Below are 288,358 nucleotides of genomic sequence, written 5' to 3'. Positions count from 1 at the left end.
GCATACCTCACAACCTCTGTACCTCACAAGGAAAAAAGTGAAAGTGAGTGCTCCTTTGTCACAACATGCAACTGTCTTCGGTTGCACACATTCGTTGTTATCCTTGCTCCTCCCATTCTGCTCATATCTCTATTGGTTTGTTATTATTGTCATGATTGGTTCCCTTCCCCTCCAACCCCATCACACACCTTACACTAGGGGTGAGGAACCTGTGGCCCTCCAGATGTTGTTGGCCTCCAACTCACATTAGCCCCTGCCAGCATGGCCAATGATCAGGGATGATGGGAGTTGTAATCCAGCAACATCTGGAAGTCCACAGGTTTCCCTACACCATACATTTTGTCTACACCATATATTTTGCAGGACGGGAGTGTGTTCTTTTCTGTAAAGTTTCTGTGCTTTATTCTGTAAAGTATCATTAAATAATAAAGGCAATTGAGGCTTTTTATATATTTTTGAATGTCAGGTTCCATGCAACACTCCTTAGCTGACAGAGAAACATCAGGCTGCAACTGGAGGAACAAGAACAAATAGTGCCAGCTACCTTTACAGAGAATATTCCCAGGAGTAAGGGGGCTTCATGCACTTTCCTGTCCCTTCTGGCAGCATTTGTTCTGCTGCTAGGAGATACTCAGGAGTATGTATCCTGCTCAGATATTCTTTACGTACAAAAATACATAAGAAGGGACATAAAGTGCATACAAGGAAGTTCATATTTATGAGAATGCTGTGGAAATATGTCAAAATATTCTTCAACGCACCTTGGAAAAAGAAGGAAATATGAGAGTACCAAACACTAAGAACATAGAACTTGGTGATATGTACTTGTCAATGAAGAGATCACAGCTTCTTTTACATGCATTAAATGATTGTTATATTGAAAATGGAAGAAACTATTAAAAAAACAGAAGTAACTACTTGTTCAAATATGGTCTGAGGCTACAAACTGTGTGGATTAGGAAAGGTGTGAAACTGATTTTGTTTCCCAGAGCAGAGCAAACTCACATATCCAGGTATAATTGAAATGCTTTTAGGCCGCATGATTTACAAACCTGACAAATGTGGTATATCTTCACAATGACATTTCCTCCTACAGCTTAGTATTTTTTTTACCCATGGCCTCAGCCTTGCTTTCATCAATCTGTTCATTTTAGGAATAGTTTAACAGTTTTCCTACCTGTAGGCGACAACACATCTATTGGTATCTTACAGAACTATATAAGATTGGACATTTGTAGAATAAATAGACCTTGCTAATCATATTGGTGCAAAGGAAAGTGCATAGGAGCATAGGACCATTTGCCTTACACCATATCAGATCCCTGGTCCTTTTAGCTCAGTACTATTGACACTTGAGTGGCAGTGGCTCTCTGGAGTTTTAAGCAGGAGTCCTTCTAGCCTTACTTGGAGATATCGTGGACTGAATCTAGTGTCTTTTTCATGCAAGGCATCCCTTTTACCACTGAGCTACAGCTCTTCTCCAACTTGAGAAGAAAACACTGAATAGTAAATATTAGCAGCAAACTTTTAATAGACTGTTGATAATGAACTCCCAGACATATTTTCATGAGCCTGTCAGGTAATATAATATTAACACTTGCCAGTTCTAAACTATTCAGTCAATAATGTCAACATTAAGATCTGAAAAACAATGAATTTGAGACTGACCATCCCTGTATTTCAGCCTAGGTCATTTCTGAAATAAATTGAATGGACACTTGCAGATCAATTGTATTTACAGCCAAGGCTTACTCAGAGGTTTATACAGAAATAAATCCCACTGAGTTCACTGTGGCTTACTCCTAGGTAAGTAAGTATGCACAGGATTGTGGTCACAGAGTACCAGTGAGGTACTGAGATAAAATTTCAACAGAAATTACTGTTGTGTTTAATTGTGTAAGTTTATCAAAACTTTGTCACAGGGGAAGAATGGTCCTTAGATTTTTAAATGGTTTTAGTAATAGTATCTGATGTCTTATGCAACACAGAAAAGAAACATCCAGACTACAAAGAGGTGGTTTTTGTCAAGTTTCCACATATCTCTTACTACTACTACTACTACTGCTACTACTACTACTACTATTATTTCCATTTATAGACTGCTTACTATCTAAAAGATCTCAAAGCTGTTTACAATAGAATACACAAGGTACAATAAAAAATCAAATTAAATTACAAAGCAAAATACATAAACAATATCCATATACATGAACAGGGCCGGCCCCAGGCATGCCGGGGTCCTTGGGCATCAGCTTGCCCAGGGCCCTGGTTTGTGCACATGTGCAGGTGGGTGCGTGCACCCCCCCACCTATCTGTCTCCACTCCCTTTTCCCCCACCTACCTGTCTCCGCTTCCCCTTCCCCTGGAGCTACAGGGGCCTCTGAAGGGCCCCTCTGCTCCCCTTCCGCTATCTGTGGCAACAGCCATGGATCGCAGGGCAGGAGCTTCCACCTGCCCACCATTCCCTTGCCCCACCTACCTATCTCCTGTCTTTTAGCATTGCCATTAACAAAGATGGCAGCCACTGTCTCCCTAAGGGGATGAAGCCTCTGCTGCCATCTTGGTTGATGGCACGTGTGCGTACTATGCACGTGCAACTCTGCCATCAACCAAGATGGCGGCAGGGGCTTCCGCACCTTAGGGAAACCTGTAGCCGCAGATCACGGAAGGGGAGCGGAGAGTTCCCTCAGGGGTCCCTGTAGCTCCAGGGGCCCTCAGGCCAGTGCCCCACTTGGCCGCCCTTTAGAACCGGCCCTGTACATGAATGAAACCTTAATCTTTAAACAACTAGTTTAAATAGTCTCAGACCTTCAAGGATACTAGATATCATGCACTTAGTAATATTACTAATGTAGAGACTTGACAAATTTATCATTTGCTAACAATTAAACAGAAGCACTTAAAGCAAGGAATCCAGTTATTTATCCTGAACCCATTAGCTTATGGTGGTTTTCCACATGCCTGGGCCAACTGTGGTGTTCTCCACTGATGGAGGCCAAAGGAGAGGAGGCTAGGTAGTATCCTACACCACCATCCCAGCCAGGCCACCAGCATCAACTCTTATGCTTAGGTCCTGCTTATGGGTTCCCAAAGGCATCTGGTTGGCCACTGTGAGAACAGGATGCTGAACTAGTTGGACCACTGGCCTGATCCAGCAGGCTCTTCTTATGTTCTTATGTTAACATCAGAGAGTGAGGGTAGGATTGTACTGTAAGTACCTTTCAGTTCAATTAGACTTGTTCTTGATAGGATTTCAGTGTATGTTTGTGTGTAGGAGGAGAGAATACTGGTGAACCTAAATTAGAACAAAACCCAACTTTAAATTTAATTTTTTTTAAAAAATCAAACATGGCTCTAATATGTTGGAGCAGAATTGGGAAATAGAAAAAAACCCATTTTCCCCTAATATGCATCAAAATTAAATGCCAGAAGAAAACGGATGCTTAGAGACAGGATGTTTCATACTTTTCTTTCTTAAAAATTCAAATGTTAAGTTTTTGATGTTCAGTTAAAAAGTGATCATTCCCTGCTGTTTTGATTTTTGTTTGGAGATTCAAAACACGTATAGGTGTTATAGATGGCCAACATTATTGATGGCTTCATATATATCCTTTTCAATTAAAATATATTATTTTAAGTCTCTTTATCGCTCATCCCTGGCTCTAATTCTCCAATTTTCTACATACTTCTCATATGCAGTTGGTATATTTCCACAATTATGCCATTTGCAGTATGCTCAGTGTAGTGTTAAAATGGAGTATATTATTATAGACAGATTATCCTAACAACAAATTTGCAGTGCACACATATTTATTTCAAACAACCCTCTGTACTGTATTTAAAAAATAATCTGCTCTACATAAGGTTGATTTTAGTTTTAGTTTTTAAATTTAGATTTTGAACCTATTCTATCTTTAAATCTTAGGATGAGTAACTGCTCTATATATTCATTGCCTACCTATAGCAAGGCCTGCTATAGTATCTCTCAGGTAACCCTGGAAATGGCCCTATGCTCAGTATACACAACCACCATGGCAAAATATGGGCTCCTTGGAGAGGAAGAGCAGGATAGAAATGAAATAAATAAATAATACAACAGAATCTTAAAGAGGGTCTTCAAAGTAATTCCTGGGCAGACTTATACAGGAGGATGTGTTTCTTGAGATATTCTAGTCCCAGGCTCTTTAGGGCATTAAATATTAAGACAGCAGCTTGAACTGAGCTTGGAAACAAATTGGTAGCCAGTGAAACCAATTCAGGATCAATGAAATGTGATCCAAATGGGCAGCTCCAACAGGAGACTTGCAGGCACTTTCTGGAACAAATGAAGCTTCTGGACTATATTCAAGGGCAGCCCCATCTAAAGTTCATTATAGCAATCTAACCTGAACATGAACTATGGAGGCCAAATTTGGTTTCTTCATGAAAGGGTGCAGTTGGTATACAAGGCAAAGATGGCAAAAGTTGGCCCTGGCCACGGCTGTCACCTGGCCATCTGGATGCCAACTGCAACTGCAAACTCTGCTCCAGAGGAAATGAAGCTTCACTGAGAACAGGTTGAATAGCTAACTCATCAGAATTCCCAGCCAGCAGTACTTCTGCCATGTCTGGGTTAAGTTTTAGCTTCTTGTGCCTTCTTGTGGCTTTGAGAACTCTTCTGAAAGTAAATAGGAAGAGCAGTTAAACAGTGTGTCTGAACAGTGTCTGAACTGCATTTGTGATTCTGCCATGTTGTAGGAACTGTGAGTTATGCCTCTCCTTGACAGTCATAGGTAGCTAATTCAAAGGAGGCAATAGTGTTGATTATTCATCACCATCTTGGGACCATGAATGGAGATGGCCCACTCACTCTGTTTATTGTAAGCAGCTAACACAATGAGTCTTATTAAAAACAGATGTGTCACACTTCCAAGACCAGTATAGTATACTATAGTATAGTATATGGTGGGAAATGAAAAGGGCAGGAGACCAAGTTGTCTGGTACTGCTTGGATCACTGCCATCACAACCAGGTAAGCCTGAATCCCCCTGACAGAGGAGGGGGTTCATCAGAGCATGCTAGCTGGAGTTTCTTATAGAAACTAGCCATTCTGACCTCTAACTCACATTAAACTCACCAAATCACTTTCAAATGAGAATTGCTTTACTTGGCTGCTATATTGTACCAAATCCACATGATATTGACAAATATCATGGACATGCAGATTTATGGCCAAATAAAGGAATATATGCAGATTTATGGCCAAATAAAGGAATATATGCTTTCACAGTAAGGATGATCTTCAAAGCAAAAAACAGGTATTACTGGGGGAGGTGGTTCCTTATCATGGGCCCAGAAGAATTAAATTTCTAAAGTCATGCAAACTGTGGTGCATTCAGGACAGGACTTCAAGACAGAAGTACAGAGCCCCAGTCAACTGAATGAGCAAGAGGGCTTTCCAAACCAGAGATGACCCAACACATTTTGCTACTAGAGACAAAGGACAAGATGAAACCCCATCTATGTACAGAAGCTGGCTGGATTGGCAGTTGAATCTTACTTCAGTACTGGCAATGGGATAGCACCGTCCACTGCACCTGTGGGCAGCAGGATAGTTTAGGAGGTATATTGTCACCAATAGAGGAGAATGACTGGAAGTTCAGGAAGAACAGCTGAGAGGCTGCCACCACTATGTCCAAACATATGCTGCCTGAAATGAATACCTAATAGTAGGGCCAGCCCTGCCCCAAGGCAGCAGGACCAATTATCACATGATACTATCAAAAGAGAGGTAAGGTCATCTAAGTCCAGAATCAAAAATTACCTAATCATACAACAACATGCAGGGGAAGATTATCTGAGCTTTTTCAAACCTCAGAGGCATCTGTAAAAATTCTGAGTGCTTCAAAGTTCACCTCAACAAAGTTGCTTCATGAAAACCTATGAAAAGGCAACCTATAGACTTTAGTCTTTTTGTAACTGTCTAATTAGTATCCTTTTTTAATTAAATTAGGTGACATTATTGAAAGCAGTCATGGCATTTAAAATGCCTCAGGGTGATTGATTCAGGGAAAGTTCATCTTAAAACATTTTCAATAAAAAAGGAAGCCAATGAGATGTGTTTGCTGTAATTGACAAAGTCTTTGCAGAGGTCATCTTGAGTACAATTTCCCCCAAAATGCTATGAATAATTAATTCTGATGTCAGTCTACGAACCAAATTGTAGCTCACAACTACATAGCCAGAGCCAGTCAAGGATGCACGATTTAGATCAAAGCACAGTTACATCGTCATTTGAATACATTAGACAGATCTCATAGTGGATATAGGGACTCAACACAGGTATGACTGAGTCAAAGCCACTCGATTCCTATGCCTAGGAGAATATCAGACCTGTTCTACCTGCTTTGCATTTGGAGCTTGGCAATTAAGGTAGGACTTCACTTTTTACATTTTGCAATCAGTTTTTCACACTTGTGGAACTCAAGATAGTTGTAGCCATAGTTTAACTCTCTCACTTGTGTCCTTTCTTTTATTCCTGGGTATGGAAACAAAGAGATCTGATGTGTTCACTAAATGTGCAGTCAGCTGCTACTACTAATGAAATAAGCTGTCCTTCACAGGGGAAAAATGAGATTTCTGGCACACTGCTGTGTCTTCTGTAATGAAAAAAATATGACAGGTATGACTCAACCAGCCACAGATATTTAGTCACTGCTTGGCTTCTTTTCAGATTTTTTTTTAAAATCCTGATCTATATGTAAGATGCTGACAATCAAAGCAAGACAATATCACTGAGTCCCAGAATTCCATGTCAAGGGAGATTTTCTCTTGTTAAGTGTCCATTGTTATATAAATAAACAGATTTCTGTTTCACAGTTGGTGACTTGAGTGGGGGGGGACATCTAAGAGTATATCTGTACGGAAACAGACTTTCTAATCTGCATTCTCACATAAATCCATAGCAAACTTCAAAAAGGAGCAATCTCATTCATTTCATGGTATATTGATACTGAAAAAGTTATGGAAATCAGAACTGCTCATGTTACAGACTTGTGTATTCTACTGTGAAGTCCAATTTACTATGGCTTTTAGAAGGCTCCCTCTGCTGGTACAAGAAAAGCTCTCTCAGGGTTCCAGCCCAATACTTTTTCATCTGAACTTCCTTAAATATAACACTTCTTGTCAAATGATTTAACTGTATTTCTATAAACCCATCACTCAGGGCGTTATAAAAAAATACCTTATAAAAATAGATTGTGTCCGTGTGGTAATGAAGAAGTAGAAACGATCGGACATGTACTACTCTTCTGTCCTTTTTATCGGGATCTTAGACTTCACCTGATTTCTCCCATTTTGCAAGATCTCCCTGGTAGGTCTGAAACTTTTTATGTAGATTATCTTTTATCTGAGTATTCCCCATTAGTAAGACGTACACAGGATTGCACTATTAAACCACGATACTATGCAACTGTGTCAGGCTTTTTGTGGAGTTATTAACTCCTTAAAAAATAATGGACGGAGATCGCCTCAGGCTCTGTATCTATGGGAATGAACCTAATCAGAAGAAGGCATTATAAAAATCTTGAAGTAATAAACACTTCAGGTGTAATTTATGAATGTTAGTTTAAAAGTTTACTTTATATTAAATAACAGAAAAAATGAAAAGTTACTTCTATATAATTTACAAGATAGCCTATGATAACCAATTTCGTGATAAGCATCACCAAGGTTTGAGAGATGGAACTTCCCCTGCGTAGCAAGACAATTCTCCTCCTCCTCCTCATCCAGAGACACAAGCCAACACAGCTTCCTATATCAGCTCATGCTAAAGGAATACCACAAGAAAGATGTGTGCATGTGTCTTTTCATGAGATGTGGACATGCTGTTAATAACTAATTTTTCAGCATAACTAATTTTTCTAACAGACAGGCGTGTTTAAAATTGTATCAAGATGCACCAACAAAGCTGCCCTGATTAAAGAGAAGATGTGAAAAGCAGCAAATAAATGTGTTCTTCATGGAGAAAATAACGGTGGCAAACCCAGTGGCCAGAGGACTGTCCTTGCTAAGGCTCTAGAAGGGAAGGAGTGGAGCAGAAAATACCTGATCATCTCAATTGCAGCAGACCACAGAAAAGCATCATAATATCAACTCAAGAAGAAGGGACAGGAAATTAGGGCTATCTTGGTAGACTCACACATATGTTGCAGTCCAGCACACAGGGTCCATCTGCTGTCAAAAACATCTTGCTACATTTCAATGGAATTTACTCATCTAAGCATTCATGTGTTTCTAAATTATTTATTACATTTTCTTGGTGCCTTTGGTTACATAGAGCTTTATGAGTGACATAAGCAAAAAAGAGTTGTCCTATCCTGATGTAAATGTTGATAGTATTGTGATTATTAGTAGGAGTAGGACTAGTAGCAGCAGCAGTAGTAGTATTGATAGGCTACCTTTCACAATTGCCTTTCTCAATAGGCAAGACTACATGGAGAGAGGGATGAACTGAGTCAGTGTTGGTTGTAGCAATGAGGGATGCATATGAGCAGATATGGTTATATATACTTAGGCTTGATTATGGTTAGAGAACTCAATCAAGTATCCCTCTTCTTAATTTCTTCCTCCACAACCAGCTGATTCTCTTCATCTGTCTCTGAAATTGCCTTGCATCCCATCCTTTTTCATCTAACCAGTCTGTCAGTTCTCTTGGTGAGAACTGCATCACTTCTATATTACATGCATAATGACATTATATTGTGCAGGAATAGTAGTGGTAATGTGCAGAGTAGTCTTTAGAATCGCATTGTGAATTGTATACAAAAGAAAGGAGGCACGAATTAAGTTTAGACCTCCAGTGGGAAAATATCAGGAACGGTGAAAGTCTCTTGCATCATTTCACTTACAGTCTAAATAAATATATAATTCAGTCAGTGTCAGTAGTAGCCTATAACCTGTTCAATAACATTACTAAAAGATGAGAAAATGGATTTTCATTGAAGTACTCATCCAGAAAAAATATTTCTTGCCATTCTCGCTCTCTAACACCTGGGAGGGTTTGCTGATGACTGCCAACTTATATTGTAATTGTGGCTGGATGGAAATATACAAGGCTAAGTCTTAGGTGCCGTGGAAACATTCTCTTGGTTGATTCTTCACCTGACCATTTAAGCCAATTAAGGTATTTCCTGCAGTTTGCTAGAACTAGAATTACAATAGCACTATATTATTTGGCACAGTTCATTCCCATGACCAAAATCTATCTATAATGTACTTGCTTGTCCCATTCAGCAAAGGTCATTTATAACTTTAACTGGAAGTTTCCTCCTTGTGCCTTCTCTGACTCTAATTGTTTTCTATTTGATGCAGCCAGAACATTACTGATGAATTTCTCCTGAGTTGGTCACCTTGTTCCCCATTTGGGGAGGTGGGGACAGAATTTAATTACTGTTTCTCTCTTGATTTTTCTCTTATTTATTGCACAATTGTGAGAAAAAAACAGTGATTCCCCTGTGAAGTGAAGAACAAGAACTGACTAATTAAAAGACAATTATGGGACAGTTTGTCCATAATGCTTTATCTGTGCTGAACACAAAGCAATAGGAGGCAAGGGCTGTAAAGAAAAGTCATATAATCAAAGAAACAGTAGTCCTCCCAAACCCCAGTAGCATTTTGCCAACCCACCACAGATAACTTGGCATCATAGTTGCATTTGCAGTGTGTGTGTGTTGGGGGGGGGATCACCACAGATCAGATTTGGAAAAGGCAGGAGAACAACAGATAACACACTGGAACGCAATGGTTTGGCAATATCATCATCTGGAATCTCCATCAAAAGTGAATGAACAAGGATATTATAAGCTAAATCCTGGAAAATGAGTGCAGTACTAATGATTATTGTCTGGGATTATGCAGTATTAGTTAAAGAACTTTTGAGGCTTCAAGAAGGAACGAGGAGGAATGATAGATTTTTGGATAAATGGCAAAGGTTTATTGAATATATTCAAAATTATGGTCCAGATCTGAGCTGTATTCAGGATTTATGTTGTTCTGAGTAAGTTATTACGTTATATAAAGTGAATAAAGATTAGCTCCAACAATCCGTTAGTTATAGGTTGGATAAGGTGAACAATTTGTATTATCATTAACATGTGATTTTGATATTCATGATTTTTTTTGTTCCTTTTTATGTAAGATGGCTGCTTTCCTTTAATGCATCTTTCAGGGGTTTTTAAGGTATTTTTAAAAAAGCGAATGAACAAGTGATGGCAATGCCAGTTTAAATGGCGAGTGTAAAAGAAACATCTGCAGCTAGGAAGAATTCGGGGAAAACAGTCATTCACCAAGAAAAAAAATCTACCATGTGAGGCCCAAATGAATACACTGTGAAAATTACTTCAAAAAATGCAGGAAGTCCAACTTTATGGTTGCAAAAGTTTTTCATTTTTATTATGGGCCTTGGGAATTCTCTTCATGTGCTGCCAAATTTCTTTTTCAGAGCAAGAGGGATTTATTCCCAGCACATAGTTGCATTTGAAATATTGGGGTTTTTTTGTAGATGTTTGGAAGAGATTTAGAACAATGTAGAATTTCAGAGTACAGCTACAGGGAGTATTACTGCACAAAGCCTGGTGTTCTACATTTCAGCACTATGTGATTAGATTAGATTTCTTCTACATTGAGAGAGAACTTCCATGCCACACCAAGTATCAACACATTTGTAAACAATCTGTAACATTTACATTCAGACAGTTGAGCATCTTTCCTATATATAAAAGGTAACATGGCAATGTTGATAGAAGTGAATAAACTTAGACAGACATCAACTATCCCTTGAATGTATGGATTTTCAATATTTGTATGCTGTCTCTGTGTATTAACAATAGATCATTCTGTTTTGAGATATGTTCAGTCATTTGTGATGAGATGGTTTCTCAATGAGAATGTATTTGATAGATAGATAGATAGATAGATAAATTTATTGCGGTCATTGACCAAAAAAGAGAATGTATTTGAATGTGGTCTTGCAATGGGCTATTATAATGGTCTTTAAAATAGGCTGGTTATGTTGCTACTGATGCAGAGGCAGGCTTTTTAGCTGATGGCACTGGTATTGCAGAATGCACTCTCTGCTGAAATATATGAGGCCCTATCTGAATAGGCATTTTCTCCAGCTTTTGAAAACACACCTGTTTACACAGGCATTCTCTTGATCCCCTGACCTGAGACTCCTATTTTAATTGCTGTGCTGTTTTAATGGGGTGGTTTTATTACTTATTTCAATCATGAAGTTTATAGTGTAATGTTTTAATGGGATGGTTTTGTTGTGTATTTTAATTTTGGTGCATTTATAATTATTCTGTATTTTAACAATGTTGTGCAATTGGTTTTTATGTTTTGTAAACCACTTAGAAGCCATCTTGGCATTAAGTGGTATATAAATGAATAAATAATAACAATATGATGGTCAGAGTGCTGCACCAGCCTGTCTGGTGGTACACATTGCTGTGATACACTCATCCATCTCCAGGTCCCCTCTTTGAGGGAAGCTCGGAGGGTTGTGACAAGAAAGAGGGCCTTTTCAGTTATGGCTCCCCATCTGTGGAATATGCTCCCCACTGACGTTTGCCTGGCACCGTCATTGATATCTTCACAGTGCCAGGTAAAAACGTTTTGTTTTTAATATGCTGCCAAACCTTCCTGTGGCTGTGTGGGGGTGGTATTGCTATTGTTTTGTTGTTGTTTATTGTTATGTTTTTATAGTGTATTTTATTTGTTTTGTTTTAATATTGTGTAAATTGACTGGGGACCTTTGGGTATCAAGCAACTAAAAAATCTAAACAACAACAAAAATGAGAAGAAGAAAGAAAGAAAGAAAGAAAGAAAGAAAGAAAGAAAGAAAGAAAGAAAGAAAGAAAGAAAGAAAGAAAGAAAGAAAGAAAGAAAGAAAGAAAGAAAGAAAGAAAGAAAGAAAGAACGAACCACCCTAATTGTTACATTCAGTATAGAAACTGGCAGATTCCCCCACCTCCTCCAGCCATATCACATCTCAGGAATCAGGGCTAATGTGAATTTCTTCATCCATAATCCACCTTGGTGACATTCACCACCATCTGTAAGGAAAGGAGCATGTGGCATGATGACCTTAACTCACACGGATGGATGGATGGATCAGTTTATTGCAGTCACAGACCAAAAAGTATACAAATATATAGACATACAAACAATTAAAACGATAACAATTCATTAAAATTTTAAAATATGAAGTTAAAATTCTAAAATAGAAATGGTGAGGGATACAATATTTAATTACAATTTTGATTTAAACATACTGGTTAAAAAGAGCAGGGGTACTTAATATATACACTTCTTTCAAAGAAATAAAGTTCCGATTTATTATTATTTAAGTGAAAGAAGTAAAGCTTTTCCTAATGGAAATAATTATAGCACAGAATTTTCCTACAGATTCAGTTACATGGGCAGATTGGTCAGCAAGAAAATACTTAACATAAAAAGCCTCGCTTCTTCCTGGCAAATAGGTAATTAGAGGCCTTATCAGTTGGTTTCTAATCTCACCATAATATGTGCAATGTAAGAAGACGTGGATTAATTATTCTACCTCACCGTCACCACAAGGACATTTCCTGTCGCTATATGGTATTTTTTTGTATCTGCCCTCCAAGATCGCAGATGGTAAGCAATTTAACCTAGCCAGCGCAAATGCCTTCCGATATTTGGGTATAGATAGATTTGACAGATATGGCATAGGAAACTGAGGATTGGTGTTAAACATGTGTTTTTTTACCAGTACAAAATGCTGTTGAAGATCCACGTCTTTAACTCGTTGAAAAATTTGCTCTTTGGCTTTTGCTAAACCCATGGTTTAAACTATGGGGATTGAAAACCCCAGGGTTGTTATTTTATTAATAATCATCTTTTCCCACGATGAATGAAATTTGTCCTGCAGGATATAGGGCGCCAGACCTATTGGGCTAAATACCATCTTGAGCCAGATGTTAATTCTAAGGCACCAAATTTGAGCTTCTAGGGAGGGTAGACCCGCTTCCATTCATAAAATAAAACTAGGGACACAGGTAGGAACTGCGAATATTGATCTAAGAAAAGTATTTTGAACTACTTCCAGTTACGTGAAATTCACATAAGTTGTTACTTGGGAGCCATATAATAATTGGGGAATTATTTTTTCTCTAAAAACTTTTATGGCTGGTATAGGGAGTTGGCCCCCTTTGTTATAATAGAAGGATAATAAAGCTTTCATGGTTCTTTTTGCGTTTAAAATTGCCAATTTCGTATGTAAGGACCATGAACCACTTGCTTGAAAGGTCAGCCCCAAATATTTAAATGCTTTGACCTGATCAATTGTATGACCGTTAATCCTCCAGACGTGTTTAATTCTTTTATTAGTAAAGATCATTACTTTGGTTTTTTCGTAATTTATTGTTAAGGATTCGGCAGAACAGAACGCGGCCATAGCAGACAACAAACATCTCAGACCTACGGATGTTCTTGAAATTAACACGATGTCGTCCGCATACAGCAGAATGGGTCTCGAAATTTCTGCTAATTTAGGAGAATGCGAAGTAATTAATAACATCTGATGGACGATTGAATTTATGTAGATATTAAACAATAACGGGGCCAGAATACAGCCCTGTTTTACCCCTTTATAGGTAGGAATGGGGTTAGTTAACTGATCCATATTATTGCATCTAACACGTAGGTAGGTATTATCGTATAAGCCTCGAATTAATGCCAGTAAACGGATATCAGTATTGGTACAGGCAAGTTTGGTCCGAAGTTTATCCCTCGAAATAGAATCAAAAGCTGTTTTTAGATCAATAAATGCAGTAAACAACACATTCCCGGTTCCGCCCTTATATTTATCGGCTAGATGCTGGAGCACCAGTGCGTGATCCAAGGTTGACCGTCCAGTTTGAAAGCCTGCTTGCTCTGTGGCAAGTATTTCCTGTTGGTCCACCCAATCACTTAGTTTTGCATAAAGATGAGCCGCATAAAGTTTACTGACAATATTCAATAAGCTGATAGTTCTGAAGTTAGCAGGATTGTGAAGCGATCCTTTTTTGTGGATTGGTACAATTATAGCTATTCCCCAATCACTGGGTATTTGCATTGAGTGATCAATACGTGTAAATAGGGCCGCAAGTAGTGGGGCCCACCATTCCACATTGGATTTAAACACTTCAGCTGGAATATTGTCAGAACCTGGGGCTTTATTGACTTTTAATTTAGATATAAGTTCAATGATTTCATTGACATTAACCGGAGCCCATTCAGGAATGGCAGTTGGTAGGTCTGTGGATCTAACAGAATCTGCATCCTGGTTGTATAATTTAGAGAAATAAGTTTCCCATACTCTTGGTTGTACATAACAGCCCATATTAGGACAAGGTTTTGGCCAATTATTTGCAATAATTTCCCAAAACAATTTAGAGTTTTTCAGTCGCGAGGCATGTGATAAGCGCATCCAAATTTCATGCAGACCTGCTTTCTTTTTCTTTTTTATCAGGTGTTTGAACAATTTTCTTTCTTCGCAATATGCTTGCAGCATGGCTGGTTTATGAGTCATTTTATAGGCCTTAAGTTTAGTTATTAATAATTTTTTCCCTTCCACACATTCTTTGTCAAACCACGACTTTGAATTTGTAATTCTATTAGTTGATTTAATTTTAGAATTAGTTAATAGTATTGATTGTAATATATTTAATAATTTATAGAACCATTGATAAGAAATTTGAGCCTTAGTGGATGTGAGTATTTGTTCCTTTAAGACAAGTATATCCGGGTCGAGAAGTCTGTCTTTTAAGACTCTCTCAAGCATAGGTATCCACTTAACCCTTCTAGGATGAATTTCATAAGCTGTTTTAGGAAAGGTCTGTGGCTCAATTTGGAGAGGGGAGTCCCAGATCAAATCCATCTCAATAGGAGAATGGTCACTTTCTGGTCTCTTGATACATTTAAAGGAACTAATTGAGTGGTATAATTCATGAGATACAATCCCAAGATCAATTACCGATGCTCCTCTGCTTGATAAAAATGTATATTCTCCTTCTCTGTCGCCATTGGTTCTCCCATTAAGTAAAATTAAATTCAGCCTCATAATCATTTGTATTAAACAGAGGCCTGCATAGGTTGTACCTATATCTTTCGATTGCCTAATGGGGAATTCATAAAAGTCATCTATGGAAGGGACCACCTGATGGAATTTAGCAAATAAGGCCTCATCTGATGGACCCATTCTAGCGTTAAAATCACCCAATAAAACTAGCATCACCTCTGGATGGAGTGAAATTAATTTCAATATATATTTTCCTAAGTTGTTGATCTTAGTAGCAGCATTTGTTTTATCTTTAAAGGGTGGCAAGTAAACATTCACCAGAAGTAAAGAGCGATACGCTAATCTTACAATTACAGCTAATGCCATCTCAGGCAATGGCTCTGCCACAATTGTAGAAACTTGTAATGCAATGGAAATGAATGGGGAAATGCCTCCCCTCGGGCGGCCACCTTTCTTACTAGGGGCCGCCTTCAACTGATATGTCGAAAAGCCATCTAATCCAAGGTCGTTCATCGACCAAGTTTCTTGTAAAAATAAGATATGATGTTGCTTTAAAAATAAAGTACATGCCGGGTCAGCAATTATGTTTCTCCATCCCGCAATATTCCAGGAGAGAACCTTTAAAATAGAAGCAGCTGAATTCGATCTGTGTCAGATGGTTCTTTGTAGATGTTGCACAAATTTTGGGGTAGGGTCTATAGGTTGTGGGGAAACCAAAATACTAGGTTGATCAAGATCGTATTCAGAAGGTTTAGCACACAGGGGTTCTTGAAGTATTATGTGGCACCTAATAATAATGCCTGTTCTGCAGATTGAACTGCTTGAGCTGGCACATGTGGAGTAAGGTAGACTCACAAGTAAGCTGAGCTTTTAAGGGCTTTATATACCAGTACTAACATCTTGAACATGGCCAGGTAACAAATTGGTAACCAGTGTCAGCAGTCTGGCTGTGGCATTCTGCACTAATTGTAGTTTATGGGTCAAGTGCAAGGGAAGCCCCACATAGAGTGCACTGCAGTAATCCAGTCTTGAAGTCACTAATGCCTGAACTATTCTGTGGCCAAGCTCTCCCGGTCAAGCAATGGCCATAGTTGTCTCACTAGGTGCAGCTGATAAAAGGCACTTCTAGCCACTGAGACTATCTGGGCCTCCAGTGACAGAGCTGGATACATAAGGAGCAGACATGTAGAAGACTACATACCTGCTCCTTTGGGGAGTATAACCCTGTCCAAGGTAGGCAGTTGACCAATGTCATGGGTACAGGAACCACTCACCCACAATACCTCTGTCTCGTCAGGAGTCAAGCTCAACTTATTTTCCTTCATCCATCCCACCACTAGGTCCAGGCACTGGTCCAGGGCCTGCACAGTCTCTCCTGATCTAGATGTTATGGAAAAGTAGAGCTGAGTGTCATCAGCATACTGATGGCACCTTGACCAAAAAACTTAACAGCCACTCCCAGGGGCTTCATATAGATATTAAATAGCACTGGGGATAAGATGGTACCCTGCGGCACTCCATAGCACAACTGTCAGGAGGGCAAAAACATTCACCCAGTGCTACTCTCTGGACTTGGTCCTGTAGGTAGGGCTGGAACCACCATAACACGGTGCCACCAATCCCATTCCATGGAGCCAGGAGGCTACCGTGATCAATCATATTGAAAGTCACCGAGACATCAAGAAGCGGGAGCAAGGTCACACTCCCCCTGTTCCACTCTCTATAGAGATCATCCATCAAGGCAACCAAGGCTAACTCAGTCCCATGGCCAGGCCTGAATGCAGATTGGAACAGATCTAGATAATTTGAGTCATACAAAAATGCCTGCAGCTGCCCCACCACTACTCTTTCTACCACCTTCCCCAAGAAGGGGATATTTGAGATTGGTTGAGAGTTATTCCTATCCAAGGGATCCAGGGCCAGTTTCTTGAGGAGTGGCCTCTCCACTGCCTTTTTCAAGGCCGCAGGGACCACCCCCTCTTGCAGTAAAGCATGAACCACAAATGCAGTGAACCAGTTTCAATTAGGGTTACAGATCTCCAGCTTTCAGTCAGAGACTCCAGTTTTGGGGTCCCTCTCCAGGTCTAGAACATAAGAACATAAGAAGAGCCTGCTGGATCAGGCCAGTGGCCCATCTAGTCCAGCATCCTGTTCTCACAGTGGCCAACCAGGTGCCTGGGGGAAGCCCGCAAGCAGGACCCGAGTGCAAGAACACTCTCCCCTCCTGAGGCTTCCGGCAACTGGTTTTCAGAAGCATGTTGCCTCTGACTAGGGTGGCAGAGCACAGCCACCACGGCTAGTAGCCATTGATAGCCCTGTCCTCCATGAATTTGTCTAATCTTCTTTTAAAGCCATCCAAGCTGGTGGCCATTACCGCATCTTGTGGGAGCAAATTCCATAGTTTAACTATGCGCTGAGTAAAGAAGTACTTCCTTTTGTCTGTCCTGAATCTTCCAACATTCAGCTTCTTTGAATGTCCACGAGTTCTAGTATTATGAGAGAGGGAGAAGAACTTTTCTCTATCCACTTTCTCAATGCCATGCATAATTTTATACACTTCTATCATGTCTCCTCTGACCCGCCTTTTCTCTAAACTAAAAAGCCCCAAATGCTGCAACCTTTCCTCGTAAGGGAGTCGCTCCATCCCCTTGATCATTCTGGTTGCCCTCTTCTGAACCTTTTCCAGCTCTATAATATCCTTTTTGAGATGAGGCGACCAGAACTGTACACAGTATTCCAAATGCGGCTGCACCATAGATTTATACAATGGCATTATGATATCGGCTGTTTTATTTTCAATATCTTTCCTAATTATCCCTAGCATGGAATTTGCCTTTTTCACAGCTGCCGCACACTGGGTCGACATTTTCATTGTGCTGTCCACTACAACCCCGAGGTCTCTCTCCTGGTCGGTCACCGCCAGTTCAGACGCCATGAGCGTATATGTGAAATTAAGATTTTTTGCTCCAATATGCATAATTTTACACTTGTTTATATTGAATTGCATTTGCCATTTTTCCGCCCATTCACTCAGTTTGGAGAGGTCTTTTTGGAGCTCTTCACAATCCCTTTTTGTTTTAACAACCCTGAACAATTTAGTGTCGTCAGCAAACTCGGCCACTTCACTGCTCACTCCTAATTCTAGGTCATTAATGAATAATAAATAATAATAATAAATTTAATTTTTGTGTCGCCTATCTGGCCGAAACCACTCTAGGCGACGTACAACATTAAAATTCAACAATACAATATAGATACATAATAAAATACAGTGCAGTCAACAATAACCATTTTAAAAAGCGGCAGTACAGGGCCATCAATAGACATTTTAAAACAATATAAAGAAATTAGCCCACCTCAGGGACCCCAAAGGCCTGTCCAAAGAGCCATGTTTTTAAGGCCTGGCGAAATGTATCCAGGGAAGGGGCATGGCGAAGATCGAACGGGAGGGAGTTCCAGAGAGTGGGGGCCGCCACTGAGAATGCCCTCTCTCTAGTCCCCACCAACCTAGCTGTTTTCATTGGTGGGACGGAGAGAAGGCCCTGTGTGGCTGATCTGGTCGGGCGGCTTAGTTGGTGGTACTGGAGGTGCTCCTTCAGGTAAACTGGGCGGAGACCGTATAGGGATTTAAAGGTTAAGACCAACACCTTGAATTGGGCCCGGAAAACAATTGGAAGCCAATGTAGATGAAATAACACCGGCGTGATGTGATCACGGCGGCGGCTGTTTGTAAGCAGGCGTGCCGCCGCATTCTGCACCAGTTGTAGTTTCCGGACCATTTTCAAGGGTAACCCCACGTAGAGCACATTGCAGTAGTCTAATCGAGAGGTGACCAGGGCATGTACCACCTGTGGGAGCTGATGAATAGGAAGGTAGGGTTGCAACCTCCGTATGAGGTGTAGTTGATACCAAGCTGCCCGGCTCATTGCCGAAATCTGAGCCTCCATGGACAGCTTGGAATCAAGAACAACCCCGAGGCTGTGGACCTGATCCTTCAGGGGTAATTTTACCCCATTAAGATTCAGGTCAGCAACACCCAACCTTCCCCTGTCACCCACAAGTAGCACCTCGGTCTTATCAGGATTGAGCTTCAGCCTGTTTCTTCCCATCCACCCACTCACGGATTCCAGGCACTTGGACAAGGTCTCTACAGCCAACTCCGGTGAAGATTTAAAGGAGAAAAGTACAGGTTGAAAAGTACAGGTCCCAATACCGATCCTTGAGGGACTCCACTTTCTACAGCCCTCCATTCGGAGAACTGTCCGTTTATTCCTACTCTCTGCTTTCTGCTTCTCAACCAATTCCTTATCCACAAGAGGACCTCTCCTCTTATTCCATGACTGCTAAGCTTCCTCAGAAGTCTTTGGTGAGGTACCTTGTCAAACGCTTTTTGAAAGTCTAAGTACACTATGTCCACTGGATCACCTCTATCTATATGCTTGTTGACACTCTCAAAGAATTCTAATAGGTTACTGAGACAGGACTTTCCCTTGCAGAAGCCATGCTGGCTCTGCTTCAGCAAGGCTTGTTCTTCTATGTGCTTAGTTAATCTAGCTTTAATAATACTTTCTGGGTCTCTGGGGGACTCACCTTAATCTCCGGACTTTCAGCTTTCATTTTAAAAAAATTAAGTTTCTAGGGGGTCTGGTTCCCAAGATATACACCAAAACATCACCACCACCCCCGCAACTTCTGTTAGTTGCTCTAAATTGTGCTCCAAGCCCTGCCCTTTCGGGTTTTTAGCCAATAAGGGTTGTGATTGACAATAGTAAGAGCTAAGCCTCATTTCAGGGTCTGAGAGCAGTTTCCTTTTCCTCTTTCCTTTCACATCAGGAATTCAGTAAATATACAGCTTGCAGCAGCAGAAAAAGTATTTTCTCTGAACAGGATGGGGACTTGCTTCTGAGGATTGCACTACAATGGAAGATCACAGAAGGATCTTGGTAGGCATAAAAGTGTACATGTAATTTTTTAATTACTTGCAAAAATGGTATATTATACTTTTATTTTTCAAATAATTTTTGAACAGAAGTTTTAAAAAGTGTACATGCTTCAGTGTCATACTTTTCTAATTAAGGAAGGCAAAGAGGGCAGCTTATTTGTCTTATTTATAACCTGTTTTGAAAACCTTCCCAATATGATTTTTTTCTGGGAGTAAAACTGCAGTGCTAATTCCACATACCTGGGAGCTAACCCCATTGAATTCAGTAGGACTTACTTTTGAGTAGACATGGTTAGGATTGTGCTGAAAATCAATGGAACTTTTGAGTGAACATAGAAAAGGATTGTGTTGTAAACTTTCTCTCCCCCTCCAATCCTTTTTAAAAAATAGCAGCAAGGCAAGGCTTACTTAGGTGTCACTGCTTTTATTTGGCAGGAAACTAATACTTATTTTTTTAAAAAAAATGTTCTGCAATGGTCAACTGGTTTTGACAATAAAATATTATATGGGGTGTAAGTATTTTTACATCTCCAGTGTGGGAGTATATGGAATATTTCCAACAACCCTGTGAGGTAGAGTTGGAAACCAAGGCAGCTCACAACAAGAAATAAAGCCATTTAAAATCCAATAACTGTAAAACAAATATAAAACAGTTGCAAAACAGATTAAAGTGGCATGATTCTGAATGTTGGATTGGGTGAGTGAAGGTCACACTATGGTTGTAAATTATTGTTTGCAATTGATTATTTCCTCTACATTTTAAGTGTGCCCTTCTTCCTTGGGTGGTCACGGTCCCCCTCTGTTCTTTTCACACTGAGGGACAGGTTAGGCTGAGAGATGTTGTGTAGCCCATGGTCACCAAGTAAACTTTGTTGCTTATTTCCATTTTAAAATTTAATTAAAATGATTTATACGTAGGCAAAGTTTAAGAGGTAATGGGGATCCACATAATATATTCAAAGTGCAACCAACTCACATTTAAAGCACATTACTTCCCCTAAAGAATCATGGGAAGTGAAATTTCCCCCTCACAGTTATCGTTCTCACCACCCTTAACAAACCACAGTTCCCAGGATTCTGTACTGGGATTCATGTGCTTCAAATGTCTGTTGAATGTGCTTTAAATGCATTGTGTGGATCTGCCCTAGTATGCTGTGCATTCATTAGTGAATTTAAAAGAACAATTTTAAAAGATACATTTTTTTAAAAGGCTGTAGCTCAGTGGTAGGGCACATGCTTTGCATGCAAAGGTCCAAAATTCAATCTCTGGAACAGACTATTGCCTGGAATCCTGGAGAGCCAATGCTAGCCCATGTCATCAGTACCAGAGCTTGGAAGATTACTTTTAAAAAGTAATAAATTACAGTTACAGTTACATGGCCCAAAAAGTAGTTATTACTGTTACAATTGCAATTGCTCTGAAAATAACTATTACTTTTACTCAAAAGTAATCACTAGAATTACATTTTAGTTACTTTTTAAAAATATTGCCTACAAGATGCTGGCCTTGGCTGCTGCACATCTAAGTAGCCTAAAACAACATTAAAAATAACACACACACAGAGGGGAGTAGAATATTTTTTTAATCTGTAAGGTTAACAGAATGGCATAACAGAATCTCACATCCCCCATCCCACCTCCAGCAATGATGATATCCCAACAAACATATAATTCACTTGAAATCAAATTTTACACTTGAAATGCTGCTTTTACAATACATTTCTGTTATGTCTCAAAAGAACAGGATGCTCAAAGAGCACATCAGACAAGGAATGTCTTTTTACAGATTACAGTACTGAAGAGGTGTTCTACTGTGGTGCTTGAAGGCATGCCTGTGTTGTGCTGCAAAAAACAACGCAGCACCCCTTTCAACTAAAACACATTTTGATCAATATGGCAATACCCCATCATCAAAGAAAAATGCAAACTTTAGTACTTTACTAGTTGCCTTTGTAATTTTTTTGTCAACAGTATAACTTAGAAGTAACTTAATTCTGTACATACTTACCAGGAAGTAAGTCCCATTGAACTCATTGGGCAGACATGTATGCACAATTGAACTGTCAGAAGCAGAACCTAAGAGACATAATGTAGGTAAACAGAAAATGCACATATCAAACGTAATCCACCAGCATAAACGTTATCCCTTCTCCTGTAATTAAAAATGTGGTCTCGCCCAGCATATAGTGAAACTCTGGAATTAACTACCACAAGAAGCAGTGATGGACACCAACTTGGATGGCTTTAAAAGAGGATTAGACAAATTCATGGAGGATAAAGCTATCAGTGGCACCTAGCAATGATGGCTATGTTCTGCTTCCACTGTCATAGACAATATGCTTTATCAGTTGCTGGAAATACAAGTGAGGAGAGTGCTGCTCGTGCACTCAGGTCCTGCTTATGGGCTTCCCTTTAGGACATCTGATTGGCTGCTGTGGGAACAGGATGCTAGGCTAGATGGGCCACTGGTTGGATCCAGCAGGCTTTTCTTATGTTATTATATGTATTGCAACAAACAACAAATGTTACTTGTGGGGCCTTACAGATCAGGGATAGCCAACGTGGTGCCCTCCAGATGTTGGTTATGTTGTCATGATGCTGAAGTTGGTTCCTAGTTCCTTATTTTCTTGAAAGTTCAAAACATTAAAAAAACAAGAAAAGTTCACAGCTACAGCAACTCCATAGGAAAGTTAACATGTCTCTGAACCCGTGGCTTTTGGCTTTTGGCATGCGTCTCTCTCTGCTGTAAAGAGAGGAGAGGTGGGGCGGGAGGCAGAAGCCACCTCGAGCTTTGTGCGCCACACACTCACATCATCGTCCCTCACCTCCGAACCCAGTTCTTCATGTCCATTTTTCTGCTGCCTCCTTGCCCTCTGGCTCTTTTCTCCCTCCACTCCTGTCCATTTTTAAACATTTGTTTTCTCCACCCCATCTCGCTCTCCATCTCCTCCCTCATCACCTCCTAAGTACCCATAGGGCACGAGGGAAGAGCGATGCTGGACAGAAACCCAATTTGAAGCATATGATTTTTATCCACACATCAGAGGAGCAGAAGACTTCCCCTGTTTCCCCTCCACAAGTAACGCCCAAAAGTAACTCTGGAAATGTTACAGTTCAAAAGTAATGAAGTCACTACTCATTCTATTACGAGCAAAATGTAATTAAGTTACCCACTTGTAACTCAAAAAAGTAATAAATTACAAGTAATTTGTTATTTGTAACTAGCCTTACTCCGTACAAAAGAGGAAAGAGACCCACAGGCCACAGTGACCTGGAGTGTCCTTCCCGTCCATAGTCTCTACTGCCTTTTGTTTCTTTCTTTTAATTTGTATTGGAATGGTCTGTCCTTTCCACGGTAGTTATTGTGATTACTATTACCAGTTGTTTTAGTTTATACTGATGTTTATGATGATCTTTTAAAATGTTTTGCATTGTTTTAAATGTGCAATTTTGGTTTTATTGGCTTTATATTTATTTATTTATTAATTCATTCATTCATTCTATTTCTATGCCACCTTTTGGCCAAAAGGCCCTCAAGGCGGCTCACAAAAAAATGAACACAAATACAAAATACATATCAGGAAAAAATATATAGTGCACAAAAATTTAAATAACAAAATATTAACATTGTTAAGAAAGCAAGGTTCTTTACAGGCCTGGAGATAATCTGTCCTTAAAATGTAGTACTGCCACTTCAGGAATTTTAGTCCTCAAACACTGAGCAGCTGTTGCAAAGGATTCGCTTACCAACATCATTGGATTCTTCCCATGATAAGGAAGACAAAGGCCAGGATGTTAAGGGGCCAGATGGGGCAAAAGCATGAGAAGATGGCAAGTGGCAGGTAGTCCCACGAGCAGCCCGGCTCGTGCAGGTTGGAGGTGGTGACTGTGGAGGAGACGCGCCCCAAGCTAAGCCTCAACGGGGAGAGTGATGTGTCCTCCAGCTTAGGTAAGGCAGGCTGTGGTGGCCATTCCTCTCTGTCTCACCCGGTGCTCCGTTGTCCCTGCCGCCGGCTGAGAAGGCCTTGGGGGCTTGCCCGATGGCGGTCAGCAGCTTCTCCATCTCCTTCTTGGCAAGTAAGTTGCTCAAACACAGCCCCTAAGAACATAAGAACATAAGAAGAGCCTGCTGGATCAGGCCAGTGGCCCATCTAGTCCAGCATCCTGTTCTCACAGTGGCCAACCAGGTGCCTGGGGGAAGCCCGCAAGCAGGACCTGAGTGCAAGAACACTCTCCCCTCCTGAGGCTTCCGGCAACTGGTTTTCAGAAGCATGCTGCCTCTGACTAGGATGGCACAGCACAGCCATCATGGCTAGTAGCAATTGATAGCCCTGTCCTCCATGAACTTGTCTAATCTTCTTTTAAAGCCATCCAAGCTGGTGGCCATTACCGCATCTTGTGGGAGCAAATTCCATAGTTTAACTATGCGCTGAGTAAAGAAGTACTTCCTTTTGTCTGTCCTGAATCTTCCAACATTCAGCTTCTTTGAATGTCCACGAGTTCTAGTATTATGAGAGAGGGAGAAGAACTTTTCTCTATCCACTTTCTCAATGCCATGCATAATTTTATACACTTCTATCATGTCTCCTCTGACCCGCCTTTTCTCTAAACTAAAAAGCCAAAAATGCTGCAACCTTTCCTCGTAAGGGAGTCGCTCCATCCCCTTGATCATTCTGGTTGCCCTCTTCTGAACCTTTTCCAGCTCTATAATATCCTTTTTGAGATGAGGCGACCAGAACTGTACACAGTATTCCAAATGCGGCTGCACCATAGATTTATACAACGGCATTATGATATCGGCTGTTTTATTTTCAATACCTTTCCTAATTATCCCTAGCATGGAATTTGCCTTTTTCACAGCTGCCGCACACAGGGTCGACATTTTCATTGTGCTGTCCACTACAACCCCGAGGTCTCTCTCCTGGTCGGTCACCGCCAGTTCAGACCCCATGAGCGTATATGTGAAATGAAGATTTTTTGCTCCAATATGCATAATTTTACACTTGCTTATATTGAATTGCATTTGCCATTTTTCCGCCCATTCACTCAGTTTGGAGAGGTCATTTTGGAGCTCTTCGCAATCCCTTTTTGTTTTAACAACCCTGAACAATTTAGTGTCGTCAGCAAACTTGGCCACTTCACTGCTCACTCCTAATTCTAGGTCATTAATGAACAAGTTGAAAAGTACAGGTCCCAATACCGATCCTTGAGGGACTCCACTTTCTACAGCCCTCCATTGGGAGAACTGTCCGTTGATTCCTACTCTCTGCTTTCTGCTTCTTAACCAATTTCTTATCCACAAGAGGACCTCTCCTCTTATTCCATGACTGCTAAGCTTCCTCAGAAGCCTTTGGTGAGGTACCTTGTCAAACGCTTTTTGAAAGTCTAAATACACTATGTCCACTGGATCACCTCTATCTATATGCTTGTTGACACTCTCAAAGAATTCTAATAGGTTACTGAGACAGGACTTTCCCCTGCAGAAGCCATGCTGGCTCTGCCTCAGCAAGGCTTGTTCTTCTATGTGCTTAGTTAATCTAGCTTTAATAATACTTTCTACCAGTTTTCCAGGGACAGAAGTTAAGCTAACTGGCCTGTAATTTCCGGGATCCCCTCTGGATCCCTTTTTGAATATTGGCGTTACATTTGCCACTTTCCAGTCCTCAGGCACGGAGGAGGACCCGAGGGACAAGTCACATATTTTAGTTAGCAGATCAGCAATTTCACATTTGAGTTCTTTGAGAACTCTCGGGTGGATGCCATCCGGGCCCGGTGATTTGTCAGTTTTTATATTGTCCATTAAGCCTAGAACTTCCTCTCTCGTTACCACTATTTGTCTCAGTTCCTCAGAATCCCTTCCTGCAAATGTTAGTTCAGGTTCAGGGATCTGCCCTATATCTTCCACTGTGAAGACAGATGCAAAGAATTCATTTAGCTTCTCTGCAATCTCCTTATCGTTCTTTAGTACACCTTTGACTCCCTTATCATCCAAGGGTCCAATCGCCTCCCTAGATGGTCTCCTGCTTTGAATGTATTTATAGAATTTGTTGTTGTTGGTTTTTATGTTCTTAGCAATGTGCTCCTCAAATTCTTTTTTAGCATCCCTTATTGTCTTCTTGCATTTCTTTTGCCAGAGTTTGTGTTCTTTTTTATTTTCTTCATTCGGACAAGACTTCCATTTTCTGAAGGAAGACTTTTTGCCTCTAAGAGCTTCCTTGACTTTGCTCGTTAACCATGCTGGCATCTTCTTGGCCCTGGCGGTACCTTTTCTGATCTGTGGTATGCACTCCAGTTGAGCTTCTAATATAGTTTTTTTAAACAACTTCCAAGCATTTTTGAGTGATGTGGCCCTCCAGACTGGTGTTCTATTGTGGGTGTATTCGACAACATATTCTTGACACAGTTGGTTCTGTGATGCTTGCTCAATGCTACCTCATTTTTGCTCTCCAGAGGGACTTAAATCTTGGGCAGCTTGATCAAAATGCTTCTATGGTGATGGGGTAATAGGGTTTGTGATTTTTGATTATACTGTAAGCCACTTAGAGGTTTCTTTTGAAATATGAAGTGGTATACAAAGATGATGATGATGATGATGATGATGATGATGATGATGATGATGATGATGGGAAGAAACAATGGATATAATATGTGGGTCTGCTTGGCTTGGTGTTCTTGTGCAGAGGCTTCTACAGCCTGCATTCTGCTTCTAGGACACTTGCTCAAGCATGTGAGTGAAGTTTTCAGGAAAAGTTTACAGATAACAGTATAGAACTTGTGTGAGATCACAAACTAATTTTCATTTGTCATCCAGATCAAGTTCCTGCATTGCTATTATGTTTTGAGAAATCCTCAGTAGCTCAGGTTTTGACATTCACTATAATAGAACTTCCTGCGTGAGTCAAACTTGAAAGATCTGATGGCAAATCAGTATCTGAACCCATCTCGTTACAGGCTGGAGACTACAGTCTTGCTATTAACTTGGCAACATCAGCAAGATTTATGGCGCCACTTAGTACTACTAGGTTCCCCTTCCCCTTCCACTCTGATATAAAAGCTCAAATAAAATTGTGTTCACAATGAAGCTTCTTACTAAAGCCTAGTTTCCATAAACAAAGAGGCAAGGTGGTAAACTTATATCTGGACTGTAACATACATGACTGTACCCTTTCCCATCCCAAACCAAAAACAAAATATAGGTTCCTTGCACATAGAAAACTAGCATGTCAGGGAAAAGACCACATATGTGTACCCTGTTTATTGACATCCAATAATAAATAATCCATGCAGGGATTTTTTATTTTATTTGGTATGAAGGAGCATTCAATCTTGTAACCCCCAGCTTGCCACCTGGAATGGTGCTGTGGTAATTGTACAGTGGTAACTCACAATTTTTCATTGAAGGATATTAGTCAAGGCCCATGGAGGCAGCCATCTTTTATTCACACAGTGCCTGGGTATGATGCAGCATTATCCAAAGCATCTTTCTCATTTCAAAGTGCATGGAAACCATGCAGCTAATGGGTGCTCACCTAAGCCATGGCAGTGCTTAAAGTGCTTAAAATGGAGGGTGCCCATGTCTGGGAGATAAGTCAATTGTCTGTCCTGGATGGGGTTGTACCTCCTCTGAAGGAGCAGGTACGCAGTCTGTGGGTGCTCCTTGATCCCTCTTTGTCACTAGACGCTCAAATGAGGAGTGGCCAGGGGTGCTTTCTGCCAACTTTGGACTGTGACAGCCTGACCACAGTGGTCCATGACTCAAGGCCTAATTACTGTAACACACTTTATGTGGGGCTGCCCCTCTATCTGAACTGGAAGCTGCAACTAGTGCAGAATGTTCACAGGAGCAGATTACTGGCAACCTGTTACCCTGCTACTGGAAGAGCTGCACTGGTTGCCAATTTCCTGCCGGGCCAGGTTCAAGGCACTTGTGTTAATTCACAAGGCCCTAAACAACTTGGGACCAAAGTACTTTCAGGAGCCTGACTCACTATGTTCCTTCTCAATCACTGAGATCTTCTGATGGAGCACTCTTAGTGGTTCCTCATGCCCCCGAGTTTGGTTGGCCTCCACCAGGGACCAAGGCTTTAGTGTGGCAGGGTCTGCCCTGTGGAACTCCCTACCAATAGAGGTTCAGCAGCAACCATCCCTTCTTTCTTTCAAGCGTCTCCTGAAAAATGAACTTTTTAAACAGGCCTTTTAATATGAATTTTCTTTTCCAACCAGTGCAGTACTTACTGATGCTGTCATTATTGTTTTTAACAATGTTTTTATTGGTTTCTAATTCTGTCACATTTTTGTAGTGTTGCCTTGATATACTGCCACTTATAAATACTAAAATTAAATAAATAAATAAAGGATTAGAAAAATAAGAGGGAATTAAGAAGCCCTCAGACCATCTCATTATTTAGGGTGTAACTACCACTGCCTCACCTACCTGAATTTTCACTCTCCACCCAAAGATCAATATGCCCCATGAGCTCCCTGAATGTGGAGAAACTCAGGAGACTGAAACATTTGGAGCAGCTCTATTCCTACATGCAAAGCATGTGCCCTACCACTGAGCCATGACCTTTTTATCAGCCAAAACCTTGGCTGCAGGCTTGTCAGTCTTTTGGAAGAACAGAACTACTTTCCCTTGTTTTTTACCCTTCTTTTCTAAAAATATGAGTTTGTTGTCATTCTGTGAATAGTTTTTCCCTCACTTCTTCAGTCCTGTGGAGCTTCTTTTTGTAAATCGTAACAGTTTGGGGCCATTCTAAATATGGCAGTATTCAGTTTCATTAACTGCATCCAAGACTTGCTGGAACCCAGCAAGTGGTGTATTACTTCTCAATTATAGCTGTCTTGTTCCAGTTTTCTTTCCTAAATTAGTTGGACTATTCAGAAGATTTTTTTTTGTCAGCAGCAACTACATATCAGGGATACAAATGCTTTACTCTTTTCTCCCAATTAAATCCATTTCACCTCACAAATGTGATGCTACTAATCAAGTCACTGAAAAAGAAAGAGAAGAGGTCTCAGGATATTTGGAGGAGGATACTAAAGCTCTTCACATTTGGTAAGAATTGTGCAATATGTATAAAATGTATTTTTCCTGATACAAAATTTAACACGTTAAAGTATTTCAATTTGGGAAGTAGGAAGTTGCTAGAGGGAAGGATAAAATCATGAGACAGTAGGTGTCTCTAATAAGGCAGGATGAAGGACCTTAAGGTGATGAGGAGACCAGGAAGTTGTTGCATATTTATTTACTACTGGAAGAAGATTTTTGAAGAAATTAGCAAACAATGATCTCTCCCCCTCAAAATCTCCCACAAAAACAATTATGCTCTTTCAATATTATCCTAGCCATGTTGAAGTTGAATTACATGCCAAAATAGGAAGTGTTGATCTTATGGACTTATAAACCACGCCAGTTTCAGCCATTGGTATAGTACTAGATCCAGATAGGAAAATAAATATTTGACCTAGGGCTGGCCTTACCATTAGGAGGCAGATTTAGAGGTACTATTCAAATAAATTGTCTGGTAGCTTACTATTATATTTTTACTACAATGGAGGAAGGGTATATTTTATATTTTTTGTCTCAGACATCAGTGTCTTCCACTGTATCGCCTTTGACCTTTGCTGAGTTTTACCACGGGGCTAATTTTCACAGTTCTGAAGAGATGAGAATGTTGCAAATCTGACATTTTGTAACAGCCTTGGAAAAGAGTAAGCCAGATGCAATGAACATCTCAGCATAGGTCAAAGTTTAAAAAAAAAAGTGCTTTACACCAGCAAATCAGCCAGAATTAGAAAATTAGTTTTATGTTATCTACCAAAAAATATACATTTGAAATTTCTCATTATTCTGCTCCAGTCTATTTAGGTACAGATCCAGGTAGTCAGCTCTTAGAGCATTTGAGATTTCCAGAAAAAAAATATTTGAATAATATATTGCTAATAAAACATTGACTGGCTGCTAATGATTTCTCATGGAATAATGTTGGGGAACAGAGATAACACAGGAACTAGTGATATACTGCTAAATAAAGCGTGGGGTATTACAGAAATGTCAAAGTTCAAACACCTTATTAATTTTAGATAAGAACCAATAAGTGTGGCAGAGAAAGTTTGGAATACGTTTATTGTCTGGGAACAAAATAACTATTAAAAGAGCAGAAATACTATAAGTTTCCTTTGTTGACTTACAGAATATAACTTAACAATATTGTGTGTTACTAAGATAAATAAGGTGGAAGGTATGGAGAGAGAGACTGAAGAATGTCTTATAACTGGATCCATGAATTTTATCTAACCCTTGATTTTGAATTAATTCATACAATTTTTTAAAAGTGTGCAAGTCCAACTAACCATGTTAGTACTGGTGTTTTCCACTGTGCTAACACATGCTTGAAGCTTGAAAAAACATTATTGCAGATATTTGAAACTATGCTGATAGCTCAAGAGTGAATGCAAAATAATTAGTTTTCTCTTGCTATCATTTTCTTTATGATCAACAGAATGGCCTTGTACACTGCTTCTGTGCATCAAGTACACATGTGTACTGCACAAAGATAAGATTCTTCAGTTCTGGAAATCGATTCCTCTGAATGTTTTCCGAATCCTAAGCAGGCGCATCTTAAAAACAGCAGTGTAGTGGCAAATTCAGAAGTGCAGGGAGCCTTTATGATAGTCAGAGCCACGCCCACTCCCATCCTTTTTTTTTTTTTGCTGCTGGGTTGAGAATGAGATCAGTGTTAGTGCCTTTTCCCACAACAACAGATGTCCCTAGAAGCCAATCAGAGTGAAAGGGGAGATTGTTAGCTACTGGGAATGTTGAGTCAGGGACTGGCAAGAGTCTTCTCAGTGGCTGACTCACCTCCTTTCTCTCTGATTGGCACCAATCAGCAGGAAAGGACAAGGAAGCATGTTAGAAGACTCTTCTCAGTGACTAACAGACTCCCCTTTCCTGCTGATTGGCTCATAGGATGCTGGAGTCATAGGGACCCTGCTCTAAAACCAGCAAAGGGTCTAAGACCCTCCAAGCCCCTGGACGACTACACTTCTGCTTAAAAACCACATTACAATTGGGCAATGTTTGGATGGTGTCAAGCTGGGGGCTGAGATACACACACACACACATTTTATTACATAATTATTTGGTCTGGAAACTGCAGTTAGTACAGAAAGATTGATAACAGGAGAGCCTATCAACATACTACATCTGTGCATAAAGATCTGCACTGGCTGCCAGTTCACTACTGAGTTGTGTTCAAGATGTTACTATTGATATTTAAAGACCTTAACGCCTTGGGACCAATTTACTTAAAGGATTGCCCTACCCCATGTATGCCCTACCCCATTCATGCCGACTCAGTCACTTAGATCTGCAGAACATGCACTTCTACAAGTGCCGCATAATGATTGTTCTGCATTTGTCATTCCTTTATTGTGACAGCACCTATACTTTGGAATGTCCTATCTATTGACATTAGGCAAGCACCATCATTGTACTCTTTTAGACGTCTGCTGAAAACATTTGTTTCTTACATTTGTTTTAGATCTGTTCTTAGTTTTAATGTTTTATTGTTCTTATATTATTTTAACAGTTGTTTAAATGGTTTACACATATCTTTATTTTAATTGTATTTTATTATGGGTGTGTCTTTATTTATTTATTTATGGGTGTGTCTGCTACATTGGGCTCCTTTAGGAGGAAGGGCAGGATATAAATTTTAAAAATAAACAAATAAATAATATTTAGTTTTGTTAAATGTTTACATCTTCAGGAGCAAAGAAAGAACAAGCTAAGTGGAATACCTTAACTGAGCAATCTTATGGAGACTGGGGGTGGGGGGGAGAGAAAGAATATTCATGGGGGAGAAGCTGGTGCCAGCCAGGGCAACAAATTGGGGGAGACTTTTTTCTCACCTATTTTTCTTTTCTTAAATAGGTTGCTGTCCCAAGCATCAAAGGTTTGCACATATATATGATGTATATATTTAAAAGGGTGGTATTCTGCCTTTCACAGAGCTTCTAGAGTGCTTTACAAAACAAAATATGATACACAAATAAAGTATAACAATGTAAAAAAATACATTTACCCACATTAAAAATTCAGAGAGAATAAAAACACATTTGCCTGGTGCCAAAAAAATAACAGTGTTAGTGCCTGGGTGGGTCTTTCTGGCATAAATTAAGCCAGCATACTATAAATCCCCAAAAGGGACATTCCAGGGGTGTGGTGGGGATGGGACTGAGGGGAGGAGGACTTATGTCATATCCTACATCTGTTCAACTCAGTCATGTGATCTCAAGTCCCAGCCTAAATTAAGCCAGGAGAAAGGCTGCCAGCTGAGCCACCATTCTCCCTTCCCAAGGGCTCCTGAATGGAAGTAGGATCCGGCTTACTTGAGGCCATCATAATGTCAGCTGGCTTAAGTTATGCCAGTTTCCTTGATGTAGGATTGCTCTACCCATCATATCTCTCCCAAATAATCAAAAAGCTTATTCCAAGGCCTGGAGAAAGAGACCTAACCTCAGCTGATGCCAGAAAATAGACACTAGGCAGATACTTCAGTGTGGAGGGTGTCCCACAGCCAGTAGTGTAGTGGTACATTCAGAAGTGCATGGTCCCTTCATTATAGTCACAGCCATGCCTCCTCCTCTCCCTCTCTTTTTTTTGCAGCTGGGTTGAGAATGAGATCCTTGTTGATGCCTTCACCCACCACAACAGATGTTCCTATGAGCCAATGAGCATGAAAGAAGAGCATGTTAGCTACTGAGTAGACTCTTCTCAGTGGCTGACTCACCTCCTTTCACTCTGATTGGCTCTCATCAGCAGGAAAGGACAAGGAAGCATGTTAGGAGACTCTTCTCAGCGGCTAATACCTGAAAGATTGTCTTACCCCTTATATACCCAGTTGATCGCTACGCTCTGCAGATGGGGACCATTCCATACAACATAGGAAGTGCAAACATTTAGTGTTCCAACACTTTGGAATTCCCTCCCCTTAAATATTAAACTGGTGCCATCAGGGCCAGCCCCAGCTTGCCCCGGGTCCCAGCATGTGCATACGCACACACATGCACACACACAACTGCACACGCGCCCCACCTACTGCTTTTTGCGGCTCTGTGGGCTGCACACACAGCACTACCATTAACCAAGATGGCGGCCAAGGTTTCCCTAAGAGGCTGAAGCCTCCACCGCCATCTTGGTTGATGGCACTCATGTGTGCTATGCGTGCGCATCTCTGCCATCAACCAAGATGGCAGCAGGGGCATCAGCACCTTAGGGAAACCTTGGCCGCCATCTTGGTTAATGGTAGCGCTGCACGTGCACTGCCACAGCCTCAAAAGAAGTCAGCACAGAAAGGCAGGTGGAGCGAGGGAATGGCGGGCAGCTCAGAAACTCTGCAGATCATGGAAGGGGAGCGGAGGGCTCCTTGTGGCCCCATCTAGCCACCCTTTGGAGCCGGCCCTGGGTGCCATCTCTTTTCAGCTCCTATTGAAGACCTTCCTCTTTCAACAAGTCTTTTAAGTAGAGACTTTATCCCAGTCTGCCTCTATGCTGGTATTGCTTTTTAAGATGTTTGTAAGGATATTTTAAAAATATGTTTGAAAGTGAAATCCCACTTTAATATAGAGACCACCTTTTTTTAAAAGGTGCTAATCTGTCACCAGTAATCAATTATTTAAAGATCTGCTATCTGGAACCAAAAGCCCAAATGGGGCATTCCAAGGGTGTGTTGGGGTGGAACTGAGGGGAGGAGGATTTACATCGCATCCCGACCTGAGCCTATTCAGTTTGGTCCTGCGGCCCTCAGTCCTGTCAGCCAATACACTGGGAAAAGGGGTGGCAGCAGGAAACATACATTTTTTTCCTTCCAGTGAGCCCTGCTGGAACAGCCAGCTTCCTCCCCTCCCACCAGCCCCTGAACGGAGGTTGGATGTGGTGGCCCCTTCTGCCTGCTCGCTTTTGTCAGCCTCCATCAAGTTGGATTGTGCCCTGAGGAGGCTACAGTCTCTGAAAGCTTCCAGTTCCTTCCTGACTCAGAAACTGCACAGTCTTATGTGAAATAAAGTAATGTGTGCATGTAATAAAACCTAGGGGTCCTTATGATAGAGCTTCTGAAACAGACAAAAAGTAGTAAAAGTCTCTTGTTGCCTTCTTGTTTTCTTTCTTCTTGAAGGGACAGTGAAGTATTCATGAACAACTTTTTTATTTATACAAAGTAAAAAATGAAACTATTTTATGTTATCAAAGAAATTATCCACAACCTTTCACCCATCCATTAGCACATAATAATTTATTATTCAGAGGAATTCTGTAACCTTTCCCCATTACTTAACATATAATCACTCCCTGTTCAGTTTAATTCAACAAGTTCTAAGAAGCAGTGCAAGTTGTTTGTCAGGTAAAATGTATTGATGTACGAATATTTGTGTCTCAGAAAAAGTGTTGTCCATTATTTCTTCTGCAAATGCAATAAAATACATTTTATTGCAATAGTGCAGGAAGCCAAAGTAATATCCAAGGTAATGGCAAAAAGTAGCTCCAATGAAGACATTTTTAAAAGTCCATGCAAGTATGATTTTCATTCTCTGCCTTTTAAGTATTGCCCAATGCTACTACTTTTCAGAATCAAATTTTGCAGACTGCGCAGACCTCCACTATATGCCCCGCTAACCACAGGTCCCATTATGTGTTTAATAATTGACTATTCAATAGAGCATTGAAGCATTTTCATCTGGAGCTAATTCACCTTTGTCTGTGCATCAGCATGTTCACGCAATGAATTACAGGCATGATCTTCTGAAGTGCCTCAAGGCTGTGTGCTATATTCGATCCAGGTTTGTGAAAAAATGCAGTTAGGCCCATTGTGTGGCTTGGAAAACAGGATCTTAAAACTAGTGCATGTAAAAGAATTATATATTAATGTATGTGATTTATCAGCATAGGCTTTGGACTTTCAGCTATAAAGTCAGTGTATTATCGGCCCCCAAGCAGCAACTCAGTACCTACTGACATGTTGTAGCAAAGCTAAGAGCCATACTATTGGCAGCCATACTATTGGCAGCAGAACCAACTCTCCAATAGGATGTTAGCCACACATATAAATCTTCCCGCATTTCAAAGGAAAGTCCCTGTTGTATTCTATAGATCAGATGTCGCAAGCTTATAGATCACAGTTTATTAATATTTTGAGATGCTGCAGAATCAGCACATCCAGTGGCCATTTACAGCTATGCAGCATTTTGCTTCAAATGTTAATCACCTCTGTGCTCTCAAACTAGAGTTATCTATATATTAACAACAGTACTTTAAAATGTTCTTCATATAACATTAGGCCAAAGCCCCAAAAGCATCCTGCTGTGATTAAAGAGCCAAACTGATTTCAGTGTCACCCCAAAGGGAATCACTATTATGTATTAGGGCTAGCCTGCCTAGAGGGAGGAATGAGCAGGACTTCCCCTGCCCAAGCAATTATGCATAAAACTCTGTTCTAAAAGTCACTTGAGCTCTATTCAGGTATTCTTAAATTATATCTGTGGAGTGGGGATGGTGCCACCCCCTTCTACTCCCATTGCCCCCTGATTGTTTGGAAAGGTCTTAAGGGGTATTGTAAGCACATGCCTCATAATGTGGTTACAATCTTCCCTACTATTGGGAATCCTGGGAAGTATTGTGACAACTGTATACACTTACAACCTCCTTTCCAACCTTTCTGCTTAATGCAAAAAAGTTGGGGCCAGAAGAGATGGGACAGTGAGCTCAGTTCCTCCATGAATACAATTTAAGAGCTCCTGAACAGGGCTTCTGCCATTCCTGGCCCCTGGGAACAGGGCAAAGCACAGCTGGAGCAAGGGTGAGCACAGAATTGCCTATGGGAGCCTGGTAAGAAGCTATCAAACCTGGAAATTCCCAGGAGAAACTGGAAGGTTTATTTCATCTCCAGCGTTGCCTCTCTATTCTTGGCTATTTGCTGGGTCTCAATGCACACTTGGTCCTTCTCTGACTTTTCCTTCCTTCTAACTAGATTCCTGATAGTGAAGCCCTGATGAACGGGTCATTGGAGGCTGCAGGCCAAGTGTCTCAGAGGCTGGATAATTAGAGTTGCTCAGTTGTGACAGTAGACTCCTTGAGCCCCTAGTGGCACTGGAGGTCTCCACAGAGTCCCAATCTTCTTCCTTGAATAAGGTACCCCAAGAGTCATGGTCAGGCTATACTCTGGCTCAGGTACAAAGTGTGCTCTGCTCTCTTGCGTACTAAAATATGAAAAGATGGGACTGCTATAATAAAGCACACAGAGACCCATTGCCTTTCATCACTATCACCACTGCAGTATCAGAGGGGTGAGCACTGCCACATGCTGGCTTAATTGATGCCAAGCTACCTAGCTTTCTGTGCTACATCTCCTGCTCACATATCATGGGACAATTTATAGGGCTTCAACCGGGAAAGCTATGATGGTTGAGGAGAGCAAAGCTTATTCCATCTACTGATACTTGGATCATCAGAGACAGGCTCAACTGTGTCCTGATTGCAGCTCATATACTTTCTATCCTGGAATTCAGTGGGAGTCAGTTTTGTGAAACTGGGACAACGAGGCCACCATATTTCCAACTACAGCCCTTTTATTCCCTCTCACTGGAGTGAATGATTCCTATTGATTTCTATAGAAGAAAGTAAATTACAACCTGTCATACAGGTGGGTGCTAGGATAAGATAAAGAACAGCTCTAGTGAGTATCTCACGCACATTAATCTTCCCCACCCTTAAACCAGTATTCTATAGCACCTAGACCTTTATCAAAATTATTTACTTGGTACCTTATATATGGGTAACCTTTGTATACTGAACCTACTCATGTAAATTCATGTCTCAGTGGAGCGTATGTCACGTATAAGACAAACTATCACCTTAAGCAGGAGCAGATGTAAAGTGTTGGCAGGGTGGAGACCAAACTCTTTCACTTTTATTGTTTCCTCCGAACAAAGCTGAGATGCTTTAGTTAAAATAGTGGAAGAGTTGTGTCTGCAGTGTGTACGTATCAGAGATTGTGGTATTTTAACAAAATATTTCACTGCTAATCCACATTCTGTAAGAACTAAAATCCTGGTTTCAAGGTTATTACAAGAGACCAGACACTGCATCATATTGCATTCACCTGTGGCCAGTAAATGATGATTCTGAGGGAAGCAATTACTCAACACAGAATCCAGCTCATTGTGGAATGCCAAATTTTGCATTTGGAGGAAAGAAAATGACTCTTGAATATATGCTCTGAAGCATGAGATTTGATTACCTTTATCATCACTTGCAAGGCCATAAATGTTGCAATAAAAGAACATAAAAGCACTCATCCCCCTTTCAACAGTTCATGCACAGTATTTTTGCTTCCTTAATTATCTTTTGTGGTTTTGAATCCCACATATTAAGAATATGCAATTGACAATTTCTTCATTACTAATCTTCCTTTTCATAGCTAGAGTGGAATCCTACAATCTTTGTGAATTCTGCAATGAGGACAGAGGAATGGAATCCATTTTTATTTACTCTGAAAAGGGATGGGAATTTCTTTTTCTACCTTCTCCCCATTTACAAAAAGATGGGAAGATATGACTCAGCTTTCCAAATGTTTGAGAGAAGCATTGCAGGCTTCCCTTTCTCAGATCCCTAACATTTAGATCACAGTACTGTGATTAAAATAATTTGTATGTTGAAATTCATTAAAAATTGGGAGATCTGGATGCTTCTGTGATTTGCATATGGACTTCCCTATGTTATAGAGATTGAGTCAAAGGCACTGTGTTGGGCCTGCATCACATGCTCTTTTTACATAAGTGTTATGCATAAAAGGTTGTGGCTAATTAGATGTAAGAAAAATAGCTACATAAGGAAGGTCTTGTCACAGGGATAGTAAATTAAAATGGAACAAAGTGTGGTCTAGGTAAAGCAGCAGTCTTTTTACATCTTTTTTACAACTCCCCCCATCTTCTCTTTAATGGGAGGCAAGGTGCAGAGGCAGACAGGACTCTTGCACTTTTAATAATTGCATTAATTTGCCAGTTACAGCTTGCCATACAGAGCTGAATAAATTGGCATCTACTAAAATGTCCTCTTTTGTACCACAATTAAAGGTAAAGGAGCTCAGCCTTCCATTATATCTGGAAGGGGTGTGTACCAACCACAAGATTCATATTAGACTCCACAGCTGTGCTAAAGAGCAAGATATATGGTTAAAAGTGCTTTGTGGGCTAATTCAGCTCAGGGTTCACAAAAAAACCTCTCCGCTTCTCCCCACCTATGGTTTCATTTATAGATTGGGAAGAAAGGTCTCCATTTTGGCAGACACACTATCCATAGTGTTTTTTAAAACGTCCAACTCTCCCAAATTCCCTAAACCGTTTTGCAGATCCCCAGTTTAGACAGTTCCTGGTTTAACTTAGAAAGCTCCAAATCTATCTGAAGCACCCACACTTTGGTTCTTGATTTAAGATTTGTTTGATTCTTTTGCACATCCCTAATATCTGGTCTCTGTCTATATACAAACTCTCTCTGTTTTCCTGTTAACTAGAAGAATGATGGGCACTCTCTCACCAGAGATCTTTAAGCAGAGGCTGAACAGTCACTTTAGATTTTTTGCATCAAGCATAGGGTTGGACTAAATGGCCTACAACACCTTTTCCAAGTCTGTGATTCTATGAACACTTCTTTGCTCTTTAGCCCTGTCCTTTCATTTACCTTTGTACCAGTGAACAGAGGAATGGAGGTCCTACTTGCTGGCTCTGCTCCAAAACTCCACACATTCAAGGGATTTGTACAGTCTTTATGCACAGGGACCTTGAATGACCAGAACAAGAGTGTGTGTGTGTGTGTGTGTGTGTGTGTGTGTGTGTGTGTGTGTGTGTGTGTGTGTGTGTGTGTGTGTGTGTGTGTGTGTCCCAATTCCTCTGGTGCAATTGTCTCATGAGATTGGTTTGTCTGAAACATTTTTCATTCATTGGCGATCACTCGTGGCTGAGTAAGATTGTCTTCCAAGATAAGGTCTTTAACAGTGGGTCCGTAAGTGACTGTGGAGGCCAATTCTGGATCCACACAGCCTCCCACAGTGAGGACATAGGTTTCCAGATGGAAGATGGTCACGATGATGATTTGCTTGACGTGCCTTCCGCTTAGCTCGTTTGTCCTGTTCATCCTGTATTCGTGCTTCTTCAAAGTCCACAGCACCTTTGATAATAGCCGACCTCCATTTGGGATGCTCATGGGCCAAGACTTCCCAGTTGTCAATGTTCATGTTACATTGTTTTAGATTCGCTTTAAGAACATCATTAAACTCCTTTTGCTGTCCACCGATGTTCCGTTTTCCATCCTTAAGTTGGGAGTAAAGTAGCTGCTTTGGAAGACAGTGATTAGGCATTCGAACAACATGGCTGGTCCAGCTAAGTCAGAGCTTGGAAAAGTTACTTTTTTGAACTACAACTCCCATCAGCCCCAGCCAGCATGGCCACTGGATTGGGGTGATGGGAGTTGTAGTTCAAAAAAGTAACTTTTCCAAGCTCTGAGCTAAGTTGATGTTGAAGAATCCTTGTTTCCACACTGGTAGTCTTTGCTTCTTCCAAAATGCTAACATTAGTCCATCTGTCTTCCCAAGTAATTTGCAGAATTTTCCGGATGCAGCGTTGGTGGAATCTTTCAAGAAGTTGGGAGTGGCATTTATTATTTTATTTATTTATTAATTGCATTTTTAAACCGCCCTATAGCAACAAGCTCTCAGGGCGGTGTACACAAGATAAAACCACAATTAAAATACGAACAAGTGTGGATTATAAAACATATTTAAGAACAGAATTTATAGATGTTTATAGATGTTCCATGTTTCACAGGCATACAGTAAGGTTGGTAGTACAATGTCTTTGTAAATAAGCATTTTGGTCTCCCTGCGAATATCCTGATCCTCGAACACTCTATGGTTCATTCAGGAGAATGCGGCACTCGCAGAGCTCAGACGATGCTGAATTTCAGCATTGATGTCAGCTTTTGCAGAGAGATGGCTGCCAAGATAGGGGAAGTGATCAACATTCTCCAACGCCACACCATTAAGCTGGATTGATGGTGCTACAGAGGGACTAGTTGTCACCTGATGATGAAGCACTTTGGTTTTTTTAATATTAAATGAGAGCCCAAGTTTTCCATATGTGTCGTATCCAGGATGGGACTCAGGAACCAGGCCAGTTGGTGAAAGCAATTCAGTCTTTATTAAAGTAATATCCAGACACAAACTACGTCTTCTCATGAAGTTGCACTACAAAACATATCCTGTGACATACAAGAGAGTTGACAGAACAAGGAGCCACTATCTCTCCTGTCTTTTAAGAAGGGGGAAAACGGGCGCGAATTCTCTCACTCCGCCTCAACATGCTCTCATCCACCGCCCTCCTCTCCTCCCTCCTTTGCCTTCGCTTTAGCTGTCTTCTGGTACACGGGGAAGGGGGAAGCACGGCCCCCTCCCCTTCTGAAGACTCTGACTCAGGTTTGGGGGAAAGCGGGGGGGCGTCTGGCAGTTTCTCTTTGCTTTTCCCTGACTCAGGAGGCCCTCCCTCCTTCTCCAACTGCTCTGAACTCGAGGGGGGAGGATGCGTGGGAACTTCAAGGGAAGGGCCGGTGTCTGTGAGACTTTCAAGGCCTTTGCTGCTAGACAGTTCTATCTCTGGGATTTCCTCCCCCTTCTCTCCTGCTTCTTCTTCACACGACTCTGGCCAAACAATTCCCTCTCTCTCCTCATCTTCTGAAACCTCAGGGCCCCAATCCTGCATCCTGACACCATCCCCTCTCTCATGCTGTGCCTCCCCCCAGCTTGTTGGCTTGGGACGATGAGGGAACCTTTGGTGAAAACGTTTTACTAAATCTGGGGCATGCACATCGATCTCATCTTCCCAAGATCTGTCAGCTGACCCATAACCTTTCCAGTGAATTAAATACTGCAGTTTGTTATGTTTTATTCTGGAGTCCAGAATTTCTGCCACTTCAAACTCAGTTTGTTCATCCACTATGAGCGGCGCCCCTAGAGATTCCTCTGGTCTTAAATCACTGGGAGGGGCTGATTTCATTAATAAGGAGCAATGGAACACCAGGTGTATTTTAAAAGTAGCTGGCAACTTCAGACGGTAAGCCACTGGATTGATTTGCGCCTTTATTTCAAAGGGCCCCACTCTCTTATCCTGTAGCTTCCTACATTTGCCCGGCATCTGGAGAAAGCGGGTAGACAACCATACCTTGTCTCCTATTTGAAGTGGGGGCCCTGGCCGTCGGTGCTGATCAGCCACTTGTTTATAATCAATTTTGGCTTCGTCTAGTTGTTGTTTCAATACCTGCTGCACTGCCTGAAGCTCCTGCAGAAATTCCCCTGCAGCCGATACAAGCACACTCCCTGTGCTGCTGGGGAAAGCTTTGGGGTGAAATCCATAGTTAGCAAAGAAGGGTGTTTGTCCCGTGCTGGTATGCAAGGAGTTGTTATAAGCAAATTCTGCAAAGTGCAAGTATGATACTTACTGTTGGTAAGACACATAACAGCGTAAATACCTTTCCAAAACAGCGTTCAGTCTCTCAGTCTGTCCGTCCGTCTGGGGGTGGTGAGCCGAAGAAAGTTTCAACTCTGTCTGTAGCTGTTTCCAAACAGCTCTCCAAAACTTTGCTGTGAATTGAGTTCCTCGATCCGAAACTAAGCTATTGGGCAAACCATGTAGCCGGTAGATCTCCTTTATGAATAGCTTTGCTGTTTCTCTAGCTGAGCAAGGAAGGAAATGTGCCATTTTGGTCAAGGAATCCACTATTACCAAGATAGCCATCATTCCTTGTGACTTTGGTAAATCAGTTATAAAATCCATGGAAAGTTCCTTCCAGGGTTCGTTTGGGGTGGGTAAGGGTTCCAACAGTCCAGCAGGTTTTCCTGTGTCTGTCTTTGCCCGCATACAGACAGAGCAGGATTTTACATAGTTCTCAATGTCTCGACGCATTTGACACCACCAAAAGTCCTTGGCTACATTCTGAATGGTCTTAAAGATGCCAAAGTGCCCAGCTGTGATAGAATCATCACATTGGCGCAAAATTCTGAGTCTTAGGTCTCCCTTTGGCGCATATCTGGCAGCTTTAAACCACAACAATCCATCCCTCCAATGGAAACTTACTTCTGAATTCTGGTCCTGTTCCATTTCTTGGATATATTGTTGCATGTCTGGATCCCCCTGCTGTGCCTCTTTGAGCTCCTTTTCCCATGAAGGCTGGCACAATCCCAACATCAGCTTCTCCGGCGGGATGATGTGCTGGGGAGGGTTGTCAGCTTCGTCTCCTTTGTATTGCTGTTGTCTGGATAAAGTATCTGCTCTCTGATTTTTTGCATGGGCATGATAAGTAATCCTGAAGTTAAACCTGGCAAAAAACTGCGACCAACGTATCTGTCTCTGGTTCAACTTTCGAGCCGTGTGCAGACTTTCCAAGTTCTTATGATCAGAGCGCACTTCTATCTGATGCTGGGCTCCCTCCAAATACTGTCTCCAATTCTCAAAGGAGTCCTTGATGGCCAACAGCTCTTTCTCCCACACTGTATAATTTCTCTCGGCATCCTTTAACTTTCTGGAGAAGTACGCACAAGGATACAATTCCTTTCCTTCCATATCTAATTGTAAGAGAACCCCCCCTATAGCTAGGTCCGAAGCGTCCACTTCCACGACAAAAGGGCGGGTAGGGTCAGCAAAATGCAGAATAGGCTCAGACGCAAATTTTCTTTTCAGATCCTCGAAAGCTCTTGTTGCTTTCTCTGTCCATTGAAACTTCCCCTTTCCCCTTAAACAGTCAGTAAGGGGGGCTGTTAACTTGGCGAAGCCTGGGATGAATTTTCTGTAGTAATTGGCAAACCCCAAAAAACGTTGTATGTCCTTTTTTGTGGTTGGCTGTCCCCATTCTAATACACAACTCACTTTTCCCGGATCCATTTCCACTCCTCCTGCTGAGATTCGGTATCCAAGAAAGTCCAAAGATGATAGGTCAAACCCACATTTCTCCAACTTAGCATACAAGTGATTCTGTCTCAGTCTTTTCAACACAATTTTCACATGATGGTCATGTTCTTCCTGGTTCTTAGAAAACACCAGAATATCATCCAGATAACAAATCACATACTGATCCAAGAGATCCCTAAACACTTCGTTCATAAACTTTTGAAACATGCCAGGACTTCCACATAGTCCGAAAGGCATCACCAAATATTCAAACTGACCATAGGAGGTATTGAAGCCCGTCTGCCATTCATCCCCCTCCCTCATTCAAATCAGATTGTATGCTCCTCTTAAGTCCAATTTCGTGAAGATTTTTGCAGAACGCAGTCGGTCTAACAACTCCGGAATCAGGGGCAACGGATAGCTGTTAGGGATAGTAATTTGGTTTAAGGCGCGGTAGTCATTACAGGGTCTGAGTTCCCCCCCTTTTTTCTTCACGAACAGCAGGGGGGGGCCCTGCAAGGGACTGTGAGGGACGGATGAATCCTCGCTTCAGGTTCTTTCCCAAAAACTCTCTCAAAGCTGCTCTCTCTGGCTCTGTAAGAGAGTAGATTCTCCCAGCTGGGATGCTTGCTCCAGGCACTAAATCAATCGCACAGTCATAAGGGTGATGGGGGGGGCAAAGACTCCACTTCCTTTTCAAACACATCCGCAAAGTCCACATATTTCGAGGGAAGGATCACTTCCTTGACCTCCTGCACTGCCCCTGCCAGAGCTTTTGCGGTGATTTCTGGTTGGCAGTTCTCATGGCAATACTGGGAAGTGAACCATACCACCGCATCCTTCCAAGCTATCTTTGGGTCATGCTTTGCTAGCCAGGGCATTCCCAGAATCACATCAAAGTTCGAGAGATCTGACACATACAAGGAAATGAACTCTTCATGCCCAGGAATTTCTAGTTTCAATACCTCTGTGGCTCGTGTCACTCCTCCGGATTTCAAAGGCCTACCATCTATGGTTTCCACTGACAAGGGGGTGTCCAGTTTCCATTGGGAGATTCTGTGACGTTTTGCCAACTTGGCGTCAATGAAGTTGGTAGAGGCTCCACTGTCAATCAACGCTGTGGAGTTAAACATTACTCCCGTGGAAGTTGTAACTCGAATAGGTAGCACCAGTACCCCTTTGGAGGGGGGCTGTACTACTGGAGGCCCTTTATAAACAGCTGCCCCCAGCCCTCCGGCCTTCGCGAGAGCTGGGTATTTTAGTTTTCCGACGGCCCTGTTTTCTCCCCTTTCAGTCCACATTCCCTAGCCACATGGCCCGGCTTTGAACAATAAAAACAGAGACGTTCCCGACAACGTCTTTCTTTTTCCTCTTCTGACAGTTTCGGACGAGCCCCTCCCTGTCCTTCTCCTGCATTACCTGACATCCCTGGGGTTGAAGGGATTTTGCTGCGCAATGCTGAAGCAGAATATCTCTGGGCCTCCTGTTTCTTCTCCAGGCGTCTTCCTTCCAACCTGTGGTCGATCTGCAGACACAGTCGAATCAGCCCAGGCAGGTTAGTTGGGGGTGTAGTTCTGGCCAGATCATCCAAGATCTCAGCATTCAATCCACTCCGGTACATAAACATTAAGGCTGAGTCATTATAACCGGTTTCTTGAGCCAGAATTTTAAAGGCATTAGTGTACTCTGAAACAGTTCCTCTCCCTTGCTTCAAACCGCCCAATTGCCTCGCCACAGTCTCAGCTCTTTGAGGGTCCTGAAACATTTTGGTCAGGGCTTGCATAAATCCTCTATACCTTCCTAAAAGGGTATCCTTTCTTACTAGGTATGGAGTGACCCATCTGGCAGCTTCCCCTTCCAATAGGCTGATCACGAAGGCCACCTTGGCCACATCACTAGGAAATTCTGCATTTCTAATGTCCAGATACATTTCACATTGAGCCACGAAGGTGGAGAGCTGGTCACTCTGTCCCGCATATTTAGGTGGTAATCCAATAGGGATCTTCATCACACCGGCTGGAGGGGCTGACCGCATCTGATCTATCGTGGTTTTCAGGGCTTGATTGTCAGTTTTCAGCATCCTAACTGCCGCCAACAAGGTTTGGACATCTGCCTGCAAGTCTGCAACGTTAGTCCTCAACAGTCGCACTTCTTCCGCCTCAGAAGTGGAATTTGTCCCCCCTGCTGCTCCCTTTTCCATCTTGTCACATTCAAGTGGTGGAAGCGCTGAGGATGGGGTAAGTGGTTCTGTCAAGCTGTCGTATCCAGGATGGGACTCAGGAACCAGGCCAGTTGGTGAAAGCAATTCAGTCTTTATTAAAGTAATATCCAGACACAAACTACGTCTTCTCATGAAGTTGCACTACAAAACATATCCTGTGACATACAAGAGAGTTGACAGAACAAGGAGCCACTATCTCTCCTGTCTTTTAAGAAGGGGGAAAACGGGCGCGAATTCTCTCACTCCACCTCAACATGCTCTCATCCACCGCCCTCCTCTCCTCCCTCCTTTGCCTTCGCTTTAGCTGTCTTCTGGTACACGGGGAAGGGGGAAGCACGGCCCCCTCCCCTTCTGAAGAGTCTGACTCAGGTTTGGGGGAAAGCGGGGGGGCGTCTGGCGGTTTCTCTTTGCTTTTCCCTGACTCAGGAGGCCCTCCCTCCTTCTCCAACTGCTCTGAACTTGAGGGGGAAGGATGCGTGGGAACTTCAAGGGAAGGGCCGGTGTCTGTGAGACTTTCAAGGCCTTTGCTGCTAGACAGTTCTATCTCTGGGATTTCCTCCCCCTCCTCTCCTGCTTCTTCTTCCCACAACTCTGGCCAAACAATTCCCTCTCTCTCCTCATCTTCTGAAACCTCAGGGCCCCAATCCTGCATCCTGACAATATGCTTCTGTGAAGACATTTAGGATGGTTTGAAGATCTTTCTCTGAATGTGCAGAGACTACATTATCATTGACATATTGAAGTTCTACAACAGAGGTTGACATTACCTTACTTTTTCCTTTCAGCCTACTGAGATTAAAAGCTTTCCATCTGTTCGATATATGATTTGCACACCACTAGGAAGTTTCCCCTCAATAAGGTGTAGAAACATAACAATAAAGATAGCAAATAAGGTAAGAGCAATGTCATATCCCTGTTTCACGCTTGATCCAACTCTGAATGGGTCACTCTGAAAGCCATTGTTGTCCAAAATTGTTGTTGTCATGAAGGAGTTGCAAAATATTCACAAATTTATCAGGGCATCCAGTTTTCAGAAGGATGGTTCAGAGAGCAGTTCGATTCACAGTGTCAAAGGCCTTAGTCAGATCAATAAACGCCTTATATAAAGGTCGATTCTGCTCCCGGCATTTTTCTTGATGCTGTCATGCAGTGAAGATCATGTCCACTGTCTCCCTGGAAGGGCAGAAACCATTTTGAGATTCGGGGAGGACATCCTCTGAGATCAGCAAGAGGCTATTTGCGAGGATCCTTGCAAGGGTTTTACCTGCGGTAGCAAGAAGAAAGATGCCTTGATAGTTCCCCCAAACTGTTCTATCACCCTCTTAAAAAGGGTGATAATTATGACGTCCCTAAAGTCTACCGGAATCTCCTCCCTGATCCAGATTTTTTCAATGAGCTTATGAAGTTGTTGTGTAAGTTCAGGCCCACCTTCTTTAAACACTTCAGCAGGAATCCCATCAGGTCCACTAGCTTTGTTGTTCTTCATTTGATTGATGACTTTAAAAAAAACAGCCTCCTTTGCTGCAGGAGGGGACAATACTGAGAAGGAGAGGTCCAACAGGTTGCATCAGGTCCACGGGCTGGCTACCCCTAGTTTAGCAAATTCAGTGTGTATCAACCTTTAGATTTCTAGCTATGTTCTGTTATTTCATTATGTTAATGAACCCAGAGCCTGGAAGTAATTTGTTCGGAAAAATGAATTACTTGTAATTTATTACTTTTTTGAGGAACGAGTGGGTAATTTCTTTACATTTTGATTGTAATAGAATGAGGAGTTATTTCATTACTTTTGATCTGTAATTGTAACATTTCTAGCATTATGTTTGGGCATTACTAGGGGTGGGGAAGCAGGAGAAACATTCTGCTCCTCTGATTTATGGATAAAAATCATATGCTTCTGTGCAGTGTTGCTCTTCCCTCCTGCTCGATGGGTGTTTAGGAGGTGATGAGGAAGGAGGTGGAGAGTGAGACAGGGGTGGAGTGGAGAAGAATGGTTTAAAAATGGATGGTGGTGGAGAAGAATAGAGGGAGAAAGGAGCTGTGGGGCAAGGAGGCAGCAGCAGAATGGACATGAAGAACTGCAGAGGCGAGAGATGCTGAACTGTGTGTGTGTTAATACTGTGTTTGCACATTGTGCGAGGGAGTCGCCCTCCCTGGCTACTTTGCTGCATTACCAGTGGAGAGATGGGAGACCATCACTGCTAGGTAGCTGTCCAGAAGTAGCAGGGCTGCTGAGAGAGCAAGGAGCAGAGCCAAAAGCCTCCTCACAGCCCAGCCTTCAGGGTGAGCGAGGGGCAGGCAGAAGTTGCAGCAGCAAGCAGCCAGGGTCCTAAAGAGCTGCTGCTTCCAGTTTTCTTTCCTGCCCTTTCTTTCTTCCTAACAGCCAGGATGTATCTTTGTTGTCTGAGGAAGGTATTCCCTGGAAGTTCTTTTGTGCAAAGTAAAAAATCCCCCTCCCCATAGCAATAGCAAAGAGTTCCACACAGGCATTTTTTAAAAAACATTGTATAGTTAACTTACAATACAATATATACAAATCTACTCAGAAGTAAGTGGCTTTATGTTTAATGGAGCTTGCACTCAGGTAAATCAAATTGGGTATAGGATCGCACTAATCAGGGAAGATGACTGGTTGAAGCCTTGAAGCTATACTAATTTGCGGGGAGAAGAGAAAAAGTATCACACTTTATAGTACAAAGTTGCATCAATCTGGTTAAGGCAAGTAAAATTTGATGCCTATACAGTAGGGCCCCGCTTATATGGCGGGTTCCGTTCCGGACCCCCGCCATAAAGCGGAAAACGCCATAAAGCAGAACCCCATTTCTTTAATGGGCTGCGTCGTGCAAAAATGACGGGAAAATGATGCAAAAACAGCGCAAAATGGGGCGGAAAAACTTTAAAATTGAAAATAAAAGGCGCCACATCAGTGGAATGCCTTAAAGCGGAATGCCATAAAGCGGGGCCCTACTGTAATTGTTTGTTAATGTTTTTTTAATAATGTTTTTAACACTTTTTTAAAAGACGTTTTTAAAGATTTTGTTTTTAACGTTTTGTTTTAATGTATTTTAAGGTCTGTTTTTATGATGTTTTAAAGTGTTTTTAGCACTTCTGTTTGCCGCCCTGGGCTCCTGCTGGGAGGAAGGGCAGGATAGAAATAAATAAATAAATAAATAAATAAATAAATAAATAAAGGGCTAATCTGCTATCCAATACATGTCTACTCAGAAGTAAATTCCATTGGGATTAATGGGACTTACTCCCAGGCAAGTGTGTATTGTGTACACACGTGCCTGGGAGTAAGTCCCATTGAACCCAATAGAGCTTACTTCTGAGTAGACATGAATTGGATTGCAGCCTTAATTTCCTTTTGCATCCATTTTAATTCTGCCTTCTGTATCTTCATAACAGCCATGTGAGGTAGGTTAGGCTGAGAATTAGGGTCTGGCCCAAGACGGTAAATAAGCAAAACCAATGATGAGTAAAAATTTAAAATGTGAAAATGCTCATGCTCAAAGTATTTTTGTTGTCAAGGCTTTGTGTGTATGTTTTTATGTCTACTGTCTCATAACTTCCTTTTGCCTGAGAATATCATATTTCATAGTTACAGATGTTCTTTTTTAAAAAGAAATTGCCCAAATTCTGTGGTTGCTATTTTCTTTTAACTTGAGTTCTTTGCATGGTTTAGGGTTGGCACTGCAGCAGATCAGGCTCTTATTAACAGCTGTAGGGCAGGTAGAAATTAAATGGAGTGAGCCTTTTCTACTATGGAAATACAATTATGGGGAAAGCTTCTCCTGTTAACATTCTGTCTGTCAGACACCTTATTACTTGTGTGTGCCCCCCTCCCCAGATTTACTTTTGATTTGTGAATGCCATGACCATTGCCATTCCCTACCCCCATTTATGTTTACAACAACCCTGTGAGGTAGCTTAGGCTGAGACAATATATGTACATAAGCAGCAGCTGGGAGTTGTAGTTGGTACAGCATTAATAAAATATAGTCCCTGAAATGTGTTCGGGTGGAGTCCAGTCCTATATATGTCTACTCCAAATTAAGCCTCATTTAGTTAAATGGATAAGTATATAGGATTGCAGATTAATTTTACTTCGGAAAGGAATGCGCTGTCAGACATAGAATTTAAGAGACATACTTTTCTGGGCATCTTTGAAACAGGTGGGTAGGTGGGAAGGGAGTTGTGTTAATCTAACTGGGTCTTCAACATAGTGCCTTCCAGATGTTGTTGGACTACAACTCCCATCAGTCTCCTCCCATCAGTCTCAGACAACTTAATCAATTATCAGGGATGATGGAAATTGTAGTCCTACAACATCTGGAGGGCACCATGTTGGCTATCCCTGATCTATAAGACCCCACAAGTTACTTTTGTTGTTTGTTGCAATACATACAAGAACATAAGACGAGCCTGCTGGATCCAACCAGTGGCCCATCTAGTCCAGTATCCTGTTCTCGCAGCTGCCAGTCAGATGCCCTAAAGGGAAGCCCACAAGCAGGACCTGAGTGTCCGAGCAGCACTCTTCTCACTTGTATTTCCAGCAACTGATATTCAGAAGCATATTGTCTCTGACAGTGGAAGCAGAACATAGCCATCATTGGTAGATGCCGCAGATAGCTTTATCCTCCATGAATTTGTCTAAACCTCTTTCAAAGCCATCCAAGTTTGTGTCCATCACTGCTTCTTGTGGTAGCTTCTTGTGGTAGTTTCACTATATGCTGTGCAATACTACATTTTTAATTACAGGAGAAGGGATAACATTTATTCTGGTAGATTACTTTTGATATGTGCATTTTTTGTTTACCTACATTAAGTCTCTTAAGTTCTACCTCTGACAGTTCAATTGTGTGTACATGTCTACCCAATGAGTTCAATGGGACTTACTCCCAGGTATGAATGGGGTTCGCTGCATGGTTCTGATCCACTTGCATTCTGATAGTCCATTGTTTAATCCCAATTTGCCATTTTTTTGTTCCTGCTTGCTCTCGCACTTGCCATTTCAATCTGCTCTGCGCGTTTTTGGGTGATTCAATCCATGGTTTTTTTTTTTCAGTGTCCAACATTTCATAGTTATCAATGTCAGGGGCCATGGAGGTCTCAAGGTATTATAATGTATATTAAATGTCTGCATATGTGTTGTTTGTTCATCTATTCTTTACCAAAGAAGGGCGGATCCCGAAGGACCTTTTGGGGCTTTCCAATGCCAAGGCAAAAGCCTCAGAGGTTACCTGATTGGAGCCAAATGGTGTCAGGCTTATGAACGGGTTAGCCTTTAGACGATCTAGATTCAAAATTGGCTTCATGGGAACATTCCTGTAAAATATTGAGGTTCCTAACATTTGGAGAAGTGAGGGGGCATGAGAGCAGAGAAACAGGGGGCTAAAGAATGAACCCAGGAGGCTTCATGGCACGGGTATTTGCAAGTATGATGAAATGCAGTTTTAAATTGGCTAACTGAAGCTGCTTTTCCTTGTTAGCAACACCTGGGCCTTGGCAAGCAGTTGATTGACAAGTGACGGAGGTCACAAGGGCATGAAACACTGGCTTCTTAATGGAAATGCACCATTTATGGAGCATTACAAAAATAACTCAATGTAAAATGGGGGGAGTTCGAAAGAATAAATTCTTGCTGATTACAGCCGCGGCCACAGAATCTATGCCAATTACAGCTGCAGCCCACAGCAAAAGATAGGTGACTGTATGAAAACATGGCAAACTATCAAATTCAGCTGGAATTCAGATTATTTATTTTATTTATTTAATTTAATTTATATACCGCCCTAAGCCTGAAGGCTCTCTGGGCGGTGTACAAAAAGATAAAAAACAAGCAATATATAAATACAATAAATACAATAAATACAATAAATCAAGAAAACAAAACAAACAATAAAAGAACCAAACAACATCCAAAAACACAAATAATGATGAAAATACCATTAAAACACACTTTAAAATGCCTGGGAGTATAAAAAGGTTTTCACCTGGCGCTGAAAAGATACTAGCGTCGGCGCCAGGCGCACCTCATCGGAGAGGCTGTTCCACAGTTCGGGGGCCACCACAGAAAAGGTCCTGGTTCTAGTCACCACCCTCCGAGCTTCTCGATGGGATGGCACTCGGAGGAGGGCCTTAGATGTTGAGCGCAGTGTCCGGGTAGGTTCATATTGGGAGAGGCGCTCCACCAGGTATTGCGGTCCCATGCCGTGTAGGGCTTTATAGGTCAAAACCAGCACTTTGAATCTAGCCCGGAAACAAACAGGAAGCCAGTGCAGACGGGCCAGAACAGGTGTTATATGAGCAGACCTTCTGGTCCGCGTCAGCAATCTGGCCGCTGCATTCTGGACTAGTTGTAGTTTCCGAACAGTCTTCAAGGGCAGCCCAACATAGAGTGCATTGCAGTAGTCCAGTCTAGAAGTTACCAGAGCATGAACAACTGAGGCGAGGTCGTCACTGTCCAGATAGGGATGTAGCTGGGCTACCAGGCAAAGATGGTAGAAAGCATTCCGTGCCACCGAGGCCACCTGGGCCTCAAGTGACAAGGAAGGATCAAAAAGAACCCCCAAGCTACGCACCTGTTCCTTCAAGGGGAGTGTAACCCCATCAAGAATAGGATGAACATCCTCCATCTGGGCAGAGAAGGCACTCACCAACAGCGTCTCGGTCTTGCCTGGATTGAGCTTCAGTCTGTTAGCTCCCATCCAGTCCATTATCACGGCCAGGCAGCGGTTTAGCACGTTAACAGCCTCACCTGAAGAGGATGAAAAGGAGAAATAGAGCTGCGTGTCATCAGCGTACTGATGGCAACGCACCCCAAAACTCCTGATGACCGCACCCAGCGGCTTCATGTAGATGTTGAAAAGCATGGGGGACAGTACCGATCCCTGCAGGACTCCACAATGGAGAGTCCAGGGCATCGAGCAGTGTTCCCCAAGCACTACCTTCTGGTGGCGACCCACCAAGTAGGAGCGGAGCCACTGCCAAGCAGTACCCCCAACTCCCAACTCCGTGAGTCTTCCCAGAAGGATACCATGGTCGATGGTATCAAAAGCAGCTGAGAGATCAAGGAGAATCAACAGAGTCACACTCCCCCTGTCCCTCTCCCGACAAAGGTCATCATACAGGGCGACCAAGGCTGTTTCGGTGCCAAAACCGGGCCTGAAACCAGATTGAAATGGATCAAGATAATCAGTGTCATCCAAGAGCCCCTGTAGGTGGCCGGCAACCACCCGTTCTAGCACCTTGCCCAGGAACGGAACATTCGCCACAGGTCTATAATTGTTCAGGTTATCTGGGTCCAAAGAGGGTTTCTTCAGGAGCGGTCTCATAACCGCCTCTTTTAGGCAGTCAGGGACCACTCCCTCTCTCAGAGAGGCGTTTATTATCTCCTTGGCCCAGCCAGCGGTTCCGGTCCTGCCAGCTTTCATCAGCCAAGAGGGGCAAGGGTCCAGCACAGATGTGGTCGCCCGCACCAGTCTAAGGATCTTGTCAACATCCTCAAGCTGTACAGACTGAAACTCATCCAATAAACAAGGACAAGACCGTGTTCTGGATGCTTCATTAGATCCCACTGCCATAATATTGGAGTCTAAGTCCCGGCAAATGCATGCGATCTTATCCTGGAAGTGCCTTGCGAACTCATCACAGCAGGCTACAGATGAATCTATGATGTCCCGAGGGCCAGAATGTAAAAGCCGTCGTACGATTTTAAAGAGCTCCGCCGGGCGGGAGAGAGATGCCTTAATTGTGGCAGCAAATATCCTCCCTCACCCCTACTCCCAGGTATTACAGGGTTAAGTTACCTCTAAATTATACCGTTGACCAAAAAAAATTACAAAGGCGGCTCATATGATCAAGGGTAGCCGCCGACAAGATCATATTACTCCAGTTTTGAAGGAGTTACATTGGTTACCAGTTGTTTACCGGGCCCAATTCAAGGTGTTGGTTTTGACCTTTAAAACCCTATACGGTTTGGGCCCAGTTTATCTGAAGGAGTGCCTCCAGCACCGTCAGAGATGCCGCTCGACAAGATCAGCCTCTCAAGACCTTCTCTCGATCCCACCGGTTAAATCAGCTAGGCTGGTGAGGACCAGAGAGAGGGCTTTCTCAATATTGGCCCCCACCCTATGGAACTCCCTCCCAAATGATCTCTGACATGCCCCTTCTGTGATGAGCTTCCACCGGACTTTAAAGGCCTGGCTGTTCAGGCAGGCTTTTGGGATGGGTTGAAACTTTTACTGTATGTTTTAATATTTTAATGTTTATGGTATGCTTAATGTCTAATGTATTATTCTGTTTTGTACGTCGCCCAGAGTGGCTGGGTAACCAGCCAGATGGGCGACTAATAAATCCAAGAATAAATAAATAAATAAAGTACTGAAGTTTGCATTTTTCCTTGATGATAGGGGATTACCATATTGATAAAAATGTGTTTAAGTTGAAAGGGGTGCTGCAGTGTTTTTTGCAGGCTGCAGGACAACACATGCATACCTTCAAGCACCTCAGTAAAATGCCTGTTCACTATTGGTGGCAACATAATGACTGCGAAAAGACATTCCTTGTCTGATGTGCTCTTTGAGCAAAGATGTGACATAACAGAAATGTATTGCAAAAGCAGCATTTCAAGTGTAAAATTTGATTTCGAGTGAAAGCATATGTGTGTTGAGGTATCACCATTGCTGCGGTGGGGGGTGAGATTCTGTTATGCCATTCTGTTAATCTTATGGATAAAAACAGTTATTCTACTACCCTCTGTGTGGGAGGGTGTTTATTTTTAATGTTGTTTTAGGTTACTTAGATGTGTAGCAGCCAAGGCCTTGTAGGCACTCCATTTTTTAAAAAAGTAACAAGTGTAATTGTTGTGATTACTTTTGAGTAACGGTAAAGAAATCAGTTACTTTTAGAGCAATTATAATTGTAATGGTAATTTATTACTTTTTGGGGACATGTAATAGTAATTGTAATTTATTACTTTTTAAAAGTTATCTTCCAAGCTCTGAGTGAACCTTGCTATCATGCTCTTGTACATTCTCATTAGCAGGTTTTTCCTGTATGCTGTTCTTCTCACTCTTTGGCAAACACTATTCATGCCTATTGATTAACAGCACCTTATATTTATTTAGCAAGGAACTTCATTTTTTTTTCTAGCATCACAGCTTCTGATCTGCTGTACTTTCACACCAGGACAGGTTGTGTTATCAGTTTCAGTCTGATCCTGTTATGCCTGTGTTACACAGAGCATACATGTTAAGGCCTTAATTATGCAGACTATATTCTGTAAATTGTATTTATTTTTAGCTTAGCCAGGTGTTTTTCATCTATTTGCAAATAATTCTCTCTTGCACCAAGGAATCTGGGAGAAACAGAAGAAAAACAAGAGAAAATACTTTAAATGGAATGCCTTTGGGAAATGGTTAAAGTGTGATAGGAAAAAGGATACTGAAATATTGTTCTATGAACAACAAATAACTTTGAAATTATTTTGTTGTTATAAACTATGCTGCACTAATCTTCCTATATCTGCCTGTACCACCAAGTGAAGGCTTCTTCACTGCAGGTATGACTCATGAATTGTGACATTGTGTTAGACCTGCCACTTCTTTTATGGCAGGCCTTTCACTTCTTTAGCAACTGAGTGGCAGATACTTTAAAGATTATACTTTCCTTCAATCACTTCATTTTTATGTTGGTCGAAGCTAGGGTTGGGGAAGAAATTTGATTCAGTTCTCATTTAAATCCCAAATATGTACTTTTTGAAACAGTATAAGTACCAAAACCCAGCCATCCTGTTAAATTTGCACTTCTCTGAATTTTGTGATGCAGTTCTCCAACCAACCAATGTTTACAGAATGCATATATTAGGGGAAAGTTTGCATTTAAATCACTATATTAGAATAACATAGAAAATACATTATATTCACAAATAGGCAAAAAAAACCCTCTTGTGGTTTAAGAACATATTTATAGTCCACAGATATTTCTATCAAATATTAAAAAGCACAGAAATTGGGCAGCTATAGTGAATGTTCCAGGAGAGCAGGAGACCTGACCTGTTCTCTGCGATATTGTACTGCCCTACAAATTGGTAAAAATGCAAACACAATTTGGGTTCGTCTTTCATAGTCCAATCCATTTCCTGTATAGCTTGGAAGAATTTGGTAACATGTGCCTCTGAGCATATGGTGAGTGGTGGCAACACCTGCAATCAGCCCAAATAACAGAAACAAGATATGTGCTGTGTTGATCTTGTTTTAGCAGGGAGGAAGCAACAATATTAAGATAGCTGATATAGTTCAGATAGTCACTTTAAATATGTTTGATTTACATTGCAATATGGTGAGTGGTGGCAACACCTGCAATCTGCCCAGGTGGGTGGGCAATGGGCAGAGGGAAAGCCCCTTTCCTTTCCAGTATCATTGTTTTTCAGCATTTCCCCCAACTTTTTATTCTGTAGCAGACACATGTAGTCTCCCGCACAAATTTAACCTAAAGCTGTTCCTGGCCACATCCACACCAGACATTTATTCCACTTTCAACAGTCATGGCTTCCTGCAAAGAATCCTGGGAAGTGTAGTTTGTGAAGGGTGCTGAGTGTTGTTAGGACATGCCGTATTCCCTTCACAGAGCTGCAATCACCAGAAGAGGGGCTGACTGTTAAACCACTCTGGTCACTGGAGCTCTGTCAGGGGAACAGGAGTCTGCTAACAACTCTCAGCACCCTTCGCAAACTACACTTCCCAGAATTCTATGGGGGAAGCCATGACTGTTGAAAGCAGAATAAAGGTCTGGCATGGGTGTGGCCCCCTGATTAGCCAAGCCAAACAGCTGTGAGTCTGTCTTTTAGAACTCTGACAGTTGGTTCTTATGGAGCATGCCTGCACTATCATAGACTCCAATGTTAAATTTCTTAAATTAATTAAAAATCAGCCATGCCTTTCTTAATGTTAAACCTGCAGAAGATAAATGTTGGCATATGAGGCAAGGTCAGTAATAGGATTACAGGTATTCTGTTAACATGGCTTATTTTTAGTTAATTTCAACAAATTATGAGACCACTGACAGAAAAAAGTCCAACAGAGGTCTGCATTTTTTCCTCTTGTTTTAGACTTTGAACTCTGGATTCTCACTAAGTGTTTTGTGTATCACCATGAAAACTTACAGGGTTGTTAAGCAAGCATTTCTGAGTTCAGGTCTATAAGTTTTGTAAAGTTTTGTTTTGAAATGAGCTTATGGGAAGCAGCAGAATGGCACAGGAGTATTTTCAGTTTAACATTGTGGAATGTGAAAAATCCATGCTGGCAATAGTATACAGCCACCCTTGTGGCTGTATAATTAGGAGAAATTGCTTGCACAAATATGTACATTAGTTAAAACTGCATACAAAAATGTGCATAGTAGAAATGTGCACTAAAATGCTGAAGAATTTTCATGAGGATTTTTTTAAAAAAATCACAAATTCTTGCAGAAATGTGGAGAACTGAATTTAAAATCAGAAAAATGAGAAACCAAGAGAACCAAAATTGGCATTTCCTTCTACCCTAGTTGAAGCTGGACTTGACTTTATTCCAATTAATGTTAAAGGCACAGGAACCCTGCCAGAAAACATAGGGCAACCCTATATCACACTCTGAGCTTGGAATATTACTTTTAAAAAGTAATAAATTACAATTATAGTTACATGGCCAAAAAAGTAGTAATTACTGCTACAATTACAATTGCTCTGAAAGTAACTGATTACTTTTCTCAAATGTAATCACTACAGTTACATTTCAGTTACTTTTTTTAAAAAAAAACGCCTACCAGGTGCTGGCCTTGGCTGCTGCACATCTAAGTAGCCTAAAACAACATTGAAAAGAAACACACACATACAGAGGTAATAGAATAATTCTTTTTATCCATAAGATAGCAATGACGGTCTCTCCACTGGTAAGGGAGGCAGGGAGGGAGGCAGAGGCCACTACTCAGATCTTTGCACATCAAACCAAGCGCAACCTCCCCACTCAGCCAGCAAGCATAATCTCTCTCACTTAACCACCTCCTAGACTCTGCCCTGTGACCAACTAAGGGACACTCACCCAAGCAAACATTTTCCCCTAAGATGCAAAAATACTTCAAATGCAGCATAATAGCCAGAGAGTGTGGTGGAGGCCATTTTGTGTTCCAAGTGCAAGCACACACATGTCATCTTTCACCTCCACAATTCTTTATCTCCATTCCGTTGCTGCCTCCTTCTCCTCCTTTATCCATGTTCTTTCCCTCTGGCTCCTTTTCCCCTCCACTCCATTTCTTTAAACAATTGTTTTCTACACTCCACCCTGTCTCACTCTCCACCTCCTCCTTTGTTGCCTGCTACCCACCCACAGACCATGATGATAATGAAAGTTAAAGAGGAAAGCACAAAAGCAGGACTACAGCTGAACATCAAGAAGACTAAAATAATGACAACAGAAGATTTATGTAACTTTAAAGTTGACAATGAGGACATTGAACTTGTCAAGGATTATCAATACCTCAGCACAGTCATTAACCAAAATGGAGACAATAGTCAAGAAATTAGAAGAAGGCTAGGACTGGGTAGGGCAGCTATGAGAGAACTAGAAAAGGTCCTCAAATGCAAAGATGTATCACTGAACACTAAAGTCAGGATCATTCAAATCATGGTATTCCCAATATCTATGTCTGGATGTGAAAGTTGGACAGTGAAAAAAGTGGATAAGAGAAAAATCAACTCATTTGAAATGTGGTGTTGGAGGAGACCTTTGCGCATACCGTGGACTGAGAAAAAGACAAATACTTGGGTGTTAGAACAAATTAAACAAGAACTGTCTCTAGAAGCTAAAACGATGAAAGTGAAATTATCATACTTTGGACACATCATGAAAAGACATGATTCACTAGAGAAGACAATAATGCTGGGGAAAACAAAAGGGAGTAGAAAAAGAGGAAGACCAAACAAGAGATGGATTGATTCCATAAAGGAAGCCACAGACCTGAACTTACAAGATCTGAACAGGGTGGTTCATGACAGATGCTATGGGTGGTCGCTGATTCATAGGGTCGCCATAAGTTTTGATCGTCTTGAAGGCTCATAACAATAACAAAATTTGCAAGCAATATAGTGCCCTCATACTGATGAGGCTGAAGTTTTTAACTAATGAATTCTAATTCTAAATATAAACTAATGAATTCTAATTCCTAATACAATCTGGTCATGCTTGTAATACGCAATAGCATGTGAGTAACTATTTCTTCAAAAGTTATTCTCTGGTTCAGATTTTAATCCAAGCTGGTCTGCATCTCACTCTACCTATCTCACTACTGAATGTTGCCATGGAAGAATTCCAGGTACCTTGGGAGCCTGGTACACAATTTCCAGGATGCCTAACAGGACTTCTTGTGCTTGGGATGTAGCTACATTGCTGGATTAAGGGGGGTGGAGAGAATGCAGAGTTTAATTCTGAACTGAATACACCCTGACTAGTTATAACAGTGATCCTCAGAGTAAACAAGATTTTCCTTCCAGTATATATAAAAAAATCATTATATGGCCCAGGGCAGGGGTAACCAATATTGTGCTCTCCAGATATTTTAGATTACAACTTCCATCAGCCTCAGCTAGCATAGTCAGTGGTGAGCAATGATGTAAGTTGTAGTCCAAAACATCTGGAGGGCAACACTTTGGCTACCCCAGCCCTAGGGACATAGCCTAAATTACCCATATGCCTATGTATCTCTGATCATCAGCAAGTGTTTAAAAGTTTTGTTAACTTTCATGGAAATATTTTGAGTTGTCAAACAAAAGAAACTGAGATCCAAAACTGAAGTAAGATGACAGAATTCTTATCTATCTTGAGAATATTGGTGTTATGTGAAATAATAATGTGTTAATTGTTAATTCACAAAGGCAAGATCCAGCTGTATTCGTAGAAGAATGCTTGTACTAGCTGGAAAACTACAATAAAAAAAGGATACAGGTTTTATTCCTGTTCCATTTTAGAAAGGATATTGGAGGGGAGGAGCAAACAGACTTTATCCTTCCCTTGAGTAAAGATTATTTATTGCATTTATATACCGCCCCATAGTCGAAGCTCTCTGGGCAGTTTATAACAATTAAAAACATTAAAAACAAATATACAAAAGCAATTTAAAAACACATGCTAAAATGTGTACATACTATATGTACACATGTATTGTGGTGGGGAACTGTGTAGTCAAATTTCAGAAAATTCCAAAAAGTACCTAAAATGCAATGTAAGCCTAAATGTATGCATAATTATCAGAGAGCCCATTAACAGCAGCAGAATTAGTGATAGCAAAGTTTGATTGGTTGTGTTAAGTTAATTAACACCTGCAGTGGGTTAGGAAACTATTCTCTTTATTCAAACCCAAACAAACTCAAAAGCTGGTGGCTTGCAGTCTTCTCTGAGGAGCTAAGGGAGAGGGGGCAAGCTGGAGCAAGCTGGGGCAAGAGAGCAGGGGTGGGGGCAGTAGGATGAGTGAGGGAGTGAGCGAGCAGGGGCAAGAGAGCAGGGGTGGGGTGGTAGAATGAGAGTGTGCGAGCAGGGGCAAGACAGTGGGGGTGAGGTAGTGAGCGAGCAGGGGTGGCCAAGCGAGTAGGAGAAAGAGAGCAGGGTGGGGTCGGTGGCGAGCAGGGGTGGCCGAGTGAGTGGGGGCAAGAGAGTGAGGATGGGGGCGGTAGGATGAGTGAGGGAGCATGTGAGCAAGGGCAAAACAGTGGGGACGGTAGCACGAGTGAGGGAGTGTGCAAGAGGGGGTGGCTGAGTGAGTGGGGGCAAGTAAGCGGGGGTGGGGGTGGTAGCATGAGTGAGGGAGTGAGGGAGTGAACGAGCAGGGTTGGCTGAGCAAGCGGGAGCAAGAGAGTGGGGGCGGTAGGACGAGTGAGGGAGTGAGCGAGTGGGGGGTGGTAGGGCCAGTGTGCTAGCAGGCAGGCGGCGGGGCAAGGGCGAGTGATCCGGAGTGAGTCTGGAGATCACTCCTGAAAGCTGGAAAAGTCTGGTAACCCTAACACACAGAGCTCCTCACCTCAATTCTGCTGCTGTCTCTTCCTCCTTCATCCTTGCTGTCAGGCTTTCTCCCTCCACTCCTTTCTTCACCACCGTCCACATTTTTTCTCTCTGTCTCTCCACTCCACACCATCTGGTTCTCCACCTCCTCCCTCTTGGCTTCCTACCACAAAGCACGAGGGAAGAGCACGCTGCGCAGAAGCCCAGTATGAGGTATATATCTTTCATCCACCAATTACAACACCAGAAGACATCCCCTGCTTTTCCCCCCACAAGTAACATCCAAAAGTAACACCGGAAACATTACAGTTGCAGCTGAAAAGTAATGAAATTACCACTCGTTCTGTTATAAGCAGTGTAACGAAGTTACCCACTCGTTACTCAAAAAAGTAATAAATTACAAGTAACTCATTATTTTTAACGAGTTACTTCCAAGCTCTGATCACACTAGCCAAATGCTGTAATGTTTGTGGGCAGATCTTAGGGCATTTCTGAGTTAAGAGCTGTAGGTATAATGCAGTACAAGATTTATTGATTTGTTGATTTAAGGAAATGTATATCCCATTTTTCACTTTCGTGAAGAACTTACAGAATAAAGTTATAATATAATATACAATATTATATACAATATAATATACAATAAAGTAAAATCCAGTTAATAAAATCATAAGAAGAGCCTGCTGATCAGGCCAATGATCCATCTAGTCCAGCACTCTGTTCTCACAGCAGCCAACTAGATGCCTCTGGGAAGCCCGCAAGCAGTACCTCAGTGGAAGAGCACTCTCCCTCCTGTGGTTTCCTGCAGTTGGTGTTCCGAAGCAGCAACTGATATTTAGAAGCAAATCAAATGAAAATACAAAATAATAACAAGATTGACACTATAAAACAGCATAAATAGTCAGGAGAATACTTAGACAAACAGATAATTTTTTTAACTTCCAGCAGATGCCATCCACAGTTCACAGTTGGTGCCTACCTAATATCAACCAGGAAATCATCCCATGAGACTTCAGGCTCCGACAGTGCCTCTTCAGCTATGTGGACTGCAATGGAAAGGGAACCAGTTCAAGATGCTGTGTGATCTGCAGAGATCAGATGTACAGGGGTGGAGGGGATGCATTCAGGGCCGGTTGCATAGCAGGAGGTGAGGGGTGCATCCCACAGTCCATTGCAATATTACAGAGGATGGTGAGGAGCACGTCTTGGATCATGTACACCTGTCTGCAATCTGACAGTTGATCAATAGCATTATTGTATCATTTACTTCTTTATTTTAGTTATAATCTCTCCCTTTTTTCCATTGGAAGTCAAGGTGGCTTCCAGAGAGTTCCCAAGCAATCTTCCATCCCGTTACTGATCAGAGTCAGAGTGCCTAGGCTCAGCACTGCTGTATCACATGTTTTCAAATCATGCCCTAGTACCATTGCAAAAGATCTCTGGGATGCACTTGGATTGTAAGCTGTTTCAGTGGCACTTCCGAAACTCTTTCTGGTCCTGCCAACTGCTGGACTGGAACCCATTTATTCTTTTGACATACAATAACAAGGTTGTTCAGTGATACAGGTAATGGAACCATAATCTTGTTAGTGCTTCAGGAGTTGCAACAGCTACCAATTTGTTTCCAGGCACAATTCAAAGTGCTAATTTTGCCTTTATACCTGAATGTCCTGTGCCTAAGATACTTGAAGGACCATTTACTTCCATCTCGCCCTGCAGGACCATTGAGATCTTCTTTAGGGGCCCAGGTCAGAGTGTCCCCTCTTTTGAGGTGCAATGGGTGGCACTGAAGAGCAGGGTCTTCTCAGTTACGGTGCCTTACCTGAGCAACTCCTTGTCAACTGTTCAAGTCCCCTCTCTAATGGTTTAAATGGATGTTAAAAATGTCTTTTTTTCTTTCTGACATTTAACAGCATTTGATTTTCCAGTTGCTTGATTTTACTTGTTTTAGATAATGCTCTGTGTTCAACTTGTATGTTAGCATATTATTTCTATTTAAGAACATAAAAAGAGCCCTGCTAGATCAGACCAAAGGCCTGTCTAGTCCAGCAACCTTTTTTCTCCCAGTGGCCAGCCACATGCTTCTGGGAAGCCCACAAACAGTATTTTATATTTTATAGATGTTTTGTAAATGTGACTAAATCTACTTTTAAAATTGAATAGATCTACTTTGTAATGTTTTGTACCCTAGTTTCGGAAGGCTCTTTCATTTGTTTGTTTTTAAGTCAGTGCAGATTTCATTTTATTTTGCTAGGGTTAACTCCCATGTAATTTTTTTTTCATTTTTCTTTTTTTGTGGGGGTGGGGTGGGTGGTTTGGATAAACTGTATCCAGTCCCTTTAAAAAAACCAACCTAAGGCTGCAATCCTTTCCATTCTTACCTGAGAGCAAGCCCCATTGACACAGTGGCACGTACTTCAGAGTAAACCTGCACAGGATTTTGCTGCCAAACTATGCAATTTACTCTGGCTCATCTCAAACATAAAACCCTGAGACAGAACTGATGAAAAAGAATGTAACATTCACCTGGCTTTTCTGAAGCTCTTTTTATGCAGGATGCTTCAAAGGTTCATTTCACCGGTGATCTCTGAAAAAATAATTAGGCTGAACTTGTTAGCCGCTACGATCAGCTTTTGAATTAGTTACATACAGACAAACCATGTACAGTACAATCCTGTACATTCCTACTCAGAAGTAAGTCTCATTGTTTCAAATAGTGCTTACTCCTAGGTAAGTATGTATAGGACCAGAGCCTTAAGGACTGCCAATAAGTCACCTACTAAAAGGAATATACAATCTGGCTTTTGTCCTCAAGAGGCAGTTATCATCTCATCTGCTTCAGCTAATACTTGAAACTCTGCTGCAGTTGCCATTTGGCATGTGAGCAGGGATCTAGGCCTAAATGCAAAACAATAAAGATGGATGGGAGATTTGATTATTTGTTCAGCCAATGGCCACTTCTTGTAGGATTCTGTGTATCAAATGATGCAAAACAATATTTCAAGGTTACTCTGGGTCCGCTTTATCATATCATCCATCAAACTGTCTTAGAGCCTTCAACATTTTATAGCCAAATGGGAGAAAAACCCAGCTTAATCACACAAATAACTTTAGTTTACCTGATAGGTTTTATTTCTTAAATAGAGAGACCAGATTCATATATTTTCTGGAATTTGTATTTTAGACCTATTTTTATGGTATTATACAGTTGAAGACAAAGAAACAAATTAGGTTAATGTAAGAGACGTGGTCCTGCTTGTGATGTGTAAGGAGAAAGATACTATCAGGCCCATCACTGATGATGGTACTGGCCTTGGGCCACTCACCATTTTCCAGGATAACTTCTAATGCTGCTATGATAAAATGCTCTCATGAGCTACTGGAAGACACATGGGATCCAAGTGCAACCCATCTGCTGATGTCTATGGCAGCAACAATGAGCTAGATCTTTATCAATTTTGGCAGAAGCCCTCACCTGGAAACCCAGAAATCTGGACAACATAAACATGGAAAGCTATTCCTCCCTTTTTTCAATACAACAGGGTGTAGGCTGCATATAAAAAACTGGGCATTTATCATAAGGGTTAAAAATGGGGTCATGGAAAGACTCGACGTTTTGATCAATGTTACATCAAACTATATGGTTACACGTATATAATACTAAAGTCATTTGTTATATGTCAGGTACATCTTGCCAGCAAATCCCCACCCAAAATATAAACAGACCACTCTGGATGATCAGAGCAATTAGTTATTTTATTTATTATTTATTTCACTGATGAATCACTTCCCATGAGGCATCCGAAAGCAATCTACAATATATAAATATATATATATATAAAACAGTTACATGTATAAAAACAGTTAAAACAACTGCATATATAAAAACATATATATATAAAAATCTTGCATATAATATTTTTCTAAGACTGATGTCACACTGTAGGTTGCAGCACCATCTGGCCATGTGACAATAGCCTTCCAAATGCTGCCAATCCATTGCAGCAACGTTGGAGGGCATTGGGCAGCCAGCCCAGGCAAGCTGTGGAAGAAATCATGAGAGGCCAGGGCAGCTCCTCAGCACCCATCCTGTTCACCTCTGCCGCCACCACCGCCACCATCACCACCATCCACCTCACCAATGATGCTTTTTGAGCCTCAGCAGTGGAGGGTGAGGAGGAGGTAAGTAGTGGGTATCGGAACAGCAGTATGGTGGCTGAGGAGCTGCCCTGACCTGTCATAAGTATTCCTGTGCAGCATGCCTCGATCAACCTCCTCCCTATTCTGCTTTCTTTGTCTTCATGGGAGAAGGTCTAAAGGGGAGAAGGCTTGGTGATGTGTAGATTGGGGAAGGAGGCTGGGTGACCCATAGAGGAGTGGGGGGAAAGGAGGCTTGGTCGCTTGTCGGGAGGAAGGATAGGTCTAAGGGGAGGGGAAGTTTGGCAAGGCCTGGGAACAGTGGGGGTTTTGGAGAGGGAGTGGGGGGTAAGTGGGGTTGGCATTCCTTTGCCTCTCTGACATCAGGGGAATAAGAAGTGGGGAGGATTGTCAAAGGCTATTGGCAAGCTCTAAGGGAAGCGGGGGTGGTTTGGGTGAGCTCTAAGGGAAGGAGGTGGTTTATGTGAGGGGGTTAGGTGGTACAGTGGGCGAGCGAAGCAAGCAGGGGAGTAGACTGTGTGTGTGTGTATATACACAGTTTAAAAACATCAATAGCACATAGATTAAATCAATTCAAATTCAATAAAGATACCAACTGGATATATGGACCTCCCAACAAGATGGTATCTGTAGGATGCCTTGTTGTGCAGAACACAGTGATTGGTTGGGTTTGTAGGGGATGAGATGAACTTTTAGGTATCTTGGTTCCAAGCTTTATAGGGCTTTGCACACCAATACCAGCACCTTAGTCCAGCAGCTAATTGTTAACCAGTGCAGTTCTTCCAGTAGCAGCGTAATATGATGGTGATATTCTGCCCTAATGAGCAATGGAGACGCCACAGTTTGCACTAGGTGCAGCTTTCTGGTCAACTTCAGTACATACAGCATATTTCAGTAATCCAGTCTAAAGGTTAAAATCTCATGGATGACAATAGTCAGCACATGGGTGATCCAGAAACAGCTTAGTTGTCTTACCAACCAAAGCTGGTAAATGGCACTTCTAGCCACTGAGTCAGCTGGGCCTCTAGCAATAGATAAGGATCCAGGAGCAACCCGGACTACAAAACTGCTCCTTCAGGGGCAGTATGATCCTACCCAAATCAGGGAATTGACCAATTATCTGGATTTGGAAATCACTCCCCTGCCATGCCTCCATCTTGCTAGGTTTCAGAGTCAGTTTCTTGACCCTCATCCAGCCCACCACCAAGTTCATGCACTGGTCTACGGCTTGTACCCAATTCAAATGTTACAGCAAAATAGAGTAGGGTATCAACAACATATTGATACTTTACCCCAGACCTCCTAATGACCGCTCCCAATGGCTTCCTGTGGCACCCCATAACATAACTGCCAGGGTGCTGAGAGATAATCACCCAGTGCTATTCTCTGAAACCAACCCTGGAGATAGGGCTGCTCAAGATCAAGTAAGAATAACAGTGTGCACTCCCACTGTCCTTCTTTCAATAAAAGTCATTCATCAGGGTGACCAATGGCGATTTAGTCCCATAACCAAGCCTGAATCCTGATTAGAATGGGTCAAGATCAGTGCTGGCACCAGAGAGCAGCCAGATCTGGCCCTGGCTGAGGGCCCCTGAAGGGCCCTCCTTAGGGTGGGTGGGTAGCGTTCTATTCTGCAATCTACAGCAGTGTCAGCTCTCAACCCTGCTGTGGATTGCAGAGAGGGAACTCCCAGGCGCTCCTCTACTACCTCATAGGCCTGTGACCTACCTTTCCCTTGAAGTAAATGCTGGTTGCACTGCGGGCACATGACTTCCATCAACCAAGTTGGTGGCCAAGGCTTCCCTAAGGGGCTGATGCCCCTGCCACCATCTTGGTTGATGGCAGGCATGCGCACACAGCGCGGCCAGCATTCACTTGAAGGGAAAGGTAGGTGGGGCAGGTGCCGGGGCCCAGGGCAGGCTGGTGCCCAAGGGCCCTGGCATGCCTGGTGCTGGCCCTGGTCAAGATACTCAGTTTTTTGCAACTGTTATGCCACAACTGTCACAATCGCCTTTCCCAAAAAGGGGGTATTTGTGACCAGGAAGTAGTTGTCACAGACAAATGGATCCAGGATGGGCTTTTTCAGGAGCAATCATCAGTCCACAACTGAAACTGATCCTATGGTGTTGTAGCAGATGCTGCACTGGACATCTCTCTGGAGACTGCAGTGAATGTGGATATGGCATCAGGATTGCTACATAGGCAAATGACTTTATCCTCAAAGCTGCTTGCAAACAAGTCACAGCCAGCTTCCAAAGGATCTTAAAACTCAGTTGCCTCAAGTAGATATCAACAGACCCCAGACAATACAAAGAAGCTCTGCTGGATGGCTACTTAAAGATGCAATGGAGGCAGAGAATTGGGCCTTCTTGCCCATCCTCACTGCCACGCAGTAGACAAGATTATGTGCTCTCACTGTGTTTGATCAGTTTCACAGTTTTTCTTTTGCCACTTGTGGTCAAGTTATCATCTAGTCTGTTTCATCAGTGGCAGGTCTCTGGTATATGAAGATGCAGAAAAGGCTCCAAAGTGATGGAAAGGGTGCTTGAAGGTAACCATGTCAAGAACCTGACATGTCTCATTATTCAATAGGACAGCAAAGTCTTCAGTAGGGTCACTTGCTCCATCCACTGGGAAAAAACCCTCAGGGCATTCAGGAATCCATTGGATTCCATTAGTCTCAGTGGGTGGACCATCCGAATCAGTCTACCACCCCTGTCATGGGGGAGGGGACCAGAGCCATAAGTCCAAAGCTTCACCAGGTAGTGGTATGACAATGACAACAGGATGACATCCTCCACCACTCCATTTCTAGATCAACCCTTTCTCTAACTGGAGCAAATGCCAAGTCAAGGATATGCCAGGTCCTGTGTGTCAGATTGATGACAACTTGAGATAGCTACATGGTCATCATAGAGGCCATGATGTTCTAAGCCGGAACACTAGAGGCACCCTCAATATGGATGTTGAAATCACCCAGAATTATCATTCTGGGTTCCTCCGACATCACACCTGAGACTGCCTGCACCAGCTCAGTCAAAGAAGCTGCTGGTCAGTAGGGTGGACAGTACACCATCAGCAACTGTTGCTGCTGCAATGGTAGTACATTCATGATGCAGTGGCAGTGGTCTGTGAAAAAAGCCATGTTGTAAGTCAGAGTCAATGACTAGGATAGCAATGAGGCAACCTTAGAAAGATTTCAACATTCCAGACAGGCCACTCCAGAAGCAAACTCAGGTCCTCCCTCTCAAAAAAAATGTAAATGTAAATTTAATTTTTAGGTTGCCTATCTGGCCAAAGCCACTCTAGGCGACGTACATATCAAATTTCAATAAAATACAATAAAATACAGTAAATACAATAAAATACAATATAGTCAGCAGTAATAAAACAACAGCATATACAGTACAAAACAACGGGCATTCAGTATGTAATTAGCCCATCCCGGTGGTCCCAAAGGCCTGTCCAAACAGCCAAGTTTTTAAGGCTCAGCGGAAGGTGTCTAGGGAAGGGGCATGCCGAAGATCAGACGGGAGGAAATTCCAGAGAGTGGGGGCCGCCACCGAAAAAGCCCTCTCTCTAGAGCCTTTCCCAAACTGTGGGCCCTCAGATGTTGCTGGACTACAGTTCCCATAATTCCTGACCATTGGCCATGCTGACTGGGGCTGATGGGAGTTGTAGTCTGTGATGTTCCTATATTAATGTATATATGGTAAGTGTTGGTTGTTTAGAAGATACATGGTAAGTGGAGTGAAAGAGGGGGAGTGAATGGGCGGTAGAATGCGAGATGATTGGCTGAGTGTTTAAAATGGCTGAATGTATAAAAGGAAGAGTGAGAGTGGAATCTGGGGGGGGGAGAAGAGAACTGAGTGGGTTGCTTGGTGGGGTTTAGAGAGTTGTTTACCAGGAGGGAGGTGGAGTTCGGATTAGTATTGAGTAAAACCATATGCTTATGTGCCTTAAGAAGAAATCTTGTTAATCTTGTTAGCTTTGTTATCTGTAATAAATAATTTGGTTTACCAAAGGCCTGATCCTTGGCTGGGGTTTCACAGACCAGAAGGGAGGGTAAGGTCATGACCAAGGCTGAAGGGGAACTGTAACAAATGGTGGCAGCGGTGAAGAGAATAACAATACCAGTATTCAGAGTCTCTGGGAATACTAGTATTGGGACGTTACTGGTGGTTGCCTAGCAGGGGGATCTGTTGAGATCTGTGCTAGAGCGGGGAGAGAAACCATAAGAGAGTGCGGTCCGGACTGGTGGAGTCCCTGGTGGTGCCTAGAGACAGGCAGTAACCACGAGCAGGTAGGAACCTGACAGGGAGAGCCAGGTAAGGACGCCTCACATAGTCCAACAACACCTGAGAACCCAAAGGTTGGGAAAGGCTGCTCTAAAACACCCTTCAGTCAGCGCTAAAGAACTTTCCCCTTCCTACAGATTCTATAGTATAGACAACAATGGCATACTGTGCTCTCACAAAATTCTGTAGGCAGTTATGGCAAAACTGTTATCTGCACTACATCTGCAGGTGATGGCAGTCTCCCTCTGCATCTGCAGATGGCAGCAATGTTTAGTTCTTGGTCAGTTTATATGGGATAGTGCCACCCTAAATTTGCTTTACAAATGTGATTACTCCTTCACTTTTTCTACTAAATTCAGTCTGCCCTCAACTCTTCTTCAACCCACTGCTTGCTTGCTTGCTTGCTTGCTTGCTTGCTTGCTTTCTATCTATCTATCTATCTATCTATCTATCTATCTATCTATCTATCTATCTGGGGTAGTGAACCTGAGGCCTGATGGGTGAACTGAGCCCCCCTGGCCCCTCTATCAGGTCTTCAGGACTCTCCCCAGGCTATGTCTTGACCCAGACCACACCCATCACTGGCCCTCCTTTTTTTCCTCGGAATGGATCCCTGAACTATGCAAATGACTCTTGCTTGCCTGGAAAGAAAGATGTACATATAGAATCCTCTGACTTTTGTGTGGATGGATTGCATCCTACTGAACAAAGATGAGTCCCATCTATTGCCCCCACCTACCACTGACATGCAGCCCCTGGGAGGTTTCCCACAAGGGAATGCAAGCCATTGGGCATCTTCAAAACAAATTCCTTTTTGTGGACCCTTATTATGTGAGGAAGACAGGCAAGTGGTATGAATGTCTACTCACAGCTCTGGGACATCAAATGACTTTCACCTGAGATCCAACAAACCTGAGACCTGGATATCTTCTAGAAACAATTCACAAGCCCTTTTTATTTAAACAAGGATTTAAGTGGTTTGGGAGAAGAACGGCTTTCTTTCAGTGACACATTTCTTGTTGATGTTCCCTTCATGTTTTCCTCTGAAATATCCTTAAGTGGTGTTTACTAAGCCAAAGTGTTCAGAGAAAGGGGGATTAAAGGTATAAGGAAGTAAATGTAACCTATTCCTACCTTTGACCCCCATACCAAGCTTATAACACCTAAGGTAAGCACTATTTTTATTCTTTTTACAATTGATCCTGACAACTTCTTAGAAACTATGGCCATGATTGAAAAACTCATTTAGACATTTGCAGAGGATGGCACATGAATGCACTGCAAGGCTCAGATTCTCCTTGTAAGTTCTTCACACTTTGTCAGAGGTCATTTCAGATACTACCCCAACAACATTTATTTATTATCATTATTTGATTTATATCCTGCCCTTCCTCCCAGCAGGAGCCCAGAGCGGCAAACAAAAGCACTAAAAACTTTACATCATAAAAACAAAGTTTAAAACACATTAAAACAAAATATCTTTAAAACCATTTCTTAAAAAAAGCTTTCAAAACATGTTCTAAGATTAAAAGCATTTTAAAAAGGTTTAAAAACATATTAAAAAGCAATTCCAACACAGACGCAGACTGGGATAGGTCTCAATTTAAGAGGCTTGTTGGAATTGGATTATCTGACAGAAGGCTCCAAAGCCCTGTTTCATGCACAGAGGTTGTTGCCATGAACTCCTTTGGATTGGTATGAAGGCCAACACATGCACGCACACACACATGCAACACACACGGGCAGCTTCAGTAGGAAAATCTTTGTCTCTTACCATTTTATTAGTGCTACCTATATCCAGCATCAGAAGTTCTGTTTCCTTCTTGTCACATTAAAATAATATCCATGCATAAGGTTGATTCAGATCTATGTGGAGATCCAAGTCACTGTATGGATATCTGCAAATATCCAAGGGCAGCATGTGAGAAGGTAGAAGCAACATTACTTCAGGGAACAATAGAGACATGCACTGCAATGCATACTGGAAGGACATTATCTTGTACTGCAGATTTGACTTGTGGTGTGCTTGCTATCACTGCTCTAGAGAAATGTTCTGCACAGCCAAGCTTTTCAAAAACAGGTTTGGAGAGTGCCTGTATCTGAGCCACATTTTCCTTCTGGCTTATAAAATAGAGCTTTATGTTGCGTTGTATCTCTACCGTTTCCTTATCTTTCCCTTTCCACCACCCCCTCCCGCAATTTCGGAGGATTACACTTGCTTCATACTGTTTTGCTGCAGCACCTTAGCCTTCTAGCTTCTGCTTGGTTGTATTATTAACAGCGAGTTAATGTTTTACTTCAAACCTAATACTAACCAGACAGTGGAATAATTCTTATTCATGGGAAATTAATATTCACATGCTCTTTTGATGATGAAGCCTCATTTTAGTTAGATCTATTTTCATGTTTAGACAAAGGCTATGAGAGAGATAAAATGGATAAGCTAATATATTAACCCTATGATAAAGTTCTACTAAACATGAAAGGAGTTTTGCTTTCTAAAAAGCAAAGCAGATGTACAGTGCAGTTTGATTTTTCTTTTATTGTATATGTTTATGTATTTCTAATGTTGTTCTTGTTCTTGTGAACCCCCCAGAGAGCTTCGGCTATGGGGCGGTCTATAGGTTTAATGAAATAAATAAAATAAATAAATTTTAACGGCATAGGGCAGGAATAAGGAACCTGTGGCCTTCCAGATGTTGTTGGTCAGTAGTCAGGGATTATGGGGATTGTAGCCCAATATCTGGAGCCCAGAGATTCCCTGTCTTTGGCAGAGGGCCTGTCCAAAAACCATGCAGCTTGTGAGAATGATAAATGGGGGTGGTTTTATGTATGCTTAGACTGCGAGGAAGCCAAATTGCTCTATGTTAATCTTACCCAGAGTAGACACATTGAAGTTAATAGACATGACTAACCTGGGTTCATTAATTTCTGTGGGTCTACTACTCTGAGTAGAGAGCCAGTGTGGTGTAGTGGCTAGAGTGTTAGACTATGAGCTGGGAGACCAGGGTTCAAATCCCCACACAGCCATGAAGCTCACTGGGTGACCTTGGGCCAGTCACTGCCTCTCAGCCTCAGAGGAAGGCAATGGTAAAACCACCTCTGAATACCACTTACCATGAAAACCCTATTCATAGAGTCGCCATAAGTCGAAATCGACTTGAAGGCAGTCCATTTCCATTTTTTCCACTACTTCAGTAGGACTTAGTTGAATACAACCCATAGTTAATAGGGGTATCTCGTGATTTTAAAAACTATTTGAGTGACTACCCCACCATGGCTCATTTGCAGCTGCTGAGCCCTGGGATTTATTTGGAATACTGAGCTGACCTCACAATCATTGTACACAGAAATCCATTCCTGGTTACCTCTAGCTTTCTTCACTTCAGCTTGTCTGTGTGTGTGTGTGTGTGTGTGTGTGTGTGTGTAGAGAGAGATAAGAGTCATTTTGCTTTTCGTAATGTTAAACAATTGGAATTTTGAAACTCTTGCTGATCTAGTACAATTGCAAATCCTCCAGAGATCTATAAATAGATCCAAATCTACTTTGTGCCAAGGCCTGGCCTAATTTTTGATTTGTGACAATCAGGCATGGGCAAGAAATTCAATTCAGATGACATTTAAAGCCGAATTTATCAAATATGCATTTTCTGAAACAATATGAGAACCAAAACATGCCCATCCATTGAAATTCTCACTTATCCAAATTTTGTGATGCAGTTCTCCAACCAAGCAATGTTTACAATAATGCATATATCAGGGGAAAGTGTGAACAAAAATGAATATATTGGTGAAAATAACATACAAAATTTATTGTGTTAGGATACATTGCATGCAAAAATGTGTAAAATAGTCAAAGCTGTATACAAAATGCATTTATTAAAAGAAATTCACACTAAAATGCTGAAGAATTTTCAAATTGCTACAGAAATATGGAGGATTGAATTTAAGATTAGAAAAATAAGAAACTGAGAGAACTGAAATTGACAGGTCATTCCATCCCTTGTGACAATTCAGTAATAAGCAAAAAACCTTGCAGTTTAAGAACGAACCTATAGTCAACAGATATTGCTATCAAACTTTAAAAAGCAGGGAAATTGGGCAGCTATAGTGAATGTACCAGAGAAGCAGGAGACCTGACCTCCTCTCTGAGATATTGCATTGCCCTACAAATTTGTCAAAATGCAAACACAATTTGGGTTGGTCTTTCACAGTCCAATCCACTTGCTGTGTAGCTGGGAAGAATTTGGCAACATGTGCCTCTGAGTATATGGTGAGTGATGGCAACACCTGCCGTCTCCAAACATAGAGAATTACATTTTGGTATGTTTGTTGGTGTTCTTCTTACTTTGCTTCTTTTCTGTGTTACTAATGTTTCTAAATTATATATATCTCATTATTCAGCCTAGAAATCTGTGTCAAATTCAATTTTATTAATTTCAAAGTATTTTTATTGGTCAATGTCATATGATGGTGAAGACAGCCTTTTGTGTTTCAAACTGGAGCTTAGGCTCTATTTCTATTTTGGATGCATTAACAGTTGAATCCGAAACTGCAGTTTGATGTAAAATCAGACTGATTACAATATGTTGCTACTTAAGCAATGACTCTAGCTATTGGAAAAACAAACTTGGCCTGCCAAAGATGCATGTTTTCAGGTGTTATGCTTCAACCACTTCATTTAAGGAGAGGTGGTCATGGTCATGAGCACACATAGAAATTTGCTAGCATATATTCACCATCCACTGTTTTATCTTGTGCAAATTGAGACACTTTACTCATGTCCATTGGAGACTGTTCTGCAGAACAGGCAGTGTCATTATTCCACAATTGTATAATACAGCATTGAATGTCCATCGCCCTTCTAACCAGCTGGAATGTGTCACATCTGTCTGCCAGGCTGAGAGCTGAAACAAGGTTTACTTGGAAGAGTGTGTGCAAATAAATCTGAAAGCATCTTTTTGAATCTGCCTAGGAGATAGCCAATTTTGATTTGGAGAAATATAGAAATTATGTTCTGATCGGGCTTATGACCACCTTCCTGTGTGATTGCTTCTTCATCTCCTATTCAAACAGTAGGCTTGTAAAAAAGCAGATTATTATATTTCTAATGATTTTTCCACCAAAGAAATTGTGCCATTATTTTCCGTCTTCCTAATACATTTCTTCATACCAGATGTATGCATTATGTTAGGATAAGGACCTAAGGTAAGGACCAAAGATTCTGCTGATTTGTTGGCAGATCTTAGAAATTCATAGCTAAATTCTGCAGCATTTCTATATTCATAACTCTTATTGAAGTTCAAGGGAACTTTGAATGAGAAGGATCACAGAAAAGGACAAGCTTCTGACAAGGCTGCTGATCTCTAGCATCTTCCAGAGAGACTGTAATTGGCAGCCTTTTGCTTCTCATTTGTACTCTTGCTCTCTTCTGAAGCACAGTATCTGTGTACTCTAAGCCACAAAGAGCAGTTTTATGCATCCCTTTCAAGATATATTACATTTGTTCTTTAGATATCCTCCAATATGTATGTCCCACCACAGTATCATGCGAGGGGGAAACTATACTTCCTAGGATTCTTTGGGGGAAGTCATGTGCTTTAAATGTTAGATGGATGTGCTTTAAATGTATTATGTGGCTCTGCATTACTTCAAAAACTTCACCTGCATGTAAATCATTTTAATTAAATTCTAAAATGGAAATAAGCTACAAAGTTTACTTGGTGACCATAGGCTACTCACCATCTCTCAGCCTAATCTGCCCCTCAGGGTGAAAACAACAGAGGGAGACCATCACCGCCCCAAGGAAGAAGGGCACACATAAAATGTAGAGGAAATAATAATTTGTAAATAATAATGTACAACCATAGTGGTAAATCAGATACATATCAAGACATAGTATGAAGAAATATTTATATAAGCATGAATGTCAAAGATGTTTATTATTTACACAATCTGTAAATATATTTATAGCGCAATCCTATGCATGTTTACTCAGAAGCAAGTCCCAACATGTTCAATAAGGCTTACTCAGACAGAGAAGCATGCATAGGACTGCAATTCAGTGATAAGGAACTTCACTCACTCAATCCAAAATTCAGAATCATGCCACTTTAAGCTGTTTTGTTTTATACTTGTTTTATGGTTATTGGATCTTAAATGGCTTTATTTCTTGTTGTGAGCTGCCTTGGTTTCCAACCCTAACTTACAGGGTTGTTGGAAATATTCCATATACAAACACACTAGAGATGTAAAAATACATATATCCCATATAATAGTTTATTGTCAAAGCCAGTTGGCCATTGCAGAACATTCTTTTTTTTTTACAAAAATAAGTATTAGTTTCCTGCCAAATAAAACCAGTGACACCTAAGTAAGTCCTGCCTAACTGCTTTAAAAAAAAAAAGGATCGGAGGGGGAGAGATTTTCAGCACGATCCTTTTCTGTGTTCACTCAAAAGTCCCACTGATTTTCAGCACAATCCTAACCATATCTACTCAAAAGTCCTACTGAATTCAATGTGAAATTAGCATTGCAGCTTTACTCCCAGAAAAACTTCACACTGGGAAAGTTTTCAGAACAGGTTATGAACAAGGCAATTTGTGCCCTCTTCAACTGTCCAGTAAAATTTAAAGTTGTTTGACTCCTTGATTTGGAAAGTACAACACTTCAGCATGTACACTTTTTAAAACTCCTGTTCAGAAATTATTTGAAAGATAAAATCTATAATATGCCATTTTTGCAAGTAATTAAAAAACCCTTCATGTACACTTTTATGCCTGCCAAGATCCTGCTGTGATCTTCTGTGGTACAGCAATCCTATGCATGGTTACTCAGAAGCAAGTCCCAATGCTGTACAGAGAAAGTACTCTGTATGCTGCTGAAAGCTATATATTTACTGAATTCCTGATGTGAGGCAAGCAGAAAAAGGAAACTGTGGGTTTAGTTATTGCCTGGGGGTCAACAAATGTTGTCCATCACAGCCCTGACTTCACTTATTGGCTAAAAACCTGAAAGGGCAGGGATTAGAACAGCCGATACTAATAGAAGTTGTGGGGGGGGCTGACATTTTGGTTTTATCTTTTGAACCAGACAACCTAGAAACTTACTTTTTTTCTAAAATGAATGCTAAGAGACCGGAGATTAAAGTGACTCACCTGGAGACCAGGAGAGGACTCCCAAAAACCAGAGTCTCTGGGCAAATACCAGAGACCTGGAAACCCTAGTTTTATCCAATGGCTGTGGAAGCCATTCTTTCCCCTCCTCTCCCCTGAAGAGCCTCTCCAGATCAAAGGATTCTCTCTTGAACAGTTTGTGGGCTGTGTCACATGGTATTGCAGGGAGTGGGGGTGGGGATAGGAGTGGGGGTGGCTTGAACGAGGCAAAGGATCCTTGCACAGAGCAGAGCTCAGCTGGGACAATTTCTTGTCACCTGATTTTGAGTAATCTCCCCCTTTTGCACCACAATGCCACATGACACTATAGGCTCCTACTGGGAGGAAGGGTGGGATATAAATCAGATAAATAAATAAATATGACACAGTCTACACTTTTCAGGAGGGGCCTCATTCTTTGGAGAGTTTTTTGGGGGCACAAATGACTGCAAGTCCAAGGAGGGGAAGGAAAAAAAAGTTGTGCAAGCTGTCTCCCACGTACACAGCCACTGGATACAACCCAAGTGCTGTTATGGAATATACAGTTCCTGATGTTCTGAGCATGTGTGGAGATAGGAATGTATTTGTTTTTTTTAGGAAGATTATCAGCATGTGGTTTTGTTTTAACATTTTTTGTAAGCTGCCTCGAGTTTTGGAGAAGCATGATATAAATATTTTAAATAAATAATTGTAAAGAAATAAGAGTCCCAGTGACATTATTAATTTTGCTATAGCCTTATACTACTTGGGGATCTTTGGTGAATTTTTTGCATCCTGTTATTCTAAGGGTTAAATGAGACTGTAAGACTAAATGCAGCACTTAGGCAATGAATTGGTTAGATTTATTTATTACAAAACCTTTGATTGCTAAAAAGGTAGCTGCTGATTAATGAGATGGCAGAATTTTTTAAAAAGTCATACAAGGGTCTTCTAAAACTGTGGGAGGCAAATTCCATATTTGGAGGTATTTCCTATTTTTGTCTCTCACAGAGAGAAATGACTTGCTTCATGTGTGTCACCTAAAACAGAAAAAGGACATTTTTCTTCAGCATTTGTTTTGTTCACATGCCTATTTATGTAATTTTAATCAGCTAATCAAACATCAAATAATTCTCAGCTATTTACTAATTTATTAAACTTATGAAAAAAGCCTCTACGTCAGTGATCCCCAAATATTTTTTTCCTACAAACCATTTGAAAATTGCTGAGGGTCTTGATGAACCACGTAATGATTGTTCTGTCTGTTGTAGCAATTGCAATGCACTGTGCTAGATGTGGTATGAGTTTTAATTCTGTACTTACAGATATCCTGTGGACCACATGAATGAAACTGGTGGACCAGTTTGGGAATCCTTACTCTAGGTGACGTATCCAGTATAAAACAAGTCAACAATGTACAATATAATAACACAGTCAAAAGAACACTATAATTAAAATATAACAGGAGCTATCAACAAATATCTTATACAGGCAGAAACCCACTTGTTAGCACGGACCACCCTCACCCCCAATCATGCCAAATGGCCAAAATAATATAGAAAACCCTGGCAAATAAAAAAAATGTTAAAATTTACAAAATAGCTAAACAGTTGGGATAAAAGGAAGGTCTTTGCCTGGCACCAAAAAGTTTGTAAAAGGCTCCATGGAAACAGCCATGGGAAGGGGCACTTTCACCAGGCAATAGCTCTCATTATGCGAGATATGGAGTTGCCACAACTCTGTCTCTGTTCTCTTACAGGTAACATCTATTTTGTCATCCCATTATGTGTTTCCCTGCTCCACCAAAAGTCTAAGGTGTAGGCAAAGAGACATACAGCTGTAGTGCCAAATATCTCCAGAAGACATCTTGATGCGAGGGCCGAGGAGATAGTATGGCATGCCCCATTCCCTCTGTCCTATAATTGATGTCTCATACCCCTGATTTATAGGGTGCTTATTGCTGTTGCCCACTGTCATGACGTATTACTGGAGTCTGGAGAGCTCAAAGCACAGGCTTTCTGACATTGCTTATATTAAGTTGAGAAAGAAGTTTTCACTTTGCCTATGTTCAAAAGCAGAGCTTGGGAAAAGTGGTTCAGTTAACCAAAACAATCCAGATGAGCTCATCTCACACCCCTGCTTGCCCAGGTGGACTTGTTTACAGCTTTCCCAAGCTGAGAAGGGTTTGCAAATGTTCTCACCCTGCTTATGTAAACAAGAGTCAGAAAAAGACTCTTGTTAGTCAAGATAAAGCAGCTATGCCCATGGAGGTGTTAGGATGGAAAATTTTGAATTTATTGTTGATGTGTGAGCGTTGCTGCGTGAAACAACACGTTACTTTGGAGTTAAGCTGAGCAAGAAACTTCACAGAGGCTTGAGAAAGGTTTAAGAGTCTTTACTTTAAGACATTAAGGCCAAAGGCATTTAAAGAAGATACATGTAGAGTTTCTCCCCCCTTCAAGGATAGAACTGCTTGCTTCAAAGACACACACAGAAGAAGGAAGAACTAACAGCAGGCTGTTACAACTTTCCCAGCTGTTATCTCCCATTACCATGACAACTACTGTCTGGCCTTGGATGTCTCTCTCAGGCTAGGCACAGCAGATAAGGCTGCTTCTCCTTTCCCAAACTTCATGAGACATTTTCAGACTTGATGAAAAAACACATTGGTAGTAAGGCCTAGTAAGCCAACATTTATTTGTTCCATGTGAAATAGATCTTTAGTAAAAGTCAATGTTAAGTTGTCAGACATGCAAGGGTTAAGGGATGAAGGTCGACACTGGAACAAGTGAGATTCACATACAACTGTATCATTTTGTGTGCTGTGCATAACTACGCCAGGCCGAGGTTTCCAAGACTCTCTCCACTCCCACCTTTCCACTCCCACCTTTGTGCTTTGTGCAATCTGCCTAGTGATAGAAGAATATATCTATGCTTGTGAGAACTGTAACTCTTAGACCTCACTGGACTGGCAAGAGCTGTCTGTGGGTCCCCGTTTGCAAATGAAATAAAGAAGGCTTTGGTCTGAAACCTTGAGTCTCACGTTGTTTGAGTATTGGGATCTCATCCAGCGGTACGAACCTCAGAATTGAGTGTAACAGAGGGAGAGCACGGGCAAAAGCTGGGAATAAGTGTCATGGCTGTATTCCCAGGCTAGGGTGTAGCAAACACAGGGTCAGAAGAGATAAACAAAAGTCACCTGTGTGAGAACCCAGCAACCTGGGTGCCGGGAAGATTATGATCTCATAGGTATAAAGTGCTCCTCCAAAGGGGTCTTTTAGGTATAAATATAGGACCCTTGATCTGGGCATATGAGCCTTGGCACCGGCTTGCAAGGGCATGCAGTTCAGTGTAAAACTGGGCCAAAGGGATCCCTCTGCCTGTTGCCAATAATGAGGTTTCCATCAGGGAGAAACAGAGGCAAGCATAAGACCAAAGCTGTCATCATCAGCTGCTTAAATGTAAGAGATTAGAGCCTGCTTATTAGGAGTCTCAGCTGTACAGGTTGCTTCAATAAAACCACTACATTTTTCTTCCTCTTCAGTGTGTTTAATGGACATTCAGATCTCAAACCTCTTACCTCAGGAAAGGGCAAAATCCTTTGGCAAAACAACAGCATGAGAACAGCATGTCATGAGTTGTGTGAAACTACACATTACTGGAAAGATAGTAAAAGACACAGAGCTCAATGAAAGCTTATCATCCCTCACACCTCCAAAACTCCCAGTCAGGGCTGCATGTGCACAATGGGTCCCTGTGCACAATGGGTGGTAAGGGGTGGCTTACTTCCTGTGGCTCCTAGGCCTTGGGGTCCTATGGAGAGAAACACAGCACTTACATGGGCCTGTGAAAATATGTCATATTGAGCACCTGTTGCAGTAACTCAACCAAGCAGGGCCAATACAGATAATTGATGGTGCTCTGGAGATCTTGCACCCACATCAGGAGGTGGCTTTCTGCCATGGTATCTGTCATGTGGCCTTAGCTTCACAGTCTATGGCATCTCTGTCTAACTGTGGATGAAGGGAAATAATCGTGAACCCTGGGCTGGTCGCTCCTGTTCCCCTATGCCATCCCATCCCTATGCCATCTCACACAGCCTGATCTCCTTGGGGTCTCCAGCAGATGTTGGATATGTTATTTTGTCTGCATGAAAGGAATGCTTCAGTATGAACTATGCATGCTGCGTAATGGGAAATGTGTCAACAATATTAGCAGGGCTTATTCTGGGTGGGCTTTCAAGGAAGGCCCAGGATGTGAATGCTGCCCATTGTTTACAGGAAAAGAAAATAGTGTTGTGTGCCACCCCAATCTCCGAACGGTGAGATTTCCAGGGGTCCCTGCACTCGCCCATAGTTTGGTTTCCTTGGAAATAAGGTCAGTGGAGACTGTGGTGTCTTTATGAAATATGGTTTCTTTATTTACACACATTCCAACCTGAGCTTAGGATGGGTTCATAGTTTCCCCTCCTCTCCCCAAGCAGTGCAACTAAATCATTGTAATTGTTCAGAAACAAAGTATTTTTAATCCAGATATAGCTTGTTGATGTGACACAGAGTATACCTTAATTGGATGCTCAGTAAAATTAACCCACCCTTATCTGATTGGGTAATTCAATGACAATGTCAATCTACAGACCCATTTTTCATTTTCATAATTATTTATTTATTATTAAATTTATATCTCACCCTCCCAGTAGAAGCCCAGGGCAGCAAACAAAAACAATAAAAACACTCTAAAACAGTGTTTCCCAACTAGTGGGCCACCAGATGTTGTCGGACCACAATTCCCATCTTTCCTCACCATTGGCAATGCTGGCTGAGGCTGATGGGAGTTGTGGTCCAACAACACCTGGTGGCCCACTAGTTGGGAAAGGCTGCTCTAAAACATCATAAAAACAGACTTTAAAATATATTAAAACAAAACATATTTAAAAACATCTTTAAAAAAAGTTTTAAAAACATCTTCAAAAGCAATTCAAACACAGATGCAGACTGGGATAAGGTCTCTGCTTAAAAGACTTGTTGAAAGAGGAAGGTCTTCAGGAGGCTCCAAAAAGATAACAGAGATGGTGCCTGTCAAATATTTAAAGGGAGGGAATTCCAAAGGGTAGGTGCCACTACACTAAAGGTCTGCTTCGTATGATGTGTGCAACAGACCTCTGGATAAGATGTTATCTGCAGGAGGCCCTCACTTACAGAGCATAGTGATCAACTGGGTATATAAGGGGTAAGTAGATCTTTCAGGTAGCCTGGTCCCAAGCTATACAGGCCTTGAACTTAGCCCGGTAGCTAATGGGCAGCCAGTGCAATTCTTTCAGCAGCAGGGTTACATATCGGTGATACACTGCTCCAGTGAGCAGTCACGCCGCCGCATTTTGCACCAGCTGCAGCTTCTGGATCAATCTCAAGGGCAGCCCCACATAGAGCGCATTACAGTAATCCAGCCTTGAGGTTACCAGTGGGTAGACACCAATGGTCAGGCTATCCCAGTCCAGAAGTGGCTGCAGCTGTCTCACCAGCCAAAGCTGGTAAAAGGCACTCCTAGCCACTGAGGTCATCTGGGCCTCTAGTGACAAAGATGGATCCAGGAGCACCCCCAGACCATGAACCTGCTCTTTCAACTGACCAATTATCTGAACTCGGGAACCACCAACCCACAGTGCCTCTGTCTTGCTAGGATTCAGACTCAGTTTATTGGCCCTCATCCAGCTCAGCACCGAGTCCAAGAATTGGTCCAGGGCTTGCACAGCCTCTCCTGATTCAGATGTTGCAGAGAAATAGAGCTGGGTATGACCAGCATACTACTGACACCTCGCCCCAAATATCCCAATGACCACTCCCAAGGGCAGTCATCATTTCAAACATATTTAAATATAGTTGTAAATATAATTTCCCAAAGTTTCATTATCTGGCAACAGTTTTTCAAAATGTCATTTTGCACAAGGATAAAACAGCAAGAAGCTCAGAAGTTCTCTCCCCCCCCGCCTTCTAATCTTCAGTTAAAGAGCTCTCCAAGAAAATAGACAATAGGTTAATGAACCTTTATTATATTGTAATTTTGCTTTCTTATGGTACACTGAGAAGAAATGTTATGTTAAGAACAAATTCAGATGAGCTTAGGACAATAAAACTTATATTAGTTGAGTGTATAATGGTGATTATACACTCAAATAAAAAAAACATATTTTTACTTTATTCTCTTTGAGTTTGTTAGCATTAAGAGAATGTGTTTTACATGCAACAGTTCTTGTGACCAACATAACACCGCAATGTGCAACTGACAGTTATATTTATTTATTTATAAATATATTTGTATACTGCCATTTCATTTAAAAACATCAAAGTGGATTATAACAAGTTTTAAAAAAACTTCTACAGTAAAAACCATTAAAAATACTGTATAAAAGAGATCAACTACTGCATACACATTTACATAGCATACATGTGTTGTTGTCATGTGTGTTATTTCAATCCCTTTTTAGACTGTCATAATTCCTTTCTTGAGAATTTAATAGTTAATATTATTCGTACCATACCATCAACGTAGGGCATCTTACAGAGTTTTACAAAATGAAGCCAATCAGAGTGAAAGGAAGTGAGTCAGCCAATGAGATGATTATTTTTAGTAGCTAACACTCTCCTCTTTCATGCTTATCAGCTCCTACGGCCATCTGTTGTTGTGGGAGAAGGCATTAACAGAAGTCTCAATCAACAGCAAAAAAAGAGGGAGGGGCGTGGCTGTGACTATCATGAAGGGACTCTGCACTTCTGAATTTGCCACTACTGATTATTGGTAAACTTCAACCTGGGTGTGGTTTAGAAAACTGTAGACTTCATATTTCTCTACTAGACCCACGCCCCCTTTCTTGAAGCATGTAGAAGCTCCTACCAGCTTCCTGTCAGATGTATCAAGGAGGCAGGCCCGTCCTGATTGGCTCTCCCTAGCTAGGCTGAATAGGTGGGCTCATCTAGAGATAAAAAGATTCACCTCAGGAGATGAAGGTCTCTTAACTTGCCTCAAGGACCAACATTAGCCTGTAAAATGTTAAAGGCAGTCTTGAACATAAATGCATTTTTCACATAATTTAAAATAAACACTACAAGCACAGGGTTGGATTTAACATTGCGCTGAGGAGAACGTTCTGTCAGGGCAAGGATTTCTCTTTGTGCAACGGAACATTCTCTCTCCCCCCTGCATTTGTTCCCCCCCCCATCATCGTATGGTGGTCACAGGTCATTTCCCAGAAAACCTTTTTTCCACATAAGTTTGACACTTGCCCATTAAACATTAGCTCTTTGTGTATATTGCTGCAGATGGATTTTTAATTATTACTATTCATACTTTTAGAAAATATAATTATCCAAGTTACTGATAAATTCTTGAGGTGGTTAAACTGTTGTGTCGGTCACATCTTTCAAAACACAATAAAAAGAAATTATTTTTTTTTACTTCCGGGAAGGGTGACTTCGCTTGTGCCTGCTTGTGAGACGGGCTCCCGCCTCAAAAGAAGCTTATTCAGATATAAATCAGTCAGAACATTTTTTTTTTGACTGATGAAATTTCTCCCGGGCAGGAAGAAACGTAGAGATCAACTTCAAAAGCCTGTTTTTGTTGGGAGGACTGGATTTCATTAATTTATGAGAAAAGGTCCAGCCAGCAATGCCGGACGGACTTCCGAACAAGCTCTATCTGATTAATGCGATACGTTTATCTTTTCTTCAAAGAGAAAACGGACTAACAGGCAAGCACCCTTCTTTCTATTATTTTTTTTACTTGGTTTAAATTGTTGCAGCAAAAAGAGATTTGTCAAATGAATCAGCTTTAAAGAACTTCTGGGTGAGCTATAACTCTTCTCTGTTATTCACGAAATTAACAGCTTATCTCTGTTTCTATTGCAAAAAGCTGTCCTGGAAGTGCATTCTAAAGATATAAACAGAAGAGGGATTTCAATTCCGAGGAACATTATATTTTTTTTTTTTACTTTTTGTTGGTGTGTTGATGCAATTTGAGATGAATGGGTGCCTGATTATATGAATGTATGTTTGTTTATATGCTGTATATATGGCTGTATATATAGCTGTTTTTATACGTTTAATTGTTGTATATTTTAGTTGTATTATGTGCTTCAGAGAGAGTTTTATCCATCAGGCGGGGAGACTTGAGGGGGCCCAAATTGCCGTAGTGACGGGCAAAGGAAGGTATGGCGCTGTGAGAAGGACGTGCCAGGTAAGGGGAACGCGGTCCAGACATGTTGTGGCTGTGCCTTGTTCCGGTCCTTCCCACACCCGCAAGGTCGTTGGTAGTCCTATCAGCCAACTCTCAGATCTCCAGTTGCTGTTATTAAATGCCAGATCGGTATATAATAAAACCTCCCTCGTCCACGATTTGATTGTGGATGAGGCAGCCGATCTGGCATGTATAACCGAGACCTGGGTGGGTGAGCAGGGAGGAGTTGGTCTCTCTCAGCTCTGCCCACCGGGGTACCTGGTCCAGCATCATGGTAGATCTGAGGGTCGGGGAGGTGGGGTTGCTGTCGTCTATAAGAGTTCCATCTCACTCACCAAGCACCATGTTCATTCAGTTACTGGCCTGGAGTGTTTACACCTTGTGTTGGGCCAGAGGGACAGGCTGGGAATCCTTTTGGTGTACCGCCCACCTTGCTGCCCAATGGCTTCCCTAACTGAGCTGGCGGAAGTGGTCTCGGATATATTGTTGAGGTCCCCCAGACTAATAGTACTGGGGGATTTCAACATTCATGCCGGGACCACTTTGTCTGGCGCGGCTCAGGACTTCATGGCTTCCATGACAGCCATGGGGCTGTCTCAATATGTTAGTGGTCCAACACATGTATCGGGGCACACTCTAGACCTTGTTTTTGCTACTGAGCATGGGGAAAGTGATCTGGATGTGGGGAGTTTTACAACACTCCCTTTGTCATGGACAGACCACTGCTTGCTGAAGTTTAGACTTTCAGTAACCTCTTCCCTCTGCAAGGGTGGGGGACTTATTAAAATGGTCCGCCCCCGGAGACTAATGGATCCTGAAGGTTTTCAAAGGGCTCTGGGGGATTTTCCGGCTGATAGGACTGGCGCTCCTGCTGAAGCCCTGGTCGCTCTGTGGAATACGGAGATGACCCGGGCTGTAAACACGATCGCTCCTGCACGCCCTCTCCTGTGTAGAGCTCATACAGCTCCATGGTATACTCCGGACCTGTGAGCGATGAAGCAAGATAGGAGGAGGCTTGAGCGGAAATGGAGACGAACTCCCGACGGATACAATTATGCGCTGGTTAGTGCTTCGACTAAGCTCTATGTAGGAGCAGTGAAGGCAGCTAAAAAACATCATTTTGCTGCCACTATTAAATCATCTCTTTGCCGCCCAGCGGAGCTCTTTCGAGTTGTCCGGGGGCTTCTCCATTCAAACCCTCCGGACAGGGTGGAATCATCGGAGGCCCGCTGTAATCAGTTTGCCGATCACTTCCAGAATAAGATCTCATGTATCCGCCGGGACCTAGACTCTCAAGTTATAGCAGTAGATCCTAGTGAGGTGTCCGGAGCACAGTCTTGTCCTGTTTTGTTGGATGAGCTTCAGTTGGTTCAACTCGAGGACGTGGACAAGGTGCTTGGACAGGTACGTGCAACCACTTCGGTACTGGATCCTTGCCCCTCCTGGCTGATAAAAACTAGCAGGAATAGAACAGGTAGCTGGGCCAAGGAAGTGATAAATGCCTCTTTACGAGAGGGAGTGGTCCCGGGCTGTCTGAAAGAGGCAGTGGTGAGACCACTCCTGAAAAAGCCTTCCTTGGATCCAGACAATTTTAACAGCTACAGTCCAGTAGCGAATGTTCCATTCCTGGGCAAGGTCTTGGAACGGGTGGTTGCTGGCCAGCTCCAGGCGCTATTGGATGAAACTGATTATCTAGATCCATTTCAATCGGGTTTTAGGCCCGGTTTTGGCACTGAGACAGCCTTGGTCGCCCTGTACGATGACCTATGTCGGGAAAGAGACAGAGGGAGTGTAACTCTGTTGATTCTCCTTGATCTCTCAGCGGCTTTTGATACCATCGACCATGGTATCCTTCTGGAGAGGCTCGCGGAGTTGGGAGTTGGAGGTACTGCTTGGCAGTGGTTCCGCTCCTACTTGGCGGGTCGTCTCCAGAAGGTAGTGCTTGGGGAACATTGCTCGACACCGCGGGCTCTCCAATATGGGGTCCCGCAGGGGTCAGTTTTGTCCCCCCTGCTTTTTAATATCTACATGAAGCCGTTGGGAGAGGTCATCAGGAGTTTTGGAGTGCGTTGTCATCAGTATGCTGATGACACGCAGCTCTACTTCTCCTTTTCATCTTCTTCAGGTGAGGCTGTCGATTTGCTGAACCGTTGCCTGGCCTCGACAATGGACTGGATGAGAGTTAACAAACTGAAGCTCAATCCAGACAAGACTGAGATGCTGTTGGTGGACGGGTTCTCTGATCGGATGGTGGATATATACCCTGTCCTGGACGGGGTTACACTCCCCCTAAAGGACCGGGTTCGTAGTCTGGGAGTCTTTTTAGACTCTTCCCTCTCACTTGAGGCTCAAGTAGCCTCGGTGGTTAGGAATGCGTTTTACCAACTTCGGTTGGTAGCCCAGCTACGTCCCTATTTGAGTAAAGAGGACCTTACATCAGTGGTACATGCTCTGGTAACCTCACGTTTGGATTACTGTAATGCGCTTTACGTAGGGCTACCTTTGAAGACAGTTCGGAAGCTACAACTAGTGCAAAATGCGGCGGCCAGATTGCTGACAAGGACCAAGCGGTCCGAGCATATAACACCTGTTCTGGCCAGCTTGCACTGGTTGCCAATATGTTTCCGGGCTAGATTCAAAGTGTTGGTATTAACCTATAAAGCCTTATACGGTGCGGGACCACGATACCTTGCGGAACGCCTCTTCCGATATGAACCGGCCCGTGCACTACGTTCTGCTATGAAGGCCCTCCTCCGGGTTCCAACTCACAGGGAGGCCCGGAGGGTGATGACAAGATCTAGGGCCTTCTCAGTGGTGGCCCCCGAACTATGGAACAGTCTCCCTGAGGAAGTACGCCTGGCGCCGACTCTGCTTTCCTTCCGGCGCCAGGTCAAAACCTTCCTATTCTCTGAAGCATTTTAAGTTACATTGATCTAATTTTAATAATGTTTATTGTATTGTTGATTGTATTTTAATATTATTTTGTTATTCATTGTATTTTTATACTATTTTATGTTCACCGCCCAGAGAGCTATCGCTAGTCGGGCGGTATATAAATTTAATAAATAATAATAAATAAATAATAATAATAATATTGTCTGGGACTATTCTCTTTTTGGTCTATTTTATTTTGACGAATCTGCTTCTTCACGACGCCACTAACTGTTTTGATGCTGGGAACTAAATTTGTTTTGTATTCTTGAACATAGAGAGATAAGGCAGGCTGCTCTGTTTATACTGTGATGTCATCAAGCCTGGAATATTAACCCAATTGTTGCTGAAATAAGAAGTGGTTCTTCTTTATTTTTGTTTTGTTTTGTTTTCGTGGTTTTAAAAATGGCAATCAAGAAAGAGGCTGAGAATCTGGAAGTAATTATGTTTCAGAAAATAATGGATGAGATTGAGATAACGAAACAAACCCTGCGACAGGGCAGTAAGGAGCTGAAAATTGAACTGAGCAAAATGACGCAGGAGCTTAAAGAAATAGGGGATCCTGTGAGAGAGGAGAATGAGATCAGAGATGAGAAAAGAAAAAATAAAGGGAAGATACAAGCCCTGGAGATTGGAACAAATGTGGAATTGGAAAAAGATCTGGAGTTTATGGATATTAGAAATAAAATCTACTGTTTGGAATTTAACGTTATCTCTGAAGAAATTAATGAAGATATTAGAGATAAAGTTATCAGTGGCTTGGATAATCTTGTGGACTGGAATGACGTGATGGAGCTTGATATAGAGAAAATCTATGGAATTAACTGCAGCCATGTGACAATGGAAAAACTCTCAAGAGATGAGCCAGTGCATTTTGTAAAAAAGAAGAACAGAGATATGACTTTACAACAATATTTCAGCAACTTATTCAGAATTGATGGCAAGAAAATATTTGGGATAGAGGAAATTCCCATCAGACTCTTATTATATGACTATGGCTATGACAGCAAGATTATTATGGAATACTGATAATGGAAGATTGGACACTGAAATTACTGGACTTAACAGGACTATTGAAGATGGAAGATGGAATTAATAGGGATAATGGAATAATGGCTATTGAAATTATTGGACCTAACAGATTTTGATGAGATGGATTAATCAATATGTTTATTTGGACTATGGTTATGACAATAAGATTATTATTATTATTAACGAGATGGATTAATCGACATGTTTATTTGGAGAAAAATTGATAGATATATTTCTTAAAGAATTGAAACCTCTCTTTGACTTTTTGTGGAAAGAATAAAGTAATGTTTATGAGATTTGATGATTAATTAAGATAACTACTGGAGGAAAGTGATTTTATAATATAATTTAAGAGACAGGATTGTTATATATTGTAGACCTATAACTGATTTGATCTGCGACAAATGGTAAGTCAACATTTTATTTTTTTGTTTAATCATTTTTGTTTTGTTTTGTTTTTTGTCTTTGAATGTTTTATGATTTTGTTTTGTATGTTTTATGAAAATTTGAATAAAAATTATTGTAAAAAAAAAAAAGAAATTATTTTTTTTAACTACCTGTGGCATACTTCTTGATTATTTTTGTAGGCAAGATCAACCAAGTTAACACACAAATAGTTTCATGTTAATTGGAGATGGAATATTAGCAAAACAAAATATTAGAAAATAGTATGTAAAGCTTACAAATGTTACATTGGTCACTATGGAATTACACATTGCAACTTTTTTCATACATTCATCATGCCAACTGTTTCCCAGCCAGTAGCTTCATAAGCAGCACCTATTCATATACACTGCACCTTCATATTTGCTTTTATTGAAGGAAATTATTGCTTTGTTGAAGAATTAGTAAGTTTTAAAATAATAACTTTAAAACTAATGGCAAAAGCGGCAACATAAACCTAATTAGATTTTTTAAAGTTTGTTACAGATTTATGGGATTATTGTTCAAGAAATCGCCATTTTCCTTTTCAACGTTTTCTGTTTCTCTCAACGCTTCATATTCCTCTCTGTGATTAATCATATTTGCGACAGAAATGTGGTAGGAACTATAATAAGGCATTCTGAAAAACAAACATTTCAACTGCAAAAATCAAAACCAGCCCTTGAATGCAAGGTCATCTAAATGGAAACGCACCATATACATATAGGGAGGTATTGTTTAGGTGCCAACTGGGAAGCTATTATTTTTTCCCCAAGATGACATTAGACCACCCCCATGAGCTCTTAAATTGCGGATTAAAGAAATTAAAATTGATGTTCTGTCTCTTACCTGTTCAATAGGGAGAGAAAGAAAACATATGATCATGAATAAAAGCACATATCCCACTGAAGTAAATAGCCAAACCAACTTCAATTGATTTGAATAGTCTTAGATTGCAAGAGCATTGGCTCTTTCTCTTTTCATCAAAAGCAGAATCAAAAGCAGATCTCCATTTACTAGTCTTGCTAGATAGACAGAAGGTGAGGAAGAGGAAATAAAGCATCTGCCAAGCAACCTTCTCCAATCTCCCTTACTAGCCACTTATCTTAATCTCTTAGCACACCGGGGAATGAGCTGCATTGTGACATTTCTATTTTTTACAATTTTGCCATGTTTTCGGGAATGACACATTTGCAAAGGGACAACATTCAGTGGTGTTGTTGGTCTTTTTCTTTGTGGTTACTGTTTTGTAGGTGTTCCCCTTTACCCTGGAAGGATGGCTGGACATCTGTGTGTTGAGGAAAGCAACTTTGTGTGTGTGCGTATGTGTGTGCGTGTGTAGTGTGGGTTCCTCCCTATGTCTGTCAGTGACACATATTCATAGGATGTGAACGTACATTTTCCTGTGCATGAGAAGATATATGCAGTGTGTACTGCAGGAGGCATATCCTTGTGTCCAAGGAAACAGAGAGTCTAGCCAGGGTTTCTCAAACTGTGGTGGGCAATCAGGGGTCTGCATGCTTCCTCCAGGTGGTCCATGGCGTCTGTGGATTTATGGCTGAAGACTGGAGATGGCACATCCACTGTGTTAAATATTCATATTGATTTTTAATTGCATTTTATTGCTTCTTTTATTTCTTATATTCTACTTTACTGTATTACAATTCTATAGAATTCTATAGAATTACAATTGCTACAACAGACAGAAAAATAATTAAGTAGTCCACTAACATTTATTTATTTATAAAAATATTTGTATACCACTATTTCATTAAAAACATCAAAGCAGTTTACAACACATTAAAAACAAAACATGCACAAAACCCCCCATAGAATAAAAACATTAAAAATACAACTTAAAAAAAAAGGTCAGCTGTTGTGAAAAAGCATCTCCTTAATTGCCTGCATAAGCCTGGCAGGACAGAAAGATTTTCAGCAGGCACTTAAAACAGAAGGTGCCTGCTGAATTTCTCTTGGCAGAGCATTCTACAGAACTGGGCCTATGACACTGAAGGCTTAATTTCATGTCAGTTATATGAGCCCACCAACTCTGGAGACGACCAAAGCAGCTTCTGCAGAAGATCTCAGTGATCAAGCCTGGGATATAAGGGTTCAGGCAGTCACTAAGATACCCTAGACCTAAGTTGTTCAGGGATTTGTACATTAATACAAGGACCTTGAACCTGGCTCGGTAGCAGATGGGATGCCAGCACAGATGTTTGAAAAGTGGTGTCACATGTTGTTGGCCATGTGCCCCCATCAGCAATCTGGCCACTGCATTTTGCACCAGCTGCAGCTTCCGAACCAGGGCCAAGGGCAGTCCCACACTGCAGAAATCCAGCCTCGAGGATACCAAAGCATGGACTACAGAGGTCAGGCTATCCCTGCCTAGGAACGGCCATAGTTGACAAACCAGACAAAGCTGTAAAAGACACTCCTAGTCACAGAGGATACTTGGGCCTCTTGTAACAAAGAAGAATCTGTAGGCTGCTCAGAAGTGTAAGAAGAAGAGTTTTCCAGAAAGACAGGATAGAAATGACTACTAAGGAGTTAAACTGTGTGCAGGACTGCCAAGGTCAGCTCACAGCAGATGCGGCTGGCGAAGGGCAGTGTAAGCTATATAATCTTGATAGCTGAAGCACAGAGTGTGGGGGTGTTGTTAGAAGTAAGGAGAAGCCAGGATTGCATTAATGTGTGTAACTGCTAGTCAGTAAAAGACTCTTAAACCTATACCGGACTTTGTCTATTTGTCTTGGGCACACGGCTGGGCTGGGCACATCCGGGTACAACTGGTCTCTGGGCATACGCTGGAATCACCGCTACAACAGAATCAGGGAGTACTCCTAGGCTGTGGACCTGGTCCTTCAGAGGCAGCGCGACCCAATCCAGAACAGGTAACCTGCCTATCTCCCAGACAGGGGAACCACTTACATCCTTGGCAATTTTCAAGTAGTCTGTGGCGAAACACTGGTCTGGACATTTATTTATTTATTTATTTGTTTGTTTGTTTGTTTGTTTGTTTGTTTGTTTGTTTGTTTGTTAGACGCCCATCTGGCAGAGGTTAATCTGCCACTCTGGGCGACTTACAACCAAACACAAGTACATTCCATATAGACATAATCAAAATCCTAAAAATTAGAGATTAAAAATTAAAAGCTTTAACTATAAATTTCTACAAAACACTGTCTATGATTGGATATTAGTAATGGTGAGAAATGTCTGAAAGAGAAAGGGAAATAGAACAAAATCACATCACCATATTTTCACAAATCAGTTACAAACACAGAATACAAAAGGATAATAAATTAAAGGGTATTTGCTATGACTGAGTAGCAGGGTACAAGCATGTACATGGGATGGATGTGGGGCTGTGAGCCAAACCACACCAAGACAGCCCATTATTCTAAACTTTCAAACACATGAAGTTAACACAGAGAACATTTCCTTTGAACGTGTGCAGTGCGCCTTTCTCTCATGCCAACCAACCTACACCCCTACAGAATAAACAGCTGATTTTGAGCTGAGGATACAACCCTGGAACCTGTCATCAAACAAAGGAATAATCTCTGCAAAGTAAACTGGGCCACCATTGATCCCATGCACATATAATATCCAGCACCTCCATTGTGCACTTGATGCAGCTCATGAAGCAGGCTCTTGCTTTACAGAACAAAAATAAACTACACAACCCCCCCAAACTTCACACAATAAATTTACTGCTTTACAGCGCAACCCTAAAGATATCTAGGATCATTCAGACCATGGTATTTCTGATCTCTATGTATGGATGTGAAAGTTGGACAGTGAAAAAAGCAGGTAAGAGGAAAATAAACTCATTTGAAATGTGGTGTTGGATGAGAGCTTTGCGCATACCATGGACCGCGAAAAAGACAAATAATTGGGTGTTAGAACAAATTAAACCAGAACTATCACTAGAAGCTAAAATGAGGAAACTGAGGTTATCATACTTTGGACGCATCATGAGAAGACACGATTCACTAGAAAAGACAGTAATGCTGGGAAAACAGAAGGGAGTAGAAAAAGAGGAAGGCCAAACAAGAGATGGATTGATTCCATAAAGGAAGCCACAGACCTGAACTTACAAGATCTGAATAGGGTGGTTCACAACAGATGCTCTTGGGGGTTGCTGATTCATAGGGTCGCCATAAGTCATAGTTGACTTGGAGGCACATAACAAATTCAGTGGGGCTGACTCCCAGGGTAAGTGAAATTAGATTGCAGCCTTAGTTCTGGAACATGGGGGATAAGAAGAAAGCCTCTGCAAAGTGCTTTCTCTCGTGAAAATACGCAGCGGCCTTGTACTGAGTCAGACAATTATTGTCTTTATTCTGACTGGCAGTGGCTATCCAGGACAGTCAAAGGTGTTTGTTTGTTTGAATGCAGGTGCTGTCAAAGATGCTCTAGTCTAGACTGAACTTTGTGTATGAAAACCAGGTGCTCTGCTACTGCGGCATGGACCTTCCCCACGAACTACCCCCACTCCACAAGTTATACCTTGTTAATTCTCCTTTTAGAAACAAATCACCCAAGAAGAGTCGGGGCGGGCGGGGAGATAAAACGTGTAACGCGTAGCTAGTCTTCTAACGTCAAGGGCTGCTATTCAAGTTCCGCTCTCCAGTCCCACCTCAGCCAATCCCCATCGCTATTCCTCCATTCCGGAGAAGGCTGTCCGGGCAAAGTTCCGCCCTCACAGGGATACAGCCAGTCAATCAATCAGGAAGGCGAGCAAGCCTGGGCGGTCGGAGGTTGCCGACTGTTGAGGGCAAGGGAGGAGGGGAACGACGGTCTAGTTCTCAGTACAGGCGGACGCTGAAGGACAAGACAAGAGAGTGAGTGGGAAAGTTCGACACAGAAAGGGAATGAGAGGGGGCGTGTATTCTGGAGCGTGTTCGCGTGCTTGCCCCAGTCGCTCGCGCGTGCACGTGTGGGATTTTGTGCTCCCTAGGCTTGTCACGCGGGCAGCGCACAAAACCTTGAGGGCTGTGCCCCCACCCTTCGTGTGAGGCTAGCGATAGGGATTGTGCGAGGAAAGGCTCAGTCCCGCACAGCAAGACTATCAGCCTGCGTATGCACCGTACGTTTAAAGCACATGACTTATCCCAAAGACTCCTGGGAACTGTAGTTGTTACAGGTGCTGGGAATTGTAACTCTGGGAGGGGTTAGCGACAGTTTTTTTTTGCGGGGGGATATGTGCTTTAAATGTACGCAGAAAGAGGGTTCTTGAGTGTGTGGCAAATACCCTTTCGTCATCCCTGAGTGTTAGTTCCCATTTTTCATTTTAGGATGGTTTTCCAGTTCTGTGGCAGTGTGAGAAATTGGCTGGCTTTGAGACTAGGGTTGCCGACGAGCCAGAAAAAGAACAAAATTAACTGGCTGGTGGCGCTGCCTTAAACGGAGGTTTCTTGTGCACTGAAAGTGAAAGTTTTTCTTTATGTTCTGGAGCTGATCTCACTACTCAACTGTGAACGGGTTACGTACAGGGGCTGGTGCAAATCTTGGCAATCCTCTTGAGTCCCAGTTCAGTTTCATACATATTAAACACTGGAAGCAGCTTGTGCACTTCCATACTTGTGTGCTACTTAGACTTAAAAAGCTTTTGATAAGGGTGCTCATCAAAGTGTCCTGAATGAGCATAGGAGTTGTGGGATAAAATAAAAAGGTCTCATGGATCAATAACTCATTAAAGAACAGGAAGCAGTATGGATGAATGGGCAGTTCTTACAATGGAGGGGGGTGGGGTCCCCAAAGGATCAGTGTTTTTTAACATGATCATAACCTGGAGTAGATGGGCCTTTGGTCAGCTAGCAGTACTGTTCTCATGATAGTGTTTACTGGAGCATTCAAATCTGCTTCTCACATGAAACAACCTGAATTGCTTGAAAAGGTGAGATGCTACACATGTGACAAGCAGGGCTGTGGAGTCGGTACGCCAAACCTTCGACTCTGACTCCTCTATTTTTCTACTGTCCGACTCCGACTCCACCCAAAATTGCTTCCGACTCCACAGCCCTGCAAAGGGCTGTAAATGTCTTTTTAAATTGGAAGCTCTCATAGGAGCATTTTTATTGCTGCCTGAATATGTGCTGATCTTGGCATCACAGCATTTGTCTTCATCTGGGTCCTGTGACATACACTGACACACAAAATGTTTTCCATCTTGAGTTACGGTGAAATGCTCAACTACAGCTGACTTCATGAGAAGCTTCTTTGACATTTTGAACTTATATTTTTAAAAAATTGTCAGTCAAAATTTATTTTGAAGCCGGAGTCGGAGTCTGTACATTTCTACCGACTCCGACTCCACCCAAAATTGCTTCCGACTCCACGACTCCGACTCCACAGCCCTGGTGACAAGCATATTTCCCTGATCTGAGATTGACCATATTCCAAACCACCACCACCCTGGGTTTAAGAGTCATTAGATGAGAGGGCGTGCCTACCAGATACATGGTGCACATGCAAGCTGATTAATAACATTTGTGGGACATAAATATTTGCTGCCCTGGGCTCCTGCTGGGAGGAATGGCGGGATATAAATCAAATAATAAATAAATAAATAAGTTAATAAATAAATAAATAAATATCCTTCTTCATTGTAATGGCAGTATTGGTAGCCTGAGCATACATACACTTGATGAGTGAGGAAACTGCGACTTGATCTCTTGATTGCTGCTAATCCTCAATCCACAGTATAAACCAAAAGCGAGGTAGACACCACTAGATTTGTTAATGCCTTTAGCCCATGTGTAATATTAATCTAGCCCTGCAGATTGATTTAGGCATGTTTTCGTGCATTTATAAGTACTGGAATCTTAATAAGTTGAATCAATGGGTATTATTATTATTAGAATTAGAATTTATTACCTGCCCTTCACCCGAAGGTCCCAGGGTGGGTTACAACAATTTTAAAACACATAATTAAAAACAGTTTAGGCGCTGCCACAGAGAATGCCCTCTCCCAGGCCACACACACCCCAAACTTCAGAAGGTGGCGGAATTACCAAACAGCCCCCCTCTGCTGATCTCAACACCCAAGAGAGTCTGTAGGAAAGGAAGTGGTCTTTCACCTGTTTGGGACCTAAGTCATTTAGGGCTTTAAACACTAACGTGAGCACCATGAACTGGACCCAGAAATGAACTGGCAACCAATGCAGCTGTTTTAGAAAAGGGGTTCTATGAGTTCTAAAGGGACATAGTGCAAGCTGGATTTAGAAAGGGAAGAGGCACCAGAGATCATATCGCAAACGTATGTTGGATAATGGAATGGGCCAAGGAATTTTAGAAGGAAATCACCCCATGTGTTATAGATTACAGCAAAGACTTTGATTGTGTAGATCATGAAAAACTATGGAATGCTTTAAAAGAAATGGGGGTGCCACAGCATCTGATTGTTCTGATGCACAACCTATATTCTGAACAGGAGGCTACTGTAATGACAGAATATCGAGAAACTGATTGGTTCCCCATCGGAAAGGGTGTGAGACGGGTGTATTTTATCACCCTATTTATTTAATCTATACGCAGAACATATACGAAAAGCGGGATTGGACCAAGATGAAGGAGGTGTGAAAATTGGAGGGAGAAATATCAATCATTTAAGATATGCAGACGATACCATACTCTTAGCAGAAAACAGTAATGATTTGAAATGAATGTTGATGAAAGTTAAAGAGGAAAGCATAAAAGCAGGACTACAGCTGAACATGAAGAAGACTAAAGTAATGACAACAGAAGATTTATGTAGCTTTAAAGGTGACAACGAGAACATTGAACTTGTCAAGGATTATCAATACCTCGGCACAGTCATTAACCAAAATGGAGACAATAGTCAAGAAATCAGAAGAAGACTAGGACTGGGGAGGGCAGCTATGAGAGAACTAGAAAAGGTCTGCAAATGCAAAGATGTATCACTGAACACCAAAGTCAGGATCATTCAGATCATGGTATTCCCGATCTCTGTGTATGGATGTGAAAGTTGGACAGTGAAAAACACAGATAAGAGAAAAATCAGCTCATTGGAAATGTGGTGTTGGAGGAGAGCTTTGCGCATACCATGGACCACAAAAAAGACAAATACTTGGGTGTTAGGACAAATTAAATCAGAACTATCACTAGAAGCTAAAATGAGGAAACTGAGGTTATCATACTTTGGACGCATCATGAGAAGACACGATTCACTAGAAAAGACAGTAATGCTGGGAAAAACAGAAGGGAGTAGAAAAAGAGGAAGGCCAAACAAGATATGGATTGATTCCATAAAGAAAGCCACGGACCTGAACTTACAAGATCTGAATAGGGTGGTTCACGACAGATGCTGTTGGAGCTAACAGATTCATAGGGTTGCCATAAGTTGTAATCGATTTGGAGGCACATAACACCAACAAAAGGGATCCTCAGCCAGTAATCTGGGTGCTATATTTCGGACCAGTTGAAATTTCCACGTTGTCTTCAAGGGCAGCCCCACATAGAGCACATCGCAATAATCCAATCTGTTAACAGATCATGGAACATTGTGACCAAGGCTTCTCTGTCCAAAAGAGACTGAAGCTGGCAAAACAGCCAGAGCTGGAAAAAGGCGCTGCTGAGGCTACCTGAACTTCCAGTGACAGTGTTGGATCGAGGAGTACCCCCAGGTGTCAGGTAAAGAGCAACCCATTCCAGAACACTGGACATGAGAACCCTGGACACAAAACACCTCTGTCTTTTCTGGATTCAGCCTCAGTGTATTGGCCCACATCCAGTCCATCACTGGCTCCAAACACCAGTTCAACACCTCTACTTCCTCTCCTGATTCAGATGGAATAGAGAGGTAGAGCTGGGTGCCATCTTCATATTGATGGTACCTCACTCCAAATCTCCTGATGACAGTTCCCAGTGGCTTCATATAGATGTTAAATAGCATGGGGGTCAAGATGGAACCCTGCGGTACACCACAGGATAATTCCCATGGTGCTAAACAGTAGCCTCCCATAACTACTTTTTGGAAGCAGCTCTGGAGGTATGAGCAGAACCACTGAAGCACTGTGCCTCCAACCCCCACCTCCTAGTCAACAGTATCAAAAGGTGCTGAGAGATCAAGGAGAATGAGCAGGGTCACTATCCCTCTATCTCTCTCCTGACAAATGTCATCAGCCAGGGCAACCAAGGCAGTGCCAATGCCATGGCCAGGCCCGAAGCCAGACTGGAATGGATCCAAGTAATCAGTTTCCTAGACCACCAGCACCTTCTCAAGCACCTTGCCCAAAAAGGGGATATTTTCCACTGGGCAATAATTGTTAACACTTCTGAGTCCAGGGAGGTCTTGCGGAGGGAAAGCACCACCACCTCCTTCAAGGCAGATGGTACCTTCCCCTCTTCCAGCAAAGTATTAATCACTCCCTGGATCCACCCAGTCAGTCCCCTACTGTCACTTCTGTGCATATACTGGTGTTTATGGTTTTTTATTTTAAACAACATAAAGGATAGCATATTTGATATAAATGTGTGAGCTCTACAAATATGTCATGCTTATGCCAGTGAAACTTTGGTAGGATCTGTTATATGTTTGAATGAGAATAAGACAGAAGAGAACCAGCTTGGTACTGCAGAAATGAAATGTATTTCTTGAAATCTAACCCAACAATTCTATAAGGGCTGAAAAAGAGTATGCATATGTGTCCATGGGGGCAGGACCATGAACTGAGTATAATAGCAACTTCCGGGGCCTCTTTTATATGTTATCCAATAGATACTTTTGCAAAAGGAGAGATGGTTGTATTATGTTGCTCTGTTTCCCCTTTGCTGGGCATGTTTACCCCTTCAGCATCACAAATCACCTACTGCAATCAATACCTAATAGTACAAGGATAATTTCATTTTTCATTCAGCTGTATTTATAGTTTGTAACAACCTTAATGTGTAGAAAAGGGGAGCAGGACCACATAACCCAAGTCTACATGATTTCCACCAAACAACTCAGCCCCTGACATTAGCAGGGAAAGACTAGACCAGAGGTGGGAACCTCCAGCTGATGTCACTAGTGGGCCCTGCCCACCTGTCAAATATGGCATGCAAGGCAGATCCTGATAAGGATTGGCCTGTGGAACCAAAAGGTTCCCCATCTCTGATCTACACACTGCCGTGGAAGGCTATATGTGTAAAAGTCTACATGTTTTTGTTTCCCCAGCTGAAATGTTCTTGCCTAACCTTTGTATGTGACTTTGGAAATGGGACTAGTGGCACAGCTCACCCCCCCCCTTTTTGTGTGTGTGTGGACTGTCTTACTCAAATAATGCATGAAGGAGACTTACGATGTTGGCGTTTTAGGTGTAGACAACTATAGATAGTGTTCTGAAAATGTAATTAAAATTCAGCACATAGTGTTTTCTGTTTTAACAAACACATTTAGTACAGCCAACAAAGGGTGTGTGCAAGTAAGGGTAGTGTTCCTCAAGAATATTTCTTAAATCACCGATTCTCAATTTTCTTTTTTTGAAAACCACTTAAAAATTGCTGAAGATCTCTGTGTACTATGTCATAAACTTTTTTCTCAAGTGCCAGTATCATTGCCAAAACCAGTGCCATATTATGAAAATCCTAGGCTGTTAACCAGGTTGCTAAGAAGGGTCCTTTAAGTGTTAATTTTCAGGGGGAAATCAGTGGATGCACCAATGGTGTATTTATTTATTTATTAGATTTATATCCCTCTCTTTCTCCCAGTAGGAGCCCAATGGTGTATTATGATCAATCATGTGTCCTCGGCCAAGGGTCTTGTTAGCTTGTTCCATAATTGACCCACTTCAGTCTCCATCATCAGAAAGAAATAAAGTGCAGAGTCAAGTAACTTTTCTGTGGACCACCTGAATAGAGATCGTACACTACCAGTAATCTGCAGACAACAGTTATGTAAACAAAAAGGGGAAATAAAACAACTGATGTTGTCTAACTCCACTTGGAATTGAGTATTCAACATTTATCTGTCTCTTTCTCTTCCAGCATTAGAACTTGTGATAATTTCTATCAGAATACAAACAAGTTCACACATCATTGAACATATAGTTGGGCCTAATCATTGCACACTTGGCATTGATAGACCTTTTACTCTGTAATTGTATCCAGATTAACCTAGGTGTAAGCCCCATGGGACTTACCTTTGAATAAACAAACATAGGATTGTGCTGTAAGGTTGATATAGTATGTGAAGTATTTTTATTAAGTTCTTCTAGTAGTGAGACTAAGCTATTAAAACCAAGTGTTTTTACCATCTGATCCTGATAGATCATAAGCAGTTATTGGAATTATTATGTGTTATTTTTAGTCAGAAATTACTTTGTAGTTTCTTCATATAACGATCTCCTGAGTTCTCTCTGCATTTTTGTTTGTTAGGTTAGTACATCAGTGGGAAATTTAACACACACCCATTTGTTCTTCAAAGGCTTGCAGCTTAATTCTGTAGGCTGAAATCAGTTGGACTGGGGGAGGGAAAGTGATGTTGGTGGTTCAGTAGATGATATAATTACACCTAACTACTGAGGTGACTGTTAGTGGTAAGTAAACTCCTGGCTCTAATACCAACAATTTGAATATTTATAGCCTTTGTAGGGAAAGTTACAGCTGGACTGGTTCTTGTACTACACAATAATGTGGTGTGTGCTGTTAAATCACTAACATTTTTAATCTGAATGGAATTAAAGTGATTCTGGTATATATCATGTAAACCGTTTGAATATTTTCAGTATGGTATGATTAATACTCAATAGATGAAACTCTTGGCTGCTTACAATTTTTAATTTTTCCCTACATCTTTAAAATATATTGTGCTTTCACAAGAGATTTGAAAAATGCCCTTTTGTCTATAACATTTTTATACAAGCTTGTGAACATGGTTAATGTGGCAGATTTTAATGGGAATGGTAGCCCATTGAAATTGATTTTAATTCCAATTAATTTAAATAATGTAAGTCATTCTGTTCCTGTGAACGTATGCAGTTTTTAAAATAGGCCTTACCAGTCACCCTTTTTTTTGTCACAGAAAAACACTGCAAATGGGATTCTTTCTGAAGGCATAGCATCTCTTCAGCTAGAAAATAGGGTGATAGTATAAGGGGAAAGAGAATGCTGCTTAACCTTTTCCCTGTCAGCCATTTCTCTTCTACTTAAAATCAAATCACCCAGCTGATTTTGCTCTCACCAGGTTCCCGATTTGTGTTTATAAGGGTAAGTAAGCATCTGGAGCTCTGTACAGTCAAAGTTCTGGGAGTTCTGGTGGCGGGGGTAGAGTAGATCTGGAGAAAAATGAGCAGGGAGGGGATTTAAGTACCCCTGGCACCTTTTTTATTTAAAGCATACATACAATCCATCTGCATATGCAATATTGCTGGTCCCCGAGTAGTGTTTTGTTGTGAAATAAAAAACAAAAAATAATAATGAAATTTTGTCTCTCCTGTTGCAGTAGAATTTATCACAAGAGTGAAGACAAAATTTCATTATTATTAGATTTTGCTTTCATTGCAATAAATTAATATATACAGTGCAGACTATATATTACATTTCCTTCCTCTGCAGGTCTTCAGTTAATACTGGCAGTTCACAGTCCAGAACTAGCTAATTTATGTTCTTTATGAGGAAGAAATTACAAATAATTATAATGGGAAACAAGCAATTTTCAGTAAGGGTATAAAATGCTAATCAAAAAGTTACCAATATAAAATGTGTGCCAACACTTGTTTTAAAATTGAGGCTTTGTTTCTCTCTTCCCCCCCCCCTTCCCGGGTGTTTTGGAAATATAAGTGACAAATTTAAAACTAATAAATTTGGGGGAATTTTATGTGTGATCATTTACTTTTTATATTATTTTCTTAGCAATTCTATACATGTCTGCTTGGAATTAAGTTTCCAAATTAGGGTTGCCAGGTCTCTGGTTTTCGCCCAAGATTTTTGAGGTTGTCTCTGCGTCTCTGTGTGAGTCACACCAGTCTTTGGACTCTCAGCTTTCATTTTTAAAAAAATAAAGTTTCTTGTTGGTCTGGTTCAAGAGATAAACACCAAAACATCAGCCACCTCCCCTTGCAACTTCTGTTAAATGAGCTTGTAGCTGGCTGTTCTAACCCCCACCCTTTTGGGTTTGTAGCCAATAAGTCAAGTCAGGGTTGTGATTGACAAGAGATTTGTTGACCTCCAGGCAATAGCTAGAACCCATTGCAAGGCCAGAAAACACTTGTCTTTTCCTGCTTGTCTGAAAATCTCATAAATTAAGTGTGTAGCTTTCAGCAGTAGCAAAAGTCCCTTTCTATCTGTGTGCAGGTCAGGAGATGTAAACAAAAAAATCACAGTAGGATATTGGTCGGCAATTATTTACTGTAAACAATTTCAGTTATGATTATAATAAAAGTGTACATGTAGGGTTTTTTGCTTACTTGCAAAAATAGCATATTATACATTTTATCTTTCAAATAATTTTTGAACAGAAATTTAAAAGACGTGAACATCCAACTTGTTTACATTTCCCTGGGCTGTTGAAGAGGGCATTTGATTTGTCTTAATTCATAACCTGTTTTGAAAACCTCCCCAATATGAAGCTTTAAACCTATACTCACTTTTCTGGGAGTAGAGCTGCAATGTTAATCCCACATACCAGGAGTAAACCCCATTGAATTCAGTAGGACTTACTTTGAGTAGACATGGTTAGGATTGTGCTGTAATTCAGTGGAACATACCAAAGTATTGTGTTTGTGTTGTAAATATTTCTCTCCACCTCCAATCCTATTTTTAAAACAATTAAGCAGGACTTACCTAGGTGTCACTGCTTTTATTTTGTAGGAAACTAATATTGATTTGATTTTAAAAAATAAAACAAATGGTTATATGATGGTTTGTTTCTTGCCCAATAGTGGTAAAAGAGAATTCACATACTGGGAAGTGTGGCTTCAATTGCTGTTGTTCCTAGGTTATTGCCTGTGAAGGTAGACCAAACCATGTGTGTTTTCTCTCTGTCAATTATTACTCACTGGAATTGGGTTGGCTGTTAAAGTGAGTTTATAGCAGCCAACAGGATAGCCAGGAAAGGATAGAGAATCTTCCTAACTCTTACTCATTTCTCAAACCTCTCTCTGCAGTGAAGGGTCAAGTCTGTAAAGAAGTTTGAAGCAGCCATGTTAAAAGTCAGCAGGGCATTCCAGGCGGGGTTTCCAACCTGCTTTTATTTTATTTATTTATTTTTATTTATAGCATTTATTAGTCGCTCATCTGGCTGGCTGTCCAGCCACTCTGGGCGACGTACAACATAGGCATATAATACCTAGACATTGAAACTCTAAAAACAATGAAGATAAAATCTAGCCCACCCCAAAAGCCTACCTGAAGAGCCAGGACTTCAAGGCCCGGCGGAAACTCATCATAGAAGGGGCATGGTGGAGATCATTTGGGAGGGAGTTCCACAGGGTGGGGGCCACAATTGAAAAAGCCCTCTCTCTTGTCCTCACCAGTTTGGCTGTTTTGACTGATGGGATGGAGAGAAGGTCTTTTGAGGCTGATCTTGTTGGGCGGCATAGCTGATGATGCTGGAGGTGCTCCTTTAGATAGACTGGGCCAAAACCGTATAGGGTTTTAAAGGTCAAAAACAACGCCTTGAATTGGGCCCGGTAAGCAACTGGTAACCAGTGCAGCTCTTTTAGCACTGGAGTGATATGATCTCGCCGGTGGCTGCCTTTAATCAGGTGCGCCGCCGCATTCTGTACCAGTTGCAGCTTCCAGACCGTTTTCAAGGGTAGCCCCACGTAGAGCGCATTACAGTAGTCTAGGTGAGAGGAGACCAGGGCATGTACCACCAATGGGAGCAGATGATTGGGAAGGTAGGGGCGTAGCCTCTGTATCAGATGGAGTTGATACAGCACTGCCCGGCTCACAGCCGAAACTTGAGCTTCCATGGACAGTTGGGAGTCAAGAATGACCCCGAGGCTACAGACCTGGTCTTTTAGGGGCAATTGTACCCCATTGAGCACCAGGTCCAAATCCCCTAACCTTCCCTTGTCTCCCACGAACAGTACCTCGGTTTTGTCAGGGTTCAGCTTCAGCTTACTCCTTCCCATCCAGCCACTCACCGATTCCAGGCACTTGGATAGGGTTTCTGCAGCCAACCTCGGTGAAGATTTAAATGAGAGATAGAGCTGCGTGTCATCCGCATATTGGTGACACTGCAGCCCAAATCTCCTGATGATAGTCCCCAGCGGCTTTATATAGATGTTAAATAGCATATATAAAGCATATGCTTTGATATGGATATCTTTGCAGAGGATCCCTAGTCAAGCCTTAGCAACAGCACAGTCCTACCCATATCTACTCAGAAGTAAGTCCTGCTGAGTTCTATAGGGCTTAGTTCCTTAGTAAGTGTGCTTAGAATTGCAGCCTTCAGGGGCATCCATCTTTAGTCCTGAGTGCTCCCATCTAACATCTCCCCAACACTAGGCTCCTTTCTTCCTACAATGGCCTTCTGTTGACTGGCCTGGCCTGAGGGCACTTAAACCCTTCTTGCTAGAAGCAAGTAGGCTAGATTAAATGTTCCCTACCCAGGCTCCCGAAGTAGATGAGAAGGAATGATAACATCACTTCAGCTGGGCCTGAGAACAGCCCCATTTAGCTAAGATTTCCATCTTAATTTCCAAGCAGAGAATTTTTGTTTGTTTGAGTGGTATACTCTAAGCAACTGTGGTTGATGCTGAATGTATAATGCTTAATGACATCATTGGGACCCACCCCTGCAATCTTAGGGTTTGGGATGCTTCTGACCTGGAAACCCCCTCCCCCCACACACACTCAGAAATGCACTCCCCAGGACTTGCAAATGCCCCCCAGACACCCACTGCCCTTGCCAGCCCTCATTCACAATCCCCCCCACAGTGCCTCCCACAGTGGCTGCAGGCATTTGCATATTATGATGAGTTATATTTGACAATATGTTGTTTAAACCATAGTTTCTGGAGTACCAGTTATACTTTTTATTAAGAAACTGGAGTGAGTTTGTAAATATATATTTTTTCAAAATCTTTTAATATTTGCTCCCTTGCTTTTTTTGGTGATTGGTAAGCCCCAGTTCGAGCAACAGAACCCCAGACCCAAACGTAGAATGATTGTCTCATATTGATGGCCTCATATTGCCTCAGTTGTACATGTAACACCCAAGCTGAACTACTGTAGTGCTCTATGTGGAGCTGCCTTTAAAGATGTTCAGAAACTTCAGTTGGTACAAAATTCAGCCACAAGGTTGCTAGCTGGGGGCAGGCAGGTGGAACATAATACACCTATCTTATACCAGGTACACTAGTTACTAGTATGTTTGGGGCCCAATTTAACATGCTGGTGATGACCTTTCAAGTCCTGAACATTTTGGGACCAGTTTACTTAAAGGACTTGTTGCACCAATATCAACTTGCCTGTGTGCTAAGAGCCTCTTCAAAGGAACTGCTTAGGTGCTACCTTCAAAGACAATTAGTTCAGTGGACTCATGGAACAACAGCTTCCTGACCATGGTCCCACAGCTGTGGAACTTGATTTCATATGAAGAAATTAGGCAGGCTCCATTCCTCAGTACCTTTAAATAACCTTAAAGCAGCAGTGAAAAGCTTGATTTTTTTAAAAAGGCTTGTCTGTGTCTTTTGATATGGTCATATTCATGTTGGTTTTAGTGATATTTTGTACTGTAATGAAACGAAGTGTTTTTCATCAGGTTTGACACTTGTATTATGGTTTATTCGTGTCAACATTTTTGTCAACCTACTTTGGGAAACATTTTGTTTAAAAACAAATCTGCAACTCTTTCAAATAAATAAAATAATACAGGTCAGTTGGGTTCTGTCTAAAGAAAAAGGCAGGACTAGAGTCAATAAATGGAAATTGTAGGGAAGCAGATTTCAACTAAACGTTAAGAGAAACTTTACCATGGTAATAGCTGTTCAACAGTGGGACAAACTGTCTCAGGAGTTGGTGAGTTCTCCTTTGCTGCAGGCATTTAGGCAGCAACTTGAAAGGCCATGTAACAGGAGTGCTGTAGTTGCATCCTGCATTGAGCAGGGGGTTGGACTAGATAACCTCTAAGATCCCTTCCAACCATGTAGTTGTATGAATTCTGAACGTATTTTGTGTGTTTTAAAAATACTTTTCAGACTTTCTGCTCTGGAAGTCATATATGCACTCAAAACAGATTGGTACATTTTTTTTCTAATTGTCTGCATGGCTGGATCATCTCCCTATACACTTGATCTTTTCACTGGTTTGAAGCCAGAGGACTACTTAACATTGAGAGGGTGCATGAGCTGCAACAGAAAAACAGTGATTGATATATGGAGGCATGTTCCTACCCTGTTGTTATGGTCCTGTTCAGATGTAATGATCATGGCTTGCTGAACCAGAGTTCTCTGTTTTGGGAATTCTGGTTTAAACAGCCCAGATTTGAAAGTGGCATGTTAAAGGATGGGGGGGGGAAGAGGAGTGTGCAGGTCTACTGCTTATTCTTGGATTGCTTAAACTGTAATTAGCAAGCAAGGAATATTTAAACTTGTACAATCTAGTCAATGTTTAAATCCGAGACAGATCTCAGAGGCATAGCCACACTAGTATGTAAATCTTCCTCTGACTCTCTTTACAGCGATTTAACTCTCCCTATGGTATAAGAAACTGGACTCTGAATATTGCCTGCTTTAATCTGTGGTTGCACATTTCACAATATTCAGTTTTAACAGTTCACTTCATTGTGTTATTAATGGTCCTTGAAAATGCAACTGTGCTCAGGGTCAAACTAGATAAGACAGAGCAACTATTCTGCTCTGTTTGCATATAAAGTAAGGGATCCACTCTTTACAATAAAAGGAGTAGTGTGGCTGGGAGCAATACTCACTCCTGTACATTGCCTCGCTGTGTTCCACCACTTCAGGTAGTTTTCTGACACCAGAATTGAACTTGACTGGGAGAAAACTGCTTCTTTAAGGCAGGAGGGTGATGAATTTGGCTCTCCCCCCTCATACAATCCTTCTCCTTACCACTCCTGTTTTACATATGAACAGAGCAGACAGAGATGCATAGCTGTTTTGTCACATCTAGCTCAGCCTTCAGATTCAAAGTGGAGTGTGTATTCTGGTCCAGATAAAATACTTCAGCATGCAGGTTCCTGCAAATGGAGTAGAAACAGCATAAGTGGGAAATGTGTGTAAGGCAGGCTTTGCTGGCATGTGCCCCTCTAGATGTTGTTGGAGTCCAACTGTGATCAGGCACAGCCAGCATGGTCAGGAGTCAGGGGTGATTGGACTTGCAGCAAGGGTTGCCATATTGCCCGGTTAGCCAGGTTTTACCCAGATTCTAGCCATTTTACCTGGTACCTGCTTAGCCCATTAGGGGCCCCGGATTTCTTTCTTTCTCTAGCCCTTGGGTCTCCAGAGATACAAAGTGGCAGGTTTTCTGCCCATTTTGTGAGAAATCAGCCTATTCCCACCTTCCATTGCTCTTAGCCAATGAGGGACATCACAGCTGTCTGGGGAAATAAAGAATTTTAATCTGCCTGTCTGCTGCATATGCAGAACGTAGGCAGTTTAGAAAAGTGCACATACTCACTTGATCAACATGTGCAGCTCCACCCCTTATCCATAGACTTTCTGGTTGAGTCAGCAAGGAGAAGCAGCCTTCATCTCAATTACCTGTGTGTCTCAGGGATATGTGTCTTAAGTGGTGAATACAATGGGAGTGTCTGCCTGCCATCATGGGGGATGGAATAAAGGGGTTTGAATCCATCAAATACTCCCTTTCCTGGACAAATACAAGCTATAAAAACAAATCTCTGTAGAAAAGGCTGAGGTATTAGTATTTGCATTTTTCAGCCCTGCTCCCACCCTGTTAATTGGTGTTTACTCTCAAGTAAAGTTGCACTGGAATGTAGCTTCACCCTACTGCATGGCAGAGCCTCTGTTCCGCAATTCAGAAAAGGCTAAAAAGCATTTTTAATACATAACCTTTGAAATGACTGGCAGACATCTCCCCATTTCCTCCCCATAGATGAGTATGTATGTACATATATATACACACATGTACATATATACATACACACAGATATATTCAAATCAGTGGGGGAGTGTAACCTTTCCCCCTCTTAATAACAAAAGGAATGGAACAGCTGACCTGTCTAGTGCTAGCACAGCTTGCCCACTCTCTAGAATTCACTGCATTTTTTTAAAAAAAAGAGGTGCCAGCACTCAAGTCTCCATAAAGTCCAACCTTTATCATAGAAGGCTGCATTTCCTCTCTCCCTCATCTGTTATGTGAGAATCAGTGTACTAAAGGCATTTCTCACATGCTCAGACACTCACATTCTTCAGATAAGATGATTGACTTGAAACCGATTGAACAACCCTTTTTTTTGCCCACGCACTGGGTTGAGGGTTCTTCATGTTTTCCCTCAAGCCTAAAGCTGTTCAAAGTCCTTGTATGTCAGCAACTGCACTCACCTGGGCTTGCAGATTCCAACAGCAGTGTATCTGAACTGGCAGACTCAAAGAGGAAACCCCACCAGACACTTATCTCAGGACTGAGGATAAATCAGGAAAAAGAATGGAGTTCCACAGCGGAAGGAGATTATGCTTTTTATTGACTACACATTTCTGTATGGATATATATGAACATACATAAACTCTAGCTAAAGCCAGTAAATCAGAGTTAATAATACAACACAAATCCAACACAAATACGTTCTTCAGGAATTTCACACAATATACTTATACAGTCTAGATATTTTAACACATAGATAAAAAAGAATCATAGATCATAGAATAGTAGAGTTGGAAGGGGCCTATAAGGCCATCGAGTCCAACCCCCTGCTCAATGCAGAAATCCAGATCAAAGCATTCCCGACAGATGGCCGTCCAGCTGCCTCTGGAATGCCTCCAGTGTCGGAGAGCCCACTACCTCTCCAGGTAATTGGTTCCATTGTCGTATGGCTCTAACAGTTAGGAAGTTTTTCCTGATGTCCAGTCGAAATCTGGCTTCCTGCAACTTGAACCCATTATTCCATTTCCTCCACTCTGGGACGATCAAGAAGAGATCCCGGCCTTCCTCTGTGTGGCAACCTTTCATGTACTTGAAGAGTGCTATCATATCTCCCCTCAGTCTTCTCTTCTCCAGGCTAAACATGCCCAGTTCTTTCAGTCTCTCCTCATAGGGCTTTGTTTCCAGTCCCCTGATCATCTTTGTTGCCCTCCTCTGAACCCGTTTCAGTTTGTCTGCATCCTTCTTGAAGTGCGGAGACCAGAACTGGATGCAGTACTCAAGATGAGGCCTAACCAGTGCTGAATAGAGGGGAACTAGTACTTCACGTGATTTGGAAATTATACTTCTGTTGCCTTTTTTGCAGCCACATCACACTGTTGGCTCATATTCAGCTTGTGATCAACGACAATTCCAAGACAATTCCTTCTTACATGTCGTTCTGCTGAGCCAAGTATCTTATAACTGTGCATTTGGTTTCTTTTTCCTAAGTATAGAACTTTTCATTTATCGCTGTTGAATTTCATCCTGTTGTTTTCAGCCCAATGCTCCAGCCTATCAAGGTCCCTTTGAATTTTGTTTCTGTCTTTCACAGTATTAGCTATGCCCCCCAACTTTGTATCATCTGCAAATTTGATAAGCATGCTTTGTACCTCCTCATCCAAGTCGTTAATAAAAATGTTAAAGAGCACTGGGCCCAGGACCAAGTCCTGTGGTACCCCACTCGTTACTTCCGCCCAGTTTGAGAAGGAACCATTGATAAGCACTCTTTGAGTATGATTCTGGAGCCAACTGTGGATCCATCTGATAGTTGTTTCATCCAGCCCACATTTAGCTAGCTTGCTAATCAGAATATCATGGGGCACTTTGTCAAAAGCTTTGCTGAAGTTGAGATATAGTATGTCCACAGCATTCCCACAGTCTGCAAGGGAGGTTACCCAATCAAAACGTGAGATAAGATTAGTTTGGCAAGATTTGTTCTTCATTAATCCATGTTGGCTCCTAGTAATCACTGCATTGCTTTCAAGGTGCTTACAGATTGACTGCTTTATAATCTGCTCCAGAATTTTTCTAGGGATTGATGTTAGGCTGACTGGTCTGTAGTTCCCCGGTTCCTCCTTCTTGCCCTTTTTGAAGACAACATTAGCTCTCCTCCAGTCATCCGGCACTTCACCAGTCCTCTGATTTCTCAAAGATAATAGACAGCGATTCGGAGAGTTCTTCAGCCAGTTCCTTCAATACTCTAGGATGCAGTTTATCGGGCCCTGGAGATTTGAACTCGTTCAAAGTGATTAGGTTTTCCTTGATCATTTGTCTATCAATCTCAATCTCCAATCCTGCCCCTTCTACTTCATGTTTCCTGGGAGCATCACAGATCCTTTTTTGGGAGAGGACTGAGCCAAAGTAGGAATTGAGGACTTCTGCCTTTTCTTTGTCATCTGTTATCATTTTGCCATCCTCATTGAGTAGCTGTGCCACCATTTCTCTGTCTTTTACTATGGACAAACCTGAAGAAAGCTTTTTTGTTGCTTTTAGCATCCCTCGCTAGCCTCAGCTCATTCTCAGCTTTAGCCTTCCTGACACCATCCCTGCAATTCCGTGATACCTGCCTGTACTCTTCCTTTGTGGCCTGGCCTTCTTTCCACTTCCTGTATGTGTCCTTTTTTGTCTTCAGGTCATCTCTAAGCTTTTTGTGAAGCCACATTGTGAAGCCCTTTTTTCCTTTGGAATTGCTTGCCATTGCTCTTTTAGAATTTCCTTTTTTAGAAACTCCCACCCATCTTAGACTCCTTTTCTCATTAGGGTGGCTTGTCATGGAACTTACAATTGTTCTGAGTTTATTAAAATCAGCTTTCCTGAAGTCTAGGGTGCGCGTATGGCTACTCTCAGCTTTCGCTTCTGTTAAAATCAAGAATTCAAGTATGGTGTATGAATATATTTAAGTCTTAAGTGGCAAAGACAAGCCTTGGAATTTCAGCAGTCCAGCCAGGGCCGGATTATCCATTAGGCTTAGTAGGCTGAAGCCTAGGGGCCCGGAGCTCTTAGGGGCCCATGATCCGCGGAAGCAGGACAGGAGCTGCGGATCGCGGGTCAAGTGCTTCCAAACCGCCCGTCATCCCCCCGCTTCACTTACCTTTTTCCCCACTTTTTTTGCGGTTTGCCATCAATCAAGATGGCAGCCGAGGTTTCCCCAAGGGGTTGAAGCCTCTGCCACCATCTTGGTTGATGGCACGCATGTGTGCTACATGCGTTGCTGCCATCAACCAAGATGGCAGCAGAGGCTTTAGCCCCTTAGGGAAACCGCGGCCGCCATCTGGATTGATAGCAAACCTGTGTGCACAGCCGCAAAAAAAGCGGAAAGGTAGGTGAAGCGGGGGGGATGGGACAGGATGGCAGGTGGCTCAGAATCAGCCTAGGGGCCCTCCTCAGCTTAATCCGGCCCTGAGTCCAGCCAGGCAAACATCTGTTGGATATGTTGGATCAGTCCATGAAAGACTGATAGAAAATGCAGAAGAAATCTCTCTTTTATAGATTCCAGGTTGTCTGATCTGAATTTGCATCACCTTTTCTTTCCAGCAGCTAGTTAAGATTTTTATCAGGACTTAGTTAAACTAGCTAACTAGACATCCGGAGAGTCCCTATAAGGCAATGCATTCTGGCATCTTCATTGTTGACATAAACCTCAGACTGTTGACCTAAGAGCCAAAGTCTTGCTCTACGCCCAGACTTCCAGGAGTGGGAGAATGGGGAAAGAAATGGGTTGCCTTTTAGTATAGTAAATACACTGCACTACATTAGAACTCTGATGGGGGCAACTTGTACTTCAAAGCACTCTGAATACAGAGACATACATAATACATTGATAATATATAGTAGGCCCACCACATACTGAACTGATAATATTGAAATCTTGATTTCTATCTGCATTACAAATTGTAGTGGTATGTTCATTTCACATTTCCTAATTGTTGGTACAGGCAACCTCTCAGTCACAGTATTGCTTTTAATTGAATCTTTGCTGCCTTGTTGTTTTATGCTACATTTTTATACTGCTGCACTGACTTGTTTTATTATTTTCTATTTTGTGTTTTTTATTATGTTTCTACATTGACTGTGTATTTTTATTGTTTTTATTACGTTTGTAAGGTGCCCTGAGCTCTGTTTTTAACAGTGGAAGAGAAGAATATAAATTCTCTTAATAAATAAATATTCCATAGTGTTGGAAACTAGAGTCTAGACATTTAAGGCTGAAAATGTAAGTTGTTTTTTTTTAATCCTCATATCTTCCCCCAGTTTTTGGTGGTAATTATTAGGCACAAAAACAAAACAACTGGACAATGTAATCTTTAATATGCTTCATTTCCATAATTAGCAAATAATTTGTGAGATATGCAAACTGGCCTGCCTGGATTTGCGGAACTAAAATGTGGCAACCCTATTTGTAGCCCAACAGTAGCCACCCCAGGTATAAGGTGTGTTCTGCTTGTGGGATTTCTGGAGTCATGTGGGGACATATGTTTATGTGCTTACTGAGTGGAGTTGGCTATTTTTAGCTAGAGACATTTCTTTTGTCTTCATTGCCATTACAGACACATTATCTATGCTCTATAGTGATCAAGGCAAATAAAGTATTTCCAAAGCATTGCTTTGAAGCAGTAAACCTTCCAGCTGTGTATCTTCCTCTGATCTGGTGCTATACTTGTGCATCTTGATTTAAAAACACGATTGTTGTTTTTAAACATAGGTGTCCCAAGGGTTGACTTGCATCTGGAATTCTGAAGGCCCTAATGTTATTAGAAGTCTTTGTAGCGGAAGTTCAAATCCTGGGTTTCAAGTGAGTGCTTATGGGCAGATGTCTATATCCTCCATATAAGATATCTGTGCTGCAAATAAACGAAAAGCAGATTGCTATTACGCTGCTTACAGACTGAGGTAACAAATTGCTTTCAGTGTATGAAGGCAGATCACTTATATAGAAATGAACCTTGATATAAATTTTGAAATAGTTGATGATAAGGCCTCCACAGTCTCACTTGCCCTTCTCACCATGGTGAGATGTCATCCAGCTCTGGTGAGCAAGATGACCCTGAAACATCCTTCAAACACAGGAGCTACAGAGCAGGGGGGAGGATCCTTGCCCTCTCCCCAACTCCACATGTAGCTGGAAGTCTGCTGTTTTATTTCCATGCTTGTTGAGTGCAAGCAGAACCAAGATTTCTGCTTTTCTGGTTCTGAGCTGGAGTGGGATGACTGAGGCGTGTTGGCTTGTCCCTGCCCTGCTGGGAATTTGGAGCTCCAGTTGCCTGGCGGAAGCAGAGAAACCCACATGTTTTCACTGCCCCTTATTGAGATGGAGGGAAATGGCAGAGGAGTTCATCTTGCTTAGTTTGTGTATCTGTAGATTGCTGTGGTCTACAGAACTTCCATCTCTGTCACCAGGAAACCACTCTGTCTTGGAGCTGGCTGTGAGGGCCTGCACCTGGTGTTGGGCCGAGGAGACAGTAAACTAGGGTTGCTGCTGATGTACCATCCACCCTGCTGCCCGACAGCTTCTCTGACCGAGCTGGTGGAGGTCATCTCGGCTGTGGTGTTGGAGGAGCCCAGAACGATAGTGCTGGGTGATATCAATGTCCATGCTGTGGCTGCCTGTAGTGTTCCGGCTCAGGACTTCATGGCCTCCATGACAACCATGGGTTGTCTCAAGTTGTTATTGGCCCAACACATAGGGCAGGGCATGGCACACCCTCGACTTGGTTTTTGCTCCACATGGAGGAAGGGATGTTCTGGAGATAGGGGGAGTGGATGTCAGATCACTTCCTGGTGAAGTTTAGACTTATGGCTCCGATCCTTCCCTGCAGGGGTGGTGGACAGATTAAGATGGTCTGCCCCCAGAGCCTAAAGGAATGCACAAGATTCCTGAATGCCCTGGGGGGAGTTCCCAGTAGATAGAGCAGGTGATGCTGTTGAAGCCCTTGTCACGCTATGGAACAGTGAGGCACGTTGGGCTCTCGACACGGTTGCCCCCGAGCACCCTCTCCGGCACTGTGGAGCCAGGCTTGCACCTTGGTACACCAGTGAGCTAAGGGCAATGAAACAGGCTGGACAACGGCTAGAGTGCGAGTGGCGAAAGATGTCCTGTGAGGCTGATCGAGCACGAGTAAAACATCATAACCATGCCTACTGTTTGGCGGTGAGGGTGGCAAAGAAGGCCCACTTCTCTGCCTCCACCGCATCCTCAAGTAGGTGTCCAGTGGAGCTCTTCCATATTATCAGGGGTCTGTTGACATCAACTCCAGGAAATGGAGTTTTAGACCCTTTGGAGGCTACTGTGAATGGTTTGCAAGGCACTTTGAGGGTAAAGTTGCTAGCCTCCGTAGCAATCTTGGTGCCCCCTCCACATCTACTGTAGTCCCCAATGAGGTGTCCAGTGCAATGTCTGCGGCAACTTCTTGGGAACGGTTTCAGTTGATGCGGCCTAATGACGTGGACAAGGTGCTTCAGATGATGTTGCCAGCAATGTGTCCTCTCAACCCTTGCCCTTCTTGGCTTATTAAAGCTTGCTGAGGGGGTCTGACCGAGTGGATGCAGGGTGTGGTCACCACATCATTGCGGGAGGGAGTGGTTCCAGCCGCCTTGAAAGAGGCGGTGATCCGACCACTCCTGAAAAAGCCCACCCTGGATCCATTGGTTTGTGACAACTACCGACCGGTTGCAAATACCCCCTTCTTAGGGAAAGTGATTGAGAGGGTTGTGGCGCAGCAACTGCAAGTACTCTTGGATGAAACAGATTATCTTGATCCATCCCAGTCTGGGTTCAGGCCTGGTTATGGGACCGAATCGGCCTTGGTCACCCTGATGGATGACCTTTTTCAGGAGAAGGACAGGGGGAGTGCGACCCTGTTATTCTTACTTGATTTCTCAGTGGCTTTTGATTCCATTGACCATGGTATCCTTCCGGGCCGACTTGGTGAGCTGGGTATTGGAGGCACTGTTTTACAGTGGTTCCGATCCTATCTCCAGGGTCACTCTCGGAGAATAGCATTGGGTGACTGTCTTTCGGCTCCCTGGCAGCTGTGCTGTGTGGTGCCTAAGGGTACCATTTTGTCCCCCATGCTGTTTAACATCTATATGAAGCCCTTGGGAGCAGTCATCAGGATCTTTGGGGCGAGGTGTTAGCAGTATGCTGATGGTACCCAGCTCTATTTCTCCGTAACATCTGAATCGGGAGACACCATGCAAGCCCTGGACCGCTGCCTGGACTCAGTGGTGGGCTGGATGAGGGCCAATAAACTGAGTCTGAATCCTAGCAAGACGGAGGTGCTGTGGGTTGGTGGTTCCTGAGTTCAGATAATTGGTCAGTTGCCTGCTTTGGATGGGTCGTACTCCCTCTGAAAGAGCAGGTGCGTAGCCTGAGGGTGCTCCTGGATCCATCTTTGTCACTAGAGGCCCAGGTGATCTCAGTGGCTAGGAGTGCCTTTTACCAGCTTCGGCTGGTGAGACAGCTGTAGCTGTTTCTGGACCGGGATAGCCTGACCACTGTTGTCTACGCACTGGTAACCTCTAGGCTGGATTACTGTAATGTGCTGTATGTGGGGCTGCCCTTGAGGTTGGTCCAGAAGTTGCAACTGGTGCAAAATGTGGCAGAGAGACTGCTCACTGGGGCAGGTTATCACCCAGGGATGTGGAGTTGGTATGCCAAACCTTCGACTCCGACTCCTATTTTTCTACTGTCCGACTCCGACTCCTTCATAAATGGCAAATGTATATTAACTAGTAATAACAAATTTACTGTAGTAAAATGGTAGCACAAGGCATTTCATCACCACCATGTGAATCATCAGGCTAGATTGATAGAACATAAAATATATTTATTTGATTAAAATTTCTGAACAAGAAAACTTCCTAAATTCCTATGAAAGTTTTTATTTTGAAGTCGGAGTCGGTACATTTCTACCGACTCCGACTCCACCCAAAATTGCTTCCGACTCCACAGCCCTGGTATCGCCAACATGTCACCTCGCTGCTGAAAGAATTGCACTGGCTGCCCATTTGCTACCAGGCCAAATTCAGGGTTCTAGTTTTGATGTACAAATCCCTATACAACTCGGGACCAGGATACCTGAAAGACCATCTTACCCCTTATATACCCAGTCGATCACTGCACTCTGCAGGTGAGGGCCTCCTGCAGATACCATCTTATCAGGAGGTTCGTTCTGCACAATATAGGAAATGGACCTTTAGTGTTGAATGTTTTTAACCCTTTTTTAAAGTTTTTTTTTAAAAAAATGTTCTTTTGTTTTAATGTATTTTAAGATCTGTTTTATGATGTTTTAAAGTGTTTTTAGCACTTTGTTTGCCGCCCTGGGCTCCTGTTGGGAGGAAGGACGGGATACAAATTAAATAATAAATAAATAAATAAATAAAAACAGGATTTAGAAAAGAAGCAGCAATCCAGTAGGTCACTTTTTTTTTTTTTCTGAAGGCAATTCCAAACAATTCTGAGACCTAGAAGATGCTCTCACAATATCTTGTATTTGGGTAAAGATACGGAAACATACTGAAAATTTCTTCTCAAAATCAAGGGTGTCTCCTTGCAAGCTGGATGTTGGACACATAACTTGGAATCTTGGTGATGTGGCTGCTTTGTCTCCCACTGTTTCTCCCCCCAGTTCCCTTGCCAAGCCTTCTATCCTTTGATCCTCCTTTTCTATCTTGCACACCTTGAATTCTCTGCTTCTTGGGAGTAGAGCTGATATTACTAGCTCTTGCTCAAGTCAAAATGCGGCTTCTTTTACATTTTGTCAACCAGTCAGTGCAAACTCCTAGTTCTGGGGAATCCTTGGGCAAGATATACTCAGGGGGCCCTCATCATCTTCGCCATCACCCACTCACTTTCCACATGAGCCCAATTCTAGCTGTCTGTCAGAGGGGAATGCAGGGGAATGAGCAGGTTCTGGCCCAGATTGGTAGAGTAGATGCCAATGTCAAGAGGAGCGGTAGTAGAGTGGGGGGGGGAGGGCTGGTGGTCCCCTTTCTCAGCTAGGAGCATGACAACTGCTCTCGAACCAGTGACCTACACTATTCCTGATTGTCATGTATTAGGGGTTTGGAAGTGCTGAAATCATAAAGTCCCTTAAATTCATTGTTCATGCGAAGGGGGCCACATGTTGAAGGGGCAGTGGGGCTGCCTCCTCTCCCAATTTCCTGCAGACCTTGCTCCTTCTCTCAGCATTGACACCTTGAGTGTAGATGTCTACACTGGAGAAGCCTGTTCCCATAGGCTTCCACACAGGATTGAGGGTGAGGCCAAAAGCACAGCCCCCCCCCCGTCCCTTTGAGACGTGGAGAGCCTTTCCCCCTTATGCACATTTCTTGGCCTCTTCCCATATTCTCTTGAAGGTGACTACACTTTTTCTTTCCTTATATGCAAGTGTTTCTTGACATGCCTTTCCCTGCATTATCTGTGACACAGTTACTGCTTACTTAATGGGGGCAATTAACGAGGAACAAATTCAGTAACACTATATGCAGATTTTATTTCAGGGTGCAGTAAACTTCTTTAAAAAGGTGCAAAGTGTTACTTGACTTACATTTACATCTAAGCAGAGTTCTGCTAACTTGATAGTGTTTTTCTTGTCTTTAAGCAAGGGGGCTTGTCTTCAGGACCTTTGTTAATGACCCCTAATGTACAGTGTTGGTTGTTATAGTCACACATTAAAAGCTGCAGCTTCCCAGCATCATGTGTTCCTAATTAAACTTTCATTAATTTACAACTTTATATCAGAATTTTCTCACTGAGAGATAAAATGTGTGCATTCACTTAATTTATTGAGTGTTGTGGGGGGTTGTTTAGTTTTCAGCTGTAGCATTGAAAAGAAAGCACTTGGATTGAATAAGACTGTCTGCTCATGTATAATTGGGGCTGATAACAGTTCATTCTGGATATGAAAGAATTCTGCCGTCCACTGGAAGAGTTGAGTCTTGGGGATAGCTCTTTGAGGACATCTGGGGCTCTGTATTGGCACGTTGAGAGGGTTTTGCACAATGCCACAAGCTATTCTGTTTAGGCTGGAACCGAGTGAAAATGATGCTCTCTTCTTTCTGGCTCTTCAGTGCAGCTAAGGCAGCTTTCTCAGGGGGAAAGTAAACTGGCCATCCTTGTCCTTAAATATAGGACTCATAATTTACCTTGTGGAAATACCAGTTAGAGGCTAAGGTTTCCCTAGTGTTGAATTTCCCTGGAGAGCTATAACAGTTTTTTTTCCTTTTTCTTTGTTACTATATTGTTCAATCTTGCAGATAAATAGAATGTCATCTTTTTTTTTTTAAGGGCATGTGAATGTCTTGTTTGTATGCAGTGGGTTGTATACAAAGTAGTGCTAATCAGCACAAGGATTTGCACTTGCGCAATGCGACTTCCCCACTCTCCACCCCAATGTGCTCCCTAAATATGTTCTAGGGGACCCTCTTGAACAGATTTGGGGTGTGTGTGGGATGAGGGAAGTCCTATGAGAGCCAGTGTGGTGTAGTGGTTAAAGTGTGAAATTGGGACCTGGGAGACCAGAGTTCAAGTCCCCATTTGGCCCTAAAAGCTTACTGGGTGATGTTGGCCCATTCGCTATCTCTCAGCCTAACCTACCTTACAAGGTTGTTGTGAGGATAAAATCAGGAGGAGGAGAACCATGTTTGTATGCTACCTTGAGCTCTTTGGAGGAAAGGTAAGATATAAATGTAATAAATAATTGGATGCAGCCCAGTGTGGTTTAACTTAGCAGATACATAATGTATCTCTTCCTCAATATTGTTGTGAGTTTGGGGGTTGGGATGGATGATTCCTGTGGGTCCCCTTCCAGCCTCTTATTTGGAATCCTGTGCCTTGGGGGAGGGGATGGCTCTGCTGGCCAGATGAGTTTCTATTGTTAAGCTAATAGAGTGGCCAGTTTGCTAATGAGTCTTTCAGGTACCCAGCAACAGGTAAACGGGCCAGGAAGATCCTTTCGTCATTGAAACTCTGCAGGAGAGCCTTCCCCCCCTTCCTGGTGGCTAGCAGAGGTTTGTGCTTTGAGTGTGTTTTAGAGTTGTCTGGGAATGCCTGGAAACTGGAGGCAGGCAGAGAGGCTGGCTCTCTAAACCATGGCATTTGGGGTGCCTCCTGTAACACTGATGGGAAAACTGGATATTGGACTGCTGATGCCTTGAACCCCTCCGTCCTAAGCTCAGGTTTGAATGTGTGTAAATAAATAAACCATAGCTCATAAAGACACCACTGCCTCCACTGACCTTCTTCCCAAAGGAAACCAAGCCCTGGGTGAGCACAGGGATCCCTGAAATCTCACAGCTCGGAAATTGGGTAGGCGGGAAACACTATAATAATTCCCTTTATTATATATACTGAGGCTGTGAGTGCTGCTACTCTGGTAACCCAAATGGCACCACCCATGCACAAGAAGAAGGCACTGGCAACCTCGGTGAACCCCAAAGTTTGCAGAAGTACAAAAAATCTTTTTAGGGGAAAAACCCTAAGAGGGAAACCCCCAAAACAGCCCGATGAGGAGTTAGTGCATGCAGTGGCCTCAAAATGACTGAGGAGGGAGGAGCAGAAAGCCAGGGACTAGGAGTGTAATAGAGTGGCTGGAATCCTTAACAGCAGCACTCAACGGTGCAAGTTTTTGTTTCAGCTTCCACTTGGGACTGTACTAGTGACAGAGTTACAGAGACAACCAAGCCCCCGTCAGCAAGTCCAGGTTACAGGGAGATTCCTGGTAGTAGGCCAGAAAGCTAACAGACCCTAAATTTAGTTTGGTCTCTAATTTGGTGGTATTGTTGTTGTTGTTAAATTTATTTCTACTCCGCCTTTTGGCCAAAGGCCCTCAAGGCAGCTTACAAAAAAATAGGCACAAGCATAAAAATACATCAATGAAGGCAATACAATTTACAAAAATTAAATAACAAATATCATTATTTTTTAAAAAAACAGCAATTACAAGATTATTAAAAAAAACAGCAGTTACAACCTATACCCCTGCAGATGTTGCTGGACTGGATTGGATGTATGCATTGTCACCTATTCCCACAAATGGAACCTGAGAAACAGTGAACAGTCACCTATGCCATGAATAACATCAGAAACGGATAGGACAGAGTCATTGAAGTTGTTAGGAGTTGCTGGCACATTATGTTGGAATCAGCATGAATTACCGGGAGTCTTCTGATAGTGCTGTTGAAATCTTAGTGCCGCTTGCAGCAGCTGCGTAGCTTGGGTGGAGGAAGGGTCAAGGCTGTCCTTCTCGGCCATGAGTTCAGGCAAGGACTTGCTCTCCCTTTTTTGAGGGGTGAACCAACAAAAACTTAGGATGTGACTGCCACACGAAAGCTGCTGGAAATTCTTCCACATGGTGTTGTTAGCACGGTGTCCTTTTTAACATGTGAGAGCCATTCACAACATGGTTTACCACAATCATGTGGTGAGCTGCCTTTTCAGCAACAAGTGGAGTTACATAAATAGCTCAAAGGAGCTACAATTTAAGCATTGAAGCAAAGTTGAATTCTTTTTGATATAGACTATGGTTGTTCTTGCAGAATAACAAGTCTCAGATAATATCATGTATGTTGCAGTTCAGAGCTTTGGCAGAAGGTTGGCAGGATCAGACCTGGCCAGATGCTGAGGGAGTAACAGAATCAAGCTGAGTCATAACAGTTCATCTAGAACTGTTTGTGTGCCCTTACAGGTTTTAATCTCTTTTGAGATTATACAGAAAAGTCACAGAATTGAAAATACCATTTTAACATTTTAGGGCCAAGCTGACAATATGAGTCACATGTGATCATATCTCATGTATTTTATATCCCTCTCTCTTAAGCCAGAGGGGTGTAGGATGGTGAAACCACTGCATATGGGAAGAGGGGGATTTAACCAGAGCAGTGGTCCCAGTAAAAATTCTCCCCGCTCCTTGAAGCTGCTATTATCCTAGGGGAAAGCCACCAGCAGCACAATTGGCAGCTTCTTTCTTGGACCGACTAAGAAGCCTTAATGCATAATTTCAGTTATGCTGTAATTAAAATAGGTGTTCTTTTCTGTCATTATGTATCACTTTAGTTGGCTACAAACTTCAATTGTTTACTTTAAAAAAAATTCATTTGTGCTTATAATCAGCTGGAATTGTAGCTTGCACTGCTGATGGGGAAGCACTCCATGTACATAAAGCTCCTGTCAATGCAGAGGATAATATTGAATAGGAAGAGTGATGATCTCCAAAATATCTTTGGTGTGTGGGTGGATAAGTTATTTCTGAAACAGTTGCACACAAGATTTGTGATGTGTTGTATTTTTATTTAAATTGTGATCCACCCTGAAGATCCTTTTGGACAGTATAGCAGGGGTATACATTTCAAAAATAAATAAGTTTGATGTAGCTGTATTCTAGTCCACTCCATGGCACTGATTTATTTCAGTAAAGATGTAGATTTCAGCATTAGTATTTACAACATTAATTCATTGTTCATTTTTACAACATTTCAGTGATTTGATTATTTTTAGAATGGTGATTCATTGTTTATTATTTTGAGAAACAGTTTTAGAAAGCTCTTAGCTATATGAGTTAATTTGTTATTACTCCCTTTAAGGTGCATTGTGTTGCTAGTGGAGATTGCTTACCTAGATGAAGCATCTGACACCCCTCACCCTTCTCGCCTGTGGCTCTTTTAATCCCATAACAAATATGCATATGCGACTGTTTGAAGTGGCAAGAGATCATCTTCATCAAACAGGTGAGTGTGCTGCATTGGAATTAGGAACCATTGGGATCTCTGAAATTTGGCAACATTTCACATCATTTCAACACATTTTTATTCCTGTTAATTAAAAGTTCAAGACTAAGACCAGATATTTCACAGCATGCTAAATATAATTTTTGCACCTTTATCACCTCTTGAAATAAGGCTCAAAATATGGAGATATAAAATAGGATTTTCACACCATCACAGTGAAGTTTTGTCAGTGATTTAGTGGGATAGTTGCAGATTTAAAGTTTGTGAAAGGTTCTCTCTTCTTCCCCCTTTTTCTTTAAGGAGCAAAGAAACAGTTCATATCTGTATGATAATCTTACCATTTAGTCTAAAGATCTGCAATTTTAACTAGAAAAAGAAACTGGGAAAACATGGTGTATTCATTCAGATGTAGAACTGTTTATTGAAAACAGGATTTGCAAAAGTGATATGAGGGCCTATGTTTCAGTAGCTTTGGTGTTCCATTAAAATGAACAAATCATCTAATGACCTGGGTAGCTTTCTGGATCATCTAACTCATGTTCATTCAGGCACTGGCAACATCTCATGATAGAGATGACCAGGTAGCTATTTATTTAAAAGCTCTGAATCACTGACAGATGGAGTGTTAAACATGAATTCTTGAAAAGCATCAAGAAACAGTTTGGGAGAGGTCAGCAGACCCCAGATATCTGATGCATGGGTGATCCAAAAATGCCAGAGCAATATTAGTGCAATACAACACAAAGTCACTCACACTTAAGACATAAGAGTACCAAGCATGAGCAAGTGTCAGAACCAAATGCAGTCTCAATGACCAGTGACAAGGCAAACTGAATATTGGTATCTGGCTTGATGGCTGAAACGTAGACTGTACCCTTGTGATACTACAACATGAAAATGAGGAATGGTTTGGAATCTATTAGCAGCAGCTAAAATTTTGATAGTAGAAAATGTTGGAATAGGCAAATGTTGCATGTTCACTTTAAGGGATATTTGGGGAATATCCCATGTACCTGTTTTACCATGATGTAACTTCCTGGTGGGTGGGGTTAGTTACCTGGTTTCCTCCTCCTTTGTCCTGGGGGATTTCTTGCATATTCTCCTTTGCTGATCAATCCACCATTGAGAGAGGCCGGATGGCAAATGATGCTCTCTGCTGAAAGCATCAATACCAAACACCAAAAATGGACTGAGACTTCTATTTTCTTTCATCTAAGCTACAGCCTATGTTTCTAACATATGAGGAGGTTGTGAGTAAATGTTTTTATCTTTTACCTAAGAAGATTGTGTCTGTTGTTATTTATATAGAGAAAGGTGAGGCTGGTTACATTCTCACTCTGCTGCTTGTGTTTTTATATCTCTGCTAATAAATAGGACCAACCAAATTAGATCCTATTTCTCTCTGGTATTTTTATAATACCAAACAGAAAAATGGAGAGATACTTCCTAATATCTATGAAAATTTGGTACCAAATGTATGGAAAGTGGCTAAAATTAACAGACTTTATATCTAATTGAGATAAGGAAAACAAGTTAGAATACCAGGCATGAGCAAGTGCCAGAACTGAATTACAGTTCAGCACAAAATCATTCTATTTTTTCCCATATTTTCCATTCTAAGCACATCATTTTATTCATCTCTGCTAAGCAACTTTGTTTGCGAATGTTAAATACATTTCTCTCTTTTGTATTCACACCAGTGAGCAAATTTTATGATGTCATTTCCTAAATACAGTGGATGTGGCTGTACACCAGTGAATAGCTATGAGAATAATGCATTCCTTTGTATTTTATTAGTACTCATATGAAACCTTATTTAACTTTTCATGCCTTGTCATGCATGGTTAGATTTTTTCCTCTCATAATGCGATTCAATTCCTTGTTCTACAAGTGGCTTTTAGTACTATGCTGATGGTGCCAAATATCTTTCTGTAATCTGTTAGTGCTAATGCTCTCAGATGCTCATGTTCCTCTGTGCTCTTATTATATTGCTTTGCTTCCTACAGTTTAAAGATGGTCAGGAATTATCTATTCTATATAGTTTAGTCTATAATGTCATCTTTATAAAGTGTTTCAGTCCACTTAATGAGAGGAATGTAAAATGTAGGCCTTGAGGTAAAGGAAAAAAATACAAGACCACTTGCGTAATGCTCAGGGTTAGATAATGCAACATGTGTGACTATTTTTTTGTCTTTGCTTGAATGTATTCATTTTGGCCACCAGTGTGGCTGGAAGATAGCATAAAAAAGGCTTCAGGTTTTGGGCCTAGGTGGTCCTATTGTATAATCCTTGACCACATTCACACCATACATTTATTGCACTATTATTCCACTTTAGACATCAAGGTTTCCGTAAAGAAGTGTAGTTTGTAAAGGGTGCTAAGAGTCATTAGGAGACTCTTATTCCCCTCATAGAGCTACACTTTTCAGAGTTCTCTGGGAAGAAGGACTGATGGTTCAATCCCTCTGGAAATTGTAGCTCTGTGAGGAATATAGGAATCTCCTAACAACTCTCACCACACTTGACAAACTACACTTCCAGGATTTGGGGGGAGAAGCTATGGCTATTTAAAGTGGAATAATAACAGAATAAATGCAGAGTGTGAATGTGACCCTTATGTACCCAGAACTAGGCACTTCCATCTAAGATGAATATTTGGAGTATATACCAATATTAATATTTGGTGAACCATTATTAGAAATGAACTGGACTAGATGGATCTTGTGGTATAAACTAGAAGGAAATGAGAGAAGAGTCAAGAGAGTGAGAAAAATGTAAACCTACAGCAAAGATTCTGGACTCTTAATATTAGGAGCATATGAATTTGCCTTATGTTTAGGCAGACCATTGTCTACCTAACTCACTCTTGTCTACACATGACTGGCAGCAGTTGTCCAGAGTTTCAAATAGTTGTCTTCCCCAACTAGAACGGAAGATGCCAGAGACTGAACCCAGGACCTTTTGCATCAGAGCAAGGGCTCTACCACAGAGTTACAGCTCTTTCCTCTGATATTGGCTGTTAGATCTCCCATGCCCTTTGCTCCTCCTTTACTGAATTAATAGATATGCAATTTTACCTATTCTGAATAATCTAATGAACTTGCACATGAACATGTCAAATCAACATATCCCATGGCTTTGCCACCTGTTTAGCAGATATGCTTTAATAAATCCATGAACAATGTGCTGATTGTTGAAAATTCCCTTTCCGATTAAGAATCTGCAATATTAGTGACTTGTATCATAATATTATGAAGCTTGCTCTGTCATTTTTTCATACATTTCTTCTGTCTTGAAACATATGGAGTGTGTCTCTTTTCATAAATTCATTTCTTCCTCATCTGTCTTCATGGGAACAGGAGGAAGCCTCAGACATAAACTAGCAAGAAGGCAATTAGTTTCTTACCAAACTGAAACAAAAATTCTTTGTCAAAGTGTGTTCAATCCCCAACCCTAAATCTTTATGCTTCCACATCAGTAATACCTGAATCATGCCACTTGGATGTGTGTTTGTTTTGAGGTAGTTTGTGCATTTGCATTGATTGGTATTGCAGCTAATCCCTAGAATGTATTTGCTTGCGCAGCAAATCTTAGATCAGGCTGAGAGACTCAGATCTAACACCATTCTTTCTTCTTTTTAGTCTCTTAACTGTATGATCTCATTATTTTGGGAAAAATGCAGATCTCATCTGTGCAAACAAACCAACATAATTAATTTCTTATTAGGCTTATACGTTTCAAAATGGTGCGTGATTTGATCAGATTTTTAAAGCACATATTTTATTTACCGTATATTCCGGCGTATAAGGCGACTGGGCGTATAAGACGACCCCCAACTTTTGAGAAGACTTTCCTGGGTTCGGCCCTTACTTGGCATAAACCAACTGAAGGGCCTCAGTTAGACAGGCCCCATTGGTTTCAGTAGGTCTACTCTGGGTAGAACTAACACTGGATAAAATCCTATGTGCGCACTGACTCAAGAGTAAGCCCAATGGTACCGGGCGGTGCTTAGGGCTGCATCCGACGCTACTCAGAAGAGACCCACTGAAATTGGTGCAACTAAGCCAGCTACCTCTACTAGTTTCCATGGGGCTACTCTCGAGTCAGGACGAAGCAGGGCCGAACGGCACCCCCGCAGGCACACTGACTCGGGCAGCAAGCCCGGTAGAACTCGGCCCGAGAAGGCCGGCGCGACACCGGATCGGGGCCACCGGTCATCGGCGGGAAAGAGACAAGGAGAAAGCCTCACCTTCGTCGGAATCCCGCGCGCGGCCGCTACGCTCTCCATCCTCTTCATCGGCGGGGCTGTCCAGCTCCTCCTCCTCGAAGCTCTCGGCGGCGGCGGTGGGGCCCGTGCTGGCGGGCAGCGCAGCGGAGGCAGCGGCCCCGGTGGCGGCAGCGCGGGAGAAACCAGCACTGCGACGCTCATGGCCGAAGCGGGGAGGAGGAGGAGGAGAAGGCTCCGCCACCGCCGCCCAAGGCACCCGGTGCTTTTTTCCTCACAGCGGCGAGCCGGTTTGTGGTTGGTTTTTTTTTTTAACTCCCTACCACAGGCAGCCGCAAGCTGCCCCCCCGCCTCCTACGCGCAGGCGCGCGAACTACTTCCGCTCCTTCCTTTCCTTCCTTCCTTGGCTGGCTTCTTCCTCCCTTAGTTGTGTTTGGACCACTGCGCCACCCGTAGGGTGTAAGGCGCGGCGATACTCCGGTGGCGTTTGCAGCCGTAGACTTAATGTTTTAGACTCACGTGCCCGCCAAGCGTCTCCGGGGTCAGTTTGGGAGCCCTTCCTCGGCCCGCCCACTTTTGTTTCTTGTAGAAGACAGCAATGCCTCAGTTGGCGAAGTACCTGTATATTCCGGCGTATAAGACGACACCTGGCGTATAAGACGACACCCGACTTTGGAGAAGATTTTCCGGGGTTAAAAAGTCATCTTATACGCCGGAATATACGGTATTTATTATTTGATTTATATCCCGCCCTTCCTCCCAGCAGGAGCCCAGGGCAGCAAACAAACTCTAAAAACACTTTAAAACATCATAAAAAGACCTTAAAATACATTAAAACAAAACAACGTTAAAAAACATTTTTAAAAAGCTTTAAAAACATCTTTTTAAAAAAGGGGTAAAAACATTATTAAAGAAAACATATTAAAAGCAATTCTAACACAGATGCAGACTGGGATAGGTCTCAACATAAAAGGCTTGTTGAAAGAGGAAAGTCTTCAAAAGGCACCTAAAAGATAGCAGATATGGCGCCTGCCTAATATTTAATATGTAATATGATACACTAGTTCTTTTTGCTCAGAAATTTTGATCACTGTGAGTTTTACTTTATTGTCCACACATACACATATCTGCCTCTGGGCAGATTTGCTCTTCATTAACACTCTTTGTGGGGTAGGGTGGGGTAGGCTTATAAATTCAACCTTGCTTTGAAACATGGAGTACTGCAAAGTATAATTATCATAGCATCCTATTCCATATGCTGTTTCCATTGTGGGAAGGCAGGGCTGGAAGGTGACCAAAGTATCCATAGGTATTCCAGGAAATTTGTTGGGCCTGGGAAGCAATTGAGAGCCCCAATGATGTTGTGATGACTTTCAGTACTCTTTAATTACTTTAAATTATTACATAAGCAAATAAGTACTTTTATGCTCTCCTTTTCCAAATGAAGAATAAACCACATAACCATTGTGTTACATAAACTTAATTATATACAGTCTAGAAATGATAGAAAATAAAGTAGAGCTCCATTTATTGTCAGGAGGAAATCTATCTGCAACGTGGGTGGATTTCATCCAAAGTGAGCCAGTGTGGTGCAGTGGTTAGAGTGTCAAACTGGGACCTGGGCAACCAGGGTTCAAATCCCCACTTGGCTGTGAAGCTCACTGGGTGGCCCTGGGCAAGTCACTGTCTCTAAGCCTAACCTACCTCTTAGGGTTCTTATGAGGATAAAATCGGGAAGGGGGGAATCATGTTTTTACACCACCTTGAGCTCCTTAGAGAAAAGATGGGTAATAAATAAATAAATAAAAGATGTTGGAACATCTTGTGTCAGTTTCCCTGATAACATGTCCTGAGTTTCTCTAAGGAATATTTAATCTAATTTCTGGGTTTAAGCATTATCATTAACATTGTTTGAATACAAGGATGTTCTGGTTTAACATATTCACTGTCATATACCAACAGAATTGATGAGAATTCTGAACACTGTAATTCCCTAATAAGATTCTGGAACTTTTAAGGGTATCAGTTGTCACTGAAAGGTGGGGGAATGGTGAGATACTGGGATTGGGCAGGAATAAACTTTAAGTATCTGCTGAAAGAAATTGAGTGAGCCAACTCTGTGGGTTTAAATGGTCAGCAAGTGGTTAGTTGCAGTGGCATATAATCAACATTAAAAACCATTTTTTAAAAAGCTCCAATAACAGAGATGAGGCAGGTCAGTAATCAGGAAAGGATAGTACAAGACTTCAGGGAGGTTGTCCCTTTTGATCCAGTTTGGGGGCCCAAATGGAGTACTGATAATAAAAGATCACAAAATACAGAAAATATGGCATCACCTTTCTCTTTAATATCAGTAGCAATTGTGGGGGAAACTATCCCTTGCATAGAGAATAGTCCATTTCCCTTACTTTCTGTAAATCACAACAGACTGGATATCTGCGAGAAATGACTAGAAGCTGGTCATGTGGGTATATCCAAAGGGACCAGCGCTATCCCAGTGCACAACAGGCCATCTGGGCATCATGCATGTGCCCCAAGCATCATGGTTCTTTTCGTATATATATTCTTTAAGAGTCATCACCAGGTGATGTGACACACATTGCAAAATCCCATTGCAGAGCCGCCTGTCCAGTTATGTATTCATTCTGAAGACTGTCCCTTCTACCTGGGATAGATATCTGTACAGTAGTAGCCAACTGTCCACTGGTTGCCTGCAAATGTAAGATCCTTTCCAGAGCAAGATGTAATCCTGATAGCAACAATATGAAAAGTTGCCCTTTAATCCTCATTAACAGATGCTGAATGCATATTCAGGTCCCAGATATCTGACAGAGACTGGAGAGATGTGTGCTATTTAATACCTCTCCTTCCTTCCACCTTTTTTTGTCAGGGATTTTCAACATACTTAAACTAACAGCTATGCAACTGAAAAAAGAAAATGCTTGATCCCAGGTGCCAGGTTAGTGTCAGATTTAATTAATGTCACAGCAGTTGCTGGCATGAGTTTTACTTTGATTTTCCATTACAGGATGAAGCTTCAGAAAATTAAATACTGCATGATAAGATATTTCTGTGTAATCTAGAGAAAAGGTTAGAGTGTAATCTGATAATTCTACTTAAGATAGCAACAGTGCCTTCTTCAACCCTTCAGAGCTTAGGGAGTGCGGAAAGACATATTATAAATATGTAAATTTATTACTTTATATTCCTGCTCTTGGTGTAGCTTTAACGAACCACATACATTCTCTCTCTCTCTCTCTCTCTCTCTCTCTCTCACTCACTCACTCACACACACACTCACACACAAATAAATTGTATTTAAATCCTGCAGTATTGCCAATCTTTGTCTTCATTGTGCACATAGAACATGATCCAGCTCATGTGGAGGAAGGAACAGTATTGCTGACCCTGTATCAGTTTCAGTCAACAGGATCAATATCTCTTATTTGAAGGTTTTCCTGGAGATAGTCTGATCATTAAAATGTATCTCAAAAGCTGTAAGTGACAGAGTCAGGGTCAGGTTCATTGGTGCACAGTGGCCACCTTGGCCACAAGCAAGCATGTGGTTGCATGATCCAAAAGGCCCCTGTGCAGTTGATATAACCAATACTGTCTTGGTCTCATCAATGCATCTGGGAATGCAGGTAGGTGATCGTAGTACCCTGGCAAGGCTTGCAAACTCACTCCCTGCATAGAATGACCACGACCATAGTGTAACCATCCTCCCCCTCCCAACCAGCAGGAAGAGATGGATGGTTCAGCCGATTTCCATTTTTATGTCAGTTTTGCATGTGCTCAATCAGGTCCATTCTGTTTTTCATGGATTGAAAAAGGCATGAACATTTTGTGTTTACATTCTAAGCATTTTGTACACATTTTATATGCATTCTACCCCTAAAATACATTTTGTATGCTTTTTCATTCCATTTTCCTCTATAATAGCATTTTTCCATAAAATATCAATTTTTGTTCACATTTTTGAATCAAAACTGCATTGCAAAACTTAAGAGAAGTGTATAAGTTCGAGTCTGGTGAGTTAGATTAGTTGGCCTTTTAATGTAAGGACTGGGAAGGATGGATCCATTAAAGTCTGGTCCATCCCAGTTCTGCATGGGGACAGGACTAAGGGAAATCCTTAAAAACCCACAGGGAAACACAAAGGAAACATTTGTGAAGAAAAATAAAAGTAGTTACGAGCTGGACTGAGGGCTGCAGTGATGTGCTTTTACATCTTTTAAAAAAAGATAATCCAGCTGGCTGGAGCAGCTAGCGAGTGGGCCGTCTTGTTGCTGCACATTCTGTATTGAAATATTGCAAGTCCCCCTGGGAGCGATGGGACTTGATGATGTTCCATTGCTACTTTGGGAAATTGTATGGCTACCCCATCTAAAAGTCTCAGGGGGACTTGCAGTATTTTAATGCATAGCACATGGTATCAAGGAACCTCATAAATTAGCCACTCCAGACAGCTGGTCTATGTTTTTTAAAAATGCAAAAGGAAAAGACCAGGCAGCACTACAGTCCATGGATCGCCTCATAAAGGATCCAAAGGACTGTGGATTCTGAACAGGACTCATGATCTGGTTCATATTGAATCAGATGAGTCTGCTGTGGAATCCAAGTTTGACGGATCCCTCTCTCATCCCTGTCAGAAGGATGATTCTACTGGGCTCTTCATGTTCTAAGTAGGAACAATCTGTCTGCTGAGATTAGGATGGTTATAGGCAGAGCTTGGAAAAGTTACTTTTTTAAAACTACAACTCCCATCTGCCCCAGCCAGCATGGCCACTGGATTGGGCTGATGGGAGTTGTAGTCCAAAAAAAGTAACTTCCAAGCTCTGGTTATAGTTGCCTTCCTGGAAGGTGTGGAGGAACTCAGCAAAGTGGCTTTGATTCTACTACAGCAACTTATGAAGGAGCCCTTAGTCTGGAAGAGGCAATCTTAAACTTTTACACAGCTTTCACACTCAAGATGCTGACTTTACATTTAGAATGGCTGTAAAATCAACCTACAATTCAGGGAAGTTTTTATTTCTCTACCTCAGGCTAGAAGTAGGGAAACTAATTTTTAAGTTTAATTGTAGCCAGTGTGACCTGGAGTCACCAATCAACATTATGCCATTTTTGTCCTCACTTCAGATTTTAACTTCAATAGAAAGGTTTGCACTTTCTGGTAAAGTGTAGATCTGAAGTGAGGCCATAAATTACTTTGGGAAAGTCTAGAGTGCCCATTACTGGAACCTACCAAAATAGATTCGAAAAATAATCTGTCGGAGTTAGTTTACAGATTGTTCCTACTTACAAAATATGCTAGCAAATATTCCGAAGTATTTGCTAGCCCTGAGATTTTGGAGAGTTTCAGAGCAATTGTTTGCCGGGAAGATAGATAAGGATATTGCTACTTTTATTATGTAATGGTGCGTCATGTGGGGACAGACACATTAGGCAATATTTTTTCTTAGAGATCTTTTCCTGGGTACTGGCAGAATTTACAGGTACTTAAATGATAGTAAGAGGACTTCTGAAATTCAGAGGCTGCCCTAGCTTAAAATGAGCAGTTCCAGGAAGTCAGAAGATAATACCTACAAGAAAGTATAAACCAGAAAATCCAATATTAAGATTTTAAAAAAACTATAACCTTTCTGCCTCAATTAGAGGCACCTAACCTTACATCAGCTAATAATTTTAAAAGACAGCAATTACGAAGTCTTTTAAAATACATACAAGGATAGGCAACAGCAGGCAGCTAGACAGAAAAACAAATCCAAATGTAATGTTCAGCAGGCCAAAAGCTTCTAGAGATCCTAATGTAAATTAGCTTCTAAAGATCAATATTGAGTGAAAAGTCATTTAGGGAGAACTTGTAAGGGTAGATACACTCCACACCTCCTAGATAGTTAGCGAGAAAGCCCTATTATATACTGTATTCCAGCTAACTAAAATTCAGTTGTTGATGGAATACTTAAGAAGGCCTTCCCAGATGATCTGAGAGAATGACAAGATGCATGTGGTAGAAGGCAGTTATTTTAGGTAGTCTGGTCCTAAGCTGTTTTGGGCTTTAAAAGGTAATGACCACCATTTGTAATTGAGCTTACAAGTAACCAGGAGCCAGTGAAGCTGTTTTAAACCAGCTGAAATTTCTGGATGTTCTTCAAAGGCAGCTCCCTGCAGAGAAATTGCATTGCAGTATTCTAAATGTATGCAACCTAAGCTTTGTGTGACTATGCCCAGGTCTACCATTCCAGCTACAGCTGTCGCCTGAGCATCCAGGTCCAGAAGTGCTCCTAAACTGCAAAACTGATTGTTCAAGTGGAGGGCAATCCCATTCCAAACATGCCATATGTTGACCAACAGTTGTACTGACCAAGAGGATTTCTTCTTCACTGAATTAAGCTTTGTTTTCTTCACCTACATTGAGGCCATTACTGTTCTCAGACATCACTTCAGGACTTCCAGAGCCTCCCTGGGCTGCGATGGAAGAGACAAGAAATTCTGAGTTTCATTGGCATTCCAATAACAATGGAATCACAGCTTCTGAATCATTTCCCCCAACTATTGCATGTGGATATTTGGGTAGAGCATAAAAAAAACCCATAAGCATCTTACATTTTCCTGGTATTCCATGAGCTAGATAGTGTTTGTGGCTGGACCTGCCACAATCACACAGGTCTGAATAAAATAGCACCAGTGAGGAGTGCAGAAACTGCCCTCTACCCATGGCTTACCAGGTGCTTTCCTCCCAACCCAATATTAGAGCCCTGCTGAGAGAAAAGTGCTGTCTGAGTACAGACTGGGGGGAGGTAAAGCAGTTGTGTACATGCCAGAGAGTTCTGTGCCAAGTCACATGCATTCTCTCTTTTTTTTGCCATTTCAAATTGGATCTTTAGACTAGTCCTAGGCTGAGAATTTCTACCACTTCCCCCCCCCCAACCATTCCCATCGGTTAGTGAGAAAAGAATTTGCATTTGGAAAATATCAGAGAAGGAAAAAATGCCATGAAATTTCCATGGGTGGAGTACAAAGTTTTTGTCATACCTTAATTTTGAGGAAAACAAGGTGTGCTTGTGAGTGTCCTTTTTTCTTCTCCAAATCATTCACCAGTAGCCTACATTCTGCATCCCCAACAGATGTCCATGCTTCAGTTAAAGTCCAGGGAAAGATATCCTACAGGATGCTTTTCAGATCAGGAAGTCTGAGCAACCAGGGAGGTGCAGAGTGGTAGAAAAATGTTTTCTGGAAAGAAAACACATCCACCACCCTTGGCTACCTCACAACTATAATTTGCGGTGCAGTGTCAGCAGTACGCTGATGATACCCAGCACTATTTCTTGGCTAACATCTGAATCAGGAGAGGCCATGCAAGCCCAGGACTGGTGCATGGACTCAAGGATGGGCTGGATGAGGACCAGTAAACTGAAAGAATCCCAGCAAGATGGTGGTTCCCAAGTTCGGAGAATTGGTCAGTTGCTTGCTTTGGATGGGGTCGTACTCCCCCTGAAATAACAGGTTCATAGTCTGGGGATGCTGCTATATCCAGCTTTGTCGCTAGAGGCCCAGGTAACCTCAGTGGTTAGGTGTGTGTTTTACCAGCTTTGGCTAGCAAGACAGCTGTGGCTATTTCTGGACTGGCATAGACTGACCACTGTTGTCCATGCATTGGTAATCTCCAGGCTGGATTGCTGTAATACACTCTATGTGGGACTTTCCGGTCAGCCATTAACGATGACAGGTGAGTTTTTTAGCAGCTCTGCTTTTTGCTGGCAAACTCCTCATTAAAATACCTTCCTCAGTTATATTTTTATCACTAAACTGTCCTTGAGTCAACATAAATAACACCGTCTGAAGATTAGACCTGTGTGGCAGTTTACCAAGGTCTTTAGCGAGTTCTTTTGCAAGCCTCATAAGGCCGGGGAAAGTAAACATTTGCTTTACTCCTTTAAGCATTTCCAATTGACTGAGTGAATAAGTGTCCTTAAACTACGGAACAAATGTGCTTTATCTGATTTTGCTTTCACAATCTACAATATATTATAAACGTTTTTGCTCTTAATTTAACTGCGTACTGATTTGAAAGTACCAAGCTCATGGACGCTAGAGCAGTTAAAGGGATATTCATTGTTTTAAATTCCTCTGCAAACATCTTCTTGCCAGCAAATCCATATAAAAATTCGTTCAACACTTTTGAGACTAGAGAAATCCGACATCCTCTCGACTATTAAAATTTGTAACCTTTCAAGCTGGTTCAAAGCTTTCAAAATGGTCCTCACCAGGAAAAATTATAAGGAACTAGGACTTACGCTGAACTCTGATTCTACACACTCCTTCGACAGAGCGAAACAGTCCAAAATAACCAGTTATTACCATCACGAGAAAAGAAGGGATCAAATTGAGCATAATCAGGATACTTCTGAAGTTCCAGATGAAGCTGGGGTCACCAACGAAGTTAACGATTGGACTATAAATAAGCACTCTTCGATGGGTTTACTAACCCAATGTGAGGTCCAACCAAATTTGGCGCAAGAATTGGCCGAAGTAATGGGAGATGATGATGTATCAAATTTATTTTATACCGATAAGAATCTAGAGTCTCCAGCTCTAAGTGAACACAGCTCGATGCCACCTCTTGAATCTTCATCTTGCTATGCCAAGGATACTAGCTGGTTGCAGACAAGTAGGTCATTCCACGACGATTTCAAGAACCAAAGTTCTCTAAATTCCCGTTCTATTATGATAAATGAAAACTGGTGTCAAGTGATGACTCAGTCCATGAATCAAATATCTAATTTTGTGGCTGAATCCAATTCTTTATTAACAACTCTCACAACTCTCATTGCTAATTTAGTAGGACAACTTAATACTGTTCAAAGAATCGAGGAACCCGGTATTACTAAGATACCTTTGTATGATAAACATCACATACAAAGAGAAGCCCATCCATCGGCCAATAAATTGTCATATGCGAAGAAACCAGCACTAATGCAAAAGAAAAAGAGTAAAAATCAGAAAACCGAGCGGGCTCGTAACAAACGCCGTATGAACTTTGGCAAATTATTTAGGCTACTGGAGCCTTCCAAAACCACTCCTAATAAGACCAAGCCAAAAAGAAAATGAAAATCCAAAAAACGCAAGCATAAAATCACCACCTGTGCAAACCCCATTCAGATCTCTACACCTGGGATTATCTCTGCCCAGATTCGTCAAGATACTGAAAATGATCCAAAAGATTTAAACATTTCTTTCTATGCCCAAGATAAAAATCAGAATAGATTGCTACAAGTGGAAAAGGATAATAATCAGTGTGTCTCTCTTAAGACCAAATCAAGCCCTTGGAAATTGATTCTGAATAAAACAAAACTGGCAATATTAAATTACCCAAAACCTAGAGGTTTGTTTCATCAACAAGAAAGGAGACAACATTTAATAATGACTTTATCTGCTTTAACACCAGGTTCCTTTTATAGTATGGACATAGCTAACATCGACTATCTATTTTACAATTACAGAAATGCCACTGCGATAATAACCTTTCATGAGTCTGAAAAAGCTAAATTACTTTTTGACCTTAAAACATCCTTATTACCGTATATTCCGGCGTATAAGACGACTGGGCGTATAAGACGACCCCCAACTTTTGAGAAGATTTTCCTGGGTTAAAAAGTCATCTTATACGCCGGAATAACAGCCCCCCAACCACAGCCACAACTCTTCAACCCGCTTGCCCCCATAGCAACCTGCCCCCAGCCGCAAGAAAGACCCTGATCCCCGTTTAAAAAGCCAGCGTCCCTCTCCCCTTTCTTCCCTGCGTGGCCAGCGCCCCCTCGCCCCATAGCCCGCACCGACCTTTGCCCACCAAGAAGTGGATGTCGCTGAGCACCTCGTTCTTGAAGAGGAAGGCGAAGCGCTCCTGCACCGTCGGCTTCGTCGCCTGCCAGTTGTAGGCCGGCTCCCGCGGCGCCAGCAGGCCGGAGGCAGCGGCGGCGGTGGAGGGCGCCGAGGAGGAGGCCGCAGGGGCAGCTGTCGGCAGCGGGTTCCCGCCTCCGCCGCCTCCCGCTGCTGCTGCCGCCGCCCGGTGGTTGCGCGTCAGCGGAGGCGCCGGCGCGGCCTGCGGCGGCAAGAGCAGCGAAAGCGGCCCGCCGTTGGCCGCCCGAGGAGGAGCAGCCGCCGTGGCCGTGGCCCCGTCGCTCACCTGAGCAGCCGCGGGCGGAGGAGCAGCAGCAGCGGCGGGAGGCGGCGCAGGCGAGGCCGCCACGGAGGAGAAGGACGCGGGGAGGCTGCTGCTGCTGCCGCCCGGTGGTTGTGCGTCAGCGGAGGCGCCGGCGCGGCCTGCGGCGGCGAGAACAACGAAAGCGGCCCGCCATTGGCCGCCCGAGGAGGAGCAGCCACCGCCGCCGTGGCCCCGTCGCTCGCCTGAGCAGCCGCGGGTGGAGGAGCGGCGGCGGCGGCGGCGGCGGGAGGCGGCGCAGGCGAGGCCGCCACAGAGGAGAAGGACGCGGGGAGGCTGCTGCTGCTGCTCCCCGCCCCGGCCGCCATTTTGCGGCGGAGGAGGCCGCGCAGGAGATGGCGGGGACGGAGGAGCAATGGGGATTCCCCTCAGGGGAGGGGACGCCGGGCCAGGCTGCAAGCAGGAGAAATACGGTACTATATTCCGGCGTATAAGACGACACCCGGCGTATAAGATGACCCCCAACTTTTGTGAAGATTTTCCTGGGTTAAAAAGTCATCTTATACGCCGGAATATACGGTATCTCTGAACCTCATCGTTAAGAGGGTTTTTGACAATGTAGCCGAACCGTGGAATTTGATGAACTATCATAATAACTGTCCGAATCCTTCCCTCTCCCCAAAATTGAGGTCTTTGAAGGAACTTAAAGGAGCTGTTCATCAAGCAAGACCCTTAATGGTCTTGAACTCTGTCCCGGGAACATCAAAGGAATCCGATGACGTCCAAGTTTTTACTAAGGAGGCAACAGCTGTTGAAGGACAATTCCTTCCTGAAGAGCTTGTTCTGCTCGAAACTTATTCTAGGCTTACGGAGAACGACCAAAATGAAATTGAAGCCAAAATAGCTAAGCTGAGAGCTGCCTTAAAGGTTTTAAGATTAAAAAATGGGAAGATGCCTAGCAACCCGCCTAGTGCCTTCGTTGAGTCGGAAAATGTTTCACCCAGTGTTTCAACCAGGCCACATATTTTGAAAGACACTGAGGATCAAACAAATGAAACAACCTCGGTGTTTAATTTTAATAGTAGAGCTCTCCAAAATTCTTCTCTTGTTAAACCCCTTGAGTGTGGTCCTGTGCACTCTGGATTTCTGGTCGCCTCTCAAGCTTCAAGTTCCAACTCAAATTTAGTGCAAGCTCTATCGGAAAACATCTGACAAGGAGTGAATCCATCTGCTGCCAATTTGAAACTTCTTTCTTGGAACATTGCAGGATGGAAAAATGTAATTGCCGATCCTGCCTGTCTTTTTTTCCTAAAGCAACATATTCTATTCTTGCAAGAAACTTGGTTGACGACCGACTTTGGGTTGGATGGTTTTTTGGCTTACCAGCTGAAGGCGGCTCCTAGTATGAAAGGTGGCTGCCCTAAGGGTGGTATTTCCCTTTTTATCTCAACAGCTTTGCAGGTCTCTATTTTACACGTGGAGCCACTGCCCGAAGTCTCAGTGGTGGTAATTATAAGGTCATCTCAACGTGCACTACTTTTGGTAAATGTTTATTTGCCCCCACCAAAAGACAAAATAACCGGTGCCTCTAAGATTACCAGCTTAGAAAAATATCGAATCTATTCCTACTTTACCCTGAGGCGTTGTTAGTTTTATTAGGGGACTTCAATGCCAGAATGGGTCCATCAGACGAGGCCCTATTCGCCAAATTTCATCAGGTGGTCCCCTTTATAGACGATTCTAATGATTTTCCCATTAGACAATCAAAAGATCTAGGCATAACCCATGCTGGTTTTTGTCTATTAAATATGATTATTAGGTTGAACCTAATTTTACTTAATGGGAGAACTATATATAGCGATATAGAAGGAGAATTTACCTTCTTATCAAGTAGAGGGGCATCAGTGATTGATATTGGGATTGTTTCTCACGAATTATATCATTCAATTAGCTCTTTTAAATGTACTGAAAGACCTGAAACTGACCACTCGCCTATTGAGTTGGATATCGTCTGGGATTCTCCTTTACAAATGGAGCCCCAGACTTTCGCTGAAACAGCCTATGAATTCCATCCTAGAAGGGTAAAATGGATACCTACACTTGAGAGGGAGATCAACGATAGACTCTCTGCCCCTGATATGCTTGTATTGAAAGATCAGATTCTTACATCCTCTAAGCCCTCAGTTTCATATCAATGTTTTCACCAACTATCAAATATATTGCAATCAATATTATTAACCAATTCCAAAACCAAACCTTACAGTAGAACTTTTAGTTCTAAACCCTGGTTTGATAAGGCCTGTGTTGAAGGGGAAAAAATCTTTAATAACAAAATTTAAGGCATACAAGGCATCCCGTAATTCAGATTCGCTTCAAGTATACTGTGATGAGAAAAAACTGTATAAACATTTATTAAAACAAAAAAAGAAATCGAGTTTGCAAGAATCCTGGCACCGGCTTTTATATGTTTCAAGATTGAAAAATTCTAAGCCATTTTGGGATATTGTGTCACAGAATTGGCCAAAACTCCATTCCAATATGGGATACTATGTGCATCCCAAAGTTTGGGAGAATTATTTTTACAAACTATATGATCAAGACGAAATTTTGGTAGGCTCTAAAGATCTGCCAACAGATATCCCAGAATGGGAACCGGTCAATACTAATGAGATTTTTGAACTTTTATCCAAATTAAAGACTAGTAAGGCCCCAGGCCCAGACAGTATTCCAGCTGAAGTGTTTAAAACTAATGTACAATGGTGGGCCCCGCTACTAGCGGCTTTTTTTACGCATATAGATCACTCAATGGTAATACCTAGTGATTGGGGAACAGCTATAATCATCCCAATCCACAAAAAAGGCCCGCTTCATGATCCAGCCAACTTCAGACCCATTAGCTTACTGAATATTGTCAGCAAACTCTACTCCGCACATTTATATGACAAACTAAGCGCCTGGGTGGAACAAAATGAAATATTAGCCCAGGAGCAAGCTGGTTTCCGTGTGGGGCGCTCAACGCTGGACCACACTTTGGTGCTCCAGCACTTGGTTGATAAGCACAAGGGAAGGTCTGGGAGTGCGTTGTTTACCGCTTTCATTGATCTGAAAACAGCGTTCGATACTATCTCGAGTGAAAGACTCTGGTCCAAACTAGCCACTACTAATATTGACACCCGCCTACTGACATTAATTCGGGGTCTGTACGACAATACTTATTTACGTGTCCGATGCAACCATATGGGTCAACTGACTAACCCCATTCCCACCTACAAGGGGGTTAAACAGGGTTGCATTCTGGCCCCATTATTGTTTAATATTTATATAAATTCTGTTGTTTGCCAGATGCATTCCATTGTTTCACACTCCCCTAAATTAGCAGAAATCTCCAGACCTATTCTGCTATATGCTGACGATATTCTGCTAATTTCAAGAACATTGGTAGGCTTGAGGCGACTGCTGGCGGGTGTAGTCACCTTTTGCTCTGCAGAATCGCTAATAATAAACTATGACAAAACTAAAATAATGATCTTTACCAACAAAAGAGCTAAACACGTTTGGAGAATCAATGGTCATACCATAGATCAGGTCAAAGCAGTTAAATATCTAGGTTTGATCTTCCAATCAAGCGGTTCATGGGCTTTACACATGAAGTCGGTTATTTTAAATGCAAAAAGAACTACGAAAGCATTATTATCATTTTATTATAATAAAGGTGGACAGCTCCCTATTCCTGCTATTAATATCTTCAAAGCTAAAATAATTCCCCAATTACTATACGGTTCACAAGTAGCAACTTATACAAACTTTGCTCAACTGGAAGCTGTTCAAAATATGTTCCTTAGATCAATTTTTGCAGCTCCCACTTGTGTCCTCAGTTTCATCTTACGTATGGAAGCGGGATTATCTTCTTTAGAAGCACGAATCTCGTGCCTGAGAATTAGCACTTGGCTTAAGCTAATATTTAGTCCTATTGGCCTGGCACCTTATATTTTGCAGGATAGATTTCATTCTACATGGGAAATGATGCTTACTAATAAAATAACATCCTTGGGGTTTTCAATCCCTGCAATTTTAACCATGGGCCTTTCAAAAGCGAAAGAGCAAATTTTACAATGTGTTAAAGATGTGGATCTTCAACAACATCTTGTTCTTATTAACAAACATTTATTCAATCCTAATCCCCAATTCCCAATGCCGTATCTTTTTAATTTATTTATACCGAAGCATAGGAAGGCATTTATGTGGGCAAGGCTAAACTGCCTACCAAACGCGATTTTGATGGGCAGATATAACAAAATTCCTTATAGTGATCGGTTGTGCCCTTGTAATGCTGGGGAGGTTGAATCTTTAAACCATGTCTTTTTCCATTGCTCCTTGTACCATGAAATCAGAAACCTTTTGATCAAGCCGCTAATTATTTCCTTGCCAGGAAGAAATGAGGCTTTTTTTATTAAATATCTTCTTGCTGGACAATCTGCTCATATCACTGAGTCTGTAGCCAGATTTTGCGCCATAAGTATTTCCATTAGGAAAAATCTATACCCGTCCACATAGTAGTATTGAATACTGATCGGTCCCTTTCTTATAAATCGTGAAACGCCAAATATTATATATGAACTATTTTTATAAGTAAGTGGCTACTGAACTCTCTAACTAATCTCATCTTATTACATTTGTATAATAATTTTAAACTTATATTTTAATTGTTTAATTGTTTTAATATTTTGTGTGTTTGTATGTATTTATACTGGTCTTTGACCGTAATAAACACTACTACTACTACTCTATGTGGGACTGTCCTTGGGGTTGGTCCGGAAGCTGCAGCTGGTGCAAAATACAGCTGTGTGACTGCTCACGGGCAGGATATCACCAACATGTCCACTACTGAAAGAATTGCACTGGCTGTCCATTAGCTACTAGGCGAAGTTCAGGGTTCTGATTTTGGTGTCCAAAGCCCTTATACAGCTTGAGACCAGGATACCTGGAAGACCATCTTATCCCTTATAAACCAAATCAATCACTTCACTCTGTAGGTGACAGCCTCCTACAGAAACCATCTCATGAAGAGATCTGTTGTGCACAACATAGGAAGCTGACCTTTAGTGTAGTAGCACCTACCCTTTGGAATTCCCTCCCTTTAAATATTAGAGAGGCACCATCTGTGTTATCTTTTCAGTACCTTTCTCTTTCAACACCTTTCTCTTGTGTTGGAATTGCTTTTTAAGATGCTTTTAAAGCTTTTTAAAAAAATGTAAGATGTTTTTAAATATATTTTAAAGTATGTATTTATGATGTTTTAGAGTGTTTTTAGTGTTTTTGTTTGCCGCTCTGGTCTCCTACTGGAAGGAAGGGTGAGATATAAATGTAATAAATAAATAAACTATAACCTCATGGCCCCCAAATTCTAAAATGCCTTGAGAAAAACATAACAATAGAAGCCTCCTTTCTTTTCTTTTCTTTCTTTACTTTTTTAAAAAGAAAACATCTAAAAAATTGGAGAACTGATTTTGGGATAGCACTATTTTAGACAGATGGATATATACCACCATCCTTTCTACTTTGATGGAAAAGACCATAGGACAATTTTTTTCATTCCATTTTCAAACATTAGTGATAAAGACATCTAAAAAAATACTTTTGATATTTCTAACAACTTTGTTTTCAAGTAACTGAGATTAGTAAATTTGAATAGATCACCATTGTATGCACCCTTCAGAATAATTAGAAGCTGTGGCCAGGACTTTTTTCCCCTCCCCTTCAGTTGTGTAAAAAGGTATGTTAAACTGAAGTGAAGCCATTTAGAACCTAGTCATTGTTGGAATGCATAAAAAGGGCAATAGGGGAGGTATCATTGGCTGAGTGGCAGAGTGCATGTCTTGCATTCTTTTGGTCCCAGATTGACTCCCCAGTATCTGATGAAGGATCCCTACTCAAAATCTCCCAGTCAGTAGACAATACTGGGCTAGATGAACCAGCAGCTGAACTTGGGTAAGATGTACAGTTTCATATGTTCATAATAAGTAACTGTAAATTTGATTAGTTATAGGTTGACATTGTTGCCAGTGTTAACCCATGAGAATATTTGTGATTATTTATGTAGCTAGACATTTTCATCCAGCACAGAATGTTGAGAAACAGATGGATGAAAGCTTGTCTTCCTGCAATCTTTCTTTGTTATTTATACTTGGATAAATTTGATAAGTTTTAGAAAAGATCATATTGACTTTCCCCAACCTCAGTTGAGGACTTTAGAGTCTCGTTTGAAAAGCTCATTACATCAGTGCTTTCATTACACTGTTGAAAAATAAGGCCTTCTTTTTCCATTTTAATTGGCATGGTCAATCATATGGTTGGAGATCTTTGTAGCAGATAAGCTCAATTAAAGATGTTTTCTATAGCATTCTTGGTCTTTTTTTAAAAAAACTATTTTATTAACCATTTTCTCCCTCAGTTGTCCTGATATGCTTTGGCTTGCATTATTAAACAGAGTGGCAGGAAACATCTACAGAAATGTGGCATTGCTTTAGCATGAGGATAAGGCATGATAATCTTGTTAATTGGAGTGCATCAGATACTAAGAAATAAATACTAGTCAATTAAAACATTCATCAACTGAGCTATCTTGAAGCTGTTCTGGTACAGTTACTTGAACTAAAAATTCATTAACCTTATCTTCAGTCTGTCTAATCCTATGCATTATAGATGAAAAATGTTTCTATTTGTAGAAGATTTTACACATATCCCCTTTTCCTTTTAGTACTATCTAATGGAGTTAACGCTTCAATAGCAGAACTTTGAACAGTTTAATCACAGAGAGGGAACAATGCTTTTTATTGTTTACATAATTTTCAGTTTCTCATTTATCACAATTACAAAACAGCTATAAAAGGACGGTGGCTCCCCCGCCTTTTCTTTTTTCCCCTCTGTAACAAGGAAAGTACCGAGTGATTGGAGGTATAATTTCACCAGTTAGTGATGACTATGGAAAGCAAGGATTGGTGGAAGCGAGACATCGGATTGCCATGGCTCAGCTTGCATTGGAGACCTCCGACTGGATCAGAGTGGATCGTTGGGAGAGTGAGCAAAGACAATGGAGTGAGACAGTAATAGTTCTCAGGTAATTATGGTATTGTGTGTGTGTGTTGCTTTTATATAGGAGGTTCAAAATAATCATGGGGTAGTGTAGCATGGAAAAGCTGTATTTTAGGAATCTTTAGCCAGCACTGTGAAATTCTACACCAAGGACAGAACGAGCTAAGAAAATTCAAGGAAGTGGGGTCTTATATTATGTTTTCGAAAATCTCTTTTCCCAGTTTTGAAAAGGACTGGGGAAATGGAGAGGTGGCAGGCTGTTGACACTGGAGATTACAGAATGCTGTTGCTGATCTCATGGGAAAGGGACAAGGAGCTTCCTGTGATCTCTCTCTTTCTCTGACACATACACACTTGGTGCATAGGGTTAAGTAAGTTTTGTTTATATTTTCTTTCAAAAGTAAGTTGAGATACTGCATGAAAAGTCTGAATGCTGTGTTATATCTCAAATACCAGCATTTCAACAATAATCCTTCCCAGTGTGAAGAATACTCTATAATCATCGCATACAGTTCCAATTATGGCTTAATAGGAAAAGCTAAATAAATATTTCTATTTTATATTATTGCTAGGCCTAGTAAAACTTTTATATATATGTCCTACAAAGCCAACAAATTGGGCCTGTAGCTTCTGTAACCCCATCCAAGGGTTGGGCATGAACATCTGAACTAGGAAAGCCTATGCCCATAGACCTTGTCCTTTATGAGCATAGGCTTTCCTGAGATGCTGATCAGATAAGGTTCAATTCCTGGGAAAGTCTATGTGTGTAGAAGAGCTCATCTACATGGGAGCGTTTCTTCGTAGCAAATATACTTCTTTTACCTTCGTAATAGATTCGCACCATCCACAGTTCCTGCTGAATGTTAGCTGCCAATTGGTTTTTCCCATTCACAGAAGTAGGTGTTCCTCTGGGAAGGATTAGTCTTGCTGTTTCCTTGTGGCCTCACCCTCTAATTATACATTTCCACTCCCTCTGGTTGCTAGGTGACCGAGCATACTCAGTCTGTTCTACCAGCTGCAGTAGGTTCCTTTAAAAAAAGAACCCAGAAGTGTGAATATCTGTTTTCCTTGCCTATGATTGATAGGCTACAGATGAAATACAAATCTTTGTCTGAGCAGTGTTATGCTTTTGTGCACAAGTTAGGGGGGAAAGAAAATAAAGGCATGGTTTGCAGCAACATAAAAAAGGCCAGCAGAACAGAGGAGAGCAGCCAGAAGTTGCTTGTCAGCCCATAGGAAACAAAATGAAAGAAGGGAGGAGGAGATAGTGGGCGTGGAGAGGGGAATAATTGACACCCACCTAAAAGCATCGGAGCAAAGTATCTGCAGCCGCTAGAGAAAGAGTGGAGACTTTTTTCCTCCCCTTTTCGTTTTATCAGTCAATTGGGTTAGTACAGATTTACAAGGGGGAAACTGCATGATAGCTTCTGTTTGCCAGTAACATCATGTGAACCATGCAAATTTAAAAGAGATGTGAGTAGCACCAAACACACAGTAAACCATCATGTAGATGCGCCCAAAAAGATCTACGTACACAGGCTTTCCCACCTCAGACATCCATGGTGAACATATGGAAGATGAGGGTGTGTTTGGAGGATGCTGTGGGATGTTGAGAGCAGGGCCAGCTGCACAAGATCACCATCCCTTTTTCATGTGAACCCATCCACATAAGTAACACGTAAAGGGAACTACAGTCCTATCTCATGCGATACATGGTGCTGATATGGCACCTTCCCATTGTATTACCTGTTTCATTGTCCGAGGTCCATTCACAGCTATGGCTCTTTGTTGCTTCCTTCTGTCCTTCAGCCACTTTGGCAAAAGTCTATTTTAGTATTCCTTTTTTCCTCTTCCCAGACTGATACTATTCACTTTCCTGTGGTAAAAAAAAAAAATCTGCTCCTTGTGCCAAGTCTCTTGTGCTTTCTAGGGCTGTGACTTGAACAGTCTGAAGTCCTTAGACTTATTATTACTATTATATAAACTATGTCTATCCTGCCCTTCTACCCTACAATAGGGCACTCGGCGGCTCACAATACAATCATACACAATAAAATCACAAAAAACATTAAAATAGATGAAAATACATAAAGTACAGTTAAGAAATATGGGGGGAGTTATATTAAAAGGGACTAAAGAGATAGAACTCAAAAGGGGGGAAATAAAATCAGTTTCAGGTTCTACCTTCAGTCCCTCCCAAAGGCTCTCCGGAACAAGAAGTTTCCAGAAAACCATCAGGGAGGGAGCAGAACGTGCTTCTTGGGGTAGAGTATTCCAAAGCTTGGGGGCCATGGCTGAAAAGGCCCTCATGTACCTGCCAGTCTGATATCTTTCATTCCAGGCACACAAAGGAAGCCAGAGGCAGCTGATCTTAAATCATGGCCAGGTACATATGGATGTAAGCGGTCCCTCGGGTACATTGGTGCAAAGCCCTTAGGGCTTTAAAGGTCAGAACCAATACTTTGAATTGGATTCAGAAAAAAATTGGGAGCCAGTAAAGTTGATAAAGCACAGGGGTGATATGATCCCTGCATTCTGGCTGCCACATTTTGAACCAACTGCAATTTCTGAACTGTTTTCAAAGGCAGGCCCACGTAGAATGTGCTACAGCAATCAAGCCTCAGTGTCACCAATGCATGTGTCAATGTGGCCATTTCAACTGCTTCCAGGAAAGGGTGCAGCTGGTAGACCAAAAGTACTCCTGGCTACCACAGTCACATGATATTCAAGCATCAGGACAGGATCCAGGAGTACTCTCAAATTGCAAAGCTGATCCTTCAAGGGGAGTGCAACCCTGTCTAGAACAGGTTGCAGCCCTATTCCTAACCCTATTAGAAGGCCCACTTTGGCTTTTTTCCCTTTTTTTTTCTTTTCTTCATATAAGAACATTTTATCTGGCATTGTCATCATAATCAAATATGGCTTTGAATGGGTGTCTGAATGCATTTTACATTTCTGTGTTATGAGAGGCCCCAAACGGGGCTGTGTCAACGCTCAGTTGAACATGGAAGGGCAGCATCCTTTGTATGCTTCAAGGATGTATTTGTCTTAAATTTCAACAAAACAACTATGTAGATCAAAAGTATGTAAAAAGTATAAGGAAGGAGGACTTTTTTATAGATTAACTCAGCTAGTGAGACTGGATATTTCTCTTGCCCCAAATCTGCAATGGATGTTTGCTTGAGATATGACTTGCTTGCTTGAGTCATCTGGCATCAATATAGTGAATCTAATTTGTACTTGATTCACACTAATGTCTGAATTCTGTAGATTTAATTTTGGTAGGCTTATGGGTGCATAGCCCCTTGCAGTAAAGGACCCTTTGGTGTTTTCAATTACTGTGATGTTTGTATGTACTTGCCATAGTCCTGAAGAACTGATTCACCAATGAAGCCAAAATTCTCTTTCCCAGCATGCATTTTGGTTCCCAGCATCTCATTTCTTTCTCTCCTATGAAGCTAGTAGAAATAGCCTTCCATTAGACAGATGTACTTTTGCTTCTGAAGGCATTGAAAACATTCAGTGCTAATCTACTGATCCTTGTGTTTGTATACAAGGTAAGAGAGATCTGTTTCCAGAAATTCCTACTTACTTTTTCCCTTTTCAGGCCCAACTTTTGGGTCCTATCTCCATGCCTTGACAACTGTTCAGTTCTGTCACTGATCATGTTCTAGTTCTCCAATAAGGGCATCACATACTGCTTTACTTAGTTTCTGTGTTTCTTTATTCTGTTTCTTCCTCAGCCTCGACAAAAGGAATAGCTGTTAACTCTATGAAACATCTGGGGAAAGGTGGAAAAGCAAGAAATGCTATTCAATAGTCTTTTCATCCAGCTGTCTTCCCATTTCTCATGCAATATCCAATTTGAGAGTTTATGCATATCTTCTTCCCTGTCCTGTAAAACTGTGATAGTCAAGTAGTGCTTAACAGATTTTGCTGGGCAGTTGTTACAAGCTGCTTTGCGTAATCTTTGAGGACTTCTATAAATAAGTAAGATGTCTAGTGATGCTGCATCTGGAAAATATCAACACCAGGCTTTTGTAAGATGTGTTAAGAATCAGAAATAGAATGGTTCTATTGACGTTTGAAAGGTCTAAAAGTATAAAATATAATCAAACTGCAGTAAGAAATCTCTGTGCACAAAATGAATGTGTAAATGTCACAAAACTTGGTTCTTTCTGTTATCCTTAGCACATGTGCTTCAGTTTGGTTGGACTTTGCAGTGCAGGACTTGATGCCAACGATCATATACCTAGCTAAATCAAATTGTGAGAATTACAACTGGAAAAGTGCGTCTCCTAATGTTGGTGCTTTTTGTTATTTTTAATAACTATTTGTTGTTCGATTTCTTACCCTTCACCATTAGGTCCCAGGATGGGTTACAACAATTTAAAAATACAGTATTAAAATCAGTTAAAACAATTTTTTTGTTGTTGTTAGATTTATATCCCGCCCTTCCTCCCAGTAGGAGGAAGGTGTTAATTGGCATGTATCTCATTAACGGTGCAGGCCTATGCATGTTTACTCAGAAATAACTCCTCATTGAATTCAGTAGAAATTCCTCCTAGGAGAATATAGATTGCAGCCTTAAGCTTTGGCACTGCTGCTTTTTCATATGTGAGGAAGTTCATATGGAGGTGAATCAAGCTTGATCTCAACCTCTGTACGGCCCTGAATAGGTTTTCCACATTGTTTGCAGCTTGTTTAGATTGCAGCACTACAATTGCTTACTGATTTTGGCAATCACAGTCTTACTTTGCATTCCTTACATTTGGTGGATTACATTTAAAGCTATATGTTGATTTGAAAAACAACAACATTGAATGGCATAGGTTTTGATTGTCGTAGAAGAAATCTGCTCCTAGAATCTAACCATGGGGACCATCTAACCATGTAACCATGACTTACATTTGAATTTTCAGTATTCTGCCCCACATTGGGTCTTAAGCTGGTATGAACTGGGGAATGTGAGGAGAGGTTCCAGCATGTCATGATTAAACTTTGTCCAAAGGAAACCTCTTTACACATATAGGCCTCAGAAGGTCACATGGGAGATTATTTGATCCCTGTGAAGACATCTAGGAAACTCTATTGTCACTGCTGGCTTCAGGCCGTCTTTGCTTCAGTGTCCCAAGCTATTCCTTTGTCCAACAGGAACAGGATCTGATGGAGTTTCCTGTGTGGAGTTAGTTTGTTCCTTGTTTCTCTATTTTCACCTTTAGAGAGCTCCATTGGGTTTCATTGTCAGCCTAGATCCAAACAACTGTGGAGCTAACTAAGCAGTTTGCGATATTCAAAAGAATAAAAAGTAAAAATAACTACTACTATAGGATATGCCCAAAGATTGTAGCCATCTGTTCTTTTTATCTGTTCACTTTTTAAAAATCGGATCGAATTTTTTTCTGTGATCTTATTGCAGCTTACTCTGTAAGTGCCTGAAATCTTTATTATATTTTATTGTGTGTCGTAAAATGGAGGACCAACAAAAGATGCCATTTTACATACATTATATCTCTTAGAGCAGTGAAAGTAACATTAAAAAGAAATAATGGTCAATCGAAGATGTTCAAGTTAGAACAAGAATGTGAACTACCAGTGACACAAATCTTGCAATGCACAGAATTAATATGGCAAATTCTCCAACCATCTAATTAAACCCTGAAGTACACAAAAGCTGATTGAGTTTTAGAAACTGAAAGTGCAAGATAATCACTTTGTGCATCTCTGAGAGGATTACCTTACACAGAGCCCTTTATTTTAACACAGGCACCATTACAAAGAACTGCTTAAATCACACCGTATCAGAAAACTGCCCAGGGAAAACAATTGGCCCATAGAAAAAGCTGCTGGAGCATCATCACTCACAGGTTTGTTCATGCTTTCAGGAGTGTTCCTTGTGTAAGTGATAAAGCCTTGCACCTTTGTCAGAATAATAACAATCCTTGGGAAAGATGAGCATTCATATTTGTAGCTGGAGCTGATGGTCAGAAGTGAGAAAACAGTAACACTGATGGAGACATAGCTGTAAATTGAGTCCTTTTCAGCTGTCCCAAGTGTGAACACAGGAGATGATGGCATCCTGGTGGCAGGCTATGCCCTTCCTGCAATGTGTATTCATTAGAATGTCTAGGGACCCCCACACCCATTGCACATGCAGCTATATACGTGGAGGACTCTCTCCAAGCAACTGAAAATTTGGCAGGATTTGCAATCAAATAAAGAGATTTCTGTGCATGTAGCTATACATGCAGGACTCTCTAAATACATGTTCTAATCAATGCATATAGGTAGAGTCTGCCACTGCAATGCCACTGCATCATCATGTGTGTTACACAAAAGAGTGTCTGTAAATGGCTCAGTTTGGGTCGAGAGAGCCATATGCACACTTGGCTATGCTTTTAGTTTTAATTCCTGATTAGCTCCCTTTTTAGCCCTCTTCTTCCCAATTTGTGCTTACTCTTCCCTGCAAGTACTCCTAAATTTGCTTTTAATTCTTATTTAGTAAATGCATAGCCAAGACCCTAGCAGATGTTCTTCAGCCACCTGCAAGCAGTGAATGATTTTAGCTTATCTCTCCCAAGTTAGGTTTAATCCCTCCCATGCTATTGATAGGCTTGCCTGATGCTACAAATTTCCATATATCTTGCACACTATATTAGTAGCTGTTGTTATCCCAATTGTCCTGTAGATCATTGCTCAGGGTCCCATTTATATTTTATAGTTATATATTTTATTTGTACTTATAGCCTGCCCCAAGGTACAAATTGCCATTAAAATAATTTAATAAAACCACAACACTAACCAATAGCAAAGTCAACAAAACAGGAGTACAGAGCAGCAATGCAGGAGAAGGGAAGCTATCCACTCAGCCAAAGGCTTGGGTAAAGAGGTATGTCTTGACCAATTGGTGATGCACATACAATGATGGTGCAAAGCTCACCTTGAAGTGGGGAGGTCATTCCACAACCTGGAATTCTGCTAAGCAATCTCTGTGGCTTAAAGCGAAAGCTGTACCCCATTTGTTGTTGTTAGGGCATTTATATGCCACTTTCCTGCCATGTGGTGGTTTGCAAGACAACTTCTAGTCAATTGCCAGTAAAATGCAAAAAGAGAGAGAGCTTAGTCCTAGAAGATCAGATTAACTAGATTATGGTTGTGGACCAAGATATAATGGTGAAACAAGCACAATGGAAATAATCAAAGAAAACCTGAGACTACCCTCTACCTAGCCATTGCTGCTGTTTGCTGACAAAGGTAATAAGACATAAGGGCAGTTTTAGAAGATCATTATAAAATCAGTATTTGGCTTCTGCAGGCTTATGGGTGAAGACAGGCATTCTAAATGTGGTGAAATTGATTTGAGCATAGTTCTCTTCTTGGGAAACATGGCTTGAAATCGAGAGGATGGGTGATGTAACTACTTATCTCATGCTTAGAATGTATGGGTTAGATTCAGACTAACCATGAGGTGGTTTCCTCTTGTGGGATGCTCCCGTGGCAGAAGAGGGAAAGGAATGATTTCTTCTCATTCCTCCTTGACCCCTGAAAAGCTGCTCCAAAGGGTTGGGGAACTCTCCAGAAAAGTATGTGAAGTGGCATAGGGGAACTGCAGAGAGAAAGGGGATCAGAAAAATAATTTCCCTTCCCATTTACAGCAGCAAGAGAAAGTCCCTTCTGCAAATGGAACTGTGTGTTTTCTACAGTTGCTTTATTTTATTGATTTTACTTTAGTATTTTTCTCTTATTTTATTTTGGTAGGTAAAGGCACTCTTTTAAGCTAACTTTGGATTAACTCAAGAATCACCTGAGCTCTTGCAAAACAAATTTTGAAAGATGTTAGAGAATTTTTTCTTAGCTATTTTTAGAGAACAATGATCCAATTTTTGGTCTCTTAAATTTCCCTCTGTTTAGTGTCACTCCATTCTGTTAGATAAAGGGAAAGAGTTGCAGGGACAAATACTGAGGGTAGAAATAGAAGCCTTATCGCCCCTGGAGGCCTCATTGAAACAGACTTCCACCTCTTAGATTTTGGTTCTGCACTTTTTGACTAGACTGACTGACAAACCAGTCCAGTTTTAGAGACCTCTGCAGGAAGTTTCAGAGGGTAGACTGGATGATCTGTGATTACAGAGGCTTTTCCCAGCTAGAAAGATCACTCTTTTGACTGTGCAAAACATTTTTCACTCAGGAAACCTGGGAATGCTTTTCTGGCTCAGGTTTTCAATCTGAGCTGGAGAAAAACTCAAGCTGTTGTAAAGCTTCCATCTCCTTTGAGGTGGGCTTTAATGAGTCCCCAAGGTTATTAACTGAGCCTGGCTTGGGAGAACATCACCGACATCTCTACTTGCTTGTTAGTATAATACTTACCTGCCATTTTTGTAAACGTCTCAGTTATTTGCTCTTTCCTTTTGAAAGGTCCTGTGAGATATGTCTCAGGCTGTGGTCTGAAGGCACATGAGGCCAGTAACCTGTTGAAGCTAAGCAGGGTCAGGACTGGTCAGTGCCTGGATGGGAGACCGCCTGGGAACCATATGTAAGCCACCTTGGGTTTCTATCATGAAAAGAAAGGTGGGGTATAAATGTAATAAATAAATATTTACAAGGTCTGCTGTCAGTTTAATACTCTTTCAGCTTCTGTGTAGCTTATTTTAGAAGGTCTTCACATCTCTGATAAGGGTCACTGAATTTAGCATCACATACAGAGTAGTCTTTTCTTTTTTATAAGAGACCCTTGATCTTTATTTCATTTCCAATTAATCTTGCGTGGGTAATCTGGTTGCTTTCTTACCTGTTTTGGTTTGAGAGCTTTGACTCTTGATGAGATTGTGTAAACTGTTAAATGTAGCTGCTTCCTTTGTGCTGGTGGCATTCTCCTTTAGCTAACTCAGTTTTCCTTTCTGGCATGGTCTTATGGAGTATTACACCTTTTTTGCCACCAGTATTGACTTAGATATTCCACTTAAAAGCTTACAAAAATAAAGGCTCAGGTATGCAACAGAAACTGAATCACTGTTATAGGCATCTCAGTTTAGAGAAACCATTATTGGTTGTGAAACTGCAAGATCATTATTTAACATTAGCACTCAAAAGTCCATGGACATTATATTCCTGCTTTTCTTCCCTCTAGATTTGATGCTATCAGTAACCTTCTTTAAAAAGCCATTTAGTTGTTCAATTCTGGTTTTGTTTCAAGATTTGATGTATTGTTTAAGAGTCTTATGCTCTTCTCAATATATTTTTTTTACATGACTTTTTAATGTCAGGGATGGTTGATGATAGTGTGCTGCATGTAGCTTGACCATGTTGGCATTTGATGTCACTTGTCAAGGGCATGCTTGTGTCTTTATTCAGAGGAAACCTGCTAGATACATTTCCATCAAAAAGCTTCAGAATACTCAGACACACAAACACACACAAATTTGGATTTTTCCAGCTTTTAAAATAAATATATTTATACACGCACATTCACGCATAAATACATACATATAGTGTGTGTGTGTGTGTGTGTGTGTGTGTGTGTGTGTGTGTGTGTGTGTGTGTGTGTGTGTGTGTGTGTGTGTGTGTGTGTGTGTGTGTGTGTGTGTGTGTGTGATCTTCCTGCTAGATCAGGTCAGAGGTCCATCTCATTTCCCCTAGTGGCCAACCAGATGCCTATGGGAAGCTCACAAGCAGCATCTGAGGGCAACAGTACTCTTCCCACTTGTGATTCCAATGTAGGGGGCAGACATCTTTTTTTCTTTTCTTTTTTTGTGCAGTGTCCCTGTAAGCCTGCCAGGGACATTGCATGGAAAAAAGAAAGATGCTTCAATAAGTATATGGGGTCGGCCATCTTTTTCTCTTTTTCTTCTACCCAGGAAGTGATGGCACATCATAATGTACTGATACTTCCAGGGGCTTTTTACTCAAAACATTTCAACAAGTATGGCTTGCACTGTACTCCAATCACCTAGCAATGACTTTTCTTTTTAAAAGAATGAAAAAGAGTCAGAAAACCCTCAACCATCTTGTAAAAAAACACAAACCTAAGTAGGAGCAGACCACGCTCAGATAGGTGTGTAGACATACAGTCTAATCCACATCTTTCCAATCCAACAATGATTTGTCAGATGCAAACCAAACCAAACTTCTCCCGCATTCCTAATATTCACTGAAATGATATCTGGGAGCATACTAGCTGTAGTTTCAATTCAGGAGGCAGAAGGAAACCTCAAATTCCATATTCTGTACCAAGAAAGGAGGCTCATGGAAAGTCATCTTCTGTCCCTAGTAAGCCCTGCCCACTACCACTAACCAAATCCTGTTTCTCAAAAGGTAAGGATGTTTTTTAATGTGAAATAGGGAGAGATATTAGGGGAACGTGTGTGTGTGTGTGTGTGTGTGTGTTTTCCCCAGTTCTGGGGTTGCTGTTTTTGAGCTCTTCTGCAAGCACATAAAAGATTCAAGGTCTTTTTCTAGCACTTACAAGGAAATATTACAAAAGCAAATAAAAATTGAGGCAGCTTTCCCATTGCTAAGTACAAGCAATGACAGAAAGCAGAAGCATAAGTGTACTTTTCCAAAGCATTTTAATTTAAGTTAACCTGATTTTCATATATGTTGTACTGATTTTAGATTGTTCTTATTTTATATGTTCTTATTGTATTATATTGTGTATTTTATTGTATTCTCTGTGTTCACCGCCCAGAGAGCTATTGCTAGTCGGGCGGTATAAAAGTCTAATAAATAATAATAATACTTGTACATGTACTTTTTAGTACTTTGTGTGATATGAAAAGCAGCTCTGAGAAGTGTGTTAGAAAGCTGCCTAATACAGAGCCAGAAAATTTATCTTTTCTACTAGAGATATAGTTCATAGTTTGGTGCCAATTCAGTTGTCATTTTGACCAACTGGCAGCTGGTAACAGACCTCTGTAATTAGCACTTCGTTATCTTCTGTTTTTCCCCTTTCCTCCTTTTCCATTGCCAAAAAATAACATCATTGTTTTTTCTAATAATGGCCTGCATTTTTTTTATTCAGAAGTAAATGGGCTAGGTAACTGCCCATCAAGTAGATATCTTGCCTTGGGGTTTTTGTCTGCCTGAGGAGAAGAGGCAAAAATTCCCCCCTCCCATGCAATTAAATGAGGCTTGTTAAGTTGATTCCCCCCAGCTCAGCTGTGTGATATAATACTGAAAGTTGAAATTTTTGAAAGTTGAAATTTGTCTTCAAGCCTTGAATGCTTCTGTCTATTGAGTTCTTCACATTACAGTTAGCCAGTTTAAACAACAGATAACCAAATTATTTGTCCTACAGTTAACCAAATTATTTTGCTCCCCCGCCACACACACACACACACACGTCAGTCAGTTTTTTATTGTGTTGGTGGTGAGATACTTTTCTGCCTGCCTGAGGAACACTTTACTAAAGAACTGTGAGTATGGCTAAAGTCACAGACATAAAAACAGATTCAAGGGGGAGATAGGTTAAGAATCAAACAATGCATGTTAATGACTACTATACTACCATAATCACCTTAATGTCACAGAAGTTAAAGGGAATACACATTTCAGCTGCAATAACAATGTCATTATATTCACCTTTTTTTTTTTTTTTTTTTTTACAAAAAATCAGTATGGGGAAAAACTGCAGAATCTAGTAGCAAAAAAGGCTGATCTGCAAAGATAACAAATGTGCAAATGTTAGTGAATATCTCTGCCTTCCTTGTTGTATACACTTACTGACAGTAGCACTCCAGGGTTTCACACAGGGATCTCTCCCAGCCATACCTGCAGATGGCCAAGGATTAAACCTAGATCTTTCTGCATGCAAAGCAGATGCTCTGCCAATGAGCATTGTATGAATACAAGCGCAAGAGATAGTGTGTGCCTATATGCTATAATAAATGAAAAAGTGAATGAATGCACCTTTGCATTTATACTTCCTCTAGAGGTTTTCTAGAAAATATGTGAGTGAGTCTTAAAAACACAATTTAAAAGATGTTTGTTCTTTTGAACAAACATGATCTTTTCGCTTCACATGCCCTATGGAAATAGGGGTATCTTAAGCATTCAATCACAAGACACTTACAAATACAGCTCTGCTTGTGGCCCAGTGGAAATGGTGCACACGACATCATTTTCCAGCTGGAGCTCCCAAAGCTGCCACCCCTGCCTTCTCCCTGCCCAAAGGTAAGTTTATGTGCTCCTTTGGACAGGGGAAGGTGGCAGAAGTGTGCTTTTGAAGTGTCCTTGAGGTCTTAAAATGTTTTCTAAAACTGATGAAGGCTTGACCCTTTTCAGCCTGAGCTCAGAGATGCTCATGCATTGCTAAACAGAAACCCATGTTGAAGACCCATGGGCATCTGTTACTCTTGCATTATGAGGTACAAGTGGGTAAAACTCATTTGACGCTTCTTCTACTGAAATATATGAATCATTCCTTAAAGCTTGAACTGAAATAGACTGACTGCTCGAAAATCTCAAAATCAGTCAATAAATCTGTGTTCTATTATCACAAAGAACTTATTCAGTGTCCATTTACCCCTCAGAAACAAATAAAATGCATAATGGGTTGGTTTAAAGTTAGTACTTTGCTGCTTTTCTGGAGTGCTACATCCATTTCTTGTGACCCTGCTTTAAGGAAGAATATTGCTGAAGTGATAAGGGTTCAGCAAAGGGTAGCTGCTATTATTATTATTATGCGCTTGAAGAAGCTCATCTGAAGAGAGAAACTAGATTTGTTTACTTTACAAAGACGATGAAAGAAGATGAATCATATCAGAAGTACAAACCATAAAAATAATGGTAGATGGGATAGTGAAGAAGCTAGTGAAGAAATGTCTGCTGCTTTTAAGACCTTTCCATTGTTGGATGTTTTTAATGCAATCAATGTACAGTTATTACTTATCTGTGTATGTGACCCAAATATTTTCAAGGTAGTGCTGCTGTTGCAGGAATATTGCTTTTACCCATTTGCAGTAATTTTTGTTTTTGGTTGAGTGAAATTCGGGAGGAGGGAACCTCAGGCCCAGGGGCCAAATGCAGCCCTTCAGGCCTCTCTGTCTGGCCCTTGGGACTCCCCCCAGGCCAGCCACCTCCTCCCCATACACCTCATTGGTCTTCACACTCTACTTGAGTATTTTTGCCTGGCATGCCTCTTGCTTGCCTGAATGAAGGCTAGAGAGGGGTATGTGAGTCTGTGCAGAAACTACCTCATGGTACAAAGGTAAACATTGCGGTCATTGCTTTGCCCTCTTTTGCCTCTGGCTTCAACAACCAATGTGGTCCAGAAGGGAATGTGGCCCTCGGGCTGAAAAAGGAACCCACCCCTGATGTAATATTTAGCCAAGTTATCATAGCCACATCTCTTGGGAGTGATGTGTGGATTGAAGCATACCAATGTTAAGTCCGTATCTTGGATAGTGCCTATGACATCACTAACGAACGCTCTCCCTCCGTCTTTCATATCTGCACCATTTTATAGATTTTTAAATGTGTTTCTGCATTTTATAAAAGCAATGTCTACCACTCAGCAAACCTCTTTCTCACTCCTCTCTTTCACCCTCAGTCTGTTACCTTAATATTTCAGTGCTGTTTGGGATTGGGACTTGAAAGAATATATCTATAATGGTGTAGGTTCAGTGGAGCTTCCTCCTAAGTCAGTGTGCATAGGATTGCAGCCAAAGACTTCGAAGGCAACTGAGGCATGCATTCAGTGATCATCGTGTTAATCATTTTTGTTTTATATTTATTTATACATACGTACATAAGACCACCTGTTATAATAGATTCAATTCTGTTTGGATTTTTCCTCTGGGAAGCAGCAGGATACAGCAGAATAAGATATGGATGCTTTCCCATATATACTTACATAGAAAAGGATGCACTTTTTAGTTTATTGATGCACTTTGTTAGATTACCTGGGAGTAAGTCTCACTGAATGCTTATTTGAGACTTGCTTCTAAGTAGACATGTATAGGATTGCTGTCTCAAGGTGCTTGGATTGGACATTTCCCCCTGCCCTCTCCATATATAGGATTTATGTTAGCAGGTTTTGAGTTCCTGGGTGCATCAGTTGTTGTTTGAGTCAGTCAGTGGTGACTCTGTGATTAAGTACAGAGCCAGCACCAAGAGGGGCAAACACCTCCCCCAAACAAGGAGCTCATCCCGCACCTACTATATTTTGCCCACCTAGAAATATACTTTGCCCCTTCTGTTCCCCCCCCCAAATTCTTTTTTCTGGTGCTGCTACTGATTAAGTAAAAGCTATTCTGCCACTGAAATGATCATGTGGCATGTGTGTGCTATGCTCTAGGCAGCAGTGAACAATAATATACAAAACTATACAAAATATAAATGCACAATGTAGCTAAAAATCCAAAACATCCATCAGCAATCAAAATGTTCTTAAATCCATATCAGTTGACATCACATGCCAGCCAACACCAAGGTGAATAATTTTTTTTTCTAATTTGCATCAAAACTATAGCAATGTTGGTATATGCCTTATTTCTGTGATGTAGGTGGTGCTATTTTAAAGTGTGGGTGCCACCACAGAAAAGGCTCTTCCTGGTTGCTGCCAAATGAATGTCCTCAGACTGTGGACCAAGCAGCAGGGCCTCTGCAGCTGGCTGCAGGGACAGGTAGGTCTGTATGGGAGAAGGCATATGATCCCACCTCCTTCCCTATAGATCCTCTGGGTGTTAAGATCAGCAGGGTTACTCTTGATAGCTCTAGTTCCACCACCCTCAGAAGTTCAAAGGTGGTGACTTGAAGAGGTCATTCACTGCGGCAGCTCCTAGGTTATGGGATTTCCTTCTCACAGCTATGTCTGGCACCTTCATAATACCATTTCCAACCTATGCGGAAGATGCACCTCTTTACCCTAGCTTTTTGACATCTGAGCTACAGTATGTGTTTTCATGACCCACCCTATTCCAGTGACCGTAATTTGTTTTAATATTGAATTTTAAATTACTGTAACCTGCCCTGGGATCTGCTGGTTGATAATGATGATGATAGCTGTCTTAAGTTAGCTAGTTGTTGGCTGAATTTGTTGGCTAGCTGGTTGTTGGCTAGCTGGTTGTTGGCTGAATTTTAATTGTGTGTGTGTGTGTTCATATAAACTACAAATGTGAATAAATAACTATGGGTGGATGTTTGAGCAAAAGAGGACAATGCAGGTAATGTTCCTCACCAAGCACCATAATAGCGTATTATATTCTTGCAGTTGTCCCAGAACTAAAACTTCTTTGTGGAGCTGATTTTCTGAAGACATTTCAAACACCTAACCTCTGGAAGGAAGAACACATTTTAGAAATAGTGGGAAAGTTTGGGTTGGTTTGTATTAGCCGGGCTGGCAGTGATCCTTCTCAATGTATCTCTCAGACAGCACTTTTAAGTAGGTACCAGCACAATATCCACTTGGTTAGAGAGTGGATTCAAAATGAAATTAGTGCCACAAACATAAGGCATGCCTTGCGGAAAGAACAAAGCGTGAAATACCTGGTTCCAGATTCTGTTATTTCCTATATTAAGCAATACAATATATACACAGACATGTCTGAACAGAAAAATGAAGGAAATTTGCTGCAGCCTCTTAAGCAATATCGTCCTGTGGTCAGCCCTCTTAATGACTGATGGTTCTGCTCTATCAAATAAGTGTAATTTAGTCACCCATTTTGAAACAGGACAGTGTTTGCAAAGCAAAAGAAACTTTGTTGTAGTAATTTGGCAATAATCCATTTTATGGAGAAATCTCTACCAGTCTAAAGCTTTGGTGGAGATCTAATGCACAAATGCAGCTCTGACCTCCAGTGCTGAGAACAATTTTCTGTACATAATAGAGATGTGGGTCCAGAGCTATCTTCATGTTGAAATGATTGAAGAAAATAATCTTTGTTCCAACTGATGCAAGCACTGAAGTCTGTTTATAGACACTGCAAACTTGAAATAAGTAGTGTTTGCTGCATTTGGTTTATGCTTTGCCATATGTTATGCGAGTATTTTATCATTTTAAGTATCATTATTGACAGTGAATTAAAACAAACTGCCATACAACCCGATCCTAAACAATTTTATTGGAAGTCAGCTCCATTGATTTCAGTAAGATTTGCTTCCAACATAGTCTGTTGTAGGATTGTGATGTTGTAGTCATCTTTGCTTTGTTTGTGAGAAAAGCCTGATTGTTTGGTTTTGGTTTGGTGTTTGGTTTTGTTTTTTGGAGGCGGGGTCATCCTGAAGTACTGTTGCAAGCCTTTCACTGGGACTCCCTGCTCTTTGCAGGACCATGACCAAGGCCCTGACTCAGCAGTTTTTATTACCCACCCAGCTGAACTGCCTGGCCTATCTAGGCCATAAAAACAGGATTCCTGTGGGCCTGCTACCAAAGGGAGTGACACCAAAGGGGGATCACCCATGGGGAGAGTCAATTCAGGGGTGCTCAAGGGCGTGGCTTTTTCTTTGTAAGCCAGTGGGTTTCTATTTGTTTATATTGGCCTGTTGGCAGTGTGTTTGTTTTTTAAGAGCAAGTCTTTGTTTGCCTATAGCAGAAGGATGTGTTTTCAACATAAGAGGGTAAGGAGGGGGATCCAGGGGGCTGCCATTAGTGTTGTAGAGGGCAGAGGGAGATACGGAATGGGGAGGCAGTTATATTATCAGGGGAGATGGGAATGCAACAGGGTGCTGGTTGCCCCCAAACTGTCTCCCCTTGCAAATAGCCTGGATAGCCTTGGTGACAGTCCCCCTGGGTTGAAATTGCTGCTCGTGAATGCCAGGTCAGTGAATGGTAAAACAACGGCCATTCAAGACTTGATCCTGGATGAGCATGCCGACCTGGCTTGTATTACAGAGACCTGGTTGGATGAAGCTGGGGGGGTTAATCTCTCTCAGCTGTGCCCGCCAGGTTTCTCTGTGCAGCAGCAGGCGAGACCTGGGGGGCGGGGAAGTGGAGTTGCAGTGTATTGTGATACCATTTTCCTGACCAGGTGCCCTACCCACAGTATCCAGGGTTCGAGTGTGTGTATCTGAAGTTGAGTGGTCGGGACAGAATAGGGATTCTGTTGGTGTACCGCCCACCCCGCTGCTCAACAGTCTCCCTTCCTGAGCTAGTCGGGGTGGTCTCGGGGTTGATGTTGCAGTCCTCTCGGCTTGTGGTGCTGTGGGACTTCAACATCCATGCCGAGTCCGCCCTGTCTGGAGTGGCTCAGGACTTTATGGCTTCCATGACAGCCATGGGTCTGTCCCAAGTAATATCTGGCCCCACTCATGTTGCTGGCCACACCCTGGACCTTGTTTTCTGTATGGAGGGGGATTATGGTGATCTTGGTGTGGAGGAACTTTCTGTAGTTCCATTGTCATGGACAGACCACTACCTGGTTGGGTTTAGACTCACTGGGACTCAGAACCTCTGGAGGGGTGGGGGACCGATTATGATGGTCCGCCCCAGGAGGCTGATGGATCTGGATGGTTTCCTGATGGCTGTTGGGGATTTTCCTGTCACCTTGGCAGGCGATTCTGTCGAAGCTCTGGTTGACCTCTGGAATGGGGAAATGGCCAGGGCGGTGGACACGATCGCACCTCAGCGTCCCCTCTCACGAAGTGGAGCCAGACCAGCTCTCTGGTTTACCAAGGAGCTGGCGGAGATGAAATGAATGAGACGGAGACTAGAGCGACATTGGCGGAAAACTCGGAGCGAGTCTGATCGAACACGGGCTAGAGCCTATTTGAAGGCCTACTCTGTGGCAGTACGTGCAGCAAAGAAAGCATTCTTTTCTGCCACTATTGTGTCTGCAGGGAGCCGTCCAGCAGAGCTGTTTCGAGTGGTCAGAGGTCTTCTACATCTTGGCACCCATAGGGATAATATAGACCATTCAACAAGCCGCTGCCAAGAATTTGCACGGCACTTTGCAGATAAAATCACTCAGATTCGTTCCGACTTGGATGCTATAGTTGATACATTCTCAGTGGATGTAACTTTGGCTCCTGCCTGTCCAATAATAATGGATTCTTTTCAATTTGTACAGCCCGAGGATGTGGACAGGATCCTTGGAGAGGTGAGAGCCACCACATGTCTTCTAGACCCCTGCCCTTCCTGGCTCATTAAATGCGCCAGAGAGGGACTGGCTGAGTGGGTGAAGGGAGTGATCAATGCCTCCTTACAACAAGGCAGAGTTCCAGTGTGCCTAAAGGAGGCAGTTGTAAGGCCTTTGTTGAAAAAGCCATCCCTGGATCCCTCCATAATGGATAATTATCGGCCAGTGTCCAATATCCCATTTTTGGGCAAGGTAATAGAGTGTGTGGTGGCCTCCCAGCTCCAGAGATTCCTGGATGAAACGGAGTATCTAGATCCATTTCAGTCTGGTTTCAGGCCTGGTTATGGGACGGAGACGGCTTTGGTCGCCTTGGTGGACGACCTACACAGAGAACTGGACAGGGGGAGTGTGTCCCTGTTGGTTCTGCTGGACCTCTCAGCGGCTTTCGATACCATCAACCATGGTATCCTTCTGGGCGCCTTGCTGGGATGGGACTTGGGGGCACTGTTTTACAGTGGCTCCGTTCCTTCCTGGAGGGACGAACCCAGAAAGTGGTGCTGGGGGATTCCTGTTCCACTCCTTGGCCGTTGGCCTGTGGGGTCCCTCAGGGCTCAGTTTTGTCCCCCATGCTATTTAACATCTACATGAAACCACTGGGAGAGGTTGTCCGGGGGTTTGGGGTTCGGTGCCATCAGTATGCTGATGACACCCAACTCTACTTCTCCTTTCCACCTAACTCCAAGGAAGCTGTCTTGGTTTTAAACCGGTGTCTGTCATCAGTGGTGGACTGGATGAGGGCGAACAAATTGAAGTTTAATCCAGACAAGACAGAGGTGCTCCCGGTCAGTCAAAAGGCAAATCAGGGAATAGGGATTCAGCCTGTGCTGGATGGGGTTACACTCCCCCTGAAGATGCAGGTTTGCAGTTTGGGTGTGCTCCTGGACTCAGCTTTAAATTTGGAGGCCCAGGTTTCTGCGGTGGCCAGGAGTGCTTTTGCACAATTAAGATTAGTGTGCCAACTGTGCCCGTTCCTTGAGCCGTCTGATCTGGCCACGGTGACACATGCCTTAGTTACATCCCGTTTAGATTATTGTAACGTGCTCTACGTGGGGCTGCCTCTGAAGACTGTTCGGAAACTTCAGTTGGTGCAACGTGCTGCAGCCAGAATGTTAACTGGGGCTGGTTACAGGAACCATACGACTCCCCTGTTACAAAAGCTCCACTGGTTGCCACTCTGTTTCCGGACACAATTCAAAGTGCTGGTGATGACCTATAAAGCCTTATATGGCTTAGGTCCAGGCTATCTGTCAGACCGTATCTCCCTATATGAGCCTGCCCAGGCCCTGAGATCCTCAGGAGAGGCCCTTCTCTCAATACCTACGTCCTCACAAGCACGACTAGTGGGGACGCGAGATAGGGCCTTTTCAGTGGCTGCCCCAAGGCTTTGGAACTCCCTTCCTAGGGAAGCAAGAATGGCCCCCTCCTTGCAGTCCTTCTGTCGGCAAGCAAAGACTTTTTTATTTCAACAGGCCTTTGGAACTGAAAGCTGTTAAGGACAGGTCTTGAAGGGTGCTGCATTGCTGTTGCCTAACTGTATTATTTTAAACTGAGTTTGAATTATTTTACCTGTATGTATGAATGGTTTTAATACTGTAAATTGTTTAATTTGATTTTAATCTAGATTTTTGTATGTTTTTAATTATATGTGTGCTTTTATCTGGAAGCCGCCGTGAGTTCCAGTTTTGGAAAAAGGGCGGGGTAAAAATGATGATAATAAATAAATAAATAAATAAATAAATATCACAATCCTGCTATGAATGTAATGTGCCTGCTTTTGTGCAAAAATTGTCAGTCATTGTCAGCAATCCTACTTATCAGCATCAGATTTGCAAGGACTCCCTCCCCTACCTGCACTTCATAAATGGACTGATGATATATCTTATGAATTGTACTATATCACTGCAACAATTGTATTTTTGAAGAGGCAAAGAGAAAAACTGTATCTTTCTGTAGCTTACATCTTCACATCTGTGTGGGTATTTCACAAGCCCCTCTAATAAATCCAAAGAAATACTATTTATTTAAAGCATTTTAACCCTGCTGTTCTGCTGACAAAGGCTCCCAGACTGGCTTACAAAGTTCAGGAATAACTTACAGTCTAATTACAAAGGTCAGAAATAGACTTAACATCTAGAAGATGTAACATGAAAGGAAAAGAGATTGGAAAGGAGGAGGTAAAAGACAAACTCGGACACTAGAAAGTAAGCAGGTCATTGAACTGGATCTAAGCACAGTCAAAGGTGGCTGCTGCTTTTCCTTCTGGTGGCCTCAGTGATGGCAGTTAATAGCTGGAGGGAGGGGAGCTGGAGCTGTATCCTCCCAGGTACAATGAATTTGCAGAGACACAGGTACTTCAGCAATGCAATTGTCTGCCACAGGATACTCCTGCTCAGCTTTTAACATAAAACAGAAGGTCTAGCATACCTCATTTTATGCCAGCCCAGAAGATGCAATTGTAAGTTCCATTACGGCAGAGGAATATCTCAAAAACATTGTCTCTGTGTGGTTCACTCCAATGACATAAGTCTAGCCTTCCTTTCTGCTCAAACACAGGGCATCGTCTGTAAAACTGTCTTCAGTCGCCTCATTATGAAGAGATAGGAATATCAGAATTCTGAAAGTGTACTGTCTCCAGTGTCTACATACCCACTGGTTCTACCCCAGATATGTAGTGGATTTTTCACGTGTGGCTGAATGCACTTATATTCCTCCCTCTGATCAAGAATCCTGCACAATCAGGAGTTTAAGTGTGTTAAGCTGAACATGGGAAAACACCCCTTCAGACCTTCCTGCTCAATGTGGGAAGATTGGGCATAGAGACGGGGGTGTTGGGAACAGGTTTTCTAGATCCACCTTCGCTTTATTTCACCCCCATTTCTGTGTGGAACTTCTGAATCAGGCTCTTGTGGTTCTGAACTAATCTGGTGGTGGCAGAACACCATATATACAACATAGTCTTATATACAGTTTCATAATATATTGTTGCACACCACCCCCAATCTCCAAGTGGGGTGAGACTTCCAGGGGCCACTCTTAGATTAACAAATAAGACTAGTCTGACCAATGGTGCGGGTTTCTTTCTTTGCAGGTTGTATGTCTTAAAGGCACACAATTATAAATTAGAAAGGGTCTCGCAGATATCATCCAAACCTACCCCCACAATCCTGTAACAATATATATGTTGCGTGTGACTTTATGGAGAATGCTTATAACTTGCAAATAAAATGGTACTTTTTTTCTGGAAGCATGTTTCAATGCACCTATGTCTGTGTTTTTTATTATTTATTTATTAAATTTATATCCCACCCTTCCACCCAGAAGGACCCCAGAGCAGCAAGTAGACAATAAAATACTAAAAACATCTATAAAACATCTTTAAAGACATCTTAAAAATCATTCCAAAACAGATGGAGACTGGGATAAGGTCTCTACTTAAAAAGCATGTTGAAACAGGAAGGTCTTCAGTAAGTACCAAAAAGAAACAGAGAAGGTGTGTAATATTTAAAGGGAGTGAATTCCAAAGTGTCAGTGCTACAACACTAAAGCTCCACTTCCTATGTTTTGTGTAACAGACTTCCTGATATGATGGTATTTGCAGGAGGCCATCACTTGCAGAGTGCAGTGACTGAGTACATAAAGGGTAAGATGATCTTTCAAGTATCCTGGTCCCAAGCTATTTAGGGCTTAATACACCAAAACCAGTATCTTGAACTTAGCACAGTAGCTAATGGGCAGCCAGTTCAATTCTTTCAGAGGCAGGGTGACATGTTAGCCATGTCCTACCCCAGTGAGTAGTCACACCCCTGCATATTGCACCAGCTACAGCTTCTGGACCAACCCCAAGGGCAGCCCCACATAGAGCGTATTACAGTAATCCAGTCTGGAGGTTAGCAGTGCATGTAAAAGTTGGATATTGTGTATAGCACACACTGAACTGTTTTGGTCAATGAATAGTATGCCCTGGTAAGTTCCTGTAGCAAGATTAATGTTCCCACCTTCAGCGGTGGCGGATTTGCCTCACCCCCTCGACCTTGAAGGAGACTCAAGATGTCTCTTTCAGGGGGAGAGAGTGAGCAGGAGTGCCCAACTGGAGGGGGTGATGCAGCTCAGCATTTAGAGCTGCTCCGACCCTTCATTTTGCATTGCAGTGCTTTCCCTCCTTCCCTCTACAGTATGGACTTTAGTTGGCTTTTTCCGGGGCTAAGTAGAAATGTTGAAGGAGTCTCTGATTGGCGCTTTGGGCTCCCACACTGTAGGACATAATGTGTACTTATTTGGTCTGTTTGGCATTCAGTGTAGGCAGCCATCCCGAGGTATTTTTGGGTTAGGGGACACTCTTAAGGCATTACCCACAGCCTGAGGCTTGGGAGTACTTGGGGATGCCCTTAGGGCCTGCCGTGCACACCTTGGTGAACGCTGAACAACAGGGTCTGGGTGCACACATTGGGTTCACATTCTGAAGGTGCACTTAACAAGGAGGGATCCTTAGATTCTCAAGGCTGGGGAGGGATGCATTCCTCATACACACTTATCTAATTGGCTTATTTTAGATCTTCTGTCTGTTATGTTTAAATAAATAAAACATTTCCACCAATACTGTCTCTCTCGAGTCTTCTTTTAGAGTGTGCTGGCAAATCAAGTCAGAGAGACTACTATTAGGGGACTGCATGCTCTTCATTAGAAGACAACAAAACCCTGCTTCTACTTAACTTTATTTTGTTTTTATATTGCATCATCATCTCCTAAACGTCCCGGGGCGGGATAAAACAATTTCAGAATACAGCATTAAAAACAATTAAAAACAACCTAAAATCACAAAATAGGGTTGGTCCTAAAAATATATACGTCTCATAAGAACACAGCCTGCTGGATCAGGCCCATCTAGTTCAGCATCCTGTTCTCACAGTGGCCAACCAGTTGCCCATGGGAAACTTGCAAGCAAGACATGAGTGCAAATAGCACTCTCCCCTCCTGCAGTTTCCGGCAACTGGTATTTGGAAGCATATGGAAGAGCATAGCCATCATGGCTAGTAGCCATGGATAGACTTATTCTCCATGAATTTGTCTAATCCTCTTTCAGTCATCCAAATTGGTGGCCGTCCCTGCCTCTTGTGGGAGCAAATTCCATAGTTTAACTGTCCTGAACCTTCCAACATTCAGCTTCACTGGATGTTCATGAGTTCTCGTGTTATAAAAGAGGGGGGAAAGCTTTTCTCTATCCACTTTCTAAATGCCATGCACAGTTTTATACACTTCTATCATCTCACATCTTACTCGCCTTTTCTCTGAACTAAAAAGCCCCAAATGTTGCAACCTTTCCTCATAGGGGAGTCGCTCCATCCACTTGATCATTCTGGTTGTGGGGATGGAGCATCTTCCCTATGAGGAAAGCTTATTGGTGTCAAAGGCCAAGGTAAAGAGGTGCATCTTTGGCATTTGCTTAAAACTGTACAGTGAAGTTGCCAGGCGCGCCTCAGTGGGGAGAGAGTTCAACTTAGGGGCCACTACAGAGAATGTCATCTCCCACCTGGATGGTGGAACTACCACAAGGCCCTCTGCTGATCTCAACACCCGAAATGGTCTGTAGGGAAGGAGGTGGTCTTTCGGATATTTGAGACCTAAGTCATTTTGAGCTTAAAACGCTAACTTGAGCACCTTGAATCAGGCCTGGAAATAAATTGTCAACCAATGTAGCTGTTTTAAAATGGGTTATATGAATTCTAAATGGAACCTGGCCAGTAATCTGGATGCTGCATTTTGGACCATTTGAAATTTCTGAATCATCTCATTCAGGGGCAGCCCCAAGTAGAGCCCATTGCAATAATCCAATCTGCAAGTTACCAGATCATGGAGTACTGTGGCCAAGTAATCTTGGTCCAAAAGGGGCCAAAACTGGTGAACCAGCTGAAGATGGAAAAAGGCACTCCTAGCCACTGAGTCACCTGAGCCTCCAGTGACAATATTGGATCCAGGAGTACCCCCAACCTGTGGACCTGCACATTCAAGGGGAGTGCAACCCCATCCAGAACCTCCCGGACATGAGACCTCAGGACACATAACACCTCTTTCTTTTCAGGAGTTAGCCTCAATTTATTGGCCCACATCCAGCCCTCAGCGCCTCCACTGTCTCTCCTGATTCAGATGGAACAGAGATATAGAGTTGCATGTCATCATGACACCTCACTTCAGATCTCCCAATGACAGCTCCCAGTGGCATCATGTAGATGTTAAATAGCATGGGGGATGAGATGGAACCCTGTGGAACACCACAGGACAGCTTCCATGACACCTAACATTAGCATTCCATAACTACTTTTTGGAAATGGCCCTGGAGGTATCAGTGGAACCAGTGCCAGTGCCAGAGGGTGGCCAGGTTGGGCAGTGGCCGAGGGCCCCTGTGGGTGGAAGGACAGAGGTTCTGTTCCATTATCCCGATCAACTCCCAACCCTGCTGCAGATTGCAGAGAGGGAGCTCCAAGTCCAAAGTCCCTCCCCAAAACTGCTTATAGCTGTCAGTGCTCCATAAATTGTTTTTTTAAATTGCTTTTTAAAAATGTGTTTTTAAATTTGTATATTTGTTTTTAATGTTTTTAATTGTTGTAAACCGCCCAGAGAGCTTTGGCTATGGGGTGGTATACAAATGCAATAAATAAATAAAATAAGGCACACACACCCCTATACAGGCCACGTGGGCTTCAATAAGCCCACACATCCCACCTGTCTCTCCCGTTGCTGTAAATGCTGTGCATGCTGCATGTGCATACCTACCATCAACCAAGATGGCGGCAGAGGTAACATAGTGCCCATGCATGCCATCCACCAAGATGGCTGTGGGGGCCCTTAAGGGAGCCTCCATCAGCATCTTGTCTGACGGTACGCATGCACGCACAGTTCACATGACATTTACACGAGGCGATGGGAGAGGTAGGCGGATGTGCTGGCGCTGTGACCCCGGTGTAGGCTGGTGCCCAAGGACCCAGTCATGGCTGGTGCCAGCCCTGACTGGAACCACTGAAGCACAGTGCCCCCAACCCCCACTTCCCTGAGACATTCCAAAAGGATACCATGAGCAACAGTATCAAAAGCAGAGCTTGGAAAAGTTACTTTTTTGAACTACAACTCCCATCAGCCCAATCCAGTGGCCATGGTGGCTGGGGCTGATGGGAGTTGTAGTTCAAAAAAGTAACTTTTCCAAGCTCTGATCAAAAGCCACCGAGAGATCAAGGAGAACATTGGGATTGTACTCATCTAAAGTATTTGTGTGTTATGCTGAAAGGTTTCAGAAACTTCAGTACTCTGTGGCTCATGATGAGACCGTCTTGAAGATGGGTTATTCCTTTTAGCTTGGGGTAATAGGTAAATGAAGTCAGTAGTGTGTGACTCCAAACTGGCCATCTTCCAATACGTATTGGAAGTTGGGTTGTTAAAGCCCACCACTTTGCACCCTCTTAGCTTTTATTTGGAGGCACATCTGCTAATGTTTTGGATTACCTAACTCAATTAAGTTAACCTTGAGCTCATGGTACATTGAAAACGATTTGTTCTGCTGTATGTTTGAAATTTCCATGCTGTATTCCTAAGTGAAGGGAAGACTTTACAGTCTCAAGTGATTCCTTTCAAGCAACAGTGTATTGTTGAATAATGCAGTGCTGCACAGTGTGGGCTGTTTTCTCTTTCTCCTCACTTGCTTACACACACTGAAGTTATTGGGTTTCTGTGAAGTACTGCTTACTTCTTGGCCTGAAAAGAATTTTGCATTCTCTTAGCTGAAAGTATGTCCTGATTCATAAAAACATTCTGTACTGCTGGAGATCCCGGGTGATAACGCGAATTGGGTCTTTCTCCAATACAAGGTTGGATGATGGCTTTTTTTCAGCCATCTATTAACCAGCTAGTTCATATCTTCTACCACCACCCATAGCTCAGGGATTGCTTCATAAGCATGACCAAATTTAACTATTCAGAATATAGTAGGCAGTTCCGTTTTAGTGGAAGAACTTGCATGCCTCTTCGTGGGTATAGAGTTGGAAGACAACATGGGCAAGGATCTCAGATGTTCCAGAGACCAGAAGTTGCCACTGTTGCCACCCTTCCCAAGTCACCTAGTTAGCATGTCTGCTACATGCAGTGTTTAGAACCTGTTTGTGTATTGGGAGAAGTCATCTTATTTTCTTGGTTGTATGGAAGGGAAGAAATGTGGTTTAATTTGAAACCCAGCTAATTAGTGGCCTTGCAACCGTTTCTGTGGAAGGGCAATGACCTCTTCCATTTAAATTAAGCCATCCTGCTGTCATTAGCAAACTAAACGGTTCAGCTTTGGGGAGGATTTAAAGGTAACACTTCAACACTAATCAGCTTAAAAGGACTAACATAACTGCATGGTGGAAAGAACAGATAAAAGACACGAGAGTTCAAGCTCACCTCAGCAAAAGGCACTGAGCTGTATGGTGCAGAATTAACAAAGAAGTCAAAAAGGCTTTAATTTTGACCAGAAATAAACACCTACAATGCCTGCAGATTTCAATGGTTACTGGAAAATGCTCAGCAATGACAACTTTGAGGAGTGTTTGAAAGCATTAGGTAAGATTTATTTATTTATATTATGTAACTATAGCTTCATACCTTCTAGTTTTGGGGTAAATCTGATTCTTCTGTAGAGTCAATCACATAAATGTCACACCATTTCAGCACCTGTGGCTTTTGTATAACAATATTTTTAGACAGTGGCGCAGAGTGGTAAGCGGCGGTAACGCAGCCAAAGCTCTGCTCACGGCCGGAGTTCGATTCCAATGGAAGGAGGAAGTTGAATCTCTGGTGAAAGGGGTCGAGGTCCACTCAGCCTTCCATCCATCCGTGGTTGATAAAATGAGTACCCGGCATATGCTGGGGGGTAAAGAAAGGCCGGGGACGGAACTGACGATCCCATCCCATATATACGGTCTTCCTAGTAAACGTTGCAAGACGTCATCCTAAGAGTCGGAAACGACTCGCACTACAAGTGTGGGGACACCTTTACCTTTAACGTTTTGAAAGAAAGTACCTCAAAAAAGGAAGTACAAGAAATAAAATCCAGAAGTTAAGTACAGACAAGCACAAACACTTCTGAATCATCAAAATTAGTTATCAAGAACTTACCGTATGCATCGCTGGTGCTATAGCAGATCTTTAATTTCAAGAAGCCTACAGTTTTGCTTCATAACAATTTTTAAATGTCCACACCATATATTTAAAGCATTGTGATACCACTTTAACAGTCATGGCTTCCTCACGGAAACCTGGGAACTGTAGTTTGTTAAAGGTGCTAAGAGTTGTCAGGAGACCTCTCACAGAGCTACAACTTCCAGAGCTTTTAATATATTGTGTGGATTTGGCTATAAGAGATGGGGGCAAGGAAGTGGTGCTGGACAGGGGTAGAGTTAAAGGAAATATAAACAAGGTTATACATGTCATTGTACCTTCAGGCAAAGTACATATTCAGATGAGTCAATATATGAATTTAGTGAAATCTGATTGTATTTTATTTGTGTGTGTGGAGGAGTATTAAAACTTTCTCACTTTATATTGAACTTCATCTAAAAAAAAGTTAGTGATGTTCAGTCTTCAAAGCTTCTCCAGAGGTCTGAATTTTGCAGAATTCTTTTCTTAATTTTTTATCTCTTTTCTCCCAGATGTAAATATTGCTGTGAGAAAAATAGCCAATATGCCCAAACCCAACAAAGAGATAATTCAGGATGGAGATCACATGATCGTTAAAACACTAAGCACTTTTAAAAACTACATCATGAATTTTCACATAGGGAAAGAATTTGAGGAGAATTTAATGGGTGGATGATCGCAAATGCATGGTAAGAATTAAAACAGCCACTGTTGCATGACAAAAAAATAGCTTAAAACCTTGCATCACAGTGGCCACACTTTTTTTCCAGAATCCTGCTTTTGTGTTTGACAGCTGTGTTTAGCAAGGGCCATAGACTTGGTAGAAACTTTACTTACAATAAACATGCTGGGGGATGTTAGTTAATAAGGTTGCAATCCTATACATACGCTCCTGGGAGTAAGTGCATGTACATAGTGGGATTGCATAGGATTCCCACATGCATAGGATTGCGCTATAAAGCTTGATTTCCCGTTTTTGTTTAAGAAAGTGGTTTCCAACCATATTTTGGTCAACATTAATAGCTATTACATAAAGTTCTTCACTCCTCAGGTAGACTTTACTCATTTAAATGGTACAGGTTGCTAGCAATTCTGAATAAGCCAGAAGAGAAAGCATATGCTTTAAACAGCCAGAAACATTCCAAAACCACAAGCATCATCTTTAACAGAAGCAGACAGCAGTAAGAATTCTCCCTTGTGAGCTTTTAGCTTTTGACAAGGAAACAACGCTGTGCAGCTCATCAGAAATAAAACCAATTAGCAACATAGTTTTTCTAATACTGCTTAGCTGAGTCAGAGCCTACCTGCTCTCCTTTCCATTACTTTGAGAGCAAGACTCTGCTAAAGTGAAACTGCAGAAGATTATCTGGTGGAGGATTTAAAAAAGAGAGAGAGATAATACAGTAGACTCCCACATTCTTTGTAAGCAGCCTCCTTCTCAAGTCTCAAATAGCAGAAATGTCCTTTGTCTCATCATAATGTAAAAATGGAAGAATTCTGAAACGCAGTGAAATTGAGCATATGTTGCCTGTCAGACTAGGTTCAGGCTACAACATGTTGACTAGCCCCTACCCTTTATGGCTGTCATGGGCCCGGCAGAACAGGGGTGGAGTGGCGTGATGGCAGATGAGGGGGAGGAGAACTTTGATTGGACTGACACTTCCCAGGTTGAGCCTTCGGGCCTGCAGAACTCTGAGAACTCTCTCACTCTGGATAATGACAGTTCTGCCCCTGAAGCTCTGGTTACCCACAAGGAGGCTTGGCCCAGCCAGGCAGTTGCCACTCCGCCTGATGCTCCTCCTCTACCCATGCCCACTCTGCCACCTCCCTCTGCATCGTGCCTCCCTCTGACGAGGAGGCACCTGCTGGGGCAGAACAGCCACCCTCACCTTGTTCACGGAGGCACCAGCACTGGCAAGAACAACATGCACCAATGGCTCCCCTGAGGCGGAGCTCTAGGGTGTGCACGTGCTCCCAACAGTGCCCACCCAACCTTACTTAAGCTGGGTGAGGGGGCGAGACAAGTTGCTGCGACAACATCTTAGTTTCTAGTCTAGCCTAGTAATTATGCTGAACCCTGTGTAACCTGTAAGCTGATTCATGAACCGCTCTGAACCGAAATCCCTAAATAAACTTATTAAAGAAAAGCACATCTCATTTGTGACTGACTTCAGGGTGTTCAGGCAGGACAATGACAATGCTTGCATTGGTCCTCGTCAGTGCATCATTGTGTTGGTCTAAAGGGGTATAGATCTCTCCCACAGACACAGGAACTCTGGTTTACATGGGGGGACGGCCTGTTCAGACTGATGCCAAATCATGTGAGCATTGCCAATGCATGTGTCAGTGTCTAGGAGTTAAGGCCAGCCAACATATTCGTGGAAGTCCCTTCACATGTTTGTTAATGAACACCTGAAGAGGGCTACTGTGATGCTGCATTTCAGTCTGTTGGAGCATCTGGTTTTATTGGAGCCTATTTCTAAGATGCTGTAGGTTCTGCATATCTATATACCACTAGAAATTAACTACTATTAAATGCAGGATGAATTTCAGTGAGGCTTAGTTATTTCTGAAGGTCTTGGTATGGGCATACTTGAGGAAAGTTAGCATACACTTGTAAGCAGTCATATAAAGGCCAATTTGCTCAGTTCTTCACCTTCATGGTTACGGGGGCAAACATACTGTGTGAAACACATTTTTACCATCTTCACTACTTATATCCTTTCCAAGCATCATGATGTAACCTCGAGGCTGGAGTGCTGTACTGCCCCTGTACTTGGAGCTACTTCTGAGGAGCACTTGGAGGCCTGAGCTGTCCCCGAATGCAGATGCCTAAGGGGGCAGCTGGCAATGGAGGAGTTTGATGAACTGGTGTAGCCACCACCCCATCCACAGCACTGCCACTTGTGCTGTAGCAGAAGGTGGATTAGGGGGAAAAATGCTGTTTTGCTGTGCCACCTCCCAGGCTTGCACAACACAAAAGCCCAGATTGAACTGGTTGCCCCAGTCACCATTTTAGGAGTTTCTGCCAGCAGAAGCTTCTGCCTACCATTTTAGCCAGATGTATTGAGGTGCTCCTTGCTGGCAGCAGAGCTCCCTCACCAGTAGGGGACAGATCTGAGCAAAGTTACATGGTGGGATATCTTTACCTTATCTAAACAGTCTCCTGCATTGCAGAACAAGATTGCTGTATAACATCCAATCAGGGATAGGGTTGGGAATCATATTAGAACCTGAATTGGTTGCCAGCTGTGTTCTAACCCAATTTAAAGTGCTGGTTTTTTACCTAACCAATTCTGGGTTGGGATTGTTAAAGGAATATCTCCTCCTGTGTATGACCTCACATGCCTTCAAATATCTTAAGAACTCAAGAAACCTTGCTCTTTAAGGTGAAGGGGGTGAGCACAAGATTGGGGGCCTTCTTGGTGGTGGTGCCAACTTGTGGCGCTCCTTGCCCAGCAAGGTGCCTCAGACTAGTTTTCTCCTAAGACTTTCTTTTCCAGGAAAGCATTTACAAGAATATGAATTAGGATCTGGTTGATTCTCTGGTACTTGATAGCTTAATTATTTTATCAAGTGCCATGATTTTGATGAAATTGTTGTATCGCAGGGACAGGATCTACTGGTTGATCTCTGAGTGATTTGCTGTAGATGAGGGGGAGGGGAGCTGCTGAACCTTTCCTCAACAGAGACACTAACCTAACCACTTGGCACTGGATAAGTCTTACAGAAGTCTCAGGTAGCATCTGCTCCCTGGTCTCACCAGACCCTTCCCCAACATCTGCAACCCTCTCCCCATTCTCCCCATTCTGCCAAACATTCCCCATGGGGCCCATGACAGAAGGGTGAGGACCAAGGCTTGCCATGGTCCCTTCATGTAGTGGGAAATCAAAGTTTCTCATTAAATCTGAATTGGGCCAATAATTGGTTATATGAATTTATATAAAAGTAATATAATAACCAGTGTCTGCATTTTAAGGGTCTCTCAAACAATAGGTAATCAGTGTCAGGAGACCCATCCACCACAAATCAGCGGCAACTCTTGTGAAAAAATTGACCTTATTGTTCAGCAAGCAAAAGGTAGCTAAACAACGTTTAGGCATGCTTCCATAGGGACTGCAATTTCCCTTAGAACAAAGATCAAAGGTATTTTGTTCAACATTAGAGTTAATATATATCACAGGAACAAAATCAAGTTTTCTGTGAGATTTAACACCCATGATTGCTGGGGATACAATTGCCTCACAACTTCAAGGTACAGCTTCTTGCCAAATTGGAACTGACTAATCCAGTCTTTCCTTTGATGCAGCTGTTAAGTTGCCCCTTAATTTTCTTCATTATTTTGTTTCTTCTCTGAAGCATTGGAAACCACTGAGCTATTTCCATCCTTAACTTGATGAGCAGATATCCTAGGCCCACAAACTAACAGCCAAATGGGCAGCTTTGTCGGAAGGGAGGTAATTAATGGTGTTGGGTCCAAATCTAAGCTCCCTCCCCTTCCCAGAAAGGCCGAGCTAACACACCCCTCAGCCCTGAATAGGAGGGTGAGTTTGACAATTCAATTTACCTGTTTCAGTGGCTCAGCCAGATACCAAACATAAAGCAGACACACAATACTACTTGAACAAGAGGGGTCTCTAAGCTGTACAGACAGCAGTCTGACAGAGAAGAGAGCACCGTTTATTAATTGAAAGCACCCTTATATAAGTTTCATAAGCAAAACAAAGTATAATATTATTAAAATCATAACAAAGGGAATACAGTATTACAGAGATAAGCAAGCGCATCTGTTTATTCTTGTTACATTTCTTATAATTCTAAAAAAGGGAGAGATTGATAAAGAATCCATACACTTGTCAATCTAAGAAAACTTATTTTGAGATAAGAACTAAGAAAAGGCGAGGAAAAGAATTAGATTGACACCAAAAGAGAGAAAGATGTTGCTAGTATGCCTGTGAAAGTTATCTACTCAGCAGTGTGACGTAAATCTTATAGATACAATTCTAATAAGGTATTTTGAGAATACTTCTCGCTTTGTGCTGAATTAGCTACAATGTGCAGGATGTGTATAGTGAAGCAAGACAGAGAGAAATAGCAACAAATCAGAGGGGATACACTTTATCTCTTTTTCCAAGATGTTACAGCCTTACAGGCGCCTCTGGGTGTTCTTCTCTCATGAGAGAAGAGCGAAAGTTAGAGTCTTATGTCCCCCACCCTCTCTAAGTTCCATGATTCATTGCGGCACTAGCTCTGGCAATAATGTAGCGTTTCTTGACAACTCTTGACAACTCTTGGGGCCTAGGAAATAAAATATTTCCTAACAAATCCCCCCTTTGCAGCGAATTTTAACAAGGCTGTTTAAATTATAGCTGCATCATTGTGTCCTAACCATTTGGAGTTACTCAGAGAAGTGAAAGATCGGCTTTGGAGGAGAAATTCACTTGGGAAAGGGGACCGTCTCAGACACTGAGTTCCAAGAGTTGAAAAGAGGGAGAATAAATTGGGTAGGCATTGTATACAGCAACATAAGAAAATAATACCGGAAATTCCCACAAAAATGTAAAGAAAAAGCTTGTGCCAGCTCGGCCATTGATTAAGCCATTCGGTTAGACTTGGGAAAGAAGAAAAGGTCTTAATGCTTTCCACATCGTTATATACGGTGTTGAGGTGATTTAAATGTTGCAAAACATCAGCCTTTGTGTCAGTTATGGAGGTACAACATTCGCTACCAATCAAATAACATATCCCCCCTGAGCTGGCCAATAAATAATCAATTCCTAACCTATTTTGTAAAGTTATGGTTCGTATCTGTCCTTGCTCATTAGTCAAATCTTGTAGTGAGGCAGTGGTGTCATTTAGGAAATCCTCAAAGTCTTGAGACAACTTAATTAAATCTTGGTAGTTTTGTCCTGCCCCATAATGTGGAAAAAACCCTCGTAGGACTGCCTCCCCAGTATCTTTTCGATTCCGGTGTCTGGCTGTTGGAAGGGAAGTAGTAGTTCTAATCCCAGGCATAACTCTTCCTAAAGTGCAAGTCCATCTTACTAGGGATTGCAGCTTCCGCTGAGCCCTATGGCCGCATAACCACCATAATCCCCTGGGAGTGGGCTTGGTGTATAATGAAAGAATAAAAGAGGATAAATCAGGGCTCCGAGCATCGTGGGGAATGAGGGCGCCCCAAGCCTGTGACCATGTATCATTGTTGGCAGTTGCTGCATTAAGTAAATGAGTACTGTTGAAAACCCCCCATGAGCCCCCCTTTCTCCGACTAAGAATGAATTTACAGGAGAGACCCATGTAGGCGCGTGGGCTGCTGCTTACATACACCTCCCCCTGGAGCGGGCCACTTGTATCCAAAGGGCCGTCTAGTTCTTTGGCCTGCTGCCGGTTCTTAAAACTTGAAATCTCTTCTAAAGGGAGGGGCGCACCTATGAGGGGTACTCCTGCAGTTCCGTGTGGAGGAGTGTGGGCACATACATAACAGGATCCATTTTTGGGGGCTGAGGCTTCCAAGAGAGAGAGAAAAGTGTTTGCCTTCCAGCTGTCCCCTCGAAGCGTGAAGGATGGGGGTGTGAGAGGCCTTAAAGAGGGCTTGGATGTTAATTCAGATGTACTCGGGGGAGCAAACCGGCTGAGCTGGCTCTTTCGTAGAGCAGTATAACAATTATATTCCCCTATCCCAATGCAGAACTTAGGTGCTATAGTTCCCAAGTTACGATAAGTAAAGACAGAATATTCCTTAATGACGGATCTAGGATCTAGGGATGTGGGGCATGCTGAATCTCTGGTTAGGCCTGGGGCTGGCGTACAATTTACGGCCAGATAAACTGCCCATGCTATTTCTGCCCTTACACACTGAGTGACAAGAAAGCCGTTGAGGCTGTGTTGAAAGACCACAGCGGCCTTTTGACACCTAGTCTTCCATCCTGCAATATCTACAGTGAAGGGTTGATTATGTTTTAAAAGAACATGATATAGGTAAGGATCAGGGCACTCACCCAGCACTTTCGGATCTGGCAACCCATTCCGGATCCCAGCAAGAGGGGGTTTGTAGTCATCCCCCGTGCATATTTTTATTCCATCAGGACAACACAAAGGAAAAACAAGGCTGACTTTCACAAGTACACAAAGAACACAATAGAGAACCCCACAGTCCTGAGGATTATAATAGTTCATGATAGTTCAGCTGTGCGGAAAGGGACAGTCTGTGGTGCCCACAAATCAGTTACTGGATCTCTTCGTAAGCGTAAAGCTGGCACAATTCTGTCCTCTGAGTCCACAAGTCCTTGTTTGTCTCGGGAAGGCGCGTCCAGTGTGTCCGTGGGACTGAAGTCCACTACTGCGGGCTTGATGTGTGAGTGATGAATCCAGACTTTCTCCCTTCCAGGAAGACCGCGGTCTGGGTAGATAATAAAACCTGGTGAGGACCTGTGAATCTCAGATGGAGCGGGCTGCGATGGACAAACTTTTTCGCCCAAACGAAGTCACCTGGCTGAAAAGGGTGGACCTGCTCCTCCAACGGCACCGTCTGTGCGTACCGAGCCACGCGCCACAAGGCTTGTAATCTGTTGTGTAAAGAAAGAAACTGAGAACAGGTCACATGCTCCCCCCCCAACAGGGACACATCGGGCTTCGTCAGGCCCCCACCCTTGGAGGGCAGATGACCGTACAGCAACTCATAGGAAGAGAGACCCAAAGCCCGTGTGGGCCTGGTGCGCATGTGGAACAGGATGATAGGCAGTGCCTGAGGCCATTTTAATCTAGTCTCCTGACAATATTTTGCCAGAAATGATTTCAATTCCCTATTCTGTCTCTCAGTTTTCCCAGTGGATTGTGGTCTATATGGAGTGTGAAACAGATGAGAGATACCCAAGCCCTCCTCTACGTGTTTTAATACTTGTCCCGTAAAATGTGCACCCCGGTCAGAGTCTATGGTTTCTGGGACCCCAAACCGCGGAATGATTTCCTTCAGCAATAACTTGTGAGGGCTGTGGCATTTGTAGTGGGGTAAGCTTCAACCCAAGCTGTGAGGGTACATACAACAACAAGTAAATGCTTTTTACCCATTGCTGGTGGTAAATCGACAAAGTCCATCTGCAAATGTTGGAAGGGTGCAGCGGCTGCTGGCCGCCCCCCTTTTGGTGCTCTGTTTGGCAGAGCAGGTCCATTAGCCTGGCATAGGTTACAGGCTTTTACAGTTGATGTGCATACAGATTGAATGCCAGGGGCGTACCAGTACCTGGTGATGGTGTCTACTAAAGCATGAGTCCCGTAGTGCCCCCCTTTATTGTGGTGCCAGGCAACTGCCGCAAAATACATGGAGCGGGGTAGGCAGGCTCTTCCATCAGGCATAATCCACACATTATTCCTGTAGCTGGCTCCCAACGCTTCCCAGGCTCTAGTCTCCTTTGGGGGTACAGACGTTAAAGTAGTGGGTTGGAAGTCATCAGTAATCAATGCCAATGTGGGGAAAGAAAGAGGGAGCCGTGCTGCAATCTTGGCTGTTCTGTCTGCGAGGGCGTTTCCCATCGCTATAGGATTGCGATCCTTGGTGTGTGCCTTACAGTGGACGACTGCTATCTCCGCTGGTTTCTGAACTGCTTCCAGAAATTTCTGTACTAAAGACAGGTGTTGAATAGGCTTCCCTCCCGCAGTTAAAAACCCTCGATATTTCCACAGGTGTATGTGGCAATGAATTACCCCAAAGGCATATCTACTGTCCGTGTAAATAGAGACAGTCTTACCCTCTGCTATTTGGCAGGCTCTGGCCAAAGCATATAGTTCAGCGGCTTGCACGCCCCACCGACCGGGCAGAGCGGCTGCTTCCACAGGTTCCCATTGATTAACAACAGCGTATCCTGTATACCGTGTTCCCTCAATATAGAAGGAACTCCCATCCGTGAAGAGGATAAGATCTGGATTGGACAATGGCTCGTCAGACAAATTTTGTCTTACTTGGAGGGTGGAGTTGACCACGTCCACACAATTGTGATTGTCCAGTGGTGCAGGGAGATCAGGCAGCAGGGTAGCTGGATTAAATGGACCGCATCTCTCGAAGGTTAAATTTGGATCCTCCAGCAGTTCTGCTTCAAGTTGCTGTTGTCTTTGAGCTGAAAAAAACTGGGTAGTACCCCTGCGGAGTAGAGCTGATAAGGCATGGGAAGTCCATATAATAGTGCTGTGCCCCAGAGTTAAACCTTTGCTCTTTCGCACTAAGACCGCCGCCGCCATTAGGGCGCGTGTGCATGAGGGGGTGCCCTTTGCCACAGTGTCTATTTGCTGTGAATAAAACGCCACCGGGAAGTGGCTAGGACCCCACTTCTGGGTTAACACTCCGCTGGCCACACCCTCCCTTTCGTGCACAAACAAGTGAAAGGGCTTACCATAGTTGGGCGGCTTGAGAGACATTGAAGTTGCCAGACCGTCCTTTAGTTGTTGGAACGCTAATATCGACTCGGGGCCCCACACAAGGGGTTCTGCAGCCTTTTTAGTCGTGAGAGCATGAAGAGGTTTACATAGTTCTCCACAGGAAGGAAGCCACTGTCTACAAAATCCGATGATGCCTAAAAATCCCCTCAGCTGCTTCTTGGAGCAGGGCAGCGGGCATTGCTGTATTGCAGATATCCTTTCCGGGTCCATCTGTCTTCCATCTGGTGTCAGTATGAATCCCAAGTACTTAACTTTCTGGGAGACCCATTGTAATTTCTTTGGGTCTACTTTATGTCCTCTGGAATGGAGATAGCTTAGAAGTGCCTTACCATCTTCCCACAATCCGCCATCATTCACATTGGCCAGCAGGACATCGTCTACATAAAGAATAATAGTAGAGCCTCCAGGAGAGGTGAAGTCTACCAGATCCTCTCTTAAACATTGGCTAAAAATTTGTGGTGAATTTCTGAATCCCTGTGGGATTCGATCCCAGACCATACTGCAATGGTTCCATTCAAAGCCGAACAAAAATTTAGATTCTGGGTGCAAAGGGATGCTAAAAAAAGCATTTTTAAGTCTATTACTGTGAACCATTGAGCATCCCAAGGAATTTGGCTGATGATTGTGGCCGGATCTGGTACTGCAGTGTGGAGGGGGACAACATATTTATTGACAGCGCAAAGGTCTTGACAAAATCTCCATTTGACAGGATCCCGTGGTCTTTTCAGAGGTTTCTTGATGGGCAAAATGGGAGAATTACATGGAGTACGTTGGGGATTTCACATGAAGAAATGGGCTGAGTTACATATAAAATCAAAAGTAGAAGTAGCACTTAACTTGTATATGACTTTGGCATAATTTGTGTGTTCAGATTAGTGTTCCTTAATATATCCCCACAACATGTACTGCCACTCTTTCAAAAAGGGGATTAAACAGAGACTCCATTATACCATTACTACACCTAGTTTCAGACTCAGTAAATTTCCAATCTGTAGATGGATGTCAGTTGGTATCTATTTGAACTGCACTGTTGCCAAATATGTTCAGTCCTAACATGCAGAGTTGACTTCTGTGCAGTACTAAGAAAACCAAGGGACCTTCAGAATTGTTCTCTGCTTGGTACAACTGCTCACACCTGCCAACAATAAAAATATGGAAGCAAATGAGTTGGGTACTGACCTCACTGAAACACACCTGATCCCTCCTCCCTCCCTCTGGCATAACAGCATGGCAAAATCATAATTACCATTACATAGTCACTCTGCTGCTTGGGTCACATGCAGGTGACATTTACCACCATATTTTTCTTGAAATATACCATTGGGGCAGGATGGGTACAGTAAATAAACATGACAGCAGCCAGTAAGTTAGATGTGATGGGAACAAGTGGGGAGAATTAGCAAGAGAACAAACTAGTGGAGCAAACTACCAGAGTTTAGGATCTATTCACATCACTATGGAGGCACATGGTAACTAAAGAAAAAGCTTGTGAATTCTGTCACTTAGTACATGGTAAGTCAGTTACATGCATACAATGTTATTCCTAGGATCTGACTTTCCATGAGTGTTGATTCAAGTGTTGTGGTATTACCCACAACCAGCTTACTGTGGGTTAGAGGCTCTGTGCGTGTTATGTGTCTTCAGGTTGATTACAACTTATGGCAACCCTGTGAATCAGTGACCTCCAATAGCATCCATTATAAACCACCCTGTTCAGACCTTGTAAGTTCAGGTCTGTGGCTTCCTTTATGGAATCAATCCATCTCTTGTTTGGTCTTCCTTTTTTTCTACTCCCTTCTGTTTTTCCCAGCATTATTGTCTTTTCTAGTGAATCATGTCAGGGGAAGAGCTGCAGCACTGGTGGACTGGAGAAGACCTACCCTGGGAATGAGTACCTGAGCATCTGGGTGCTTGCTTGCTCCTCTGGGTTGCTGTCTCTTGAGACAGCTGAAGTCCCTGGTAAGTGCTGCAAGGACTGGGACTCTCAGCCTGACCCTATTCTAGAGAGAGGCTGCAGTCAATCTTGCAGCCTCTTGCATCAGCTCCTGGCTAGGTCAGGGGGCATAAAAGCCTGGGTGCCCTTGGGGAGTGTCAGGACCCCACCTGTCAGGACCCCACCTCAGGCGCTACCTGCTAGGATCCTGCCTGTGATCACTGCCTTGTCATGGTCCCACCTCAGGGTCCTGCTCTCAAAACAGTTATCTCACTGGCTTCTAGCAAATATCTCACAAGATCCCACTGCTAGATAGCACCAGACACTCTCTGTAAACAATAATGCCTTGAAACTGTGCCTTAGTCTCCTCCTGGCATATTGCTACTTTGTGTCTGGGTGCACTTACAGGCCTCAACTCCCCTGTATTTTTGTGCCTCTAAAGCAGTGGTTCCCAACCTTTATGAGCATGGGACCCCCTTTATAAGCTGAAAAAAAATTGTGACCCCCTCCCCCCAGGGAGACAGGCTGGCTGCCAGGAAGGAGGGGGGGGAGCCTTTCTTTGCAGGCTTGCTTCTTTTTGCTTCACCAAAAGCCCTCTCCTCTCATTCTAAGTAAGGGCACTGTCAGTAGCGGCAGTGCAAGGAGACAGGAATCAGTTATAGTAATCCCCTCTTCTTCCTGGTAGCTCCACCCTCAGCCTCCTTTGGCATCTGCCATGTATTTTATAGGCAGATGCCTGCCCTTAGTGCGCCTGAAAGACGCTCTGGAGCTTCAGAAAAGGCGTCCCCTCTTGTTTGGAGCAAGGGGGAGGTGTCATCTGCAGTAGCAGTGGAAAGCAGACAGTGTCGAGGGAGTGAAGACTTTTAAAAAAAAATCAATAATTCATTTCTTTACTGTTCACGGCCCCCTCTGGATTACTTCACGGCCCCCCTGGGGGTCCCAATGTTGACCCTTAGGCTATACTACCTCTGGTTATTTTCATCAAGTCTGAAAGCCTGGAGCAAGGAAGAGTTTTTGTTATGTCTTGGTAGGAACTTGCAGGCTGTCAAGGTCAACTGGTTCCTAGGCAACGGGAGATAAGAGCTGGAGACAGAGCAGCCAGCTTCTCTGTGTTTCTGTGGGGGTTTTTGTTCTTGAAGGAGAAGCAGCTTTCTGTGTGAGCTCTTGCTATGAGGGAAAAACAAAACTGCTTGTAAAGCCTTAATGTCCTGAGTAAATGGACTCTTAACACTATGTCGTGTTCTTGGATTTCTTGACCACTTATACTCTAGTGTAACAGCGCTTACAACGCAAATACCGCACAAATCAACACCCGGCCCCCAGGTTGGGAACCACTGCTCTAAAGATTACAGCCCAGGGTTGCTCTGGGTACCTGATGTTGTTACACTATCTCTTCACTGCTGCCACCATTGATACTGTTTCCCAACCTTATCAACCCACTGCTCTTAAGAAGGTTGCTTAGGAACTGTCCAGTTATTTTCTTTACATAACTATGTTATGATCAACTCTTTCTTTCTTTCTTTCTTTCTTTCTTTCTTTCTTTCTTTCTTTCTTTCTTTCTTTCTTTCTTTCTTTCTTTCTTTCTTTGTTATCATACTTTGGACATATAATAAGTCATTCTATTTATTTATTTATTATTTATTTATTTATTTATTAAATTTATTAGTCGCCCGTCTGGCTGGTTGTCCAGCCACTCTGGGCGACGTACAAGATAAAAAACAATACATTAAAACGTTAAAATTTAAAACCATAACAGTAAAAACCTAACCCACCCCAAAAGCCTGCCTGAAGAGCCAGGTCTTCAAGGCCCGGCGGAAGCTCATCATAGAAGGGGCATGGTGGAGATCATTTGGGAGAGAGTTCCACAGGGTGGGGGCCACTATTGAAAAAGCCCTCTCTCTAGTCCTCACCAGTCTAGCTGTTTTAACCGGTGGGATCGAGAGAAGGTCTTCTGAGGCTGATCTTGTTGAACGGCATCCCTGACGATGCTGGAGGCACTCCTTCAGATAGACTGGGCTAAAACCGTGTAGGGTTTTAAAAGGTCAAAACCAACACCTTGAATTGGGCCCGGTAAACAACCGGTAGCCAGTGCAACTCCTTCAGCACTGGAGTGATGTGATCTTGCCGGCGGCTGCCTTTAATCAGATGAGCCGCCGCATTCTGTACCAGTTGCAGCTTCCGGACCGTTTTCAAGGGTAACCCCACGTAGAGCGCATTACAGTAGTCTAGGCGAGATTTGATTTATATCCTGCCCTTTCTCCCAGTAGGAGGCCTGGGCAGCAAACAAAAGCACTAAAACACTTTAAAACATCATAAAAAAGGACTTCAAAACATATTAAAACAAAACAACCATTAAAAACATATTAAAAGAAAACATCTTTAAAAACATTTTCAAAAAAGCTTTAGTAACATTTGTTGTAGAGGGCTACATCTCTTGGCAGGAATCTGCTGGGGGCTGCATGGTGGTGGTGGGTGTAGCCAGAGCTGATTACAGATGGAGGTAGAGACAAATGTTCTGGATTAACTAATCTGGAAGACCATTCCGCCTCAATTTTCACTATGGTTACTTCAGATTAGAATTCCCAGTTTTATGTAAGTCTACTCAGAAATAAGCTCCACTTGGTCCGATGAGGTTACTCTCAATTAAATACAGAAAGGATTTTTTTTAAAAAGTACAACAGATCAATACAGCTACTGTTCTGGAAAGCAAGTGAAGTAATTTCTTTCTGACTATAGTACAGAGAGAGAGAGAGAGAGAGAGAGTGCAGAAGCCTTCCAGTCTGTTATAAGGCAGTTTGGATAGGATCTTTTTTCCAAGCCATACACCCAGGATTTTTTTAAAAATTATTTATTTATTTATTTATTACATTTATATACCGCCCCATAGCTGAAGCTCTCTGGGTGGTTTACAGTAAACTTATTTATTTATTTATTTATTTGTTTGTTTATTGAAATAGAATATTGCCTCTTCCAGTTCTGAAACTACACAGAAAGAGGGGACCGGGGGGGGGGGAGAAGTAAAGTAACAGGAGGGAATGAACTCTGATGGGATGGAAGAATGGAGCAGGTTCAGTAGGAATCAGGGGGCACATAAAATGAAATTGGGGGCTGAAGGTGGCCCACCTATGCTATATACAATTGCTTAAGAAGGTCTTGGTTCAGGGGCAGCATGCAGGGTTAGCTTGTCTGCTAATGTGGAGAAATTCCTGCCAGTAATTAGCATCTACGTCTCAGCACTAGGGATGGGGGAGAATTTTGATTCAGTTTGCATTTTGAGCCGAATCTATCAAATTCACACTTTTTGGAACAATATGAGAATCAAAACACAGTCTTCAAAGTTCTCACTTATTTGAATTTTGCCATGCAGTTTGCCAACCAACCAATGTTTATAAAAATGCATATAGTGGGGAAAGGGGTGCATAAAAACGACTATATTAGTGAAAATAACATGCAAAAATGCATAATATGTCAAGAAATTGCTTGCAAAAATGTGTACATTAGTCAAAACTGCTGACAAACATATCTGTTAGGAGAAATTCACACTAAAATGCTGGAGATTTTTAAGAGGATATTTTTTTAGAATATTAAAAATTGCTGCAGAAATGTAGAGAAATGAATTTAAGATTAGAAAAATGAGATAGTGAGAGAACCAAAATTGACAGATCTTTCCATCCCACACTGTTGTGAATTTCTTCAAAGATACACATTTTTGCAAAGCAATTTCCCGTAATATAATGCATTTTTGTACATTATTTTCATTAATGTATGCATATGTACACTTTCCCCTAGTATATGCCTTTTTGTACATATTACGCCTGGAGAATTGCATTGCAAAATTTAGAAAAATGTGAATTTTGAAGGATGGTTATGTTTCAGTTCATACATGTTTTCAGAAAGTGTAAATTAAGTGAGTTTGCTTTTAAATGTGAACTGCGTTAAAGTTCTCACCATTCCCTAATCTACACTATGTCTCTCTTTTAACTGATCAAAAGATTGATTAGCTAGTTAAACCTAACATTTCCATATTCCAATATTTCATGAACACAGTGATCTCTTTTAAATATCACATCCAATTTTTTATTGCTCAGGAAAATGCTTCATACAGCTTGTCTGAATCAAGGGCTGGTATTTTGTTTACTTGAATGCTTCCCTCCTTCCCCAAAGAATACCTTTGCTTTCAAATTCTATTTTTTAAGAATAAATTAATTTTAATCAGTTAATGGATTAATGTTTTTAAGCTGAACTAAAAAGATTCTTTAGAACTATGGTTATAACAACTGCATCCATTGATCATCATCTTTACCAATTAAAATGGTGTCTGCAGATTGTTAAGATATGAGAGTACTCACTGTGGATGTATATAAATATGTTAGCACAATGGTACAGTATAGCCACCTAAAATCCTGGCTCAAGTCTCTTGGCACTTGATCAGCAGTCCTGTTATACAAACTCTAATACCAGTAAAAGACATGCTTTTTCCCCCAGTAAAGCTGGTCAAGCTGTTTACAGAAAGTGAGAGGTAACAGCAGATCTTGCTAGGTAACAAATACAATCAGTGTAACAAATTCTATGCTTGGCTACCCCTTTCTTCTTCTGTGTCTCCATCTGCTTCTGCAGTATACTCCTTTATTATTTCCATGGGCCTGAGGTCAAAATCACAGCCTTCTGTGATGTTGCATAAAGCAAGAAGCTTATAACAAGTGTGTAGCCACAGTCTTGTACATGGTGTTACAGCACTCAGTAAGAGGAATTAGCAGCTGCTAATCTGTTTTACATCAGAAAGCATAACTAAAGGTTCTTTCTGTCTTGGAGGAAGCATGTTTCATCCTAGAGAAGAGTAGTGCTCCAGGGTTGTTGTTTTTTGTGGGGACCCCTTGGGGATGCTTCATATGTTACACACCCATGTGGAAACCAATGAAAATTTCCATTTGGCACTGCTTCACATGGGAGCCGCATACTATTATTAAGCCTTTCCCCCCATGCATTAGCACTGGGGAGATATCCATGCTAGAGCTTGCAGCCATCAGGAACTTACAGGGCTGCTGCAGGGACCCTTCATGTGAATGAAACTGTACACATAGGAAGCAAGCTTAGACGTGTGTTTGGTAGACTCAGTATGGTGGGCTGTTGTGTTTGAGTTGGCCTTTATTATTACATTTATTAAGATGTATGCTCTGTTGTCCATCTCTGAAACTCCCATCTACATAAAACTCCCATCTTCCTGAGTTCCCCTCCCTGCCATGGTTTTAGAACCATGACTATGTTAAGGTAATTTCTAAGTCACTACCACAATAAACACTGGACTTAATAGTGCTGTTTGATAATACCCATTCAGTAATTTACTCACACTATACATACATAGTATGGTATAACAGAAGGTGATGAATGAAAGATCATGGAGTTAGCCAAAGCCAGGTCAGTACATAGCTTTGACTGAAAACAGAAGTCTTTATTGATGCTAGACATGTTGGTTGTCATGCTGAAAATGCTTTTCCTGTGTCCATTAAATACAGTGTCCTAACTATTACAGCAGTGCACCTCATCAGCAGTGAGACAAGCTGGCCAGGCAGATTGTGGAATCTCCTTTGGAAGTTTAAGAAAAGAAATTGGACAGACATCCATCAGAGATATTATAAACATATAGTAGCGTATCACTGGGCAAGGAGTGGACCACATTATCCTCTTGGTCTCTGGTTTTTTTAAAAACATGCATGTCCATTTCCACAGAACCAGAATTTTCTTGGTTTCACTTCTTTATCAACTTGATGATAAGTGCAAACTTCGAAATGGTTCAAAAAGGAATAAAACTCATATTATGTGTACTTTCAGTCTCATGAACTTTGGCTCCTTGTAAAGGTCTGAGTGGAAGGCAGGCTGGATTGAGAACTTTTTAAATTCACAAGTGGTGTAATTCTTGTTATTGAAGGCAATATCCACTAAGCCGGCAATAAGAGTGCATTTGAGAAGGGCCTTCTTCAATATTTTCCTTCCCCTTGTTCCTCTCCAACCTGCCACATGCCCTCCTAACCCAATCAACCTGCCTCTGTATAGCACTGAGATTGTGATCATGATGTCATAGATGTCAGGCCACTTGTTCCTTATCTTTCAAGTCTGCAGTGGAGAAGTAATAGCTGATAAAACTTCTGATGCACTCAAAAATTCCAACTGTTTGCTGAAATAAAAACAAACTATTAACTTGTGAACCCAATTTTGGTCCCGTTATAGTTCAGAGCTTCTCATTTGAACTCCTTTAGTCTTGAAGCATCTTTTAACTTAGTTTTGTCTCGTATTTTTAATCATTAGAAGCTCGCTGTTAGGGATTGGCTGTGTCAGGAAAAAAATAAAAGCCCTTTTCCAAGAATGGTGCTGAAAAGTATTTTCATGTGCAGTTGTCTGCATTACAGGGTCCCTGAAGTCAGAATTCACATCAGGAAGACTGTTGTGCTTTGTTGTATGTGCAAGCACAGACAGAAGGCCTGGCCAAGGCCAAGTCTTCATACCACTTGCAAGTAAATTCCTATTCCCCCTTTGTACTTGAAGAGAGCACTGGAGGACCTGAACACACAATCCTAGATAGCTTATTATGTTAGATTCCAGCTTGAGAGCATAAGATGACTGATTGGAGCCACACCACAAATACTCTCCTGGTTTATATAAAGAAAGGTGGTGTAGCCATATTAAATTTAGTTGAAGACCAGTTCCAGTTCTTCCCCTGAATTGACAAGGCCTCTGGAGTTAATGTTGCCTGCAGTGTGTAAACTAAAAAAAGATCCAAAGCTGTTTTGGCTTGTATGGTGCCTAAATTAATTTAATCATGAATCTCGGAAAACTATTGAGTTCATATCAAAACTGTGAGAAGATAATAAATTGCTTGAAAACTTGGTAAGCAAAGCTATTGCCTCTTTCCTGGCTTTAATGTGAAGTGCATGGATTTTAAATATATATAAATAATAATGCCATTTGTGTATAGACATAATACATGCACAGGGTAAATCATTAACCATTACAAATAAATTAAATGACAATGGGCTTAAAAATTGATCCCTGCCCTTGCTCACACCAACTAAGCACTATAGTCTTGGCACTTTATTCTTCTCAAGGCTGCACAGTAAGCATTCCACATTTTAAAAATGCCTCAGCTGTTTCATTAGAATAAGGAAAAGCAATTTATGCAAAGTATAAAGCGTAAGGGAAATGGCATTCAATTGAATGGTTAATTTGAGACTCTCCCATGACCTGCTCAGCCTAGCGTACAATTTTATATGATGCATTTGTCTTTTAATTAATTATGTGCTTGGCTATTCAGTGATCTTTCTGCCTTCCCATCCCCATGGGTATTGATCCTTTATCAATGGCCTCAGCTTAGTTTCTCCACTGATTTAAAAAACAAGTTATTTTCGAGCTCAAGTCTGTGACTTTATATAGCAACAATTTACCCTTGTATTCCAAGTTTATTGGAAAATCCAAGAAACAGATACATTGCTGGCAATGCTAGCCGACCGTACTAGTGCATACAAAGTGTTATGTACCTTTCCTGTCTGGACTCCTTATATGCAGTTTCCAATCACGTGGTGAAAAAATTATAGGAAGTGCACACAGAGTAGTTCATGTGAATAGGTTGCCACGCAGACCAGCCTCCACACTGTTTTGTTTTCCAGGGGTGCATTTATTGGCCTTTAATGTTGTGGGGGACGTTTTGGCAATCTGTAGATAGCACAGAGGTGGAATTTATGCATAGCATCTGCCATAAAGAGCAATAAACATCAGCCAAACCCAGACTTCTACTGCAATTATAATTAGTGGGTCCCAGACTCCCAGAGCTGTGTGCATAGGGATGATGGTGTCAGAGTGAGAAAAAACGTAAGGAAGATAAACTTTTCCTAACGCTGAAAGAACAAGCCAATCTTTAAAATTTTGTTTATCTTCTTTAAAGATGACAGCCTTCTCCTGATGTACCATCACTATCTTCCTATGGAAATGAGACAAATCTTAATTACCGAAAGCAAAATCTCCTTTTGGAATTCATTAAGAGCCAAAACATGCTCTTGCAGCTACAGCTAAGTCAAAAAATTCTTAGAAGACATATTTTCTGAGAAATACTTTTTTTCTCTCAGTCTCCTAGAAAAAGCCCACATTGCAGAATTTTCTCTGAATATTTTTCACCATCCTTCCTGTTTTACAGCAGCTGCCATTCACACACACATCAGTGTCCCAGGACAGTGCTAGTTCCAGGGCATTGTGGAGGATGGAAAATGGTGGCAAAGTTGCCAACGCAATTGCTGTTGCTGTCTCTTGTAGCAGCAGCAGCAGCACACACACACACACACACACACACTCACAGGTTAGGAAAAAAGAAATAAATCATGTTACTGCCTTTGCTAACTATGAACACAACCCTTGAGAAACTCAGATAATTTCTCCTCTCCCCACTCCTGCAGAAATTTCAAGAGGCCATTTGTGCACAGTTCCAATTACTCCTTGAGGACTAGAGGCTGGTTTATATGTTACCTCATCCCCATCCCATGGCACTCTGCTTCTATGTCAAGGGTAGCTAATATTATGCCCTCCGTATGTTGTTGGACTATAACTGCCATCAGTCCCAGCCAGCATGGCCCTCAGTCAGGGGTTATTACTATTATTTATGAATCGCTTTCCATAAAGTCTTTTGGAGCAATTTACAATAAAAAAACATATATAGAACAGTTATATATAAAAAAGTTAAAACAATTGTATATATAAAAGCATATATATATATAAATGTAAATGTGTAGATGGTGAATTCAGTAATCCAAGCAATATTTCTGACAGTGAGAAAGGGCGATCAGATGGTGACAGTGATAAGAGAAGCAGAAAGCAGTATTCAAGCCTGTCCAGATTATTCTATAATCTTAGAAGGGTATATAATCTTAGAAGAGGTCTTAGCTGTGACTATTATGAAAGAATCCTGAACTTCTGAATTTGCCACTGCACTACTGGTACCCAACAGATCAGTTTCAGGAAATAGATTTGGACAGTGATAACAAGAAAGAGAGAAATGTAAATAACTCAAGTTAGCAAGATGAGAAGAAGGGAAGTGGAATGCAGAAATGTCTTGGACAACAATACAAACCAAAGCTGAAACATTTGCCTGAATGTTAAAGCATAAGTATTAAATGGTTGCTGTGGCACTAAATTTGGATTACTGTAATGCATTCTGTGCAGAGCTGGCCTTGAGAGTGATGCCGAAATTGCAGCTCATGCCAAATGCAGCTGCTCAGCTGTTGAGTTTGGCAGCTAATCAGCCATATTTTGCTGGTTCTTAAGAATTGCACAGGCTGCCAATACATTGCCCGTCTGAATGCAAGATTTCCTGACGACTTACAACGTTTTCAATTACTTAGGCTCTAATGCTTGAAGGAGGACCTTTTGAGCATTCCACTACCAGGAACAGCACACTATGCAGTGACAGATGATGAGGACCTTTCCTATGAATGTGCCCAGGTTATGGTTCTGTGTCCTATATGAAATTCAGTTGATGTCTACTCTTTTCTCATTTGGACACCAGCTTAAAACATGATTATTTAGTCAAGCTTTTGGAAGCAATGATTTAGCTGGGATGGGATGCTATGTTTCATGATATATTGATATGATGTGTTTTAGCTGCTTATCTGTTTCACTGCTGTTATGTATTGTTTTTTAATGGGTGTTTTACTGGCCCCCACCCTGGAATCATCAGGTGAAGAGCAGATCTTAAGTACTGTGAATAAACAAATAATGTGAATGCAGAATGTGACAAATAGGCAGAGCTTGGAAAAGTCACTTTTTTGAACTAGAACTCCCATCAGCCCCAGCCAGCACATGCTGGCTGGGGCTGATGGGAGTTGTAGTTCAAAAAAGTAACTTTTCCAAGCTCTGCAAATAGGATACAGCTTTCTTTCTCTTTGTAGTGAAAGAAGCATATGTGATCATTAGAAACACTCAGGTGTATTGCTGAATCCCCAGTTCTGCAGCTACCTGCTCTGAGATTAGACCTTTGCTTGGATCCTAACTTCTCTTCCATAAATAGAATGAAGCTTTCTTACCTGCCCCTTCTCTCTATAGACCTCAAAATCCACTCCTGAGAATTGGGAACTCTCTGGAACAGTAAAGCATGTGGCGCAGGGGCCTGCAGCAGGAAAGGGGGGGATGCTGAAAATGGGGGGGGAATGCTGAAAATGGGGGGGGAATGCTGAAAATGGGGGGGATTGGACTTGTAAGAGTGGAAGTGACTCCTTGTTTGTAAGAACATATGAAGAGCCCTGTTGGATCAGACCAAAGCCCAGTCTTGTTCGGCTTCCTGTTTCCCACAGTGGCCAACCACATGACTGTGAGAAGCCCACAAGTGGGAAATTAGCACAGTAGACCTCTCCAACTCATGACCCCCCAGAAGCTGGTATTTAGAGGAATACTACTTCTGATGCTGGAGGTTCATGTATATGTACCTCAGAATATTTATCTATCTATTTATTTATTAAATTTATATCCCACCTTTCTTTCATCAAGGAATCCAAGGCGGCATACATGTGGCTCCCAGGTGATCTCCCATCCAGGCACTGACCAGGCCCAGACCTTATCCCTATAGACCTATGCATCTCCATACACTGAAATGTAATCATGTAGGTGCTTTATACAATAGCTTGAAATTGTATTTTTCTTACATGAAATACTCTGTTACATAGTTTATATATTTGACATCATTTGTTTGTGACAGGTAGCACTGATTTTGTATCCTTGATGGATGATTGCAAGTTCTAGGTTACACTGGATTGCTAGTTATGAATTGGATGCCTCCCACTAATTAGTCTTGTGGTTGACTGGGAGTGTTGTTTGTATTATGATGTGGTTCATTCTTATTAAGAGCAAATGGGGTGTGTTAAAAAGTAGGATTAACTATGAACTGTTTTAAATGATGAGTGCTATTTAATGTTAAACTCAGCATGTAAATTGGGCAAAACTGTAAACTCTGATGAGGAGAAACTTTGTAGGCCTACTTGCAGATAGAAAACTAAGAAATCCATCACAAACTTCAAATTTATCTTTAACTAACCTAAACTCTGTCACAGCTATCACGATGTGTATTTAAGGAAAGTAGGTGATACGTGAATGGCATATAGACAAGCCTAAACAAAAAGCAATTACTGTTCCATGTGATAACTTGCCCCTGAGATCAAGGATTTTAAGCAAGCTGTTTTTGCATCACCTTGTGAAACTTCCCTTCCTATAATTTTACCAAGAGATATTACTGGTATGTCAACAAAAAGGAATCCTCTTATCTAGCTGTAAATAGGTAGCATGGCAATTGACATTTAGACAGAGTTTCCTGAATACAGAACTCCTAGGTCTAGTAACAGATCCAGAAATGTTGAGGAAGAGGAGAGTAATCTAGTCACAGCCCCAACAAGTAGATCATATACTAACTAACCCTCCTCAGGTTGACACTTCTACATTTCCAGCTTGAGGACATGAGTAGAGAAGATGGCAGTAAATGATAGCTGTGATTGTAGTGAACACCTCAAGCCTTGAAACATGATTTAAAAAGACCAAAGGCCCCTTGTAAGAAATAAAGGGAAAATGCAGTCGTGGTAAGCAGGGCCAGCGCCAGGTGTGACTGGGCCCTTGGGCACCAGCCTGCTCTGGGGCCCCTGCTCCCACCCCTGCTACAGACTGCAGGAGTGCTCCACCTACCTCTTCTCTCTTTCTGCACTGGATGCGCAGGTCGCTGCCATCAACCAAGATCACAGTGGAGTCTTCTCTAAGGGGCTGATACCCCCACCGCCATCTTTGTTGATGGCACACATGCGCTGCACATGCCTGCCATCAATCAAGATGGTGGTAGGGGTATCAGCCCCTTAGAGAAGTCTCTGCTGCCATCTTGGTTGATGGCAGCTGTGCACACACCACACAGAGCATTCACAAAAAGGGAGGAGAGGTAGGTGGAGTTGGCTGGCACTGTGGATCCACACGGTCTGTAGGGGCAGGAGCTGGGAGCTCCATCTCTGCGACCTGTGGCAGGGTTGGGCGCTACCCTCACGCCCTAAGGAGGGGCCCTTCAGGGGCACCTCTGTGTTACAAAGGCCCTTGGCCAAGGCCCGACCTGGCGGCCCTTTGGTGCTGGCCCTGGTGGCAAGCAGTTTTAAGCAAAATCATTTTCTTTTCCAGTAAGGCATACTGTAAATTGACAGCAAGCATAGTAAAATACCATTTTTAGTGAGGTACAAGATTTTGCATAAAATAGCCAGGAAATGGAGCACAAACACTGACAAATCCTAGGACATGGCAGGGAATATTTGCATCCATATGTGAGGCCCCATCTGCACTAACATTTAAAGCATTATCATACCACTTTAAACAGTCATGGCTTCCCTCAGAGAGCTGTACTTTTCAGAGTGATTGAACAATCAATCCCTCTTCCCAGGGAACTCTGGATATTGTAGCTGTGTGAGGGGAATAGGGGTCTCCTAACAACTCTCAGCACCCTTAAGAAACTACAGTTCCCAGAAGTCTTTGGGGGAAGGCATGGCTGTTTAAAGTAGTATGATACTGCTTTAAATGTATACTGCAGAGGGGTCCTGAACATCAATAGCAATTTGCATATAAACTGCCACAGAGTGTGTCCCCTGACATAAGTAGCACTGTGAAGTTGAATAGAGAAATACTTGTGTGTTGATGTACAGATACCTGAAACTGGAGTAACATGCTTAATTGGCTGAATTATGAAATCAGTGTGGTTTGGGGGATGTCCGTCTGTAGGGGAATCAATAACAGGTTTCGATAGATGTTTGGGTAGGTACAAAATGAAACCTGGCTAAAGAGACACCCTTTTGTCACCTCTCAAGAAAAAATACTTTTGTTCCATATTGGACAATATTTTTAGCAGTCACATAAATCAGGTTTGGTCCTTAACCTCTGAGTACAATATCAATGCTCTCTAAACAAATATTTCAAAGGCTTTTGCATGTAGAGCATAAGGCAAAAATACATTGTTTTCTGATAAAGCAATTATTCTGATTAATACTTCAGTAAGCTTCAACATCAATATTCCTGACCTTAAGGCAATGTGGCTTTAGCTTCCTGGCCTAGACAAGTTGCACTAAGAGAAATGCAAATGATCTAGACAACAGCTTTGTGTGTTTTTTAATTGCTGCAATTTTAAAAAACCTACACTGAAGGCAATATCATAACTGCTCTAATTTGCATTTATTATGGACTTTAATTTGCATGGAGCTGGCGCTCTCAAGCATACATAAGCTGGTGACAATGTACTTACTATCAGGAGTCCTGAGGAGACAACCATGCAGTTAACAGTAAAAGTATCTACACCTAGAAAAGAGCTCAATAAAGGAGTTACAGATGTTATTAGTTATATTGCTATTATTTTTATTTATTTATTTATATCCTGCCTTTCCTCCAAGGAGCTCAAGATAGTGTACATGGTTCTCCCACATTAGATGGACACAAAAGCTCTGCCACTAAAGTAAAAAAGTGGAAGGATTTTCTCTGTTTGGGAGGATGTTTATCATTAGCATTATGTGTCATAATTCTCAGTGATACCACATTGGACTAGGGATGGGGAGAAATTCGATTCAGTTCACGTGTAAAACTGAAGCTACCAAATTCTCATTTTCCAAAGAGATATGAGAATTGAAAGACAGCCATGCTTTGACATTTGCACTTATCCAAATTTTGAGATGCAGTTCTCCGACCAGCCAATGTTTACAAAAATACTTATATTAGGGGAAATTTGCATAAAAATGCATATGTTAGTGAAAATAACATAAAATGTGTAGACTAGTCAAAACTGCATACAAAATGCGCTTACTAAGAGAAATTTGCACTAAAATGCTGAAGAATTGTCATTTTTTAAAAACAAAATTGCAAATTGCTATAGAAATATAGAGAACTGAATTTAAGATTGGAAAAATGAGAAACAGAGAGAATCGAAATTCGCAGATCCTTCCATCCCTACACTGGCCCAGTGACTGCATTGCACTTACTGCATATGTACATTGTACTTCGGTCATTCTGTGAATGCTTATTATATGTACCTGTCTCTACCCTACAGGTACTGGTGATAATTATGAAATGCTTTGAAGTTAAAGAAAGACCCCTTTGGCCACCTTGTTAAGCTTACAAGGCAAATGCACACCCCACACTCCTATGATTTGGGGGGGGAGTGTTCTCTTGCTCCCCATTTAAAAAAAAAAAGTCCCTTTCACAGGGAGGAAAGATCTTTGTGAAAATCCCTGAGGGGCACAGCACACCACTAGTCTAGTGATCTGCTCAACAAATTGGAGCCACATATGTTATGCAGTAGATCATCAAATCTGTACCTTCTCATAAGCTTTGTCATGGTTGTTTACTGATTTATAGCACGCACACCCCACTTTTCATCAAGAAGATGGGTTCCAGTATATAAAAACACTATTCAATAAACAAATAGGATAAAGTGGTATGACCAGCAAGCAAACTCCCAGATTTTAAAAAGACAGCAAATAAATGCCATCAACAGTGCAATCCAATATACGTCTACTTAGAAGTAAGTCCTATTTTATTTATTTATTTATTATTTGATTTATATCCCACCCTTCCTCCCAGCAGCAGCCCAGGGCGGCAAACAGAAACGCTGAAAACATTTTAAAACATCATAAAAACAGACCTTAAGATACATTAAAACAACACAATGTTAAAAACATATTTTTTTAAAAAAAGCTTTAAAAACATCTTTTAAAAACGGGTTAATATATAGTATTATTTTAAAAAACACATATTAACAAGCAATTCTAACACAGACGCAGACTGGGATAGGTCTCAACCTAAAAGGCTTGTTGAAAGAGGAGAGTCTTCAAAAGGCACTGAAAAGATAGCAGAGATGGCGCCTGCCAAATATTCAAGGGGAGGGAATTCCACAGGGTAGGTGCTGCCACACTAAAGGTTTGTTTCCTATGCTGTGCAGAACGGACCTCCTGATAAGATGGTATCTGCAGGAGGCCCACACCTGCAGAGCGCAGTGATCGACTGGGTATATAAGGTCCCAAGCTGTATAGGGCTTTGTACACCAAAACTAGAACCTTGAACTTGGCCCAGTAGCAAATGGGCAGCCAGTGCAATTCTTTCAGCAGCGGGGTGACATGTTGGTGATACCCTGCCCCAGTGAGCAGTCTCGCCGCTGCATTTTGCACCAGCTGCAGCTTCTGGACCAAGCTCAAGGGCAGCCCCACATAGAGCACATTACAGTAATCCAGCCTAGACGTTACCAGTGCGTGGACAACTGGTCAGGCTATCCCAGTCCAGAAATGGCCGCAGCTGTCTTACCAGCCGAAGCTGGTAAAAAGTACTCCTAGCCACGGAGGTCACCTGGGCCTCTAGCAACAAGGATGGATTCAGGAGCACCCCCACACTACGGACCTGCTCTTTCAGAGGGAGTACAACCCCATCCAAAGCAGGCAACTGACCAATTATCCAAACTCAGGAACCACCAACCCACAGTGCCTCCATCTTGCTAGGATTCAGACTCAGTTTATTGGCCCTCATCCAGCCCACCACCGAGTCCAGGCACCAGTCCAGAGCTTGCATGCCCCCTCCTGATTCAGATGTTACAGTGAAAGAGAGCTGGATATCATCAGCATACTGCTGAAACCTTGCCCCAAATCTCCTGATGACTGCTCCCGAGGGCTTCATATAGATGTTAAACAGCATGGGGACAAGATGGTACCCTGCGGCACCCCACAGCACAACTGCCAGGGGGCCGAAAGGCAGTCACCCAATGCTATTCTCCGAGAGCGACCCTGGAGATAGGATCGGAACCACTGTAAAACAGTGCCTCCAATACCCAGCTCACCAAGTCGGCCCGGAAGGATACCATGGTCAATGGTATCAAAAGCCGCTGAGAAATCAAGTAAGAATAACAGGGTTGCACTCCCTCTGTCCTTCTCCTGATAAAGGTCATCCATCAGAGCGACCAAGGCTGATTCAGTCCCATAACCAGGCCTGAACCCAGACTAGGATGGGGCAAGATAATCTGTTTCATCCAAGAATACTTGCAATTGCTGCGCCACAACCCTCTCAATCACCTTCCTTAAAAAGGGGGTATTTGCAACCAGTCGGTAGTTGTCACAAACCAATGGGTCCAGGGTGGGCTTTTTCAGGAGTGGTCGGATCACCGTCTTTTTCAAGGTGGCTGGAACCACTCGCTCCTGCAATGATGTGTTGACCACACCCTGGATCCACTCAGTCAGACCCTCTCGGCAAGCTTTAATAAGCCAAGAAGGGCAAGGATCGAGAGGACATGTTGCTGGCTGCATCATCACAAGCACCTAGTCTACGACATCAGGCCGCATCAACTGAAACCGTTCCCAAGAAGTTGCCGCAGACGTTGCACTGAACACCTCATTGGGGACTACAGTAGATGTGGAGGGGGCACCAAGACTGCTATGGAGGTGTGCAAGTTTACCCTCAAAGTGCCGTGCAAACCATTCACAGTAGGCCTCCGAAGGGTCTAAACTCCATTCCCTGGAGTTGATGTCAACAGATCCCTAACAATATGGAAAAGCTCCACCGGATGGCTACTTGAGGTGCAATGGAGGCAGAGAAGTGGGCCTTCTTCACTGCCCTCACCACTACACAGTAGGTTATGATGTTTTACTCATGGCCAATCAGCCGCACAGCACAGCACATCTTTCGCCACTTGCGCGCTAGCTGTCGTCCAGCCGGTTTCATTGCCCTTAGCTCACTGGTGTACCAAGGTGCAAGCCTGGCTCCACAATGCTGGAGAGGTTGCTGAAGGGAACCATGTCAAGAGCCCGATGCACCTCGCTGTTCCACAGCATGACAAGGGCTTCAACAGGGTCACCTGCTCTCTCTTGGGAACTCCCCCAGGACATTCAGAAATCCTGTGGATTCCATTAGGCTCTGGGGGCAGACCATCTTAATCTGTCCACCACCCCTGCAGGGAAGGATCGGAGCCATAAGTCTAAACTTCACCAGGAAGTGATCTGACCATGACAATGGGGTGACATCCACCCCCCTATCTCCAGACCACCCCTTCCTCCATGTGGAGCAAAAACCAAGTGGAGGGTGTGCCCTGCCCTATGTGTTGGGCCAGTAACAACTTGAGACAGCCCCATGGTCATCATAGAGGCCATGAAGTCCTGAGCTGGACCACTAGAGGCAGCCTCAGCATGGACATTGAAATCACCCAGCACTATCGTTCTGGGCTCCCCCAACACCACATCCAAGACGGCCTCTGCCAGTTCGGTCAGAGAAGCTGCCGGGCAGCAGGGTGGATGTTACACCAGCAGCAACTTTAGTTTACTGTCTCCTTGGCCCGACACCAGGTGCAGGCCCTCACAGCCAGCTCCAAGACAGAGTGGTTTCCTGGTGACCGAGATGGACCACAGCAACTCCTCCCCCCCGTCCCTGCAGCCTGTGCTGGTGTTGCATTGAGTATCCTGGTGGGCAAAGTTGGGTCAGATCAACTCCTCCAAGCTCACCCACCCAGGTCTCAGTAATGCACACCAAATCAGCACCTTCGTCCACAATCAAATCATGGATGACAGTGGTCTTATTGTGTACTGATCTGGCATTAAACCACAACACACACAGGCCAGTGGGCAATTATTGAGTTTAATGGGACTTATTCCCAATTAAATGTGTACAGAAGTATAGCCTAAAAGATCTCAGATACTATTAAAGGCCCCCCAAAATGATAAATTTCATTTGTCACCTAAAAAATTAGTAAAGAAGGCACCAAGTGAACTTGTCTGGTGAGGGAATTCCATAATGTTAGGTGCCAACTAAAGAAAAGGCGCTCTTTCCAGTTCCTCCCCACCTAATCTCTGAAGATGGAGGTACCCAGAGAAAAGCATCTGAGGAAAGTTCTTAACAAATGGACAGCTGATGTGAAAGAAGGAATGTCCTTAGATCCCCATATCATACTAGGGTTGCCTCATCAGAAGCATCCCAAACCCTGAGATTTCAGGGGCTGGCCCTAGTCATATCAGGGGGGTGGGCCTGAGTGATGTCACAGGGACAGGCCAGAGTGATGTTGCAGGGGTGGGCCCGAGTGATATCATTAAGCATGATACATTAAGTATCAATCACAGTTGCTTGGAGCATACAATTAAAACAAAAGCGTTTCTCTGATTGGAAATTAAGACAGAAATCTTAGCTAAAAGATGGAGCCTGGGTAGGGAACATTTAATCTAGTCTACTTGCTTTTGGCAAGAAGGGTTTAAGTGCCCTCAGGCCAGGCTAGTCACCAGAAGGCCATTGTAGGAAGAAGGGAGCCTAGTGTGTTGGAGATGTTAGATGGGAGCACTCAAGAGTAAAGATGGATGTCCCTGAAGGCTGCAATTCTAAGCAAACTTACTAAGGGACTAAGCCCCATAGAACTCAACAGGACTTACTTCTGAGTACAGTAGGGCCCTGCTTATATGGCAGGTTAGGGACCAGACCCCCGCCATAAAGCGAAAATCACCGGAAAGCAGAACATCAATCAGCTTCCCCCCAACAGCTGATCGATGTTCAGCTTTTCTCCGAAGCCTGCCCTCCGATACCTCTCTTGCTTTCCCCCTGCCCACTCACACTCCCGCCTGCCTGTTTGTGCACTTGATTGCTTGCCCTCTGCTGCCTCCTTCGCTTGCCTGTTCGCTGCCTGCCCTCTGACGCCTCTCTGTCTTTCCCCCCTGCCCACTCACCCTCCTGCCTGCCTGTTTGTGCGCTTGATTACTTGCCCTCTGCTGCCTCCCTCGCTTGCCTGTTCACCGCCTGCCCTCCGATGCCTCTCTCGCTTCCCCTCGCCCACTCACCCTCCCGCCTGCCTGTTTGTGCACTCAGTTGCCAGAACACAGAGACGCTGAATGCACAAATGCTGAATCAGACTGCACCGACAATACAGTAGTACACTGTAAAATGGCGCCCGACGCTCTTCTCGGACTCAGAGCTTGGAAACGTTCCTTGCTTCAACTACAACTCCCATCAGCCCAACTGTAGGAGGAACGTTTCCAAGCTCTGACGACGCGCTCAGAGCGACGGGCGCCATCAATTGCGTCATACCGCAAAATCGCCACAAAAACAGAACAAGCACCGCACATATGGGACAGGGACCCAATTCAAAACCGCCGCATTAGCGAAGCGCTGTCAAACGAATCGCCGTAAAGCGGGACCCTACTGTAGATATAGTTTGAACTGTGCTGTTGGTAAGGCTTGACTAGGGATCCTCTGCAAAGGCATCCATCTCCAAGCAGGGTTGGCAACCCCCTGCCTGGAATGCCCTGTGCTTAACTTTTAACGTGGCTGCTTCAAACCTCTTTACAGATTTGACCCTTCACTTCAGAAAGTGGTCTGAGAAATGAGTAAGAGTAAGATGATTCTCTAACCTTTCTGTCTATCATGTGGGCTGCTATAAACTTACTTTGACAGCCAACTCAATTCCAATGAGTAATAATTGACAGATAGAAAACACACACGGTTTGGTCTACCTTCACAGGCAACAGCTTGGGTACGACAACAATTGCAGCCACACTTCCAAATATGTGAATTTTCTTTTACCACTGTTGGACAAGAAACAAACCATCATGCAACCAACAAGGTGCATCATCAATGGGTTTAAGGGGGTTGAACTGAGCTCATGGAACCACTGCGGTTGCTTCTATGGATGAAAGGGAGTGAGGATAAAGATAAGTGAAAAGAAAAACAAAAGACAGTGATGCTTTCCTAAATGCAATACCATACCAACCACAAGATTCCTATGAGTAACCCAGACAACTCAGCATCCCACAACCAGTCAAGATTCCTAACCAAAAACCAAAACTAAAAAATCCTCGCAGCCAGTCAGCCAAGGTCACAGAAATCCCCATGCAGCACAACCTGATCTGGGGGCTGCAGTTAATGCAGAATGCTGCAGCACAATTGCTGACATGAGTGAGATCCTATCAGCACATAATACCTCTGCTCTGAAATCTGCATTGGTTACTGATTTGCTACCAGGCCAAGTTCAAGGTGTGCTTTCCATGTTTTGGGTGCCACATAGTACTTGTTTTGCTCTTGTAAGAAATCAGTCCTGTAATGTGGCAGCACCTACACATTGGAACTCCTTGCCTATTGACATTAGGCAAACGCCTCTTTCAGCACCTGCTTAAATTATTTTTGTTTAGACAAGTTTATCCAGGCATGTAGAAGCTATTGTGTTTTTAAATTTGTTTTTAACTCATTGTTGGTTTTATTATTTTGAATGTTTTAAATACCTGTCTTTAACTGTTTTTGCCAATAATTTTATTGTTTTAATTCTTTCTGTAAACCGCTTGGCACTTTTTTACAATAAAAAATGTAAATGAACTCCCTTCAAGTCGATTCTGACTTATGGCGACCCTATGAATAGGGTTTTCATGAGGCTAAGAGGCAGTGACTGGCCCAAGGTCACCCAGTGAGCTTCATGGCTATGTGGGGATTCGAACCCTGGTCTCCCAGGTCGAAGTCCAACACCTTAACCACTAAAGCGGTATATAAATGTTGTAAAAAAAATACATAATTAAATTTTGGAGTCACTGCGGCCCTTGAGTCTCTTCCCACTTTTAGGAATAAATGAATCTGCCTTATACTGAGTCAGGCATTTTGGTACTATCTAGCTCAGTACTGATTCCATGGACTAGCACTGGCTCTCTAGGATTCCAGGCAGCAGCTACCAGTTGTTTACCGGGCCCAATTCAAGGTGTTGGTGTTGACCTTTAAAGCCCTATACGGTCTCGGCCCAGTTTATCTGAAGGAGCGCCTCCAGCATCACCAATTATGCCGCCTGACGAGATCAGCCACACAAGACCTTTTCTCGGTCCCACCAGTTAAGATAGCGAGGCTGGTACGGACCAGAGAGAGGGCATTTTCAATTGTGGCCTCCACCCTCTGGAATTCCCTTCCGTTTGACCTTCGCCATGCCCCCTCCCTGATAGGTTTCCGCCAGGCCCTGAAGACCTGGCTGTTCAGGCAGGCCTATGGGATCTCTGGGGTGGGTTAGTTTTAATGTGATCATTAATCTGAAGAGCGGGGTTTTAGATGAATTGTGGTCCTCTTGATTTTATTGTATTGTATTGTATGTTGTACGTCGCCTAGAGTGGCCGTTAACTCGGCCAGATAGGCGACTCAAACATAAAATTTTATTATTATTATTTTATTATAGTCTTTTCCAGAAATTGAAATAAGTTATAAGGTGTAGTGGGTGACCATGAGCTACTCACCATTTCTTAACCTATCTGTCCTTCAGGATGAAAACAACAGAGAACCATGACCACTCCAAGGAAGAAGGGCACACTTAAAATGTAGAAGAAAAAATCATCTACAACCATAGTGTGAAATCAAATACTTATTGGAACACAGTATGAAGAAATATTTGCATAAGCATGCCTATCAAATATGTTTATTATTTACACAACCTGTAAAGATATTTATAGTGCAATCCTATATTTGTTTGCTCAGAAGCAAGTCCCAATGCATTCAATGGGGCTTACTCAAACAGGGAAGTGTGCAGAGAACTGCAACCTCACATGTTAAGGTACTTGTTCTTTCAACAAGCCTTTTAAGTTGAGACCTTATTCCAGTCTGTGTCTGTGTTGGAATGGCTTTTTAATATGTTTTTAAACCTTTTCTTTTTTAAAAAAAATATATATTTTTAAGCTTTTTAAAAAATGTTTTTAAACATGTTTTGTTTTAATATATTTTAAAGTCTGTTTTTATGATGTTTTAAAGTATTTTTAGTGCTTTTGTTTGCCACCCTGGGCTCCTACTGGGAGGAAGGGCGGGATATAAATCAAATAATAAATAAATAACATTCATTCACCCAACCCAAACTTTAGAATCATGCCACTTTAAGCTGTTTTGCAACTGTTTATACTTGTTTTATGGTTATTGGATGTTAAAGGGATTTATTTCTTATTGTGAGCTGCCTTGGTTTCCAATCACCAACCCTACCTCACAGGGTTGTTGGAAAGACTGCAAATACACACACACACTGCAGATGTAAAAATACACAGACCCCATATAATAGTTTATTGTCAAACCAGTTGGTCATTGCAGAGCATTTTTTAAAAAATCAGTATTAGTTTCCTACATAATAAAAACTGTAATACCTAAGTAAATGTGATACCTGCCTAACTGCTTTAAAAATAGGATTGGAGGGGTAGAGATTTACAACACAAACACAATTCTTTGCTATGTTCACTCAAAAGTCCCATTAATTTACAGCACACTCCCAACCATGTCTACTCAAAAGTAAGTCCTATTGAATTCAATGGGGTTTACTCCGGGTATGTGGGATTAGCATTTTAGCTTTACTCCCAGAAGAGTGAGTATTGGATTAAAGCTTCACATTGGGAAGGTTTTCAAAACACTGCCCTCTTCAACAGCCCAGGGTTTGACTCCTGCACACAAGGAAAAAAAGCCATGAAAGCTATATACTTACTCAATTTATGAGATTTTCAGATAAACAGAGAAAAAACAACCATTTTCTGGCATTGCAATGAGGTCTAGGCACTGTCTGGAGGTCAAAAATCATATCGTTGACTTCACTTACTGGCCACAATCCTGAAAAGGCGAGGTTAGAGCTATGAGCTGATTTAACAGATCTGTTAAACAGATTTAACAGTTGCGAGGGGGCTGACGTTTTGGTGTATATCTCATGAACCAGACCATCTAGAAACTTAATTTTTTAAAACAAATTAAAGCTGAGAGTCTGGAGATTAAGGTGACTCACCCAGAGACCCAGAGAGGACCCCCAAAAGCTGGTGTATCTGGCCAAAAAGCAGACACCTGGCAACCCTACATTATACACTAAGACCTTAAAGGCCAAATCATATATAGCATGCATGCTATAAAGAGCTTTTCCCCGCAGGATGCTGCAAAAAGTGTCTGAAAATCTTTTGAAGCATTCTGCATTTCATCAATTATAGGTTTTTCAAAGCTATTACTTATTCAGACTTATATTTCTAAAGGGGTTTAAAAGACTCACCATTCTACAGTTCACCAATGAACCCAAAACAGGATAAAAAGGAGGGATGTCTCAGAATACTGATATGTAAAAACCAAAGGCAGAAATTACTATTGTGGGACTTTTTTCACACACAAATAGAGTTTGTATCCAACTCCTGATCATGCCTGGACTAGCTAATGCATCTTTCTGGTCCAGTTGCATCTTTTAGCATCCTCATGATAGAATTATAGACCTTGTCACACACAGCCCACAAGCAGTTGAGTCAGACAGGCATACCATAAAATTGATTTGTTCTTCCACAATAGTGAAATACAAATGGACTTCTTTCTTCTTCTTCCCTGGAGCAAATGCCAAAGCAATATAGGTTACAGGTAATCCACTGCAATCCATCGCTACCCTGCTCATAACTGGTAATGATTTGGTATTTAGTTGAAATTTAAGAGAAATTGATTTCATACAAAGAACTGGGAAAAGCAAAAAAATATGCTAACAGATCACATAGCAGGCAGACACAGACTATCCTTACCACAACGTCACATTTCCATGCTTGCATTTTGAAAATCCCTTTACAGAAACTAGGCAGAAAATGTTCGTGGTTGTGTGCATGCACACATACCTGGGCACATATCAAATTTAATCACATATGATGATGAAGTGCATAAACCACAGAGGATCTTTGAACCTTCACAAGAACTAGGTGTGTCATATGCTTGTTTTTGCCACAAAGAAAGGGGGAGAAGTCACTACCAGTGTATGAATGAATGGACAAAGAAGACCGTGTGTTTTACTGTCTGTTGTGATTTGTCCTGTATTTTGGTCATTTGATATCTGTAGTGTATTTTGTTGTCATTTATAACATTTGTTTGCATTGTATAACAGTTTGCATGTCTGACCAGTGTGACCATAAAAGAGAACAGTGAGCTTCATGGCTGTGTGGGGATTTGAACCCTGGTCTCCCAGGTTGTAGTCCTCGGCCAGGTAAAACTGACCATGGGGGAGGAGGAGGGGGGAGGGCGGAGGGGAGGGGGAAGGGGAGGAGGAGAAAGGAGGGGATTGGAAAGGGATGGGGAGGGGAAGGGAGGGGTGAAGGAAGGAGGAGGGGAGGGGTGAAGGAAGGGGGAGGGGAGGGGCACAAGCGAGGGGATAGGAGGGAGGAGGAGGGGAAGGGAAGTTTAGTTTCCAAATCGCATGAAGTATTAGTTTCCCTCTATTCAGCACTGGTTAGGCCTCATCTTGAATACTGTGTCCAGTTCTGGTCTCCGCACTTCAAGAAGGATGCAGACAAACTGGAACAGGTTCAGAGGAGAGCAACAAGGATGATCAGGGGACTGGAAACAAAGTCCTATGAGGAGAGACTGAAAGAACTGGGCATGTTGAGCCTGGAGAAGAAAAGACTGAGGGGAGATATGATAGCACTCTTCAAGTACATGAAAGGTTGTCACATAGAGGAGGGCCGGGATCTCTCCTCGGTCATCCCAGAGTGCAGGATACGGAATAATGGGCTCAAGTTGCAGGAAGCCAGATTTCAACTGGACATCAGAAAAAACTTCCTAACTGTTAGAGCCATACAACAATGGAATCAATTACCTAGAGAGGTAGTGGGCTCTCCGACACTGGAGGCATTTAAGAGGCAGCTAGATAGCCATCTGTCGGGAATGCTTTGATTTGGATTCCTGCATTGTGCAGGGGGTTGGACTTGATGGCCTTATAGGCCCCTTCCAACTCTACTATTCTATGATCATTTGCATGCTTTTTGAGTTCAGTGGGATTTACTTCTGTGCAATCATGCTTAGGATAGGTGAAACTGACCTGGGGGAGGGGCAGGGGGAGGAGGAGGAGAGGAAGGGGAGGGAGGGGGAGGAGGAGGGGAGGAAGGGGAGGGAGGGGGAGCAGAGGGGAGGAGATTGGGTGGGTGGGCACTGGGCAGAGGGGAAGCCCCTTTCCTTTCCAAAAGGAAAACATTGTGAACAGTATCATGCTTTTTCAGTGTTTCCCCCACCTTTTTATTCTATAGCACACACATGTAGCATCCCACCCAAATTTAAACCAAAGCTGTCCCTGGCCACATCCACACCAGACCTTTATTGCACTTTAGACAGCCATGGCTTCTCCCAAAGAATCCTGGGAAGTGTAGTTAGTGAAAGGTGCCGAGAGTTGCTTGGAGATGCCCTGTTCCCATCACAGAGCTTCAATCAGAGCAGCTGACTGTTAAACCAGTCTGGCCACTGGAGCTCTGTCAGGGGACTATGAGTCTTCTCTCAGCACCCTTCACAAACTGTACTTCCCAGGATTCTTTGGAGGAAGCCATGACTGTCTAAAGTGAAATAAAGGTCTGGCGTGGGTGTGGCCCCCTGATTAGGCAAGCCCAGCAGCTGTGAAGTTGGCTTTTAGAACACTGACAGTTGGTTCTTACTGAGCATGCCTGACATTATCATTGAGTTCAGTGCAAAATTTCTTAAATTAATTAAAATTCAGCCAGTCATTTTTTTAACTTTTAAACTGCAGAAGATGAAGGTAACAATATGGGGCAAGGTCAGTAATAGGATTACAGGTACTCTGTGAACATGGCTGAGTTTTAATTAATTTCAACAAAATTAATTGAAATTATGAGAACTCTGACAGAAAAAAGTCCCAAAGGAGTCTGTTTTCTCTCTCTCTTTTTACACTTTGAACTCTTGATTCTCTGACTGTTTTGTGTATCGCCATGAAAATTGAGAGGGTTGTTAAGCAAGCGTTTCTGAGTTCAGGGCTATAAGTTTTGTAAGGTTTTGTTTTGAAATGAGCTTATGGGAAGCATCAGAATGGCATGGGGGGTATTTTCAATTTAACATTGCAGAATGTGAAAAATCCATGCTGACTATAGTATACACCCACTCTTGTGGCTGTATAATCTAGCAGCACTAAATGTTGCTGTTAATATTTCACTCCCGTGGTGTGTTTTGTTAACAAGTAATTTTGCTTTCTAAATGGAATATACTAACTGAAGAGAGGTCTATAAGCTCAAAATTTAGAAACCATGAGAACTGTACAATTTTCATGACAGGTGTTATCTCCAGGGTGAACACATGTTGCCTTCTAGGGAATTCTCTGCACCTGCTGTGTACAGTCTTCCTTGCCTATTCTTTTCTCATAGGCAATGTTTTGGTCCCTTCTGTAGTCAGTGCTGAGTGCCATGGGAAATGCTTATAATAATTTAAAGAAGTATGTTTATTTTAAGTGAATGAAGAGCAGCAGGGAAGATTTAGTATGTTTCATGCCCAATTGGAAATGGAACCAGCAGTATTATTACTAGAAGCTATGAAGCTAAATTACATTTTAAAGAAAATGTGCATCTTCCAGCTAGGAGTCACCAAGCAAAACATTCTAGTTAGCAAAGAATAATGAAGTTTCCTGGGCGTGGGATAGCTGAAATATTTTATTTTCTCCGTGTAACCTCCAGTAGGACTCTTTCTAATCACAGCTCCAGCATATGTGGATTGGAAAAGAAAAGAAGGCTGCTTTTTCTAAGCATATTTATTCTAAAAATTAAATGTTTCTGATTTAGTTAGTGAACTTCAGTAATATCACAATGTTGCAATGCTTTCTGGGGCCCTTTAGTACATTATGGGGAGTGCCAATAGCTTGCGCTTTCTGCTTTCATGCATCCACTGTAATGTACAAAGGAATATATTGCACTTCTTCATGAGAAAAGTGTGTGAGCTCCCAGTACACATATAGCTCAAATATATGTGTTTTCCTGTTGTGCATTACAGCAGATGTGTTAAGATACAAAGCAAAGTCAAACATGTTTCCTCTGCTTCCTGTAATGGGTGAAAGAGGTCCCAGAAAATTTAGATGGTGTTAAAAGGTTACATACATCAGGGTGGAATTTACATGTTACCTCAGCAAATGCAGGTTCCCAAAACTATAAGTACTCAGGTACTGTGAATGTGGAAGAAAGGGGGCATTTATAAGGAAGAATCGAAAGGCAGGAAAAGTGCTTAACAGTGTTCCAGGTACCTCCTGAGATTCACCTGCTATAATCATAGAATCATAGAATAGTAGAGTTGGAAGGGGCCTATAAGGCCATCAAGTCCAACCCCCTGCTCAATGCAGGAATCCAGATAAAAGCATTCCCAACAGATGGCTGTCCAACTGCCTCTTGAATGCCTCCAGTCACCCATGCTATTTAAAGCTAACATTGGTTTCTATGAATTGCATTGTAAAAACAATCTGTCCAGCACTTGCCAGAGCCACCATGGGACAAAAACATGGATTCAAGGTTCTAGTTTTGGTGTACAAAGCCCTATACAGCTCGGGACCAGGATACCTGAAAGACTGTCTTACCCCTTATATGCCCAGTTGATCTCTGCACTCTGCAGGTGAGGGCCTCCTGCAGATACCATCTTATCAGGAGGTCTCTTCTACACAACATAGGAAATGGACCTTTCGTGTGGCAGCACCTACCCTGTGGAATTCCCTCCCTCTGAATATTAGGCAGGTGCCATCTCTGCTATCTTTTCGGCGCCTTTTGAAGACTTTCCTCTTTCAACAAGCCTTTTAGGTTGAGACCTATCCCAGTCTGTGTTAGAATTTCTTAATATGTCTTTTAATAATGTTTTTAACCCTTTTTTAAAGTTGTTTTTTAAAAAAATGTTTTTAACACTTTTGTTTTAATGTATTTTAGGATCTGTTTTTATGATGTTTTAAAATGTTAAATAATAAATAAATAAATAAATAAATAAATAAAATCAAAGTCCTAGCGGATGCAAGCAATTTTATCCTCACAATGCTTTGCTAACAAGTCACAGCGGTCCACTGCTGGTTCAACCCTCTCCATTGGGCCAAACTGTAAAAGCTACAAAGTATGCCAGATCCATTAAAAACCTTTCATAAATCCTATCATTTTATATCCACATACAGCCAGCTAACACAAGAATATTCTTCCTCACATTTTCCTGCTAAACATGGCAACAATCAACTCCCTCCATTAATCAGAACAATCATCACAAAAAAGCATCACATTTAGCTAACTAAAATACCTTTCAGTAGCTAACCACAAACTCTAAAATATCAGTGATAGAAATACATATCAAAATCCAAACACTACTATTAAAATAATTTCCAACCCTATCGAAACAGCAGCATTAAAGTAGAAGCAGCAGAAAGTGCAGGTGCTTTGATGCCAATTAACATAAGACCAGGAGAAGACATGTTCTCTGTGACGCCCTTCCCTGGCTCTCCCTGTCAGGTTCCTACCTGCTCGTGGCTACTGCCTGTCACTAGGCACCACCAGGGACTCCACCAGTCCAGACTGTCCTTTTTTATGGTTTCTCTCTCCGCTCTAGCACAGACCTCACCAGATCCCCCTGCTAGGCAGCACCACCAGTCACGTCCTATAACCAGTATTCCCAGAGACTCTGCCTGAGTCTCTCTCAATCAGGTTACCTCTGTGACTGCGTGCTTAAGCTGTCCCAATCCCTTTGATCTATATAGAATGCATATAATTCTGGGTTGCTCTGGATACTTGTGCTGTTATATTCTTCCCTTCACCGCTGCCACCAATTGTTACAGTTTCCCTTCAGCCTTGGTAAGTACCTTGCCCTCCCCTCTGGTCTGTATATTCCCCAGCCAAGGATCAGGCCTCTGGTAAACCAAAATAGTGTTTATTAAATATTAGAAATAACAAGATTACTTTATAAAGGCACATAAGCATATGGTTTCATCTATTCCTGTGATACTTGTCTTAGTATTAATCCGAACTCCACACTCTCCCCACATCCACCTCCAAACACCCAGCTCCAAACACCTCTCAAACACCTCTAAAACCCACCAACGTCCACCAAACACCTCTCAAACAACCCACTAACGTCCACCAAACACCTCTCAAACACCTCTAAAACCCACCAACGTCCACCCAGATTCAACTGTCATCCTTCCATTTATACTCTCAGCCATCCAAACACTCAGCCAATCATCCAGCATTCTACTGCTCATTTACTCCCCCCTCCTCTTTCATTCCACTTACCATGTATCTTCTATACAAACAGCACTTACCATATATACATTAATACAGGAACATCACATTCTCCTCTTCAGTCACCTCCACAACCCACATAGTCCATGCCAAGAACGTTCACCAACAAATTCCTGGGCAGGTCATCTCTCACCTGGAGTACCTCACCCCCTAGCTCTAACCTAGGACATTTTCCTTCATGAGTTCTTCTCTCAATAGGAGGACCAGAAACACACCCCTAATTTTTGTCCTCACATCCATGAAAGCGAGTGGTGCTCTGTAGGTACCCCTAACAGCAGCTGGAGCAGTAGCTAGAGTCAGTTAGGGCTCTGCTTTCCCACACCAGGTAGAATGGGCCAGGGAGAGTCCAGGGAACAAGATCTAAATAGCCAGGTCATGTCTAAGCACCTTCAGCAGTAGTTACCACCATTGGAGCTAGGAAGGGAGAAGAAATTTGCTTTGCATTTTAATCCAACCTACTTAATTCACATTTCCTAAAACAATACACAAACTGAAACACAGCTATCCTGTGACATTCACACTTTTCTTAATTTTGCAATGCAGTTCTCCAACCAAAAAAAAGTGCACAAAATGTGTACATTACGGGAAAGTATGCATAAAATTGTAAATAAACAATTGTAAATTGAAAATAACATACAAAAGTGAATTATATTAGGGGAAATTGCTTGCAAAAATGTGTCTATTAGACAAAAGGTAATGCAATATGTTTGTGTTAGAAGAAAATGTGCATTGAAATGCTGACAAATTTTCATGAGATCTTTTTTTCACTGATGTAGAAATGTAGTAAAGTGAACTTAAGATTGGGAAAATGAGGCAATGTGGTCACATCTAAACCATACATTTAAAGCAATACTATAGCACTTTAACAATCATGGTGTTCCCCCAAAGAATCCCGGGAACTGTAGTGCGTTAAGGGCGTTGAGAGTTGTTGGGAGACCCCCTATTCCTCTCACAGAGCTACAATTCCCAGGGTACCCTGGGAAGAGGGATTGACTATTAAACCCCTCTGGTGGTATGATACTGCTTTAAATGTATGGTGCAGATGCGGCTTGAAAGGAACCAAAATGGACAGATAGTTGTAGCTGCCGGAGTCAATGAGCATCATGCCCCCCAAACAGAGAAATGAATACAACTAAGATTGTAATTTGAGAAAGTCTGTGGTTCAGTGTTTTTCATCAGCCATGAATCTAGTTGGTGGCCTTCAGCACCATTATTATTCCCATACTGCAAAAGAGGTGCTTTCACCCTCAACACTTCTCTTGCAATATCGAAATAATATTGTTGGTCTATCTGACAGTGTTGTCAAAAAGGTTACTATGGCAATGTGTGTTAAGTTGTTTGAGCACTTATGAAAGCTGGAATATAAACACAACTAGTACGAATGATCATTTCTAGTAGTAGTGGTGATGTTTTTATGATTAATAGAAAATGCTTCTGTGCAGCCTTCCACAGGCAGTATGAATGTTAAGAGTCCCCGCAAGGATTGTCTAAATGATGTGGGGAGAGTGGTAACAAGCTGCTGGAGGACAAGACTGTGTGTGCTAAATGGCCTGACCTGTGCTTCCTAAGCTAGTCTTGCTGTCCCCAGGTGCAGTGGAAGCACTATCCCATTGCCATCATTGAAGTAAGCTTCAGCTGTCAGTATATATTGGGGGAAGGAGATGCAATGGGAGAAACTGGGGAATGCCATGTTGTCCTAAAAAGGGCAGAAAAGGTCTTGGCGCAGTCCTGATCATCTAGGTATGTTTTATTATTCAAGGCTGCAGTCCTCTATCCAGTAGTGGCCAGTGGAGGAGTGCAGGTGGGGCTCAGTTGCTCTCCTGGCTTCCCAACACCACGGGTCACTACCGCAGATCAAAAGGGGGGAAAGGTGAGGTGCGGGGAGCTCAGCATGTGATGAGGCAGCAGGAGCATCAGATTGCATCTGCCCCTCTCCCTCTTGGTCTGTGGCAGCGCCTTGTGGTGTTGGGAAGCCGGAAGAGCAACAGAGCCCCACCCACACTGCCCTACCAGCTGCTATATCCCCTTACCTGGGAATGTCCCATTAACTCTATGCGATTTACTTCCAAGTAGACGTGCATAAGATTGTGCTGCAAGTCATGTTAAATCAGTATCATATAGGAAAAAATGAAGAGAAATCAAAGTTGCCATCAGAAAGCCAATATTTTCCATCATGCAGCACATAACGGTGTTTTCTAAGATATTACTGGTCCCATGCACATTATGTGTATGCTTCACAGACTTTTAATGTCACCCAATATAGATATTATATAAACATTACCAAATACTAAGATTACCGCAGCCTAAACATAATAGAAAACAGAGCTCAAGTTACGGAGCTCCAAATATAAGACTTTTTCAGTTGGGCCCAGTAAAAATGACCATTATCATTTGGTTATGTTGCCTTGGTTTGTTTGTTTGATTGGTGTTTGGTAAATAGCCCTAAATAGATCTTATTTTTACAATGGACACACCTTTTTAAAAGAGTGGAGGAAGATAATGAGTTTCCATTAAAAGATTTTAAACTTTTTTCAAAAGCAATGTCAAAAGGATTTGAAATAAAATTGTGTACACAACTCACTACTCAAAGAACATTCAGATTTCTCAGATGAGTGCTAAGCACTGATCTCAGTCCTATTTGCTTGAGGAAACCATAAATAAGTACAAGAGGATAAATCAAGCTGTGCTTATTGCAATGTCTGTACCTTGATAATGACCTGGTATTTCTAAATAGGGATGGATGAATCTGTCACTGTTGGGTTCTTTCACTTCCTCATTTTTTCCAATCTTAAGTTCGGTTCTCCACATTTCTACATCAGTTTGCAATTTAAAAAAAGTCCTCACCAAAAGAAATCTGTATCGTCGTGCCCATTTTGCCTGATACCCATTTTAATCCACATTTCCTAATACAAACATTTTTACAAGCAATTTTCCCTCATGTAATGCATATATTTTTTCACTAACATATGCATTTTTGTGCATACTTTCCATAATTTTGTACCACCAAATTTTGAAGGATAGCTGTGTTTTGGTTCACGGATTGTATCAGGAAGTGTGAATTAGGCAGGTTCGCAGTAAAAATGTGAACTAAATTGAATTTCTAAAGACCCCAGATCCTGTTGGGGCAGCAGTGTTGGGTAAGCAAGAGGGCCAGTGTCCAGGTTCAGCATGCTTGGGCACTACCTAGAGCCTCCCTCAACCTGCTCCAGAATGGTGGTGAGAAGGTAGACTGTGGTTGGAAGCTGGATCTGGCTGATCCTTATTGCCTCTACCCCCCTCCCCCGTAAGCCAAATTTGACAGGTGGGTGAGGCATCACCATGTCAGGTGATGTGGTGCTTTGAAGCCCTGACGATCAGCCTAGCAGGTGCTTGCAAAGAGCCTTGTGCTGTGCTTTGAAGCACCAATAATCCGCTGACTGTCAGTGCCTCAGAAGCCAAGTGTGCAGTGCTTTTGGCCCAGCCCAGCTGCCTCTTTATCTCCTCATATATGATGTCGGGTGATTGGCAGGTGGACAAATGGGCAAAATGGCCTGGTGGACCTAATGAGGCCCTCTGGCAGGAGCTTTCCTGCTCCTGAGGTACACTTGCCGGGGTAGTGCAGCCCATAAAGGGTGTCTGTCCCAAACAGCCATCCAAGACTTGGACCTGGCACTGATAAGCAGGGAAGCTGAACAAGAGACACAGCAGCTAAAGGAAGTGAGGCAAAGTCAGTTGGAAAAAGGATTCTAAAGAAAGAAGGGGGCAAGACAAAAGGTAAGGCCAGAGCAAACCTTCCCAGAGATCTAGGAAACTGCGTTATTACCAGGTTCGACTTTTGGCCATCTGTTCCAGTATTGTCTGCTCCAGGGACAAGCACCATAGCTCCCGCCACATGGTGTGGACTCCTCTTCCGCCTCCTATCGTTCTTCACCATTGGCTATGCTGCTTGGGTTGGTGTAGTCTACAACATATGGAGGGCACCGCATTGGCTACCCCAGTCTGTTCGGACTGGCAGTGGCTCTCCTGGGTCTCAGGCACATAATAGGTCTTTCACATCTAAGCTTACTAAATGGAGATTTCAGAGGACTGAACCTGGGACCTTCTGTTTGCAAAGCAGGTGTCCTAGGGAGAAGAGAGGCTGACAGAAATGAAGTGGATAAGCAAGGAAGCTTGGCAGAAGCTTGGCAGAACTGTGAGCCAGAGAATGAATGGGGCTTCCAGGTCCAAACATGAGCTCCATGCATAGCTTCTCCTGTCATTTTAATTTGGTGACTGACAACCATGAAAGAGGCTGAGAGTTCTGGATATTGATTTGAACTAACCAGCAGGCAACTAGTTTATGTCATCACAAGAACAGGCACTCCTGTTTACACATTCTGGGTTTGGCTGGTCTTCCATTGTCCTGCTTTTTGAAGGAAAAAACCTGGTGCTCTGTTGCCAGTGTTTGTACAGGAGCCCTGTGCAGGTCCTCTTGAAGCAAATGGAGACTGCATTGTATTTGGTATAGTGTTTGCCCTATTTGAATTTTCTGGGGAAGTACATACAGTATTAATGAAAGCACAACACACAGACACAGCACTCCACTTGTATGAGTGTGCATTCATGCCTCCAAAAGATGACAAATTGGTTTACTGGAAATCATAGATTATGAGAGAATGCTGGGTTGACAAGTCCCTTGTCTCCTGTCTTTCCAAAGCCATGCTAAATCACGTAAAATATAGATTGGTAAAAAGGAACTATAAAAATTATTTTCCCAAGGTCAGTTGGCTTTTGTAAAGATTGAAAATGCTGAACGAGGGCTCCCCCTACTGGTAGAGAAACGTCTTGTATCTTGTCAACTGAATCAGCTGTAGTGAGTGATCGCAGTGCTTGTGATGAATGGAGTTCTTTCCTGTTGGTAAACTGGGCATTAGGCAGGCACAACCTATTTCCAGCCACATCTTGGCTTAACACCTGTGCAGTTTCCATTGACTTTAGTGAATCTAGTTTCAGTTAGCATCAGCTGAATTTACTCTATATAGTATTTAATTTGTTGACCATGGCTACCCTTTCTGCTTTGTATCAACAAATTATCCATACACACAGAATCTGAACTATAGAAGAGTTTACTATTCAATAGCTCATGTGCAGTATTTTTCTCACTGTGTTTTTTTAAACCCACTCTTTGTATCAGATATCAGCCTCTTTGTATCAGATATGAATGTTGCTATGCATGAATGTTAGCAAATGGAGATTTTCCTGCCCTTTTCTCGGTCTTACTGTAACTATTCTCCTTATTTCCCCTCTTCTCAGGGTGAAGCTATGCCATACCACCAACTCACCTCCCACAGCCCTCTCTCCCTATTTTCCTCTCTATTTCTCTGGGAACTCTCATGGATAACTATTTCATTGGTTTTTGTTACACTTTTTCAATAAAAAACTCATTTTCTGGAAAAGTTCTGACACCTCCATTGATCCCTGATGAGACTTTATGAGGGCATTCTTTATCTGATTTGCCCATGCTTAGCTCCTGTGTATTTTGAACAGCATGCTATGGAACCGTAAAATGACATTGGGCTGGCCTCTGGTGGAAAGCAACTAGAGTCACATTGGAAAGAGTTTCCCCCTGGTACCATTGGGGCTAAATTCATCTTTGTTTATTCCCTAAACACAGAGAAAAGTATGTAGATGTGTTTAGAGACACATGTCCTGAACAAGTGTGGTAATAACACCTTGTTCATTCCTATAAGACAAATGTACTAAACTGAGAATATCTTCATATATGTCCCTTCATTCAGATTTATTTCAGAGGGTAGATGGAAGTGAAGTATTTTTTTAAAGGTAAGCAAAACTATTGCTAAGGATGTTTAACGTCTTTTGTCATTACACAAATCTAGATGTGATGCCAGAGATGCGTAATGTATCTGTCTACATCTGGCTCTACAATGCATCGTGCTCTCCTGTTGACTAAAACCATCTGTGAGAAGGAGACAATTTAGGGCTCATCCAGACGACTGTATAATGTGTGACATGATCGCTTTGTGTATTCATTATTTTTCGGTCGTCCATATGTCATTGCCTGCTTTTGCGCATTTTCGTGCGGTTAAATCCGCTTTGGCATTACCGCAAAAAATGCAACTTGCTTTTTTAAATCGGGAATCATCCGCTGCAACATTAGGGGCTCGGATGCAATACCGTGGACTTTAGAGCAGGAGGCGTTCCATGGGTGGTCATTGGGCGTTTCCCCATACCCCTGCCACATCCCCAGCCAATCACGTATTTCCACTTTTGCGCATGTGCGCGAATGTCTGGGGAAAGCCCGGGAAAACAGAACCAATCAGAGCAATGGTGTGGTGTTGGGGAGGCGTTGGCAATTTCTACTGCGCAGATGCAAAAAAACGCATTTGCGCAGAAGCTCAACAGCCATTAATCTTTAGCGAACTCACAGTGGCTCTTCCCTTATGCTGCCGCCGCCGCCTACCTACAGAGGGAGAGGCAGGCAGAGAGAGAGAGAGAGAGAGAATGGGGAGGAGCTGTTCTGGAGAAATAAGTGGAATTGCCAGCCGTGTGTATCTCCAGAAACATTAATATGCATAAACACAGAAAAGCATACAGTTGGTTTTGCGTAATATCGCACATACAACCAAAAAACCCACAGGAATTATTGGCATATAAGTGGTTTGCTAGATGGCCACCTGCAACCATCTAAGGAGGCTCTGGAAGGAGAGCGGAGGAAGGGGTCGCTGGTGGTGAGGGCCAGCTGGGGAGAGAGCGGGCAGTGGTGCCAAGCCACCCCCACGCGGGGGGAGACACCAGGGAGGCTCCCAGGCAACTCCTTTCCTCTCAGGAGCCTCTCTCCCACTGGCTACTTGAAGCTATGTTCGCCAGCCTGAGGGAGAGCTGAGCGGAGAGGGAAGGGGGCTGCCGAATCAACTGTGGGGTGCTCTAATGGCTCAGCTTTCAGCCCAGCTGATCGGCGGCTTGGCGAAGGGGGGGGAACAGCTGCCTAATGTGGAGCAGCTGGAGCAGAGAGAGGGAGAGCAAAGGAAGGAAGCAGGCGGTTGCAGTGCAAGCCTGGCTGTTGGGGAGGAGGGGGAGGGGGAGATGGGGGGTAGTGAGGGCTGTCGGAGGGATGCCCCATCCCCCGCAAAGCCCCTGGAGCCCTTGGCCCTCTCCTCGGGAGAGCTGGAGATCGTTTTTGCAGCCCCTTCACTCCAGCCGCTCCTATGGCGAAGTCATGGGCTAGAGCACCCTGGAAGCCCAAGGGTGGATCAGAGAGAAGCCAGCCAGAGTGGAGAAAAGGGGAGGAGAGCTCAGGCAGCCCGGCAGCAGCTGGCAGGGGGTGCTGCCAGGCAAGGTGCCAAGCAAAAGGGGCATTAGGTGATGGAGAAGGAAGGGATGCCAGGCACCCAGGCGCCCATTCCCCCTCTCCAGAGTGCATTCAGCATCCTTTGGCTAGGAATCCCTGGCTCCAGACCAGGATTTCATTTTTGCCTGCAGCCTTCTGCTCTGTCTGCTGATTGAGACTTGCCAGCCCTGTCTATCTCCAAAATGTTTACTATGCATAAAGGCAAAAACACATACATTCATTTTTGCATTATATCTCAAATACAAGCACACAAAATACAGGAATTATTGGCATATAAGCACCACCACCCACGCTGCTCCAGAGTGGCCAGCGGCAAGGAACTCCATTACACCCACAGGAAATTCAAACTTTTGCGCTGTTACGGTCAAGCGCATGCGCAATATTATGCTTTGTTGCAAAGGGGAGAGGAGCATACGTCATTTTTGCGGACCAATTGGCTGATAGGGAGGAGTGTTATGGGTGGAGCTGGGAAAGAGCGAGAAGAAGTACGGATCCTCCCACTGCATGTGCTGGCGCAAAAACAGCATTTTTTTTAATTGGGAAAGAGCGAACAAACAGGCAAAGTGAGGACTGTCAGGTGACGAACTGGATATGGAAAACGTGGATTATCCCGCTCCATTTGGATGAGCCCTTAGATTGGGACTGTGACGCTGAGGAAGGCTGTTTACCTTTGCCCAACACCAGTTCCCCATTGCAAATCCTCTTTCCCCATGCCAGCTGCTATTAGCCATAGAGATGGAAAACATATAGGAAGCTATTTTCTTCTTACTAAAGAACCTCATTGCTACCACATATTTTAATGTAATGGTGAATTGTGCAACTTGTGCTTCACTACTGTACAACTCATAAGAACATAAAAAGCCCTGCTGGATCAGATCAAGGGCCCATCTAGTCCAGCAATCTGTTCTCACAGTGGCCCATCAGATGCCTATGGGAAGTCTACAAGCAGGACATGAGTGCAATAATACAGTTTCACTCATGATTCCTAGCAACTGGTATTAAGAACATAAGAACATAAGAAGAGCCTGCTGGATCAGGCCAGTGGCCTATCTAGTCCAGCATCCTGTTCTCACAGTGGCCAACCAGGTGCCTGGGGGAAGCCCGCAAGCAGGACCCGAGTGCAAGAACACTCTCCCCTCCTGAGGCTTCCGGCAACTGGTTTTCAGAAGCATGCTGCCTCTGACTAGGGTGGCACAGCACAGCCATCATGGCTAGTAGCCATTGATAGCCCTGTCCTCCATGAATTTGTCTAATCTTCTTTTAAAGCCGTCCAAGCTGGTGGCCATTACCGCATCTTGTGGGAGCAAATTCCATAGTTTCACTATGCACTGAGTAAAGAAGTACTTCCTTTTGTCTGTCCTGAATCTTCCAACATTCAGCTTCTTTGAATGTCCACGAGTTCTAGTATTATGAGAGAGGGAGAAGAACTTTTCTCTATCCACTTTCTCAATGCCATGCATAATTTTATACACTTCTATCATGTCTCCTCTGACCCGCCTTTTCTCTAAACTAAAAAGCCCCAAATGCTGCAACCTTTCCTCGTAAGGGAGTCGCTCCATCCCCTTGATCATTCTGGTTGCCCTCTTCTGAACCTTTTCCAACTCTAGAATATCCTTTTTGAGATGAGGCGACCAGAACTGTACACAGTATTCCAAATGCGGCCGCACCATAGATTTATACAACGGCATTATGATATCGGCTGTTTTATTTTCAATACCTTTCCTAATTATCGCTAGCATGGAATTTGCCTTTTTCACAGCTGCTGCACACTGGGTCGACATTTTCATCGTGCTGTCCACTACAACCCCGAGGTCTCTCTCCTGGTCGGTCACCGCCAGTTCAGACCCCATGAGCGTATATGTGAAATTAAGATTTTTTGCTCCAATATGCATAATTTTACACTTGTTTATATTGAATTGCATTTGCCATTTTTCTGCCCATTCACTCAGTTTGGAGAGGTCTTTTTGGAGCTCTTCGCAATCCCTTTTTGTTTTAACAACCCTGAACAATTTAGTGTCATCAGCAAACTTGGCCACTTCATTGCTCACTCCTAATTCTAGGTCATTAATGAACAAGTTGAAAAGTACAGGTCCCAATACCGATCCTTGAGGGACTCCACTTTCTACAGCCCTCCATTGGGAGAACTGTCCGTTGATTCCTACTCTCTGCTTTCTGCTTCTTAACCAATTTCTTATCCACAAGAGGACCTCTCCTCTTATTCCATGACTGCTAAGCTTCCTCAGAAGCCTTTGGTGAGGTACCTTGTCAAACGCTTTTTGAAAGTCTAAGTACACTATGTCCACTGGATCACCTCTATCTATATGCTTGTTGACACTCTCAAAGAATTCTAATAGGTTACTGAGACAGGACTTTCCCTTGCAGAAGCCATGCTGGCTCTGCTTCAGCAAGGCTTGTTCTTCTATGTGCTTAGTTAATCTAGCTTTAATCATACTTTCTACCAGTTTTCCAGGGACAGAAGTTAAGCTTACTGGCCTGTAATTTCCGGGATCCCCTCTGGATCCCTTTTTGAAGATTGGCGTTACATTTGCCACTTTCCAGTCCTCAGGCACGGAGGAGGACCCAAGGGACAAGTTACATATTTTAGTTAGCAGATCAGCAATTTCACATTTGAGTTCTTTGAGAACTCTCGGGTGGATGCCATCCGGGCCCGGTGATTTGTCAGTTTTTATATTGTCCATTAAGCTTAGAACTTCCTCTCTCGTTACCACTATTTGTCTCAGTTCCTCAGAATCCCTTCCTGCAAATGTTAGTTCAGGTTCAGGGATCTGCCCTATATCTTCCACTGTGAAGACAGATGCAAAGAATTCATTTAGCTTCTCTGCAATCTCCTTATCGTTCTTTAGTACACCTTTGACTCCCTTATCATCCAAGGGTCCAATCGTCTCCCTAGATGGTCTCCTGCTTTGAATGTATTTATAGAATTTTTTGTTGTTGGTTTTTATGTTCTTAGCAATGTGCTCCTCAAATTCTTTTTTAGCATCCCTTATTGTCTTCTTGCATTTCTTTTGCCAGAGTTTGTGTTCTTTTTTATTTTCTTCATTTGGACAAGACTTCCATTTTTTGAAGGAAGACTTTTTGCCTCTAAGAGACATACTGCTTCTCATACTGAAGGTAATAAAACCATCATGACTGGTAGGTAGCCATTGAAAGCCTTATCCTGTATGAATTTGTCTAACCCCCCTATCTAAGCTGGCCATCATGATACGTTGTGGTAGCAAATTCCATAGTTTAAATATGTGGTGTGTGGTGAAGTACTTCCTTTTGGCTGTCTTGATCTCACACCATTCAGCTTCTTGGATGGCCCTGGGTGGGGAAATTCTTATTCACTTCCTCCACACCATGCATAATCTCATATTTCTCTGTCATGACAAAATCCAATCCATAAACCTAGTGCAGAAGGGTTATAGCTCAGTGGCAGAGTATCTGCCGTGTATGCAGAAGATCTCAAGTTCAATCCCTGGTGTCTCCACGTAGGGCTGGAAGAGACTCCTGCCTGAAACCCTGAAAAGCTGCTGCCAGTCAGTGTAAACAATACTGAGCTCTATGAATCAATGGTCTGACTCAGTATAAGGCAGCTTCCTATGTTTCTATTAATGAACTCAGCCTCAAATAGGGATCTCTATTGTTTATGCACACAGTCAGTAGTAACTATTGGAGCTACAATGTGGGTCTCTGGACTGTCACACAAGTAATCACAAGCTCCCTGTTATATGTTTCCCAGTTAGTTTGCAGAGAAAGCTCACATTATCTGACACTTGAATCTGGACGAACTTTTAGGAATCAGAAGCTCAATCAAACCTCATTTCCATGGGACATTAATTGTCCATAATGAAGACAGTGTGCTATGGTGCATGAAAGCATCCAATTAAAAGCCAGACCTAACACCTAATTTGACTGGTGAAAGCCAGATGGGACAAAATGGGTTCCATATTGACTGGTGATGAATGCACTTCAGGTGGGCAAAATGGACTGCCTCAAGTTTGTTCTGTTAGGATCTGCTAAATATATTTACAGAGAGAGATTGGTTCTGGTTTTCCATAAAAACATCACCCAGTGCCAAGTTATCTGTGTTTTTCCTTTAGTTTCTTATGGGCAGGTGGGGTGGGGAAGCCCTATGGACTGGGTTTTGTCATGCAACTTGCAAGAACACTGAATTATTGCTCTTCATTTATTAACTTTGTTATTTCATAACATGATGCCACCTTAAAGAAATAATGTCCTATATGCCCAGTTGCCTTCTGTTGGAAGAAACTGCATTAGAGATAGCTCCTCCATTCAATATTGAGTTTTGTTTCGTAAAGGAAATTGACCTGATTTGGAGCTACCTGATGAAATTGAAAACTACCATCACACTGATAAAGGTCGTGCATTTTCCTAGACCTGTGTGACATGGGATGGAGATAAACTTCTTTGTGTACAGAAAGGACAAAAAGAAGGCCATGGCTGGACCCAGTGGATTGAAGGAGATGAAAGGCACTTGGTAAGGGCATGCAATGTTTTAAATATATATCTTCTCTCTCCAACCCTCTCCCCGCTTCCTTTATTTGTTTGTGTGGCTAAATAAAATAATCCACAGTTTGTTTGAACATTACATTGGCTAACTCTGGAGTAATTAAGCACTGGCATTGTGTTTGATTTACTTCTAAGTCAAAAATCTTTTACATGTCCCTTTCATAAACAGCAGGGTTCTAAATTCAAGAAATCTTTATATGAACTGTTCTAATTCCCTAGCATATTGATTTGATCTGTTTACACAGGAGAAAGCATGTAATAGAAGTGTCCTTGACTCACTCTGTGATATTAACAGTGTGGGTATGGGCAAGATTTTTGCATCCCAAAACATAGGTCATAAGTGTGGGGAGAGGAGCTTTTTCTTATTCTTCGTTTTAAAGCTAGAATTATTTATAACTTGGGAAATGAAAGAGAGCAATTCAGTTTTGAAAGTGTCATTTTCTTTCTAACTGTTATTTCTGACTTTCTGAGATAGTAACACCTAATAAAGTTTATTGCTGCTCCTTTTTCAAGTAGTTGTTTATAGCACTGCTGAAAGTCCTACAAACCCATCCCTGAGAACTTCCTGCTTACTAAATGCATTTCACTATTTGTTTAGGATGCTGACTTGGTAAACATTCAAGTGAGTTCCTTGATACTGAAGTTCTGGATAGATGGAAATTTCAAGTCTGTTTTTCCATCAAAGCCAACAGGATGAAGGGTTGTAATGATAGTATGGGTTGGATCTTGGAGACATAGCCTTGAATCCCACTTCTCAACTTCTTTGTCATGTGTAAAATGGGATGACTATTTCCATACCAACACTTCTAGGAATATTTAATTGGAAGTAGGCCCTATAGCTTTCAATGGAATTTACATACAGGAGAAGCCCTCTACAGGCATTGCAATTAGGGCAATGTAAACATATGAGAGAGGGACAGTGGGGAGAAGCATGCCATCTCCACCTCCTCTGTTGCTTTTTCAGTCACTTGTCAGTCATGAAAGGCAACTGTCTGTTATCCATGACTCCACCCCCTCATTTCAGAGAGCTAAAATACACAAGGAGGTCCACAGATACAAAAGTCTCCACACTTCAGACAGTTGCCTGACAGAGAAGGCAGAGCTAGTGCCCTTATTACTGCTGCCCACATATATTTACATAGGGCTTAAGTGAAATTAAGATCAGATCCTTAGGGCCAAACTTAGCACTAATAATAATTTATTATAATTATCAGGCCAATGGCAGCTTCCCAGGATGAACGGCAGCTGGGAGATACCATTTTTACCAGAAATACAGTGCAGGGAGGGAAGAGTTAACTACTCTTCTGCTTGTGCTGTGGTCCCAGTCCTGACTGAGCCCCTCTGAAGCTGTTATTTTATAATAAAAAGAAGGTACATTACAATTTTAATACATAAACGTGATGTCTAGTGTAACCTTTAGAATATTATAAAAATGTTTTTTCTTTTTGTATTGTTTTGGTTTTGAAAATTTGAATAAAAATTAATTGAAGAGGGAAAAAAAGAATATTATAAAAATGTATGATAGTAACAGTAATAATAATGTTGCACATAATTATTACATTAAGAAAAACATGATAGTGTTCTCTTTCTGCTAATTTTCTGCAGTATTCACATCTGAAAAAATTACATTATTTGTTTTGCTTAAAGCATTGCCAGTCCTGCAGTCATTATTATTACACAGAGCTAACGAACTGATTTTGTCCTGTGTCTGCAAAACAGAGTTATTACAGATGGGGTTCCTAAATAAAGAAGGAGGGAATAGTTTCAGTCTTCCCAGTTGTTTGTAAGATGGTGCTGCACTCAGTTAGGGAGGCCCACTTTACATTGGCTACAGCAGACAATTTTCCACTCCCAGGGGTGCCTCAGCATGAGACCCTAGTAAAGAATCAGTAATTAGAGGTATTCAGGGTATATATGCAGTTAGTAGACAAAAGGAGGGTGTGTGGGAGTGGTGTCTCTGGTAAATATGATTTACCAGCAAGCCACTTGGAGTGCAATCCAACTCACCTTTCTGCTGGGCTGGGGTGAGTTGGATGCTGCGGATCCCCATCTGTGCTGGCAAGCTCCCAGCTGTGCAGGGCTCTGCCAAAAGCAGCCCTCCACTGCAGCTGAGCTGTGGCACTGCCAGAAGCCTGCCGGCTGTGCCGAGGGTCCGCCAGGGACAGCACGCCCGGGGGATGGAAGGCCAGAAGAAGCCACTGGAAGCCCCCAAAGGCACAAGGCAGCTGGGGAGCACTTACTCTCCGGGAGGCCTGTTCGTGGGAGCCAGTGCTTCCCAGCTGCCTTGTGCATGCGGCTCCTGATGGAGCTGGTGTTCAGCTGGGCCAGTGGCTCCCAAGTGGTAGGATCCCACGGAGCTTTCCACTAGCTCCTTATCCTCTGGCTCCCCTTCCACCGGCTCCCCAGCATTTGGGTTGCTCTGCCTGTGGGATAGGTTTGGATCTGTCAGCCTCCAAACCTTACAGTACTCTTCATGAAGGCTTCTAAGAAAAACTACAGTGCAATCCTATGTATGTGTCAGAAGTAAATCCCTTTGAGTGGGATTTACTCCCAGGTAAGTGGGTCTAGGATTGCAACATTAATTACTGACAAAATCCCCAGGAGATTCATATCCACTTTGGACCAATCATACGCATCAGTTGTATTCATATCAGAGATATGATGAATATTTCTGAACTCTTGTCAGAACTCCACTATTTGCATTATTACTTCTCTTATCTGCTTCTTTCTCTGCCCCCCCTGAAAAATACCACTGTCCTCTTATTTATATATTTGAATATCTAATATTCACAAGCTTGTATCTTTGAGAGTCTTTTGATATGTAGTTCTTTCAGTTGCCATGAAAATTATTCTGTGATGCTTCAGTAATAATTTTATGGTCCTTTTGAACTTCAGACAATATTCAAAATGTTAATAAATTAATCCTTTTATAACATCTATGTGATCTGCCATAAGCTTTAGGCGCTTATTCACCATTATTTACAGGCAGCTTATTTTCCAAGTCAGCATTTTCAAGTTAATTAACACACAAATCTTATGTTAACTCCCATACCATTGTAGGTCTTGTTTCTCCACTGTTGCCCAGCCTGGTCAATCCTGAGTTTCTTCTGAACCGTGTTTCCCTTTTCTCTGTAATAGATGGCCCCCTGTTGTAAGATCACACATCCTTGGTGCATTTATTCCTTTGTCAAATTCACTGACACAAAAATGAACAGAATGTGTTCCAGTATTTTTTCATTTGTTGAACCACTTCCATTATATCTGGCCCACTTTCTGGTGCTTTTTGAAATCTAAGGTGCATCTTTCTTCCCTGTTCTGGTTCCATTCAGATTACTTACCCCCTTTAGGTCACTCACCCCAGGAATGGATTTTCCTCAACTAGATGAATCTATTCTGTGAAGTGGTATCAAAAGCTTTTCTTTAGACTGAGCAAATTATGTCCATAGCATCCAGGTCATTTATTTCTTTAAAATATGGTTAACTTTGTCCAAAAGAAAGAAGTTTGATCTTTTCCGAAAAATCAAAGACATTCCTTCCCCTCCCCTCTCTGTTTTTGGTGCAAATATCTTCCTACCTATTAACTGCTTAGTCTAAAGGTCTGTTTTTTTAAACAACCCCATAACGTTTCTTTTAGTCTAAAGGGCTTTGGAAACTTCAGCTGGTGCCGAATATGACCACCAGATAGTTAACAGCGATTGTATCATACTGTGCTGGTCTTTGCACGTCTACACTGGGTTCCAATTTTATTCCCAGCCCCAATACAAAGTGCTGATTTAATTGCTTTTTAAGATCTTTTAAAAGTTGTTTTTTAAAGATGCTTTTAAGATGTTTTGTTTTAATATGTTTAAAATCTTTTGTTTTTAAGATGTTTTAAAATGCTTTTAATGTTTTTGTTTGCCACCCTGGGCTCCTTCTGGGAAGAAGACCAGGATATAAATAACAACAACAACAACAACCTATACATTCTTACACAGCCTCGGATCCCAGTAACTGACAGAATGCCTCTTCCCAATAAGATCCTACCCATACCATATGATCATGCACAGAGGCCCTCCTTCAAGTTTCCCCTTCACCTGAGGTGCGAAAGGTAGCAATGAGAGACGGGAGAAAAGATGGACCACATCAATAAAAAAGGATAGAATGGAGCATCTTATTGTTTGGATAAGGAATTCCCTGGTTCATATTGAGAAGCCATTTTAAAAATGTCCTCAGATAAGCCTCTGTTTTGGGGGAGGGCACATACTAGTTACAACTATACAAGCTTGACTATGTATACTTCTTGATTTTGAGGCAGATTTCATTATTTCTGTCCGAGGAACAAAGTATTTGAAGAAGCAGTATTTAAGTATTGACCTTTCTTTTTCAGGAAATAAGAGTTTGTGGTGTCAAATGTAAGCAAGTATTCCAGAAGGCACAGTGATGGGCCTAACTGCAGAGACCAAGAGGGCTGAATTGAGTGGATGGACCTGCTGCCAAACCTGGAGTTGCTGTTAGTGCACAAATATCTTGTTATCCCTCAGTGCCTAGAAAAGAGGCCATGGTCAACATCTACCCATGTTTAAAAAAAGAGATAATTGAGTCTGAATAAACATCATCATCATATAGTTCAGATTAAAGCTGATGAAACCTGAACTGTGTACTAATGTTTTTGGGGGTTGGTTGGTATATAAATACGCAGATTAAAAAAATAAGTTTGTTAAATTTGATATATAGTTTGAACACTCAATATAAGTATATTATACAAGATGATTTTGCTTGAATAGTGGTTGATAACTCTTGTTCCTTTTGCTGATCGTGTGGGCCAGAATGTCTACTCTGTTGGCTTCTTGAGACCCAATGCAACTGGCAGTTTTAAGTGAGTGGGTTTTTTTCTCACAAGTAAAGGGAAGCAAGCTCTGGCTGAGGGACGTGGCCAGGCTAAGCACATAACTCTGGTCAAAATGGTAATAAATTGCTTACAAAAAGTGTTATAAACAAATTTGTATCCATGAAGACAAAGCCATGAGGTTAACTATAGTTTGGAATTAGGAAAATAGAGAGGGGTGGGGTTTACATATCCCCTGATCTGGGTTCCACTTATCTGATCAAATTTGGAACCCCCTCAGCAGTTTTAAAGTAACCAAACAACTACTACTACAATAGGAGGTTCAATTGCAGATTACCCCCATAAAATACAAATAATCTAAATAAGGAAGTAGTCTGCCAGGCCTCCTTGGGAAAAATATTCCATAGTACTTATCCAAAAGGCCCTAGTCCAAGCATGATGAGTTTTTACATCCCAAATAGAGAACTCAGAGCAAGTATTTTTCTGTAGATCTTAAAGAGAAAATACCTTCATTGGAGAGAAAAGATTCCTCGGATACATTGGCATGAAGTTGGCCCTGGTATTTTTCACTTGAATTGGAGTATAAATAAGCTGTGTAATGGTGGATGAAGTTATTTTTCATTTCAAGCATGGGTGAAAACATATAATTCTTCAGACACTTGGGCTACAATTCCCATCATCCCTGACCACTGGCCATGCTGACTGGGGCTAATAAGAGTTGATATCCAACAACATCTGGAGGACCACAGGTTCCCTGCTCCTTCTGATTTAAAGCATCATAAAATCATGAAAAAACTGAGGAGACAAATGAAGCATCTCAAGCTATATATAGGATGTATATAGGTTATTGAGGCATATTAAAAATGTTTTTGTTATAAACCAAGTAAGAATCCCAAGAGAGTGCAAAGCTTAGTAGATAATTATATCCATTTAAAAATTAAACATATGTAATTCATATGCTAATTCGTTGTCACTGTGTTAATGTACTGAACCCAATTAGTAATCTGTATACCAGTGCTAGAACATTAGAGGCACTCAACCCTAATTTCAACAAGAGAAGAGAGCACTCAGGCCCTGAAAGTCCAAGCTGATAGACAGACATTTACTTTACAGTAATTCCAGAGAGTACAGTATTCCAAAGAAAGAGCTGAAGCCAAAAGAAACATTGTAATTGACCTCAACAGGGCCAGAATTTCAGATATAGATCATGAGTGACATTGACATACCCCCCCACTGATGTCAACAAGAATCTAACAGTTGACATGGTCATTAAATTGCCTCTTTAAGGATTCCTTGTACAAGAAACACCATGTTCTTCTAAAAGCTGTTTTCAGACACCCAAGAGAGATTGCAGTCAGGTGTCAGTGTGTGTATTTTTGCCCAAATGTTTTTTTTAAATCTGTCTTTCTTTAAATGCCGTTCTTCCTTACTGCTGCCACTAGTTCAGTCTGTTAAAGGAAGGGTATAGAATAGTTTGCCAAGAGATTTTTATTTCTTGTTTAATTTAACAATACATACCTAACTCTTGTATTTAAATTCTTGCCACACAGGATTGACTATATAATGACACAAAGTGAGGTGGCCACCTCAGGCAGCAGATACTGGGGGATGGGGTGTCATGGAATGCCTGATCCCACACACACACAATTGGCAGCATGGCCAGAGCAACAGGAGACTCCTAAACAGTGGGTGAAATATTACATTACTCCATTCCAGTTGTGGTATTCTCTACTATTTCTTTAATACCAGAGGAAACCCTTTAAAAAAAGAAATTGGAGAAGTATTAGTATCATTCCAAGTGAGTGGTTTGTAAGACACTGTTGTGTGGTTTAGCCTACCTCCTTTGAAGTAAAGAGGGTGAATTATTTTATTTTTACTTATTTATTTATTACATTTATAAGACAAGACATGAAGCATGGGCACCTGGGAAGGGCTGGCTTCCATCAGTGCACTTGTTGATTTGTTTTTAAAATAAATCCTTCCTCTTAAGTTATTTCCATACTGTTTTCTTTAAAAGTAAAGAGGCTTTACTTTTTTTAAAAAAAATAACAATAAACAGTTGTCTGGTGGATAGTAGGCAGCCTTACTTACAGGAAAGGGTAGCTAGGATACCACAGAGTCTTGGGACATGGGGACACCAGGGAGGGTTGCACAATGTGGGCCATCTGAGGCATAATTTGTAGAATGAAAGGGCAAACACCCCTCAGCTACTTCAGAGCTAAGATAAGTGCAGCAAAACTGAGACCCCATCCATGAGAATTACACTGAATTTTTCCCTCTCCTTTTGAAAATTTTTGAATGCATTTTTTCTCACTAATTGAAGCAGAATGGTCAAAAGTCCAGCAAGATTGTTGGCACAGCACCCATAAAACAGAAAGACATTACTCTATTGGTTTCTTTATCTTTCTAGGAGATTTGTGTTTAACTAGCCAATTAACATCAGCTCAATTTTCATGTGTTTCAAAGATATCCATTGACAATTTGGCGCATAATTATTTGGATTCATGCACTATGTGCAACTCTGTTGGCCCCATCTGTATTGGCTGTCTGCTTCATTTTGGGTGACCAGTTGCAAGGAAGTCAGGGCTCATGTATGTTTAATGAGTTTATAAATGAGAAAATTTTGGCAGATGCTGCTTTTCTCAATCCTTCATGACAAACTGTCCCTGCCAAAATTCTCTCTTCTATACAACTATAGAAGATACAAGAGCCATGCTCTCCTTTGTATCTAGTCATTATCAGCTGCTTGCTGGCATTGGGATACTTTAAAAATTGCACAGTACATCCTGTGAGTACTATGGAAGTCTGCACCTATTACTTAACTAATGGAAGTTGTGATTTTGGGAAGAGGAATTGCTTCTAATTTTCTCCAGTCTTATGCTTCATTCACAAACTCTATGGTGGAAAGGTATAAGTAGTTCAATTAGCATCTAGCCAAGTAAATCCAATTGCTGGAGTCGTATTATTACGGTAATCAGACACACAGATTCTCCCCTTGGGGATATTTGACACAAGGGCAAGTTTAGTATTGCAGTTAATAATGGTAAATGGCTGATCTTCAATGGGGAAGAAAAGGAGATTTTTTAACAAGGTTTTGTTAGCTTTTTATATTTAGCTTTTTAGCATATGATCCAAGCTGCTTTATGTTTTGTTTCAGCAAACCCCCATTGACTATAGACTTTTATAAGATTTTTCAAAACCCACACAAATATAAATGTAGTAGTCTAAAATCCAATTGGTTAGCCTGCCAGAATGTCCAGCAATGTTTTTGAAGTTGATTGAAAAGACAGCACCAAGGTGTCTGTTGAATGTTTCCTGACCACTGCTTCTGTATCCTGCAAGATTGGCATATCTGTGCCCCTCCAGATATTGCTGGAATACAATTCCCATTCCTATAATCCCTGACTGTTGGGCAGCCCTGTGGTTAGCCTTCCTTGGTGTGGCAGCCACATTTCTAGGTGGGACATTTTAACAGGGAGGCACATAGTGCCAGCTGGTCCCTCCTCCCCACTCACCGACGAAGAGGTTGCAAGGGCCAGGCCAAGAGAAGGGAAAGGCAGTGACCTTCCCCTTCACTCCTCCTCCATGCAGACAGCCTGTTCACTTACATAACAGGCGGTGTAAAGATCAAGTTAACAGAAAATTCCGTATGAACACCACAAATTAAATGACTGGCATTTTTTTCCATAAGAGAAAAGGATGCTAAAGATAGAGTGAACAAGGGGATACCAAAAGGTGTAAAACAAACAAAATAGTTTATGCTAGAACTAAGAAGTTAGAAACTAATGGGGAGCTTGTTTTCTCAAAAATTCAGTTTTAATCTTGTATCATGACAACACCAATACTAAACAACAGGTTTAGAAACAGAATAAGAGCACATTACAATGCCACCATAGTCAAGCATTTAGGGAGAGTGGTGCCGAGAACAGTATGCATAACGTTCTTGTTGAAGTCAATGAGACTGAGTCCCTAACTGTAAAATATTTAGTGCATATTAGTCTTCGTTTCTTAAACTTAGAAAAATGCTTGAAAAACATGCAAGAAGGCATTCTGAATGGTAGGCTCACAATTCACCTTTTCAGAGAGAGAGAAAATGCATAGCACCTAAAAATCATACTTCAGAACAGTTGCAGCTTTCAGTTTTTCCTAGAATTAAAGTAATGTACAAATTTATAAAAATTAAGGTTAGCTGTCCTTTCTTTTTCAAAGGCAAGAAAAGCCAACTGGAAACTAATTGTGGAAAGCAATTGGGTTTGTTTGTTTTTACTGGTTACTGGGTGATTTTGTTTTGCCCAGAAATCCTGGAAAGGCCTCATGCTATGTTGCACATACTGGGAAAATCAGAAATTAGGCCTGAGTTACAGCATAGGTGGCCAGCCAGCCAGCTAACTGTAGCTGTACACAGTAGTGTTTCTATTTCTCTAGGGCTCTTTTCATCCTTTGACATAAGAACTCAAGGAAAAGAAGAAAAATAGTCACTATGATTGTGAGTATAGTGGGTGCTTTAAAACAGTAAAGGGTAACTTGGGGCAGATCACTTTAAGTTATCTCTTTATTTCACCTTTAGCTGTAAGTACCCACAACCTTCTATTCATCATAACTGCAGAATAAACAAACTCTAACTTCTTACTACAGGCAAACAAACATGCTTCTTTAGTCCAGGCTGGGTAGAGAAAGTGAAAGTGAAAGTGAAAAGCAGAGCAAAGACCAAGGGGTGGAGTCTAAAGTTCTAATACTGTATGTAACTCTTCAAGGGTCGTGTTACTATACAGGCTAGTTTTTTACAGGATCATCTAAGATAAGGTGACTGTGATCATGCACAATCCACCCTCAGTCAAGGAAAGTCTTAACTGAGCAGAATTTGGGGGGCTCTTCCAGATGAGGCTTTTGTTGTGCATTCGCCTTATTCACTGAATTTTTAAGTGGATTCTATTCTTAAATTGCTTCTGTTCTTAAAACAAGCTATCATTCTTTTAATAGAGACTGTCATTGTCATGTCACAAACTAAAAAGACCAAAACATTCCTAGGAGAAGTGAAGCACAGCTCGAGGGGGGGGCGCAGGGCACCCATTTGTCCCACTGAAGCTACAGGGCTATTGTTGGGCATGTTATTTGGAGATGATGGGGGTTGGAATCCAGCATCTTCTGGAGGCCACTGGTTGCTCATCTCTGTTGTTGGATACTGTGCCAAAAAGGGTATTTTGCATTTGAAATCTGCCTCTGTACAAAAATATCATATGTTTTTATAAATTATAAATTATGACGCAATTTACAGAATATTGCTGAGTATGTTTACTCAGAAATAAGTTGTTTTCTGTTCAATTAGACTCTGTAATAAATGGGTATAGGACCTCAGATGCATGCACACACACCAGAATAATAATGAAATTAGAGCTGAGCCAAAATGTCTCAAAGACATCTTTCTGAGAAAATAGCTAAGATTTTTTTCCCACTGCTTCCCCCACCCAAGAAAAAAAGGCCACTTTTGCAGAACTTTCTCTGAATATTCTCCACCATTTGTTTGTTTGTTTGTTTGTGGAGACCATTTCTTCTCCCCCTCTGCCCCCGGCACAATTCCCCAGAACAATGTAGGTGCAGAACATTGCAGAAGATGTAAAATAGTGGCCTAGTTGACAATTTGCTTGACAGGTAATTACACTGCAGGCAGGGGACAGAAACTATGTTATGGCAATTGCTAATAGCAAGCTTCATCCTATACAAACTAGTGAAATGGTTCTTTCCCTACAAATAAAGAATTTCAAGGGGCCATTTGTGCACAGCTCTTGCTTAGCCTAGAAAAAAGAGAAGGAATGAATAACTCTTTTTAATCTACTCCTGCACAGTTGTCTACAGAAAAAAGGTGTGATGCAGGTTGAATCCATGGAATAATGATGATACAGCAAAAGCCATTGTGCAAGACCAATTAAGGGTGTTTTTTTCATTTTATCAGATCCAACTGAATGCTAATCAGAGCAAACAAGCCTTGATATTTCTTAAATGAATAGTTTCCTTTTTACAGCCAGGGACTGAATTGGTTAATTCATACCTTCTCAGCAATTTATGACAAATATTTGTATAGCATAAAGGTGAAACATATCAAAATGTAAGAAATAATATATAGGCTTGGGGGTTGAGATAGATGATTTCTATGACTCCCCTTCCAGCCTCTGTTTTGGAACCTTGCACCTGGGGGTGGGCTTTGCAGCTGAGAATCCTGCTCTGCTGGTCAGATGACTTTCCTTTGTTAATCTAATAGAGTAGCCACATGGGCTAATGGATATGTCAAGCACCCATTAACTGGAGAATGGGCCAGGGAGATCCTATTGTTACTGAAACTCTTCAGGAAAGCCCCCCCCCTTCCTGGGACCAAAGAGACACTTGGTTTTTTTAGCTAGAAAGGAAAGGCTGGGAACTGGAGAGACACAGAGACGCTGGCTTCCTGCATCATGGCTTTCGGGTGCCTCCTATAAGCCTGATGGAAAGGCAAGACCTATTGGACTGCTGATGCTTTGAACCCCTCCATCTTATGCTTAGGCTGTGAATGTGTGTAAATAAACCATATTTCATAAAGACACCATAGACTCCACTGACCTTCTTTCCAAGGAAACAAAACCCTGAATAAGCGCAGGGCCCCCAGGAGATCTCTCACTGCTCAGAGTGGCGCACAAAAATATTGCCAAGTCTCCTCTCATCAACTGTTCAGATCAACTACATCTCTCTCTTCTTTCTCTCCCTCCACTTCCACTTCCTTTTCCTTTCCTTCATATTCAGTATACAAGATCTCATTATCTATCAAGATCTTCATAGGCTGAACATAAAAGTACAATGTGAGTCAACAGGGATCAGAATGAACAGGTAGGGAACCTAGAGAAGAGGATGGATAACACTTTTCCCAATGTGGGTGGTAAATTCAATCAAATGGGAGCCAGAGCGCACCAAACAATCCACCTCTCTCAAAAAAAACCTTCAGTTTAAATTCACAGTGGAGAGCACATAAGAGATCTGGACAAGGAACAAGAGCATATGAATGCTCAGAGTGTGGGAAAGTTGTTGCTTATAAGAAAGAATTCACATAGAGGAAGCCATACAAAGGATTCAGAATGTGAAGGAAAGCTTCAGTCGCAGATGAAACCTTACATGACGGCAAAGATAGCCAACATGGTGCTCTCCAGATGTTTTGGAGTACAACTCCCATTAGCCCTGATCATTGGCCATGCTGGCTGGGAAGATGGGGGTTGTAGTACAAAACATATAGAGAGCACCACATTGGCTAGCCATGCATGAGAGAATCCACACTGGAGATTATTGAAATGCATGGAATGTGGGGAAAGCTTCAGTCAGAAGGGAAACCGTATGATACGTGAGAGAATCTACACAGGAGAGAGAACACTGAAGTGCACAGAATCTGGGAAAGCTTCAGGCAGGAGGGAAACCTTGCTAAATATGCCAAACCCTGGGCTCCTATTGGGAGGAAGGGCGGGATATAAATGAAATAAATCAATAAACAATAATAAGTAATAAAAATGCATAATGGAGACAAACAGTACCTTCTTTCTTTGTTAAAGTCATGTATAAGATACTATTGAGCTATAGTTCTGAAATGGAACATGTAAAGATCTATTATTAGATCAGTCACAAGATCTTGGTCATTCAGCACATTTTGATAGTATTTAAGGAAACAAAAGAATAGCAAGCTGTTGTGTACTATGTTATGTTATTAAAACTGTGTTCCCTAATTTTATGCTTGTATGTAAGAACCATTGTGAGGGCTTTTTTGCCCTGATAGGTGGCCTGAAAATATTTCAGATAAAATAAATAATACTAAACACAGAAAAAGTAACTATTCAAAAGGATTCTGATGGTGAAAAACAAAATGGAATCTTAAAATGTCAAATAAATGACAACCTGTTCTTTGCTGTATTGGTCTAACTTTAACTGAACAGGTGATAGAAGTACTCAAAGCAAGACACAGAGTTTAAACTTTTATCTGCTCGGTGCAAAGCATTCTTACTATGCTCTTAGAAGATTTATAAAATCAATGGGCACTTACAGAGTAATTACTCGCTGAATGGCCCTCTTAATCTTCCCAGACTTTTCTAAGGCCATTCCCTGGGATTTGGTTAATTTTAGCTGCTGAATTGCAAGCAGAAAAGGTTTTGATTACAGTACAGTTATTCTACACAGGAATTCATGGAATAAACCACTCTTAATAGGGAGAAATTCTTTGACTCTCATTCACTTTTTTTTAAAAGCAAAACAAAGTGAAAAACAGGGAGTGAATGCTAGTCCTTTTTGACAGATTTATTTCTCTGGTTTATATTTTTCCCATATATTTTATTTTTTTACAATCTTTGGCCACATCCACACCAGATATTTATTCCACATTAAACAGTCATGGCTTCCCCCAAAGAACCCTGGGAAGCGTAGTTTGTGAAAAGTGCTAAGAGTTTTTAGAAGAACTCTATTCCCTTCACAGAGCTACCATCACCAGAATTCTCTGGGAAGAGGAACTGACTGTTAAACCACTCTGGTCATTAGACCTCTGTCAAGGAAACAGGAGTCTTCTAATGTGGAATAAATGTTTGGTGCGGATATAGCCTGTATTTGACAGATTTTCTTCATAATTTTTAAGACAGTGCTTGACAATGATCTTCAACCTAATGTGGTGGCACGACTGCTCACCAGGGCAGGGTATTGCCAACATGTCTTGGAATATTTAGAACAACGAAATGATAAACAAGCAGCCTTGATTTTTTTAGATGCTGAAAAAGCATTTGATAATTTGAATTGGAAATTTATGTTTCAGGTTTTGGAGCAAATGGATTTTGGAGACAATTTTATAAAATGGATTAGATCGATTTATACATCTCAGAAGGCTCAGATAATTGTTAACGGAGATTTAACGGATTCATGTGAAATACAAAAGGGTACAAGACAGGGATGTCCTTTATCTCCCCTTTTATTTATTCTGGTCTTAGAAGTGCTGCTTAGAGATATAAGGCAAGATAAAAGAATTTCGGGATTAAAGATAAAAAAAGAAGAATATAAATTGAGAGTATTTGCTGATGATTTGATAATTGTACTAGAAAATCCTTTGGAAGGAATTAATGTATTGATGGACAAATTAAAAGAATTTGGACCGTTAGCAGGATTTAAGATCAACAATCAAAAAACAAAGATGTTGGTGAAAAATTTAACTTTAAGGGAACAGAAAGAGTTAATGGACAAGACAGATTTTACAATAGAGAAAAAGTTGAAATATTTAGGTATCATTATGACAAATAAAAATTCAAAGTTGTTTCATAATAATTATGAAAAATTATGGACAGAGATTAAGAAAGACTTGCTAAGATGGGATAAACTACAACTGTCATTAATGGGTAGAATATCTGTGATAAAAATGAATGTATTACCGAGAATGATGTTTTTGTTTCAAACAATACCTGTAATATCCTCTGATTTACCTTTTAAACAATGGCAAAAAGATATCTCTAAATTTGTATGGCAAGGAAAAAAACCAAGAGTTAAATTTAAACTACTACAAGATGCCAAAGAAAGAGGAGGACTGGGATTACCAAATCTGAGACCTTATTTTGCTGCCTGCTGTCTAGTCTGGATAAAGGAATGGATTTTATTGAGGAATAAAAGACTATTGGATTTGGAGGGCCATAATTTGAAGTGGGGATGGCATGGATATCTATGGTATGACAAAGTAAAAGTAAATGTAGACTTTAACAATCATTTTATAAGACGTCCTTTGTTGAAAATATGGAATAGATATAAACCAAGGTTTTATTCGAAAATACCATTATGTGTCTCAAGTCAAGAAGCGTTTTATAGAAGAGAAATGGCTGGAAAAGAGAAATGGTTAACTTATCAAGAACTATTAGAAAATGTACATGGAGAATATACAATGAAAGAGAGAGAACAACTGACAAAGGAAGGATATAGTTTTCAGTGGTTTGCCTATTTACAATTGTTAGAAAGATATAAAATGGACAAGAAAATGTATGGGTTTGAAATAAGTAAATCTGATTTTGAAATAGGATTGTGTACAAATGATGAAAATATAATTGCGAAAATGTATAAACTCTTATTGAAAATGGATATGGAGGAAGAACAAGTAAAAGAGTGTATGGTAAAGTGGGCAAAAAATTTTGGTCATAACATACAAATGGATCAATGGGAAAATATGTGGAAAAAAGGTTTGAAATTTACACTATGCTATAATCTTAAAGAAAATTTTTATAAAATGATGTACCGTTGGTACATGACTCCAGAAAAGTTGTCAAAAATGTATAGTAATGTTTCTAATGTTTGTTGGAAATGTAAACAACAAGAAGGATCATTTTATCATATGTGGTGGTTATGTAAAAAGGCAAAATCATTTTGGGCACAGATAGGTAGGAAGATGCAAAAAATTCTAAAGATAAATATTCAGTCAAAACCAGAATTTTTTTTATTGGGTTTTATGGATAAACAAATAGAAAAGAAATATGGAAGAATAATATTATATATGATTACGGCAGCAAGATTATTATATGCACAAAAGTGGAAAATGGAATCAACACCAACAATGGAAGAATGGCTATTGAAATTAATGGACTTAGTAGAAATGGATAAATTGACATGTTTACTTAGAGAAAAATCGACAGATACATTTCTTAAGGAATGGAAGCCTCTCTTAGACTTTTTGTTGAAAGATCAAAATAAAATGATGATACTGGGATTTGACGATTAATTAAGACAGCCTATGGAGAAAAGGGACTCTGTATGTATACATTAAGGGACAGGTTTGATGTATATTATATACTTATAGCTGATCTGCGACAAATCGGAAGTCAACTATTTTATTTTATTTTCATTTTTTGTTGATGTATTGTTATGTTTTTTTGACTTTGTTTTGTTTGTTTTTGGAAAAATTTGAATAAAAATTATTAAAAAAAAAAAAAAGTACTGAGTTCCTCTCAGGTGAGAGATGGGAGAGGAATATTAAATAATACTGTGGGTGTGAGGCATGACCCCATTAGTTCTTTAGAGATGGGGAGAGTTTACACATTTATGTGTGGCAGTGATTTGTAACATTGTTGAGTAGGAGTGGTCTATGGACAAGTGGTTGGTTGACAGAGATCATGTCTGAGGTAGTGAATGATGGTGGTGGTTGTGTGGAGTGGATGGCGAGTGAGTTTGGGTGAGTGGTTGTAGAATATGTGTTACATTAATTGTATATAAAATTGTAAGTTTATATAATGCCTTGTAATTCTCTCTGATTTCATTCATACTGTGTATAGAGATATTCTTCATGTATTCTGTTATATAAACAGTTTGTCATGGTTAAAAAAAAAAAAAAAGAGAATGATCTTCAACCTAATGTGGTGGCACGACTGCTCACCAGGGCAGGGTATTGCCAACATGTCACCCACTGCTGAAAGAATTGCACTGGCTACCTATTAGCTACTGAGCTCAAAGTTCAAGGTTCTGGTTTTGGTGTACAAAACCCTATACAGCTTGGGACCAGGATACCTGAAAGATGATGATGATAATTAGATTTTTAATTATCTTCTAATTTTTGCACATGTGCATCACGAAAATGTATGTATTATGCATGTGGGATATTGCTAGGCTGCATTCCTAACCCCACTTACGTGGGAGTAACCCACATTGAATTCAACAGGACATATTTCTGAGCAGAACCTGGTTAGGACTGCAGTTTAATATTCTCTTTCTGGGAAAGATGCTCAAGAAGATGCTAGCAGTTCAGCTTCAGGCAAACTTGGAGTAAATGGGTCATTTGGAGCCATTGCAATCTGGCTTCAGGCCTGGATATGGTACTGAGACTGCCTTGGCCATCTTAATTGATTGCTTTTGACAGGAGGAAAACACTGGGAGTGCAACCCTGTTAATTGTCCTTGTTCTTTCAGTGTCTTTTGATACTACCAACCACAATAGGCTGCTATATCATTTTTGTGGGATGGAGGCACGGTGTTATGGTTCCACTCCTACCTATGGGATCATTTCCAGAGAGAAGAGATAGGGGACTACTAGTTGACCACATGGGAATTATTCTGCAGGGCCCCAAAGCATTTGATCTTGTCATAGAATCATAGAATAGTAGAGTTGGAAGGGGCCTATAAGGCCATCAAGTCCAACCCCCTGCTCAATGCAGGAATCCAAATCATAGCATTCCCAACAGATGGCTGTCCAGCTGCCTCTTGAATGGCTCCAGTCACCCATGCTATTTAAAACTAACATTGGTTTCTATGAATTGCATTGTAAAAAAGATCTGTCCAGAGCTACCATGGGACAAAAACATGGATTCAAGGCACAGATCCTCGTCAAATGACAGATCACATCTGTCCACATACATGTAATATTTGGGGGCAATCTCATGTAAAAAGATACATGAGGATCTGTGTCTCAGTTCCATGTTTTTGTGTCATGGTGGTTCTTGTTAGCACTGGAATTGTGATCTTTACAATGCAATCCGTAGACATGAATGCCAGATTTAATTTGTTGGTGGTGTGCAGGTGATGCCTTGTAAAAATAATGAGGATTAATTCTGATGATCCATGTTTTGTGCCGTGGTGGTGCTGTCAAGTTCAGGTTCTGTGATTTTTACAGGTCAGTCCATGGAGCCAGATGTGATCAGCAATTTTATGTTGTCTTGGGGAAAATCCCATGTAAAATTATCTTATCCCTTATATACCCAGTCTACTGCACTCTGCAGGTAAGGGCCTCCTGTAGATACCATCTTATCTGGAGGTCCGTTCTGCACAACATAGGAAATGGACCTTTAGTATGGTGGCACCTACCCTGTGGAACTCCCTACCCTTAAATTGGGGAGACCTTCGGGGGCCCCAATTAGCGTAGTGACGGGTAATGGGAGGTATGGTGTTGTGAGGAGAACTTGCCAGGTAAGGGGAACTCGTCCCAGACAAATAGTGTCTGTGACCTGTTCCGGTTCTCCTCACATCCCCAGGACTGCTGGTTGTCCTATCAGTCAGCCTTCGGATCTCCATATGCTGTTGTTAAACACCAGGTCGGTACAACATAAGATCTCCCTTGTTTATGATTTAATTGTGGAGGAGGCGGCTGACCTGGCGTGTATAACCAAGACCTGGGTGGGTGATATGGGAGGAGTTGCTCTTTCCCAGCTTTGCCTACCTGGGTACATGGTTCAGCATTATGGTAGAGCCGAAGGTCGGGGAGGTGGGGTTGCCGTGGTCTATAGGAGTTCTTTCTCACTCTCCAAGCACCCTGTACAGGTGACGACTGGTCTGGAGTGTCTCCACCTTGTGCTGGGCCAGAGAGACAGGTTGGGAATTTTGTTGGTGTACCGCCCGCCCTGCTGCTCAACAAATTCCCTAACTGAGCTGACAGAGGTAGTCTCGGAGATATTGTTGCAGTCCCCTAGACTGTTGGTACTGGGGGACTTCAACGTTCATGCCGAGACTGCTTTATCTGGGGCGGCTCAGGACTTCATGGTGTCCATGACAACCATGGGGCTGTCTCAGTTTGTTACTGGCCCGACGCATGTGTCGGGACATACCCTTGATTTGATCTTCGCCACTGGGCAGGGAGATGGTGATCTGGAGGTTGGGGATTTTTCATCTACCCCATTGTCATGGACAGATCACCGCTTGCTGAGGTTTAGGCTTACGGCGACCTTTTCCCTCTGCAAGGGTGGGGGACCTATTAAATTGGTCCGCCCCCGGATCCTGAGGGTTTCCAAAGGGCTCTAGGGGATTTTCCGCCTGAACAGACTGGCGCTCCTGTTGAAGCACTGGTTGAACTGTGGAATACGGAGATGACCCGGGCGGTTGACACGATCGCTCCCATGCGCCCCCTCCTATGTAGAGCTCATACAGCCCCATGGTATACCCCGGAGCTGAGAGCGATGAAGCAAGAGAGGAGGAGGCTTGAGTGCAGATGGAGGCGGACTCCTGACGAATGCAATTATGCCTTGGTAAATGCCTGCTCTAAGCGATATACAGCAACGGTGAGGGCAGCATAAAAGAGTTATTTTGCTGTCAGTATTAAGGCATCACTCTCCCGCCCAGCGGAGCTTTTCAAAACTGTACGAGGGCTTTTACATCTTGGCCCTCGGGATACTATAGACTCATCTGTAGCCCGTTGTGATGAGTTCGCTGGACACTTCCAAACTAAGATCGCTTGCATTCATCGGGACTTAGACTCCAATATTATAGCAGTTGGATTCAATGAAGCATCCAGACCACGGTCTTGTCCTCATTTATTGGATGAGTTTCAGTTGGTGCAGCTTGAGGATGTTGACAAGATCCTTGGACTGGTGCGGGCGACCACGTCTGTGCTGGATCCTTGCCCCTCTTGGCTGGTGAAAGCTGGCAGGACCGGAACCGCCGGCTGGGCCAAGGAGGTAATCAATGCCTCTTTGCGAGAGGGTGTGGTCCCTGACTGCCTAAAAGCGGCGGTAGTGAGACCGCTCCTGAAGAAACCCTCCTTGGACCCAGATAACTTGAACAACTATAGACCTGTGGCGAATGTTCCGTTCCTGGGCAAGGTTCTGGAACGGGTGGTGGACGGCCAGCTCCAGGGACTCTTGGATGACACTGATTATCTTGATCCGTTTCAATCCGGTTTTAGGCCTGGGTTTGGTACCAAAACAGCCTTGGTCGCCCTGTATGATGACCTTTGTCGGGAGAGGGACAGGGGGAGTGTGACCCTGTTGATTCTCCTTGATCTCTCAGATGCTTTTGATACCATCGACCATGGTATCCTTCTGGGAAAGCTCACGGAGTTGGGAGTTGGGGTATTGCTTGGCAGTGGCTCCGCTCCTACTTGGTGGGTCGTCAACAGAAGGTAGTGCTTGGGGAACACTGCTCGACACCCTGGACTCTCCATTGTGGAGTCCCACAGGGATCGGTACTGTCCCCCATGCTTTTCAACATCTATATGAAGCCGCTGGGTGCGGTCATCAGGAGTTTTGGAGTGCGTTGTCACCAGTACGCTGATGACACGCAACTCTATTTCTCCTTTGCATCTTCCTCAGGTGAGGCTGTTAATGTACTAAACCGTTGCCTGGCCGCGATAATGGATTGGATGGGAGCTAACAGACTGAAGCTTAATCCAGACAAGACCGAGACGCTGTTAGTGAGTGCCTTCTCTGCCCAGATGGTGGATGTTCACCCTGTTCTGGATGGGGTTACACTCCCCTTGAAAGAACAGGTTCGTAGCTTGGGAGTTCTTTCGACCCTTCCCTGTCTCTTGAGGCTCAGGTAGCCTCAGTGGCACGGAATGCTTTCTACCATCTCCGATTGGTAGCCCAGCTACGTCCCTATCTGGACAGTGACGACCTCGCCTCAGTCGTTCATGCTCTGGTAACTTCTAGATTGGACTACTGCAATGCACTCTACGTTGGGCTGCCCTTGAAGATAGTTCGGAAACTACAGTTAGTCCAGAATGCAGCGGCCAGATTGTTGACGCGGACCAGAAGGTCCGCTCATATAACACCTGTTTTGGCCCGTCTGCACTGGCTTCCTATTTGTTTCCGGGCTAAATTCAAAGTGCTGGTTTTGACCTATAAAGCCTTACATGGCATGGGACCGCAATACCTGGTGGAGAGCCTCTCCCAATATGAAACTACCCGTACACTGCGCTCAACATCTAAGGCCCTCCTCCGAGTACCATCCCATCAAGAAGCTTGGAGGATGGTGACTAGAAATAGGGCCTTTTCGGTTGTGGCTCCCAAACTGTGGAATGGTTTCCCTGATGAGGTGCACCTGGCGCCGACGCTGCTATCTTTTCGGCGCCAGGTGAAAACCTTTTTATACTCCCAGGCATTTTAAAGTGTATTTTTACAGTATTTTATTACTATGTTGTATTCTGGATGTTGTTTGGTTTTCGTATTGTTTGTGTGTTTTTGTTTCTTGAGTTATTGTATTTATTGTATTTATATATTGTGCTGCTTTTACCTTTTATGTACACCGCCCAGAGAGCCTTCGGGCTTAGGGTGGTATATAAATAAAATAAAATAAAATAAATAAATAAATATTAGACAGGTGCCATCTGTGTTATCTTTTCAGCTCCTATTGAAGACTTTCCTCTTTCAACAAGCCTTTTAAGTTGAGACCTATCCCAGTCTGCTTCTGTGTTGGAATTGCTTTTTAATATGCTTTTAAACCTTTTTTTTAAAAAAAGTCTTCAAAGCTTTTAAAAAAATGTTTTTAAAGTTGTTTTTTTTTAATGTATTTCAACGTCTGTTTTTATGTTTTAAAATGTTTTTAGTGCTTTTGTTTGCCACCCTGGGCTCCTGCTGGGAAGAAGGGTGGGATATAAATCAAATAATAAACAAATAAACAAATAAATAAATTCATGCAAAATGCAAGAGGATCCATTCCCCCCCCCCAACTTTTATGGTCTTCCTTTCCTATGCGCCATGGGAGCCATTTTGTGACTGGCACTCAAAACACTTTTTCAGAATTCCACATGTGCTGAAAAAGGTTGGGGACCACCGTCTTGATCCATGAAGAAGCATGTGAAATCAGAAAGGGAAACAAACTTCCAAAATACGATGTGTTGGGTGCTGTTCCACAAGCATGTATGACTGAGATATAAAAGGCATTGTGAAAAGAACAGATAATGTCAGGAAAAATTAGCAGGATATCAAAGAGTGAAGACTGACAAGAGGGAAGACAGAGCCGAAGTAGAAAATAACATGGCCAGACGAACTGATTTTCTGCCTTGCATAAGTGATAGCACGAGCTTTGAAGAAATTGATTTGTTTTGGGAAATCGTCTGTTGTCCACATTAGCCTGATCATCAAGGTCCATTTAAATTGGATTCGATTACACTTGCTTACCCTGACTAACTGCTACAGCACAACTTTTTACCAGAATAATCAGGAGAAATTGGATCATTGTAGACAGGAAGTGCTGCAAAATAAAACAATCTGCTTCTTTCCAAATGCTCTGAGCTTATTAGTACAATGATTTGCACAGATGACCAAATACTGTCTTTCTATACCAGTATCTAAACAATATTGCAGTTTATCTCCCTGATGGAGGCTGCAATCTCATCTCCTACTGCTTCAAGTTCTCCCTGCTATGAAATCATGGAGTACAAGGCTATCAGTAGCTACTAAGCATAGTGGCTATATACTGCCTCTAAATAGCAGTTGCTGGGAACCACAAGGTGGAAGAGTGCTATGGTACTCATGTCCTCTTCCCATAAGCATCTGGTTGTCCACTATGAGAATGGGATGCAGGGCTCTTAGTTCAGTATTATCGACACTGACTGGTAGTGCAGCTCCAGTGCTTCAGACAGGACTGTGGCACAGGCCTGCCTGGAGATCCCACTGTACCACTGAGCTAAGGCCCTTCTCCATGCCTTTAAGGAGACCTGTGCTATACACATTGAAACTTCTCATCACTTCTCAGTTGCTCCAGTGGGCAAAAGCAGAAATAGTTATCACAGAACCAAGCAGCATAAACAGTTTGAGTGGAGCCATGGAAGGTGGAATCATGTATGATCCAGGCTGAAATTTCAGTATTATTACTGAAGGGGACTTGAATAAGTACAGTGGACTTCGGTGGAAAATGGCCCAGGCAGACTAGGTCCAGGTTTTGAGATGTGTTCTTTTTCCATGTGTGTATATGATCAACCTAGTGCATACTACTGTCTATACAATGACAGCCAAAGAACAAAAATACAGCATGGGTAAGTCAGAATGGAACAGAATCACACTATAGTGTAACAACATATCTTGCTGCAGACAAGGCAAGTACTTAAACAGAGACTTTGGTTTGGGTCATCATAACAATCCTTACAATAATTGTATCCTGCCACTGGAGTGAAACATTTTCGACATCTTCAGATTCTCTCTCTCTCTCTCTCTCTCTCTCTCTCTCTCTCTCTCTCTCTCGTGTGTGTGTGTGTGTGTGTGTGTGTGTGTGTGTTACCCACCTTGTAGAGTTGGGAGCACCTTTGAACGAGTTGCCTTGAACAAGTTGCCCTCAGTTGCTCCATGGGCTGGCATTGGGACGCCTGTTGGAGTGTAGGCCTTGGAAGGTACCTAATGATGCTGATCCATGATATTGGCCTTGGTGGGTATTATGGAGGGTAAAAGCCAGTGTGACATAGTGATTAAAGTATTGGACTAGGACCTGGGAGATCTGGGTTCAAATCCTCACTCAGCCCTAAAACACACTGGGTGACCTTGGGTTGATCACTCTCCCTCAGTCTACCTCACAGGGTTGTTGTTAAGATAAAGTGAGGAGGAGGAGAACCATGTGCATCATCTTGAGCTCCTGTGGGGGTGGGATTTAAATAGCTAAATAAAAATAAATATCAAGGAAGTGCAATAGGGGAAAAAAGGAGGGATCTGGGACAAATGATAGAAGGGGCAGGTAGGTTGACCCACAAGCAACACAAAATCCCATTATTAGCACATGAGCCAGGATCAAAATGGGTACCAAGTGTGCTGAATGAAGATGAATGTGATTTTTTTTTTGCAAGATCTATACCTCAGTAGTTGGAAAATAGGTGGTGACTTTGCAGTTATCATTATCTTATGTGTTTTTATGGTGTTGAATTTGGTGCCCAGTTCCCAGTTCCTTTTTGAACAAATTGCCATGTGAATAGACTGGATAGTTTATCTGACCCTACACCACAAAATATGAGTTATGATATCCAATATCACACATTTCCATCACTGGGAAACTCTCCCCTTTGTGATGCATCATCATTCCCTGGGACAAAAGGTGTTGTTTTTTGCGCAAAGCACATCATCAATGTGCAATGACCACAGTCTGCAGTTACAGATAAGGGAACTGTAGATGTGCACCCCAAAATAAGCATTGGGCCACCCCAAATGACACTTCCACACCATCAGGAGAATGTCCTCTACAGCACACCATAGAGCTGAATCCAGCCCACTACTTTCTTTTTGTGCAAGGCACTGTCAGCTATAGCAACTTCACACAAAAAAACCCTGCACAATTTCAGGGTTGGGGTGGGGACCACTCTGCTGGGGAAACAATGTTCTTCATACACGCAGATCATCTGAATTCACAATAGTTAGCAAGCCAATCTTACCTGGTATTCAGAAAAGATAATGACACCTGAAAGGCAGGGGAATAGAAGTCACAGGTCATAGTAATTACTCTTGATATTAAAGGAGACAAAGCTGAGAAAGCAGGGAGTGCCCAGATCACAACAGTCAAACAGATTATTGAAACCTCTGTGGGAAATGACTGTTAAACAGACAAGAAGCTGTCTAATGAGAGATCAATGTTTTGAAGCATTGATCTGTACCAGTCTCTAAGAGGAAGGGAAAGATTTCTCTTTCATGGTTCTGGGGATCAAGACAAAAGAAAAAACATTTCCTAGGGGAAGTGTCAGATCCATTCATGCTGTCAGACCAGATAGACGGATTGTATCTTGAAGAGATACAGGGGCTCCTCGAAGGATAATTTTCAGGCTCTTAAATTATTAACAATAATTCTTTTCCCCCTGAAGCTCTCATCTCAAAGTTAGTGTCGCTGGCTCTCTGGAGAGGCTGACAAGTTGTATGCTTAATGCTTTAACTTTTGTAAATGTTCACTCCCCCCCTCCTTTTGAAGCCAATTTGATATTAAAGAAACCTGTTTTGTCTATAGAATCAAAAGAAAATCATGTGGTTTATTTCCAGAGAGCTTTTTTTGCAGAGAATGTTAATGTTTTCTGTGACTGGAACAAAGCATGAATTGGTGTGAGCGAATGCTCATGTCTTGCCTGGGACTAAAGAACTGAAGCCTTAAATCACACAGCATGTAGATGGGAAAAAGCAGCAATGCATCAACCATCCTCTTCCTCCACCTCATCATTCCCTATTCCTTCTCCACCTAGAAGTGTGATGATGAGCCCTCCTACTGGACAAGCTAGCAATCACAGACTTGCATGAAGTGGCAGAGGTTTGCACCAGGTGCCAACCAAACGTAACCAGGAAACAGTGAGATGCTGCTGCTAGCTTGAAAGATATTTTTATATCTGTTTCTCTGCTTGATGCATTGAGAACAAGACTTAAGAATGTGGGACTTTCAGCTACAGTGACATCACCAGAAATTACTACATTTTTGTCCAGGGAAAAAAGATCCAACAAAGCCCATCACTAGATATATTCAAGATGAAATTGCAAAGGAAGGAAAGAAGGGTGCTGAGTTCGCACAAGGATAATTGGAAAAGGAGAATTACCCACCACCACCTCCCCACTGCACCCTTCTGTGCCCCCACCCCCATAAAGCCTGCTGTATTGTATTCGACATTTATTTATTTATTTATTTATTTATTTATTTATATACCGCCCCATAGCCAAAGCTCTCTGGGCAGTTTACAATAACATAGTGCTAAGCAGATCGTTCTGTTAGCACAAGGATTTCTCCTTGCACAATGGAACAATCTCCCCCATCCTCCCCCAATGCACCCTCTAAATATCTTCTGGGGTTTTCCCCAACCTTCCAGAGCAGATTTGAGGAAGGTCAGGGGATCCCACTTGTGCAAGCTGTGTCTACCTAATTTTCAGTGATTTTCCAGTCCCACTGCAGCCCCACCACCCAATGTCCCTTAGGGCCTCTGACTCTGAGGAGACCTTTATGGGAAACACATTCAGCCGCAGTGCAGAGGAAGGTAGTAAGGAATTACCTTTGCATGCATGAGTACGGCACTGAAAGCCACTCACTGTGTTTCAAGAACATTTGTTGTGGTTGCTTTTCCATACTTCATAATAAATAGAGATATAGGGTTGTATTCAACACAGTGCTAAGCAGATCTTTTATCTTGTACAATGGAACAAGCTCCCCCTCTCCCCCCATGCCCCCTAAATCTCTTCTGGGTTTTCCCCCAACCCCCCAGAGCAGATTTGGAGGTGGTGCAGGGTGCATGCAGGGGGAGAAGAGGGTGGAAATTCCAATAACCCTTGTTAGCACATCATTTTTAGTTGAATGCCACCTATAGGGTCTCCTAAGGAATAACTGTATTCCTCACAGTGTGTGGTTTTCCCCCTCTTCCCTCTCTAAATGATACCCAGTTTTCTATCTGATATGGTCAGTGGTTGATTTCCAAAAACAACAAGAAGTCGATCTTCTGGGAGCCCAAAAGTAACTGGAAGCCATAACACTGAACTTGGTATCTATCCCCAGTATGCCTGGATGTAGTGAGGGAAAGATACCCTGGTCCCTGCAGGGCACAAATGTCTTAGCAAAACTATTGGATTTGGTTAAAAAAAAAGTAGAAAGGTAAGTTCCAGACAAATTTGAAAGATATTGTTCACATTTGAACAAAGCAGATACCTACTTCTGTTTATTTCCTTACATTAATACCCTTTCTTCCTCCTGCCATAGAACCCAGGGAGTGTACATGTGGTTCCCAGATGGTCCCCCATCCAAGCACTAATGAGATCCAGAACTGCCTAGCTTCAGCAAATTAGTGGCACCATATGCCTTTGGGTCGTATTTTGGCTATTGGCTTTTATATATGCACAGTTGGAAGGGATGAGTATATGGATGACACACAACTCTACCTCTCATGTTCACCTCTTAATCCCAGGGAGGCTGTAGAATTCTTGAACAGTAGTTTTGGATAAGGGTGAACAAAATGAAACGTAAATCCAGACAAGGATGCTGTCGGTATGGAAGTCATTTATTCCAGATGGAGTTCAACTGATTCTGGATGGAGTTATATTCCCTCTGAAAGACCAAGCTTGAAGATTGGGGGTTCTCCTGACCTCAGCATTATCTGTACAAACACAGGTGGTGGTGGTGGTGGTAAGTTGGAGTGCCTTTTCAGGCTGACTCACCAGTTCTAACCCAGTCTGGCAGGAGTGGCTTGCCTGGTGCAGTAGAGCTGCAGTAATAGCCTCCTGGCAGCAGTGCCACTGCCACTTACCAAGAGGGGTGAGATCAGGGCTATGTGGGTGCATTAGTGGAAGTGCCAGATTGGCCACACTGGTGCACCCATGCAGCTGTGACCTCACTGCTGCCTTGCACCTCTTCTCTCCCCCTCCCAGTAAATGGCAGCAACACTGCTGCTAGGAGCCTATTGCTGCAGCTCCACTCTATCAGATGAACTGCTTCTGCTCTGTCCATGGTGGATCTCACTACATTCGTATCCTGGTCATATCCAGAATGGATTGCTGCAATGCGCTGTCTGTGGAGATGCCTTGGAAGACCATTCAAAAGCTTCAACAGATGCCGAATCCAGCAGCCTCAGTATCAATTGGGGCTAAACACTTGAACCATATTACACCTATCTTGCATCAGCTATGTTGTTTGCCAGATGCTTCCAGGCCTGTTTCAAAGTGCTGGCAATGACATTTAAAGCCTTTAATGGTTTGGGACAAAGTTACATAAAGGACTGCTGATGCCAGTATGAACCTGATTGTATGTCCACCAGGAGGTGAGGTTAGGTTAGTAAGTATGAGGGCCACAACACTTTTAAACAGTAGCACCACAAATATAGAACTCTCTCACCCAATGTATATGATCAGCCCTCTCCTTGGGCTCTAAAACATGGTGTGGGGGTTAATGGGTACTGGCCTCAGTTTTTTAGTCTTATTTTGAAACACCTGGCTATAGAAGGGTTTGTAATGCTTTTACTGTTGTTATGATGATGATATGGCGTGATATGATTGATACATAGTTTTAAATTGTTTTAAGTGTTGTAAAGTGCCATGGGAAATTTTTATTTTGAAATGGCAGTTAATAGATTTGTTAAAATAAATAAATAAATAGGCTTATTTACAGCTTTTAAAAAACTATAAAATAATTTTTTTGCAGTGACAGCATTTTCTGAGAGATTCAGTGGATGTAAATGGAGAAACTGTTGTCCTGAGCAACATTTGAGGCTGATCTGGGAGGACTTCTATGCTCTTACTACTTTTTCTGAAATGTCCTGGATGGCTTGACAAATTTTGAATGTCCCTGTTTTGTTGCACTTTTATTTAAAAATTAGATCTATTTTTTGTCCTTCTTGTCCTGTTTCTTCTTAGTGCTTGGTTTTATTGATCATGTTGCTGTGCCAATAACCCCAAATCTTCCTTTAAAAGTGCAAAGAAAATTTTCATTTTCAAGGTGGTCCAAGAGCAGGGATATTTCTAGCTAATAATATCCTCTCTGTATTAATGTGTTGCTTTACTTGCTGTGGTTATGGGTATGTTGGCAAGGCAATGGGTTTATACAATAAGTGAGTTTAAGTCACTAAAATCAAGTTATCAGACTGGTTGGTATTTTATGTTTCTAGTTTCAACATTCTAAATTCAGGTACCATGCATGGCACACCCTGGTTAGTGACTTGTACCTGCAGAATTGCCTCCGTGTGCCCATAATGAGAAAAGACAATAATGCTGGGAAAACAGAAGGAAATAGAAAAAGAGGAAGACGAAACAAGAAATGGATTGATTCCATAACGGAAACCACAGACCTGAACTTACAAGATCTGAACAGGGTGGTTCATGACAGATGCTATTGGGGGTCGCTGATTCATAGGGTCGCCATAAGTCATAATTGATTTGAAGGCACATAACAACAAGCAAGCACAGGAGGTAATGGGGCATATCAACTAGAGAGATTAAGAGCTCCAGAGCATGGTTTAGTTTATGATTGCTGAATCATTAACAAATGGATGACAAACTAGGAAACTACAATGGATCAGTTCTCATATAACACCTAGCAATGGCAGCATGCTATTCTGCTTTCCCTCCCTCATATATTCCTATTACATTTTCCAGCAAACTATGCTAACCAGCCATGATCAAACCCTGATCTGCGATCCTGGTTTGGAGAGCAGGCACAATCCGTAGATTGCTGGTTTGGGTATAATGCCAAGTTATGGCTCCAGCAAATTAGGAAATAACCAATTAAGCAGAATGTGCAAGGGGAGGGGGGAGGGGCCACATTTAATATACTGGTCATTCCTATACTGCCAAAACATAGTTTGGTGTAATGTGAGAAGATCACTTTAAATCAGCTTATGAGTGGTTATCTTTCCATAGTAGTTGTAGTGTGCACAAGCCCTCTGACAACATAGGGCACACCTTGGCTAAGGGCCATTGCATAGGCTTGGATATAGCATCTGAGACTTAGCACATTTCTGAAGTGCCACGTCGTAACTTAACCTTTACTCACTGGGTATGAGGAAGGTGTCGTAGGATTCAAAGGAAGATAGCGGCTTAAACCTACAAAGGAACTAAGAACTTTCCTATCTGATTGCAGATGTAAAAGAGACCCAGGATCATTTAGAGCACTCCTTTGCTGCCATCCATACTTTTTTGCACTTTGATAAGGTGAACACTGATTACAGCATTTATGATGAGTTGTAGTTTTGAGTTGTAGTTTCGACCTTCATTCCAATAAAGTAATTGTGTTGAATTAATTTCAATCTGTTAAATAGCATATCCAGAAAATAAACTCTTGTTTCTGAAGCACAAAAAAAAGAAGTGCTGTTCTGGTTTTGAGGAAATATTGAAGCCTTTTGCACATGCTCAGCACATGCAAAGAAACTCATGGAGGGGACTGGTTGGTGTCACACCTGCTGGCACCACTTCTGACCTCTATGCATTCAAGGCTTATGCTTGCATAATGCTATACCAAATGAACATTGGTTCCTGTTTGCATTATCCACCCTCCAAGGTCATGCACAAAGAAGGCTGTATATGTTCAGATTTATGTGCACCTTTTCGTGGAAATGTTAACCAAGAATATGCGGAGGTGAGAATGTTGCCAGTGACTGTGACCCCATTAGCCCCCTCCTTGTATATTACATATACAGTAGGGCCCCGCTTTACAGCACTTCACTTCACAGCGTTCCGCTAATACAGCGGTTGTCAATTGCAGAAAGGCCCCGCTCCTACGGCACTTGTTCCGCTTTTACTGCATTTTTTGGCCGTCGGGCACCATTTGGTCAATGTTAGTCAATGCGTTCCGCTTCACAGCGGTTTTTGCTTTACAGCGGGGGTCCTGAACGTAACCCGCTGTATGAGTGGGGCCCTACTGTATTAAAAATGTAAGAGTGTCATCATGCAGCCCCTGTTGGAAGATTTGCAGTGCCTTATCACTTTCTTGTTTTGCATGAAGTGAGAGTGGGGAAGAGGAGCAAAAGAGAAGGCAGGCTGCACAATAACAGTGGCCATATGGCATGGTAGTAGGGTTGCCAGGTTCAGGGCCTGAGACTGATCCTGTATCTTTAGGAGAAGAGAAAGTCAGCCAAGTGCAGGTGTGCTTGCAACAATGTAATGGGGAAAACCACAAGGTGGAATTCTCCCTTCCCCCTGCACAACTTTTAAAGATACAGAAGACCTCTTGGTAGGGTTGAGGAACTGTTCTTGATCAATAGGTTCCTGATACTTGTGCCATTTATCCACTCATCCCTGTCCATTTCACATCTAAAAACACAGCTGCAGAATCTGGAATCCCTTCTGAGGGATCTTTTCAGAACTGATTCTAGTGTTGTGTACGTAGAAAAGTATTTGTCTTCTCCTGTGCGGTGTTTCATTATCCTTAATGGTATTTCTTTTATTGGGTAGTTCCCACATTTTAGTAATAAGAATCAATGCGTTGATTCACCATTTTCAATTTTTCATCAACTTTCCCAATTAATTTACATCATTCCTAAACTGCACCATCCTTCTGGAATGGCAGGGCCCAGACCCGAAGCACAATATAATAGATGTAGTCTTCTAATTACTAAAAAGAGCAATACAATTACTTCTGGAATCTTGGAAACAATTGCCCTTTACACACAAGCTGTTCACACATGACATTTTATTTAGGGGAAAGGGATATAGCTTAGTGGTAGAGCAACCACTTTCCATGCAGAAGACCCCCATTTCAGTGCCCAGCATCTCCAGGTAAGGCTGGGAGAGACTCCTTGTCTGAAACCTTGGAGAGCCACTGCCAGTCAGTGTAGTCAGTGCTGATGGACCAATGGGCTGACTCAGTAGAAGGCAGCTTCCTATGTTCTTATTCTGGAATCAATGGAGAAAGAGTTCTTATTTTTTCTACCTAGTCCACACACAGCCTAACCCTACTGCATTTTAAAATTTTATTATTATTATTATTTTGCCTCTGGAAAGTGTTTCTTGACAAACTGATTTCATTCATCAGTCCCTCTGTCATGGACAGATCACTGCTTGCTGAAGTTTAGACTTACAGCGGCTTTTCCCCTCTGCAAGGGTGGGGGACCTATTAAATTGGTCCACCCCCAGAGACTAATGGATCCAGATGGTTTCCAAAGGACTCTGGGGAGTTTTCCGGCTGATAGGGCTGGTGCTCCTGTCGAAACCCTGGTTGAACTGTGGAATACAGAAATGACCTGGGCGGTTGACATGATTGCTCCTGAGCGCCCTCTCCTGTGTAGAGCTCGTACGGCTTCATGGTATACCCCAGAGCTGAGGGCGAAACAATATAGGAGACGGCTTGAGTGCAGATGGAGACGAACTCCTGATGGATGCAATTACACACTGGTAAGTGCCTATGGTAAACTGTATTTCGGGGCAGTGAGGGCAACAAAACAAAAAACCAATATTTTGCTGCCACTATCAAATCATCAATTTGTCGCTCAGCGGAGCTCTTCAGAATTGTCCGGGGACTATTACACACTGGCCCCAAGGACATGGTAAATCCATCTGAGGCCCGCTGTAATGAATTTGCTAGGCACTTCTAGGATAAAATTTTTAGCATCCACCAGGACTTAGACTCCAGTGTTATAGCAGGTGAATCAAGCGGGGTATCCAGAGCACAGCCTTGTCCCAATTTCTTGGATGAGTTTCCGCTGGTACAACTTGAGAATGTTGACAAGGTGCTTGGACAGGTTCATGCAACCACTTCTGTGCTGGATCCTTGCCCTTCTTGGCTAATAAAAGCTAGCAGGGATGGAACAGCCGGCTGGGCCAGGGAAATGATTAATGCCTCTATGCGAGAGGGGGTGGTCCCTGGTTGCCTGAAAGAGGCGGTAGTGAGACCACTCCTGAAGAAATCCTCCCTGGACCCAGAAAATCTTAATTATAGGCGGGTGGCAAATGTTCCATTCCTGTGCAAGGTCCTTGAACGAGTGGTGGCAGGCCAGCTCCAGACACTCTTAGATGAGACCGATTCTCTGGATCCATTTCAGTTGTGTTTCAAGCCTCGTTTTGGCATGGAAACAGCCTTGGTCGCCCTGTATGATGACCTCTGTCGGGAGAGATACAGCAAGAGTGTGACTCTGTTGATTCTCCTTGATCTCTCAGCGGCTTTCAATACCATCGACCATGGTATCCTTCTAGGACGACTGGCTAAGTTGGGAGTGGGAAGGACTGCATGGAGAAAGAAAGCATCGCCCCAAGGGAAGGAGAGGCTGCTGCTGCTGTGCTGCTGCTGCTGCGGGACCACCACCTCCACCACCCTTCCCAGAGGGACTTCTGCCTGGCAGGACCAGGCCCCAGGTACCCAGCCAGCCAGGACTGATTCTTACCACCTGTCCCTCTTTGGAGGGATACATAAGCCGGCTGGCTGAGGTGGCCTGGGAGACCCAGGCCCTGCAGGAGAAAGAAAGCATCGCCCCAAGGGAAGGAGAGGCTGCTGCTGCTGCTGTGCTGCTCCTTTCTTTTTCTTTTTTTTTACTTTTTGTTGGTGCGTTGATGCAATTTGAGATGAATGGGTGCCTGATTATATGAATGTATGTTTGTTTATATGCTGTATATATGGCTGTATATATAGCTGTTTTTATACGTTTAATTGTTGTATATTTTAGTTGTATTATGTGCTTCAGAGAGAGTTTTATCCATCAGGCGGGGAGACTTGAGGGGGCCCCAATTGCCGTAGTGACGGGCAAAGGAAGGTATGGCGCTGTGAGAAGGACGTGCCAGGTAAGGGGAACGCGGTCCAGACATGTTGTGGCTGTGCCTTGTTCCGGTCCTTCCCACACCCGCAAGGTCGTTGGTAGTCCTATCAGCCAACTCTCAGATCTCCAGTTGCTGTTATTAAATGCCAGATCGGTATATAATAAAACCTCCCTCGTCCACGATTTGATTGTGGATGAGGCAGCTGATCTGGCATGTATAACCGAGACCTGGGTGGGTGAGCAGGGAGGAGTTGGTCTCTCTCAGCTCTGCCCACCGGGGTACCTGGTCCAGCATCATGGTAGATCTGAGGGTCGGGGAGGTGGGGTTGCTGTCGTCTATAAGAGTTCCATCTCACTCACCAAGCACCATGTTCATTCAGTTACTGGCCTGGAGTGTTTACACCTTGTGTTGGGCCAGAGGGACAGGCTGGGAATCCTTTTGGTGTACCGCCCACCTTGCTGCCCAATGGCTTCCCTAACTGAGCTGGCGGAAGTGGTCTCGGATACATTGTTGAGGTCCCCCAGACTAATAGTACTGGGGGATTTCAACATTCATGCCGAGACCACTTTGTCTGGCGCGGCTCAGGACTTCATGGCTTCCATGACAGCCATGGGGCTGTCTCAATATGTTAGTGGTCCAACACATGTATCGGGGCACACTCTAGACCTTGTTTTTGCTACTGAGCATGGGGAAAGTGATCTGGATGTGGGGAGTTTTACAACACTCCCTTTGTCATGGACAGACCACTGCTTGCTGAAGTTTAGACTTTCAGTAACCTCTTCCCTCTGCAAGGGTGGGGGACTTATTAAAATGGTCCGCCCCCGGAGACTAATGGATCCTGAAGGTTTTCAAAGGGCTCTGGGGGATTTTCCGGCTGATAGGACTGGCGCTCCTGCTGAAGCCCTGGTCGCTCTGTGGAATACGGAGATGACCCGGGCTGTAAACACGATCGCTCCTGCACACCCTCTCCTGTGTAGAGCTCATACAGCTCCATGGTATACTCCGGAGCTGAGAGCGATGAAGCAAGATAGGAGGAGGCTTGAGCGGAAATGGAGACGAACTCCCGACGGATACAATTATGCGCTGGTTAGTGCTTCGACTAAGCTCTATGTAGGAGCAGTGAAGGCAGCTAAAAAACATCATTTTGCTGCCACTATTAAATCATCTCTTTGCCGCCCAGCGGAGCTCTTTCGAGTTGTCCGGGGGCTTCTCCATTCAAACCCTCCGGACAGGGTGGAATCATCGGAGGCCCGCTGTAATCAGTTTGCTGATCACTTCCAGAATAAGATCTCATGTATCCGCCGGGACCTAGACTCTCAAGTTATAGCAGTAGATCCTAGTGAGGTGTCCGGAGCACAGTCTTGTCCTGTTTTGTTGGATGAGCTTCAGTTGGTTCAACTCGAGGACGTGGACAAGGTGCTTGGACAGGTACGTGCAACCACTTCGGTACTGGATCCTTGCCCCTCCTGGCTGATAAAAACTAGCAGGAATGGAACAGGTAGCTGGGCCAAGGAAGTGATAAATGCCTCTTTACGAGAGGGAGTGGTCCCGGGCTGTCTGAAAGAGGCAGTGGTGAGACCACTCCTGAAAAAGCCTTCCTTGGACCCAGACAATTTTAACAGCTACAGGCCAGTGGCGAATGTTCCATTCCTGGGCAAGGTCTTGGAACGGGTGGTTGCTGGCCAGCTCCAGGCGCTATTGGATGAAACTGATTATCTAGATCCATTTCAATCGGGTTTTAGGCCCGGTTTTGGCACTGAGACAGCCTTGGTCGCCCTGTACGATGACCTATGTCGGGAAAGAGACAGAGGGAGTGTAACTCTGTTGATTCTCCTTGATCTCTCAGCGGCTTTTGATACCATCGACCATGGTATCCTTCTGGAGAGGCTCGCGGAGTTGGGAGTTGGAGGTACTGCTTGGCAGTGGTTCCGCTCCTACTTGGCGGGTCGTCTCCAGAAGGTAGTGCTTGGGGAACATTGCTCGACACCGCGGGCTCTCCAATATGGGGTCCCGCAGGGGTCAGTTTTGTCCCCCCTGCTTTTTAATATCTACATGAAGCCGTTGGGAGAGGTCATCAGGAGTTTTGGAGTGCGTTGTCATCAGTATGCTGATGACACGCAGCTCTACTTCTCCTTTTCATCTTCTTCAGGTGAGGCTGTCGATTTGCTGAACCGTTGCCTGGCCTCGACAATGGACTGGATGAGAGTTAACAAACTGAAGCTCAATCCAGACAAGACTGAGATGCTGTTGGTGGACGGGTTCTCTGATCGGATGGTGGATATATACCCTGTCCTGGACGGGGTTACACTCCCCCTAAAGGACCGGGTTCGTAGTCTGGGAGTCTTTTTAGACTCTTCCCTCTCACTTGAGGCTCAAGTAGCCTCGGTGGTTAGGAATGCGTTTTACCAACTTCGGTTGGTAGCCCAGCTACGTCCCTATTTGAGTAAAGAGGACCTTACATCAGTGGTACATGCTCTGGTAACCTCACGTTTGGATTACTGTAATGCGCTTTACGTAGGGCTACCTTTGAAGACAGTTCAGAAGCTACAACTAGTGCAAAATGCGGCGGCCAGATTGCTGACAAGGACCAAGCGGTCCGAGCATATAACACCTGTTCTGGCCAGCTTGCACTGGTTGCCAATATGTTTCCGGGCTAGATTCAAAGTGTTGGTATTAACCTATAAAGCCTTATACGGTGTGGGACCACGATACCTTGCGGAACGCCTCTTCCGATATGAACCGGCCCGTGCACTACGTTCTGCTACGAAGGCCCTCCTCCGGGTTCCAACTCACAGGGAGGCCCGGAGGGTGATGACAAGATCTAGGGCCTTCTCAGTGGTGGCCCCCGAACTATGGAACAGTCTCCCTGAGGAAGTACACCTGGCGCCGACTCTGCTTTCCTTCCGGCGCCAGGTCAAAACCTTCCTATTCTCTGAAGCATTTTAAGTTACATTGATCTAATTTTAATAATGTTTATTGTATTGCTGATTGTATTTTAATATTATTTTGTTATTCATTGTATTTTTATACTATTTTATGTTCACCGCCCAGAGAGCTATCGCTAGTCGGGCGGTATATAAATTTAATAAATAATAATAATAATAAATAATAATAATGGCAGTGGTTCCGCTCCTACTTGGCGGGGCAGCTCCAGAAGGTGGTGCTTGGGGAGCATTGCTCGGCACCCTGGAATCTCCAGTATGGGGTTCCGCAGGGGTCAGTTCTGTCCCCCATGCTGTTCAACATCTACATGAAACTGTTGGGTGTGGTCATCCGGAGCTTTGGAGTGCGCTGCCATCAGTATGCTGATGACACTCAGTTCTATTTCTCCTTTTCATCTTCTTCAGGTGAGGCTGTCAATGTGCTGAACCAGTGTCTGGCTAACAATGGACTGTATGAGGGCTAATAAACTGAGGCTCAATCCAGACAAGACTGAGATGCTGCTAGTGGGTGGTTCTTCTGACCGGATGGTGGATGTTCAACCTGTCCTGGATGGGGTTGCACTCCCCCTGAAGGAGCAGGTTCATAGCTTAGGCGTTCTCCTAGAACCATCTCTGTCACTTGAGGCTCAGGTAGCCTCGGTGGCATGGAGTGCCTTCTACCAACTTCGGTTGGTGGCACAGCTACGCCCCTATCTGGCTTCAGTTGTCCATGCTCTGGTAACCTCCAAGTTAGATTACTGCAATGCACTCTACGTGGGGCTGCCTTTGAAGATGGTTTGGAAACTGCAGCTTGTGCAAAATGCAGTGGCCAGATTGGTAACAGGGACCAGATGGTTCGAACATATAAAACTGATTCTGGCCCGCTTTCATTAGCTGCCTGTATGTTTCTGAGCTCGATTCAAAGTGCTGGTTTTAACCTATAAAGCCAAAAATCTATAAAGCTTTACACAGCTTGGGACCACAATACCTGATGGAACGCCTCTCCCGACACAAACCCACCTGTACACTATGCTCAGCATCCAAGGCCCTCCTCCAGGTGCCTGCTCCAAGGGAAGCTTGGAGAATGGCAACAAGGGAGAGGGCTTTCTCAGTGGTGGCTCCCAACTTATGGAATGATCTTTTTGACGAGGTGCACCTGGCGCCAACACTGTTATCTTTTCAGTGCTAGGTCAAGACTTTCCATTCTCCCAGGCATTTTAGTATATGTTTTTAAATTGTCTTTTTTTAAAGTGTTTTTAAATTTGTATATTTGTTTTTAATGTTTTTAATTGTTGTAAACCGCCCAGAGAGCGCCGGCTATGGGGCAGTATACAAATGTAATAAATAATAATAATAATAGTAATAGTAATTCAGAAAACAAAAGCTCACTGCATATGGACAGTGTGTCCATTTCAAAACAGATGTCAGAAGTCCCAGCAATAGGGGGTGTATCCAGAGCTTCCCAATGACAGTGTGGGTGGGCATATACCAAGATCACAAGGGGAAGATTTTCAAACACTTATCAAGGAACCACACCCATCCATCTGGATGACAGGATCTACAATCAATCTAGCTTGAACGAAGCATGTTTCTCAATATAATTCTATATTGAGAAAAATTATGTTTTTGTGCTACAGATAGGTAAGTGTTTACACAGACAAAGAAATGCACATAGGAAAGTGAGGCACTTCACTGGCAAACTACAATCACAACCTATGCATGTTCATTGTAAGGTCTCAGAAGACCTAGGTATATACAACTGAATGTATGAAGGGCACTCTCCTGGGTTCAAGAACCCCAGAAAAGCAGGTTCTTAAATGCATGTGTAAAGTTCTACACATGATAATCTTTTTAGACCCTATTTGCAATTAATGTATGTAGGTTAGGGGAGAAGACTGTTGCCATAATGCCATATCTTCTATGTAGTTCATATAATAAACAGCAGTAGTTCTATAATGCCAAACAAGGCTACAATGAAAACAAGTAAAATGAACACACATAAGGGAGGCAGGGAGCAGCATCACAGAGTCAGGCCCCAGCTCAGACCTAAATATGTTCACTGAACTTTATGCTTCTATAAATGCACATTACCAATTTATATGCATATAGGAGAAACTATACTACTACATGGGTGTGGGAGTGGGCCCTCTACAAGTCCATATTCTATATAATTTGATCATGTAAAAAGGGTTAAATTTCTCTTTTGGCTCATTGGCCTTGTGTGCCATAGCATGGCAATGATTCAAACTGCTAGGTTGCTGGTGAGAGGAAGCTGAGTCCATAAGCTGTTTATAACCACTTGCAAATTACTATTGTCAGGGACACTTACAGAGACTAGAGTTAGGCTGCAGACATACTAGTTGCTTCAAAAGCAGCCAGGTGGTTTTCTCTGGCTGCTTTTGAAATGACTCTGCCCATGGCTGGACACATCTCCCTTCCCCACTGCTGATTAGGACAGCCCACAGCAAAGCGGTGGGTCAATCACTGTGTCTGCCTGAGCCTACAGCAAAGTATTTTCATTGGACACACTTGGAATGGCAACAGGATTGATGGCCAATCGCTTTTGAAGTCCACATGAAGCTGACTTCAGGGTAAAACTTGCTGGAGCTGCTACTTCCATGGTTTAGGAGTAAAAGGGAGCAGGGTTTGACTAATGTTGTGTCCCTGGGTCCGGAAAATGGAGGTGGAGGCACACTGAAGCTAGCACAACTGCAAGTGTGTCTCTTCCACAAAGGGCAGCCTTCCCCAAACCTGGTGCCCTGCAGATGTGTTGGGCTCCAACTCTAATCATCACCTGCCAGCATGGCCAATGGTCAGTGATTATAGGAGTTGTAGTTCAGTCTAACATCCTTGGCTTCTGCAGGTATATTTTATACCAATAATATATCATTAGTATAAAATATATCCACAGAAGCCTAGAATGTTAGACAGTGCAGTTCTACAATGATTTCAATGGGCTCCTTCTGAGAGGAAGGATGGGATATAAATTTAATAAAAAAATAAATACATAACATTTCCCAATGAGTTTTAAAAAAAAAGACAATACTTTTCTGTAAAGCATTTGACAAAATCCATTCTCCCAAATGCTCCTGTAATGGATGGGAACTGGTAATAAATGACATTATGGCATTCTCATTGGTCAGGCATGAGAAAGTTTAATGGCATATATATCCTTTTAGTTAAATTATGCTTGTCATAGGGGTTTGAGAAGGGTGAAAGAACCATATTGCCATCCATGGAATCTTTCCATTCAAAAGCAATCCATCAGTCATGCAGTTCAATGTCTGAATAATGTAACCTTTATCTGATGAAGATAGAAACTGGCAGCAGCAATTAGAAACTTTGCCACAGAATAAATACAATTATAACAATAGATTGTAGATATTGAGGCCCAATTTATGTAAAAAAAATTACAGGCAGTGCAAAGGACTTCGATGTTGTTATTTGGATTTATTAATGGTGGCACCAGATATTAATCTGGAGGCAGTCTGGTTAAGGAATCAAACTAATGCAAACCAACCAAGAAGACTTTTTTTTTACAGGTGTCTCTTTTATTTTATTTTATTTATTAAATCCACCCTTCCTCCTAAAGCAGCCCAAAGAAGTCTCTTTGACCATCTCTCTGTGTGACATACAGTTCCATGGCAATACATAGCATGCCTTTGATTCCTCAGTTGCCCCTTTTTGCAGACGTAATGATCTGAAACCACAGTTTCAATAAAAAGCCAATGGAAAGACCCAATGAAGCAAAGAGATTATATCCAGCCTAGATGTATCTACCAACAGAAACTAATAAACGGTGGTGTCATCAGGGCAGGATTTTGGGAGAAAATTTGTGGGTCCCATCAGTAAAATGAGCAGGAGTGCTCCCAAATGCAGCAATACTGGTGTATCACATTTTTAAATAAGTAAAGTAATACACATTACCATTTGAAGAGAGAGCCCCCCCCAAGTCGGTTAAGTCTAGAGTCTAAAATTACCTAATTGCACCACTGCTAATAAACCACTGTCAGTACTCCAGGTTTTGCAAACACCTGTAATAAAAAGATACTGGTGATGGTTGCAATACCCTTGTCTAATCATCAAGACCCGTTCAAACCAGACAAGTGCAGCCAAGACAATTGTGTTACATTAACCGTAACTGACTGATGGAATGTGCATTCCTGCTCTCCACCATTGCCAGGACATGCAATTTCCTTTAATGTGTCCTCTTCCTCTTCTCAAATGATGCACTGCTTCGTTTGAGTTTTACTTCTGTATCCTCCCAAGTAATACATGAAAATTAAATTTGAAGTCGGCAAGAGAGGGATTAATGGCAATGGGGAAAAGATGGCAAGGAATTGACTAGAGACACAAAGACATTGATCACATGAGTTAGCAGCTGATGGTGGCAGGAAGCCAGCCATTTTATTTTCAGAAGATTGATTTCAAAATGGATTTTTATGCTTTCTCTCTTAAAGGGGGTTCAAGTACTCAAGAAAATGCTAGAAAATGCTAGACTGGCAGAACTTAAAGCTGAAGTTGGACTCTGCTATTCAGAGAGCAATCACCTTTTTTGTTAGCTTGACTTTATCCAGCAATGGCAGTTATGTTGGCTTGTTCTCCAGCAGTGTTCTTTCCAATCTTGCACAGGTTGGTCAGTTGCTCAGGGCCAGTTTGCACATTGTTCCAGTAGTTGCATACAACCAGATTTGAGGGTGGGCCAGGGTTGGAAGGTTATAATGTATCACACTTGCCAGGTTACTCCTGAATTATGGGAAGAATCTTTTATGTACACCGCCCAGAGAGCCTTCGGGCTTAGGGCGGTATATAAATTAAATTAGATAAATATATATATATATCAGTGTTGCGATTTCCTAGATCAGGTGTCTGTGAAAGGTTTCACAGGTTTCACATTATGCATGGTGTGGAGAACACTGATAAAGAAACTTTTTTTCTTCCTCTTCCACAGTATTAGAACTCAGGAACATCCAATGAAACTGAATGTTGGAAGAGTCAAAACAGACAAAAGAAAGTTCTTCGCATAGTGCATGAAGAATTCCATCCTACACGAGGTAACAATGGCCACCAACTTGGATGGCATTTTAAAAAGGATTGGACAGATTAAAAATATCCCTTCACATGAAGGATTGAAGATATCTCTTCAAAATCCATAATACTTGGGAGACTGCTCTTCCTGCTCAGTTTCTGTTTACCTCTCCTACATTGAATATGCCTGCATTTCATTGGGTAGCAAAACTGGATGCCCACCCTCCCATCTGTTCTGAACAGAGAAGTGCAAAGAGCTTTCTTCTGTGAGCAAGCATAACAGCGGGTGATGTAGGTGTCTTTTTCCCTATATCAAATGGGGTAGTTGATGGATGCCCAAACCATTTTGTGATCCTGTTTCTTTTTTTGCTCTTCTAGATGTGGCAGCCATTATGCTACACCCCATAGCAGCCATTTTATGATATGACACACCTTGTGGCAGCCAGTCTTTGACTGTCACTCATGGCATTTTGCCAAAATTCCAAATGTACCCAATGGTCAGGACAGGCTGATGATTCCTGTAATGGTGTTGGCATGAGGAAACTGCACAATTTAGGGGAATAATGTGATGTGTCTTTATACTAGCTCCATCCCATTCACAACAGGTGTTGCTATTGTGAAGCATTTCTAGCTGATTCCACACAATTCAGGTAGCATATAAACAAGCATTGGGTTCATCAGCTGTAGCAGTAGGGGTTTTCACTTACACTTTCATAGTTTGATCATTTTTTCCTCAAAAAGTTCAGTTTATTTGTGAGATTTCACCTTCGCTCATGTAAGTTGCTAGGTGCTGGGTTTGCCTGAGATCAGGTAGTGCCTAGAAATTATTTTCTGCAAATACTACTACACAGTAGGTGTGGTTGAATGTTAAAGAATCTCTCTAATTCAAAAGGCAAATGTGAAAACTTTGCAAGGAGGCTTTGTTGCCATAGTACCTAATGGTCAGAGATGTCATCTGGAAACATAATAGAAGTGTATAAAATTATGCATGGTGTGGAGAACACTGATAGAGAAACATTTTTTTTCTTCCTCTTCCACAATATTAGAACTCAGGAACATCCAATGAAGCTGAATGTTGGAAGAGTCAAAACAGACAAAAGAAAGTACTTCTTCGCATAGTGCACGAAGAATTCCATCCTACATGAGGTAATGATGGCCACCAACTTGGATGGCTTATTAAAAAGGACGAGACAACTCCATGGAGGATAAGGCTATCAGTGGTGACTACTCAAGATAGCTATGTTCTACCTCCACTGTCGGAAGGAGTATGCTTCTGAATAGCCATTGCTAAACATCGCAGGTGGGGAAAGTACTGTTGAGCTCAGGTTCTGCTTGCAGGGTTAACCAAGGGCATCTGGTTAGCCACTGTGAGAACAGAGGGCTGGACTTGATGGGCCTTTAGCAAACAAGGATTGTACCACATTTTCCCAGTTTCAATGTAATGGGAAAGTGTGGTTTAAGAAACCCCAGAAATATCACATTGCAGTGTACAAGAGAAAGGAGATGGGGAGAGAAAAAGGGATGGTGTAGGCACAGAAGTGACCAGTGCGGTGGGGCAGTGCTGCAGCACCATCCTCCCAACAGTGGTGGCACTGCCACTTTCTGATATGGTCTGGGGGAAGGGCAGGGTCGTGGCAAGGTTGGGGCTGTGTGGATATACTGGCAGGAGCAGTAGTTTGGCTCCACCAGTGTGTCCACATAGCCCCAACCTCGCTGCTTCCCTGCCTGGTAAGCACAGCGATGCCACTGCCAGGAGTGAAGCGGCATGACATCACCCCACTGCACTGGTGGCTGCTGTGTAGACACTGTGCTCATCTCTATCTAATAAACCATGATTTATTATACTAAGATAATTGCATTTGAATCTGGAGCTTAATAAAGCTTTGGATTCAAGAGGTATTTTTTAAGAAAAAGCAGAAGCAGCATAGGGGCCAGGCTGCAGTGTTTCTACACAGAGAGTTTCCACTGCCATCAATAAGAGTTCTCTGTGAGGTAATGAAACACTTAAGAACCATGACCAGCAAAATAGCAGATTTGCTTCCATGCAATCTTTTTTTACAGTTTAAAGATTAACAGGAAGATCCTCAGAGCACAGCATATATGAAACTCAATGAAATGATTGGAACTTACCCACTGCAACTTCATTTTGTAAGTATATATAGACAGATCCATAGTAAGAAGAATTCTTTCCACTTAAAAATGGGTTACCAGCAAGCGTTTTGTACTCAGTAATGCCAAAAAGAAAAGAAAAGGTTTTGTAGTAAGTGTACTTGCAATGACCACACATGCCCCACAGATCATTTTAGTTGTCATTTCATTGACCCAACACACCACTAAGACTCTTTTGGATCAATGACCTGTAAAATAAAATATTTCCAGTTCTGGCCTAAAATAATATTGTGTTAGCAGAACCTGCATTGACAGAGCCTCCAGAGTCAGTAGGGGTCTGTGCAATTTAGACTGACTTTTGAATCTGATGAAGGCATCATTGTCTATCATATTATTGACCCTTGAGCTTCAATGTCTCTTCATAGGTCCTTGGCAACCTTCACTGTTTCCACTCAGCAGGTGCCAGAACTATTAAATTCAATACTTCATATTTTCAGTGATTCTCTTTGTACATTATTTTTGAGGTTGGTGGAATATAATGTAGTGCTTCTAATTATACCCATGCCTCAAAAGGCACAAACGAGCCAATGTTGGTGTTGAGTAAATACATGTGTAGGGAATTCCTGAAACTGAGCTCATTTAAAAAAAACAACACTACACACACCTTGAAGGCAAGCAGCTACAATTTAGCAATTAAGAACAATTACATATTTTATTTGAATGAAGAAAATCCCTTTATGAAAATCTGTGATTCACTTGTGAGGAAAATAACAACAAAATAAAAACTGGAAACGGACTCTGGGGTAGTACAAACCTTGTTACTAAAACAGAATACATCATCCCAAAAGCATCCTTTCCAGATCCTCTTGAATTTCATCCAGTCTATTAATTATAATCCCTCTGTTTCAACTGGCGCTACCCCATTTTCTTGCTCATCTTAATTATCAGGATATTTTCTGACGTTAATATGACTGGCAATGATGCCTTGTGTTTTCATATATGTATAAAAACTTATGTATCTCTTTAATTTTCCTTTGCTAAGCATATCCAGTTTGTCCAGCCTTTTTTATTCACATTTATTTACTTAAAACATTTATTCCTTGCTTTTGATCATGGTGGATAGGAACATAAGTTAAAATAATAATAATTCAGCCACAAAAAAACAACTTAACAGCAATAAATAAAGCAGTCAGAAAGCACTAAAATAGCAGAGAAAAATAGTTTTCAAACATAGAACTCATTAAAAAAAAATTAACCAGAGCAATTAAAACTAAAAAGGAAACAACCATTTATGAGGCAAGAGCCTTCCTAAAAGGGAAGGTTTTGGTGATCTTATGAAAGCCCATTAGAGAGAGGGAATTTCCACAACTTGCATAGCGCTCTCCTTGGTCCCATCTAGGTTCATATTTCTGGGGGTGTTGGGACATACAAGAGGGCCTCTGACAATGATCTCAATAAGGAGGCATACTTGAAATTTGCCATACTAGAATTTATCCATGTTACCTTCTATCTTTCACAGTGATCCATGTGAAGCCTAACTAGTGCCAAACGGAAGGATTTCTAGAACCTCCCATGTCCTAAGCTATTGTGAATTCACCCCACTATGGTATATGCCAACAATGGGGGACCTGTGGCTCTCCTGATGTGGCTGGACTATAATTTCCATCATCCCTGACCATTGGCTATGCTGGCTGGGGCTCATGGGAGTAGGAGTCCAACAATATCTGGAGAGCCCCCATCCCTGCTACTTTTATTTTTCATTCAGCAATGACAGAGGATGAGTTTGTTGTCTATAACTAAGGCTGAGCCAAAATTGGAGACATTTTTCCTGAACATTTTTAATACTGTTAGAAAGCATTCCCCACCCAGCTCAAGCAATTTTCTGGAAATTGTGTTGAAAGACAGGTGAGAAGTATTCACTCATTCAGAGCAAGGGCTATGTGATACAGGAAACATGTCTCTCAATTGGCTTTGTTTGACCACATTGACACTAACACTGATAGGCTAAATAATGTGATGCCTTCTGGTTGACTAGATCCCTAATTAGTTAGGATAACTCATAGAAGGAAAAAGCACAGGAAAATGATACTGCATCAACAGCAGAAAAAGGAAACAATGGTGGTGAACAGCCATGAAGAATAATGGGGGCTGGAAATCAATACTTGCATCCAGAAAACAAAGCAGGAGATTTAGCACAGACTTAACTATAATCTGGTGGGCCTCTTCAGACGTTACAAGGCCTTCAGAATTCTGTTGAGGGGGGACTAGAATCAGGGTTCAATTACGTCTACAGAGCAGGCCTCAGTATTATGCGACATCTGGTGGTGGTGTACAAAATCTGCTTACAAACACACACACAGAGAACAATAGCCTCCTGGCAGCAGTATTACTACCACTTACTGAAAGAGGCAAGGCAACAATGAGGTTGGGGCTGCCTCACCCTCCCGATAAGCAGCAGAGACGCCCATGATGGGAGGCTATTGCTGTGGCTCTGTCCTGCCCAGGCGAGACATTCCTGTCTACTGCTTTGGTAGAAAATTGTGTTGAACATTCCATTAGCACTAGTTAAAGACTAACCATATCCATATTTGTGCGCAAGTGAACCATCAGGTGGCGCATGATTCCGTTTCTCTTACATCTCTTCATATACATCTGGGACCTTAGGGTAAAGGGAGGGGAATAATAAATAAATAAATACATAAAGCAAGCAGCCCCTTTTGATATTCATATTAGGGCCTACTTTATCTTCAAACAGAGGAGCACATGAACACATATAGTTCCTGCAATCACATCAGATTTCAAGAAGAAGTTCCTGTTAAGATTCAACTCTATTTTTTATTCTTTCCATGCATTTGGCAGTTAATGTTTTGGTTATAAGGACAAATACTTCTTTAAGATACTGAGGGATTTCAATCAGGGCAATTCCACTTAATGTCAAGGGATTCATACTACAGTCTCACTTAGCGTAAATGAAAACAAAAGTTACCAAGAGGCTTATGAGGCTTTCCTGCCTCTTCACTTATTTCAAAATGCCATGAATGAAGCCTCCCATATTGCTTTTACCATGCTACCATTTGTTTTCAGAGATCTTCTGACAACGGTCTGCATCTTATGATAAAGCTTCCCCCCTCCCTTTCAGAATGTTTGCAGCTGCAAGCAGAAGGAAAATAACATATCTGGAGACCTATGAGAGCAAGAAGTCACTTTAATGAAATCTGACGCTGACCTCAGCACTATCTCCATCTGAAAGGAAGCTAAGGAGCCTCCTTGTAAAGTGACAAAGCAAATACTTCCAGGACTGAGTTGGATGGAATTATTTTAATAAGAAGAAAAGGTTCTTGGCAAGAAAGCACCTGAACATGAGATATCAATCAGGTCATTTGGCCAGCTTCCTTGACTATGGAGCCGTGTAGAACATTACCAGTTGCATGAGACATGAAAATTATAATTCAGATACCATACCTTGTGTTTCGTTTGGTCTTGCAACGAACCCAACATGCTCACACCAATGCAACCACAAGGTTTCCTGAACCCACTCATGTTCACAGAGGAGTCCTTAAAAGCCTAGCTGAGGAAACACAAATTGAGAAGCAAGCAAGGTGAAAGTGTAGGACAGGCAGAAAGAATCTCTGGTCTGTGAGCAAAATATGGTCTGCCAAGCCTTTCAATAAGGCCAGCTAGACTCTCCTTAGGCCACACACACTTCCCCAAGACATGCCTTCTCTCCCAAGGCTCCGCGCCTCAATGGCCTCTGTGTGTGTGTGTGACAGAGAGAGCATGTCTGTGTGGAAATGGGATGTATGCATGCTCTTTGGGCTCCTCCAGAGCATTTAATGAACATTCATCCTGATTTGTTGGCACAAAGGGTAGAGGCATACTTACTATTCTCCCAGTTTTACTTCTCTTTCTTGAAAATGGGGGCACATGACGCTAGTCAAACCCTGCCCCTTTTTACTGTAAAACCAGGTGGGATCAGCTTGTGTTTGTGTGTGTGTGTGTTTTATTTGCTTCAAACAGATTTTGCAACTGATTGGCAGATCAACCCATTGTCCCTCCAGGTGTGGCCAATGGAAATGCTTTGCTGTAGGCAACTAGTGTGCTCACAGCCAAAGTTTATGTATAGGTTAGTCTATATCCAGTCTTTATTCATTCTGATTTGTTTATCAGATGGTTATGCAACAATGAGCACTGATCCTGATTTGCTTGCATCCTCCCATTGGTTCATCCCACACTTTTGAATGCATTTCCCTGTTACTTTTCTAACTGCAAAAAAGTCTTTTTTTAAAGGGTATTTGTTGTGTTAGGGCTTTAATTACTCACATCTACATTTCCTAGTATGTGCTTGAATCCCTCCCACAAAATACTGAGAGTCTGCAAGCATCCTTACTGGAGGGGCCCTTACCTATCTTCCTACCATCCTATCTTCCTAACCTGGAATAGGGAGTGTGTCATGTCTATGTGTGCTGGGCAGCATTTTTTAATGAACCGAGTAGAGTGAATGATATTGAGGTAGTGGGCAATGGGGAGTGTGGGTGAATATAGTCATATTTAGACTACAGTTTAGCTGCTGTCTTGTTTTATAGATTAGATTTTATTGATTGATTGATTGATTGATTGATTGATTGATTGATTGATTGATTGATTGATTGATTGATTGATATCCTGCCCTTCCTCCCACCGGAGCCCAGGGCAGCAAACAAAAGCACTAAAAACACTTTAAAACATCATAAAAACAGACTTTAATATACATTAAAACAAAACATCTTTAAAAACAATTTTATTATTTATAATTGTGTTATTGTGGGTTTCTTAATGATATTACATGATAGAAGGGTCAGCTCCTAATGATCTTTATTGCTTGAAAGCAGATTTGGGATTCATTTGAATGGAAAGCGACATAGAAATGCAATCAATATATCTGCTTTTTTTAAAAGAGCTTTTCTATTGTTAGGGTAGCTGTTTCAAACTGGACCATAATGCCATAAAAACTGGTGCTGGTGGGAGGCAAGACCTATTTCAGCATCTGGTCTCCGTGGACAGCTCCTGGAGACCAAACACCCTCCTAGGACCCACTAGAGTTCGCTCCAGCCTTGAAGCCCTGGTGCTGATCGCTCTTTTGTCCCTCTATCAACCCATTTCCCCAGCTGCAGTACAATCAGGACTGGGTCCAGGTTTAGGGTTGCCAGGCCAGAAGCATCCCAAACCCTGAGATTTCAGGGGTGGGCCTGAGTGATGTCACAGGGGTGGACCCTAGTGATGTCATTAAACATGATACATTACTCATCAATCACAGTTGCTTGGGGCATACAATTAAAACAAAAACATTTATCTGATTGGAAATTAAGATAGAAATCTTAGCTAAAAGATGGACCCTGGGTAGGGAACATTTAATCTAGCCTATTTGCTTCTGGGAAAAAGGGTTTAAGGGCCCTCAGGTCAAGCTAGTCACCAGAAGGCCATCATAGGAAAAAGGAGTCTATAGTTGTGGAGATGTTACATGGGAGCACTTAGGAGTAAAGATAGTTGCCCCTGAAGGCTGCAATTCTAAACACTAAGGGACTAAGACCCATAGAACTCAATAGGACTTTTCAGTAGATATAGTTTGGAATGTGCTGTTGGTAAAGCTTGACTAGGGATCCTCTGCAAAAATATCCATATCCAAGCAGGGTTGGCAATCCCCTGCCTGGAATGCCCTGCCTGCCTTTTAATGTGGCTGCTCTAAACTTCTTTACAGATTTGACCCTTCCCTTCAGAAAAAAGTTTGAGAAATGAGTAAGAGTAAGAGGATTTTCTACCCTTTTCTGTTTACCCTGTGGAATGCTATAAACTCACTTTGACAGCCAATCCAATTCCAGTAGTAATAATTGACAGACAGAAAACACACATGGTTTGGTCTACCTTCACAGGCAGCAGCTTGGGAACAACAATTGCAGCCACACTTTCCAATATGTGAATTCTCTTTTACCACTATTGGGCAAGAAAAAAACCATCATGCAACCAACAAGGTGCATCATCAATGGGTTTAAGGGGGTTGAGTTGAGCACATGAAACCACTGTTGTTGCTTCTATGGATATAAGGAAGTGAGGTTAAAGGTGCATGAAATGCAAATAGAAAAAGAAAAACAAAAGACAATGATTTCCTAAATGCAATACCTTACCAAGCACAACAAGATTCCTATGTGTAAGACAGAAAACTCAGCATCCCACAACCAGTCAGGATTTTTAACTAAAAACCAAAACTTAAAAAACTTGGCAGCCAGTCAGCCAAGGTCAGAGAAATCCCCATGCAGCACAACCTGATCCAGGGCTGCAGTTAGTGCAGAATGCTGTGGCACGATTGCTGACATGAGTGAGACCCTATCAGCACATAATACCTCTGCCCTGAAATCTGCACTGGTTGCTGATTTGCTACCAGGCCAAGTTCAAGGTGTGCTTTTCATGTTATGGGTGCCACATAGTACTTGTTCTGCTCTTGTAATAAATCAGTCCTTCATTGTGGCAGCACCTATGCTTTGGAACTCCCTGCCAATTGACATTAGGCAGACACTTTCATTGTACTCTTTTCAGCACCTGCTAAAAACATTTTTGTTTAGGCAAGCTTACCCAGGCATGTAGAAGCTATTGTGTTTTTATCTGTTTTTAACTTGTTGGTTTTATTGTATTGAATGTTTTTAATTACCTGTCAACTGTTTTTGCCAATAATTCTATTGTTTTAATTCCTTCTGTAAACCACTTACAATAAAACGGTATATAAATGTTGTAAATAAAACACATAAATAAATTTCAGAGTCACTGTGGCCGTTGGGTATCTTTCCTCTTTTGGGAACAAAGAAGTTTGCCTTATACTGACGCAGGCCATTTGGTACCACATAGTTCAGTACTAATTACATGGACTAGCATTGGCTCTCCAGGATTCTAGGCAATAATCTTTTCCAGAAGTTGAATTTTGGACCTTTGCATGCAACTCATATGCCCTATCACTGAGCTACAGCCCATCCCCTATTTAAAAAAGTATCTTTTAAAATTGTTCTTTTCAATTCAAGAATGAATGCACATCATACCTAGGGCAGATCCACACCATTCATTTAAAGCACATTCAACACATATTTGAAGCACATGAATCACACCACAGAATCATGGGAACTGTAATTTGTTAATGATGGTGGGAACTATAACTGTGAGGGGTAAACTATACTTCCCAGGATTCTTTAGGGGAAGTCATGCCCTTTAAATGCAAGTTGGATGTGCTTTAAATGTATTGTGTGGATCTACTTCACCTGCATGTAAATCATTTTAATTATTTTTTTAAAATAGAAATGAGCTATAATGTTTTCTGAGTGACCAGGGGCTACTCACCATTCCTCAGCCTAATCTGCCCCTCAGGATGAAATCAGAGGGGAACCATGACCATCCCAAGGAAGAAGGGCACACTGAAAATGTAGAGGAAATAGTAATGTACAACCATAATGTGAAATCAGATACTTATTGGGACATAGATGAAGGAATATTTATATAAGCATGACTGTCAAAGATTTCATTATTTACACAACCTGTAAAGATATTTATAGTGCAATGCTATGACTGTTTACTCAGAAGCAAGTCCCAAAGTATTCAATGGAGCTTACTCAAACATGGAAGTGTGCACAGACCTGCAACCTCAAGTGATAAGGAACTTCAATCACCCAACCCAAAATTCAGAATCATGCCACTTTAAGCTGTTTTGAAACTGTTTATACTTGTTTTTATCGTTATTGGATTTTAAAGGGATTTATTTCTTGTTGTGAGCTGCCTTGGTTTCCAATCAGGAACCCTACCTCACAGGGTTGTTGGAAAGACTCCATATACCCACACACACTGGAGATGTAAAAATACCAGAGCTTGGAAAAGTTACTTTTTTGAACTACAACTCCCATCAGCCCAATCCAGTGGCCATGCTGGCTGGGGCTGATGGGAGTTGTAGTTCAAAAAAGTAACTTCTCCAAGCTCTGAAAAATACATACACCCCATATAATAGTTTATTGTCCAAACCAGTTGGTCATTGCAGAATATATATTTTAAATAAAATCAGTATTAGCTTCCTACATAATAAAAGCAGTGACACCTAAGTAAGCCTTGCCTAACTGCTTTAAAAAATAGGATTGGAGGGAGAAAGATTTACAACACAAACACAATTCTTTGTTATGTTCACTCACAAGTCCCATTAATTTACAGCACAATCCTAACCATGTCTACTCAAAAGTAAGTCCTATTTAATTCAATGGGATTTACTCTGGGTATGTGGGATTAGCATTGCAGCTTTACTCCCAGAAAAGTGAGTATTGGACTAAAGCTTCATATTGGGAAGGTTTTCAGAACACTGACCTCTTCAACAGACCAGGAAAATTTAAACTTGTTTGACTCCTGCACACCAGAGAGAAAAAGACTGAAAGGTATATACCTATTCAATTTATGAGGTTTTCAGATAAGCAGGAAAAAACAACAGTTTTCTGCCCTTGCAATGGAGTCTAGCTACTGCCTGGAGGTCAACAAGTCACTTGTCAGTCACAACCCTAACTTTACTTATTGGCTATGAACCTGAAATGGTGGGGTTAGAGCGGCCAACTATGAGTTAATTTAACAGGTTGCGGGGGGAGCTGACATTTGGTGTATATCTTGTGAACCAGACCACCTAGAAACTTTTTCTTTTAATGAAAGCTGAGAGTGCGAAAATTAAGCTGACTCACCTGAAGACCTAAAGAGGGCCCCAAAAATCTGGAGTTTCTGGGCAAAAACTGGAGACCTGGCAACCCTATGGGGCCTTGGCAGAAATGGGCCCTCTCCTACATTTGGGGGGGGCTTTCATGTTTATCTGGTGGTGGCAGCAGCAGACAACTTCTTTGCTCTCATCATTCCTAGGCAGGAGATGTCATCTTAATTTTCCAGAATGTTCAACAAAATTTGGAGGGCATCATGATTATCACTGCACTAAACATTTGCACTAAAGGTGTGATCTGGTGCTTGAGACAGACAGGGAGTAGCTGGTTGCTCCTTCATCACTGTCAGCCTTAAACTTGCAAGAGATCCCTTCTTGTCCTTCATATGATTTGTGTGTGTGTGTGTGTGTGTGTGTGTGTGTGTGTGTGTGTGTGTGTGTGTGTGTGTGTGTGTGTGTGTGTGTGTGTGTGTGTGTGTGTGTGTGTGTGTGTGTGTGTGTGTGTGTGTGTGTGTGTCTGTCTGTCTGTCTGTCTGTCTGTCTGTTTGGGTAAGCCAGTATAATGAACATTTTTATTAGAGAATAAATTTTGAATTCTTCATGCAACCAGAAGATCCACAGAATTCAAATAGGAGTTAAGGAAGTGCTGATTCATGCATACACACACACACACACACACACACACACACACACACCCCTTCAGGTTAGTTTAACTTGCTATTATGTAGTCCAACTTTTATCAAAGTTTCTTTTCTCTTCATTCCTTTCACATTTTACAAAGGCCATTGCAACATCAATTTTTTACTGACTTCTAACCCCAGAAATCTATTTGTTGCCTGTGTGTTGTCCTTTTGAACCTTAGTAATGAAAGTTCTGTTTAGGTTATCTCACTGACCCTTAGACTATATTATCTAGGAAACTATAAACTTCACATATATATATATAGGACAGACTTAAGCAAGTTCTTTTTGCAGATCTTGTTTCCAAGTTCCACATCTGAGCCATCCTTGGATTTAAACACCTAGCTACAATGCCTGCTGATTACAATGGAACGTGGGAGATGGAATCCAATGAAAACTTCGAAGGTTACATGATTGCATTAGGTAATTATAACACAGATTTAATCCAGTGTTACATTTTGTCTTTATAACAAGCCATTTACTCATCTCTAAACAGATATACTTAGCAGTAAGCCCAGTGGGTACAATGGGATATACATCCTAGCAAGTATGTTTTGGATTGTAGCTCAAGCCTTTCTCTGGCTTTTCCTTTCTTTCTCCTGTGCAAAAGAATTTGTCAGTCATATTTAAATGCCTATGCTATATATGAGAGATATCATTGAACAAGCGAGCAGACATTCTGCTGCGGAAAGGCAAAGGTGATATGCACTGACTCAAACTGCAAATGGATCAGAAAACCTGTTTTCCAGTGCAATTATATGGAGAAGGTCATAGCTCAGTGGGTTACAGCATCTGTTTTGCATGCAGAAGGTCCCAGGCTCAATCCCCAGCATCTCCAGGTAGGGCTGGGAGAAACCTCAGTCTGAAAACCTGGAGAGCCACTGCCAGTCAGTGTAGACAATGCTGAGCTAGATGGACCAATGATCTGACTCAGTATAAGGCAGCTTCCTAAGTTCCATGTCTGTTGAGAAGTAAGGATGACTGAATTCAGTGTGTCTTGCTCCCAGGTAAGGGTGTAGAGGATTGTAGCTTGAATCTTGTATGCTACTGTTTATAGGAAACTCTCTCTGCTTCCAATTCGACATCATAATGCACAACTGGAAACACAGGTGGTGTTTCTGGAAAATGTAGGCTACCCCCCACTCCCACCTCTGGGCTACCTCTGTATTAACAGCAGAAAGATGGCCCTAAAGAATGCACATGGACCGCATTTGCCCCTGTATGCTACATGAGCACACCTGGTGCCCAACATAAATAGTGTGGGTGTGGGGAGGGGGGCAATCATGCAGAGGAAGATGTCTTAACTGTACTTAGCCACACTTTCAAAACTTATTAACATACAGAAATCTTTTCCCCAAGAACATATTGCAGGAGGGCTTCCCCACCCCAACCCCGACACTACGATTATGTCTACATGGCACAAGCAGCATGTTGCTCCTGGGTCCTAGATGTTTATACTAACTCTTGCAATTCTGCCAATATGTCCCTGAGGTATCCCAGCAGTCAGGATGCCCTGTTCTCTGGGGATATTTGCTCATGCAATGAATCTGGCTGCAAGTCAGCAATCCAATAGGTAAGACTGCCAGCAGATACAAAGAGTAAAAATCGGGTCATTGTGGTATGGAAAGAGTCCCTATTCGACTAAGGAGCTTTTATTCTCTTACTTAATCTTAAGGTTCTTTTCGACTCTTCCTTGTCACTCGAGGCTCAGGTAGCCTTGGTGGCTCGGAATGCGTTTTACCATCTTCGTTTGGTAGTCCAACTACGCCCCTATCTTGGCAGTGACGACCTCGCCTCAGTTGTTCATGCTCTAGTGACCTCTAGATTGGATTACTGTAATGCACTCTACGTGGGGCTGCCCTTGAAGACGGTTCGGAAGCTGCAGCTACTGCAAAACGCAGCAGCCAGACTGCTGACGAGGACCAAGCGGTCCTCACATATTACACCTGTTCTGGCCCGTTTGCACTGGTTGCCGATTTGTTTCCGGGCCAGATTCAAGGTGCTGGTATTGACCTATAAAGCCTTACACGGTGTGGGCCCGCAATATCTGATGGAACGCCTCTCCCACTATGAACCTACCCGTACACTTCGTTCGACATCTAAGGCCCTCCTCCGAGTACCGTCTCACCGAGAGGCTCGGAGGGTAATGACAAGATCTAGGGCCTTTTCGGTGGTGGCCCCCGAATTGTGGAACAGTCTCCCCGAGGAGGTACGCCTGGCGCCTACGCTGCTATCCTTTCGGCACCAGGCTAAAACCTTCCTATTCTCCCAGGCATTTTAATATATTTCTATGTATTTTACTGTTTTAATGTTTTAGCTATGTTATTATGAATTTGTATTTTTATCTGTGATTTTGTTCATTTATTGTATTATTGTATGTTGTACACCGCCCAGGGAGCCATTGGCTATGGGTGGTTTATAAATGAAATTAAATAAATAAATAAATAAATAAATCACTAGCTCTGCCAAAGGGTGCTACTTCCTGAGAAGTGTGCAGACAATCGCTGCTTAATGTATACATGTGTACATTCAGACAAGAGATCTTTCCAGTGCATAACAAGCCACTTCTGAAACAAGGATGTTTCAAAGACAGTATTTAATATCACCAAAGGAGGAGACTCTCATAAAAAAGTAAGGTGTCCTGTTCTACAGGGAAGGATCCTAGCATGTAGAAGGCCACAAGTTCAATCCCTGGCATCTGCCAGTAGGGCTAGAAGAGACTCCTGCCTGAAACCATGGAAAGCTGCTGCCAGTCAGTGTAGACAATACTGAGCTAGAGGCAGCAATGGTCTAACTCACTATAAGGCAGTTTCCGAGGCTCCTACTCAGAACACATGGCTTTACTGTTTCGAAAAGTATGTTAGAACGTAATCAGGCCCATTGTTAACATATTTCTTGGTGTCTCTGCAGGCATCGACTTTGCTACACGGAAGATTGCAAACCACCTGAAGCAAACAAAGGAAATTATTCAAGAGGGAGACCATTTCAAGACGAAAACCCTGAGCACTTTCAGGAACTACGAAGTGAATTACACCATAGGAGAGGAATTTGAAGAGCACACCAAGGCGCTTGACAACCGAGTGGTGAAGGTAGAAACTGATGATTTGTTTTCCATTTACACAGCAGTCAACACCAGAACCTGACACTCAAGAAAACAGGTTGAAGGCAAATTATAAATGTTAAAGAAATGTTTATTTATAAAGAAGCAGTGATTTGCATTTCAAAATTTGGATGTTTTTCTATGGCAGTTATTTATTCCATATGCAAATCATGACCGTTTTTCAACCAGGTGACAGCAAGACAGAATTACTTTTTCATCTGCATTCTTATCCCCAGCTGAAAACTATGAGCACCCTGCGCTGTTCCCCACAGGCTATAGCAGATTCCTCTCCTCGGTGGAAGTGACTGCTAAGCCATCTTCCCTTCTGGACGACTGCATATAACCATTCAACCTGTGGTGGCACCTTTTTCATGCAAGCTTCTGCCACCTCCCTGCAGCTCCCTTTTTCTGGTGAACTTTTTCACTATGATCACAATCTAAATTTTGTACACCAGCTGAGTCTGATGACCCATTCATTACAAACTATATCATAGTTAGGGCTGCTGGGAACTGGGATCCAGGAGTTGAGTCAGGAAGCCAGAGCTGAGGACCAAAGCCAGGAAGACCTTCTTGCTCATGCATGCTCATAGCCCTGTCCATTGTAGCCCAATAGCTAGCCTGAGAAGGCAGGGTCATTTCACCCTGAGAGTGCGTCATAATCAGGAAGATGCTTCAAGCTGCAGTTCTGATAGTTCACCAGATGGGTAGCCAAAGCTTTCCCTGATCTAAGTATAGCAGCTCTTGGCCGCTCTTGACACTGGCTGTATACACACCATACATTTAAAGCACATCCTTCCAAAGAATCCTTGGAACTGTAATTTGTTAAGGGTGTTGGGAACTGTAGCTCTGAGAGGGGTAAGCTACCGTTTCCAGGATTCTTTATGGGTATGTGTCCTCTAAATGTGCTTTGAATATATGGTGTGTATGCCCAATGCACACAGCTGGTATAGCACAGTGGGGAGGAGAGCCTGGCTGGGAGTCCAGAGTCTGTGAGTTTAAATCCCCGCTCGTGTCTCCTGGGTGTCAAGGGCCAGCTAAAGATCACCCCCACAGTGAGTGGCTCAGGGGTTACATGCCCTGCCACCTGTGTAGCCATGCATAGTCCCAAGGAGCTCAGTTGCCCCCCAGATGGCAGTTGCGGACAAGGAAGGGTTGGCTTGTGCAGCTGTGGCAAGCTGAGCAAGCCCTAGCCAGCTGGGGAGGACTAGCCTCAGAGGAAGGCAATGGTAAACCCCCTCTGAATACCACTTACCATGAAAACCCTATTCATAGGGTTGCCATAAGTTGGGATCGACTTGAAGGCAGTCCATTTCCATTTTTCATGCCCAATGCATTCCAATCTGAGAGAAGCAAATGCATGCTTTTGCAATCTGCATTGGCTCCTCTCTTGAGTTTGTGTTGCTCTTCCCTCGCTTGCAAGCAGCAGGCTAATGCAGCAGGAAGCACAATTCTTTCTCTGCAACCAGCCTTTGAAAGCAGCAGCAAAATGTCTGTGTGAGTTCAGTTCAGTATTTGATTGTGCAGAATAGGTGGGTGTATGTTGCTGCATGGGGAGCATGGGGAAAATGCAGAGTGGTACGGGGCGGTATGCTTTGGTCCTGTCTGTATGTGTAGGCAGGCAGAATGAAAGAGTTGTTTAAAAGAGTTTCTAGTGTTGTTCATGGCTGAGGGGGGATTATCCAGATCCTAATCCAATTCTCTATCCATTGCATTTATACATACAGTATGTAAATGCTCATTTTGTTTTATCTATAATTTTATTGTCTTTTGTGGACCCCTTCTAAACCAAAGTAAAGAACTTTTCAGTTTCTTTAGGTTCTATTTGTAAAACTGCAATGTTAAAGCATCCACAGTCTTTTTCAGTGCGAGAGGATGGGAAGAAAACCAGACTTTGGCCACGCCCCCATGCCCTTGTTGGCTATGTCCCTGTGACCTCATAGCAGCCCCACCAGTTTTAGAGGGCCACCACTACCTTAACCTCAATAAAACACACAAAGAGAAAACAAAGGTTGGCTTATTAAAAGAGGAAACATGAAAAACATAGCATATTCAGTTGCAATTAATACAAGCAGCATCTAACTTCACCCCACTCATTCGTTCCCTAACATTATAGATAGCATAAAACAGAGACCCTAAACCTAATTACATTCAAAGTTGCACAAAGTCATACAGAGAAAAGGAGAGAAACTCAAGATTTGGGGATGAAATAACTTTCCTGAAGACTGTAGCGAGACTCTAGTCAGAATGGAACTTCCTTATCTAGTCAGTGAGCCAAAGCTCCACCCTTGCTATAACCTTCACCAGATGCAAAAGATCTCACCCTTCCTTAATTCTCATGTTTTCATGTAGTCCCAATGCTGTTCCTAGACTGCGTTGTATAGAGTGAGAAAGTTGTTGGAGTCCCAAGAGGTTCTAGCGACTCCCCAAATATACTAGATTTAAATATACTTTGGAACTTCATTGAACTGAATGTAAATTGGGAGGGATGTGCTAGTGAGTGATTTGGTAAATGAAAGATTATCCTGTGTCTTGACTCTTCTACCTGTCCCAAGTTAAATCTTTTACTTGCAGCCTCCAGAGAAATTGTATACATGTAAATTAAACCTAAACCTTGTCTTGTGTGGGTTTCACTGACTCTAGCTTTACCCTGGGCACAGACCATCGTTTAGTTAAAGGAATTATTCTTAAGCAAACCTGAAATTTGGAATTTTCCTTATTGCTTGTTACCTCTGTTGGTATATGTCTTCCTGAAGTCAGCAAACAAGTTCTGACTATCCCGTGACTTGGGGTCAACGTAAGGCCTGTATTACAGAGGTCACCAAACTATAGATTCATATGCTCTGATCCACTGAGATTAATCTGAGAATAAAGCCTCATTTTAATGCACTGGCCCTGAATCAAATCCCTGTGAGACATGTGCCTTCGCTTCACCCAGTCATCCAACAAAGATGCTGTGGCAAAACGTTGTATTAAAGCTCTCTCCACTTCTTCCATCATCTCTGGTTCTGAGGAGAAAATTATAATGCAAAAGACAAGCAGTGCAGGGCTGTCAAAATCTGAATTGGTCAAAAAAAAAAAAAGTCAAAGAAACGCCCATTCATCAAGCTGTGAGATAGTTAGGCCAGATTGACCTATTATGGAACAGTTTTCTCCCATTGTCTGTTATGGAAACATTTGTTTTTGTTTGTGTGTAGGGGGGGAGGGGGTTGTGTTATTTTGTTTTTGTATGACAGTGAGATCTGGTGACATTTGGTGGTGTGAAGGGATGGGAGACTCTCTTGATTGCTCTTAAGGGAAATACATTGCATTGCTCAGTCTCTCCGAAAATACTGCTCTGATCCTGGGCCAATTTTTATTTTACTCATTTCCACCCACTGAATGGAGTGAAATGGGGTTAAGGGAGACTATTCACTCTCGTTCAAGATATTATTTTACATGCAGCAGCTTTACAATTGAAATACATTTTATTCCAAATTCTAAGTGGAGGAGTGCCTACATGACTCTGTATCTATAGGGCTACAGGGTTAGAAGAACAGAATGGCAAGATTTACAATTCCCAAAGTATTTTTTTCCCAAGGAGAATGGGGAGAAATTTGCTACTTATAGCCAACTTCTTTCCTATCATGTGTGACCTTTTTATGCCCTGACATCACAGCATGCTCCTTATACCTCTGTCAAAGCCATCCTTTACCAGCCCTATCTCGGGTAGAAAACTGCCTCTTCCCTGAACTTTCTATAACCTCAATTTTCTCCTCCTATTTCACTGCTGTTATCTGACTGAGAGTAGAAAAAGCATCTTATTTCTCTTATAATTCTATCCGATTTCTTATCAAGATGATTTCTGCCCAATATTCCCCCACCAGCATACTGCTATTTTTGCAGGAGATTCAAGAATTAATTATTTTAAAAGAGCTATTCTGCACATCTGTTCTTTTCAATGCAGAGATGTGAGATGTTGCCAGATATCTGCAGAGGTTATGTTTTCTCCTGATCACAACCGTAGTGAAGCAACAAGAAAGAAAGAAAGAAAGAAAGAAAGAAAGATCGGGCTAGAATTCAAAGAGGTCCTGCTGTGTGCCAGCACTTCAGTAGTACCCATGCACAGGGCTTTCCCACTTTTCTAAATGCATCACCTTGCTGTTGAAGAAGAGCCTATTCCCAAAGGATTCTCATGTTTTAGCAGTTATATCGTGGACAGTGTGAGGAACAGCAGTTGTGATAGGGCTCCGTCCAATATCCTTGCTGTGCACATAGCACAGCCCTTTGTAATAGTCTGGCCATTGTAAGGTTGAACCAGACTTTCAGTTCCTTCCTTCCAATTCCTTTCTGTTTCTGTCCTGTGTTATTCCAGCAGATAAACAGCCTGTTTTGCAAGCCTGCAAATCAAGTGAATTGGGAGGGGGGGATTCAGATATTAAAAGATGTTCCTATACAACAGTTTTGAATGCAAGCTGCTGTGAAGAATCGTCCCCAATAACCCCTCCACATCCAAAATAGAAGTGCATACATGCTTGTGTGTGTATATTAATGTTGCAGTAGTTAAAATGATCCACAACTTCCCTGCTGCTGTGCTTTACAGTGCTTCTGTTGCTTTCTTCTGAGGAAGAACAGAATAATGCAAATTTCACTTCTGTGCTCTGTTTTCTGGAGACAAATTCCATCATAAATTTACTTTATTTAATTATCTTCTTTTGTGTGTATATTATGGATCATTGTGTCAGGAGAAATAGCTAGGAATTGAAAACATAAAATACTTTTAGTGACATTATTGGCTTTCTACTTAAATTTGGAGAGCGGGGAGGGGGCAGGGAGGATGGTAGTGTTGGTTGTTGAGTTCCCTCCCTGAATAACTATATGCAGCCACAGTGTCAGGTTGGTTCCAGTTCATTCTGATTTGTTTTGAGCCTTTCAGTGTTTCTAGAATGCTACTGAACATTTGATTCTTGCAGACACTGGTGACCTGGGACGGTGATAAGCTAATCTGTGTCCAGAAAGGTGAAAAGAAAAATAGAGGCTGGAAACATTGGATTGAAGGAGACAAACTGCATCTGGTAAGAGCCAAATCAGTGATTGACCAAAGGATATACCAAAGGCAGAACCTCAGCCAAGTTCTGCAACTTTTCCAAGGATTTTTAATAGCCTTTGCTCTCTTAGCTTTCATACCTATGCATAACTTCATTTTGAAACTGCTTGGCTATTCCTTTATGCTCCTGTATTTTCCCTGTTTTCCATCTACCACATGTCAATAAATGTATTGATCCATGGTACTGTGCAGCTTTGGGAAACCCAGGTTCAAATCCTTGCATGGCCATGAGGTTCACTGGGTGACCTTGGGCCAGTCACTACTACTCAGCCTAATCTACTGACCAGAGGTTTTGGAAGAATGAAATAAGATAATACCATGTGCACCACCCTGAGCTACATGGAGGAAGGACAGGAAACAGATATGCCATATAAATAAATGAACCCATTCTGTAACATGGAAACCCCCATTTACTGTTTCTGCAGTAAATAATATTATAATGAACATGTTCCCCAGACCCTTGGGGCCCCAATGCCCACAATGTGTCATAACCGAGCCTTACTTGCTGTTTATCTAATCATCACACACAAGGCATATGTCATGAAGCAGCTCTTGTTGAGCTACCATCAGCCCTTCCTCAGTTTCCCCAGTGGTAAAAAGTACACTGCAAACCCTAGATCACTGAGCACCTTTCAGAAATCACAACTAATTTGAGTAATTAGGTTGCCTTGGTTCGGCTATCAATAAAAAATACCCTGCCAGTTAAAAATCAAAATTATATCAACACTGCAAAAATGTTTATTGAGGGAGGTACATGGTATTGGAATATGGTGCAGATATGAATGAATGAATGAATGAATGAATGAATGAATGAATGAAAATGCTGAACAGAAAACAGAAAAGGCAAACACTGTTTTGCTCAACTGGAAATGCAAGCATAATCTCTATGTCATGATGATCTTTGAGAATCCTTACCTACTAGTGTACTAAGATTCTAGTATTAAGATTCCAATTCAATGGGACTTACATCAATTGCAGTGGCAGCCTTTAGTACAGCAATGCCTTGGCTGCTGTTTCCCATCTGGATGATGCCCTTCCCTTGCCACAGTGATCTCATATCTTTCTATTGTCTTCTGTTCCCCATGGAAAATTTCACAACTCTGTCAATCTGATATCTGACACAGGTGAATCCTTTGTCTTATGTTGATTGTCACTTGGGCTATACCTGGGAGCAAGAACCCACTGAGTTCATGAAATCAAATCCTTGTAAGGTCATCACATTTTTACAGGAAACAGGAAATAAAGTGTGAAAGATATAAAGACATCAAAATATTGGAGGAGGGGAGAGGGAAAAAAAGAGAGAAAGTGCCTTCCCTTTATAGCAAACATCACAGTAATTAACAATACTATTTATTTGCCTTAGTTTAATTTGAAGCTATCAGGAGTATTATTTACCTACAGAACAGACGTTCTGGGGGTTGTAAGAAGAATGATGCAGAAAAGGAGGTCAGAAAATGCTCTCAGAATAATCAGCAGGCATCCAGTATATATGGTCTCTAAAGCATATAATTTAGTGCTACTGAAAAAGCTGAGTTCATACAGCTCAGTTAGTTCATGAAGTCCAAACTACAGAAATGTAGTAAGCTTGAGTGAGGCTATGGGGGCCTATAAAGAAAATAAGCAGTCAGTGAAGTATGGAAAAAAAATAAATGAGAGCTTACATAACAAGAGGACTCGAAAGAACAATCAGAAAATTGATGACAGACTTGGGTGAACCAAAAGCATTCCAATGCGGTCTTCAAAACTCTTTACAGGCGCAAGCTTCAGTGAACTGAGTGAACTGGTAAAGAAGATGGAGATTGTCAACAGACAAATGCTCAGAGCATATGGAAATGAACTTGCATATTTACTTCCTCAGATTTGGATCTAGTTCCATAATCCCTAATGGTTTTACACATCTTCTCAGTTTAGAACTGGATTGCTTGATGAGTTCATAATTTTCCTAAACACTTTCTATGCCCCAGTTCTAAATACATTTACTTGCAAGTTAATTCAGTTGATTTCAGTGGAACCTTTTCAGCCCTAGGACCATATTCCTTCTAGGCAATCTTCTGGAGGCCATGTGCCAGACTGGGTGGGGCAACAGCTGCTGCTTTTATCTTTGTACGCTATTCTACACAAACTCGCACACCCTACTCTGTTCTCCATCCAGTCAAGAAAGAAACATCACCAGAGTTCAAAGGCACTTTCTAGCCAGGCAAAGAACCAAGGAGGGTGAAAAGCAAGGGTGGTGGGAGGTGTGGCCTGGGGAGAAGAGGTGTGGTTCAGGCCGGGTGTAGGCTGAGGAGAGTCATGAAGGCAGATATAGAGGCCTGAAGGGCCACATTTGGCCCCTGAGCCTGAGGTTCCTCATCCCTGCTCTAAATAATTGGGTTGAATATCACCACCCAAATATGTATACTTTTACAGGTCCTTGGACACAATCTAAAGTTCTTTTATTCGTTTGTTTGTTTGTTTGTTTGTTTGTTTGATTGATTGATTGATTGATTGATTGATTGATATCCTGCCCTTCCTCCCAGTTGCAGGAGCCATGTGCAACCATGGGCTTGCAAGCCTCCTAGACAGACTTTTGAGTCCCACACCTTACGGATGCCTTTCCTCTCCAAGTTCCACTGTTCCATTCCATTCCAGAACTAGTTTAGAAGAACCACATTTTTTTCATCCTGATCCTTAAACCTCTGAAACATCCTCAGGAATCCAGATTCAACAAACCTTGTAACCAGATCTGTTGAGTTCTGAATTCTGGCATCTTAAGAAGTGTACATGCAAAGAAGACTACTGCACTGTTGCAACAATGACATCATTATGCATAGTGGTAAAAGGCCTCACTCCTAGCACATGTGCAGTGTAGCCTATAACACCAGACAAAAGAGTGTATATACATCAAACAACTCATAATTACATTATGGAATTTGCTGCCTCAAGATAGTGATAATAACTGCTGTCAGATGATTTTAACAGGGAATTAGATGATTACATGAGAATCCAGCTGTCAACAGCTATTACAATAGGCCTATGGACCTCCAACTGAGAGGCAGTATGCCACAGAATACCAGTTGCAGGGGAACAAAAGTGGGAGGGGCTTCCTGGATGTGTCTGATAAATTCATGGGAGAACCAGGAGGCTGGATTAAATTATCCTTTGATCTGTTCCACCAGAAGTTTGATTCCTACCAGATTCCATTCAGTCCCTCAGGCTTGGCATGGTTCTACCAGAGGTGGACTGAAAAACCTGCTACATAAGAATACAGGAAGAGGCTGCTGGATCAGGCCAGTGGTCCATCTAGTCCCACATCCTGGCCAACCAGATGCCTATAGAAAGCCCACAAGCTATTGTGATTTCCAGCAGTTAGTATTCAGAAGCATGCTGCCTCCAGCCATGGGGTCAGAGCATAGCCATCATGGCTAGAAGCCACTGTCAGCCTTATTCTCCATGTATTTGTCTAATCTTTTAAAGCCATCCAAGTTGGTGGTCATCACTGTCTCCTGGGGAAGTGAATGCCATAGCTTAACTATGAGCTGTGTAAAGAAGTACTTTCTTTTGTCTGTCCTGAATCTTCCAACATTCAGCTTCATTGGATGTCCATCACTTCTAGTGTTATAGGAGAAGGAGAAAATCTGCTGGTAGATGCTCTATAAAAAACAGAATTTGGTGGCCATCATCATCATCATATGCAGCAATACCTCATGACAGATCACAAATTTCTCCAAACGGCAGGACTGACTGTCTTAAAAATTAAATTAAATTAAAAATGAGTACAGAGTGTACTCACATGATTTATTAGCTTGTGACCCATTCACTTTTACTCTATAGCAGCTGTGCATGATAGATCATTATCCCCATTTTATAAATGAAAAACCATTTAACTGAAAGAAAAGAATCCAAAACTATATCAATGATTGCAAAATTTGTCTAGACTTAGAATATGCCCCTGCAATTTTGCAATATTCTACCTCTGTTTTCATTGTTGTAAACCAAGACAGCATATTTCTCTTTAATACAAAATTGACTGTTTGCAACCACTGAGGGACCAGTGAGGGATTAATCTGACTTACAGTAAGTGGGGTGAGGGATTAATTTCACAGATTTACAGCAGGAAGGTATTTACTATTTTCTACTCTGGTTTTAAGATTTTCATTATTATAAATTTCTACCTTTGCTTTTAGCAAAAGAAGGTCAGTAAGATGTATACAATTACCCATGGATTGATTTCATCCCTGCAGAAACCAGAATTTTATCCTACTCTGTAGCAGACTTACTTTCTGTTGTTATGAAACAAATTCAGGGTTTGCCAATAATCCTATTTGCCAGATTTGTTAGGGGTTGTATAATATTCTGAGTGAAGGTCCACGTTTTGCAGACCCTGGGTACAGAAACCATTTGATAAAGTGTTATACTTACATCCTGTTATCTTTAAAGCTTTTCCTTTTCTCCTTTTGCAATTTCCTTGTTGCTTCAGTGAGTTTAATAAATTACATTATGTTGCTTAATAATAGACTGTGCAACGTCCTACCGTTACAGAGCGATTTCCATGCATTTTTCATTTTTATCCTTTTTAAAACTCAATTCAAGTGTCAAAATCTAATTACTGCAACCTGCAGTGCTTGCTGGCTGATTGGTTACATAAAATACACTGCTCTTTTCCTTTTAATAGTCCAGCCCCACTGTTACTACTGTGGCTCGGCTGTTTTATCTGTGAGTTTGGAAAGGAGATGCTGACTACAGGAAACCCAAATGGAAATTGTCTGTGCTTACCAATGGTTTTAATGTTGTAGGAAATTACATGTGAAGACCAGGTGTGCCATCAAGTCTTTAAGAAGAAAAAATAAATGGATTTGAATCTGATCCAGCTGCACACTGTGTAATTATTATGTTCTTTGCTGTATTAAATAAATAAAACCTTGAAACTGCCAGAGATCTGCTGCTCTGTTCAATGAGGGGGAAACATCTTATAACAACATCAAACAAACACTCTCATACATGATTTCTAAAAGGGCTCTTGTTTTCCAAATCGGACTTAAATGAAGTCTGTATTTTTCTTTTAATCCTTTCGTTCCTTCTTTCTTTTTCAAACCTTGGCAAAACAAATTCCAGCACCAAAGACAAAACGTCCTACAGCAACTATGCAAGGAACAAATACATTTATCTTGACAATGGCACATCACTCCATGACAGTCTAATATACCCTAACATGTTTGGATGATGACTGGGGGAAAAGACAGTATTCAGTGTACTTTTTCTAACTAATTTAGCTTCTGGGTCACAGAGACCCTCGCTTCAGGCAACAAAACTGCTCAATAGGCTGGTAATGGGACATAGTCACTAACAGCTAGATCACTAACTTATATTTTTGAATGGAAGGTTGCGGCCATTAGGAAAGTGCTCTCTGAACAAATGTCATATGCTTCTAGTTTGGGTCCATCAGACAATTGTCTCAGAAAACTCAAGTCACAAATACTTAGTAAGCTTGATGGAAGGGTTTTAACTCATGCATCTCACAAGTGCTTCATATCATAAAGGGTATCATGGATTCAAGTCAACCAAGTCTCAATTGCTCTCCAAAGTTAAATGGAGGAATGTGACCATGAGTCTCTTCATAAATTACTTTTGAGATATGTACTTAATATTATTTAAATATACTCCTTTAAATTTAGGGCAGACATGGCAAACAGGTACATGAAAACATATGGGCTCCTGCTGGGAAGAAGGGCAGGATATAAATCAATAAACAAACAAACAAATAAATCATACATATACTCTAATCAGGAAGCCAGTATTGCCTGTCTCAAGACTTCATGAAATGCTGCCAAATTTCACTTTTTGCAAAATTTGGGTGTAAGCTCTGGTGTGAATGCTGAAAGATGACTCTGTATCCCAGGCATGGGGAACCTTTTTCCAGCTCAAGG

At 42.1% G+C, this 288,358-nt stretch overlaps 3 protein-coding genes across 11 annotated transcripts; all 3 read left to right on the top strand.

Moving 5' to 3' along the window:
* The first annotated feature begins 93,088 nt into the window (after window positions 1-93,088).
* On the top strand, window positions 93,089-202,940 carry NMNAT3 (nicotinamide nucleotide adenylyltransferase 3). 9 transcript variants are annotated; one of them, XM_061636753.1, is made up of 5 exons: window positions 93,089-93,314; window positions 121,108-121,251; window positions 142,572-142,755; window positions 148,497-148,597; window positions 202,591-202,940. In XM_061636753.1, the coding sequence occupies exons 2-5, from the start codon at window positions 121,143-121,145 to the stop codon at window positions 202,593-202,595; spliced, it is 399 nt and encodes a 132-aa protein (XP_061492737.1). In that variant the 5' UTR covers window positions 93,089-93,314; window positions 121,108-121,142; the 3' UTR covers window positions 202,596-202,940. The 9 variants fall into 9 exon arrangements, with proteins under 9 accessions (XP_061492737.1, XP_061492732.1, XP_061492736.1 ...); XM_061636748.1 differs by lacking the exon at window positions 202,591-202,940 and adding an exon at window positions 157,939-158,364; XM_061636752.1 differs by lacking the exon at window positions 202,591-202,940 and adding an exon at window positions 151,146-153,870.
* On the top strand, window positions 169,294-226,642 carry RBP1 (retinol binding protein 1). Its single transcript, XM_061636758.1, is given in 5 exon segments — window positions 169,294-169,381; window positions 170,470-170,626; window positions 170,628-170,646; window positions 222,055-222,156; window positions 226,555-226,642. Coding segments are annotated over 5 exon segments (405 nt in total). The 5' UTR covers window positions 169,294-169,308; the 3' UTR covers window positions 226,609-226,642.
* A 47,932-nt stretch (window positions 226,643-274,574) lies between these two features.
* Window positions 274,575-287,308, top strand: RBP2 (retinol binding protein 2). The gene is made up of 4 exons (XM_061634437.1): window positions 274,575-274,692; window positions 277,180-277,358; window positions 282,319-282,420; window positions 287,228-287,308. The coding sequence occupies exons 1-4, from the start codon at window positions 274,620-274,622 to the stop codon at window positions 287,279-287,281; spliced, it is 408 nt and encodes a 135-aa protein (XP_061490421.1). The 5' UTR covers window positions 274,575-274,619; the 3' UTR covers window positions 287,282-287,308.
* Window positions 287,309-288,358: the final 1,050 nt, after the last annotated feature.

Source organism: Rhineura floridana, chromosome 7, assembly GCF_030035675.1.
Source record: "Rhineura floridana isolate rRhiFlo1 chromosome 7, rRhiFlo1.hap2, whole genome shotgun sequence".
In the NCBI taxonomy this organism is placed as follows: domain Eukaryota; kingdom Metazoa; phylum Chordata; class Lepidosauria; order Squamata; family Rhineuridae; genus Rhineura; species Rhineura floridana.
Note: the sequence above shows the minus strand (reverse complement) of the source record. Positions and strands in the feature narration are given on the sequence as shown.

Excerpts from the sequence above, each read along its gene's own strand:
- RBP2 (XM_061634437.1), top strand. The coding sequence starts at position 274,620 with ATGCCTGCTGATTACAATGGAACGTGGGAGATGGAATCCAATGAAAAC. Across the intron at positions 274,693-277,179 it reads AGGTTACATGATTGCATTAG|GCATCGACTTTGCTACACGG; the intron begins GTAATTATAACA and ends GTGTCTCTGCAG. Across the intron at positions 277,359-282,318 it reads TTGACAACCGAGTGGTGAAG|ACACTGGTGACCTGGGACGG; the intron begins GTAGAAACTGAT and ends TGATTCTTGCAG.
- NMNAT3 (XM_061636748.1), top strand. The coding sequence starts at position 121,143 with ATGAAGCATCTGACACCCCTCACCCTTCTCGCCTGTGGCTCTTTTAAT. Across the intron at positions 121,252-142,571 it reads AGATCATCTTCATCAAACAG|GAAAGTACCGAGTGATTGGA; the intron begins GTGAGTGTGCTG and ends CTCTGTAACAAG. Across the intron at positions 148,598-157,938 it reads TGGAGCATCATCACTCACAG|TTGTCCCAGAACTAAAACTT; the intron begins GTTTGTTCATGC and ends ATATTCTTGCAG.